This window comes from Dermochelys coriacea, chromosome 18 (genome assembly GCF_009764565.3).
Source record: "Dermochelys coriacea isolate rDerCor1 chromosome 18, rDerCor1.pri.v4, whole genome shotgun sequence".
Lineage (NCBI taxonomy): Eukaryota > Metazoa > Chordata > Testudines > Dermochelyidae > Dermochelys > Dermochelys coriacea.
This window is the reverse complement of record NC_050085.1, coordinates 17,624,035-17,840,716: the sequence shown is the minus strand read 5'-3', so window position 1 is coordinate 17,840,716 and position 216,682 is coordinate 17,624,035. Positions and strand designations below refer to the sequence as shown.

At 40.2% G+C, this 216,682-nt stretch overlaps 2 protein-coding genes and 1 long non-coding RNA gene across 12 annotated transcripts; 1 reads left to right on the top strand and 2 right to left on the bottom strand.

Annotated features, from left to right (window-relative positions):
• Positions 1 to 28,128: 28,128 nt before the first annotated feature.
• LOC122457063 lies at positions 28,129 to 32,023 on the bottom strand. Of its 2 annotated transcripts, XR_006276359.1 has the most exons (3): positions 31,007 to 32,023; positions 29,570 to 29,684; positions 28,129 to 28,795 (listed from the first exon to the last, which is right to left on the bottom strand). It is a non-coding gene; the product is annotated as an uncharacterized LOC122457063 (long non-coding RNA). The 2 variants fall into 2 exon arrangements; XR_006276358.1 differs by lacking the exon at positions 31,007 to 32,023 and having other exon boundaries at positions 29,570 to 30,156.
• A 427-nt stretch (positions 32,024 to 32,450) lies between these two features.
• Positions 32,451 to 42,358, top strand: FAAP20 (FA core complex associated protein 20). Its single transcript, XM_038376410.2, has 4 exons — positions 32,451 to 32,896; positions 36,164 to 36,311; positions 37,934 to 38,580; positions 41,803 to 42,358. The coding sequence occupies exons 1-4, from the start codon at positions 32,793 to 32,795 to the stop codon at positions 41,873 to 41,875; spliced, it is 972 nt and encodes a 323-aa protein (XP_038232338.1). The 5' UTR covers positions 32,451 to 32,792; the 3' UTR covers positions 41,876 to 42,358.
• A 1,032-nt stretch (positions 42,359 to 43,390) lies between these two features.
• On the bottom strand, positions 43,391 to 196,134 carry PRKCZ (protein kinase C zeta). 9 transcript variants are annotated; one of them, XM_038376399.2, is made up of 19 exons: positions 196,082 to 196,134; positions 194,437 to 194,655; positions 181,594 to 181,715; positions 173,864 to 173,953; positions 172,109 to 172,159; positions 102,339 to 102,424; positions 93,689 to 93,820; positions 92,265 to 92,346; positions 90,266 to 90,318; positions 87,060 to 87,248; positions 83,876 to 83,973; positions 77,902 to 77,988; positions 76,975 to 77,110; positions 72,133 to 72,220; positions 71,186 to 71,305; positions 68,300 to 68,379; positions 67,563 to 67,652; positions 50,609 to 50,724; positions 43,391 to 46,230 (listed from the first exon to the last, which is right to left on the bottom strand). In XM_038376399.2, exons 2-19 carry the CDS (start codon positions 194,505 to 194,507, stop codon positions 46,143 to 46,145), a joined length of 1,779 nt encoding a protein of 592 aa, XP_038232327.1. In that variant the 5' UTR covers positions 194,508 to 194,655; positions 196,082 to 196,134; the 3' UTR covers positions 43,391 to 46,142. The 9 variants fall into 9 exon arrangements, with proteins under 9 accessions (XP_038232327.1, XP_038232325.1, XP_038232326.1 ...); XM_038376397.2 differs by lacking the exon at positions 196,082 to 196,134 and adding an exon at positions 195,872 to 195,994; XM_038376398.2 differs by lacking the exon at positions 196,082 to 196,134 and adding an exon at positions 195,464 to 195,709.
• Positions 196,135 to 216,682: the final 20,548 nt, after the last annotated feature.

The following is a 216,682-nucleotide window of genomic DNA, read 5'->3' as shown; positions in this document are numbered from 1 at the left end:
AATTCCTGCTGATTTTAAAAGGAGTGACTCCGGATTTATATCGGAGATCAGATGCTGGCCCAGAAACATAACAGTAAATAGAGGAATACAGCAAAGCTCTAAGAACTCAGTAAAAAGAAAAGGAGGACTTGTGGCACCTTAGAGACTAATAAATTTATTTGAGCATAAGCTTTCGTAAGCTACAGCTCACTTCATCGGATGCACTCAGTGTTTCTCTCATCTTTGAGCCAACCATGAGCAGCAGTGGTTGAAAGGGATTCACGATGAGATAATAAAGCATATCATCTCCCAGCTGAGCCAGTGGCTTGCATGCCTGGCAGGGCTCAAACTGAGGAAAGATGCAGTTCCATTTGCTAAAATACAAAATAAAGACAGTGACTGAATAAATGTGGAGAGAGGCCCGTAAGGCAGGGGAGTTCCCTCTGGTAGGCTAGTCCTACTGGAGCCCCGTTGTGTGGTTTCAGTGAAGAAACCCAAGTTGGATGGGGACCTCTGAGGCTGTGTACTCTGAACCGCAGAGGCTGGGGAGCTGCGGAGCTGAGCTGGTGAGTCCCGGGAAGGCAGAGCCACAGACACAGCTCTGTAGAGTGGGAGGGAAGGTCAAGGCCAGGGAATCAGACAGAGAGGATTGCCAAGCCAGAATGAGGGCGTAGCAAAAACACCATGCCCTGGGGCACCAGCACAAGGCTGACAAGTGGTAAGCAGGGGAGACCACACACCGTTCTAGGGTCACCCTCTCCTTGCCTGATTATTATTATGTAGACCCAGGCTGGAGATGACAAAGTAGTTTTCCTCCAGCAGACTGCTCCTTCACGTGGCCTTGTCTTTCACTTCTCCTTTCTAGTTTAGTCTCTGCTCAGCACTGCGACAGCAACATGCTGGGTTGCATCTTCTGGACTCAGCTCTGCTAGCTGTTTTGTATTACAGGGCTGGACTCAGCTACTGCTGCTCCCAAGCAGTGTCCCATGGCATCCGAGATGGGGAAGTTGGCCCCTTATGAGCATCTCATCTCCACAGTTGCCCCATCCCTCTACAGCCAATCCTGCTTCCCACCCTATCTATCTATCTCCATGCCTGTTACCCTGTTGTGGATGCACACAAGCTAATGTAGCACAATGGTCAGTGTGCATCATACGTACCTCTCTGTGCTAAATACACAGAGGATACAAGTATATTACAGCCCCCACTGCAGAGTCCCATGCTTTAGTTCAGAAGCTCATGCTTTTAGCTCTGGAGATACCCAGTTCAATTATCAGTGTGTCAGCCAAGATGTGGCAAAGCGAAGGCTTGCAGTGATTTCTACTACTGTTGGACCTGGATGCTGGGGATGAGCTTCCTCCATGCAGGGGGAGTAGGTAACCCACTAGACAGTGTGTGTTATATATCCCTGCTCTGCACATGATCCACAGGACCTAGCTCTTAAGCTCAGGCTATAGACATTCATGCTTTCTGCTCTAGAGGGCCCCAGTGCTACTCAGCAGCCTGTTCAAAAGCTAAGGCTGAGATTTGTAAACTGCCTGTGGGAACTGGATGCCCAAACCCCATTAACTGTAATGGAAACTGGGCATCCAAATGCCTTAGGCATCTTTTAAAGCCTCAGTCTAAATCTTTACAGACCCTGCCACAGTTGGCCCTTTTGCGAACAGGCATGTGTGGGTAGCTAGCAGGGCTATGCTGTCCCTTCACTCTAACTCCTGATTTTAGCATTTACAGCACAAGAGCTCATCAGAGGTTGTGGGGGGAGCCTCCCTGTAGTGGGTGGTGCTTTATTGCTCCCTACCCTTGCAGGAGTCTTTTCCAGGTGGCTGGTTTGCTGCCCAGGGGCCTCCCCCACCCCACCATACATGCTCCAGCAGATGCCGCCACACACCTCATTAAAAAGCCAGGCGTGCCTGCCGTTGCCAATTAAAAAAAAAAAGTTAATTTACTAGGAGAATTCCGAGGAAAGCATACGAGCTGGAACCCCCAGGATTCCCAAGGGAGCTAGCAGAACAGCCCTGCTAGGTTGTCAGGACAGCAAAGACCTTCGGATTTTTACTTTTATACAGCAACTTTCCTCTCCAAGCATGCACGTAAACCGCCCCCGGGGAGCTGCTAGTGGCCAAGGCACAGCATTGCGGTGGAGGCCAAGGCCTGCCAGCCAAAGCCCTGCTCTTATAAAAAGGTTCATGGGGACTGTTCCTCCTCTCCACGCATAGTGCAGCAGAGCAGCTCCCGGGCTGGAAGAGCCCCCAGGCAGGACCCTGTCCGCCACTCACTGTCAACACCGCAGCTGGGAGACACTGAATCAAATGATGCACCAGAGACTCAAACCGAGGCTTCCATGCAAGTTGGGCATTTGAAACCTGAAGATTCAGGCTACTAAGGTCTCCCCTTTGGGTCAGAGTCTGCAGCCAGCGGTTCCACACTGAAGTGACTGCTAAAGAGGAGTTTCTCAATCCTGCACCCAGAGGAGTTAGTGGAGTTCTCTCGTTGGCTTCAATGGGAACAGGATTGGGCCCTTTGCCTCCCCAGCTCATGCAGTTTTGGGCTTCACCAGAGCATGGGCTTCCCATTGTTCAAAGTCCCCACACCATAGGGACCAAGCAAGCAGTCCTTCCACATGCTGCTGGCTTCAGCAGCACCACCCCAGAAAAAGGGATCTGCAGGGCTGGGCTCCAAAGTTGGCATGTTTTAACCTGCAGAAACTTATGCTTAGTGGAAATATTTCCTCCCATTCATTTCATATACAGGTCATGCACGAACTGGGGACCAAACCCTGCGTTCCACACGAACACATTAGAGATCCCTCCCTCCCTCCTCCTCCCAGTAGATCATCCCTTTTATTCTAATTTCTTACTTACCTGCCTCTGCCTCTCTGACACATGGGCCAGAAAAAAAGAAAAGAAATTAAGGCCTGGAGCCACCAGGTGATCACTGTGAGGATAACACAAGTGCTTACGTCAGCCCTTGAGTCATTCAGAACATGCTGTCCTCAAATCTTCTCCCCTTCTCCCCACAAGCTCCAGGGATCCGATCTCATTTTATGTATAGGCTTTTCTGTGGTTCCCATCACCATCGTATCTGGGCACCTTGCTAGCATTAATGACTTTATTGTCACAACCACCTCATGAGGTAGGGAAGAATAAGTATCCCCAGCTTATAGATGGGAAACTGAGGCACAGAGAGGGGAAGCAATGTGCTTGAGGTCAGCAGAGGGAGCCTGTGGCGGAGCCCCGCTCTTCTGCCAAGACCCAATCCAAGGCCACCCTTCCTGTTCCCTACTGAAATTCCAGTAAAGATCCCTGGAATTCCTCCCGATTTACACCAAAGCAAGAGAAGAATCTGGTGCTAAATGGCAGGTGGTTCAAGTGTTCCACTGCCCTCTTCCCAGGCCCTGCCGATTAAGCCAAGCCACCCCTGGAATCAGCCCCACCATTTGTTATTGTAGCACCAGACTGTGAAAACATTTTGCAAGACTGCAGCGTTCACCAGAACGTCTGCAGCTCTTCCCCTTCCACCACCTCCTCCTCTTCCTCAGGAAAAGAAGCCATAGTTTGGCATCGAGACAGAAAGCTGCCTGCTTTGAAGAAATTATCAGGCTACGTTTTTATGTGAAACTTTTTTTTTTAAATAGCCACAGGGGGACAGAATGGCTCTGGGACTGTGAATGGACAGAGGGCTGACATCTGCCCCCAGCAGAACAGCCGATTCTGAATGTTTCTCTGGAGGTTAGTCAGAGCAGGCACCTGTCTCTGGAGCCAAGGCTTATTCACTCTGTAATGGCCTGAGGCTCTAGCAGACCCAGCCAGGTCCCTCCTGCACCACCACCAGGCTGCTGTCCAGGACTTTCTTCTCTAGATCTGGGTGTGAGATCAGAGTTGATGAAAGGTGCCAGATCCCCACCAGCTCTGGGAGTAGCTCCCAGCAGGAGGCAGAGGTGAGAAGTAGCAGCCGGGTGCCTTGTGAGTTTGAAGTTACAGGTAAAGCTCCCAGCTCTAAAAGGCCTTTCTCCTCCCATCACCCCCGGCTCGTACTGCTTCAGGTCACCTTAGCGACTCCAACAGCCATCAGATGGCAGCGCTTTCGGTCACAGTTTCCTAAGCTGAATTGGAACCTGAAAGCTAAAGCCAAATGTTTACTAATCCCCTGAGTCAGCCAGTCCCTGCAAAGATTGCTCCGTTAAAGAGAATTATCTACAAAATATTCTGCATGCTCCTATTCGGGGCAGAGTTTGCTCTGCCACATCGTCACCCCAGGTACCCTATTTTCTGTCACCTGTTCCATACGGGATTATCACTGGTCTTAATGGGACTTGCAAGTGATCATGAGTAATCATCATGCCGCATCGTTCATATCTGGGTTTCTCAGACTTATCAGAAAGTGCCAGAGACACTGAGATTTTGTAAGATCTAGAATGAGCTGTCCTTGTGCCGTTTTGTTTCTGTTTCACAAGATGGAAGCAAAAAGTGGGATTTATTTAGTTGTTCCAGCAATGTCAGTATTTTTGGATGGGGTTAGGAGAGATTTCATTTCACTGCACCTATCTGCACACCAGTCTGGACTATATAGCCATGATTTTGAAAGGGATGCAGACAGAGACCACTTGTCCCCCTATCATGCCATATTTCAGAGGGTTTTTTTTTTTGGTTTTAAATAAACATTCAAACAGGCGAGGTGCACAGTTGCATCAGCCATATGCACATAACTGAAAGACTAATTTACATGGACATTTACCGTGACAGCACATGTAAATCAGGAAACTACAGACATATGTATGTGCAGCTGACTGGTGTATGGAAAGACACAGAAATGACACAAACAACTGTGCCCTTAACTGGTTTGAAAATCTGGTCTACTAATCTTGGTAAGTCTGATGACCAAATGTCCAAACCTCTGAACAGCTCATCATGGTTACTGTTGTTGTTTATTATTTGTATTCCAGTAGTGCTTCAGGGACAGTAGGAATTATATAGAACATATATAATATATACATATATATATATATATATATGTCCAACTGAGATCAGGGCCGCACTGTGCTGGGGAGCGTATAGTCACATACACTACCACTAATATCTTACAGTCTAAACAGACAAGAGGTGGGAGGGGGAAAGAGAAGCACAGAGAAGTAAAGTGACTTGCCCAAGGTCCCACAGTATGTCAGTGGCAGAGCAGAACTAGAATACAGGTCCCAGAGACCCAATAAATCTGTTTGTTAAATCATTTCCCTCCCCCTACCAGTATAAAAGGTTTCCCCTCCTGCACTCTTCAAATAAGGCTGTGGTTTCCCAATACACTACTGATTTGCTTCTCATCCAGGCCACCTGTTCAAATATAGCCCAGATCAGTAATGACTGACAGTTTCTGGTTTAATGGCTGTTCTTAGCCCATGTAGCATGAGTTCAGTGGGTTTCAGTTCAGTATCCAATGGACAATTCTCCACATGATCCCAAAATACTACCCTGGTGGTCATTAGCTGTGCCCATATGGCAGTCACTGTAGAGGCCAAGGCTAACAGTCCGTGCGGGCTGACACACCTCCACATACACTTCTGTCTTCACGTAGCCCTCCTGGACTGAAGAAGCAGTATGCATGTCTGTGCTGCACTGCTCTCTGAACAGTCACACCATCCCCATCCACGAGCCCGGCACTCACATCCAGGAAGGCACAGGGGTGTTTATACGGAGCATTATCAACACGTCACAATTGTCCAGCCCTCGGAGCTGGCTGAGCCTAGTCTCGCTTTGCCTCTTCTTTTTCCCTCCTCTTTTTCACAAGTTTCTGCTTGATTTCTTTGGTGCACGTAGCAGGCCTGGGAATGTGACTCCCTCCCTCCTGCCCCATTTCCAGTGTGTAATCCAAAACCCATCCTGATGCAATGACCACAATCTGGACTGTGCACACTCCAGTCACTGCCGCTAAGACCCGAGATGCATTGGGTACTAAGCCAGCTGGCACCTTTCTCTCCCCCCCTGCTTTCTCTCAGCAACCATTCTAGGGCTCCTGCTGGACTCACTGCTTTCTGGGGTTCACACTGGACCCACGCTGTTCCTGGTAATGAATGCAACCTGTTCCAACCAACGTGAGGCATATTTGTGAGTTAGGAGCAACAATCAACTGCTTGATATTTCACATTTCTCACTATAAATCTGGGTAACACTTTATTTAATTACTGGGACATTTCTAACTTTTATTGTTTCTGGCAAAGGCATGTGAAATGAGCTCATTCATTATATAAGGCATGTGAGCTATTTCTTCAGGGGAAATGGTGTTCTATATAATTCCTACTGTCCGACGTGATGCCATTCACCCCACTGCTTAGTGTCATGAAGCATCATCCAGGCTGGGAACAGTGATCTAACCTGCTTTTGAATGACAGTGGCCTTGGTAATAATTTATCTATCTATCCACCTCGCTACATTTCTAATGCACCCAACACCATAGCGTCTAGGAAGCAACACATCACGTGTTTCTTTCATGTCTCTTCCTGCAGTTCTAGGAATGCTGCCTTGAGACATTACTCTGATAGCACAGATGGGTCCAATCTGCAAAGTTTGGATCTCAATATTCCCAGAGTTCAGAGGTATTTGGGTCTTGCAATTTTGATAAAGGCCCATACTGGTAAGTCAACTTGCAGGAAGGGGTGATAAGCAATCCAAAGGATGAATGCCACATCCAGATGAGGATTTGGGAATACTGTGGGTAGAGACAGTGGGCAGGGCAGGCTGCAGTCAGTCAGTCTGGGAGCTAGAGAAAACCACAGAGTTTGTTCTTGTCCTGTAGCCTTAATGAAGAATCCCCTTTGTATCATTACAGCCAAGTCCTGTCGCTTCTCTGCTGTGAAGGATACTACAGGCTGGATAGACTGGGACTGACTCTCCAGTTCCAACCAGGGGAGTTACACTGCAGCAATCAGACCCAGCATCCCTTGGTGCGCTGCTGCTCCCACAGCAGTCACTGGCAATGGACTTCAGAGAGAGATTAAGTCGGCCCTCTGTGTTCAAAAGGAGGAAGAAAAAGCACATTGAGGGCCCAGATCCAGCAGGTGCTGAGCACTCAGTGGGAGTTAAGAGTACTCATTATCTTGTAGGATCAGGCCTTAGCTTCTCAGCCAATGATTTGAGGATAGACAGAAGGGGTCATAACTCATGCTACCTCTTTTGACAATTGTTTGGGCTTTAGGAATTGACTCCTGCCCTTTATGCTGTGGAGCAATGCATCTCCCCTTGTCTGTGCATTCCAGCTCCTCCTTGCTCAGAAGATACCTTCCTTGTTCATATTGCTGAGTCTAAGATGATGGAATTGGCCACTTGCCCAAGCTGGGGAGGGAAGAAAAAGCAGTTAGCGTAATGGAATGACTTTCTGACTTTCTGAATAAAGTAAGTGAAAATCCCATGCAGATAGCACATGGTGTGTATAATGACTCACGCTCCACATTTTCACCAGGGGAAAATTTAAGGCCCGTGTTCAAAGTTAAAAGATGGAAATTTTTATAAAGACTTCTATGGTGATATGTTACCATCTGTTCTGACATAAAACAACCTAATGGAGTAAATTGGCTGATTTTTTTTCTCTTTCTGTCATAAGAGTTTTCTGTTTTATAGATGAAGTGTGAATTTCTGGACTGGAGAGATACTAGCATATACAGTCCAGCCCAAAGAGACTGGAGGTTTGGCCTAACTGCCTACTAGCTAGAATATGAATTTAAGCTCTTAAAAATATGAGAAAAGAGCCTTAACTTACAGAATGCAAGATTAAACTGTGATCAACATTGGGGCTCTTCTGTGTGCACCTCGGCCCGAAAAAGAACTTTCACTTGAACAGCCTCCATATCTTCTGATGGGAAGATTTTACTAAAGAAGCATTTTCCGTCCCTTGTGAACCAAGCCACTGAGCAGTCAGATAAAATGTATGTAATAATAATAAAAATGTCCATGTTTTGGTTGGAGAAACCAGAAATCCTTTTCAGCAGCCTTCCTGTTTCTCTCCCACCTCCTTCATTCTTTCAAATAGATTCATAACAACACATAACTTTTTCCTTCTGCTTTTAAGCAAGAACATACATTTCTTTATTTTCAGAGAGTTGAATTCTTGGAACTCATACTATATGCATTTTGCTATTTTTACCCACCCTACTCCTTCCTGTATCCATGGAGTTTCAGCAAAACATTGGATTCCAGTCTCTAATGACATAACCTTCCCCTTTCCTTCCTGCTCTCCAGTCGCCTCTCATTTTCTCACTAGGTCCACTGGCTTCTCTGATTTTTGGAGGGTTTTTTTTTCCCCTTTCAAATTTCTTGTTTTCTTTTCTTTTTCTGCAGTCTGATGGGACACCACCACTTTCCCTCTTCTTTACAGAGGGAAAAGGAATGTTATGTACACATCATCAATTAGTTTTTTAGAACTAAACTCAGGGGGACAGATTCTCTTCTTACACGAGGGTAAGTAACTCCTCTGACTTTAAAGGAGCAATGGACCAGATTCTGCTCTTGCACCATCGTAAAATTGGAGTAATTCCACAGCAGTCAGTGGGCCCCATTCTTATCTTGCATTGCTCTGGTGTAATTCCAGGGAACACAAGCAGGAAGTCAGTGAAGCTGCTGTGGTGTAAAACTAGCATAAGAGAGCTCAGAATCAGGCCTAACCACTTCACTGGTTCCATTTGAGTTTGCATATTAATAGTGAGATATGGGCCAGATACTGTTTGTAAATCTGTAGTGACTTCATGGGCTTTACTGGAATTACTCCAGATTTACAGGGATGCAATAGATCAGAATCTGGCCTGATCTGGCCTTTCCATATGCAAAATATACTTTGTTAGGGCCGTAACTCCCTGCAGGAGATGGAGGCATTTACGATGCTAGAAAGTTACAAGGGGTCTAGGGCAGGTTTCAGCAGGTTTTACTTGTACATGAGGTTTCTAATTAATTAAAAATAAAATGTTGCTGATCAGACGTTCTTATCAACTGCTGGAAATGGCCCACCTTGATTATCACCACAAAAGGTTTTCTTCCTCCCCTCCCTCCCCCCCCCCACCGCTGATGATGGCTCATCTTAAGTGATCACTCTCCTTACAGTGTGTATGACAAAACCCATTGTTTCATGTTCTCTGTATGTGTATATAAATCTCCCCACTGTATTCTCCACTGAATGCATCCGATGAAGTGAGCTGTAGCTCACGAAAGCTTATGCTCAAATAAATTTGTTAGTCTCTAAGGTGCCACAAGTACTCCTTTTCTTTTTACGAATACGGACTAACATGGCTGCTACTCTGAAACCATATAGGATTTAAGGCACTTCTGACAATTTGCATGCGCTTTGTCCACTTTGCAGCTCCAGCGCAACCCGTACATGTTATTAACAGGATGTTAATTCAAGTGAGTGGGAACACAGACAAACCTATGCCATGGGGAGTGTCTTTCCCAGGCATACCTAGCATTGTATGCGCCCCAGCATGTCACTGCAAGCTCTGCTCCCATCCTCAGCTGGCAACCTCGGGGGGCGGGGGGGGGGGTTTGATGCTGCGAGTCAAGGCTGTCCCCTGTGACTTTGTCCTCAAGCTGGAAGCTGTCAGGGGTTGTCATTCCTGATGGCATCATTCAGAGGCTCCTTGTCAGATTTGCTCTCAGTGACACACTCTCAAGGAGACAGCATCTCCGATTTCAGGGGCACTAAGGTTTGGCCATCTGAGCTCTGCAATGACAACTTGCCAGGAGCCCCAAGCCCACACGTAGAACCTGATCCCACCAGGTGCTAAGTGCTCTCAATTCCAATGAAGTCTATGGCTCAGCATCTCGCACGATCAGACCCCTTCATCTGCACAGCTGTATGTGCAGCACAAACATGCTGTCCATGGAGGTTACACGTCCCAGCCAGCAATGCTCTGCCTAGGCTACATGGCTCCAAGGGGGAGCACTGTGTGCTCCTGGCACGCATAGCTGCCCTGGGGAGCACCTCCATATTAAGGGTGAGGGTGGCCGTACAGGCTGTACCGTAGAACTCCCTCGGCTGCTTCTGATTCTTGGGTCATGCTTTGAGCAGCCCTGTGAACACGTAATGCTGTTCACAAGAGCTCATTCACCAGGAAGTTCATATCTGGGTCTGGAGCTTCCCCAGAGTTTGGGATTTTTCAGATCTGGGGGTTGGATTTGGGCTCATCCAAACCTTCCACAAATTCATGTTTTCATGCTGTTATCCCTCCCTTTCCTCTTGTAGCCACGTTATTGAATTTCTAAACCCCCACAAGCAGACAATTCATATATCATGTGGCTTAGTGGAAAAGGCCACTGGACTAGAACTCAGGGGACCCGAGTTCCATTCCTAACTCTGCCACTGATTTGCTGAGTGATCTGAGGTGAGTCATCTTTCCTACATGTGCCTCAGTTTCCCAGTCTATACCATGGAGATACTGAAACTAACCTCCTTGGTAAAGCACCATGAGATGCATGGATGAAGAGTGGTATGGAAAAACAAGGTATTGTTATGAGGGGAAGCATGGTCTGGGACCAGGAGACCTGGATTCTATTCCCACCTCTACCACACACCTCCTGTGTGACATTGGGCAAGTCTCTTCCTTTGTCTGTGCCTCCTATTCCACCCCCCCTTAATCTCCCTTGTCAATTTACACTGTAAGCTCTTTGGGGCAGAGACTTTGCTCAGGCCTGGTCTACACTTAAAACATAGGGTGATGTAGTTAAGGCATTCAGCAGTATAAAAAACAATATCCACATCTCCCGCCCCCCCCCCCATTGACCTAACCCTGCTGTAGATGCAACTAGGTTGAAAGAAGAATTGCTCAGGGAGGTGGAATTCCTACGGCAATGGGAAAACACCTTCCACAGCTGTAGGCTGCGTCCCCACTACAGCGTAGCTATGCCGCTAATGTCCCCATGGTGTAGGTATGGCCTCAGTGCGTTTGTAGAGTGGCCCTCATTTTGGTCAAGGTGTCTAGACACTGCTGTAATGCAATCACCACAAGCAGCTGTAGGGACCTCACTATGCTGCTGGCCAGAATGTCCTGGAACTCTCATTCCAGTGCCCACATTCCCGAGAGTCTGAACTCGCCTGACTCTGACTGAGCACACACGCACATGCCAGGGCAAGATGGACCTTTTGTGCGGAGCCTGACACAGGTACCGTACACAAGCGAGCCGCAGAAGGAATGTAACCTGAGAAATCTGGCCTCAGGAGGGGACTTTTTATGAATCAGTTCTTGGTATGCAGCACCTCATCATGTTTTGGGGTGGGGATTGTACAGAGTTTAGAGGCTGTATAAACTGTTTCTCTAGCAGTGATCTGTATTATTTCTTTACCGCTGCCCTCCCCAGTGCTTTGCTGCTCAGCCAGATGAGTGCATGAGGCAGGGGCCTGGTGGTAGATGTTGCTTTTGCAGAATCGTCTGAGTGTTGTTAATCCAGCTTTACAGGCTAGATTCTGTGCTCAGTTACACCAGTGTAAATTGGGATGACTCACATCCAAGTAGCTCAGTGGGGTCATTCTGATTTACAGCGGCATACTGAGCACAGGATCCGGCCCACTGCAGAGCAAGCGTGGAAATGCTATAAAAAATGGTGTACATGTTCAATTGAAAGCCTGGTTTGGATTTCACTCCTGATTTATACTGATGTAAGTAATTTCACTATAGCCAAGAGGTTCATTAATGTAAATCCAGCTTAAGCTCAATCAGTGTACATTGGTTAAAAATGGGTGTAAGTGGCAAAGTAGTGTAACTTGTATCAATTTGGTTGCTGTGCAATATCCATTTTGTAGTCAGTGGGGATTATATTTAACCCCGGTATCAAGAGACAACTTTGTTAACATCAATGCAAGTTGCGTTTGCCTATACCAGAGGCTAAATTTGGCCCTGGTATCATAAGTGTGATGTAAGTGAAGTAGCTGGGACTGATTCTACTCTCATAGAAGTGTAAATCAGGAGTAACTCACTAACATCCCTGGAGCGACACTGGTGTAGCAGAGATCAGTCTGAGGACCACTTTCTTACCTTCAATGCTGTCCCTACTGCCCCTTTCAGCTACCTTGACATGTAATTCACGTTAACTGTCCTTGCCCACTGGTGCAAGTTACACCACTTTGCTGTTAACACCTGCTTACCAAGGTCACTGCTGAATGTGGCCCATAGAGCACCTTGCAGGGCTGAACTTGGCCCTGATACATCAAATCACAGACACAGATTTTGTTTTCATTCAAGGAAGAGCGAACCCCAGAGAAGAGAAATTGATTCTGGGCCACATAGTTACAATTCTGGACACTTTGTTCCCAGCAACCTCCACCAATAACTGAGTAACCAAGAGGTTCCACCTGACTCGTTTCCAGAGGCAGATGATGAACTGAGATTGTTTGCATTGTTCTCCATCACCTGAGTGAACAGCCATCTAGATTTATTTTTTTTTAAAAAACGGATTTGGCTGCTATAATGTTTAATCAAATAGAAATATCCACTGTTTGTGCAACTTCAAAGTGTTATCTGAAAGCACTTCATGTACATCACAAACGTTTCCTCATACTTCCACATCCGTCTTGTTTGCCAATACTATTGCAGCACTGGCTTCCAAAGGAATCTGTCTAAACAAATACACAGGCAGAATGGAGCATTCCCATCTGCTGGACCTCTCTAGAGCGGACATTTGGTTGTGACCATCACCTCCTAATGTGCGACTTTCACCTCCAACAGAAGACGGTGCCAAGCATGTTCTAATTTCCATGTGTAATATTTAACTTGGAAAGGCTCAGTGACAACTGCAGAGTAGAAGTTAACAACCAGTTTGAATTGCTATTAGCATGCCAGAAGCAGGAGGTGCAGGGGATGGGGGGAGAATACAAGACCCAATGAGCTGTGGACTGAGAGTGAGAGAGGTCATATCTGAAAAAAGAACACGATCCCAGTGAGATAAATGGTACAAGAATAACCAGGAGACAGGCTAGTTATGAAGGACAAAAGTTACAAATATTCCACGTCAGCACCTAACTGGGAAAGACTAAACCCGCTATAGGAATTCCAGTTAAAGAAATAACTCTGGTGGCTGGCGCTACGTAATATGCTCAAAGAGAGAGAATCATTTATAGTAGCATAACATAGTTGCAGCTTTCTGGTGGTAAACTGGCTCTGAGGTATTATTAGCTGGAGCACCAGTCAGCCAATGGGAGATAGTTCTGATGAAATGCTCATGATTTGTGTTTTCATTGGCTGAGTGCATTGACCCTCAGCCTCCAGTTGAATGGGGAGCTGTGTAGATGGAGCTCTGGAATGAGTCAGAACTTCCTTGCGCCATCTTACTCCTGAGAGTGACTTTGGCACTCAAGGGGGAAAAACAACTGCTTTTTTATTCACCTCTGGACTTTAAAATATTGTGTCTCTTGGCTGTTGAGTTAGGAGTGACAGCTCTATTAGCAAGATACAAGGACCTGCTCTAGACACTATCAGAAGTGGACCACCTCACTCAGCACCTCCATGCTCTGCTAGGAAGGCAACCAGAGGACAGATGGGGCCATGCCAATGAACATTCACAATGTGATCCCCAGAAGAGAGAGAACCTTGGTGGAAAACAGACAAATACTTAAAGGATTTATTTTGGCATTATTGTAGACTGTGTTAAAGGTGCAACGGTCTTTCAGCAATGTGAACAGGCTGAGGAAGAAGAAAAACTTGGTAGTGCTTCTACCTTTAAAGACAAAATGGCTCTCTGGTTTACATTCTGGCAGCTCCACTGAAGTCAATCGGGGTGCAGATGAGGGGAGAATTTAGTCCTAGGATCTTGGAAGAAACTCTATACATTAAGAAGGTGACTCAGTTTAGTGCAAATGCAAGTCTGGGCAAGATGATCTAGAAATTTGTAGAACAGCAAGGCCTTTAATTAGGGGATTGATGTCAATGGAACTACACTAAATATCTGGTCCCCATATTCCCACCTTGCAACTTCCTTCTGCTTGCCTGTGGAGGGAATCGTGGGCTGGGAGTGGAGGTGTGGATAGGTTGGAGCCAATGATGCAAATATACAGATTCATTGGCCACTTCCCACCCACATGCCAAATGTCGGGAGGAGGGGAAAACATCTGTGGACACTACCGTAACCTGCAGGCTACCATGACACAGCCTGGGAAGAGTGTTCTTTCTCTCACTGCACTCCAAGGAAACTTCCCAGTGTCAATTTGCTGGGGCTCAGATCAAAGGGAAGAATTGGACCTAAAGTGTCTGAGACATTTTAGGACTTTCCAGAAGCTCTGGAAAGGAATGTAGAAAAGAGGAAGAAACTTCAGTTTGCTAAAAGAACAATGAAGCAGATTCTGAGATTGAAGGGAATGGGAGAACATTCCCCTTTCCAACTAACGGAGGTTGCCAGCCCAGCAAAGAAGCCTCTGGTGGAAAATAAATTGGAAATGTCCTCCATCTAAGGGCTGCAAAGCACTTTTCAGAATTTAGCCAGGCAAAGCGAAGCAGAGAGAGGCATAAAGCAACCAACCCTACCCAAGGACACAGAGCAAATCTGGAAAAGAGCACAGATTTCCAGTCGCCAGTGCACCTCCGTCAAGCCCACACATGAAATGGAAACTCACCACTAAATGAGAATCAAGGATCATAATGCAAGAAAGAGGATATAGGAAAGACAAGTTAGATTCATCCAGCAACTCACTTAAGCCACAACTTAGAACAGGAAATTTCAGTCATAAACTTTCTATTCCCACACCAGGTTAAAACCAATCTAAATCAAATACATTTAAAAGCAAGAGCCTTGAATGGAAAAAACAGTCTTTCTGTGCCACCCACTACCAGAGACATCATTGTTTGTTCCTGAAGACTATTTCCCTTTGAAATGTGATTTGTATTTACTGTCCTAGGCGCTGGCTTCTGCAAATCCTACCATACCCATGCAAAACTAGCAGCTTGTGCAGCTAGCAGAGGCCAAATGATGGGGAGCCAAACATTTCTTTGCTCTAAATAAATTTATGGGACATCTCAAGATTGCTGTTGACCCCAGGGGATTAGGTAGGGTTCTAAGTCATTCCCAAAATGAATCACATACTCCAAATATTTTACTGCTTCTTAGAAATCCACTTCTCCAGTCTCCAACAAGTAATAACATCGGGGCCACAAATATTGCCATTGATTTTTCAGATTCTAGCTGCATCTTTAAAGGGACACCGTCAACATCAGAATTACCAGACTGGTCCAGCGGTCCATCTCATTCAGTATCTCATTTCTGACAGTAGCCAACGTCAGCTGGTTCAGAGGAAGGTGTAAAAAATACGGTAGGAGGCAGTTACAGAATAACCTGCCCACTGGGAAAGTCTCTACCCAACCTCCAGAAAATAGAGATTGGTTTATTCCTTGAAGCACAAGGGTTTATTGCCCTTCCAAAACTCTTGCTTTAATAATTGTTACTCTAACTCTGGATATTCTTATTACCATATGAAAGTCCAATTCTTTTCTGAATCCTGCTAAACTCCTGGCCTCAATAATACCTTGTGGCAGAGAGTTCCACAGGCTAATTGTGACTTCTGCTATTTAGTTATAGGCCCAACTTTTGACTTTGCTCCCAAAAAGGGGGGTGGGGCTGAGACGGATACAAATTTTAAATTTCTTTCCATTTTTCCTGTGACTTTATTGCCAGTGAAGGGTCAGATTGAAAGCCCTAAAGATTGGAGTTGTTTATCTACAGAACAGGTTCAACAGAGGTTGTGGCAGGCTAAACTTCACCCAGGGCCTGTTCCATCAATGTGCTTCAGTCCACAATGATTTAGGGTATGTCTACATGTATAGCCTTGCCTGGCCTGGATCAGCTGATTCAGGCTAAGGGGCTAACAAATGCTGTGTAGACATTTGGCTCAGGCTGGGACCCACGCAGGATCACAGAGCTTGGGCTCCAGGCCAAGGCTGAATGTCTACACAGTGATTTTTCAGCCCTACAGCCTGAGTCCTGCAAACCTGAGTCAGCTGATCCAGGTCAGCCACATTTTTTTTAAACCCCTGCGTAGACATATGCTTAGACTGAGAGACCAGCTCTAAAGGCAAAAGCGTCATTGCGTCCAAGACCGTACAATCCACAGCCCTGGGCTGAGATAGCTATCAAAGGTGTCAATGAAGAACCAACTGTGTTTGTGGTTTCATTGAGGTGGATGCTTGAGAAGTGAACTGAGACCATCAAATCCATTTCACATGGGTCACTAAAGAGCAAGCAGAGTGTAGCACCTTTTGATTGCTACTAACATAGACTGGATTTGAAACTGCAACCTACCAATTAAAATCTCTCATTCAATTATCAATGCACTGAGCAGTTTTACAAGAACCCAGTAAGAACAGAAATGCTTACATACATTTCAAAAATGTCAATGAAAAGGTGTTTTAATCCCTGTTCCCCTGATAGTTTTGTATTATTTCCCTGCCCACCACAGCAGCAACATCCAGAAAGTGCATGGGAACCAGAAAAAAAGAAAAGAAAAGCAGAATAGGAGACAGAGGATGGTCATTTTTACATCATCCACACAGAGCAAAATGCTAAAGAGGAACAAGCAATACGCATTGGGAAAACTAATATTTTTTAATATGTAAGTTTTATGCAGCCACTGTTCCTTTAAAGCTGGATTGACCCTTTCTTGCCTCAAGGAAAAGTGCAGTTTCTCAGGTTCTTACAGTAAAGTTTTCTTGGGAAAATCCTCATTTCGAAAGCGTTGTTTTTATGCTTTTGGTTCACTGGTCATGTGATTCTGCTGATGTTTTAATAATATTTTTATTCCAGGCATGTTTATAATAATCCAGCCATCCTGTTTCCTACAGTATCTTCTTCTAAGGATAATTATATCAATATGCCTCTGACATTTTATAATCTGAGTGGTTCCTTTTTTCTAGGCTTTGTTCTCACTTGGAAGATTCAAAACAAGATTTAATTGTACATTCATGGCCCTTGCAATTTTGTGCAAAGGCTGCTGCATAACACAATAAATAACCTAATAAATGTTGGTAGCCTGGGATTATTTTGCAGAGCACTATTTTTAAAGCTTCCAGCTTTTGTCTTTAAAAAAGCTAGAATAAAAAAGATCAGTAGACATCGGTCACATTTTGCAAGGGAAATAAGATCATGTATGTATTTTGTCTAGTGTCACTTTCACACCAAGAAGTGATACAAAGGAAGCTGTAATTCGATGTTGTATCAAGAGCTGCTGATACATATCCAGGATTATTTGATATATTGCATTTAATAAAGACCCTGACAAGTGCCGGAAATATTTAGGTGCAAAGAGAAATTGCCCAAATGTGGCTTCTTATTAAATTGTTTATGAACACTATTGAAATCTTATTCTATTGGTAAGACTGACCAGGCAAATTACAGGGTCTTGCTACTACAACCAAGAAATATTATATATTAATTATATTGTTTATATATATTAGAAATATTATATAAAACAAGGCCTCATTCTCTCTCCTAGCTGATGTTCTATTTATAATATAATCTGCCTACCTACCTGGCTGTTTCTAATGTGCCTGTCATCACTTGGTCCATATTTAGCTCATTGAGGCTGTAAATTCTATCCTTTCTGTTCCTTTTCTATTATTACAGTAGCACCTAGAGGCCCCTGATGAGATCAGGGACTCATTGTGGTAGGCATGATATTACCAATGGATAATTCCTGCCCTAATGATTTACAAATACACAGTGGGAGGGGAAACTGAGGTACCGAATGGTACCATGACTTGCCCAAGGTCACCTGGCAGGTGATCGGCAGAGCCTGGAATAGAACCCAGACCTTCTGAAGTTCAGCCCAGTGATCTAACCATTAGATGGCCCTGCATCTCGCCCTCATTTTTCAATCTTAAAAGAGATGTGGTGGCTCAGAATAACAGAGCACCTTGCATTTAATGAAGCGTTAATTTCTGCTGACGTTTAAGGAATCTGCATGCCCCATGCCTCCTTGTCCCCCACACAGAGACTATCCGTTGGAGCGTCGGCTAGTCTCCTCTGAGCGGCTTGTTGCTTAAAAATCAAGCTAGGGGAAGTGTAGAGCTGTTTATAAAGGAAACCAGAAGAGTCTTTGTTGAGCTACAGTCTCCCTCCCTTCCTTTACGGCTGCTACTCTGAAACATTTCTCACAGTGCTCACTCTAGTCTGCAGCAAAGGATTTTTGGTCTGATCCCCCGGTGCTATATGCTGGTCACAGGCTTTCCAAGGGGCTCCACCCAGGGCATGACATGGAACTAGCAACAAATTCCCTTGTCCCTCCCCCATCATAGATACGTTTCTCTGGCATACAAGGTACACATGGCTTGAGTGTTTGCAAAAGTGCTCCTCTGTCTATAAATAATTAATAGATAACACACCAGTAGGTGGTGCTCAAGAGTATGTAGGACCGTGCCTGGGTTTTCCAGGGCAATAAAGCTGCTACTTGTACATGGTGAATGGCTTTTGTGCTGCTCATCACAAGGAGCTCTTCACTGAGGGACAAGCCCCTTCTACAATGACATCGTGAGAGCGCACAAAGGCTGGTGATAATCAGAGGGACTCTGAGTTACCAGCCATCCTGCCCAGCTCACTTGTAAAACTGAGCAGAGCTGGAGCTGGCTTCCCCATCCACTTCAATCAAATGCAGAGGTCAATAATCCTCAGGGAAGCCAATCTCCGCTAACCAGTTCTCCCCTAAGTGCAAGGGCAAAAACAACTCACTGAGCAATTGCAGGTCTCCTGTGGAAGTGGCGTGTCCGCAGGCTCCTGCCTTATTCAAGAAGGAAACAACAATTTGTTAGTCTCTAAGGTGCTACAAGTACTCCTGTTCTTTTTGCGGATACAGACTAACACGGCTGCTACTCTGAAACCAGGCAGTGTAATGGTGTCTCTCTTCAAGACCACCCTACTGTTGAATCCTGAGACACCGAGCATCATTGGCCAGTCTGGTGCAATACAAAACAGGCTGCCGGAGCTCTGCTAGTATTAAACCTACAGCTTTGTGTAAGACTGGATTTACCTCCCATCAGACAAGAGAAGGATCTGTTAAGAGGTGGATAACAATATTTAGAAGCCTGATGTCAGGCTTCATTGGCCCACAATCAAATACCTAAAATGGATTAGATGAGCTGCCCTTTCATTCCATTATGACACCAGGAGAAACAGACAATCTGAGGTGTGAGCATGTGGCAGGAATGTCTACTGCTGTCTCATCCTCGTACCAAATGGGTTTATTGTTTCTGTGGGGATGGCTGGTAGGCTGAAGCCAGAAGTTCTGATAACCTATTAACAGACAATCTAACCACACTTTGATACTATATTCTGCAGAAATTAATATACTGAGTTGAAAAATAATACACACCCACATTGTCTAAAAATAAGCACCAAAATTTCCCCTCCTAGTTTCCTTTCTTAGTCTCGTTTCCTCTGAGCTGATGGCACAATTCTTCTTTTTCCTTCGGCTTCTTTTTTTCTCTTAAGCTTCTCTCCTATAAGAATTCATCTGCTCTGGGTCACTGACTGCGCTTTGGAACCTGGCTTAAGCAGGACTCTAGCTTTGAAGAGTTATGATGCCTTCTGCTAGACCAGCTTGAAAGTTGAGATGACATTGGCTGAAGTAAAGAACTGACTCTTGTGAGCCAGCAAGATATACAGAGTGCTATAGTTACAGTGGATGTAGAATTCATTGTGTTGCCCCAGACAAAAATGAGTGAATCCTGGAGTATTTTCTGCACTGCACATGCTGTGTTTAGCTTAGATTATTTTAACTCCCCTCAATCCAGTCCATTTAAAATTCCTACAAAAAACAAGAAACCTATTTAAATATTAGAAGCTTATTGACTATGGATTGCTTTAGACACTCAGATTTAATGTAGTCCAGTTTTCTGCGAACACATGTTAAGAGAATGTTAAGAGCACATAGTGCTTAGAAGCTATAAAGATGGGGCAATAATTTAGCAAGAGCACTGAAAAAACTATCTGCAGCCTTTGCCAAACAGACAAGCCTTTAAACATTTTTTTATAAAAGGATGAATGGGGAGGAATCCAGATGGAACAGTCTGGCACAGCAAGGTAGCAACCCCATAAGACTTTGGGGCGAGTTCTGTACATTCCTATATTGTACTCAAACAGTCAGACCTAACACACTGCATCTTCAAAACACTTTATGAACATTCACTTGTCTCTCTGAACCGGGTGTTACAGGTCCCCATTTTACAGATGGGGTAAGTGAGGCAGGCAGGTAAGCATCTTGATTGTGGTGACCAACAGACTCAGTTCCAGAGCCTGGATTAGAACTCTGGAGTTTCAGGTTCCTATGCTCCAGCAGCGCCAATTCAGATATTTCGTGGAGGGCGGGGAGGGACGAACAAATTCTGGTTTCTCTCCTCCCCCCAGCAGGGACCCCATTCCCCTGTGTGGGGAATCTTCCTTCTCTCTACCACACAGTGCATGAGGCGGTACTGCCAGGAGTCAAGTTCTTAGTGCACTCCCCTGCACCCTACCCCACCGGAACAAACAATTTGACCCAGCCACCCTCAGATGGAGGGGCAGCCAGGCCAAATTTGAATGACAGTCAAATGGCATTGTGACCCCGTGCATCAGACCCCTGTACAGAGGGGCATTGGGGTCAAATTTCAATGGTGTTGTGACCATGCAGCTGGAGCAATGCTCCGGGCCACTCCAGCAGCATCCATACTAATTTAGTACCACTGCTTAAAAATGGTCAGGCCATGGCCCCACTGGCTCCATGGCCTATGGAACTTTGAGCAAGTGCACAACCCCTGGACGGGCATATTTGCCCCACCTCCCCCGTCTCTCCAGCTGGCGCCATTGCTATGCTCACACTGCTACGTGATATGTAATTTAGAGACGTTTGTCAGGGCAGGGACCATCTTTTCACTGTGTCTGTTAACGGCACCTAGCACAACGGGGCCCCAACATCTAGGCGCTGCTGCAAAACAAGCAAGAAAATGCCTCATGTTAGTAGGTCTTAGGCAGGACTCCCCTGGTGCATGGGCCTCGTGCTGACCCTCGGCAGAAAGGGTGAATTTCACACTCAGGGAGGAAAGTTACACTGCCCAGGTGTACCTCTTAACCCCCAAAAGCAAAACAACCCACTATAGAAACACACTTTAGCAGGACTATTATACATACTGTATTTAAAATGAGTCAGGAGACCGGCAACATGCCAGTTGCTAGCATGGCCAAGATGGGGAAAAAAGCAGGAGGAGGAGAAATATGAAACAAGGTGGTCGTGGTCTTCCAATCTGAAGCCTATTGTCCTGAGGATAGGACAGCCCAGGCTGATTTATGAGTACAGTATTTATCACTATCACACATGAAATACATTACAGTCAGAAATAACTCTCCCAACACGCACAGGCTCCGTTAAGATAAAAAGATGCCTCTGGTAAACTAGGTGGATGCTTGCAGTTAGAAGAATCATACCAAAGCCAGAATGTTTCTTTTGGACTACAGAGACCGTGTATTCACACAACTGTCCGGCACCCAACAATCCCCTGGAAGCAATGAGATCCAGGATAGCACGCTCCAGAAGGAGGTTCCCTCCCATTCCTTTTAAGTGAATTTAGTGCTGCTGAAAGGTTCTGGATTGAGAGCCCTTGGGAGCGAGACACTAACTGAGAGGAAGGCGGCCCTTGTCGTTAAGCCAGAGACCTGGGTTCAGTTCACGGGCCTGCCACAGGTTCCCTGAATGATCTCTGGTGATTTACTTAATCTCTCTGTGTTACCTGTTTAATAGGTTAATACAGTGGTTCTCAAACTTTCCAGCCTACTATACCCCTTTCAGGAATCTGATTTGTCTTGCGTACTGCAAGTTTCACTTCACTTAAAAACTACTTGCTTACAAAATCAGACAAAAATACAAAAGTGTCACGGCACACTATTATTGAAAAATTGCTTACTTTCTCATTTTGTCTGTATGAAATTTTAGTTTGCACTGACTTTGTTAGTGCTTTTTATGTAGCCGTTTGTAAAACTAGGCAAATATCTAGATGAGTTGATATACCTCCTAGAAGATCTCTATATACCCCTGGTTGAGAACCACCGCACTTCCTCTACCTAGTTCCTAGATTATAAAGCCAGAAGGGACCATTGTGATCGCCCAGTCTGACTTCCTGGTCAGAACACAGGCCAGAGAATTTCCCTGAATTAATTCCTAAATATGAACATTATTTAGAATGCAAAATCTTAAGAGCAGGTACTGTCCCTTTTGCAGGCTCTGTGCAATGACTAGCATAATATGGCTCTGATTTTGGGTGTAGATTCTAGTTAATACTGCAGTATAAGTGAATAACAGTCATCTATAGATCTTGTACACCATGAGCAAGCCTCTCCACTGCTCCACTCATACCCTTCAAGCCTCGCCTGGTTTGAGAGGGTATCTTAGCTTCCACTGTTGATTCCATCCTTGGCTTAAATGTGTCAATTTTTATAATTCTCAATTATGTGGATTCCTGCCCACTAGAATGAAGTGAGCTGTACCTCACGAAAGCTTATGCTCAAATAAATTTGTTAGTCTCTAAGGTGCCACAAGTACTCCTTTTCTTTTTTGCGAATACAGACTAACACGGCTGCTACTCTGAAACCTGATTGACTGCAATGGAACTATACCACTTTCCACCAGCTGAGGATCTAGCTAGGGGAATTGAAGGGGCAGGCAATGGGTTCAGGGAGAGAATCTCTCAGAGGCCAGTTGGAGCAAATCTATGAAAGGCTTTAGAAAGAAGAAGGGCAATTTTTAAATATATAGGGAGTCGGAGGAGATATTTCAGTGGTCGCACTGCTTCATGTGTGACACAGTGGCATACAAGCTGGAATATGAAAAGTTTAGATTCAGGAAAGTCCCAGAGATGGGAGTTGCAAGGTGGGAGGAGATGAAGGTAACACGTTCTATAAGACCTCCAGCCAGGTGCCACTACTTATAGGTGCTGGTATTAAGGGTGCGGCTACACCCCCTGGTTTGAAGTCATTTCCATTATATACAGGGTTTACAGTTTGGTTCAACGGCTCTCAGCATCCCCCACTGTACACATTGTTCCAGTAACCCTGCCATTACTGCAGTAGCGAGCTGTATCCTAAGTGCAGGAACTGCTTGATCTCAGTTCAGTGGACTTAAGCCAATGTAAATAAGGCAGACTCAGGGCAATATGTGTCTGATACAGTGGAGTATCCATTCATTTTTTCCAGATCACATCTCATTAATCACATGTAAATATCAGTTCTCCTGAGTCAGTCACAGTTTTGGCTCTCTCTTCCCAAAGGCAAAGCCAATGATGGGAGATGGGGAGGTTGAATTTAGAAGGAAGAGTATTTAGAAAGGGAGGCATATGTTTTGCATATATGTTATTGAGATTTGCATTAGTGCAATATAAACATTACAATATTAGGGTCCACTCAAAGCCCACTGAATTCAGTGAAGAGACTCCCATGTACTTCAATAGGCTTTGGATCAAACCCTGATAATGGAGCTTGCTGTACTTTAGCACTCCAGCAGGTAATCCATCCAAAGCACAAAACCCTAACTGAGGCTCTTAACCACACTCAGTAATGCACTAAATAGACATTCTTCTATTTTCAGCTAATTTTATTACATACTGCCCCAGATAACTCATTATTTGTGTTATGGATGGGATAATAGCACATGAATAGGGAGGTGGGTGTTTGTCTGCATTTTTGTCCATCAGTTTAGAGTTTTCACGCCTGTGGAACAAGTCATGTGGCCTTTAGCAATGACTCAAGCCATTGCTTAAGGCAGTTGTAAACTGAAGAGCAGCACAAAGCAAAGGAGGAAGAGCCCAAGCGGCTGTGGCCCATAATACTCCACAACACAGTATTAAAAAAACAAACAAACCACAAACACAATACCGCAACAAACCAAAACTCACAGGCAAGCTCAGAAAGCCTGGGGAGAGTAATAAGTGCACATCCCCCTCAGAAGACTCATGGGTTGGTCCACAGAACCCAGGGTTTCATGGCCTGTCAGCCCCTGAACCTAATCTTTGTTTAGGGTCTAGACTGATCTCTCCAGGAGAGTTTAGATCTTAGCCCTCAGCAGCACCCCAAGATTATAGTGGAAGTTGAGAGTTCAATTTTCCCCGCCTCACTCACATATACTCATCCCACACCCACACATGTATCAGGCTGTGACATAACTAAACACGTACTTGCGGTGAGGGTACTGGACTGGGACTCAAGAGACCTGTGTTCAATTCATAGCTCTGGGAGTCCTTGAGCAGCTGGTGCCCAAAATAAGTAGCCAGCCAAAAGGTCTCCCCCCTCTGACTGCCCACCCTTCACTGGCCAAAGTCTCCCATTCCCCCAAAGACAGCAGTCACTCAGATCCTCTCCTCATCCAAAATGTCACTTCACTAGGCAGGGCCCTCAAAGTTAGCCTTTTCCTCACAAAGGCAACTCCATCAGATCGCATGGCCCCCCCACCAAGGAAAAGACACCCCTGCTGGGCAGCACAGCCCTCTGGGACCCCTCCCTACAGGCAGCAGCTCCCTGCAGATTCCTCCCCCTGCTCCATCAGACTCCCAACGAGGCTGCAGAGCCCCACAGCTTCCCCCTGCCCTGAGCTCCATCCCCCTTTCCTACCAGGCCAACTCCAAATTGCTGCCTCTGTTCTTCATAGTCAAAGGCTGGAGCTGGGTAGTTTGGCTCTCTCCAAAGCAGGCCCCTGCTGCAGGACCAGAGCCAGCGGTGGGTACTGCACTGAGGCTGCCTACACTTTTTTTTAAAAAAAGACTCCAAGAAGGCCTGAGAAAGTAGCTTGTGAGCATGCCCAGCCTCAGCCCTGCCCCCATTGTTCCAGTGGAGGGAGGAGACATAGAATATCCGGGTTGGAAGGGACCTCAGGAGATCATCTAGTCCAAGCCCCTGCTCAAAGCAGGACCAATCCCCAATTTTTGACCCAGATCCCCAAATGGCCCCCTCAAGGATTGAACTCACAACCCTGGGTTTAGCAGGCCAATGCTCAAACCACTGAGCTATCTCTCAGTTCTTATAGAGTCTGGAAATCACTAGTTGATGAGTTTTTCTCCTCCCAGGCAGTACTGTTCTGAGCTCTTTTGTAAGTATGGTCCTGGATCTGTGTGTGTCTTGGTTGCCCATCTATAAAATGCTCCCGTTCTCCCACCCTTTGTCTTCCTTGTCTACTTTGATTGAAATTTCTTTGTGGGAGGGATTGTCCCTTACTATCTGTATCTATACCCCTGGCACAATGGAGCCACCATCTCAGGCAGGCCTGAAATAGAATATTAATGTATTGAGAGAACCAATATATCCAACAACCCCACTGTGGAAATTATCTCTAAGGAGAAATGCATAGGTTTGTTGTCAATTTAGATTGGACCTGTCTTATATAAACTGTGAAGCCAGGGTACTCTTAATAGCCACCTCCAGCCATGGGAAGTTGATGTTGACTGAATGCACCATGCTCTCACCACTCCATCTGCCAAAGGCAAAGTGATCTTTTCTGTGCATGTCCTGCCAGCATGGCATAGGCAGGGGTGCTCATAAACTAACAACACGTGCAGAATCTTTTCACGTAATAGTAACAGTCCCCTGGTGCCATCATCTGCCATGGCATTTCATTCACACAGAACACTTGTGGGCACATCACATATGCTTTGCCACTCAATGTATTTTTAAATGTTTCCCAGGCAACTGTTTCAATACAGTATGTCTACTTGGCAACCTTGGCGTGCCCGCAAATGCCATGCCAGTCTCCCTGATCCTCTTTTTAGGTTTTTCCATCTTGGCATATAAATGTCAGCACGTGTGATTGTGTGTAAAGAGCCACATGGCACTGAACTTTCATTATGCTCTGAAAGGGTAGACTTCCTGAAGGGGAGATGGCACATGTATCATAGACTAACCATCTACGACCATCTACTCTGAAACTGGCATCCCACCTTCAAAGTGGATGGAATACCATAGTAACACATGGTCATGGGAGTAAGCAGGCAAGCACCCAAGCCTGAGCAACTGCTGGTTTTATGTTGGGGTCATACGGCTTTCTCCAATTCAGATTTTAGCCTTCCATCTCTCAGCATTAGACAGCAACCCCTATCTACCACATTGGTATGATAAGATTCCCTCCAGATGCCCACTGGACACCACTCCCTTGATGGCACCATTACTGGTGGATGGATGGATGGATATGTCATATAGCGCGAGCAGAACAAGCACAGAAGGCGAGTGTGGAGCAGAATAGCCAAATATGGCATCTCTGAGGCATCTGGATATCACAGACAATCAGAAGAGTGTAGAAGAAAGGGACTAGGCAATCTTTAGCACCAACAAAGTGCTGGCTGCTCAGTGCTGGATTTCACCTACCAGTTGCATGTCAGGTGTGCCATAATTGGGAGGCAAGGACTGTTGGTGCTTCAGCAGCTAGGCCTTGTAGGCGCTCGTCGCTGTGGGTCCCCTTAACCACTCAGAGACATGCTTAAGTGAAAGGGCAGGAAAGGGAAAAAACAGCAGATACCGTAGATACAGAGGTTTAAACAGTTGTAGTTCAAAGTGAGCAACAGTGATCCTTGTTTGAGACCTCGGGGGGCAGGCCACTTGAGAGACAGGGTTCTTGAGGCCTACTGCCTGGGGTGCCTTCTCAAGTCCAGTTTCTATTCAAGCAAACAGGAGCTCTTCAGGCCAGGATCACTTGGTGGAGTCTCTCTCACTGGGGCCCTGCTGCTGCTTTCTCATAGTACCACCCAGACCTGCACTCAGCTGTAACCGCCAACGTTCATAGCATGTCCCACACACAGCTCTGTCCACAGTTCCTAGGGGTTCCTCTCTGCAGCTCCTGGCTCACCAGGTGGCTGCTGCTTCCCACAGAGCCTGGTCTTGTTCAGGTTCCTTCTCCTTAACTGGCCAGGGAAAAGGGAAGGGCAGTGGGAAGGGGGATGAGGGGAGTTGTAATCTCCTGCTTAGTAGCTCCATCACAAAAGAAAAGATTGGGCTGAAAAAATGAGCCTCACACTGGGCTCAGAAGACCAACTTCGGTTCTGGTCAGTCACCAGCGCAAGCAGGGTCCAAACTAACTGATGCATCACTGAAGACATACGACTCTACCCCTAACACTAGGGCAGGTCAGCAAAAATGCCTCCGTTGATCTTATAATAATTTTTAATCAGAAAATGGCAATGGGCTTGCATTTCTCAAAAATGAGATTCCACATCAACTTCTTTCACCTGACTTTGCTAAAGGCAGATTTGACCAGCTTTGATAATTTAATGGCTCTGAACTGTGTTGTACCCTTACTGGTGCAAAATGTCATTCTCTCCCATTCCACTGGAGCTGGGAAACTAGCCCCATGGACCACTGTGACTCTCCAGCACTAGATCTAGTCCCTCCAGATAATGCTTCAGGCACTTTGGCCAGGGAAGCTTACCCTGATGCTGCCCGTTCTGTAAATGTTCTGGCAACAAAGAGAGAACTTCAGTCTCGAGCGTGTTTTTGTAGCCCTTATCAGTACAACACCTAGCACAATGGGACCCTTATCCTTGATTGGAGTTGAATAACTTTTCATACACTAAAACTCACCATATATTTTTTCTAAACAAACTGCAAATCAGTGTCTTGATAAATCATAGCTCAGTCTCAAAGACTTTAGTTCTGTATCTTATATAACAACCATCACTATAGAATTTACAGTTTCTAAGCTTCTAGCATCAACTATTAGCATATTTCATCACCAAAAAAGGTTTTGCAATAAACCTACATTTCCTGTCACCCTCACAGTATCAACAGTGGGCTATGCAAAAGCATACCATGTACATGTGATTAAGTCAGCATCAGTGGGAATCCTAGCACAAATGACAGTGTCTTTTCTTCATTGAGAATTCTAGAAGAACAGCTGAAACATGACAATTTTTCCAGGCTGTAAAATGCCTAATGCTCCAGGTTCTACATTGGAAGCACAACCCCCCTCCTCTCTGTGAGTCGCTGTGTCTCCAACAGAGACCCTCTCCGTTACTTCAAGCTTTCTAATTCTTCCCAAATGCAGGAGCTCTCATTTAACGCTGCAGCTGTTGGGAAGGAAATCAGAAATAGCAGAAGGCGGATTAGTTGATAATGTACCAGTTCTTCCCCAGCAAATGCTGGCACCTGCGTTTCACATCCTTCTCTCTCCCCCCCACCCTATAAAAGATCACTTGGTGTGTTTGGCTGGCGATTTATAGGCTTTAATATTTGTGGAAATTTGTTGGAGCATTAGAATTTGTTATAGTAGACCCTTCCTCTGCCCCCCACCCCCACTTCATGAGAGCAAAAGTTAAAACAGAGGCCTAATTTATGTCAGGAATCAGGAACTATGGAAATCACGATTAAGCATGTGCAGCCTGATGAGTATCTCCAGGGAGTAGATAAATGGCAGTCCATTGACAAGCATTTCCACAGTTATATGGAAAGATACTCTAGCTTCCAAACTCTCAGCCACTGGCTCAAATCCAATTGAGGATGGTGCTAATGATAATTCTTTGCATTTCTAGAGCACCTTTCATGTGAAGATCTCAAAGCATCACCATTATCACAGTTAAGTATGCCTCACCACCCAGGCAAGTTCCATGAGGATTATTATCCCTCTTGTACAGCTGGAAGAACTAAGGCACAGAAGTAACCTTGTCCAAGGTGGCAGCACCAAGACTAGAACCTGTCCTGTTGGTCAGTTCTTTGCGCTAACCAGTAGACCACACTTCCTCTTCACAGAACAAAAATCACGACGACAGCTCATCTAGGGCCTGTGTGAAATAATGTGAGATTTCTCTGTGCAGGTCCTGGTGGGTAGATGCCTGTATCACAAAAACAATTTGGAGCAGAGCCCTTGTATCTGGCTCCTGCAAATGGGAGAAGTTTAGATTGAACTAATTCCAGAAAAAGGCAGATTCAAACATGTTGAATACGTGTAGGAGATAAATAGGGATGAAGTTCCCAAAAGGGTAGAATCAACTCTGTGAGTACTCATGGAAACAGACAGGTATAAGGGGGGTGGGGGGTTGAAGTTACCCTAGGAACAGTACATTTGATACACATTAAATGCAAGAAAATTGTAGCACCAAGTTTATACAGTTTAATTCCCCAAAAAGTCAGAAAATGCTAGGGCTAGGATTGCAACAGCAATTAATGCTTTTTACTTTGATTTTACAGTTAACACGGAAACAATTTCTCCTGATTCTTTGGGTTTTCTTTAATGAGTGCTTCATTTTTGAACCCTGGCCATGCCGTAAGTTTGATTTTCCCCTTCACTTATCCTCAGCTACATTACACCTATTGCAAATGTTATGGTATACAATATGACAAAAATAGTATCAAATTAAGATACACATTTAACAAGAAAATTAAGAATAGAGGCTGATTTATTGTTTCTGACAATTCATATCAAGCATTGGGGATATTTTACAATATTGCAAAAATAACTTTTTGAGATGAGGATTGTCATCCAGGGCGACACGAAGAGAAACACAGAAACATTAACACAAGCAGACATGGTCACACAGAGACACTACCATACAAGCTCAGACATTAACACAAATATGCACATGCATGCATACACATGCACAGACATTAGCACAGTTGCACATAAAGCTACCAGGGCTGGCGCTGCCACTCACACATATTGAAAAGGAGAGCTTTTGGTTTCCTAAAGCATGAGATGTTTGTCTGCTGCCACCATGTGGAGAATACAGGGAGTACTAATTCAAATGCTCACCAGCACAGTTGCCAGGGCTAAAAAATAAATGGATAAAGGACACACTTTTTACTTTGATTTTACAAATATTTTCCAATTCTTTTTATGCTCCCTTCTTTAACGAGCCATTGCATTGCAATATGTTTTTTCCCCTCCTTGCTCCCCTTCTCCTTTTCCTTTCTGTCTCAGGTCTATTTCACCTCATCTGCCTCTTCTATCCCCATCGCTATCTTCCTCCCTACATCGATTATAAAATGATTTGTCTTTGTCATCAGCCCACCTGGTTCTGGCTCTGGCTCTGCTGAGTCAGAAAGGACCTAAGGCCAGAAGGAATCACTGTGATCATCCAGCCGGACCTGTTGTATAACAAGCCATAGAATCCCTCCAAAATAACTCCTAGAGCCGATCTTTTACAAAAACATCAAATCTTGATTTCAAAATAGTCAGTGACGGAGAATCAGTCACAATCCTTGGTAAATTGTTCAGATGGTTACTCTCACTGTTAAAAATGTACACCTTATTTCCAACCTGAAATCAGCCTAGCTTCAATTTCCAGCCATTGGATTGTGTTAGACCTTTCTCCATTAGATTGAAGAGCTCATTATTAAATATTTTGTTTTCCCTGTAAGTACTTACAGACTGTAATCAAGTCAAGCCTTAACCTTCTCTTTGTTAAACTAAATTGAGCTCCTTGACGATCACCATAAGACACGTTTTCTAATCCTTTATCATTGACAGGACAGGTGGCTTGCAGGAATGCCATAGCAGCTGACTGGGGAGCAGCTTTCAAATGCCAGCAGCACAGACTACAGGTGAATTCTAAGACAACAGGCTTTTTTAGTATTTCATGAGTGTGCTGGTGCCAGGAACCAAACACAAGGGTCCAGGGAAACTGTCAGTCTAGTAGGTGCCCATTAGTATTTCTAGAACAAACTCAGGCTGTTTCTTTCTAGAGCCAAAGTTCATTTTCATTTAGCCTGACCACTAAGCACAAGAAATGCCAGAATTCAGGCTTGGTGAGTCCTAGTATTTTCCCATGTATGGCCTATTTAATGGCCCCCCATTGCTGTAATATCTGAGCACCTCATAATCTTTAATGTATATTTATCCTCACACCACCACTGTGAGGTAGGGAACCACTTCTTATCACCAGTTTACAGATGGGGAATTGCAATACAGAGACCCTAAGTAAAGTGATTGCCCCAAGATCACATAGTGAAGCTGTGGAATCAAACCCCAATCTTTCAAGTCTCAGGCTAGTGCCCTCACCTCCCAACCATTCTTCCTCTGTTTTTAATTATAGCTCAGTAGGACTGGGTGGCTGGCACTATGATATGGTGCTATCACCGGTAGGTTATACCTATCTAGGTGTTTCTGATGTGCACCAATCACTGTGGGATCTGAACGCCATTTTGCTGGTTCAAATCTGGCCCAGGGATGCAGTGACTGAAGGGGGCTGTTCTGTAATTGCTATTTGGTGGCCTATGTGAAAAGTTGTTGAGGGGGATGGGGAGGGAGAGCTCAGCCCAGTAACTTGGGGACATACCTAAAAAAACCCACCACCACTGCAGTTAGCACTAATTGACACCTACTTGGCAACCTCAGCACAGACACTAAGGACTAAATGGGTCACAGAAACAAATATCCCCTCAGCCCTATAAGTCAGTGTGGAAGTAAAGTGTGGAGATGAAGTGAGAGAGTGGGCATCAATGCTGTTCATAGTACAGGAAGAAACAGGTTTCCAGTCCCCAGGGCAGTCAGGCACCATTGACTATAGTAAATTCACTCTATAAAATAAACATACCCGATTCCCTTCTGCTATTCACAGGCACCTAGTGTCAGGTGGGTACGGGAACGGTGGACTTTTATTTTCTAGCACAATTCTTCTTGTGGTGTCTGGGAGGCATTTGGTCCGTCCCCCTTCCCCCCCCCCCCCCGTCTCTCTGTATGATCCTCTTCTGTTATGGCATTTCTAATAGCGTATCTATTTTTAAAAGGGCTGCAGCCTAGCCAGTGTATTTGTATATGTCAATCTACCAGCTATGCCCCCGCTCTAGGAACCACTTCATTTTACATCATACACACAGGCACTTCCCAGAAAAGACAAATGGACTTGCTTCGCTGCTATTCTTTCTTAAAAGAGGAACTAGGCCAGAGATGCACTCGTGATACCTTTGTTATCTGAATGAGCAACTGAGTTGCTGGCTGCCAAGGTAAACAGATCCCCGGCATGGGCACAAAATCAATGAAGTAAGGATGAATGCAGCTGAGGTTGTAGTCCTCTTGGCCATTTGCAGAAAACTCTGGTTACATGTTCCATCCCCTGTAGTCTGGATGCCCCTGGGTCACGAAGCAATGTGTTAGCTAACTCAGGTTTCAGAGTAGCAGCCGTGTTAGTCTGTATTCGCAAAAAGAAAAGGAGGACCCGTGGCACCTTAGAGACGAACAAATTTATTGGAGCGTAAGCTTTCGTGAGCTGCAGCTCGCTTCATGCATCCAAAGCATCCGCTGAAGCGAGCTGTAGCTCACGAAAGCTTACGCTCTAATAAATGGGTTAGTCTCTAAGGTGCCCCAAGTCCTGCTTTTCTTTTCGCTCACTCAGTGTCAGACTCTGACCGAACAGAGCCTGACAAAACCCCCCAGGGGCCACCCACCTGGCAGACGTTGCGTTTTCACAAAGCAGCGGGGCACCCAGGGTTACATTCAGGCACGTTAAAAAGTATCAGACACGTGCCGCGCAAGCAGCCAAATTAACTTATGAAGCGTCTGCAGCCCGCTGCAGTCTCAGAAGCAGAGGGGCGCCCTTGGCCGGGCTGAGCCCGAGGAGAGCCGGCAAACGCCGCCTCATCCATCGTCTGATAATCGCCCGCCTGGGCCCCTTCCCGCAGGGCTGGGGGGACAACGGGAGAGGCCAGAGGAGGCGCAACAAGTCGGGGCGCCGGGGGGCTCCGAACAGCCCCGTCACCTCCACCCGTGTAGTGGGGCTAAGCTCAGCGGCGGGTCTCCCCGGGCAGCCAGCGCCGTCCCCGGCCTACCGCAACCTCCTGCCCCCGGCGCCCGCCCCATTGCGAGCCGGGAGCAGGCGGAGCCCCGCCGGCAGCCCCGAGCTCCGCCCCGGCCCCACGGGGCACCCGCCGGGCCCGGCCATGTCTGAGGCGGGAGGCGGCAAACTGCGCCTCAAGCCCAGGAAGGCGCCACCGGGCCGCAGCCGGGAGCCCAGCCCGGCTCGGGAGCCCCCCGCGCGGCGCCAGTGAGTCCCGGCCGAGCGGGGCCGGAGCCCAGGCCCAGGCCCAGGCCCCGGCGCGGAGGGGGCGGGCTCGGGTGCTGCTCCCGGGCGGCAGGGGGAAGGACGGTCTCGGCCCGCCCCGCAGCGGGGGCCTGAGGCGGCCGGGGCCGGGGCAGCAGGCGGGGAACCCCCCCCCCGCCGGACTCGGGCCCGGGGCTCCTCCGTCCCCGGACACAGGGGGCGGCCCCCGGCGCGCTGCGGAGCGAGACCGTCTCCGGGCCGCGGCCCCCGAAGCGGCGGGCGCGTCTCCGGCTTCCCGCCTTTGCCGCCCCCCCGCCGCCGCCGCCGGGGCCCGGCTGAAACCCGCGAGCCCCTGTCCAGCCTTCCCGTCGGGGCGATGGGCTGAAACGGCCCTTCCGCCCTCGCAGACCCCGGCGTCTTCCCCCGGGCGAGGGCTGGCGGAGCTCGGGGCCGAAGGCGATGGTGTTTTAACAGCCCAGCTGCTGGGGTGACCGTGCGGCTGCTTCATGGGCTTGAAGGAAAGGAGGACTTGGGGCACCTTAGAGACTAACCCATTTATTAGAGCATCAGCTTTCGTGAGCTACGGCTCGCCTCAGCGAGCCGTAGCTCACGAAAGCTGATGCTCTAATAAATGGGTTAGTCTCTAAGGTGCCCCAAGTCCTCCTTTTCTTTTTGCGAATACGGACTAACACGGCTGCTCCTCTGAAACCGTTCATTTGCTTTGTAATCCGCCCTTTGAACGGCTTCCTAGCAAAGAGAGGCAACTGCTGCCCTCTGAAAGGGCGCCAGTAGTTTCAAACGCCATTTCTAAATCGATAGGCCGTGGTTTCAAAGGAGGCGATATCTTTTATTTGACCAACGTGGGTTCGCGAAAGAGACAAGCTTGCAAGCTACGCGGCTCCTTTCATACCTCGGCGTGGAGAGGGCCTCACACGATGCTATGGAAACTGATGCAGTGGTTGCTGTTTTCCGTGCAATCCCCTATCACTTCCCCACCTCGCACTTTCTACCCGTTGTATTGTTTGGGGTGAAATCCCATTTGATGGAGGATCTGTTATTGAGAACTGAATTTCTTCTGCCTATAGGTCATTAAGTCCTACCTCAGAGAACTTGTGTGAACTTGCAGGTTCACCCGCGGTAGAGGTTTTGGTGGATCCTGAAATGATTCAAGTTCGGTTCCGGAAAAGTGTTTTAGTTGCAAGCAGTTTTTTCCAGCTGGTAGCATGGGCTGGGCCAGCAAATATATAGGAGAGGAGACTCCTACTTCTGGTTGTTAAAAGCGAGAAGGGCAGACCTCTAAACGCATTTTCATGCAGTCCAATATACAAGCCCTTTGTTAAGAAAACCAAATATTTTTCCAGACACAGCAGAAAATGCTCACCTCGTGAGCATTGCATTTACAGGAAATTGTAAAGAATTAAAGATATTCTCATCATATGTGGCCTTTATTAGATTGTCATGAGGATAGCCTGTATGCAGTGTTGTAGGTGTGTTGGTCCCAGGATATTAGACACACAAAGTAAAAGGTACTATTTTTTTTGGACCAACTTTTGTTGGAGAGAGAAGCTTTCAAGCTTACAGGGAACTTTTCTTCAGGTCTGGGAAATGAACTCAGTATTTCTTGGTTAACGTAAGTAGCTAACACACATTTCAAGGGATCATTCAAATTGAAGTGACCTGTTAACAGCCTCCAGGCATGGGAAGGAAAGTAGCTGTGTGCGTGAGAGTGGGTTACAGATTGTTGTAATAAACCATAAATCCAGTCTCTCTTCAGTTTCCAAAAAACAGACCTGTCAAATGCAAGAGTTCAGAGTGACTGTGATGGTAATGCTCCATTGCGGGGGGTTTTAGAAAGAGCTTGCTCTAGTGATATGGAGGTCACCTGGATAACTGAGTACTGTGGTAGGCAGTAGAGTAAAATCCCTTTTTTCTCCATCCCCATGTAGTTGGCACTCTCCCCGTTATAGGAGGCAAAATCTGCATTTGCAGACTTGCCTCCTATGACAAGACATGCCTCCTATGTAGCATGTGTGTTTTAAGATGGTTTGCCAGATACTTTATGGAAGATATTTGTAACTTAGAAGTTGAAAAAGTGGTAGTGTAAAGGATGGAGTTTTTGTTAAGAACCAAACCAGTTGTCTTCTTGCTTCAGTGGTAGCCGCGTTAGTCTGTATCAGCAAAAACGACGAGGAATACTTGTGGCACCTTAGAGACTAACATTTATTTGGGCATAAGCTTTCGGGGGCTAGTGTATGAAGTAAAAGATACAGGAGCAGGTATATATACATGAAAGGATGGGGGTTGCTTTACCAAGACTGACCTAACACTTGGTAAAGCAACCCCCATCCTTTCATGTATTAATACCTGCTCCTGTATCTTTTACTTCATACATCTGATGAAGTGGGTTCTAGCCCCCAAAAGCTTATGCCCAAATAAATTTGTTGGTCTCTAAGGTGCCACAAGGACTCCTCATTTTTTTTAGTTGTCTTCTTGGTTTCCCATCTCCCAGCACCATAAAAATATGAGATTTAGTAAAGCAATTTTTGAGACCTTTTAGGAAGTATGTTAACCTGAACTGTGTGTAATCTTGAACACCTCTCCTGGGAGTCTATTTGCTGTAAAAAAAATCTAACTCAGCTGGAGGGAAGGGGGGTTCAGTACAGTATGCTTGCAGGGCCATCGTTACCCATGTGCAAAGTACGCAGCTGCATGGGCACCAAATTTCCTGGTGCCTTGTGCAGCTGTATGCTGCTCCAGCCCCTGCTCCAGCTCTTCCCCTGCCGCACCCTGCCTCTTCCCACCCCCGTGCCCCTGAGCTCTGCAGCAGGGCCGGGGCTGCAGTCACTGGCAGCAGGAAGTACAGCAACCTGGCCCCAGCCGCACCAGCGGTGAGTGCTGGGGGATGGTTCCCCCCCTACCCCCAAGCCAGCCCCGCTCCCCCCTGCAGAGGCCTGGGAGGGCTCCATCGGGCCCCAGAATCGCTAGGGACAGCCCTGTTTGCTTGGTTTAATTTTTGGGGTCTCATTTCATTATTGTTGAGGGGTAGTCTCAAAACTATACTGTAACAGAGGGTTACAATGGAAAAGATTAACAACTATTGCTCAGGGTCATCGTCCAATACTTTGTTACAGCAGATACTTAATTTATGGTCGGGGGGTCTAGACTTGTTAGGAAGCATGTGTGTTACGGGGGGTGGTTTTTAATAGCATGGGGGAGTGCATTTTTTTCTACACTTTTATTTTGTACTTTTTTTTTTTTTTTTTTAAACAGAACATTGGCCAACAGAGACTCCTGGTTTGAACAACAAGGATTAAGTGAGTCTGAAAATATGTGGATGCTGATACTGAAGACTGTCAATCCAGATCTAAAACACACAAGCTGGGAAACAGTGCCCAGTTTACCAGAATTTTTTGGACAGGTAATGTGTTTGAATTTCAATAGGTTAAACTTTTACTTTTTTTTTTTTAACCCATTGTTTACATTCCTGGGAGGAACAGCTTCAGTTGGTTTCAGAGTAGCAGCCGTCTTAGTCTGTATTCGCAAAAAGAAAAGGAGTACTTGTGGCACCTTAGAGACTAACCAATTTATTAGAGCATAAGCTTTCGTGAGCTACAGCTCACTTCATCGGATGCATCCGATGAAGTGAGCTGTAGCTCACGAAAGCTTATGCTCAAATAAATTGGTTAGTCTCTAAGGTGCCACAAGTACTCCTTTTCATCTTCAGTTGGTTAATCCTTTAGACGGGAAACTAGGGCACTGCAGCCCCTGCTCCCCCAGGGTCCTGGCTGCCCCCCTACCCCTGCGCACCTGGGGTCCTGACTACCTGCTCCGTGCCCAGGGCTCTTTAGCCAGTAGCCGGGACCCCCGGGTGCATGTGAGGCTGGCAGCAGAGTTTAATTGTTAACTGGAACCAGTAAGAATCAAGCTTATTGGTTAACCGGTTAAACTTTTATGGCCCTAGTTTCTACATTGTCTCTTAGAAGTTCTCTCTCAGGACAAATAGAGCGGCGTTCTTCACATAAACTTTGGCAAAATCTGAATGAGATATCAACTGTTGCCTCAACTTTTAGATTCTGTGGTATGATAGATTCCACTTTAAAACCCCCTATGTATCTTTTGCCTAATTAGACCCTTCACAGAAAGCCCTTTGTTTAAAATTCAGGATTACTAACCAGTTCCAAAGAAAAGCTTACTCATGTTGGCTAAAAACCAAAAAAGGCCAAGGTTTGATTTTGTTTCCGTAGGATCTTCCAGAATAGAATTGACAACATGATAGGACAGCAGAAGAAAGCTTGCTGCTTGGACTATTGCTTCCTGTGCTATACCAACCAGTTCTGTGGAAAGTGGAAGTTTCAGAGTTCAAAGGTTGCCAAGTCCCCTACCTGTTTGAGCACTAGGTTCATGCAAAGGGAGGATTCACAGGGAAAGGCAAACTAAATATGCAGCAACAAGAGGATGTGTTCTTAGAGTGCCTAGCGCAACAGGGCTATGATCTCTGATGGGGGCCGTAGGTACAACCATACAATACAAAATAATAATGTGCAGACCTCTAGAAGTGTGAATTTCCTCTGACTGAACATAGGCAGGAAGAGCAAACAAAAAAGGCAACCTTCAGTTTTTAAATTCTGTCTTCATCCTTTTTTGACTACTTTAAAGTTCTTTGCAAATTACTAAAGGAAGACTTATCCTCATTGTGTTCAGTCATCTTAACACTTAAGTGAGCTGTAGCTCATGAAAACTTATGCTCAAATAAACTTGTTAGTCTCTAAGGTGCCACAAGTCCTCCTTTTTGCAAATACAGACTAACACAGCTGCCACTCTGAAACCTGATAGTAAGTAGGGATTCCCTTCCCATTTATAAATGGAAGTAGACACTTATCAGAGATTAGACATGGAAGAGACCTATTCATTCGAATGTAGACCATTCCCCTAGTGCAATATTGGCATCTATAATATACTTGTAAGTGCTGTGTCTAGACTTTTTACAGATGGAAGAAATTGCAATGGTTTTGAAGGAGAGAAATTTTTGCTGTTTTATAGAATTCTGAAAATGAGAAGAACCCACCAAAACCAGAAGTCTTTAAGGTTGGAATAAAAGATTTTCAATGGATACCTCTCCCATCTTTCTACAAAGAAAAAGCTCTGAATAGACAGGATCCAAGCTGCTGTCACATATCAAAAAGTCACACTGAGCATCTAATGGAAAGAGAGGACCAGGCGGACCTAAACCAGCTAAATATTGCTCCTGTAGTTGAGAAAATATCCCTTGCAGTTAATGACGATACAGATGAGAACCTAAGAATGAAACACAGCAGAAAAAGTTCAAAACTGAAAGAAAAAGAAAAGACTGAAAGATATGAATGTAATCTACGTACAGATTCAACACTGCATTTTGTACCAGCATCTACCCAAAGTCTTGCAAAAGATTTTTGCCTTCAACAGCTCTGTAAAGGGACTGTGCTGAGTGAAGAGAAAAACAGAAAAGAAAATGAAAGCAAAGGACAGTCACATTCACAAATGCACCAACCTAATGTTTTATTAGGTGAGTCCAGATCTACATCTGCAGAAATAAAGTCTCCTGTTGACATCCCCAAAATGGAAGGTCTTGAGGAAAAGGCTGAGGATCAGAGAGCAGGAACTTTAACTCTTGACAGTTGTCCGATGTGTCTAATCCAGTTTACTGGAACGTAAGTTTCATTTTACTACTCTGGAATATGTTTGTTTTTTGTTTTTTTACAGTATACAAACACAAACATGTCACTTTGGTTGAGACTTCCCTATAAACAAAGCTGTGCAAATTGGGACAGAGGTTCTACTGTTACTGCCTTGGACAATTTTAAATCCAAAACAAAGGTGGAATAAGGTCCACATGTTTTCTGTAGTGTACTGCTCTAAAAAGAAAGCTAAATTTGAGCCCTACTTTGACTTTGTATATTCCAAATTGGCACATTGTTTTTTGGTGAAGTAGATGTATTTTTAGATCAATATATTTCAATCATCCAAAATTGGTACCCTTGCTAGCTAAAGCCTAGTCTCCATACCCATTCAGATTTCTCTGATACCTATCAGTGTTCCCTCTGAGGTAGGTACACACTTGTGGCAGTGAGAGAAACTTGCACTGGTGCGTTCCATCATGTCCCTCTTCTGCTGATTGACTCAGGAGTTGAGTGCCCAGCACCTCTAAGGCCAAGTCTGCACATAAAACTTAGGTCAATGTAACTACAGCACTCTCGGGATGCGAAAAATCTATGCGAATCTAGCCTCCGTTGTAGATGCAGTTAGGTTAATGGAAGAATGCTTCCATTTACCTTTCTACCGTTGCTCAGGGAAGTGGTGGTCCTACGGTGATAGAAAAACATTTTCCACTGCTACAGGCTGCATCTACACAAGGGGTTATGCCGGCCTTCCTACTCCACTGTATGGTGCAGAATAGCTCCAGGTGACAACCTTGTTTTAACAGATCTTTCACAGCTAATACACACTCATTCAGTTTGAGTAAAGGATCATGCAGTGATAATAGTTAGTCTATACTGGGAAATTTCCCAGTATAATTACACCACTAACTCCTTAGATGGACACTCATTTAGAACAACAGAGGCCTTTTTTCAGTTTCCTGTGTTGTGCGTAAGAACTTTCATAGGGAAAGTTATACTGGTATAACCATATTGGTATAGTAATGCTGGTAAATATCCCTGAGTGGACAAAACCACAGAAGAATCATAACTCGCAGATTTGTCATTCTGAAAGTGTAATCTGAATGCTGGCTGTTGGTAGAAGTGGAAGAGATTTTTCTTCTCAGATCAATTGAAGCTGCTGTTTTGGCGAGTGGGTTGGGGCTTAAATTTGTGGAAATCCTTCTTTTGGTATATTCTTTTATAGAAAATGCAAAATGTCAGTTACTGGTATGTTTAGAAATAATTTTGCTGATCTCAGTTAAATATAATTGTGGCTCCTGGACATTTACATTTTGCCTTTTGCTCTTAAGGCTCAATATGCTTGCCGCTATTGAGCGGCACAGAATAACGCTAACACATGGAGTTGGGATAGGGAATTACAGTAATCTCATCCTGATGCATTCTGAGTTCCACTCAGCTTTCAATGGTGGTTAAATGATTGAATATGGAAATCCCTGTATATCAAAGATAAAAAAAAAATCTCTTAATACTTGATCCTGCACTCTTATTGCAGCCCATGTGGAGGTTTTACCCTGAATAAAAACTCCCAGGGGTAACCTTTGTGACCCAAACAAAAATAGTATAGGATATAATTAGCAATCAGTTTGGCCTGAGCACTGAGCTACAGCATAGTATAAGTTACATAATTTGAGACTGCCTGTCTGTTACAGATTGTGAGCCTCATGTTTTAATTTTATTTTTCTGGTAGGCTGGCTAGCTTTTAATCTGTAAAAGAGGAGTCTCCACTTCTAAGGTCACTGATCTAAATTGAGTGAGTCATTAATGACAATTATTTGTCAGCTATTTGGTGGGTCATATTTGTGATCAGGTGGGGTTCAAATCACAAAACACAGGCCCAAAAGACTGAATATGCATGGATGACAAACTACCCTTTCATGTTTAGAAGTGGCCTTTCCACGTCAGGGCTCTGTGGGGGCACGGAAGAGGGAAAGCTACCACTGCGTTTGGTGGCTAAACATGATTTCGGTCTCCCTTATTATTGAGTTGGCTTTTCACAGGAACTATATAAATAATAAAAATATTTTCCTAAATCAGACACCTGCTATAAGAAATGAACTAAATGGCCTATTCATACCATAGCACTTTACCAGCATTCATGCTGTCTCCTCGCCAGCTGCTGAAAACTAACATTTGTTAGTAATATGCTTGTAGGTGTTCTGAAAAGCATCTTATGGCCCTAGGCCATATAGCATCATAATCTTGTAGCTTCGTTCTCCCTCCTGGAGACTGTACAAGGAGACAAATGAAAGAATTGCTTTAGTGCAACTAATAAAAATGTCTGTTTTGCCAATGACGTGACAGAGAAAGAGACTCTTCTGTGGCATCACACCTACCTTTCCACTAGTGATTTGGGATTTGTATTGCTTTTGGAGAAGATTTCTTTTTTAACCACGGGCTATAAAGGGTGCTGCACAAAGAATTCATTTTACTTCTTTTCTCTCCAAGTGGAAGAATGAGCATACCCAGAAGTCTTTTTCAAAGGCTTCAGCATATTCCTCACACTACTCATTTTGTTATTGATCTAGTTCAGGGGTTCTCAAACTTCATGGCACCATGAACTCTTCTGACAACAAGAATTACCACAACCCCAGGAGGGAGGACCGAAGCCTGGGCCTGCCCAAGCCCCGCCACTCCGGGCAGGGGGGGGGCCAAAGCCTGAGCCCAACGGCCCTGGGCAGGGGGGGCCAAATCTGAAGCTCAAGGGCTTCAGCCCCAGGCAAGGAGCCTGTAACCTGAGCCCTGCCACCCAGGGCTGAAGCCCGAGGGCTTTGAAGCCCTGGGCAGTGGGGATTGGTTATCTGCTTTGGCCTCAGGCCCCAGCAAGTCTAAGCCAGCCCTGGCGACTCCATTAAAACAGGGTTGTGACCCACAGTTTGAGAACTGCTGATCTAGTTAACTGGAAATTCTGCAAGTGTCTGTGCAGTTCCCATATTAAATGGGCTTCTAAATTTAAGTTACTATTTTGGAAACAGGTTCAGAGTGAAATTTATTTTTCTTCAAAATACAATATTACAACCACGTTTTAATTTCATCTCCAACTGTCAGTTTTCCATTCTGTAGAACATAAGAATGACCTGACTCTTGCAAATTAAATAGCATTTTTCCAGATTTCTTGAAAACGAAAAACCAAGTTTGGGGGAGTGTGAGTAAATGAAGGAAGCAGATTTGATCAGTAGTTGTGATAAAATGAAAGAATTCTCTCTTAATTTGCAGATTGTCACAGCTGGATATTGATAGCCATCTTGCTAAATGTTTGTCTGAAAGTGCAGATGATGTGATTTGGTAAAAGAACAAGAATGAAGAGCCAAGAAGTCAGAAGCTAAAATACGAATCTCTCTACAAGAAAAGAGGAAAGTATATCAAGTCAACATGTCCTGATATGTGTATTAAACTTGTATAATTAAAAAACAAAGGAAGTTCCGAAATATCATCAGCCTACTCATTTCCTCTGAACTTCTCTGTGTATATGCTGTATCCCTGATTCTGCAAAGAGAACTGTGTTGGCATATTCTGGATGCTGTGGAGCCCCACCGAATACATATCAAGAAAGTACTATTGTGACTCCTTGAAGTACAGTATCTGTTCTCTTTTACCATGTATTTAAATTGTTATGCTTTTGAAAGGTATAGCAAGAAGAGGTTGATGCAAGAAATTTTCTTGTAGACTTAATTTGCCTAATCCAAATGTCATTGAATCCAGTGACTTCAGTAGGCTTTGTATCAGGTTCTAAATGATTAACTCTTTGGAAAGTAAATTGCCTGATACTTTAGTGCTATAGTACCAAATGTCTCTTTGGGCTTTTAAATTTCAGTTCATGCTTTATTTGAAAACAGTTTAAATAAAAATCTAGTTGGAATTTTACACTGGTCTGTATTGTCCTCTGTATGAATGTATATATATGATGGTATAATCCCAGACTAGGGAAGGAAAACTGCACCCCTTCATACAAATGACATTCCTGGATTCATATCACTGCTCCCTGATTCTCCCCCACAAGTAAAGGTCTGCTTCATTATAACCTTTCATTTAAAATAACTAAGACAGCAAGCCTCATATAAATTATGCCTGATAAATGCATGGCTAGATGTTCTCATAGCATCCAAATGCAAAACAGTTTAATGTAATTATGCTAGTAGAACATGGCTCAAATATCCATGTTGCTGCCCCCAGACAAGTGGAAAATTGCTTATACTTATGTGAAAATGTAAAGCAGCACAGCTTCTTTGTTCAGCAAATTACACTGATTTTTTTTTATGCTTTCATTTTTAAGATCAGATTTTGTGCTTTAAAATTATACACTACTTATCAATTTCCAGCTGGTTACCAAGACAGTTGCAGTTAAATGTTGTAAATTTTTAAATTTCATTACTGATTGCAGATCATTACATTCAGTAATAGCTTATTAACAATTTGTGGGGAAGGAGGGAAGACACTGATATACAATAGGTGCTACATTTCCTCATGGGACAGATGCCTGTTTTCATTAAACGGGGTAATTCATTCATGCATTACATGATATTTGGATTCACAATCCCTGAGTTTGAACTCATTTCTACACATATGAAGGTTATGAATAAAAAACAAAAAATGACTAGTCTGCATTTTCTTTCCATTATTTTGACCTTACTTGGATACACATGTTGTGCTGTGAAAGAATGCGCCTCAAATTAACACTGACGTAAAAGTTCAATATTTGAACAAATAAATTTGCCACAGGAAAACTGTTGGACCAGACTCAATGACTTAGGCATTGGTTATGGTCCAAAAATACAGAATAAAAACAATACAGTATCAATATATAAACCTTGTTGAATATTTTAATTTACAATAACCATCAGGCTCTCAGTTAAAAAAAATCTATTTTGGTCATTTCTCAATATGGTGATAAATAATAAATCTGTTGGCTTTTTCATTAAAGTCTTTAATAGATGTGCAAGAATATAAATGATCTTAGCTGTTATGGATTAGTATACCATCTTTTGCACAATTAAAACTGGCCAGCAAAGATCTCAACTAATTAATTATACAAAACTACAAGAACATATTTACTGTTTTACAATCATTAAATTAGCTAGAGTTTTCATTTACTATTTCAAATAAGACAACTATATATCATAACCAGATCCATTTGTAATATATTAGGATTTTTTTTTCAAACCACACATTTAATTACATCCTTCATTTTCTTTAATTTATAAAACAAGTACTTTATATAAAAAATTTCCCCCTTCATCATGAACAGAACATTATTCATACACTTGCACGTGAGCAACCAAACGTATAACCAGCAAACTATTTGGCAACACAGAAACATTGTAAATGCCTTGAATTGTAAATAAATCAAGGATTTTTTTTTTTAACGTTTGTTGAGCAAACATGTCTTTGTCCCTTTCTCTTCCCCTCCCCCCAAATAAAATGTTCCAATGTCTCAGAAATTTGAGGTAAAAAACCTCCATGTTTCCACTTCTAAGCCCCTTGCCCAGATCCATCTAAGGGCAGTTTTGTCATATCTCCATGCAAAAACTGCCAGAGTCACTGTTTTAAGTAATGATCAGTTGTAAAACCAAGGGCATTGATTAAATACTGAAACACAGAAAATGTTCAGGGTACACTAAATTGCCAAGGAGGGAAAAAAGGGGGAATTAAAACAAAAAAGTTCATATTACATTTCAAAAGTAAACTCCTCCTTTACTAGATACCAAATTATCTAAACTCCAGGCATTTGAGGCAAGTACTTTTTTCTGATTAAATAATTTAGTGCTGGTTAGAAAACATCTTGCTTAATATAAAAAGCTACAATCCAACAAAAAGAAATCCAAAACTCAAATCTGGATGGGATTAATAAAACTGAATTACCATAGGTTTGCATAATTGTGGCCAATGAAGGGATACAAAATGTAGTTTGTTAACCAATGGTTAATTGAAAAATTTAAACACAATGTTTTGGCAGTCTCATCCTAGCACCTCATGACTTGGATGTGAATCCGAAAGATGTCATGTTCAGCACCTAATGCAATGCTGTACCCTGAGAAACCTATATGTTAATGTAAAGAAAGTGAAAACGTGTTGCAATTTATCCTGCATTTTACACCAAATTCGATGAGATGTCATGGCACAGGGTTTCTTATTTTTTTTTTTTTTTCTAAATTCCCACATCAGTTTTCCCCCAGAACCACAAGCCACACAATGTAGTTAAACAAAAACCTAGCACAAAGTACTGCCTCTGTTGTTGTCATCTGCAATGAGACAGGTAAATCTTTACAAGCATCTGAATGGTTTTAGATTGCAGTGCACACTTAGTCATCAAATATAGTGACATGAGTTTTTACACAGCTGACAACAAATTATTAACCTTTGTGATACAACATCCCCTTTTTTCCAGTTTTCAAGAGAAGGGACTGAACATCTATCACTTCACCCAAATTTGTCATGTATTCATTTTTCCCCTCCATTGAAAAAAAGTTACTGCTTTGAAGCAAGCCATTTTTATCAAAGCATCCCATTCTCCTATGTAGAACAATGAATTAGTAATATACACTGAGTATTTCTAAGCAGACAGTTAATTAGTAGGAGGTGTGCTTTATCAGGAAAATGTAGCATGTTTATGGATAATCTAGATATGCTATTTAAACTTTAAGGCTACGATCCATTACACTTTTGTTGTTCTATTTCTGAATATTGTATTATTGATAAAAATACTTTTTAAAAATCTAATACACAAGACATCATTGTAGGCACTGCTTACGTATTTTCAGAAATCCACTCTGTGCAAATTTAGATTCTTTTTTTTTTTAAATAAAATTTTGAGGTTTAAACAATCCAGATTTTTGATTTGACACAGGGAGTTCTAATTTGGAATTGGTATTGCTGAATCACTCTGCTTCTCTATAAAGATGTACCTCAGTATTAGGTTGCAGCTTGTATTTGTATTTTCCTTATTTAATGTTAACAAGCGTAACTTACCAGGGTTAAGAATGTTGAACATACGTAGTAAGTCTTCAATGCAGTTTATCCATTTAGGCACTTAAAACCTGTACCCAAATTTATGTTTTGATTGCTAATAAAACACAACTCCTTTTACATACCGTATCTGAGACATTTAGACAGGTACCACTTGTGAAAAAGGCATAAAAAATAAGCTTCAACACCACTAATGTTTTATTCTTCAGGATGTTACACTCTAATATTCTTCAATTAGTAGCTCACTGTATCAAGTGTTTCTGGAAAGTATGTAGCTTTGAAAGTTGTTGATGGAATCTCTCTTTTCCAGAGGATGCAATGAACACTTTGATCCTTCATGAGACAGGCACAAATGCAAATTCTTTCATTAACAAAGCCAGTTGTGTCAGTGCCCAAAACTTTTTAAATCCAATGTTTAGAGGAAGACACCCACCAAAATCATATTCTCATCTTTGATTTTCAGCAGCAACATTTTTTATCATTGGTCTCCATCCAAAACCTTACAGTTCCCCAGCCTTGCATGCATATGCTGTAGTTAAGGATAAATTTAAAGTTCATTCACATTATTTGTCCACAATAGAGAGGTCATTCCTTCATACTGTTTCCTCTGTTGACAGCAACAATGGATTAATGTATTCAAATCCTTCAAATTCCGACTGATCTATTCTTTTTATTACATCTCTGAAAAATAAGGAGAAATATTTCTTTAGGTTACTACTTGGAACTCCAATTGTGTTGCTAAACATTTTGTTCAAGAGATTTCTCTTTGTATAGTATTATAACATACAAGTTCTATACAAATGTTAAGTATTAGTGATGTAGATTAGAATAAGAAGATTAGAATGAACAACCAACCAACAAGCTTTGAATACACAAATATTTTTCATAAATCTTTCATTCCAAAATCTCAAGCAGTATTGCTGGAGATCATGAGATGACAACAACAGAGGGTTTGTTTCTGCCCCTCTGCAGAGTAATATATTAATTTATGTGCATCACAGAGGATTATTAATGAGAGGTTGGTAGTTTGGAAAACTGGGATGGAACAGCAATTTACACAGAGAAAGAAATGCACAAGGCATAGAGGCCGATATCACTGGCAGTGGTGATGGCTAGGGGAAAGTAACACGATAAGCTCTGAGATGTAGGAGAGGATGCTATGGAGTTGTTGAGACACAAAGCTGAGGAAAACAAATTTAAACTGAACCTTATGTCATAAGGGAGAGCCAATGGAAGGTTTTAGAAACTGATGCACAGAGAAAACCGACTTGCCAAGGACACACAGAGTGTTAGGTCTTCAACTGTGATTTTATAGCCAGTCGGTGACAGAGTCATCTTAATTGTTACATGTAATATGGTTCACAAGTAACATGGTTCAGTTTTCATTCGCACAGCAGCTTTATTGCCATATGATTGTTTGACTCTGCATGTACCATGATGCCTAACTGTTTTATTTATGCCTTCTGAGAAAATCATAGCAACTGTCCCATAGTGCTTCAGCAGAAGCACTGTGTGACTGAAGGTCATCCGCACAGAGCACCAGCAGCGAAGGCAAAGAACTCAAATATCCTTCTGCACTGACAGCTAGAAGAACTGGTCGGGAGTACTTTCTTCACCAAACAAACCCCAGTGCACTTAATCTATTACAGGAGAAGACAGCCAGCTGCCAGCCTAGGCTGCTGTTAGCTGTCACAGCTACTAACTTCTATCCATGTCCTGCGCAGACACAAGCTATCATTTATAGTCATCCCCACCACTAACTACACACACACACACACACACACACACACACACACACACACACACAGAGTTAAAAGTTGTTGTGTGGACAAGGCCTTCATAGAAGAGCCAGGAACAGAACCCAGCAAACCTGATTTCATTTAAAGCACAAAGCATTACTAACTTTCTCTCCATCTTTAATCTGCTAAAGCCCATTTTAAAAAAAGGGTCTGGTTCCTGTACCACTCTGCATGAATTTACACATGAGCACCATTATCTTTATTGGGAATTTCCTGTGTAAATCCTCACAAACTGACAGAAGGGTGGATTGTGTCCTACAGCTTGTCAAATGTCAACCAGAATTCTATTTCTCCAGAGCCTAACAGAATTTTTTGAAATTGCCATTTTCTTTAATTCTGTAAAACCCTTTCTGACTAAAAAACTAGGAGGCACACAATTCACTTTGCACGTTTCTTTCCTCTCCTCATTTAAAAAAAAAAACAAAAAAAACAAACTTTTTGCAAGCTGATTTGTAACCCTCTAATGCAGAGAGCCTGTAGTTCCCATTAAAGTAACCTAATAACAAACTGTTGTCATGCCTTATGCATCTGGAGCCAAAGAATTGGTATAGGAGAAGGCAGACGAGGAAAAAAAACAGATTGGAAAGAAAAAAGAGCTGAACTGTTTAGAGGCAGTTTGCAAATTTCAGCACAAAGATGTCTAGCTGTCAGTTTAGAGCAGTAGTTCTCAACCGGCAGGCCACATGCGCCTCAATTAGCACACAACTGCAGCCCAGCTCTGTGCTAAAGGCCACCCAGCTTGGCTAGGTCTGGGGCCCAAGGGTTCCGGCTCCATCCGCCCCAGGGGTCTGGAAGGGCATTTGTGGGGCATGCGGCACTTTGGTTCTCAACCTGCAGCCCAGGTAACACATTATGCGCCGCACAGGCAGCCCACAATGATAAATAACTTGAGAACCACTGGTTTAGAGTTTAAATTAATTTAAAGAAATACAAACTTTAAAAGTTTTTAGAAACAGGCATGTTTTTTGGTTCATAAAACAGAGCAGAAGCCTCAGTCCATTATTTATTATGGCCTTGTTTGAAACTGAGATGGATAAAAACAGAAAAAAAACAAAAATATTTCAATCCAGCATCCATTTGTAATTTGCTGTATTGTTTGTGATCAAGCTGGTCCCGAACGCAGTCTACACATTCCTCCTCTGAATGTAGTTATAGTACAGTCTTTACGCCTCAGAAAACTAGCTAGTCTTCCTATGGATGTCACTTGGGGACTGGATAATAGGCAGTTCCCTAGGTCGCTAGTGAGCGCTCTGCTACAGAAGAAGTGCAATGAGTCCCGACTGTCTCCTGCTTTCCATGCCAGCAACTCAGGTTAGGCTAGGAAGCAGCAAGAGAGGGAGGCAGCCCACTTAAGTTTAGGTTACCACTGAGTCCAGTGTGGCTGTAGGCCGGGAGGCCATTTGATGGCAAGTAGGAAGTGTGATAGTCTTTGCTTGCTGGGGGTGAAGGCATCTTGCCTCACTGTTTGTTTGACACGAGAGTAAGGGGCACTTCGGCACTGGGTAGGCCAGTGATTATGAAGCGTGGCCCCAACTCTGGGAGACACTTCATCACTGGCTCAACTCTATGCACGTGAGCTGTCCCAACAACTTCAGTAGCTTTTGCTTAAGTACCTTCCTGAATTAGAACCTGTAAAGGTTCAAGTGAAATTGCAAGTTAAGACTCCAAACCTGTGCACTTCTACCTAAACCAGGCTTCCTTAAGGGAACAGGCCCGGCCAGGAAGATCACAGGCAGGAACCATTCAGAAGAAATCACTTCACAGCATAGTACTTCCACTTTAATAAGGGAAAGAAACCCAGCTACCAAAAAGATGGCATGTGCAAGCAAGCTCATCTGAAAGCAAACTTTGGGGATGGAAAGCCACAGCTTACTTGCCTGCTCTCTGAGTAGAACTGGCCTAGAAATTCCTAGTCTGAGTCTAATTTCACCAACTCCAAGGTAACTGGGCCTTGTTTAATTTCAAAGAAACCAAAAGTCTCCATTAACACAGAGACTTGTTTTATTTTTCATTTTAAAATTCTGGATTTGAATAATGAAAGTCTTGCTTCTTTTGACTCTCTCTCACCCCAACGGTACGAGAATGGCAAAGCAGTATAAAAAAATGTCAGTGTATAAACAGTCCTGCTGAGCATGTAACATAGGCTCTATTGTGCCATTTTCTCAAAGTAGCAGAGCCAATAAATTGAGTCCTTAAAAGATAAAATTATAACAAACATTTAACAGTAATGCCATATGGAATAGTCTTGAAAGAGAAACTGTGCACCTGGAAAAAGGGATGAATCAATTCACTTTGCATTGCTTCCCAATTGGACATCATGCAGAAAAATACAAGGAGGTGACCTATGCTTATCAAAAACACACTGTACTGGGCTGGCCAGCAAAATCAATCCAGCGACAAACAAACAAACAAAAATAAAAGAGGCAGGGGAGGCCATCCACCCTTGTAACAAGCAACATGGTAGGGACATCCTCCCCTCCCATGTTATTCATTCAGTGAGAGACATATATGTTAGGCACTTGACAGACAAGATGACAAGATTCATGTGTCTCACTGAAATTTTTCTCACATTGCATACATAACTTCCCCTTGTTTTTCTAAAAGGAATTCAAGCTTCTGAGCCTGACCTTCAAGGCCTACCATACCCCGAACCTGTTCATATGATCTTGGCTCTCATCCTGTCACTACTTCCAAGTTTTCCTCCTAAGCACCACATCTGTATCTTGCCTTCATCTTTGCCTTGTACGCAGAACAGTGTCCTCCTCCTCTTGCACCAAGCTACGGGCCTCTTGACCTTCAAATCCCTTCTCATTCCACGCTTTCTTTTCCAGCCAAGACTTTCAATAATGCCCTCTGCAAGAGTCCTCTATCATGTCAAACTCATACTGGTTCTTGATGCATTGTCTCTCTAAATTGTTTTGTCTCCATACAAAACAGTAAGCCTCTTGGGGCAGACATGTTCTTAGCTGTTCGTACAGAACCAAACACGCTGTTGACAGTCAACAACAGCAATACATATAGTTTTGATTATTCATTAGTCTGTTAGATGTATTCTGAAATATACAGTATGTATTATGTGGATGTCTAAATGTCACCATGAGAACGTTAACTTATGCATTTCTTGAATTTATATTAGTATCTAACTTCAAAATTTTTTGTTCCATTTTTAGATATTAACTCTCTCAGTAACGTTACAACAAGTTCATATTCATATATACATTTCTGGATGCATATTTGTTTAATTATATTAAAAAACATACTCATCATCTGGGGTTAGCTGCACAGGTTCGCTGGTGAACTGTGTATCAAAGTTATCCAAACCATAATCGTCTGTGATCTGAGGCTGAAATGGAGGGGTCGCCTGCTTCTTTTCCAGCTGAGAATAATAAGGTGGGGAAAGGGGGGGGGGGAATCAAAGATTGAATATTTACTAAATCTTCTCAGAAAGCTTACACCTGCTCTATGTATATATACACACTATGAAACACTACAGCCATACTTTACACGTCCAATATTGATGAAAGAGATAAACACTAAATATTATGCATTTAAAGGATTTTCACATTAAATTATATGTTCATTCTGTTTATTCATCTTTTGTGGTTTCAAAAACAAATATTTGAGAAAAATCACCAAAACATACTGAACTTTAAAAGGAGAGAGAAAGCAATTTCCAAATATTTCTCAGCATACCTCATCTAAGAACAGACATTGTCTCTAAATAAAGCCTGAGTGCAACACAAACTAGTGTAACATTTAATTACGTATTCTTGGTATCAAAACTGTTTATAAACTGGACATACGTCTCAAGAGGCCTTCAGTCTATTTTAAGTTCAAGCCAAGACGCTTCCCCAAACTCACTTCTTCCTCTTAAATGCTTCTGTAAAGTGCCTTTGTCATGTTTCAAAGATGACCATTTAGAAGATGTGAGCTGCATCAAGATCATACACACCAACAGTCAAGTCAATTTAACCAGACCTGTTTGTCTGCCAACCTAATTCCAGAGCAAAATCATAAGCTGTTTCTGCTAATGCCCGCATCAATAGCCAGCTGTGATGGAGGAGATGCTGCTACTGTAATAGTTAGGATTCACTGAAAGTAATTGCATCTAAGCTCTAAAATGTCAAAAGCAGCCAACATCTTTACTATGTAAAGAAATATCACTCTACGTTAATTAAGCAACCCACATGCATCTTCTGCACCAGCATTCATTAAACCATAGACAAACAAGTAGTTTTACTTCACAAGGGTTGTTCACACTAACGTTCACTTTTGGTCATTGTGGGATCAAGGCCCCATCACACAAGTTTCACTTTGGATTTCAAGTACAAACTAAAAAGTTCAAAATGAAATTCTGCTGAAATTGCCAAGTTTCACTTATGTTTCAAGCAGATAACATTAGAATCTAGGCCCATGCTCATGACCTGTACCAACCTTTTAACTAACACCGCCAGGGTTTTGAGCCTTATGAAATCCAGAGCCAAGCAAACTTTTGCATGGTTTTGAGTAGCATTCTGCATGACTCAAGTGCTCGTCTTGTCTAAACACTCTGCATAGGTGCACAAGGATAGAAACAGAAAGATATTTTTTTCCCCCAGGACATATTAAAAATAGTTCAAGTCTTCCTTTTAAAAAAAACGGATATCTCCTCTGATGTTTCCAAGCCTACATTTTTCTTTTATTATTTAGGGGTGAAATTTATTATTGTGTAAATCAAGATAACATTTACAACAGTCAGAAGCTATGTTAGTTGACAACGCTAAGTTCTGTCAAGCCTGTCTCTCTCAATCAAAGATATTACCTCACCCACCTTCTCTCTCCAATTCTGCCAAGACATTTCAGTCCTTACTTGTAAATAATGCCTTTCTAAGTGATTAAGAGCCTCTTCTGACTTGGAACTACTAGTTGTGTTAAAACCACAAAATTATGACAGAGTTTAAGACACAGCTTTGCTAGGCCCCAGAGTTACCAGATTCTCTAGTTTATCACATACTTGGGTGAGAAAGGAGCTACCGACAGGTATAATGAGGCAATCCATTTAAATCCCTACTGGTGGCAGTTCAAAAAGATTTATAACAGGGCCAGATTTTCAGCTTGGGAGCAATCAAGGGAAACCACAGGGATGAGTTCAAAGCACTGGAAGCTTATGAAAGGATTCAACTGATCCAAGCACTCATTGGTTGCTGGAGTAATATATTTAGATCAAGCAGCCAACCAATGCCCACTTATTTTGGGCTCTTTGTTCTTGCCAGTTAAGTCACATTTTAACATCCGTCACAAGTAGTATTATTGTAATTGCCTTTATGCCTCCACCATGTTACAGAGCTCCATGGTTAACAAGACTATGAAAGTATATTATGCTATAGTAAAGTGACAGAACTCCGTTAGGGCTGACAAGAAATCACTATCATTTGATTGGTTAGTGTTCCATTGGACTTGTACTTTCATGGTTTTTCAAGATAATTATACACTGCTTACATTTTTGATCTGAACTCTCCTGATCATGACTTGGAATTTCACATTGCATCCTAATGCAGAAAGTGTCCAGACAGTACCAGGAAAGCTTTCCTCTGCTTCATGAGAGAAAAGACAAACAAAGAAACCCAAGTGCAATATGTTATTTTGGTGGATGCTTACATGCACTAGACTAGAGGCAAAGTGGCATTGGCTGCCTCTTTCCAACCTTTGTTTATATTACTGTGGATATTTAATCTAATTCTTGTACCAATCATATTGTGCAACAACCAAATCATAATCTTTCTCCTCTACCCCTTGTTCCCTCCCACAAACACCATAAACTACCAGAAAACACTATTATGAAAGAATGAGCAGGAGAAAGCAACATTGCTTATCAACCTCACAGGCAGGAATTTAAATACAGAAACACTCAGTGTGTAGTAGAATTGTACCAAACACAAAGAAGTGGAACAGCTAATGTATAAAACATCTTCAGGAAAGTACAAAAATTCAGAGCACTTTCTTCCAACAAGGTTATAACACTTAAGTACTCAACATGCTGTTTGTTAAGTCTCCTCTGTGGGCTTGTTTATGCTTTATAGAAAGATGCTTGACCTTGTACTAACGAGCACAGTTCTCAATATGCTATGGGGTCTAATGTGTCATAAGAACCCACAAACAAGGCACAACATGAAATAGCAAAGGAAGACACTTGAAATTATGTAAGACTCCCTTTTCTTGAATGTGGATAAAATTGACTATAGTATTTTTGATGCTAGGAGTCTGATGCTACAGTAAGTATCCGATGGAAACAGAAGGATAACAAGTTTGTGTGTGATAGGAAGTAAATTGGGGGCCCAAGACAAGTGATGTAGCTAACAATAAGGCACATTTTTTCCAGTGTTTGACTCATGACTATGGTATCTGGGTGCAAATGAGAAGTATGCTCATGACCACAACAAAGGAAATTAGAAAAGTAACCGTGTTTAAGGGCAGGCTGGGAGACAATGTAGGGAACAAAATGCATTTTAAATATATTTAAAGGCAAGAAATCTTATTGGTTCACTGAATAGGGAGTATATGAATCTTTCTGTACTCACTAAGATAACAAGAAAGTGCTATACATTCAAATATAAAAGGAATTAGCTTGAGAATGTGACTGATATTATGATAAAAAGTTGCAAGCTACTGAGAATTAGATTTTGCGATCAGATTTAGATTTAGAAGGACAGCACAGACGTGCCAGACACTACCATCTCAATGCATAAACTCTCATTTAGCTTAATATAAGAATTTTTAAAATACCTAAAGAAAATGGCTAATGTGTTATTCCCAATAGGAAAGATAATTTGACTTCTCTGTACTGTTCTTCCCCCCAGTGGGTTATTTTCTAATGTTTACAGCTAGTATTCATTAGATAACAAGTAGGACTGAGCAGACAAAAATCTAATTTAAACCAGGATATCATTTTCCCTCTCTCTTGAACTCACAAAATAGCTTTTTCATACTGGTAAATAAATCAGCTGAGAAACATCTTGATGAACTCCACTGAAAATACATCCATCATCATAGGGGGAAAAGGACTGTAACATAGAAATGGTAATTTTATTTGTAGTGTTCATGGAAGGTGTCAGATTCGCAGCGCTGGTAACTGAAGTCCTCTCCCCACTTAACAAGTACAGCGCAGGAAGCGTTAGCATAATCTTCTTCCCACACCACGTTGCCTAAATATGCCCCAATCCTGATGTGGAGAGACAATTCAAAGCAAAGAAAGAGTTAAGTTTTTTCTCTGCAGAGCCTACGAATCAAGTTGCCAGGTGTCAAAAGATGCTCTGGACTCCTGTCCACTAGGGATTGGTCTGAATCTACCCATTCTATTACAGATCCCAAATATGGTAATTTTGATACTGGGGCTGGATTCAGAGATGTGAGCAACTCTGAATTCCAATAACAAGGCCTATGCTATTAACTTCAATTCTAGATGCATTTTTAAAATGATTTTTTAAAAAAATCAGTAGGCTGTTCTGATAAAAGATTCAAAATAAAAGCACACCTTCAAATGCAGTCTTCACCAGATTCAACAGAATCACAACTAGCTCCAGCCAATATTAAACAATTTATTTGGTTGCCTTCCCAACTTCAAATAAGTCTTTGTTTTATATCCCCATAGACAAAACTCAGAAAATACAACAGCAAAAATTAATTTAAGTACAACTTGACAGGCACAGTCTCAAAACAAATATCCACAAACTAAACACTAGGTATATTTATTATAAAAGGTGCTTTTTCAGAAAAAGCAGCCCAATAAACCCTGGGTGAACGATGAGTCAATGTTCAGTTTAGTAATTGATAGCTCTGGATATCAGCTCTTTAAATTAGTAAAGCTTCAAATTATACAGAAGTTTACATTAATTTTAACCCACTTTTTTTTCCAAGAAAAATACTATTCTATTTACTAGTAACAAACTTGTTCATACTTGCAAACTCAATTATATACATCAGAAGACACCATAAAAGAATACCAGCTTGTTACATTCCTTCATATAACCTTGACATTTTTTTCTGAAGCATAGTTCTAGAGTTCATGAGAACTATCTGTACAAGTGAGAGAATTACAAAAAAGATAAATGGAAACAGCTTTGCAAAAAAAATACAAACCAATACAGTAAAAGACACAAAGTAGGTTTGGCCCAGTTTAAATAGCAGGTCTTTTCTAACCATGATCAAAAGTAATTCAAACATTTCCCCACTGTCCATGGTTCAGTTAAAAGAATTATAAAAGACCCAATCCTACAAACTAACTACTGGGAGGAGTCCTATTTACATCAGTGGGACTAACTTCCAATTGCAAACACTCTATGCAATGGGGTTTGAAGGACTGGGTCCAAATGCTACAGTGCAGCACATTACAGTTATGGGGGATGGGGATTCATGTAGAAAATTTTAACTTGTTGGTGGAAAACTGAAAATATTTTACCAAGCCTCCAACATTTTCTATTCCAGAGGTTTTCAAAATGTGGTCCATGGACCAGCAGTGGTCTGCGAGCTCCATTCGGTGGTCCACAGACAGTTTCTTCTAAGGTGTGTGCCTGGGCGGCCATACACATGAGAATGAAGGGCCACCTACATGCAAGATGAGGTGGTGGCCTTGGGGAGAATAGGGGATAGGTATGAGGGGGCAGTGGCGTGAGAAGAGGGGGTGGGGAGGAATTTGGGACGTGCAAGGCAGCAGCGGCCAGAGAAAGAGGCGACTTTCCCCAACTCCAGGGCTGCGGCTGCCAGGGAGAGACGGTCCTCGGCTCTGTGGCGGAGGAGAGAAGGAGCGACTCCCCTCCTTCCCCGCCCCAGCTTGGGGGCTGCTGCAGTGGGGGGAGAGAGGGAGCGACTCCCCTCCTTCCCCGCCCCAGCTCAGAGGCTGCCATGGCGGGAGAGAGAGAGGACACATCCATCACATTAGAAAGGTAAGACTACTGATATTAAAATACGAGTTGTGTCCTTTTATTTGTAGAACAAATTTTGTTATTAAGGTTTTTTATATAGCACTTTTATCCAAAGCACTTTACAATAGTTAGCTAACGTACAAAAATTTGGAAAAAATCATTAAGCGGTCCACCGACACCCTCAGCAATTTTCAAGTGGTCTGCGAAAAAAAAGTTTGAGAACCACTGTTCTATTCAGATATCCTGATGTGGTGCCTCAAGGGAATTCTAAGCTCAGGTCTCTCAAGCCCCTATTCTACTCTACAGGCAGGGCTCCTTAGACAGACTAATTCCCATGATCTCCCCCCTTGCTGAGTTGCCATGATGCAGGAGCCTGACTGGAGTCCATTTTGGAGATGTAGTTCAGCTGGAAAAACCCGAGAGAGAGAGAGAGAAAGAGACCCCAAGGAGGGAACACTTTAAATCAAAATTTTTCAAATCAAAAATTTTTCTGGGTTTTGCGCAGTTGTATTTGATAAAAAAAAGTTACAATTTTCTGTGGAATGTAGATACCTTTCAAAAACAAAACAAAACTAAAAAGAATCCCTGTCAAAAACCCCATTTTTCATCAAAAACAGTGTTGACTTAACTGAGGAATACAGCTGCTGTCTGTTTTCCAAGAACTCCCTTGCAAATTTCAGTATAGGGGACATACTAGGGGCAGGGCTGGGGCTGGAAGGGTGTTAGTTGGAGGGAGTCTAGTTGCAGTTTCTGGGCAGCACTGCTGGCCCATTGGCAGCAGAGGAAAAGTTGCCTAACTTACGCCAGGGACTGCTCCAGCCCTGGAGAAGCCCAGAATTGAGAAGGAGCAAAAGTGGTTAAAGCCACCATTGCCCCCTACTTGTCCCTGGGGTTAAAGTTCTGTGCTGTGTTCTTGCCCTGAAGAGCTTACAATCTTAATATTGCTGATGTTCAGAACTTCTATGTAAGCCATTTACCATTTCACAAAATAGATCCCTTGTGTGTGTGTCAGGAGTCCAGTTTCACTGGATAGTCCATGAGAAATTAGGATTACTGTAATGATTATAAATTTATTAAATTTATAAATCAATTGCCTATAAGAAATTCTTTGCCAAGTCTATCAAACAGTGACATTTCTTTTAATGTAAAATCAAGTCTTTGTGAGTGGACAAGAAAGCCTAGCTACAAAACATTTTGGGGATCAGGAGCTCCTTTATTCAAAATGCTTGAGAAACCACTTGAGGATAATAATTTACAAAAGATTTCAGAAATTATTCAACAATACATTTCTCCTGCTGCCAATGAGCCTAACAAGGCATGTAGTTCACAAGTGAATTGTTTAACAAATTTCTGAATGAGTCTTTGTTAAATGTATTCCGGCTAAATGAATTCTTCTTGCCTTCTCTGAATAGTAGAGGTATATTTTTGATACATTCATAGGGGATACATACTACGTACATATCCCCATAGGATATGATCCTGGTAAAAGGAGCATCTGAAGAGGAGGGGTTTTTTACCCACGAAAGCTTATGCCCAAATAAATGGTGTTAGTCTTTAAGGTGCCACCGGACTTCTCATTGCTCCTGGTAAAGAGGTCAGAGAGATAACCGTTTGTGGCTGGATTACGAAAGGGTCTGGATAACTTTATGACTATAATGTTTTAGCTACAAGTGTTAAGATCAACACAACAAATTTCATGCTTCAGGGCATAAAGCTGATCACCACAGGGGTCTGGAAGGAATTCCTCTATCCCTACGAGCAACATTGCATAGCATTTGGAACCATTTTTACTGGCTGCTCAAGCTTCTGAAAGTGGCTTTTCCAGAAACAGACTACCAAGTATGATCGTTGTTCTGTGCTGTTATTGCTTATGTGGGATACACACTTTGGAATCGCCTGGTTGGCCACCGGAGATCACCGTTTCTCTAGAGAAATATCAGCCAGAAAATCAAGACTCAAAACTCCCTTTGGAAGAGACCTGATGACAGTACCTGGAAAACTCTGGAAAAATCACATCATTTTGTTTTCATGAAAAACATCCACAGAGGAGATAAATAATATTTTAATTAAATAACAGATTGGCAGAATTGTTTCTAAACTTGTAGTTTTCCAAGGAAGATTCAGAGCAACTCTCTAAAAAGTTTCATTTTTATACTGATGACATTTCACTTGATACAAACCGATAAGTTAAATAGATGTCCATGCTTCAGGTGATTAGCTAACAAGCACCTGCCTGTACTTAGGAAGACACTAGCAGGCTCTCTCATATAGTCTATTTCACACTAATCTAAACTGGACACTATTGAATAAAGGCTACTAGACTAGATGGATCACTGGTCTGATCCAGCACAACAATTCTGTGTTTCTAAAAGGGGCTCGAGATCAGAAATGGTAGTTCCAATGGTTTGCTTAAACAAAGGCAACGCCTTCTCTTCCTTTGTCACTTACCTGGCATATGAAAAATCCAGCAACCTCTATTAACTTGCAAGCAGTTCAGTTCAGTTCTAGAAGAGTTACAGTTCTCTGCAGAATATATCTTTTTGTTGTTGCCTACCCGCTTTTCTTTTGAGGCTCAACTGTCCTGCATGTTTATTTGCCTGTCGTTCATTAATGGCTCTTTTCTTCTTTCTTTAGAATTAGATGATCATCATGTGATAGCCTGTAGTATATTAATGGGTTGGTTCCAAGATCTGTAGAGGCAGGTACACATGGGCCTACTTCCAACTCTGACCTCTACACTGTCGTAATTCCTATCCCTTACACTGTCACAAAATTACTGCTCAAAAGAAAAAACGCATCATATTCAGTGATTAATCTGTCATGGCCCCTTTTACGTGTTTGGCATGCATTTCATTATTCAATATCCTTAGGAAAACAATCTAATCTTTGATGGCTACAACTAGTTTTTAGCATACAAAGAGAGAAAGAGAGTTTGCAGGATAAACTTCAGAAAAAGGCTAAATAATTTCTGTGTAATTGGTTTTTGAAGGTTATACTTTGGATTGGCAGAATCTGATTTTTATTTTTTCTAATCGATCATTTTTATCAATTTTTAACTATTTGTATTTTTACAGCTCTGGTGAGTAGGGTTGGGATCAGGGCAATGCTGAGAGCAGGGTGCAGCCAAGGGGCCCAATGGACCATGGTACAAGGGAGGCTGTGGTTGATGTGCCCCCGGGGACAGGGGAAGCCACCCTGCTGCTGAACAGTTCCTGCCTCGGGACAGCTTTCACACTCCTGGCACATCAGTAGCGTGAGTGGGTCTGTGACACTGGATCTCCAGAGGACTCCCTGCAGAGTCATGGGCTGGTGACAGCTGATCCCTGAAGGCACAAGGAGGCTGAGGTACAGGTATGGCACAGCAGAATCCCCCGGGCAGGGCTGCAAGGAGGACAACAAGTCTCTGCTGGAGGGGAGGCCACTCTGCTGCTGAAGGGCTCCTGCTTGGGAACAGAGCTATTCAGCAGCAGGGACCACTCCCTCCTCACAGTCCTGGCCAAGGGTCTCTGCTTTGCAGAACCAGGACTACAGTCTTCCCAGCACTTTGTGCCTGCTAGGGCTTGGGTGTCACTAGCCCCACTTACTCCCCAGCCAGTAACATGGGAGCCATCCTGGGCAGGAACTCCCATCTCAACGGATTTGCAGGGGGTTCCCTGCATGGCTATAGGGCCAATGACATCCAAGCCCTGCCTGCAGAAGGGGTGGGAAAGGCTGTGGTTCTGGCGAGGCAGAGCACAGATCACCAGTACTCCCAGCTGGGGAAAGAGACAATGGATCTGTGACAGTGCGGCTGCAGACTGCTCCCTGCACTGCTGTCCTCTTCTTCTTTGCAGTCCTGGCCAAGGGTCTCTGCTCTGCCCCACTAGGACCTGCAGGGATCAGGTGTCACCACTGTCACGGGCCTGCTCCCTCACTCCTGTGACAGCAGGGCTCCCTACACGGCTGCAGGACTAGTGACATGCAATCCCTGCAGGCATGCCTATTGTTGGGATGGGGAAAAAACACCAATCTAGTTCAGCCATCAGCTGAAATTGATATTTACTGATAGTTATTGATGAAATTGAATCCTGCCAAGCCAAGTTACACTTGCTACAGCTCCAAGCCCACAAAAGCCTGCCTGCCTCCTCTCAGTGATGTCAGTCTTCATTGTGGCTAAAGGCATTTTGCACCTAGGGTTAACAAGTAGTTTAAGACTGATAACCAAGAAATGAGGTGGGGCAGATATAAGGGAGCGGGGGAGGAAATGATGGAGTGTCTCTATACCCCTTGAGAGATCATTCCAAATACTTTGGGAATCTATGCAAGAGCCTATTAATTAAAATTACTACTGTAGGTGTCTCATTTACTTGACTCCCACGTTTTTCAAGTCACCAGAAAATAAATTCAGTAAAAACGGATAGTACAAATAAGGACACATGAATTGCATACCCTTTAACAATAATTAAATGAAAAATAATTCCAGTACCTTTTGACAAACCCCCTCAATTAGGGACCTACCTTTCTGTTATACTTCACACCTAGTGTAAAATTCCTTCTTTACGGTGTTCACATCTGGATCCAATACATCACCTACTACTTGCAATTACAAAATTTTTTATACAATACATTTTTACAAGGATTGATGTTAGTTAAAATTTAGCCATCTGCTTTGCTGCAATTTAACATTTTATTGTCTATTAAACCAAGACACGAGGATTAAAATGATGGAAGTTACTTAACGTTGGTAAGATGATGAGCTGATGTATGACTCAATTTGCTAACACAGTATTATACGGCAACAATTCTAGCGCTTGAAGCCCTCAAAAGTGACATCTAAATCTAAAGATTCTGAATCTTGTTTAATGTTATGACACAAGGTTACATGTGCTCAAAAATGGGATGTAGGATTTTAAGATGAGAAGTCTGGCTCAGACATCCTAAGGATCCCCCTGAACTTTTACCCAGTTTTAGAAGCTGATCTGAACCTACATCTTTTGTGGTTCTGAAATGCTCAGAAGAGGGTTTTCCCCCGCTTCAGGTTTCTGACATTAGACATAGAAGTCTTAAGCTAAGAGACCCTAGTCAAACCATTCTCCACCAATCTTCCATCCCCCAAGACAACTGTTATATATGCACAACATATAAAATTTTGGTTTAACCACTTAAAACATAATTTTGTTCAAACTGAAAGGCTCAAGACTTTATTTTAAGATTCTTTTAAAATCACTTTTAGGACAACAATTGTGGGGATTTTATGATGAAAAATAGAGCAATTCAATTTTCTAACCTTTCACAGCTAAATTTACTTCTGTTATAAAACAAAAGTCAGCTACTGACTTGTAATGGACAGTGTAAAATAACTCTATAAATTCAAGTTGAAAACATTCTTTTGAGATTAAATTTCAAAATACCCAGATAAAACATCTTGTTTAGCCAGGCAATGGAAACCATTACAATGAATATGCAGCATTTAACTATAGAGATCAACAAGGAATACACACATTTTATGTTGTATTTTTCCTAATTTAATTCAGGGTTCTTTCAAGGCTGACAGGTTCTCTCACAGCACTTGAATGCTCTCCCCTGCACCCTCCAAAAAGTTAATGGGGAATCCTTTCTTCTCTTACTGATTTTAACAACACTTCTCTACTCTTTGAGGAGGCTATATCCTAACATATCAATGTACTTAATTGTATTATACCCCATAAACTCTGTTGCAGTAATAACTATGATTTTCATACTCAATTAAATTTTTCAGGGCTCTGCCTATATATTGTAGTCCTTTGAAAGAGCTGCAAAAGTCTTGATGCAGTTACTACAGTAAGGACTAAACCTGCAATAAAAAGACACGATTCTGAAATCAATATACAGACTAAGACTGCTCACAAGACAATACTTGGGAATTGTGGGAGGGTATTATTATTTAACTGTAAGAGACGTGTTACATGAACGTCTAATTATGCCAACTGGAATGCAACATTTGTACAGTACTTGAGATTTTGGGTGCACTGATCTATAGCTTAAAAAAATTGCTGTCACATAGTTTGGGCCAAAATTTGACCTATTTAAAAACGTTATAAACCAGTTCCTGACCTTTAGATTCTAAATAGCTTTTATTTTCTTTTAAATTTACCAAAGAAGGACCCATACTCTGTGTGTGCATGCACACGTCCATCCGCCCATTACTGGTTTGATAGTAACAATTGAATATACTGCTAGAGCTAAGCAGATTATTTATTATTTGTATTACCATAACCTAAGAGCCCTGGGCTTGGACCAGGACACCACTGTGCTAAGCACTGTACAAACGAGAACAAAAAGATCGTCCCTGCCTCAGAGAATTTACAATTTAAGTATAAAACAAGAAACAGATGGAGTGCAAGGAAACAGAGACAATATCAGTCAGTATGATAGGGTGTGATCTCAGCACACCAGCTACCTAACTGTTAAGCTTTTTGTAGCCATCACAGAAAAAGAAAGTTTTAAGGAGGCTTTGGAAGGAGGAAAGCCTGTTAGTTTTGTGGATGTTTATGGGGCACTCCACCCAAGAGTGAGAGGCAGGCCCAGGAGACAACACAAAGATGCTTGTTTGGAAATTTAACATGTGGATGACAGAGATGGGCATTAACAGGCCACAAACGTGAGGGCAGTCAGTTTAGGCTTATACAGTAGAGGGATGCAAAGAGAGGAGAGACATGGTAAAAGTGATGGGCTAGGAAAATAATTTTTGCAGCAGCATTCTGAATGGATACAAGATGGTGTTCAAAGAGTAGAAAGTAAAAATTGAACTCTATCTTTAGGATGATCTTACATCCATTGGAGTATGAAAGTAAAAGTCTACTTTGAAAAGTAGGTGGCAGTGTTGCAGCCTTTAATTTGAGGAACTGAGGAATCAGTTGCCACAAAATGCATTTGAATCAGTTTAATCAGCCCCATTAGGAATCTCAGGGAGGGGTATATTTAATTCGCTGAGCTAATTTAAGGCCGAAATCAAGTTGCTTTCTGAAAGTTACAATCTTTTCTGACATTGTCTCCCATATGTGTCTTTTCCAATCTATCTTTTTATGCCTCTCTATTTGCGGTCACAGAGGCAAAAATTTAATTTATTAAAGACAACATTTCTGTAGGTTTGCTGCTCTACACTTCCATGAAATCCCTCTAGGTATTTCCTGACTCCATCCTTAACCAGCTTTGTTGCACTTCCTGCTTTCACATATGTATTCTCCAGACTGCTAAGGTAATTTTTCTTTTTAGTTTTGTTTCTTTGTAACTTCTGGAAAGTAAGCTCATAACACATAGCAAGAGAAAGCCTTGAAGATAATCTTCCCAGCAATGACTTTCACAGATAGAGCTGTGATCTGCCTAACGCAGAGCATAACAATGCTCCCTCTCTGCTTAGTCTTCTTTTTAAAGATGCAAATATTCAATACATTGTTTTGTCAACATCTTCCAAAAAGGTTTTCCTTATTCTTTTAAGTGAAAGGTTAGTTACTTCTTCATCCACTCAACACTATTCAAACTGCTCTATTTAAAAAATGTTTAACCAGAACACCTTTGTATGTACATCACACATAAATATGATGTTTCTTCTCACTGCTTATCAGTGTCATTCACCTTACTACCAAAGATCTTTCTGTAATTTTTTCTCCTCCTTATCCAATTGCATTGTTTACTTTGGGCCAGATTTTCAAAGGTATTTAGTTTCAGACAGGTGCCTAGTGAGTGGGATGCTAAAATGCACCTAAGGAGGTTAAGGGCCTAATTCCTATTGAAATCAATAGCCTTTTGTTCAAAATGCAAGTGCTCTTTTTCTTTTAGGTGGACATTCCTAAGAATTCTTAACCTGTCTGGAAGCAATCTTTCCATGTTACCTGGAACTGCTCTTAATGTACTCTATTTTCCAAGACTATATTTTTCACTTCCTTCCAGTTTCATTCCCACAATAACTTTGCTTCTCACTGAATCATTGATCATTGTTTAGGTTGAACTTATTGACAGCCTCCGTATCTTTGATTATGTAGGGTTATAGTATGTTTACTTCTCAAACCACACATCAAACTATCAGCCAACTTGGTCTGATCATCTGGAAGTCATCACAACCATAAATGGGCCAAGTTCAGATCTAGATGTGAATAGAGAAAACTCCACCGAGTGTATTAATAAAATAGTCTTATACTGGTCTCCATTACAATTCCCTCCAAAATGCATTTTGTATGCAATTAATTTTGTCAGACATATCGCTCTTTATCTGCATCTTTATTCTAGGTCCACCTCCATTGTATCTCTGCACAGCTAAGCAGTGACATCAACCACAGTTTTGTAGTATTGCTTTTATTATGCAAGTCAGAGTGCAAGAAATACAGAGATTTGAAATATAAATGGATTTTGTCTTGTATAGTAGGAAACATTTGGTCAGTGTTCTAAAAGAATTAGGAAAGCTGTCTTAGTAGGTTCCAGAATGTTACTGCCTCATTTCATGCAGAGCAACGTCCCAATACTCAAATTATAATAGACCCCTATTGTATAACATATCCCTCATGCAAAAAATCATCAGAATTAAGAGGTACTGAACACCTTGATTCCAATTAAGTAGTTGGAGGAGTCTCAGTACCTTTCAAAATCAGGCCATTAAGTTTAAAATTCAGTGAAAAATGTCTTTACCTTTACTACTTACACCTTAGATTGTTAACACTGAAAAGAGATTTAGAATCCGTCTCCTTTCACTATCTATACATTATGTTTATTTTTTGCACTTCACTCAGGCTGAACCTTGGCAATAGTTCCTTGTCAATTTTACCCTCTGGTTTTATTATGTAAGGCACTGTATTTCAGGGTAAATGATACTGAGAAATGTTTAATGAAAATCTCCCCCTCACCACTTGTAATCCAGAAGAAGATTCACTAAATTAAAAAGTAATAAAATATTTATATTAGGCTTTTATTTATTCACTTTACAAAACTGAAATATTTTGGCCTACATTGAAATGATAGTGACACTTAAAATAACTAGAAGCAGCAGCATCTTCTAAATAAAACAGAATACAACAGGAACCCAAAGTAAACATGATTTTCCTGTAATAATCTCATCAAATGTCAAACTATGCATAATTTACATCTCAAGATAGTAATTTACATGACACAGCTTTGTTGAAAAGAAGCCAGGATTACATAATCACCCTGTTTCAGTTTGGGGTGGTCTTCCAAAGTGATCACCATGAAATATAAAGTAAGCAAAGCAGTAAAAGTCTCTTTTACAAATATAAAATGAATCCAACAAAATCTTCTCTCATAAAGCTACAGTATGTGAAGTTTGACGTTGATGTTCTATTAAGAAACACCCTACCAATTAGCATTATAGTGCCTGAAGGTGCATGCCGTAAAATAACATCACACACCAGATTAAGGGAGCTATTTAAAACCTATATCTTCGCAAATTATTAACATTTTAATCAGATCCTCTGTGTTATATGAACAGCTATAGAAATGCCAGACATTCTGCCCCTGTAGAAAGCTTCTTCTATGAAGAACTTCAATAAGGATGGTCTGAACGACGAGCCTCAAAGTAAAAATTTAATCATTCTGTTATCTCCTTTTCTCTGAAAACTTCTCTCATGATGCTAGAGTCATTACCTCCTGTTTCTACAATATTTCCTATGGAGTTCACAGTACTGCAAAAAATAATAATGCATACTTGCATCTCTATCATTAAACTAGCTATTACAAATTTACATAGCTAACTAAAATAATGTTCCTGATATAGTTGGCACCTTAGCCATAAAGTAGTTAGTGTAGCAGATAATAGTTTTTAATGATGATTTTGTGATGATAGCGGTGGACATAATCAAGAAGTGACTGGTATTCTTCTAGATCAACTGACGCTTAAACTGATCATAACTTTTAAACACTGCATGCACCTTCTTGCAAATCCCACTGAAACAAAAGTACATCTTATCCCACATTATAGACCAAAAACATCCCTAAGAGCAAGGAGTAACAAAACAAAATGTAAAGCTTGAAAGTAATGAGCAAGCAAGCAAAACATAACTACTCAATCATACTGCATTCAAATCGCATCTCTTCCTTAAGTCATTTTGTCTTTTAAGGGCCCGATTCTACAAATATTAACAGCCCAATTTAAATCAATGGGACTATTCAGGTAAGTAAGGATCACATATGTAAGGGTTGGTATGACTGGGGCCTTATATTGTAAACTGTAAGGAAACTGCCTTCTTATGCGTCTGTCAGATGCCATGTATATAAATGATGCATATAAATGGATCACTTGATGATTACTTGTTCTGTTCATTCTGTCTAAAACACCTGGCATTGGCTACTGTTGGACAGGATACTGAGCTAGATGGACCTTTGGTCCAACCCAGTATTGCCATTCTTATTCTACATACAGCATACACTAATAACAGCTTCACTCTAGTACTTTTTCCCCTCCAGAACAGAATACCAGGGTACTACTTCTTCCAAAGTCCCCGTTACATTTACCACTACTCAAGACTTGCTTAGGATATTTTGCCTCCCAGGAATACATAAATTAAATATAAAAGATTTAGACAAAAGTTAGAGAAGGCTTGCTTCAGACCATCAAGAACAATAGGTTACAATCTATACACGTTGGCAGCAGCTGCCACCTCCTCTATTGGAAACTGTCAGGTAGCAGCAGCTTTAAATTAAAAACAGGGCTCCACAAGAACTCCCACAGCGGAAGATCTCTACTGAATCAGCAAATGTTCCCTGCCCCCCCCACCCATCTTGACATACCTTACCCATTTTGTGGCTCTCCCAGACAAATTCTAACCCCAGCTCTTCTGGGAGAGAGAGGGTTGGTGTGAAAAGTCCACCTGGTGCACTACAAGGACCGACGATAGGGGCTGCAGCACAAGTTCTGCAGCACCTACCAATAAAATTCAGGGAATTAATTGGCCCCCAAGGCTTTATTATGGTTTAAATAATGTGTTTTTGTTATTTTCTACCTAATATCATGATTGTCTTTTTACTAAAAATGTAACTTCACATTTTTAAAGTAAAGACCATGAGTGAAACTACTCTTAATATTTGGTAATAAGTCACATTTTTGACCATGAAATAAATCTATTTTCCAACATTTTTACATTAATGACAAGCCTAAACTGAGGATACCAAAGTTAATTTTACAGGAATACTTTGAGGTTTGATGTATTCTTTCAGTTGTGAGCAACTGTATTTTTGAAGAGAGTATTCATTAACAGAGTGTTTACCATGATAGGTTCATGCACATGGTAATTAAAACATTGAAGGAACATGCCTCTATTTAACATACTTAAGTAGAATAAATTATTTTTTTTACCAGATCCCAGTCTATGCTGCGGAAAAATGTGTGAGACTTGATATCAGAAAATCCTGTCTCTGGCTGGCAGCCAAGCCTTTCTTTGGGATCCTGTGGAAGACAAGAGAAAACACAATCGATATTGTGTTTGTCTTTACACTTCTTTTTTAATTGTTCTATCATGACAAATTCTCCAGTTTTTCACTGACACATGTAGACCATACGGGGATAGGTAGTAGTACATAAACTATTGGTAAAATAAACTAAGGCAATTTAGTTTTCAAAACTTCATGGGTTTGAAAATTCATTTTAGACTGTTTTTATTTTACTGCATTTCTCGTGATATCAAAATTCTGAATTTACTTAATAAATGTGCTGTTTTCCCTATTGATGCAGATAATAGTTCCACTGATTTCACTTTGTCTGCTTGTATTAGTAAGGACTACTCATTTAATAATTGTTTGCAAACACAGACCAATAATTATCTATCTTAGGTTTTGTACTCAGTTTCATTATAAAAGACCATTTCACTAACTAACCAACTTGCTAGTAGGTTTTCAAATGAAGTTCCATGCTATGAAATTTTCACATGAAAAATCAGCAATTTAAAAGATTCCTTTTGGAAGGTATATGTCCTGATTTTATAAAATTTCTTTACAGAAAGTAGATACACCTCTAAGTTTTTAATTAATTTATGTTTTATAACATGAAGCTCTGAGCTACTGAACTTATATAAACAACAGTGTGGTAATACTCACCTTGTTTAAAAATCCTTTTAAGACATGAGAGGCCTTGACAGAGAGAAATCTTGGAATCCGGATTGGCTTTTCAAGGATAACTGTTACAAGTTTTAAAAAAAAAAAACAAAAACCAAATATGTTTTGCACTCTATTATAGGACATCCACTATGATTTTAATAAGAACTTTTTTATTTGTATTACTGCGGGGACAATGTGCTAATATAGCAACTATTTAAGTTATTTCTGCTAAATTTGCCAGGCTATACAATTTCTTTATTTAAAAAAAAAAAAAAAAAAAGTCACTCCACACTCTCTCTGGTTAATATCTTTTCTAAATGTACTATAAAATGGACTTTTAAGGACACAACTCAGAAGAGAAAGCCAGAGTATTCATTTTTGTTTTCAAAAAGCTGGAGGCAATGAATCCAGTGGTTAGAGCAGGGGATTAAAAGTCAAGGCTCCGGAGTGCTATTTCTTTTTTTGTGTGACTGACACATTAACGACTATGGGGGCAAGTCACTTCAACGTTTAGTTCCTACTTCCACAACCATCAAATGAGCATTTACTTTTCTCTAACTTCGCAAGGCTTACCCAGTTAATGTTTGTATCTTGGGATCTTCACATGAAAAAGTGCTATGGTAGCAGTGACATTTAAAGACTTTCTGAAAATTCTTAATCTCATGCATCATTTCTTTCATCCCATCTGTCATACTGATAAACACATTGTATAAAGGCTTTTCATCTCCTCAAAGTCCTGATCAAGGGGTTATATAAATGTGAGATCACATTTTTAAACAACTGAGGAAGTATTACACTGGACCAGAGGTTGTGGGGATTCCCCACTGTGTCATTACAAGCCACCTTCTTCCTTCATTATACAGTATTCCCGCTCAAGGAGTAGTTTGGAGACTAATTATGCACTTTAAAAAGAGTACACAGCGGTGTTTGAGACTGCTCACATTGGCACTCAGATTGGTCACTAGGAGGTATTTCAGAATGAGTCAGAGTTTAAGGCCACAAGCACTAACTAGCATCTGCACACTAAATCCAACATCCAAAGTATTACAGCCCACAGGAGACTAAACTATTTTATGCCTCAGGCATAGAATGGGAGGGATCTTTGTGCACCCCAATGCCTGAGGTCTCTGCAATGGCAGGGAATTTTATTAAGTGAGATATACCCAGAGAATTCTGGTGAGCAACCCAGGCCCCATGTCGCAGAGGAATACAAAAACCCTAAGGTCACCACCAGTCTGACCTGGGAAAAATTCCTTCCAACCCTCCCTTCCTTCTCTCAGACTATGCACATACACCTTTGCAATTCACTCTTTACCAATCAAGCACTTTCAGCATTGCTCCTGCACTTGACATGGTTGTGCGCACTGCTACCTTTGATTAGAATAATGGGCACACTGCTACCCATGCAAACCAGTTGCTATTGAAGTAACTTATGACACTGCTACCATGAAAACACCATAGGGAAACAGAAAAAGTTAGCTGGAGCAAGACTACAGGTAGATATGGTTGGTGCCCAGGAAGTTCTCTCAATGCCTTCATATAATACAGTTTTCAAAAACCTTTCCATACTCTGGACACAACCTAGCAGAGATAATGTCTAATGCATTATCTCCCATTCCTTTCATTGGCATGTTCTGTTCCTACTGATAACAACTTAACATCCTTAAGTTGGTTTAGTGGAAAAGAAATATCACTGAAGTATTGTTAATAGCCTTTGGTTCAATGAGTGTTTTGCCCTTTCTGAAGAAAGTCAGTCAGGCTGTCTACTGTGTCTTCATTTCATCTCTCCCTCCCACCTGTTCTGTTTCTCTTGACTGGCATCAAGGCAAGCCAGCTGCATGTGACCAGTCAGGTCTCTGGAGACCACCATCAAGTCTAATACTATTAACAAGGCTTACATTGTATTTATCGGATTAACTGTTTTAAGTTGGGGATAAACGTATAGGTCAGTACTCTTGGGGTGTAACACGCAGTAGGAAGCAACTAGCAAGTTCTAGAAGCACATCTGCCATTGTGCTCAATTCATTTTGTTACATTTTATAACTTACTTTGAATTTAAGACATACAAGGAATATAAACATATGTACCAAAGAACTAGGGTGAAAGAGAAATATCCCAGAGTACAAGAGTAATGTGAATGAGAATGTCTTTGTTGAATATAATGATGGATTTATGGTCTTGAACTGCAATTCAAAGAGGGCACATACATAGATTCAACCCAAGATTTCTGAACCTTGTTTTCAACAGCTACTTCTGAACTGTGGATCTCATTGGGTAAGTCTACACAGTAGCTGGAAGCATGTCTCAGCCTAGGAAGACCAACACATAGTAAGCAGCTCCTCTCAAATTAGCCTGCTAATAGCAGTGGTGTGGATGTTGTGGCAGGGATGATGGTGCAGGCTAGGCACCTGAACCTGGACTCACCTGCCTACCTGGGTCCAAGCTCAGGTGGCTCATCTGAGCTGCCTCCCATGCCGCAACATGCACACTGCTAATTTTAGCAGAGCTAGCCTGTGTTTCTCTTCCCAGGTTTGAAGCATGCAGCCAGCTGCAGTCTAGACATACTGTTAGACAAAGTCTAATTTGAAAGGGACTAACTCCGAGTCCTAGTTTTTTGTCCCAGAAAATTAAGTTCCTTGAATGTTGAATTAGAAATACCACAGCCCTGTTTACCTACACTAGTATCACTGGTAGTCATGAGATGATGGGAACTACTGAGACCTCTCTTACATCTTTGCTATGTAGGAAATTAAAAGGAAGAGAGAAGGCACCCACAGTATGTAAAAGGTGGCTGCTAATTTTCATTATTTAGTGTTTTGTTCTTCCTTCAAAGGGATTCAAGAAAAAAAAACCATTGAAACTCAAAACAACAAATCTTAAATATACCTTGGAAGAGGTAATCTTCAGTGTTCATGTCTGGATTGTCAGTTATTATATCAAATGGAGATCTTCCTGCCATCATTTCAAACATCAGGACACCAAGAGCCCACCAGTCCACACTGAACCCTATAAGCATTTAAAGAATACATTTTAGGTAATAAATCCTGGTTCTAGGTTAATGTTACACTGACATTTAGTGCATCATCGATGGAGATTAAGGACCTGATTCTGCAGAGAGCAGAGAATCCTCAATTCCCACTGAAACTGCTAGCAGCAGGGCTTAGTGCCTCATAGGAATAGCCTTTAATAGAGCACTTTGGAGAAAAATTAGTTAACAGTCATTTGTTCAGGAACTTGTAGCTGGGCCATAACGGTCCATAAGAGAGTGAGACTTCAATTAACAGTGCCAAGATAAAGGTCAATACACTTCTTAAAGCTGGAAGATACTTGAGGATTTTTGAAAGTGGTGAATGCTATGTTACCATATAGGAAAATGACAGTACTCAGGTATTTTACCATCTAGATAGGCCATTTTTTAAATTCACAACAGTAGTTAGTGTGCTCCTATAAACTACTACTGTTTTGAATTCTATGTTTTCTGTTGTCAGACACGCTGATCCAAACAGCTGAAAGCTCAAACCAGCATAAAAGAATTGGGTTGGGGTATTTGCTCTGTAGCACAAAGCAGGAATTCTCTTTCAGGAAAAAGATATTCTAGAAATGTCTTTTAATAGAAGCTGCACATCCATGACTATGAGGGTAAAAAAACACAAACTGTCTGAAGTACATCTGAGAAAATTAAACTAAAAATTCAGAAAACACATCTTGCCCGTACATAACAGAGTAAAAACATGCAAGTTTAATTAAAAAAATGTACTCTTCGTGCCCTGCAAATTGGAACTTAAATTAGTGATTCACTGTAATTAAACTTACAAGTTTATGCACCAACTCACCATATTCTTCCCCTCTTAGGATCTCTGGTGCAATGTAATTTGGCGTTCCACAGAAAGTGCTTGTAGTGTCACCAGGGCCCAATCCTTCCTATTGGAATAAACCAATTCATCTTTTGAAAGTTAAATTCTACCTGCAGCAATTTCTCTTCAACCAAGCTTTTATAAGTATTTAAAACCAGGAGTCTGAGATGCCTCCATACACCAACGAGATTCCAGGGGTCAAGGTAGTAATAAGACTCCTCCCAAAAACTCCTATCAGTCAAGACAAACTTTTAAATTTTTTTTACAGCCCTTCATCATGGTAAGCGTGTGTGACATTACCAGGATGGAACTGATTTAAATAAAATTGATTTAAATCATGATTTAAATCACTGGTCAGGAAGACTATTTAATCATGGACTTCTACATAAAAGTGCATTCTTGTTGGTTGTTATAACCTTAATACATATTCTTTACAACTCAGAGATAGATGTAGGTTTCGTTTTTAGAAGGTACACACAATACATTTTTAAGTGATTTATTTTGAAAACTTTTCAGATTAGTTTTACAGCTATATCAGAAAATTAATGATTGTTTGGTTATTTCATTTACCAAAGGTAACTGAAGCAGATAGTTATGAAGTCACTGGGAGGTGAACTATCGCCAATTCAACAGGGTTAATCATTAATATTTGGAGGATTTTCTTGCCTTGCTGTATTAGGAGGAGACCACCACCAAACAGACATTTAAATTGTTTTATTTAACTAAAACAACATTATGTATTCTGGATTTTTTTCTTCATCAGCAAACATATTTTAACAAATCAAGCATATGAATTTTTGAATTTAGTTAAACATTCAAGTTTTTTAAAACCAGGTTTGTTTTTAACAAAAATAGTTAAATGAAATTTTTTAAAAAAACCCCAAAATATTAAATCGACTGTCAGCCAGGTCAACATGAGAAACTTAAAATATTGGCTTCTGCAGCTAACTCAGTCGTCTTCACTTTCATTTTCCTGTTTGTTCATAATCTGGAAGAGAAAAACAAGCTTTCCTGCTTTTTCAAGTCCCAAACAATTTCTCAATTTGGAATGAATTAGCTCAAAGGAAGAAAATATTCTCTTTCTACACCGGCAGAAGAAGCTACTGCTGTTAAAAGTGAGATTACTTCTTCAACAGTCGCTGAATCCAAGTGCTTAAGTGACTTCCACCAGTTCACTGGTGTGACTTTCTTTAAAACATCAGCAGCAAACATATTTCTTGAATGGTTCTTATTCCCAAACTGGGTCTCTTTTACGGCCTGCTGCCATTATAGGTTTTCCCTTCTAGTGAGAGAATGGTATGGTAGATCTCAAATCAATGAAGGCTACACTCAGAAAGACCTCAAGATTTCTGGAATATGCTGCTCAGTTTCACTTTTGTTTCTACCTCCCTTTTCACATACATCTCCAGACTTCTCCTCTTTGTCCAGATCTATTCCGCCCCCAACAAACTTTTTGAAATTTTGCACTTTTAGAGAGAGAGATAAGGGATTGACTCAGTGTACACAAATTTATAGGGGACAATAGGGTTGAGGCCTGTTATTTCTCACCTCTATACATTATTTATAAACATTTTTGCTGTTAACAAGGATGTTATCACTGCAGACACAAATCCACACTTTGAGAACTGCAAAACTAAGCATCTCTGATGGTATCTTCTAGACTGAGCACTGAGTCCCACTGGGTGGATAGAAAGATTAACCTAAATAATCTATACAGAAGCCCCTGGAACCCCATAAGATTGGGTCCCTTATCCATGAAGTATTGGAAATCATTTACAAAACTTTTCTTAAACATTACATGAATATATTGTTTCATACTGTAGAATTAGAATTTATAATCCCTATTCCATGATGAGCTATCTTTGAGCTATAATGTAACTTAATTAAAACTATCTTTAGATTGCATTTTGAGGAAAAAAGCCTTTTTAAATTAAAAAAATCCGATTTAAATAAAAAACAGATTTTTTTGATTAAAAGAAAAATAATTGATTTTTATCCACCCTGGATGTTATTAATCTTGACTTTTATAATGTTTAATTTGTTTAGTTTAGACAAAAAAAAGTCTCATTTCTGGGGAGGTGTTTATTTGTTACTTTTAAAGATGAAAACAAATCATCATTTTTTGCAATTGCTGCTTTTTAACTCCAGGTTATGAACATTAGTGCTGATGCAACACATCAGATAAGAGTCCTTGAAAACTGGAGTCCTATTTATTCCTTGAAGAGGTATATCACAAGCAGTGACAATGCAAGCTCCCCCACTGCTAATGTGCATAATGAACTGGAGGAACCCCTAGTAAAACTGAGAAGGTAGCTCATTAACTTGGTCCATTCAATTCCTGGACCCTCTGAAATTGACAAAAAGGGTGCTAGTTGTGGTGCTGGTTTTGAGGACATGTCGGTCCATCACAAACTAGACGGAGACCCTCATTTCATTTCACATGGGCCAACAAATAACTTGGAGACAACAACTGCCAGCAAGTATTAGTGAGTATCAAAGCAGCAACCCAAAGAGGTAATATCCCATTACAAGCCCCCTGAGCAGTCTGACCTCCATAGTTCATTAATTTACTTGAGCTTCTTAATATCTGCTTTGACTTTTATTTCAAATACCAATTCATTTTAAAATCAGGCTACAAATAACTTTCTGTAGGGCTGTATTTGCCTGGCTCAGTCTCTCTTCAGGTACAGGTTGCATTTGATCAAAATTTATGAAGTAGTGCTTTCTAAAGTGCTATTCAGTGCTAAAAAGTTCCAGTGCCAAAAGGTAAAGTATTAGAGATGGTCTCTCTTGAAGGATTGGAAGTCATTGAAAAGGGATAACATAATTCAAATATACAGAATCATAAAAATTAGAGATGGAAAAGATCTATTATATTAATTCATCAAGGCCATCCCCCTAGAAGTGCAGGGTTAGTCTCCTAATAGAGGTTATATCAGATATGAAACAAATTAAAACTTTTATTAGAGAATATTTAAAGTTATAGAACACAAATTGTTGAATACACATTATAAATACCCGTGCCATATCAATTCATGCTTGTCAAAAACAACATTATAACCATGGACTGCAAATGAAGAGCGAGAAAAGTGATATGAGCTGACAATTGCCTGCAGCAGAAAATACAGATGAGGATTAGTGGTTAAGCATATAACACAGAAAAAGAAAGTACACTAGTTAGTTAAATCAGTTCAAAGAATCCTTCTTGTTGCTTCTCAGTTAGTGGTCTGGATCTTATCCTCAGATTGGCAGTGTCCGGTAATGTGTTCACTATAGCGGTATCTGAAACTATCAACTACCCATCAGCCTGGAGTAGCGTCTGGGCACCTCATAGTCCTGAAACAGTCTCATTCTTGCAGTCCCAGGCACCCAATGCTTGGACGATCAGTGTGTGAATGGCAGCGGAGTATCCCCATTCTTTCAAGGTATCAGCCGGTGTGTGTGTGTGTGTGTGTGTGTGTGTGTGTGTGTGTGTGTGTGTGTGTGTGTGTGTGTGTGTGTGTGTGTGTGTGTGTGTGTGTGTGTGTGTGTGTGTGTGTGTGTGTGTCTGTGTGTGTGTCTGTGTGTATTTCTCCATTTTCCATTCCTGTGTCTCAATGATGAGAGCGACCGATTCTCAAAAGGGGATTGTGACACCCTGGCACCCCGATATTCATCACTATCATGTAATTAGGATATGTTTTGTACAAAGTATGCCTTGTGAGATATTCTAAAAATCTTGATCTGCTAGAGATTAATATTTCATTGGATGATATGTGCTATCATCATATGTGAAGTTATGAAGTTTGGCTGTGTATGCGTTACTGAAACATATCATGAGGTTGAAATCACCCACAAGCAGCCTTTCAGGTACAACAGTAAGAAGGAATGTGAATGGTTCATGGAGGAAATGCACACAAGCACAAGGATTACTCAGGAAATGTGTACAACAGAAACCTCTCAGAGATAGCACTACACAATGGGAACTGTTTGACCCAGGTCGCAGCAGAAGAGCTTTCCAGCAAGTGGGAAGAATATATAAAAGGGGGGCAATGACACGATGGTACCTCACTCTCCCTACAACAATTCACCTGGAAACACTTGAGGGGCAAGGACTGAACGGTGGGAAGTGATGGTCTCAGGCGAGAGGAATTTTTAGCCTGTGTGTGAGAACCTGAGAAAACCAAGGCAACTTGTGCATTAAGAATCTGCCAGCCTGTTTATCACTCAGGGGGAGAATTTGCTAATTCATATCCTACCTATCTAGTTAAACTCAGGTTTCAGAGTAGCAGCCGTGTTGGTCTGTATCCGCAAAAAGAAAAGGAGTACTTGTGGCACCTTAGAGACTAACAAATTTATTAGAGCATAAGCTTTTGTGAGCTACAGCTCACTTCATCGTGAGCTGTAGATCACAAAAGTTTATGCTCAAATAAATTTGTTAGTCTCTAAGGTGCCATAAGTACTCCTTTTCTTTTTACTTAAACTCAATTTGTGGTTTTGTTTATTTACTAAGTTGAATCTGCAGGTCTAACAGCACAAACATAGTAAAAACTTTATTTTTGTCCACAAATTCACCAGTATGACTTGGAATACATCCAAGAAATAGATTTGTTGAGCAAGGTGGTGCCATTTTTCAGAAGTAATTTTTCAGAGCAGAACTGCAGTTTAAGACTAAATTCTAAGCTCAGTTACACTTGCATTAATCTAGGCAAACTTTGTATCCCAGATTTACCCTGTTATTGCTGGCTGTAGAATTTGATTCAGCAGGACTATTTGACACAACCAGATTAAAATATACAGTAGAATTATAAGGAAAGACAGAAAATCAGAGGAGAACCTTACCTTGCACATGCCATAATCTGTTAACTTGATATGACCCTCTGCATCTAGCAGAACATTGTCTAGTTTTAGATCTCTGTAGATTATTCCTCTCTCGTGTAGGAAGTTCAGAGCAATACAAATTTCAGCAGCATAAAATCTTAAATCAGAAAAAAAAAAGTAATTCATTACTAGAAGAATTACACAAAAACCGGCATAACTTGAAAAAAATCCAATGACAGTTTTTGAAACCAAAGGAACGAAGAAAGAAGGAAAAGCTAACCGAGTCTGGCTTCTCACCATGGATAGGATAAAAACCAACAAAAAACCCTAAATTCATTCAAAATTAGCTGTTACAATCAAAATACAAAGAATTAAATATGGCCACTGTCTACAAGGCTAAATAGACTTATAGCAAGTAATTTTTTTTTAATTTGATATTGAAGAAATTTTTTTTCCATCATACTATTGATTATTTTTCTGAAGCTGTAAAACTCAAATACTGGGCATCAGTGGCAAGACATGTGTCTGTAATGCCAACACCTGGAAGACAGTACTTTTTATTCATTTCAGTATAAAACTCCCTTAACTAGGTTCATCAAAACACTTAAACCCTATATCAGCAATGCACTTCAGAGAACTGTTAATCAAATATAAAAACCAATGACAGTTAGTTGTTCCTGTTATCAAATGCTTTTTTTTTAAATTCGTGTCCTTGTAGAATACAAAGATTATTTATCTTTCAAATGAACTGCTTTCCAAATTTAAGGTTGAGCTTTTTTTTTTTTTTTTTTTTTTTTTAAAAAAAAAAAAAACTTTCCTAGCCACCTACAGCAATTTCCCTTGAAATTTTTATATTCTCTTGCTGTCATTTAAGACAATTCTTTTGTAGTATCATTACATAGCACAACATTAACAAGTTTTACATTTATCAATGCATTAGTAAAATACCTTGCATGTTCTTCAGGAAGTTTTCTTTGCCGTTGCATATGAAACATGAGATCTCCCCCATTTACATACTCTATGACAAGAAACAATCTGAAAATATACAATACAATAAATGGATTCCTACTTAAGGAAAACTCTTTTTTAATTCCATAAGACTGACATTTTTTACTAAGGTCACAACTAATATTTCACTCCAACAACAACAAAATCTAAAGATAAAAATGTTCCTCTGAGTTGCCCTCTCAAGTTAGGCATTTAAAATTGTAATTACAATAAAAATTAACCATTTAGAAACAAATCAAGAGCATCTATTTAATTTATAATACACCCATGTCTGTGGTATGTAGAAGACATACCCATAATTTAAAAGCATGTATAAGAATACTTCAATAGAAAAACACAAATGAAGAAATTGATTTGAACTTAATGAAGATGTATCTGCTTAACACTAGGTCTGAGTTTGGCATGAAGCCAACATAACTATCCAAACACATGAAAAGGATAACAGAGGTTGCTGAAAGTAAGCAAGTACCATTGTAGGCTGCCAGTGTAAAACATCATTTCTTGAATAAAATATCAAATGTATATTTTAAAAGTTTAACTTAGTCAGAGATTGCGACACAGGAATAAGATATTGTCACAGGAGTACGGCAAGTAGATGATAAACTGCAAAGCCAAAGGCTTTATCAAAAACAAATGCAGAAGCAAAATAGACATTAATTTTCAAATAACGAGACATTTATATTATGAAAACATCTTATTTTAATGGCTATGTCTATCATATCAAATGACCGATGCAGATTGCAATGGCTGTCTCGTGAAATAGGGAATAGTATCAAATTTTCTCCGTGTACTGCTACTGAATAGCTGTATTCTGAATGGCTTAGAAAACAGACTGTGTTAGATAAGTACATTTTAAACAAAACACCGTAAGTTTAAAAAACACAGTTTCTCATTAGATGAAATTTTATTATTTTCCACTAAATAAGGATCAGTCATCTAGGAGTTTGGCACAGATCTACTTTGACATAATAAATATTTGACATAATAAATAAAACAAAATAATGAATATTGTTTTAGGCTGAAGGTGTTCCTTTTTTAAAATCAGGCAAAGACATGAAATCTGAATAGTTTCATATTTGAAAAACAAAGTTCACACACCCAGACTTGTTACATTTTTGATACATGTAACAGACACATTTTTTAAACCAACCAAAACACAAGTCAAAAGTAAACATATTTTAAGGAGACTAAGATGACTAGTTTTATTAATTTACCAGTATTAAAAAGGTCAGTAAGCACTGTAGAGAGTTTTGAGCATTAATGAATATACAACTATTATGCTGTTATTTGCACTAGCTTCTGAAAAGCCAAAACCGACACACTGAAGAAAGATGTCTGGAGATACACTTCAGAGAAATGTAGAAAAACAAATTTATGTTTGAGCAAAGTAAAAGGGTTCTAATGATTTCAAATCACACATGATTCACAACAATCCTCTTCCAAATAAAGTTTTAAATTGTATCAGGATCCTTATACACACCCATAAAAATTAAGATAACTCTGTTTATATGCCGAATACAACAATCTGAGCTCCTGATGCCAAGCTCGGAGAAACATTCTAAATTCGAAGGATACAGAAATGCCTGGCTCCATAAGGCCACCCGTAACAAAAATAGGAGTCTGATGAGTTCAGATGTGGCCATTTTTCACTAGAAATGGAAATTAAATTTGGTGCAGCCATCAGAACCATCTGGAATTATTACAGCTCTGTTCTTTGACTAGGACCTTTGCCACTAAAAGAATCTGAATCTGAATAATCCCCCCCGCCCTCCTTCGGTAGCAGAAGCTAGCTAATACATTTATTTTTTCAATCCCTTGTCTAGTATAGGAAACAGGTCCCCCTTAATATGAAGAGAGTATGATCCCATAACCTTGGGAAAATCCAATTTACCACATCATAGTTCAACAACTCATCCAAGTCTCATTCATTGGCATCTTAACCTCATACAATGATTCTCTACTTCATAGCACAACACACAGTGTAATGAGAGAGGACATTGACTAATTTAATATGTAAATTTCTTTCCAAAGCAAACCAACTCGCCGCAGCCTTCTTTGATTTTTGTTGATAAATCTGCATTGCTTATTACTTCGCATTACAGAAAGGCAGTACGTCAAGCAAGGACAGTTACAAAGATTTTGCAGGAAACTCCAGAAACGTATGGACATTTTGGAGATGGATGAATAAGCAGCCTGGGGTTTTTTAGTCTGATACATATCTTCAAAGACATTGCAATAACCATTACGGGTTCAATTCTGTAATATTCTACATAGTATACCCCCTGAAGTTAATGGCTGCATTATCAGGGCCGATCAGTAGCTTTTCAAAACTAGTTTTGCAATGCACTCCTCAAAACACAAGAGGAAATGCAATAGGGGTAGGGAAAATACAAGTGGAATGATCAGCCATATGAAAAGACTTATTACACACTGGAGAGAAGATACCATTTGTAGGAAAATATGATCCATGCAAGCTGACAAAGTTAAAGAGAGTCCTACTGAATAGAAATATGCTGAGTGAGAGCTTCTTGTGAAAAGTGAAGCTGCCTCAGAAGCAGCTTTTCTTTATGAACCCAAAATTATTCCAGAATTAAAAATTCTTCTCTCTACACCTTCCTTTCCCCACACACATTTGGCAAATTCTCCTCACTGCTCATCTAATTCTAAAATACATACTTTGTAAAGATTAACCACTATAGAAGAACCTATGAATTCCATCCAGAGAAAGCCCTCTGAAAACAACTCCAAAGTCAGTCAAAATCCAAACTAAGTTAAAATCCAAAGCAAAGGACTGAACCCCTTCTTTTTGGAGACACTTAAAAAAATACACTCAGTTAATTTACTTAAGAGGCAAACCAGCTTGTCATGGCCCAGTTTCAGGATTCTTTTTCTTGCAACTGCTATTGAAAAAACTACAAAAAAACCTAAATGAAACCAAGACCCACATGCTCCTAACAAACAATCTGAATACATATTAAGAAGCAGAGCTTGTGATCTTTCACTGTTGCAACTGCTGACCTCTTATGCCCCTCCTTTCCCAATATCTTGGTTATTGTGATCCACAATGTTATCTAATTTATACTGTGATTGTGCAAAGACTTACACATATGTTTAACTATATGTATGTGAAAAGAAAAGGAGTACTTGTGGCACCTTAGAGACTAAAATTTATTTGAGCATAAGCTTTCGTGAGCTACAGTTATTTGTTAGTCTCTAAGGTGCCACAAGTACTCCTTTTCTTTTTGCAAATACAGACTAACACAATTGCTACTCTGAAACCTGTCATATATGTATGTGAGTAGTCCCTACTATCTTCAATGGGATTGCTCTTTGCAGGCTCAAGGCTTTCAATTTTAACCATCCATGTTAGGAAACTACCTTCATTACTGGTTAAGTACCATATGTACCTCTCTTACTGTAACAACAATAAATGACACCAATTCCTAACAGTGTAGGGAACTGCATTTTTTGTACTGTAAGGATTTAGTGACATCATCCAGGTAAGTAAAAAAAAAAGTAAAGTGAGAAATTTACTTTTAAATTATTTCTCTAAGTATATACATTTATTGTAACTTTGTTATTGTTAAATAAAATCTAAAACATATTTAAGATTTAAAGTAAAAATGGCACACAAAGCATTGATCTAATATTTAAAGGTGTTGCTTAGGGAAAGAAAATTTCTAATACAGGACTTAAACATAGAGCTTACCCATGTTACTGTTTGCTTCCTGTGTGCCAATTATCAGCACTACTTGCACTTGAATAAGTTTGCTTCCTCACAGTCAGTTTCCTGCTTCCATTTGATCCTGCAGTGAAGTCATAACGCTGAATTTGTGACATTACAACAATACCCAGGACAACAGACTTAAGTCATAAACACAGATATTGGTTTCACTGCAGGATTAAAAAGGAGAAGCAATGCTGGGAGAAAGGACTAAAAGCAACCCCAGCAACAAAAGCAGCACAGAAAAATACTGGACAAGTACTTTATATTTATTTCCATATGGTTTTTTTCCCCCCTTCAAACCTGCTCCAATATGAAAATTTCCCAAAGAAGTGACATGCAAAGGACTTATCTAAACTCTGATTTCAGCCCTCTTCTTGCTTCTTATGATGTTTATAAGGAAGCCTGATTTTTTAAGAAGTTTTTTCTCTGTTTGGTTTTTACATTAGTCATTCAGGTCTCATCTGTCTTGGAAGACACCATGATGAGACTGAAGTATTAGTGAAATGACAACATCACAAGAGCCAACCAAGTGAGGTTTTTCATAGGAGTGGGTGGGTGACATTCTGTGGCCCGCGCTGTGCAGGAGGTCGGACTAGATGATCAGAATGGTCCCTTCTGACCTTAGTATCTATGAATCTATGAGTGAAAACTTAGCAGCAGCAGAAAGGGGGAAGGATTTTAAAAGGTAATATTTAAAACTATTTTTGTTTGTTTTTCTAATCTACTACACTTCAGCAACCTTTTCCTTCAAATACTCAGGTGAGTGGTAATATATATCCTCATACATCCCATAGTCTCTTATGCAAAATCAAGAAAAGACCAGAGCTGACCTTGCTAGCATTTCTAAACTAAAACACAAGCAGAAATTAAAAACAAAAATAAAGAGCTTTCGGCCACTTCTTTCATTCATCATAAAGCAACAAACAAAAAGGCAAACACCCCCTTTTTAATAACACTCTTTACAGGTGACCTTTGGAACTCCTTCTCTTTTCCTGGTCCACAATAACCCTACCTTACTGATCTTCAGGGCAAACTGAAAAGCCCATTTATTTCCACTAGCAGTGAGAAAAAGAGAAGGTGCTGATCAGGAGGTATGTTTTTTGCTGCTGGGTCATTATGGTTAGTGTGAACATGATGATAAAAGGTTAAAGGGAGAGTTACAGAGGTGATCCATTTCATGGCTGTGTATTTAAGAACTGTAAGGATGCATGGGGAACAAAGAAAAGGTGCTCCTTTTTAAATGGCTATGTGCATAAGCCTAAATAAAAATAAATCCCCTGAATACTGCACAAAATCTGCCTGCTTAGGTTATGCAGGCAGTCTACTGCACGTGACTCACGTGATTACATCCAAGGAAGTAAATCTTCCAAATATCACACATGTAACATCTTGTATGACTAGCATGTGTGTCAGTATAGCACTGAAGGGGCTATGGTACCTAAATTCAGCCATGAATAAGAATACCCTTATACAAGAAAAAGTTAATTGGAAACATCCATTATTCCAGCCATGCATATGCACTCCAGCATAAGATAATTTCTCTTTATTTTCCCCCCCACATTAAATACCTGCATGCAATAAAATACTGAAAAAATATAAACCACTTCAGTTTTTGCAGATGAGAAAAAAACAATTCACTGATACTTGAAAGTAGGTAAGAATTTAAGTATTTTCTGAAATGAATCAAAGTACTTTCTCAATCTGTGCTACGTATTTAAATGCCACTGTGATGAAAGCATAAAAGTTATAATGACCAGCTATATATAAAAATATTACTTCTAGATATATATGTAGGAATGGCATTTAAGTTGTCCAAATTATGTAGAAAAGCTGTCTTAATTGCCCCAATAAATACTGTGAGAAGAGACAGTTCCTAGTGTGTGCTTTTTAATACTGCTTGATTTTGTGTGTCCAGAAATGTATAATAGAGACACAGCTAACTTACAACCCTAAAAGTTTGTCCACTTACATCTCTATAGCTGAATGTTACTATACTATTAAATAGGCTACACTGTTATCTTGTGTTATTTCTACAAAGGGTTGTTATAGTAATACTTCGATCCAAAGGTCTCAAAATACTAAGATTACACTCTTTAACCGCCATGGTTGCTTTATGAAAAAGCAGTTAGTACAAAAAAAAAAAAAAAAAAAGATTTTCAAAATAAAGTAACTTCAAAACTTTCTTACCGACTTGTTGTTTGAAAGCATGAATGTAAACCAACCAGGAATGGATTACTGGATGCCTGTTCAAACACATGTTTCTCTGTCTGTACCCAATCAATATCCTGAAATAGAGTATTTGGAGAATCAGAACTACTGTTGGATATCCTGCTGTGAGTAAAGCCAGAAAATAAACTGTCAACATTTATATTCCCATATATAAATATATATAGTGTGTCACGGTTACAAACATTATTTAAAAAAAAAAGATGGTAAAAAGATGGCTCAGAGAACGTAATTTTTTTTGCTTCAACAGCTTGTCAGAGGTTTTCTGAACATCCAGAAAAATCTGAACAAAATTTACTCATCATGAAATTTAAAAAATAAGAAAACATATGTGAAGTATTAATGATATATTGATTAAAAGTGTCCTGAAGCAAGTGGATATCACATTATAACCATTTGTGTCAGCTGTGGAGCTGCCACAATTTCCTTTGGTTTGGGTACAAGTCACTGTGTTTCACATGGTTTCTGTGATCAGCTAAACTATGAAATAATGAGAAAGGAGACCACAAGCTACTAGTATTTCCCAAATTTAATAGATGCTAGGACAGCATTGCAAAACCAAGACCCATGGTAACAAAATATCCCAAACCTGTTCATAAATGAAAAACCTAAAGTCTGTGTACTATAGTTGTTCTCAGCATAGGTAAGCATTCCCCATGCCTGTTACAGCATATATTCCACAATACCCCACCCTCTCGACGAATACCTATCAAGGAGTGACTGGCAGGAAACCTTGGGCATTTGTAGGCTTGAATTCCCCAGTTTCTAGCTGACCAACATCACGTCAACTCTCCAGTCAATCTGAAGACAACTAGGATAGATACTCAAGTCCCCTTATATGAGGTCCAGCAGGTAAAAGCTAGATTGCAACCTCCAGAGAGCAATCTTTAGTGCTATCCTGTCAGGCCAAGCCCAATATCTGAGATCTCCATGGGAACTGGGAATCTCCATCAAGTGTTAACATGTATTTGGTTCTGTACATAAAGATATAGCGTTTGAAGGAGCAGAGACAGGTCAATTACAGGCTAAAAATTAGTATAAACAAGCAATAGAAGTGTTTCCATGTCGGTATTTTTTTTTTTTTTTTTAAAAAAACACCAAGTAAACTTTTCGTACAATGACAGTAAACCAAGCTTTGTAGCATTGTGCTATTTCCATTGGAACAGGAGAGTGACACTGGCTAGTAACAATCAAAAAAGTGGAAAAAAAAAGGGGGACATTATTCTCACTTCCTAGGCTAAGAAAAAAAATCAAAAGAAACAGCATGAACAGCGTAAAGCAAATTAGATTTTAAAAATTCTTTCAGCTTTAATAATTGGTGCTTTGTGATAGATATTTCCAAGTTGTCTTTCACCTGCGTATAATAAGGTAACTTGGTAAAAAGACAGTTAATGAATTTTGTTTTTTGAAATGTATTACTTTTAGCCTGACAACATATTCTGAATGAGCATTCAACAGGATATTTCCTTTCGGTTCCTTTAACTTCAGTTCTAATTACATCAGGGGGGTGGGGAGGAAGGAAATCTACTTCAACTCCATTTTGGTGAAGATAGCCTTTGAATATTACTGTTACTACAACACTAACAAAGCACCAGCAGGTTCAATGCATTCTAAATTCGCTGATATTTGAAAGAGGAAAACATTACTAAGTAATGCATTTTCTTTACCGTTAAAACACAATCAAATGGAATTTCCATCACTTTAGATGTGTATTCATAAAATTCCATTTCTTATAGATGCTAGCTTGTAGCAAACAGCAGCAATTAGATCAAGTTTCTATGTTATGATGTGCGAGGTCACAATCCAAAATAACTGATAGAATTTTCTCAGCTGTTTCTAGTACTCAAAGACAACTAGAAAGCTGACTAAATATTTCTCCTCATCTTTCACTGTCATTGAAAGATACAATTGAAGAAACAAGAAACGTAATTATGGAGCAACTTTTTCTTATCCCTTTTTCTTGGTCATGAAAAAAAGATTGCAACACTTAGGCAAGCAAGTCTAAAGATAAAGAATCTAAGCAGCCATACTCTTCGAATATCAGTCTCTGGAATGTAACAAGTACAGCAACTAGTGAAACTGGTTACTTCCACCACCAATTTTTTTTTTTTTTTAAATTCTTTGCAACAAAATAGTGCCTTTTGTAAACTAGTTTTCCAGTGGCCATGGAATTAACGGAGACTGCCAACTTAAAAAAAAAAATCAATCACATGTGTGTCTGAAAAATGTGCATCTGTTATAGCCAAAAGTTAGACTACTAATATGGAAAGAAGCTACTGAAAAATATTTTCTTTATTTTTCCAGTTCATTTACTCAATGCATTTGTTATCAGTCAAATTCATGGTTCCCTCTCAATCTGTCACTCTCTACCTTAACGAAGAAACTATTACAGTACATTTTTAAAGCAATTAAAAAACAAACAAAAAAAAAAAACAAAACAGGACATGCCCTTGGTCCACCAGACTGAATTTTTTTTAAATTGACTCATGAAAAAAAAAAAAAAAATCATGTTGATGTAGCCCCTTTTAAAAGCCAGTGATTTACTAAATGTGAAAAACAATCTGTAGTTTTATATTACATGTACTGTGTGTGTGTGTATTTTATATACACACCCAAAATGCACTCTCAGATGATACATTTCTATAAAAATAAAAATTATAAAAATGTAAGTTCAGCTCCTGTTATGAAGTTCAGGATTTGTTCATTAGTTTCTTCTGACACCCTACAAGCTGAAATTGGGAGGGAGGCAACATCTTGCTATCCTTTCAGTCGCAGATGAACAGACTATTTAATACCCAATGCTCTATTTAACCAGTAAACAAAAGGCTAGATTTTGAACAACATCCAGGTTTATTATAAAAAATTCACTTGTGTTTTTCTAAAACTGCTAACCAAATTAGTCTATTAGTTACTTCGGAGGTAGTGGACATTTCTCCCAGAACCAATCTGTGCCATACTTCATGTAGGCAGTTGATGCCACCAACTAACTTACCAGTCAGTGAAGCTTCCACTACATGACAAAATATTTGTTCAAAATTTCAGTCACATTTTTAATGCATTTTCCTTCATTCACCAGTTAGAACCAATGGCAATACTGAACTATGATTCAATTCAGCATTTTAAAATTTTAAACACAGACTTTTACCTCATCATCATGGACCAATTCTTTTTTCACTACTTTCATGGCATAAATTTGATCATTCTTTTTTAACCGTACTAAAAGAACTTTGGCATAACTTCCACGTCCAATAACTCTGATTAAGTCAAAGTCCTGTAGTCCAAGCCCCTGAGAAATCTTAATTCCATCCATTCCATCAATAACTGGCTTGATATCCTGTATAAAGACAAACAGATACATATTCAGAAACAGCTGAAGTCTTCTTAACTAAGAACTGTTAGAGCAAACAAGTTTAACCTCTGAACAGAGTCAAGATTTGCTCAATATGCACTCTAGTCAAACACCAATCTGTGAAATAGTACAAGAATGACACAGCCCAAAAACAGGTAGTTTTTTTTTTTTTTTTAAAACCTTCCTTGGTATAATTTTTCTACTTGCTATTATGGGTGCCAATTATTTTTCCCCCAAGGGAATAGCTTGCTGAACATTTCATCTTAAGTAACATGTTTTTAATAAGAATAAATTCTGAATAGTTCCATATTCTGCAGATGAACTGCTATAGAACCATACATATCTATGCAATTATCCTCAGCAGCTCACCGCACCATGTAAAGCGCCATTATACAAAATGCTATTTTGGCCAATGGTGACTGGTTTGACTGACATGCTGGTTGTTCAGAACAACCAGCCAGGAAGTCTAGCATGTGACTGAGCCAACAGTTCGTGGCAGACCTATCACCTAAGGTTATTAGATGCTCTGTTTTTTACTGATGTAACTTGCTTTTTAACATGCAAACCAGTTTCTACTTTTGTACAGTGTGCCTGTAGAACCCACTGTCTTTGAATCAGCTTTTATTTTATACAGATCAGAGCAGAAATTTACATTAATGGCCTAGAGGTGACAATACATGGTCTGTATTACATTACCAAATATTGATCCAGTCAGGTTCCCCACATGGGAGTTTTTGTCTTGAAAAAGTGGTCAAGTTTAGATCATGCTTACTTTATATGTTATAGCTAAACGCAACCACTTTTCCTAATCAAGACAGACCCTCAGAGACTTAAATCCCAAGGTGATAAGAGTCCAAAGTCAGAAAAACACATTTAAAATAAAAATCCTACAGCCAGGTTCCTTTTCTGAATGTAAATCAGGACAAGGGAAATGGTATGCAACTATTATTCACACAGTGGAAAAAAGTTGTGTGTCACTTATCACTCATTTCTAAGCATCAAGCATTTGCACTTCAGGTTTAACTAAGCCCTAGAAATCCCAAGTGTTTTTTGTTGTTTTTTTTTTTAAACTACTCATTCACAGGATTTTGGTTACAGCTATGTAGTATCCATCCATCATGGAAACTCTTGGATTCCCTACTCTGGAAAATGAAAGACTGACCAAGCAAAGAGGGTCTGAATTCAATTCTTGGATTGTTAGCCCTTCCGAGCTAGATCTCTGTGTGAGAGTGAACAGTGTCTTGCACATTCTGAAAGATACGGAGATACCTATTAATAAAGAAGATCTAAGCAGAAAAAAAAAAGATACAGAAACCATCCTCTGCTAATTGAGTACATCTGCCTTGGCATGAGGTTAAGCAGTTTCAGGGTATGTCAAACACACTACAGCTGTAGTGAAATTCAAGTTGCTGGTCAGGACCATGCTGCTTTCCCAAGGGTGAATATTTGTGGAAGAGATTTCAAAATGGAAAATATATTATTTTGATTGAAGATTTATTAAAGAAGATAGAAATAACAGTTTTGTCCCCTGGGGAGATGGCATGGCATTAAATAAAACCACATGATTTTGCTGACTGGAAATGATAGATTTAGAGAGATTCAAAATCAAGCAGTCAGAGTTAAGCAAAGTACATCATGTGCCCCAGTTATACCCCGTTACCAATGTTTACAATGCTTCAATACATTTTTATAGTCTATTTTTATTTGACCTCATACTACTGTACTTGTAGTCAGATCAAGGTTCTGCCGATCTATGGGAAGTGTTTATATAAGGAGTCTTGATCTAGGATTGACTGTTATTAAAAGAGATTGCACTGAGCTTAAAGATTCTAGTCAGCAAGGTTCCAGCATGCCACATCCTCTCTGCGCAGGATATGTTATTTCAATTTAGTAGCTCATCTACAAGGTGGAAAAAATGGCAAGAGCTGATTAGGGCAGGGGCCAGGTGTCTTCATATACATTAGTACAGCACCTAGCACAAGAGGACCTAAATTTTGATTGGGCCTTTTGGTATTACTGCAATACAAATAACCATCCATTTCAGGTGCTACAAGTACTAAGGTGCCACAAGTACTCCTTTTCTCATTTCAGAAAATGTAACTAAATTTTCTGTAGTCATCCCAATGTACACATTTTAGTCTCTCTGTGTTTACTTAAGATGATTCTTAAAAACATACATGATTGAAAGCAAGGCAATCTATGCAATAACCAGAACCACTCATGTGTGAATTACTGGCCGTGGCAGTGACTGTAGTGGAGAATAGATGGTGCAGTTTTGTTGAAAGGGGGAAACCAACTTGGTAATGCTTTGTAAAGTGCTTCTTATTTATTTTAAATATGCCAGAAGCATTTTTAAAGCTATTGTTTTGAAGCACGTTAGGCTTATTTAAAGTGCACTGGGATTTGTCAAAGTGCTCCAAGGGAATAACATTCTTAGTCTGCAGAGATGCTGCTAGACCCTCTACAAAAGAACTAAAAAATAAAACGTACTACTTTTATTTCTTCAGGGCCCTTTATAATTGAGTGTGTATTATTTATCTGCAAAATTTCAGAGCAAACCGGATAGTTAATGACTTACATTGTCAGTGATACTGGACCAAGATTCATAATTTTAGTCTGTGGAGGGGTGGCCTGAGGGTGATAAGCAGTGTACATGCATTAGAGAGGAGAACAGCAAAGAACTGAAATAATGTTAAACCACTGTAAGCTGCTAATTCAGAGGCAAGGATCAATAAATTGCAACCCTCAGATAAATCATAATTGTTCCAATATGAATGGGGAAATAAAGTCTTTCACACTTTGTGATCAAGACAATATAAACAGAAAACAAAAGAAAGTCTGAGAAATCCATTAAATCACTAAATACTTGATTTTGGGAGACCCAGATTTCCTTTACTGGAAAAAAGGGATATACACAATAAGAAGAAAACACTGTCTATAAACTACAGCTACATTATGTACAGAAAATGTAAATACTAATTTAAAAATAATTTTTAAAATACCTCAGAGTCATCTTTAATGCTGTCATGTTTTCGGGTTGAAGGAATGTAAGGTACTGCAAGACAAAGTGGATAAACAGAACAAGTAGATTGCCAAAACTATCCTGCACATAGTAGAAAAATCATAAGATCAGTTTACTTTGCCCAATGGGACATTTAGGTAGGATTCTTTCACTTAGTTGTCATAATCTTGATAGCACATACTAAAGGTGCTGAAGAGGGTTTAACACTGAAATAGGGGAAGAGGAGCCTTTTGGCACTTAACAGTGAACCTTTTAACTTGCTGAACCATGTTTGACAGGCCCAGAGTGTCCTATCCAGTCCTCTTCAGTAGAGGAGCCTTGAGGTAGGAGTGGTTACAGACATCTTAATATATAAATAAATAGACACCCTAATCTGAAGGCTAAAGATTTCACTTTCTGTAACATACTCAGCTGCCTCTGTACTCCTTGTAAATGTTACCAAGTTCACTAGCAATGTATATTTATAACAAATTTACAAGTTGTAGGCTCTAAAATTTGTGAAAAAAAACTACGCCAACCCACCCCCAAACCTTACACACCTTTATACACTCCTACAGCACCCTCAATTGTGATCCTTAAAATGCTCTACAAACAGTAACCGATTCAGCCTTACAACCCCCATTTTACATACAGGACAACCGAGACAGAGTGCATGGCAAGAACGTAGGATTTTTGGGACAAGGACTCTATTACATGTGTATATAATACCTAGCATGATGGAATCTTGATCCATGAGGCACTACTGTATTACAAATTATTAGAGACACAAGGTAGCTGAGGTTATATCTTTTATTGGACCAATTTACACTATCAGAAGTAGACTGCATCATGGAAAGGGCCCCCAAATACCCGAGGAGAATCTGCTTCAATACAGAAAAAACCCCCCCACTAACTACACACACCTAGTTGTCACCTATCAAACCACACTGGAACCCATATAGGGTATCAAATAACTACAACTCATATTTGATGGGGACCACTTCCTGAAAGAAAAATTTCCTGACCCCCCTCTTCTGGCCTTCAAACAACTCCCTAATCACGCCAATCTCACCATCAGAAGCAAGCTCCCCACAGACCAGGACACACCAATTCAAAGTGGCATCAGACCCTGCCATAAAAAAAAACGATACAAAACCTGCAGACATACTTCACTGCTACAATGATCAATGCCCCTCACAACACACCTTGCAAGAATCATATCCTATACTTGCCTATCACAATATGGTGTATTTCATCAGTATATCAAATGCCTCAACAACTAAGTGGGTGAAGTCAAACAATCAGAATGCTCTCAAATGAACTCTCACAGAAAAATGATAAAAGATGAAAACACTATCACTATTGTTGGCAAGCACTTTTCACAAAGCTATCACTCCGTAACTGATCTTCCAATACACGTCCTCAAAGGAAGCTTGCACAGAAACTTCAAAAAGCGAGGCTAGAAACCAGGGGCTCCAGAATAGAAGGAAACCAGGGGCTCCAGAATAGAAGGAAACCAGGGGCCATGGTCCCATCAATTTTTACCGGTCATAAGGGCAAGGGGGGGGAGGGAGGAGCGAGCAGAGGATGGGGCCTCGAAGCAAGAGGCAGTGTGGCCATGGTTCGGGCACTGGTGCCCCCCCCATCCACTTTTAGGGAGCTTCCATTTGCTCCTGCTAGAAACTTAAACTCAGAACACTGCTAGACACTGGTTTCATGGCTCATTACAATTTATAATACACACCTGATTGCTAACCTCTAATGGGCTCTGTGTACTTTGAAAGCTTGTACCTTTCACAAACAGAATTTGATCCAATAAAAGATATTACGACATGTACCTTGTGTCTCGCGTATCCTGGAACCAACGTGGCAAACATGCTAAAAATTACTATTACTAATAATGGTAGCACTGAGAGTTAGCATCATGGTTCCTATTATGACTATAGTTGTATCCAAAAGCGCAAGTATATCAATTGCACACTAGTGGGGAAAATACCTACTTCCATCAGTTTCTTCTGAGGGGAGGTCAACTTCATCATTTTTATCATCTAATTGAGGTTCCTGGGAAGGCATGACCGAATCCTGGCAAAATACAGAATTTACATAAAAAATATCCATCCATTAATGTAATCTGTTTATGCCATCTGAATATGGCTTCCTAAAGGTTTTAAATTAGTTCGTCTTATTATATAAATAAATTATAGCTAGAAATTTACACTTGAAGCTTCCAAGACAGGTAGTGGGTTATTACAGATACTTATCAGAACATGAATGGTTTGTAATGAATTATAAAAAGCTGCTACAGAAAGTCCATCTTCTCCCTGCACAGTGCAATGTAAACAAATCTCATGTTTAAATAATTCTTTTAAATCGAAATCCAGCATATTTTATTGTAAAATACACACAAACAGAATTAAAGATTTCTGAGACTGTATCATTTGAAACTGCAGCCATTCCTTATAAAAAGTATCCATGTTTAGTGTGAATTTATATAGACAGTCTAAAGCATCAGCATATTCCCTGCCCTGGCTAAAAATAAGAAATACTGTCACTGCTCCAAAAGGTCTTGCATTCATTAATAAAAGGACATAAAAGTTTTAGCTTTCTTTTCGTAATGAATTCTCAATCATTAAACATAAGACATGCAGAACTGTTAGAGCAGATATAGCAACAAGTATGTTTGACTCAAATACAATCTCTAAATACGCAGGAATGAATAGGATGGCAAAGAATCAAGTAATCAAGGCAAGATATGCAAAAAGTGTTTCAGCAGCTGGAATGGTGAGGAAAAGATGGATCTGGTTGATATTAAATAGGAAGAAACCAAAGTAACTAGTAATACTGAATACAGGACAGATTTGGTGGAGGCTGGAATTGGACGAAGGGGACACCAAAGTTTTGAGTCTACGATTGAAAGAATACTGGAGTTGTCAATACAAACAGATAAGGGAGATGGGTAGACAGATCAGGAGAAGGTGAGTATTTAATAGATTGAGTTTAAAATGGCAGCAGGACCCAGGGGAGATGTCTGAGTAACAAATGGAGACATAAAAACAAAAAAAGAGCTTCTTAGTTCTGCAGAACTTCCCATGAGACAGAGGATGCAAATGAAAATGTTTTTTCAAACTATGTTCTTCATATATCTGTGAAATAAATACTTTCTTGTGACCTAATATGAACTTCAAATCCAAGTCTGTTTGTATTTATTCACAGCACAAAGGTCTCCGTTCCTCACTTTGTTTTCATTGATCACAAAACACTCCCTCCCCTTCTCCATTTACTAAACTGATAGCTTATGAACCACATTCACGATACCAGCATGTGTGTTACAAACCTGGAGACTTGCCTACATGAACAACATTTTGTCAGTTAGTAAATACTCTTTGGAAATAACACACATGGAAATGGTAAAATACAAACTTACCATATGCCTTGTGCAGGTCAGTGGAACAAGTATGTGACAGCGTTTATGGACCAGCAATTTGCAGTTGATACACTTGTAGCCTTGCCTTCCGAGACCCCATATCCTTTCACTGCACTGGCCACAATATGCTTTCTAAAAAGCAAGAAGTATAATTATCTTCAAGTTTTAGACCTCTAACAATTCTTCTTTATATAATCAAAACTACTGGCCAAAAGAAACTATTTCACAATGCTTCAAGAATTTATATTCATCAGAAACATGTCTTATTGACATGACTCACCTGAGGGTGCATCTTCAAAACTTTATTCAAACACTGCTTCTGATTTTAGGCACTGTACCCAATACTTCAAAAACGAAGTTGACCGTGTCCATAAAAGCAGATGTACACCTATTGTGCATTGCTACACCAGCAATTTGCATGTAAAACTTGGGCTGTTAGTATTATTCTTTTATTGCCATTAGCGTGCGCGACATTTTAAAGACATGTATTAAAACTAGGTTTCTGAGAAGAAGAGCTTAATACCTAAATTAGAAAAATTAAAAATGTATTTTCTGTTTGTCAATTACATTGTGAAATAACAAAACATGAGCTAAATTAAGTGATTATGAGGTGAGGCATAAGAGCAAAGACAGGCTATTTGGTGGAAGATATTGAAAAATATATTTCTAGGAGAGTCTGAGGTTGTAGAGCAAGATTGCTTGTCACACAGCGGGAAAAGAGTATCTTAAGTGTATGGAGTACTGGTGGCACCTTAGAGACTAACAAATTTATTAGAGCATAAGCTTTCGTGAGCTACAGCTCACTTCATCGGATGCATTTCACGAAAGCTTATGCTCTAATAAATTTGTTAGTCTCTAAGGTGCCACCAGTACTCCTTTTCTTTTTGCGAATACAGACTAACACGGCTGCTACTCTGAAACCTGTTAAGTGTATGGAGCATCATAACAGAAGGTACAATAGTCCATAGGCACGTTTAGTTTGAGGAGAGAATACTGCAAGTCTGTAGAACAAAATAAGTAAAATTTAATTGACATTGACCAAGTCTCTTGGGGCATGGATTGTATTTCATATTTGTCCATAAAACATTATGCTCAGCTATGGCCTTGTATGAATAAGACTGTTTATGGACAGCAGGTGCACAAAGCTGAGACAGCATTAACCTTTCCAATAGCCAAATAAATTTTCACTTCCCCACAAATTGTTAAAAATTCACTCCTTGGACTGGTGTGTGATAAATTTCAGCTTATGGACAATTTCATGGTTAAGAAATAAGCCTGTGAAAACAGAGGTTAATGCATTCCTTTGATAGCATTGTATTAATATTCTCCCACATTTAATTCAGAGTTTTTTTGTTTTATCCAGATGCTGGAGTACAACTGTTCAACAAGCAGCACTGAGGCTCAACAAGTTACAATTAGCATTTTGATTCTTATTGCACTTCAGCTATAAAAGAAGAATTCCCAGAGCTACTTCATCAAAAATCAAAGGGGATGATCAGAGAACTTCTATACATCAACTTATTACGCAAGGGTTCTCAAAGGAGTTTCTTAAGACTAAGGAAGGGGGGCTTTTTTGCACTGCTAAGCTGACATTTGATAAATTTCTACAGCATGTATATAGAGAAATTATAAAGAAATGAACAAGATTTTAAGTGGAGTACTGGACACAGGCTGTTCCACTTAAAGGTTTAATATGTCTCCCCCGTCCACATAAACCAACACCAGAGATTTGTCAGTATTTTTCCTAATGCCTGGAAATGAACACAGTAGTTTAGCTGATACTGGAACACATCAGCATGGTTAAATTTTGCCATTTTACCCAGTAGAAAAGGCATGTTTGCAATCAATATATTTACTTTAAATAGCATTCCGTTACAAAATAAGCTGTTTTATATATTTTCAAAGGGGCAGAGTGCCTAATGGAGGCAGGCTTTAAAATGTATGGTTTACGAGCACTGGGATTATACTTTCTCAGACTTCTTATACTCCAAGCCAGGCCAGTCAATGGAAACGCTTCCAATACAACAACTGGGGAGGGTATATGGGCTATGACCATATGCACAGAACAGGAGTCAGGACTCCTAGGGTCTGATTGCAGCTTTTGTCATTGCATGACCTTAGAACAGGGGTTCTCAAACTGGGGGTCATGACCCCTGAAGTTATTACATGGGTGGTCGCGAGCTGTCAGCCTCCACCCCAAACCCCACTTCACCTCCAGCATTTAGAAGAGTGTTAAATATTTTTTTAAAGTATTTTTAATTTATTGGGGAGGGGGGTCATACTCAGAGGCTTGTAACATGAAAGGGGGCACCAGTACAAAAGTTTGAGAACCACTGCCTTAGAACCTGTGTGTCAGTGGAGCAATGGTGAGAGAGATATAGTGAGAAATAGTTTCACAGTGCTATGGGGCCTCCGATAGCGGAACATGTATTGAAATATAGGCTTCGAACAAGTATCTTGCGATGAAATATTTTCTAACGCAAGCAGTTTAAACAATAGACATCTTGTAGTATCCAAGGTGCATAACTAACATGTTTTCTAGACCTTTTATCATTTTTGTTGCTCTTCTCTGAACTTTCTCCAGTATGTCCACATCCTTTCTGAAATGTGGCACTCAGAACTGGACACAATACTCTAGTTGAGGCCTAATCAGCGTGGAGTAGAGCAGAACTACTATTTGTCAGGCATGGTCTAGAGAATACTCTGTCCTGCCTTAAGTGCAGGGACTGGACTAGAAGACCTCTTCAGGTCCCCCTTCCAGTCCTATGATTCTGTGATATTTTTCCTGCAAGCCACTGAGTAGAAGGGACTTGGGATATAGTTTTAATTAAATGCAAAAAAACCAAACCCCGAAACAAAGCAAAAATTCTCCTCAAAACCTTTGAATGTTGAGCATTCCCAATTTGCAGCAACGTACCACGTCTCTGTGACATAATATATTTACTATTAATGTGAAGGAGTTCATTAATGGCAATGTAGGTTTCATTTAGAGATCTTCCTAATCTGGTTTCAAATCTACAGATTTTACGTCAAGGGGACTATTTGCACCAAGGGTTAGCAGGACTGGGTCACTACCCTGCAAGAGAAACATCTCCTATTCTTTTTCAATAAATAGACAATTCAGAGTTTATGCCTATTTTCCTGCAATGATTAGAATGCCTCTCAGAAAAGGATACTCTAAATGTACCATTCGTATATTCACAGATAGAAGCTAAACCAAGAAGGTTTCAATTTTCATTTTGTTCTGTTGCTCTTTATTTTGCCTCTTGGCCCAATACCAATTGCCATTTGCTTCTGCAGTTTTTAACTAGAGAGTCACTATTTCCTGTCACAACTTGATGTACGTGTCACATCAAGTTATTTTATATCCATATTGTTCCACTATTTAATATGACTCATTAACATAAGATAAGATAAGATACCTGTATTGTGTTCCAATACTTGGCTCTCCAGATACTTAGAAACAGTCTCTTTCAATGGTAGCCTATATTCATATTATTACAAGATGTAGTGGTGTGATATGTATTATTGCCAGGATTACAACCTTGGTCTCCATACAAAATAACTCAGGTACAGATCATTCTTTCCAATTTTAATCTCTCACCACCTTTACCTTTCCTCCTTTAAAATTCATTTTTCTTAAAAATTTTCGTGTGTTAGTGTCTCCCACCACTGATTTTTTCTTGAAATGTTTCAGATTTAGAGGCCAAGATGTTTGAGAGATGTGGAAAAGTAGTAGATTTTCACTTCTGAAAAAGGTCCTGTAATATTTTTCAGACATGTCCCCAAAACTGCCCACAGCCACAATAAATGTACAACTTGAAATAGCCATTCCATTTAAAAAAAATCCAGTTTCCACATTTCCTTTTGGCCTAAAATTTTATATGGTTAATCTCTGTCCAAAGGATTTTGAATAAAATCATTTAAACTATCTGAGCTATGCAAGCATTACAAGTAATGAAACTACTTTTAAAAAAAACAAACAAACATGATTTAAACAGGTTTTTTCCCCCCATCCTTACAATTTTTTTCAACATTATAATTAGCTCTATTGAGGCCAGATAGCTTTGCCACATTTGAAAATACCCGATTAAGAAGTTGTAATTGATGCATACATTTCATTTTCATAATTTCTAATTGATCATTTAATTATATATCAAATTAAGTTGTGCATAAATGTGCTATTATAAAACTGGAGGTGTAAATTTAGTCTGTGCATACATTAGGAGATAGACAGATGATAGAGAAAGATAGAAATACATACAAGGTTTTCTGGGCCAAAATTTTGTACCATTGTTCGCCTCTATGGAAGCGCTAGTGTGCACAGTTTTCAAGGTTGCCACCGGGTGTGTTTTAAGTCCTGGGCCATATGTGGCCTAGATCCTGTAAATACTTACACACAGCTTATTATGCATGTGATCAGTCCCATCAGCTGCAATTGCACTACACATGCATGTAAAGTTTAGCTGATGCCTAAAGTGTTACAGGATCTGAGTCTAATCCAGGTCAGAATATGTAAGTGACAGTAGCACCTGATATTCGGTCTATACTGGTAGCCATGATAAGAATTTTTAGGAAAAACAAAGGCCTAACACATTCATTTTATATGTAGTAATTCATTTTATTGTAATATCTCTAGCTTGTTTTCCTTTCTTAAAATTTCCTCGCCAATTTTGCTCTGTGTGCACGTGCGCGCGTGTGTACGTACACACACACACACACACACACACACACACACTTAAACATCTTCATAGCTCATTCTCTCAATGATCTAAAGTCACAATACTGAATTTGTGACAACTAACTATTCCTCTTGCAAAAAACCCCAAAAACCCATACAACAAATACAGGACTATGACAAATTCAGATTCAAACAGAAGGAGAAACTGGTTTGTGAGAGACAGCTTTTATTCAAAGACAATCAATAATAAAGAACAGAATTCAAGACAGACTGTTTTTTTCAGTTTCCTCTCTCAGGTTTGAGTGTGTTAAGATCTTGTTTAAAATGTAGATAAAGTTGACTGCCCATATTAAGCAAATGTAGCACGGGCAAAGGATTAGAGCTGGCTAGATTGTAATACAGATTCACTGCAACATTTGAACATTTTCCCTACCTACTATATTTATTTTGAACTTCAAGAGTTGCTAGGTGGCAAACAGACAAACTGACAGGAATTTGAACCACATTGTTATTTGAAAAAGAAAAAACTGAGAACATCACAGTAATTGATTACAAGTATTTCTAATAAAGGGGAACAACATCCTTACAGTCCACCTCACCATATCTACACACTAACATTGGTAACAGTCCATGTCCGCAAGATTGTTTGGGTAATCAAAATACATAATAAAAAAAGCTCACATTAAAAATGTCATCCACTGGTTGGGGGGAACCCATTAAATGATGACAAATGTAAGGTGTCACTTAACACATGCACCAAAATATGAAGAAATTATCTTTTTTAACCCCCAAGTGTACATCCATTACCACTTTAGCTAGGTTCCTTGTTATTTCTTATACCCAAAAGTAACTGTCACATTAAGCAGCTGAATACTTCCCACTTGTGATTAATTGTACATTTTCTTTAATCAGTGCAACGTATGCAAACAGCATGCATTTTAGCCATTTTGCCCAACAAACTGCCAGACAGCAACCTAACTTAGATTCTCAAATGCCAATCATTTAATCATTCCAGTCTCAATTCTCTCCCTTATCCACAGCACCTTTTGACAGCTCAAGAATGTTCTCTACTCCCAACCTACAGGCTGGCGCTGGCAGCCACTCTAACAGTCCCAGACCCTTCCCATTACTCTTGGTCTTCCCATGATTCACTGTATTCTTGAAAGCTGCACATGCAGTCTTGCACTCCTCCCCCACTTCAGGCTTATACCAAACTCTGATGGCTGTGATGTAACTGTTCCAAGACCGAAGACAGTGAAAGTCTATCTTGTCTAGCAAACCTGTAAGCTACAGTATGGCTTTCAGATCCTCTTCTGTGGAATCAATCACTTACAGGAACACAGTGCCCGTCACAAAATGGTTAACTCACTTTGAATCCTTACTAGTAATAGTCACGGAGTGAATGATCTTTCTGAAGCCCGTCTGCACTATCTATAAGGATTTGTAGTTCTGCACAGTAGTTCTGCACCAGTGAAGAATGGGACCCAAGATCACAAGCAACAAATAAAGAGTATGGGAAAGGAATAGTCAACTTTTCCCTTTTTTAAAAATATTGACTATACCCGCTGCACCTTTCTATCTTTAACTGGCTAGTTTCTTGCAGACATAATGGAGAAGAGATCCAAGGTTCCAGCCATAAACCTAGGAAGGAAAGCCTCATAGTTCTCTCATCCAAAGCCCTGGGTTTCAGAAGGGGCCAGAGGGTCCACATGCTTAGACTCCAAGTACAAATGGCAAAAAAAAGAGAGCAGATCTACTGGACATTTTATGTAAATGTTGAAGAACAATTTGAATTCAGACCTTCTGGGCTTCTTCTGAAACAACACATATAATTTGACATGAATTTCTATTTATTTTGTCACAAACTAAAAATAACAGAGTCATACTGGGGTCAGGCTAAATAGCTTACAAAATGACTAACTACAAAAGGCCTCCAATAAGACGACGTTTAAAGAAAATGTCAGACTGCAAAAATGACAACTTAGTGACTGACATCCTTGAGCGAGGCACTGCAGATTAAGAAACAGGAACTGAGGGTTAGTTGTTAATTACATATACTTAATCTTAGGAGCGATCACCGTTGTGTAGGGGCACAAAGGCTTCTGATCATCTAAATTAATCTAATAACTTTTACTGCATTCCTATTCAAGTGCACTTGAGATTCACAGTGAAAGAGAAAAGGTTATATAATCGAGGGCACTTTAAGAGTGCAACTAAGTTGTGTACAGTGTTATAAGCACACTTAAAATATATATATAGTAAAGAATATATATATTTTTAACATTATGCTAATAATCAAGGAGGTTAAAATTCAGGATTTACAAGTGCCCATTTCAAATTGCTATTTTTGAGAAGTGTGTGTCAGAGTTATGAGTGTTCATAAGTAAATCAACAAGTACAATCTACAGTGCTGTTGAATATAACATTAACAGAGTTGTATACGCAAGCCCTTCCACCTCCTTTCACATGATATACCCTTCATTCGTGCAGTATTTTTTAAAAGAAATAAATGGAAAGAATTAAAATACAAAGACAAGACACTAAGTGGACTACAGTGTTCATCAGTGTTCGCCTTATTATAGGTGTATTATAAAGTAATTTTTTTAATGAATTCAGAAGTTTACAGAATTGACTATAAAAACTCATATAGGGCTGAAGTTAGATATCTAATTTGCATATGTATATACACATATGCATATATAGTATATACACATGCACACAAATTTTTGTAGTCTATGGTATACTGTTTGCTGCCTTTATTACTAGCTTCAGTTGTATTCTTATATTGCTGTAGCTCTGAAATGCATTTATTCTCTATACTGAAGTTCAGTGTAAACCAGGCCCATTAGGGATCGTCAACAAAAATAAAATGACCATGTTAATGTATATCTGTGCTTTTGAAACCTCACTAACTACAGGCCTAATTTTCATAAACATTTTACTAATTACTATAGATTTCCAATTAAAATGTATGTTGTCCAATGGCATATTTTTTGACCATGTATGTATAATACACAAAGAAAGGCAAAACACATTCCATAATGTGCATCAAAAACAGTATTTTAGTCACTATACTTGTTTAGTAAGTGGTGAAAAGGTGCATTATGTACATCTTATTTAAATTTTAATGGTCCACAGATGGAATACTTAACCTTAACAAGCCTTAGATCTCAGTAACACATGTCAAATGGCATTTTTTTTCCTAGAGCATTAGAAACAAAAAACTCTATTCAAACAATAGCAAAGATTTGATTCCTTTTATTGTCATGCGATATTGTTGGATCTAAAAATTAACCCACCTCTTTGCACTTAGGCTTTTATGAAATTCCAAGATGTGTACCTTGTATGTGCTGCAAAATTCTGGCACAATGGGCTAGGTTAAGGAAGGAGGAGTTTCAGCCTTAAAGCTATGTTCTCTTGCTTTTATGGACTAAGTCAGATCCTTTACGCTGTTGTATCTTGGCATATATACTGATTTGCAGCTTAAATACATATACCAGAATTTCGCCCCCCTCTCCCCAATTACATTATATACTAGTTCAGGTTCCAAGCATGTTTAGTCAGGATATTAAGAGATTAAATAAAAATAATTTATATAGACAATGAAAGGCAAGGAATATTGAGGACAATAACTGTGCTTATAGAAAATCAGAACCATGAGAGAGAAGGAGAGAATCTGATCTAAAAATATCTTAAAAAAAAAAAAAAGCTTGTAAGAGCATTTAAAAGAAAAAACATTTCCATTAATTATGTACTATTGACCTCATCCCAGACGCTAAATAATTCAAAAACTTCTGACTTTTTCTGGTCATTGTGCAGTGCATAATATTGCATACTGAATTCACATAAACAAGCATCTCACTTTTCCTTTTCTTTCCCCATGTTCCAAATACAGGAAAAGCAAACACTGAAAAAACAATGACTGCAGAGCATTACCCAAAAAATGGCATTTTTAGCAACAGTACTCACTCTGTTAAAGCGTTTGGCTTGAAACAGATGCCCATTCACTCGGTAGAGCTTCCTCCATCTTCTTGCTCCACGTCGGTAGATTGATTCTAAGAAGGAAATTAAAAAGGTGTAAAGCAGCAGCATAGTAACATAGCAATACCAGATACACCATGTCAAGCAAGTTGTGACTTAAAACATTCTTGCTTTTCTAAACACTAACGCACAGCTAAAATCCCTACTGAGAAAAATCAGGATTTTTATTTAAAGAAGCCTTAAATGACAGCTTCTGGAGGATGTGCTTTCGCCACTGCTTCTCGCTTTTATCTATCCCTCTCTCTTTTTCTCACATGATTATAATCTTGTTACAGTTCCTTGGCTGCTTGCTGTTTCAAGCTCAGGTGAGATGGATAGATACAGTTAAAGAAACAGCGTTCCTCTATAAACCTCATGCTACTTATCTAACAGTCACCTTAATGGGTAAACATGTAAAGAATGTGTTAGCTGATGATAATGGAATATATTATACAGCATTAAAACATTAATAAAAAGCTTTGTGTGTCCTGTTTTTCAATCCGATTTCCTCTCTCCTGCTTCACAGAATCCCCATAACACTTTCTACTAGGAGTCTAATATGCTGGTTGTAAGGGCAATCTCCTAACCAAACCAGCCTGACAGTTGGTAACAACTACGGTTCAGCAAATAATTGCTTTTTTTCCAATTTGGTGATGAAGAAACAAAAAATAAATCCAGAAACAGTTTAGGTTCATTTCCAACCAAAACTAACCCTCACTGAAACAAAAGAAATTTAAAAAATTGTTTGAGTTGATTTGAAACGAAAAGTCAATTTGAAAGACATGTTGAAATGGTTTGTTTAGAAAAATCTGAAACAAACCATTTTGACTTTTTCAAGAAAAATCAACTAATTTTTTATTTGGCTGAAACTATTTGCTGAGTTCCTGCTGAATTCATGAACAGTTTTGGTCACCGCCAAACTGTATTCTGTTAAGTGAAACAATTTTGCTTAGCCCTAGCAGTGAACAGCACCAGCTTCTGATTCCCTAACCTGCTATCCAGCTATCCTCAGAAGATTTCTGTGTGGCTAGATCCCTAACTCAAGTATCTTGAAACTCTTTAAACTTGAGTTACTTACCAACTGATCTACTATAATGCTCTTTGGCACATTATCCAGGGATATTATTTTTAAAAAAGTAATGAATAAAAGGTAGTTTAGTAGATTTTTAAAAATAAAAAAAAAGTGGTAAGACCATGAAACTCAAGCAAATTATTTTAATTAACAAAGGAAAACATATTTTATTGCTTCTAAAAGTAAGGTCAGAACAAAAATCCAGATTATATTTAAAGAAATGGATTTATAAAATTTGTTTTCTTATGATACAGTACTGAACTCTGAAGTGGGAAGACAGTCAATGTTTAATTCTTGGCAAATTAATTCAAAATGATCTTCAGGTCATCATCTTTAAACTTTTTGGCTTTCGAGAAGTCAGAAATAAATCCTGAATGTAAACACGTTTATGAAGCTTACATTATTATAAGCTTGACTCACTTGTAACAATGGCAAATATACAACCGAATATTGTTAGACTAAAAATAGATGATGAAATAAAATGATCTTCCAACAAAAGAAAAATGTATTTAAGTCTGCATTAGCTAAAACTACTTCTGACCTTTTCTCCTCTGTGTGTGTGTGTGTGTGTGTGTGTGTGTGTGTGTGTGTGTGTGTGTGTGTAATGAGTGCACATTGCTAGTACGTCCAGTTTTTAGATTTCTCACCGTTTGTCCTACAAAATTAAGGCACATCTTTTCTAAAAAGGGGACAATGGATTATTGAGAAGGATTCTGACCACGCTGGAAATTTCAGCCCCAAATCTGAAAATACATGCACATATGTATAAATTTACTCATGCAAGTAGTCCCATTATAAATTTAAGGATCAGGAACTTAAGACCACAGTACCTTTAAAATTTATTTTTAAAAAAAATTGTTCGAAAGAAAAAAAAAAAAACTCTCAGAGAAGCTACAAGTCTCTGTATACAAGAGAGGCATCAAATCCAGAGCTGCTAGTCTAGATAGAGCCTAGATGATGGGATTATGTACCCACATGGCTATTCATGATCTACAAAAATCTAAGCTTTCATTAAAAAGTAGTTTCTATTTTCATTGTTGCAAAGGAAATATTCCATATACGAGTTTAATGTAACCAGTGCAAGGCTGTGTGCCTGGAACTATGGCTCAGAGGTATGAACTTCACAGCCTACTATTAATTCCAATGGTAACTTTAAAGGCCTAATTGCACTTTAAAGGATAATCTTTAACTATTTCACTGCTTAACTTAACATTCAAATAGGGGAAAGGATTGGACATGAAGTGCACTAGTGGAAACGGGAGTTGGTTCAGAGAAGGAGGAAGAGAGAAAAAAAAAAAAGATATCAAGCAAGAGACAGAGATGGAGAAGAAACAAAGGCAAAAATAGCACTGGTCCTGAAGATTATCATGTTTTCCTGTTGTGCGATGCTGAATGCAACAAATAAAATACTGAATAAATTTCCAGTTATTTATTTTTTGAAGGTTATATTCTACCCTTGATCTTCGGGCAAACTTTCCTGTGACAGTGGGAGATCAATTGTGGATTGCTGGGTGGGATGGTCTGCTTCCTAAAGAGTTTCAATCTTTTAGCTAACAGAAAGTGCTTTTGGAAACTGCCCTATCCCAGACATCCAGAAGCAACTGTGGATTAACAGGCTGTGAATTTGGGTAATAAATAGCAATATTCACTTTCACCAGTTCCTCAGCTTGATTCCTCTATCCCACCACAATAACCATAGTTTTATCTTGGCTGAGTCTGAGCCAGCTCATTCTAATCCGAGCATTGGTCCAAGCAAGACACTGGACAAGACAGTCAACTGCACTGGGCAAGTGTGACAAAGACAAAAAATGGAGCACCATGTGTATATGGAAGACTCTACAACCCAAGCAACCTTATGATTTCTGACATTGGCCTCACATACAAATTCATCAGCACAGAATCCTGCAGTAACCTCACGTGAGACTGTCCTCAGGGTAGCAGGTCAATTTCACTACACTATCTCTGTGAGACCTCTCAGCAAGCAAAGAACATGACTTCAAAAATGATTCCATCCCCAACACAGACAGCAGCCATGTCAGCAATATTTTGTGGTCAATGGTATCAATGGCAGCTAGCAGAGCTAATAAAACCAGTAGGAACATAGGATTCTTGGTCATCACCAGAAGCTGGAGATAATTAAGCAACTAAAACAGTGCAGTCTCCATACCACATGCAGGACAAAAACTGGATTGACCGGGGCAACAAAATCTGAAGAATTTAGCATTGCGAGAATGGCTTCACCTATTTATTTCCAATCTTTGCCAAAAGGGGGAGATTACACTCTCAAACAACTAGCTAAACTATCAATGTAAAAAACATTTATTTGAGCAAGTGCCTAAGTAATTCTTCCTTATGCATGGATTGCACCATGGGATGCACTGACCATCAGCTAGAATGTTGTTTTTTTTTGTAATCTGTCACTAAGAATATGGTCTGTATGGAGTCAGAAAATGGGGAATAGTATAACATAGAACTGACTGACACTGCAGATTCTGTCTATCAAAACCAATGGCTGTAACATGTTAGAGAATACTTAGTAAACATTAACTCAAAATGAAAATGGCTGGCTCACATTTTTAATATTCTTTTATCCACTTTTTTCAATGGTCACGTTTCAGAACCACCTGTCATAGCTTTCAAGGACTGCAGAGCGGGAAGATAAGGACTGGAATGGGTGATCTTGCTTCATTTCCTTCTTGACACCATGTAGCTGAAGACAGAGATGGGAAGCCAAAGCCTCTGATAGCACAATGGGGTAGCAGAAATTTGTAGAGCAGCAGCACTCACAGACCATCTTACAAATAGGTGGTAAAGAATGTTCTGTAATTTTTACCTCTAGAGACACAACTGTAATGCAAAGATCCAATTATCTAAATCCTCCTTTTGGTTTATGATTTTAAAAAAGGGAGAGACAGTGTAGCATCCTAGCACAGTCACATTACATTTTCTTTATTGTTTGACTACTGCTCCAGATGGATCAAAACAAAAATGTAACAAAACCCATGGAATGAAGAGATTGGAGTGAGCTAAGTAGTATGAAGAGTAGGAGGAAACTGCTGACTTTGAAAATAATGTAATTAGCCCTCAGCTACACTAGCCTTAACAGGTTTTTTTCTTAGTCCATGAATGAGTTCAATGGTTGGCAAATCCTTTAATAAAACTTTTTTTTTTCTTCATTTTATCATATTTCACAAAAAAAATCTTATCTTTAAAGAAACCAGTACCTATTTTGCTAGTCAATGCAAAATGAAGTTGATCTGATGAAATACACTCCCTACCTTCCCGTCTCCTTCCCAATACAAAACTAATTTTCACTTGAAAAAAGAAACTTATTGCTGTTGGTATTTCTGGTCACTTTTTGTGTACCAATACCACTGCATGCCTCAGTACCAACCGGATAGAGACACTTGTGCTTAGGACTCAAGATAAAGTTACCAACTAGTCCTGGCATATAAAGTTGCCAATAAGCAGCCACAAGGTCTGAAAGCCTCCATCAAAGGAGAATTAGGAAATGTACTTACTTCATTATCCTAGAATGCAGCAAGAATAAGGAATGCCAGTAAGTGACTGGTCTTTATTTTCTGGCTCCATTCAAATGACATTGGTCAGGGTCACAAAAGCTTATATTCCCATCATAGGGTAGAGGTTAGCAACTACGGACTCTGATGGCTGATGGATGCAATAAAAAAAGACTCCATAGTACATATGAAAATAACTCTCACAAAACGAATACAGCTAATTAATCTCTCACTCACACATGCATGATGTATAGTATGGAAGTTAGTAGACCTGAATCCCTTAGAGGGACGAGAGGATTATTCTGCCTCTTAAAGGGTATCTTTCAAAAACTACTGTTCTTGAACTTCAAAGGTCTCTCCTCCAAACAATTTCTTCTCTGGCTCCTCCCATTTAGCTGCTAAGATAAATCAGCCTCCCTCTCCCCCAAAGACCTAATTAACAAAGAGTCTGAGATCTGAGTCAGTCTCAATGTCATTTAGCCCTATCTGATACTTTTTCCTGTTCATTGTCAAGCTCTTTAGCACATTATAATACAATATGCATTCTCATGTTGCTGTTCCATTTTTGCCCCAAATCAGCAATTACTTTCCCCACGTTCAGATCCTCAAAGATTCAGGATATGTTGTTGGATGCTTGACTCAGGTGGAACCCTGAATGAAAAATTAAACATATCTAGCAGGTGTAGACTTTTGAATTTTCTTCCCATGTAAGACTTGCCAAAATCATTAGTTTTAATCCAAAACTGAAAATTATTTTGCATTTTGAAATCTATACTTGATCTCCTTAACTGTTGTTCTCGTAGAGTAGCATTTAATAGCCTTATCCAAATCTTTTGGATGTACAAAAATCCTTTACTTGTTTGTTTTTATTATAGTGGCCATCCTGTAAACTCAGGCAGTTGGTGTCTGAATTTCTTCTGTAACTTCTAAATATACCATCAGGTCAAATTCAACTTGAATTTCATTGACAGCGGGACTTTACTTCATGCATGCATTTTGGCAACACACCGGAATGTAACGTATTATAGCCTAATGAACCAGAGACCATATAAAACCTGATCAAGTTCTTTAAGAAGGCCTTTTGTATTCTGTTTAGTAGGCGAGTTGATCTATGTTTGCAAACTGTTTGTCAACCTAAGGCTACATAGGACTTTCTTTCAGAGTAGCAGCCGTGTTAGTCTGTATTCGCAAAAAGAAAAGGAGTACTTGTGGCACCTTAGAGACTAACAAATTTATTAGAGCATAAGCTTTCGTGAGTTACAGCTCACTTAATCGGATGCATTTAGGACTTTCTGTTGTACTATTTCAAAAAGAGTGATCTCTCAGTCAAACATGCCACTGTGGCTTTCCTACAGGGCTCATTTTGTGCCCACTACATGAAACAAAAGCTTTTTTAACATTGGACAGTTAATCATTTTGTTTATGCTTCCCCATGATCACACTACATTCAGCTCCATATCTGTTTGTTAAACCTTGCTTCACAAATTTATTAAGATCATCCAACAAAGAATTCTGCTTCTGCAACATAAAAGCTTCGCCCTCTGGCTGCACGTCCATCGAAGTCTTTCCTATTTTATTGTTTAAATTTTATATATAAAAATTCACTCTGTGCTTAGAGCAACACGTTTGCAAAATGGTTGCTTTTACTAAACACATGACACCAGAACCCTTGTATGGGGTACCTTTGTGTCATGTTGTAATTAATTCCACATTTAAGATAAACAAATCAAAAATGGTTTATTTGTTTATCTTTGTATTCTGTTCTTTATACTCTGGTATGATTTTTATTGGATGCACTTCAGTTCTTTCACTGTTTCCTCACACTTATATTTTGGAAACAATTTTGCACTAGTCCTGCAAATATCCACTCTTCTTTGCAAAGTCGAGTACATGGTTGTTTTAACCTGAATATCAGGTACACCACAAATAAATGTGTCGTGTATAGGTTAACTTTTCAAATTCACATGCTTTATTACACATCTATAATCTAATAGTCAGAAGCTCTCCAGGGCAGCTGATATCTTTTTACATAAAATGTACTTTTCCCCAAGTGACATTATCGACGGGATAAAAAAAAAAACTTCAACATTTTAATTAATTTTATCTACCAGTTCTCATTCTTATTTATGCTCCTCCTGGAAGATATTACACATCTCCAGTGCTGTTGGGCCTTCTGCATGTACAAGTATGGAGGATTTTACCCTCTCCAATTCCTCTTTGGAAAGAAAAAATCCTGTGTGAGCAATGTAAAGACAGGGCAGTCACTAGGTATATGTTTGGGCATAGACTCTTGCAACAGTAAACCAGACTTATTTATATAGTACCCAAAAGTGTGTAAGACAACAGGTCCCTGCCTGAAAGAATTTACAATCTCAGACAAAACCTGGATCAAGGATGGGGTGAGGAGGGAATCGAACATCATGGCAAAATAATCAAGCTGATGTGTGCTATTTGACATTTTGGGTCTGTATTTTATGGCACCATGTTTTCTAGGCACCAAACAGCAAAAAAATAAAATACTAACCATGAGCTTTAAGGTAAAATGCCAAGGTAATATCACCTAAACCATTTCTGACAGTCAATTGTTTATTTTTGAGTACTGAATGTAGAATGACCTATATAGTCAGTATTAGAAGTGGCCAGGACACCTATCCAATTCCCTACAAGAAAAAAAAAAAGTTAGTAAATAATTCACATTCAACAAATCAAGTCATTCTGAATGTTGAAAAACATGTGAAGTATGTCTTCTCAAAACATGGAAAGCAAGGAAAAATGCTTGGGCCTATGAATATACTAGTAAATTAAAAGAGCAGGAAATTTAAGTAGAATGTGACTAATGACATGTTCTGAAAAAGCTGAACTGTATATAACCACCCTACTGATTATCCAGATAATCTTTGGTGGAAACCTTGCATCCTTTTTGTACCACCCTAATAGAAACCAACCCTTAAAGCCATTAATGGGATTAGAGTCTGCAAATACAATAGTTTAATCTGTAGCTCTTAAAAAGACTATGTCCTTGGGCACTTTTTTTGGTGGGGTGTGTGTGTATCTGATGCTGCTTTTGTTTTTGAAAAATGTACAGTTTGATTACAGGCAATTAAATTTTTTTTTTTTTAGACAAGTATTCTCATTCTCAGTTTCAGGTCAAAACTACAGCATCTGTGACTATTAATTCTGATAGCATTCATCTTTATTTTCAAAGAGAAATAATCTACTGAAAAAACATGTAATAAATAAGAGCTACACATTTAAACTCTCAGAGTTCCCACTCAGTTCAGAACTTGGTATCAGTTCCAATGATTCATAACCTCAACAAAAATGATGAAAACAAACCACTGGGCAAGTTGAATTTTAAACACTGGAATATATTTTAACAAGCTGACTGTAGTGTTCATCTGTGTGTTTTTGAACCATAGGTTAGCATCAGTACAGCATTATTGTATGTTGTACATATCTTAAATAGCTGATATTAATGAATGAAAAGAACATGTCCTGGGTTTCAGATATTATTGCAAGTAATATTCTTTCATTATAAATGTTTACACTTCTATACAATTTTTCAGTCTAGAAAAGATAAATCACTTGCAGCAGTATTGGTAAGTAAATATCAAACAGAAAACCAGAGAGAGGGTTAGCAGCTACAGCAAACATACTTATGATCAAGTTGCACTCAACAGTGGAGATAATAGATGCCTTTGAACTAAATGGGGGCCCATTAAGTATTTGAAACTTGTGGCCAGATGCTTAGCTACAGTAACTTGTTATGGTTCCATTGATTTAGACAAGTTTTCTTGATTTTAAGGGAAAGGGTTGTTGACAGAAAAAAAAAAAAAATCAGGTAGGTTTCCTTTCATTTTCTTATTAACCAAATCCATACGATGGTGAAGATTCTGAGTGAGAGCCCAGGCATATAACCTTCACAAGAAATTTAGCATATTTGGGTGTGGGAGACAGACACACAAAGTAAACCAGAGTCTTGGAGAAGAGTAGCCAATGAAACAGCTGTTTTCTGGGTTTCTGAAAATGATGCTGGCTCTGTGAATTATATTAATAAATTCAGATAAGCTGCACTTTGTTTCTGTCATAATATCCTTAAGATTCTCCATGTCTGTCTGTAAATTAGACTGAGAACATATTATCCAATGTCTATGCCAGACATAGATCTTTGAAGTTTTAATTATTTTATCTAGAAGTTCTTGTTCCTCTTTATGCTCGTCCTGGAACATATTACACATCTCCAGTGCTATTGGGTCTTATGCATGTACTAGAATGGAGGATTTTATTCTTTTCAACTCCTTTTTGGAAAGAAGAAATCCTGTCTGAGCAACGTACAGACAGGGCCTCCTTTCTCTCTTCAAACAAAGAAATAATGCAATTCTGTAGCCCAGGGTTTTTTGACCATTCAAAAATTGACACATACTATATTTAACATTGAGGGCCTTGAAATAAGAAGTGAGCTTTCATATGAATGTCTATTAGGATACTCTCAAGGAATTTTAACTAACAGTTGCTATGGTAACCTGGAGTCCTAAAAGCATACAGTGTCTGAGAAAACGCATTTAAAAACTATGTTTAAATAAATGAAGTTGTGACACAAACTGTCAATATCTGCAATATTCAAGTTAACACTGACACTCCATCTTTGATACAAGCTACAGGCAACTAACAAAAGTAGGTTGCATTAAGCAGGGAACGAAACCCCATGCCTCTTTCTGGGGTTCTATGTTTATGCATTTAACCGTTTTTTATTCTGTATCTGTATAGCAACTGGCACTATGGACTCCCCATATTCACCAAGGCCTCTGTGTGCTACTGTAAATACAAATAGTAAAAAATCTCAGTGCTGTTCATTTTTCTAACATGCAGGAAATATGAACAGGCATTAACCTTTGAAAACAAAAGAAATATACAAGCAATTTTGTTCTAAATGATATCATCATCACAGCTGAGTTCTCTGAAGGTATAAACTGAAAGACCGCAACATGAATGAGGACTACTGAATAACTCCTGTGTGAGCTACTGATTTCTTTAAACACCAATTGCATGTACATCAAATGTGAAAGAAATCTGAGGAGCAGTGTTTGATTGAGACTTATTTTGACTAACAACATACCAAAGATTAATTATATTTTTCTAGAGATTTAGGAAAGAAAATTAAAGCCACTGTTTGAATTAAGAGAAAGAGGTATAAAGAAGCCTTATTGCAATAATTATGAGATTTTTTTTTATCTTGTTATAGCACTAATTAATATTCCAGTTCTTCACCCTGGTGCACCTGTGACAGATCACATTTGATCCAAAATCACTTGTGTGATGGCATACAAGAAATAATGACATGTGAGAATTAGCAAATGCTACAACTGTGCTAACCTGGAGAAAACAGTGACAGAAAACATCAGAATACAAAAAAAAAAAAAGATTTCAACAGGGACTAGATAGGATGTGCTTTACCTATAACCTATGCTTCTATGCAATGACACAATATCTTCTACAAATATCAAAATGAAATAGTTTACCTACCACCAACTTGGACAAAAATGTTAAAGAAAATTAGCTCCTAACTCTAGGAGAGTTAGGATTAAAGTAAACTGTCAGTATAATGGGATGTTCCATAGGGATAATGGTAAGGAACACTCCTCCAAGTTTGTAGAATGCCAGCTAAGCAGCTTATCTACTACTACTAGAGCCTCAGAGCTGCAGCAGGCTCAACTGCAGATGCACTGCCTTATATAATGAGGGATGTAGATTCAGAGGTGTTAAGCCTTCAGATCCTCATATTTTAACTCATGCCCTCCATGTAAAGATGGATTGTGCCCCACATAGAATACAGCTCTATAGAACACAAGAATCAGAGGCGGCTCTACCAATTTTGCCACCCCAAGCAGTTGCTGCCAAATTGCCACCGTGCCTGGAAGAGTGGAAGAGCTGCCACCCAAAAGCCGCTGCAGGACACAGACTGCTGCTTCCAAGCACCTGCTTGGAAAGCTGGTGCCTGGAGCCAGCCCTAACAAGAATATAGAAACCCTTGTTCCCAGCATTCTGCTGTTTACAGCAAGACTGCATTGTTGCCAATGCCTAAGTAGTTTTACATACAGCAGAGGGTTGGTTTGGCCAGGATTTGTCATCCAAGTAATTTAAAATGATTGTTCTGTAAGAACAAATCCAAAAAGAGCACTGCTTCTGAGAGCCTGAGCTAATAAAAAAGTGGAACACTAATCTAATCATCTGTAACTTGAAGGTTTCTGATAGCCAGTTTGAAAGTCCTATGAGAAGTCACCCTCTGTTCTATTGGATATAAGAAAATGTACAGATTACAGTGAAGAAACTATTAGCTGGTCCTGTGGGAAGCCATAGTAGTGAACTATGCAATGAGCAATTTGCTGCAACAGGTTTAGGCAGTTTGCCAATCTCTCTCACTTTAAAAATGTTGACGAAAACCCTTACATTTGCAAACAAACAATGGTGTAAAAATGTCTAAAAGTTTTAGACGAGAAAAGCTCATGTCCTACTATTCCAACCTCTTTCAGAAACTGCTGATGCCCACTATTCTCTAGGAATTCCGTGTTCACAATATGTATGTATTTACTGTAACTCTTAGAAGGATGCATATCCTTTTCTTTTATAAATATGCTTCCCATGGCATTAATCTCTTTACCATTTACCTCCGATTTCATAGTGCAATGGTATACTCCTGGGGGAACCCTGTACCAAAAAATTAAAAATTCTGCAAAATTCAGTATATTTTGTCAAAAAACATAATATAATCACACCAGAGCTGGGGCTGTCCCAGCAACTGGCTGCAGAGCTGCTCTGACAGCAGCCAGTGTGGCTATCCCTGGGGCCACCAGAGCAGCAGCCCTGGGGTCAGCAACACTGGGCGCTGCAGGAATCACGGAGGTTGGGGAAAAAAAAAAAAAAAAAATCACACATCCATTACTTCCACGACCTGCATGACAAACACAGAGCCCTAGTAATAATTTATTTAAACTACAATATGGAAATGTATTTCCTGCACCCCTCAGAAGCGGTTCAAAGGCTTTGGGGAGTCAGGGGTAATGGAGGAGCTGACGGAGAGGGAAGTAATTGCTGGGAAGGAACCCGGGTGTGAACTTGGAGGGTTGTTGGGTGTGGGTGGAAGATGTATGGAACAATTTTCTCTTTTGGGTGGAGGGGATTGTTGGAGAGCCTCCCCCACGCAGATCATGGCTGAGCCCTAGCCTCTCGTTCATTTGGGCACATCTGCCTGTCCCCATATATCCCTGCATCCCCCCTCAGTCATCCCTCCTCCCCCATGTGTCCCTGCATCCCCACTCAGCCAGCTCCTCCCTGCACATGAATTCTGTGTGTGCAAGCAATAGCCCAGAATTCCCCCAGGAGTAAATGGTAATAGTTTTTATTGACCTAGCCTTTTTGTATTTATAGCCTTTTCTTGTGACAAAAAAATTAACAGATTTTAAAAATAGTATTAAAGGGGAAGACTGTTTACAAAAATGGCAAAAAATATTATACAATACTAATGAAGGAGGCATTCAAAAAAAACCTACAGATTTTAACAAGGAAAAACACACTCACTGAAATACATCTTGTTCTTCCTGGACAATTCATCATACCATCAGTTGAATACAGAGCCCCAGAGAAAAGTAGCAATTAAATATTGTCCCGTTAGCATAATCTCTGTTAGAAATCCACTGATCAATATATGATCAGCGTTTTTAAAGGGGAACAGTAGAACTTTGCTCTTTCTAAGTAATATTGGCCCAGATAAGTATGGTACAGTATCAAATTCTTCAGAAATAGGAAAAAATTAGTGTTCTGGGTGAATAGTACTATACTATAAGTACTTGGATGTCAATATCAAATGATGCAATAGTGCAAGCCATTAGATCAGTGAAGACAATGTACTAGTACATGGAAAAGTTTAGCAGGTTCTAAAGATAAACGACTGTCCTAAATCATCCCTTTTCACTCAGTTCCTTGATGAGAAAGTTTGTGTTTTTATTTTTTTGCTGCTGAGTCAAAGTGTCACTGTAGTTAGTATTAATGAACCCAAAACAATGTTCACTGAATTTATTCAAGCCTATTCTGTAAAAAATGAAGGTAGCTATACCTACACTAATTATGAAATACTTTCACAATACATATATCCTTAAATACTGCTTTTCTGATCTAATTGGAATATATACCATAACCAAGTATCAGTGAAAGACTGCTCCACCACTTGTAGGATGGCTCACCACCAGAGAAAGAATTAACCACCAGGATTTTTCCCATGTCAGCTAATTGACTCATTAAGCAGTACCATATGGAGGCAATTTACATCATTTGTGTTCTGAGCATAAGCTTATCATAGACAGGAGGAATATTAAATAGTTGATAAATTTATAAGCAGCTTGTGTTGCCATGCCTCCTATGTTAAAGAAATTCATAAACAGAGGAGCAACCACTTCCCTGATTGAAAATATTAAACCAAGTCAGAGCTTCATATCATATTATACTAAAGTAGTGTGGTCTAGTGAACAGAGAACAGGACTGGAAAGCCCAGATTTTCAATGGTTCTGCCATTGACTCATTGCGTGGTCTTAGGCAAGTCAACCTCTGATTCTATTTCCCTATCTGAAAAATGGGGACACTACTATGTTTCTCACAGAGGTGTGAGGATGTATGCAAGATGCCAAAAGCTGGGACTGAACAACACAGGATGAATCATTCAATAATTTCCCTGCTTTGTTCATTCCCTCTGAAGCATTTAACACAGGCAACTATCAAAAGACTGGATTCTGGACTAGATTGACCATTGGTCTGACCCAGATGGCCATTTTTATATTATGTTCTTATGCAAATCCCTGTCCTGTATGTGCTAAGTACTATTATTTGGTTCTAATGATACTTTAAAATATAGATTACAAAAGAAATATGAAACTATGCACTCGGAGTCACCCCATCTGGATTACTAAATGTTTGCAGTCTATGTTAAATGAGGCATGGATCAAATTGCACTTTCGCAACCAGTTGGACTTTTAGGCTTCCAAAACAGGATGATAATTCCTTTGCATTTACTTGGATTATTAAATATAGAAAATCAGATCCAAGAAAGAAAAATACAGAACTCAACTATGTTAACAAGAAAGCACATTCTACATGTTAATGAATGACACTACACAGCATAGTAAAGCCTCAGGAGGATTTTCCACCAATTTCAAAAATCAGAAGTCTGACCCAACCTCTCTGTGATTTTCAAAGAGGCAATCTCATGATTTCTTAAGAGTAGAAAACATCCCAAGTAGAGGCAAAGTGACAAGAAGGAAAGGAGGAGGTTCAAGACAGCTGAACATTTTAAATGCCAAAAAAATGTTTTGGCATTAAGTCAAAATAAGGGTGGAGAACATCTTTTCGTCTTACTAGAAAGGGAAAATTAATTAACAGAGGTTACAATTCACTGACCTTCATATAGGAAGTTAATCATGGTCATTAGAGAACATCTCGAAGGCTAGCTAGTTTTAAAAAACATGGCAGACAGCAAGTTTTCTGGGACAGAGAGCAAGTAGTCTAGTCTCTCGCAGCAGCCTTTTAGATTTCATGGAATGAAAATGTGGAAATATACTTGACTAAAAGGCATAAATTAAGTTGCACTGGAACTCTGGCAGTCAACTGAGAGTTTCCATTAGTTCGTAGTTGGATAACCTTCACAAACAAAGACCCTCTGGCCAAGCTGCTACCTGAAGTGAAGTAGGATCCAGGCGACAGATTCTTACTTCCATTTGGGAGAAAAAAGATTAAGCAATGCAAAAGAACATCTTGGGGTCTACTTTCCGATGGGCAGCATGAGAGATTAGCTGAAAAATGACCACATAAATGAAAGAATGCCCATTTACTGAACATCACAATTGCTAGCCCTCTTGCTGCAGGCCCAGCTTCATGGACAAATTTTTTGTCGAGAATTTTCACTGCTATCTTCCAATCCACCTGCATTATGGTTATTTATTATTTAAATTAAAATTATTTAAATTCCAGAAACCCCCAATCAGGATTAGGGCCATACTGTGCTCACTGCTATACAGACACATTAAGAAAAGGCACTGCTTACTCTAAAAGCAATCCTAGGGCATACACCCAAGACAAACCTAATGACGGAGAACAAATCTTCCATCTAATATGGCTATGGAGCCCTTGTGTCTTATAATCCTTACTCAAAATTTGGACTCCAGAGATAATGTATGTCTATTCTCGGATATACTATCTGTGCTGCCCACTCTATGATCAATTTTCCCAAGCAAGTCCGAGAGGACATTAAATGCTTCAGAAAAATCAGTGGCCCTTTGTGTATCAAGTGAAATAAAGCATCAATATATAAACAGAATGCCTATAATGCACAAGAACTGGAAGTCATGCACTAATGGCAAGACACAGTCAAATGTATATTGCTGACCCAAATGACCTCCACAGGGATTATAAATGTGAGTAAAATCACTGGGATTTCACATCCTCATCCATGTCACAGTCCACTCGTCCTAAGGAAAATCCTTGAGTATAATTCTAAGCATTTCTCCCTGTGTTCAGAACAAATGTGCTTTCCAGGGGTGCCATAACATAAGAATGGTCATACTGGGTCAGACCAAAGGTCATCTGGCCCAGTATCCTGTCTGCCGATGCCAATGCAAGGTGCCCCAAAGGGAATGAACAGGTAATCAAGTGATCCATCTCCTGTTGCCCATTCCCAGACTCTGGCAGACAGAGGCTAGGGACACCATCCCTGCCCATCCTGGCTAATAGCCATTGATGGACCTATCCTCCATGAATTTATCTAGCTCTTTTTTGAACCCTGTTGTAGTCTTGGCCTTCACAACATCCTCTGGCAAAGAGTTTCATAGGTTGACTGTGTGTTGGGTGAAGAAATACTTCCTTTTGTTTTAAACCTGCTACCTATTAATTTCATTTGGTGACCCCTAGTTCTTGTGTCACAAGAAGGAGTAAACAACACTTCCTTATTTACTTTCTCCACACCAGTCATTTTATAGACCTCTATCATAACCCCCTTAGTCATCTCTTTTCCAAGCTAAAAAGTCCCAGTCATATTAATCTCTCCTCATATGGCAGCCGTTCCATACTCCTAATTATTTTTTATTAGAGAAGCAGTATTAAATAGCATAGTGTTACACGAGGAAGAGAGGAGTTATCACAAAAAGATTTTTCCAAAATTTTTATATTTTTCCCCCTCATATCTATTTACATAACATCTGCAATATTCATATACTTCTTGAAACAACATTGTCTTCAAACTAAGTACTCTAATACTCTTATTAGAGCAGCAAACACACTATGCCAGCAGTCTAATACTTATACTTTAAACAGCCCTGGAACAAGACAGTTTGAATGCACAAAGGAGAAGGACAATGTTGATAATGAAACAGATTTTAGTTATCTTTCAAAAAGCTTTTCTGTGGATATCAACCATTTATTAACAATACCTCATCAGTGTTCTATTTATTGTTGGGATCGGTTAAAAATCTAAAATGAAAACTCTCCACCAAACTTTTAGACCTCCACCTTGCCACCATTGGAGGCAGGTATGGTGCGGGAGTGGAGTCAGCAGGGGAAAGAATCAGTGCCACATGAGGACGACACTAAAGCAGGAGTGGGCAAACTTTTTGGGCTGAGGGCCACATCTGGGTGGGGAAATTGTATGCAAGGCAGGGGGTGCGGTGTGCAGGAACAGGCTCAGGGCAACAGATTGGGGCAGAGGAGGGGTGTGGGATGTATGAGGGGGCTCAGGGAAGGGGGTTGGGGTGCAGGAGGGGTGTGGATTGTGGGAGGGAGCTTAGGGCAGGGAATTGGGGTGCAGGGTACAGCAGGGGGCTCAGGGCAGGGAGTTGGGGGGGCGGCACGCAGGAGGGGTTCAGGCTCCAGCCTGGCACCACTTGCTTAAAGCAGCTCCGGGGTGGCAGCAGTATGCACCGGGGCCAGGGCAGGCTCCCTGCCTGCCCGCCCTGGCCCCATGCTGCACCAGGAAGCGGCCAGCACCATGTCCCTGCACAGCCCCCTGGGGGGGTGGAGGCACAGGGCTCCGCTCGCTGCCTTTGCCATGCCTCCAGGTACCTCCCCCAAAGCTCCCATTGGCCGTGGTTCCCCGTTCCCTGCCAATGGGAGCTGCAGGGCGGTGACTGGAGGCAAGGGCAATAAACAAAGCCCTTTGCCCCCTCGGGGCCGCAGGGATGTGGTGATGGCCGCTTCCGAGAGTGGTGCGGGGCCTGTGGCACCATGGTGGGCAGTTCCGCGGGCCGGATCCAAAGCCCTGAGGGGCTGGATCTGGCCCGTAGTTTACCAACCCCTGCACTAAAGCCTTGACATCCATGACATCAGATGAACGAATCCATTTTGAAAGGAACTGAGTAACAGTCAGAAGTCACAAATTAGACAAATTAATTTTGAGGCAACTACTACAAAAGCCTTTATTAGGGAACCAACAGATGGACTGTAGAAACTGATGTGTGGCTTCTGGAAATCAAACAAGCTTTACAATTTTTTTTTTTTTTTTTGGTAAACAAATCAAGGAATTAACCCATACTCAACAACTCAATTATTCATAAGATTAAGAGGTTTATTAAAATTGCATGGAACACTGCAAGTTACTTTCCTCCAGAACACCACCTAAGCACAACTACCCTATTCAGATGTAGGCACCAAATGGTATAAAAAAAAATCAGGGGCCAAATTAAACTGTGGCATAAGCAAGTACAATATCATGTATGTCAATGGACTGTCACACCAAGACTAAATTTAGTCCTCAAAATTATAAAGAGGTAACACTTCCTCATAAGAAAAGTAGTAATTATCAGTGCATTAGGTCAGGATTTGCCACCTTTTGTTCAATACTGTCCATTTGCCAGTCCCTACGTTTTATTGAACTTCTGTTTTTATAGATCCAAATCAATTATTTATTTGACCAAATATAAAAATCATCCTAAAGAGCTGAACTACTATAGAGCTTGTTAGGAATTTACAAATATTTCCTTGCTCCTACAAATTGAACACCTATACTTTTGATTGCTGCACACAAATCATTATCCAAAGAAGAGTTATGCACATTCTTTCTAAGAAATGTCATTGTATCAAGATCAAACAGATGACATAACAATTAAAATCAGACTCTAAAGTCAGAAGGAACCACCACGATCGTCTAGTCCAGGGGTGGGCAAACTACAGCCCAAGGGCTGCATGTTTTAATCCGGCCCTCGAGCTCCCGCTGGGGAGCGGGTGCCAGGGAGCAGGGTTGAGGGCTTGCCTCGCTCCGCGCAGCATATACCCCTTCTGGCTCCTACACCTAAGGGCAGCCAAGGGGCTCCACGCTGCCCCCACCCCAAGTGCCGCCTCCATAGCTCCCACTGGCTGGGAACCATGACCAAAGGAAACTTCAAGGGTGACACCTGCAGACAGCTGCAGCGTATGGAGCCACCTGGCAGTGCCTCTGCGTAGGAGCTGGTGTGGGGACGTGCCGCTGCTTCTGGGAGCTGCTTGAGGTAAGCGCACTCCAGAGCCTGCACCTGACCCCATCCCGTGCCCCAACCCCCGGCCCACCCCTATACCCCTCCCGCCCTCTGAATCCCTCGGTCCCAGCCCAGAGCACACTCCTGCACCCCCAACCCCTCATCCTCAGCCCCACCCTGTACCCCAACCTGGAACCCGCTCCCACATCCTGAATGCCTCATTTCTGGCCACACCCCAGAGCCCTCACCCGGAGTCCTCACCCCCTTCCACACCCCAACCCCCAATTTCGTGAGCATTCATAGCCCACCAAACAATTTCCATACCCAAATGTGGCCCTCAGACCAAAAAGTTGGCCCACCTCGATCTAGTCTGACTCCTGAACATTTCAGGCCACAGAACATCACCCACCCACTACTGTAATAGACCAGCCACTCAGCCAGAGGTTAGGGAAGTCCTCGAAGACTTCAAGTTACAGAGAATCCACCATTTACGCTATTTAAACCTGCAAGTGACCTGTGCCCCATGTTGCAGAGGAAGGCGAAAACAGCCAGGTTCTCCATCAATCTGACCCAGGGAAAATTCCTTCCCAGCCCCCAAAACAGTGATCAGTTAGACCCTGAGCACGACCCACCACACAGACATTCTCCATAGTAATTCAGAGCCTCCCCATCTAGTGTCCCATCACCAGCCATTGGGAGTTATTTGGTGCTAGCTGCTGCAGATCGGCAACATGTCACTGTAGACAATTTCATCATACAATCCCCTCCATAAATTTTATCAAGCTCCGTCTTGCCAGTTAGGGTTTTTGCCCCCTCTGCTCCCCTTTGAAGGCTGTTCCAGAACTTCACTCCTCTGATGGTTAGAAACTTTCTTCTAATTTAAAACCTAAACTTGTTGATGGCCAATTTATATCAATATGTTCTTGTGACACATGGGTGGTCAACTTAAATAACTCCTCTCCATCCCTGGTATTCATCCCTCTGAACACTTTCGGAATATTCGCCATGAAGAGCTATTTCTTGGTTCTCAGAGATCTCTCATTTGTACTTCCTACTGTACCTCTAAGACCATCCAGACTGGTCATTCATTCAACAACCTAGGTGATTAGAAATCCTTAAAAAAGCAACCACCACCACACTCTGATTAGCTAGCAATTTTCAGGTGTGTTACTACAGAATTTCTAATCAGAACTCAGTTTCCCCCAAAATGTAACTTTTCTTCCCCCCCCCCCCCCCAAACTAGTAGCACTGAGGACAAAGTTTTCCAACATGGTGCCTATATTTGACACTTCAAATAAGTGAGTTGATTTTCAAAGGTCCTGAATACATGCAGCTTCCAATGACATGAATCAATACTGTTTTTACTAGAGGTGTGTTTTGTTTTGAACCTTACATTGTTTAACACATTTGGCCTTGTGTTCACTACTAAAAAGGTCATGTTTTTATAGTAAGCTAACTAATACATTAGTTATCTAGATGTAAAACCCGAGTGGAGATAAGACTCTGTAGGTTTCATTGCTGCAACTGGTGAGGTCAGCTGCAGGTGGGGTATGGGGAGGCAAACCATTGACCTCACCTGGCTGTATCACTAACCACAGCAAACCTGATTATATTCAGGTTGATCTCCCACCTCCAATTAAAGGAGGGAAAATTGTATAGTGTAATTCCAAGATCTCAATCAAGAATGGAATTCCATTTCACCTATTCTTTGTTATACACAAGGCCGTCAATCTTTTTCTTTATATTTCTGGATTGATAGCAGAATGTCTCATTTCTCCCTAACACTACTGCAGAAAAACTAAAATACATCTTTTATTAATATAGAAGTATATTTCAGAAATTCTAAAGACTGTCGAGTTATCAATCATGCAGAGAACACCTTCTCTAGCAGAGTTTTCTATATCATTATCTAGCTGCTTTAAATCTTGCATCAAAAACTACTAACAAATTTGTGCTCCGCTTGGAAAGGAAGACAATCTCAAAACCTGTCAAGCAAAACAAAAAAAGTGAGACAAATACCCATTTTGTCCCCTACTCCCAGTTTGCTTTCATCATGTACACTTTGTACAAGGTAGCTTGTAGGGCTGCTCCTAGCTGGTCAGGCTCTTGTACCAGATATGGACAGGCTTCAGAGCTCCCTTCCAAGAGATGTGTTCAATTTAAGACTCTATAATGCACTGCAAGAAATGGCTGTTTTAAGCTTAAGATAAGGTATTAGAGAGACAAGGTAGATAAGGTAATGTTTTATTGGACCAACTTCTGTTGGCAAGAGAGACAAGCTTTCAAACCACACAGTGCTCTTCTTCGGGTCTGGGAAAGGTATTCCAAGCATCACAGCTAAATGCAAGATGGAACAGACTGTTTAGCATAAGTAGTTAGCACATATTCTGAAGGGTCAGTCAAGGTAGAGTGGCCCATTAAGGTGTGTTACACAGCACCACCTACTGGTTGAACAACAGCCGTGTTAATCTGTATTCGCAAAAAGAAAAGCAGTACTTGTGGCACCTTAGAGACTAACAAATTTATTAGAGCATAAGCTTTCGTGAGCTACAGCTCGTGAGCTGTAGCTCACAAAAGCTTATGCTCTAATAAATTTGTTAGTCTCTAAGGTGCCACAAGTACTGCTTTTCTTCTTACTGGTTGAATAGTATACCGTTTAGCATTTCATTACTGTTTCTAGCAGAAAGGGACCTTTGAGGAATGACAAAATGAGGATTTTTTTTTAAAAGTAAACTTTAAAAAGCTCTATTTATCCACAAAACAGAAAAACAGATACTCTATCAGCAGCGCACTGCAAGCACAGGCCTCTATCCTAGCATATACTCACCCCCACATCTCAGTGGTGAAGAGGTAGATTCAAACTCTATGCCAGTTCAATTCCTACAATACAAATCCATTTGGTTCAGCTTCTTTCATTCAAAGTGTGTTCCCAAAATGCTTTACAGAGTTAAAAATAATGAAAACGTTATCCTTGGCTTCTCTTCTGAGACAGACAATTAAAACAAGCTATAATGACATCTTTATGACGTGGATACCAGCCTACTAGGAACTGAATTGTTCTAATGTTTATTTAATGGTTCCATTACTGCATTAGTTTAAATCATTAGTTGCACGAACAGGACTAAGTAATTCCTTCCTTCATCTGTCCCACAGCATAGGCACAATTCAATTTTTTGAGGAATTCTAAATTTTGTTGCTTCTAGGCTCAGGCACACTAATTCCAGGTCAAAGTCCTACTTTGCTTAATTAGGGGGATAGTAAAGTGAAGTCTTCACTTCCAGGCTCTTCTACAGCAGAAGCATAAGAGAATTTCATAACATTCCGATTCATAGGTGTCTACAGGTTTGGGGTAGAGTTGAAAAGCAGCTAACAGAGAATGGGAAATTTTCTTCCACAAACTCATAAAAGAGTTCAACCTCCTAGAAAATTCTGCTGAGATTGAAAATTTTGCACATCATTCTTTCATACTCAGTAGATTATCCTCCTGCTTTAAGAGCCTGTAGCTTATTTGAGCCTTCTATATTTCATGCCAAATGCTGGTATCCCTGAGAGGAGGGCAACAAAATAGCGTCACCGATCATACAATGGCACTTGAGTTCTGTAAAGCTAAGCGAAAGGAGGCTCAATAGGTGTTTGATTACCTAATCTCAACCCACAGGAGACAGATGAATGTTAGAGCTAAATGTAGTAAAGGTACAAAATAAAGTAACAATACATAATTTCCAAGAAGCAGCATCACTTATGATGTTACTACATGAAATATTACCCAATATGATATTAGGATGACATTCTCACCCCCCAAATATAATCTATGCATACCTCAGTCACCCGTTTCAGGAAAAAACTGAGAGACAGATGGGCCTTATTCTATAGCCTGAAGTTTAACCAGGCAGGCTCTGCTGGACTAGTAAAAGGTGGTTATTCCAAAGCCAGAGATCCTCTAATTTAATAGGTTTCTTTATTTTTGTAATCAGTAAAATGTGTTTAACAAACAAACTTCATGTCCTACTGCATTAGAGTTAAATATCACAGTAAATATACTGTCATAAGTCATTCTGGCATGACACAAAATAAGATGGCCAAAACTCCAAGTCTATAACATGTTAAAACAAAAATCCATTAACACTTCCAGTTAAATTACTCTATTATATATATTTTATTTCAGAGTGCTTGAAATTCCACTGCAGTTTTGTGTTTCCAAAATGTGGCTTGCAAAAATTCAGAGGACTACCCTCATGAGGGAACTAAACGTATTAGCTAGTAGATGCAGAAAGAGCACTGTGTTGCATTCCCCTGCTGCTGGGAAGAGGAACCAGTTTTACAGAATGCTGACCTGGACACTGTTTGGAGGCCTGGCTAGTACAGGTCTGATAAATGTGAATCTCCAACCCCTGCATAGCAGAAAGGAAAATTAGATTTTTGTCTCTTCCCTCTATCTAGAGCCTTTCGATCACCGCCAGTGCATGGGAGGAAGAAACATAAGTGGTCTGCTAATTTACCCTTCCCCGGCATCCTTTTTATGGGTCACACTCTATGATTACCTCTGGTCCTGCCACTATTTGGTGATACCTACAGCTTTCCTAAGCAACAGCAGCATTAAAAATGGAAAGTATTTCTAACAGTTTCACTGCTACCAACAAGGTTCCGATATTCATTTCACCATTCTGTTTTTTAATAAAGCTATGAGCAACAAGAAAGTGACTGAAGCAGTCTGTAGAATCTGAGACACAACACTGCATTGCTTCACGTTCAGGCCACTTTTAGAAGTTTTATCTTTGCAATTATCTGAGAAGAATTATTTCTTCCTTTAATCAAAACTTAAATTCTGCAGAAATTGATGTCTTAAGTCCACTCACACTTGCCAAAGGAAGCTTCCCAACTCATGATTAGATGTGCAGGGAATTTTTTCCCCATTTTGCGCTAGAAGTCTAACTTGCTTTTGAGAATACAGGGGAAAAAAACCCTAGTTATAATACATTTACTATAATGTAACTACTTCCATTGTTTTCTAAAGAGGTTATGTCCTTCCAGTTTGATTTCCACAGAAATAAAAATACTGAAAATGCATGAAAAGCCGAGATGCTAAATCTAAAGCAGACAGCTGCCTCTACACAATCCACAGAGTGGAACAGTTCTCTGACTGTCTCTGTTGTACAATTCCCCGCTCTGTTGCTAAATTCTGCAACTGCATCATTAATGGCAATATACAATGCACCTTTAAGTTTAACTAATAATTATGTTTCAAAGGCATTATTCTAATTGATTCGTATTTTACTTTCACCTTTTAAAATTACTTACAGAAAAAACAAAGTGGTAAGGGGAAAAAATACATGTAGAACAAAAAGTGTGACTAAGGCATACACTATTTTCACAGTGTTTTGAGAAACTGATGGCTCATTGTTCTCCCCAAACTATCACATTTACAGAATGGGGTCATGTGTTCTACAATATTATGCCTTACCTCTCTATAAGATACTAGTAAAGAGTATAAAGGACATTAGGTAGATAACTTCAATTTAAGTAGAGTGTCAAAAGTAATCCAGGGTTTTAATTTTTGTCTGAGAGTTACAGGAAATCTCTCCCATATACTCTTTCAAATGAAGCGAGGGAAGAGGAGAATTTCACTACATTTCTGGAGCAGCTATTTCTCTAGCATTTCAGCAACGAAAGAATGGAGGGAATCCAAAAGTTTGTTGGAGAGACTCCGCTATCCAGCTACTTGTCCACAGGACCTTACTGATATGGAGTTGAATCTTGCCTTTGCAAATAAGACTTAAGTAAACAGGGAGATTAAAACCCCAGAAGAAAATAGGCTTGCTATTTAAATAAATACCAGCATAACTCATTGGCAAAGTAAGTGTGAGGAATATGAAGAAGCAGATTAAGTTTACTTTTGACAAAGTTTTGCAAAGCAAAAGCTTTGCGGAAGACAGTACGAGAATTCAGAAGCAGTCCAAAAAATCTGGTTTACACCAAGTAGCACATGAGTTGTAACAAATTTGTCAATAAAAGGTGTTTCTTCCATTTTAATACTATAAATGCTTTTAGCAATTCAAAAGTATTTTTAAATGAAAAAAATTATGCAAATTCATAACACTAAGCAGAGAAAAACTGTTTCAATTGATCACTTCTCAGAGATTAATGCAATGATGTAAAAACAAATTATATTGCCTGCCAACTGCACAATTAGAGTCCTCCGTTTTTTTGTTTTTTTTTTAAAAAAGTGTTTTGCTGAAGAACAAACAAGTGAGCTTTATTTAAAAACCAACAAACACTCACGAACTGTACATGAAAAGAAAATTAATCTTTACATTTCCGGTGGACTCTAATATTACAATTCTAAATGTGTTGAATAGCCCTGCAGAAGGACTTCAGAAAAACGGGGGAAACCATCTCCAGCACCTAACATATTCCCAACAGACCACCTCAAATAAGAAATCATCACATGCTCCCGTACACTACAGGGAGAACACGCAGGAAACCTATTTACCTTTTTGGATCCAGTAACCATCCCAAACACTCCAAGAAATCTGTTATCTGCAGCCATAACATATTCTGTGTTCCAAGGAGAAAGTTTGGGATAGATACACATTAAAACACTAAAAACCACCTTCACCAAACAAGGACACTCCAACAGAGAAGTACATTGCATCACAGAACGGGTCACTCAAATGCTTTGAGAGAACCTGCTTCAATAGAGGAAAAAATAACCCTCCATCCACACACCCTTAGTTGTCACCCATTACCCCAAACTGGAATCCAAATGGGATTACAACCTACAATTTGATGGGGACCACATCCTGAAAGGAATCTTTCCCAAACTCCCTCCTTCTGGGCTTCAAACAATCCCCCAAACTCAACATAAGAAGCAAGCTCCCCACAGACCAGGGCATACCAAGTCAAAGCAACATCAGACCTGCCAGAGCAGATGAAAAACCCACAGACATATCTCCACTGCTACAAATAATCAACCCCCCCAACACCTTTCTGGATTAATTGTCCTACACATGCCCATCACAACATGTGGTGTACCTCATCCAACACACTAAATGCCCCAACAACTGTATGGGTAAAACCAATCACAGTACTGTCGAATGAACTCAAACTGAAAGTGATAGTGTTTTTGTCTTTTAAATCACCCATAGGAGAACACTTTTCACAAAACAATCATTCCACAGCTAACCTCCCAGTCCTCATCCTCAAAGGAAACTTGAGTATCGCCTTCAAAACATGAACCTCGAAGCCTAAATTCATAACTTTGCTAGACACTAAAAAATCATGGTTGTAATAAAGACAGGATTCAGAGTAGCAGCTGTGTTAGTCTGTATTCGCAAAAAGAAAAGGAGTACTTGTGGCACCTTAGAGACTAACCAATTTATTAGAGCATAAGCTTTCGTGAGCTACAGCTCACTTCATCGGATGCATTTGGTGGAAATACACACACACAGAGAACATGAAACAATGGGTTTTATCATACACACTGTAAGGAGAGTGATCTCTTAAGATGAGCCATCACCAGCAGCCGGGGGGGAGGGGAAGAGAAGGAAAACCTTTCATGGTGACAAGCAAGGTAGGCTATTTCCAGTAGTTAACAAGAACATTTGAGGAACAGTGGGGGGTGGGGAGAAATAACATGGGGAAATAGTTTTACTTTGTGTAATGACTCATCCACTCCCAGTCTCTATTCAAGCCCAAGTTAATTGTATCCAGTTTGCAAATTAATTCCAATTCAGCAGTCTCTCGTTGGAGTCTGTTTTTGAAGTTTTTTTTGTTGAAGGATAGCTACCGTCAGGTCTGTAATCGAGTGACCGGAGAGATTGAAGTGTTCTCCAACTGGTTTTTGAATGTTATAATTCTTGACGTCTGATTTGTGTCCATTCATTCTTTTACATAGAGACTGTCCAGTTTGACCAATATACATGGCAGAGGGGCATTGCTGGCACATGATGGCATATATCACATTGGTAGATGCGCAGGTGAACGAGCCTCTGATAGTGTGGCTGATGTGATTAGGCCCTATGATGGTGTCCCCTGAATAGATATGTGGACAGTTGGCAACGGGCTTTGTTGCAAGGATAGGTTCCTGGGTTAGTGGCTCTGGTGTGTGGTGTGTGATTGCTGGTGAGTATTTGCTTCAGATTGGGGGGCTGACTGTAAGCAAGGACTGGTCTGTCTCCCAAGATCTGTGAGAGTGATGGGTCGTCCTTCAGGCTAGGTTGTAGATCCTTGATGATGCACTGGAGAGGTTTTACTTGGGGGCTGAAGGTGATGGCTAATGGCGTTCTGTTATTTTCTTTGTTGGGCCTGTCCCGTAAAAGACATTAACCCCCCATTTTTGTTTTATGACTGTAGAGGTGTTAATGGGCCACTTCACCTTGAATGGTCTCTTGGAATATGTGTTAACTACTTATGCTAAACAATATGTTTCTCCTTGTACTTAGCTGCGACTCTAAGGGCATGTCTACACTACAGCCCAAAATCGATTTCTGTTAGGTTGACTTACAATCAGTTCAGGAATTACTGTGGTGGCTGATGTCCACACTACCCTCCTTCTGTTGGTAGCGTGTCCCCTCACCAGAAGCGCTTCCACTGACTGAAGGGGGGGGCGGGAGCAACTTGGGGAGACTGAGAGCCCTTCATGCAGCTCCCAGACGGGAGCAGCCACACCGAAGTCTCACTTCCCTGAACAGGGAGCCTCCAGGCAGCAGACTTTCTTGTCAAATGGAGCCATGAAATTGACAAGATAGCAAACAGCTGAAGTAATGCAGCATCTACACAGACACTGCATTGGTCTAGCTACACCGACATAAGCCCTATGCCTCCCATGGAAGGGGAGTTATGATGTTGGTGTGGTAGGGCACTTACATTGGCAGGACAATGTAGTGTGTACACTGACATAATTAGGTTGATGTAAGGCTGCTTATGTAGACCTGCGTAGTGTAGACCAGACCCGAGTATATCTTTCCCAGACCTGAAAAGAGTTCTCTAACTTGAAAGCTTGTCTTTCATCAACAGAACTTAGTCCAAAAAAAGACCCTGTCTCTCTAATACTACAAATAAAGATAGGCTGAGTGATTGTTATGTACACATGCTCTGCAGTCTGGAGGAATTCTCTAAATTATGCTGCATCTCTAAACATTTGTCAATAACTTCCTGAATAACTGCATTCACATGACATAAAACCTATTCTGCTCACTGCAGTTGGTTACTGGAATCATACTGCTATGATATGCCCTCAACCATTGTCTTTTATTACATGTAAGCAAGGATATACAACTGAACTATCATGTTTATGCACTGGAGCCAGCCAGAATGCCTCAGCAGAGATGGAAATACATGTATGACTATTCATAAAAGTTTTCATCAGTCACAATAACTAACAAGGTCATAAAGGTGGCACATTCATTTGTGAGAGGTTAAACACTTCAGTTAATTTCTATTCCATTGCAAAGATAGTATCAAGAGACAGCAGAGTATTTGAACTCATCTTTGTATCACTAAATTGTTTGGTCACTGCAAGCATTCCATACAAGTAATCAGCACACTCATCTCCATATCAGAAGACTGTATGAGTTTGTGTCCTAAATATGGAAATTACAGTGCTGCTTTGCAGAATAACAGAATGTAGAGCTATGGATCCCAAAGTGTTGGTCAAAAACAGCTAGAAAGAATTGCAGTATCCGTACAACATTAGCTCTCTTTTACTCAATGAAACCAGTTCCAATTTTCAAAGCCATCTCTCAATTTGATTACCACAAATCTTTCTTCAGTGGGTAGCCCTTTCCAGGATGTAGCTCTCTAGATTCCAGTCCATAAGCAATGCTGCTGCCTGTTTTCTCAAATGTACTGGCCCGCACAGGTACATCATCTCCTCCCTAAAATACTTATGAACAATCCCAGTGACTCTCCTATTTATCTCATGACAGTTCAAAATTGTCTTCCAGCCAACTCCATAGACCTCCTCTCTGCTCCCTCTCCTTGTCTGATACAAGTACTCTGTTTTGTTTTTTGTGTTTTTTTTTTTTTAAGTAAACAAACCTAGCTTCTATAGATAAAAAGGCCTTCTGAACCATGGCTCCTGCCAACTGAAACACTTCCAACTCATCTCTTACCTTCTCTTTTCTTACTATTTGCCATCTCCCTCTGTAAGTGGTCTCATGAACATACTTTAAAATGTAAACTATACAATGTGTTTTTGATCATGTATTAGATTTATCATCTTGTATTACTGAAATGCTGCAAGGCATTTTGACATTTTTAAAAAGATATACACATTTACATTTAATTCTAATTTAGACTACAATCTTTATTTATCCACAAGAAACGATCCTGCCATAAAGTGTTTCAGCACATCTATGTAATTCTATAAATACTGACACTTAGAAAGGCTTAGTCTTTCGGTATGATGGTGCCCTCACTTCATTTTTTCATTTCCAGCAGACCCTAAAAAAAAAAAATCAGTGAATACACACCATGATAAAAACAATTATAATTTATCTTTGTTAGAAATACAGTAAACAATCAAAAACAGTGATGTTGACAACAAATGTAAAAAATGCAATGCTACGCAGACTGGCAGAAGTTAACAATGAAAGAGCAATAAAATTACCTCACCAGAAAAAGCTAATTCTGACTCAATAGTGCCAAAAATTAATAGATACAGATTTTTGTTTTTTAAATATATTTAATCCAACTCTGGTGTAGTAGTGTTTGGATACCCTATTCCCCATTGGCCTAAATGCTATGAACGGACTACCACTTCAGACCTGCTGGGAGTGAATCCTGTCCTTCACACACAAATTCTCATGCATGGCTATGGTCTCTTGGCTACTCATCCTCATGCCCTTCTGTTTAAATGGCTCCATGCCACCACAAGGTGATATGCCAAAGTTATTACAGCACTGCGCCAAGCAAAAACAGGAATACCATCTCATCTACAGAAACCCCTCCTGCACTGGTGCCATATGTCCCTTTACTCCTGTTCCCATGTTTGGTTGCAACCCCCAGTCTCCAAGTAAACATGCTCACTTGAATAGTATCAGAAATGGATGACAATGGGATTTTCAGGAATGTATTGCTGCTAAATATACTAGTCGCACTGCAGTCGGTGCATGGGAAAAAGGAGAACACACGTTAAGTAGTATATGTTCCTAGCTTTCAGGCTGTAATTAAGAGTACAGAAAATAAATCATGTATCTAACAACCACAGTCAGGTCACGGAAGGAATGAAACAAATATCCTAGGTTACAATCAAAGTCTGGAGTCTTTCTAGTCTTCATTCCATATTAGAGTTATGTGCAGCCAAGACACACACACAGGTATCTATCCTTAAAAAAAAAAAAAAAAAAAAAAAAAAAAAGTCAGTTGCAGCTGAATTTTCAGTATGGCTTAAGAGCACTCCCAATGTATTTCACTTCATTCAGTACAACTGATCTCCAAGCAAAACCTCAACTTAGCCATAATAAACGTGAACTATCTTTCACACACCAAGATGGAAGGAAGCAAAATGTTCATGAGCTGTGAATATTCAGCCTAAACAAGGCTTTGATTCCTAAACATATTGAGGATCCACAGCTGCTAAGGAAGTCTAGCCAAAAGCATAGAACTCCAGGTTCTAATTGACTAGAGCCCCAAATAAAGGTTTTGATGAGAAATAATGAAGTAAACAATCAGGTTTTGTTTCACTGATGCTACTAAAAATTAGGAAGAGAGAGTTATAAGACAGTTAGTAAATGTGCAGTTGTTGCAACTGTCAGACAGCATGTTATGCAGAAAGCATAGCCTGCTACAATAAGTGAACACTACATAGTTATGAACACTTGTGGAATTTAAACAGTCAGGTATGTGTGTCTACGTTTAAGAAAAATCACTCAGAAGTATGTTGTTACATTAACCAATCCTGACAAGTGGTCAACTATGAAGATTTTTAAATAGAAAAGTGTTCCAATTGTTTTTAATCTCTGTTCATAAAGGAATGGACTACAGTTAATTAATATCAGTGCCTTGAGAACTCTAATTTTAGAATGGTTTCAGAGTAGCAGCCGTGTTAGTCTGTATTCGCAAAAAGAAAAGGAGTACTTGTGGCACCTTAGAGACTAACAAATTTATTTGAGCATAAGCTTTCGTGAGCTACAGCTCACTTCATTAGATGCATTCAGTGGAAACTAAGTGACTAAACAGAGGGAACAGCGAATAGGACTATATACAAAGTGCAGTGCAGTCAAACGCAAAAAGCAAGCATACTGACAAAATAAAAAAGTTTTCCCTCCATCAGTTATAGCAATCATTTAAAAATAAATTAGAACCTCAGATTTATGAATACCTCAAGAATGGAGGTTCTTCGTAACTGAACAAAATATTATGGTTCTTTCAAAAGTTTACAACTGAACATTGACTTAATACAGCTTTGAAACTTTAAAAAAAAAAAAGGGGAGGGCAGCATTTTTCTTCTGCATAGTAAAGTAGTTTATGTTTAACAGTACTCTATTTGCTTTTTTTCATCTCTGCTGCTGCCTGATTGCATACTTCCAGTTCCAAATGAGGTGTATGGTTGACGGGTCAGTTGGTAACTCTGGTGTTTGTAATTGTTCTACTGTAGTTAGTGTACATATATGGCAGATCCTGTGAATCCTAATCCTTGCGCATCCAAGTACTGGGTTTGCAGAGCTGATCCCCTGGTATGTGTGCTTTCTTTTTGAATTTTTTTTTAAAAAGGACTCCAAGCAGACTTATCTAACTCCTGCGCACATTGTTAAACTCACTGTTACAGAGGTTATGGAGCCCCTCTGTGATGACGGGCACACAACCAGTCATGAAATAAGTAGTGCTACACAGAAGGAGAGTATTTTGACTAGCTTCCACTAAAACATGAAGATACTGTCACTATTTCTTGATCTGTAGCTTCTAAATACATAATGATGTTCTCTGTCTGCCTATAAAAATGCCATGCTTTTTATGGTACATTCATGTAACTATTTTCCATGCAAGATGTATTTGTTTAACCAAATTATAATAGCCAGACACTAAATATATGGTTTCAGAGTAGCAGCCGTGTTAGTCTGTATTCGCAAAAAGAAAAGGAGGACTTGTGGCACCTTAGAGACTAACAAATTTATTTGAGCATAAGCTTTCGTGAGCTACAGCTCACTTCAGTGATCACTTAAAATAAGCCATTACCAGCAGCGGAAGGGGGGTGGGGGGGGAGGAAAACCTTTCATGGTGACAAGCAAAGTAGGCTAATTCCAGCAGTTAACAAGAATATCTGAGGAACAGTGGGGGGTGGGGTGGGGTGGGGGGGAGAAATAACATGGGGAAATAGTTTTACTTTGTGTAATGACTCATCCATTCCCAGTCTCTATTCAAGCCTAAGTTAATTGTATCCAGTTTGCAAATTAATTCCAATTCAGCAGTCTCTCGTTGGAGTCTGTTTTTGAAGCTTTTTTGTTGAAGGATAGCCACTCTTAGGTCTGTGATCGAGTGACCAGAGAGACTGAAGTGTTCTCCAACTGGTTTTTGAATGTTATAATTCTTGACGTCTGATTTGTGTCCGTTCATTCTTTTACGTAGAGACTGTCCAGTTTGGCCAATGTACATGGCAGAGGGGCATTGCTGGCACATGATGGCATATATCACATTGGTAGATGCGCAGGTGAACGAGCCTCTGATAGTGTGGCTCATGTGATTAGGCCCTATGGTGGTATCCCCTGAATAGATGTGGACAGAGTTGGCAATGGGCTTTGTTGCAAGGATAGGTTCCTTGGTTAGTGGTTCTGTTGTGTGGTGTGTGGTTGCTGGTGAGTATTTGCTTCAGATTGGGGGGCTGACTGTAAGCAAGGACTGGCCTGTCTCCCAAGATCTGAGAGAGCGATGGCTCGTCCTTCAGGATAGGTTGTAGATCCTTGATGATGCGTTGGAGAGGTTTTAGTTGGGGGCTGAAGGTGATGGCTAGTGGCGTTCTGTTATTTTCTTTGTTGGGCCTGTCCTGTAGTAGGTGACTTCTGGGTACTCTTCTGGCTCTGTCAATCTGTTTCTTCACTTCAGCAGGTGGGTATTGTAGTTGTAGGAATGCATGATAGAGATCTTGTAGGTGTTTGTCTCTGTCTGAGGGGTTGGAGCAAATGCGGTTATATTGCAGAGCTTGGCTGTAGACAATGGATTGTGTGGTATGATCTGGATGAAAGCTAGAGGCATGTAGGTAGGAATAGCAGTCGGTAGGTTTCCGATATAGGGTGGTGTTTATGTGACCATCGCTTATTAACACTGTAGTGTCCAGGAAGTGGATCTCTTGTGTGGACTGGTCCAGGCTGAGGTTGATGGTGGGATGGAAATTGTTGAAATCATGGTGGAATTCCTCGAGGGCTTCTTTTCCATGGGTCCAGATGATGAAGATGTCATCATGTGCCAGCAATGCCCCTCTGCCATGTACATTGGTCAAACTGGACAGTCTCTACGTAAAAGAATGAATGGACACAAATCAGACGTCAAGAATTATAACATTCAAAAACCAGTTGGAGAACACTTCCATCTCTCTGGTCACTCGATCACAGACCTAAGAGTGGCTATCCTTCAACAAAAAAGCTTCAAAAACAGACTCCAACGAGAGACTGCTGAATTGGAATTAATTTGCAAACTGGATACAATTAACTTAGGCTTGAATAGAGACTGGGAATGGATGAGTCATTACACAAAGTAAAACTATTTCCCCATGTTATTTCTCCCCCCCACCCCACCCCACCCCCCACTGTTCCTCAGATATTCTTGTTAACTGCTTGAAATAGCCTACCTTACTTGTCACCATGAAAGGTTTTCCTCCTCCCCCCCCCCCGCTGCTGGTGATGGCTTATCTTAAGTGATCACTCTCCTTACAGTTTTCAGAGTAGCAGCCGTGTAAGTCTGTATTCGCAAAAAGAAAAGGAGTACTTGTGGCACCTTTAAATTTGTTAGTCTCTAAGGTGCCACAAGTACTCCTTTTCTTTTTTCTCCTTACAGTGTATGATAAACCCATTATTTCATGTTCTCTGTGTGTGTATACCAATCTCCCCTGTTTTTTCCACCAAATGCATCTGATGAAGTGAGCTGTAGCTCACAAAAGCTTATGCTCTAAGGTGCCACAAGTACTCCTTTTCTTTTTATTAAAAATATATGGTAAAAGTTTTAGCATGATAAAGGGTAATGTTCTTTTTGAAAGATAACGTTTAAATGTCTTAGACACTCTGAACTGAATTAATAATTAAATATTATACAACTTGCAATACTAGCTATAGATGGAGAATAGTCGCATCTCTGTAGAAGTCAGCCCTGAAAAGCATTTGGAAAATGTAGTGTTAGGAATACCACTAACTTCAAAACCGCATTATCTGAAAATGTTTTTACCTACTACAGTAGAACTTCGCGTTACGAACATCAGAGTTATGAACTGACCAGTTAACCACACACCTCATTTAGAACTGGAAATACACAATCAGGCGGCAGCAGAGACGAAATAAAAAAAGGAAATACAGTATAGTACTGGGTTAAACCAACTACTAAAAAAAAAAAAGGAGTATTTGTTTTCTGCATAGTAAAGTTTCAAAGCTGTATAAAATCAATGTTCAATTGTAAACTTTTGAAAGAACTAACATTTTGTTTAGAGTTACAAACATTTCAGAGTTACGAACAACCTCCATTCCCCAGGTGTCTTTAATGCTGAGGTTCTACAGAACTGCTGAATATATCAGGTACATACAGGAGGACATCTCCTCTATAAAGGTTTGATCTTCCCCTTTGAATCATGGAAATTTTGAAATTAAATACTGTGTGCACTTGTGCAGGGATCCATATATATGCTTATATCTGCAGTGACGATGCACAATTACACAGTCTAATTTCTGGAAACCACAGTTCAAGTCCAACTTAGGTCACAAATATCAGTTGTTTGGTCTCCAGTGCAGATTTCTGGACAAAACCACAGAAGTTTGCCAGCCATGCCAATCCCAGTTTAGGGGAGGCTTGGGATATGAATAGCAGGGGGAAACCAGGATGGAGGTGGACTGGCAGAGCTGGGTGCACCTGTGCAACACCTGCTCACATTTTATTTGAATCAAGGCAGTACTTGTCACACAAGCCTACATGTGCATTAAAACTCACTAAAAAACTGTTAATTTGACCACCCACCTCACCCCACCACTGTAGCAAAAACGTCCATATTCTCTCACTGTCTAAATTCTCATGCAGCATCTTATGGGGTTTGTTTTTAATTGTATTTTGTCTACAAAACAGTGTGCCAAATTTAATGCTTTTTATCATAAAATATTCAATTTTGCTATGAAGAAGAGCAAAAATCCTCCTCAAAAAGTCTCAGTCTTTAGTTCCTTTAGTGGCTTTGAGTTACAAGGGTTAGGTCTAGGAGCACTCTGCTGGTGTTATAAATTAAATAACCTGCTTTTGGGCAGACTGAATGGTCCCTACCATCAGTCATTCCAGAGTAACGTCTAAGTAAAGGTCCAATAGACTGCTCTCACAAAGATCTCAAACCTTTTGTTAATCTATGAATGAACTGAATGCTCACGAAAGTGAGGACTAGTAGCACTGACCATTTAATTAAACGCATTCTGACACAAAATGTAGTATTCCATAAATGGTTAATCATGTGCAAATGAAATTTGGTCTCCACAGCCATTTTAGCAGGAAAATTAAAGGTTAGCTTTTTTATATGTTTCAGAGTAGCAGCCGTGTTAGTCTGTATTCGCAAAAAGAAAAGGAGGACTTGTGGCACCTTAGAGACTAACAAATTTATTTGTTAGTCTCTAAGGTGCCACAAGTACTCCTTTTCTTTTTTATATGTAGCACTTTCCAAACAATTCGGAAAAACTTCTATCCACAGTTCACATTTGAGCTCTTTTGTAGGGCACCATGTTTCACTCAAACTGTGGTTTCTAAGCAGTTATAACAATATGGAAGCTCAGACAGCAAACCACCATTCACAATAAGCACATTCTTCTGGCCAACGTTTTCTCTCAGTAAGTTATAATGCCTAAAGCTATAAGGCAGCAGTTCCCAACCTGGGAGTCCTCATGAGATGGGATGGGGAAGTACAAGTCACTAACAGAGAGAGGAGTAGAGGGGGACATGGAGACTGCAATACTTCTTGATAGAAGAAACACTCCCTATTTGGGGCTAATGTCTTGTGACAGAAAACTTGGTGTGCAGATCCTGGCCGCCTTCCCTTCATAGTCCTGTGGTAGCCCCAAGTGTAGCACACTTGGAGGCTTCCAGACCTCGCCTTTATAAATAAAACATAGCAAGGAGTTACCAAAAGGCATCACCTACCTCCTACTTCTAAAAGGAACACAGATCCCTGTGGTTGAAGGAAGTGGAAGAAAGAGGGAGGAAGCCACCAACAGAGTATTGTGCATATATAATTAAATAGAAGAAAACAACCCAACGGGGAAGTAAGGTGAAAAGGGAAAGAATGAGTTGCTAATGAATGCATCTATGCAGTTACTAAAAAAGAAAAGGAGTACTTGTGGCACCTTAGAGACTAACAAATTTATTAGAGCATAAGCTTTCGTGAGCTACAGCTCACTTCATCGGATGCATTTGGTGGAAAAAACAGAGGAGAGATTTATATACACACACACAGAGAACATGAAACAATGGGTTTATCATGCACACTGTAAGGAGAGTGATCACTTAAGATAAGCCATCACCAGCAGCAGGGGGGGGAAAGGAGGAAAACCTTCCATGGTGACAAGCAGGTAGGCTAATTCCAGCAGTTAACAAGAATATCAGAGGAACAGTGGGGGGTGGGGTGGGGGGGAGAAATACCATGGGGAAATAGTTTTACTTTGTGTAATGACTCATCCATTCCCAGTCTCTATTCAAGCCTAAGTTAATTGTATCCAGTTTGCAAATTAATTCCAATTCAGCAGTCTCTCGTTGGAGTCTGTTTTTGAAGCTTTTTTGTTGAAGGATAGCCACTCTTAGGTCTGTGATCGAGTGACCAGAGAGATTGAAGTGTTCTCCAACTGGTTTTTGAATGTTATAATTCTTGACGTCTGATTTGTGTCCATTCATTCTTTTACGTAGAGACTGTCCAGTTTGGCCAATGTACATGGCAGAGGGGCATTGCTGGCACATGATGGCACATATCACATTGGTAGATGCGCAGGTGAACGAGCCTCTGATAGTGTGGCTGATGTGATTAGGCCCTATGATGGTATCCCCTGAATAGATATGTGGACAGAGTTGGCAACGGGCTTTGTTGCAAGGATAGGTTCCTGGGTTAGTGGTTCTGTTGTGTGGTGTGTGCTTGCTGGTGAGTATTTGCTTCAGATTGGGGGGCTGTCTGTAAGCAAGGACTGGTCTGTCTCCCAAGATCTGAGAGAGCGATGGCTCGTCCTTCAGGATAGGTTGTAGATCCTTGATGATGCGTTGGAGAGGTTTTAGTTGGGGGCTGAAGGTGATGGCTAGTGGCGTTCTGTTGTTTTCTTTGTTGGGCCTGTCCTGTAGTAGGTGACTTCTGGGTACTCTTCTGGCTCTGTCAATCTGTTTCTTCACTTCAGCAGGTGGGTATTGTAGTTGTAGGAATGCATGATAGAGATCTTGTAGGTGTTTGTCTCTGTCTGAGGGGTTGGAGCAAATGCGGTTATATCGTAGCGCTTGGCTGTAGACAATGGATCGAGTGGTATGATCTGGATGAAAGCTAGAGGCATGTAGGTAGGAATAGCGGTCAGTAGGTTTCCGATATAGGGTGGTGGTTATGTGACCATCGCTTATTAGCACCGTAGTGTCCAGGAAGTGGATCTCTTGTGTGGACTGGTCCAGGCTGAGGTTGATGGTGGGATGGAAATTGAAATCCTCCTGAAGGTCGAAACAGCAGCCTGGATTTCTACATAGACTGCTTCCGCCAACGTGCACGAGCTGAAATTGTGGAAAAGCAGCATCGCTTACCCCATAACCTCAGCCATGCAGAACACAGTGCCATCCACAGCCTCAGAAACAACTCTGACATCATAATCAAAAAGGCTGACAAAGGAGGTGCTGTCGTCATCATGAATAGGTCGCAGTATGAACAAGAGGCTACTAGGCAGCTCTCCAACACCACTTTCTACAAGCCATTACCCTCTGATCCCACTGAGAGTTACCAAAAGAAACTACAGCATTTGCTCAAGAAACTCCCTGAAAAAGCACAAGAACAAATCCGCACAGACACACCCCTGGAGCCCCGACCTGGGGTATTCTATCTGCTACCCAAGATCCATAAACCTGGAAATCCTGGACGCCCCATCATCTCAGGCATTGGCACCCTGACAGCAGGATTGTCTGGCTATGTAGACTCCCTCCTCAGGCCCTTCGTTACCAGCACTCCCAGCTATCTTCGAGACACCACCGATTTCCTGAGGAAACTACAGTCCATTGGTGATCTTCCTAAAAACACCATCCTAGCCACTATGGATGTAGAAGCCCTCTACACCAACATTCCACACAAAGATGGACTACAAGCCGTCAGGAACAGTATCCCCGATACTGTCACGGCTAACCTGGTGGCAGAACTTTGTGACTTTGTCCTGACCCATAACTATTTCACATTTGGTGATAATGTATACCTTCAAATCAGCGGCACTGCGATGGGTACCCGCATGGCCCCACAGTATGCCAACATTTTTATGGCTGACTTAGAACAACACTTCCTCAGCTCTCGTCCCCTAATGCCCCTACTCTACTTGCGCTACATTGATGACATCTTCATCATCTGGACCCATGGAAAAGAAGCTCTTGAGGAATTCCACCATGATTTCAACAATTTCCATCCCACCATCAACCTCAGCCTGGACCAGTCCACACAAGAGATCCACTTCCTGGACACTACGGTGCTAATAAGCGATGGTCACATAACCACCACCCTATATCGGAAACCTACTGACCGCTATTCCTACCTACATGCCTCTAGCTTTCATCCAGATCATACCACTCGATCCATTGTCTACAGCCAAGCGCTACGATATAACCGCATTTGCTCCAACCCCTCAGACAGAGACAAACACCTACAAGATCTCTATCATGCATTCCTACAACTACAATACCCACCTGCTGAAGTGAAGAAACAGATTGACAGAGCCAGAAGAGTACCCAGAAGTCACCTACTACAGGACAGGCCCAACAAAGAAAATAACAGAACGCCACTAGCCATCACCTTCAGCCCCCAACTAAAACCTCTCCAACGCATCATCAAGGATCTACAACCTATCCTGAAGGACGAGCCATCGCTCTCTCAGATCTTGGGAGACAGGCCAGTCCTTGCTTACAGACAGCCCCCCAATCTGAAGCAAATACTCACCAGCAAGCACACACCACACAACAGAACCACTAACCCAGGAACCTATCCTTGCAACAAAGCCCGTTGCCAACTCTGTCCACATATCTATTCAGGGGATACCATCATAGGGCCTAATCACATCAGCCACACTATCAGAGGCTCGTTCACCTGCGCATCTACCAATGTGATATATGCCATCATGTGCCAGCAATGCCCCTCTGCCATGTACATTGGCCAAACTGGACAGTCTCTACGTAAAAGAATGAATGGACACAAATCAGACGTCAAGAATTATAACATTCAAAAACCAGTTGGAGAACACTTCCATCTCTCTGGTCACTCGATCACAGACCTAAGAGTGGCTATCCTTCAACAAAAAAGCTTCAAAAACAGACTCCAACGAGAGACTGCTGAATTGGAATTAATTTGCAAACTGGATACAATTAACTTAGGCTTGAATAGAGACTGGGAATGGATGAGTCATTACACAAAGTAAAACTATTTCCCCATGGTATTTCTCCCTCCCACCCCACCCCCCACTGTTCCTCTGATATTCTTGTTAACTGCTGGAATTAGCCTACCTGCTTGTCACCATGGAAGGTTTTCCTCCTTTCCCCCCCCTGCTGTGGGTGATGGCTTATCTTAAGTGATCAGTCTCCTTACAGTGTGCATGATAAACCCATTGTTTCATGTTCTCTGTGTGTGTGTGTATATAAATCTCTCCTCTGTTTTTTCCACCAAATGCATCCGATGAAGTGAGCTGTAGCTCACGAAAGCTTATGCTCTAATAAATTTGTTAGTCTCTAAGGTGCCACAAGTACTCCTGTTCTTTTTGCGAATACAGACTAACACGCCTGCTACTCTGAAACCTATGCAGTTACTGAAGTACTCCACTAGTGTACTACCATGTTATTGCAGTTTGTCTGGAAGACAAGAAGTATGGTATGAAAACCAACTCTGGAGGACTGGAGCAAGACAGACAATCCAGATCAACAGAAAAAAAAACCCCAGTATGTGCACTTTTAGACCTCTCAATTCAATGAGCTATATGCAATCCACGTTAGATTCCGATTGCTATTCAGTGCTTTAAGTGAACTAAATGGGTGATATCTGTCCACTGCTGATGGAACAGACAACTGCACCACAAAATTATGACCACTACTGACACCTCTGTTCTATTCTGTACAGGTGATTCCTCTAGAACAAAACTGAGGTTCCATATGGGGTAATTTAGGGATGCTTACACTGACCCTGCTGCACTTAACCTGTTCAGTGAATAATTAGACAACAGCAGTCAATCAGGAACTTTTCACCAGCACTAAAGTCAATAAATAAAATCAAGACAATAGAAATTTTACTTAACTATATTCTGTCATACTACTTCTCCCTCAATTTTCAAACTGAAGTATCAAAAAGTGACAAACTACAAAGGGATTAATTATACTGATAATTTGAGAGACCATTTAAATTCTTCGTAAATTCATGGTTACCTAATATGCAGAAAGCAATGTCATTATTAAATACAACAACGAATAAGAAAAAGAAAGTCATCCTTTATGAAACAATTCCCACAGATTAGAAATGTCAACAGGAATAGAGTACAAACAATCTTCTCAATTTACTATCCTAATAGTCTCCCTAACAGCAAAGGCCAACATTCTCAAAGTTGAGTGCCTGTGAAAACAAGAGGACCTCAACAACAAAAAACAAAACCACAAACACAGGCCAGTTAGTTAGCACTGCCTAAATAGGATATAGCAACACATCTTTAGGATCTGATATACAAAAATACTGACCATGTTCATTATAAAAAATGAATACAAATGGGTTACAAAACAGAATAGATGTGTATAGTGGAGTCGCATCATATGCACATTTAGCTTATGTGAATTTCACTATATGCGCTCAGCCAAAAATAAAACCCAAAACAAAAAAACAAAAAAGAAAAAAAAAAAACAAATAACTCGCAGTGGTGGAGTACTGTACAGGAGTTGACGGGAGATTGCTCCGGGGGAAGGGGGGTGTTATCGATTTATCGTGTCTAGACTAAATGCAATAAATGGACCCCCGCTGGATCGATTGCTGCCCACCGATCCGGTGAGCATCCCACTGCACTGACTGTGATTCTAGTGTTTAAAGACACGTATTTTTCATACAACATGGTCCCTAAATGCAAGCCAACTACTTCATCTGGTGCTCAACTGAAGAAACAGCAATTTGTTCCAACGCTGGAGAAAAAACTGGACTGTGTTGGACTTATTGAGAGACGGTATGTTGGTCTCCAACGTGGCGCGTAAATATGGCCACAACGAATCTAGCATCCGCGCCATCAAGATTTGAGAAAGAAATTTGTCAAGCCATGGCATTAAGTACTCCAATAACTGCTAAGGTGATGAACCAGGTGCATAAGACAAGACTTTAGTGAAGACTCAAAAAGCATTAAACTTACAGCTAAAAAACATGAACAGTAAACGTGTGCCTATAGATGGCAACACGTTGCGAGAACAGGCTCTTAGCCTCTACATGCTGTTCAAATCTCCCACCGAAGATGGACAGCCTTCTGATGAGAAGGAATTCAAAGCCAGTCAAGGTTGGCTTAACAGTTTTAGGAACTGCTTCAACCTCAAAAACGTGCAGACTACTAGTAAATTTGCATCTGCCACTGAAGAGGCAGCAAAGCCTACCCCAAACAATTAAAGAAAATCATAGAAGAAAATCTGGAACAAGTTTTTAATGCTGACAAGATTGGACTCTTCTGGAAAACAATGCCCAACCGCACTTATACTTCAAAATCAGAAAGACAAGCCCCTGGCTTCAAAGCAGCTAAGACCATGTGACTGTGTTGTTTTGTGGCAATGCGGCTCGGCATTTAATAAAGCCGGGCTTGCTCTACAGGGCTGCAAATCCCCATGCCCTAAAAGGCAAGAACAAAAATTTCCTGCCTGTGTTCTGGCCATCAAATAAAAAGGCTTGGGTGACGGCAGCATTATTTCTGGATTTGTTCCACAAGTGTTTCATTCCAGAGGTCAAATGGTACCTTTCAGAGAAAGGACTTGACTTTAAAGTGTTGCTGATAGTAGACTATGCTCCTGGCCATCCTGAAGCACTCCGGTTTGCGCATAACGACGTTGAAGTCGTCTTTCTCCCTTTTTTATTCTTCTGTCTCTTTTTGACTAGACGCGATTTTCACCTTACGTGCTGACTTTAGAACCCAACCCCAGCATAAGATGCGACTCCACTGTAAATTACATATTTAGTAAAGAATATAAGAGGAACAGTAGATTTTTATACCCACTGCAGCAACTAAATCCAAGAGATTTTATTTTAAAAAAATGGGAAGTATTGCTACTGAGCTCAATCTATATGAAAAATGGTGTGTTAAATTACTTTAGTAAGACACGCCTCTTCAAGTTACAGTGAGTTGTACAGGTGGTTGTTTATACTAAAACAAACTAAACAATACAGCACAAGAAAACTGACTGGAATATTATGAAGTAACTGACACGAAAATGCCTGATAATTTGAACGTAGACCTCAGGGATAGAGATTAGCCAGTGGGAAAATTTTGACAAACAAACCTAACATAGAAAGGGCTTAAATGTCCCCATACTAAAAATGTAATGTTAACAGGTATAATTCCAGTATGTTGCAACAACACAAACAAATTATCAGCAAGTCTTAATTCATTTACACTGCTGAATACACAGCAATCCTGCCCATTCAACTTTTACAGTTAAAAGCATAAAATCATTACGCAGAGCACCTAAGAAAGCTACCAAGTTATACATTAATATTCTGTATATTTGCATATCTATAAATCAGTTAAAATATTCCTGGGCTCTGATCTATGGAAATCTGCATAAACTAGAAAATTTTGTGAGTGCCTTAATTATGGGTCTTGTCATGGTGCACATGTTTAGACCCTCTGAACTGGCTACTACACAATTAAAGATTTAATATATTTTAGTAATTTGGTAGATGTAAGTTTCTTGTTTAATTTTAAAGTGTTCTTAGTTTAACTTTTTAAAATATCAGAATGATGCAATGTATCCACAATAAGTTATGACTTTATGATGTTCCTTACACCATAAGTCATCCTCTATATCTCTTAGTTTATAGAGAAGACGAAGTAACCTATTGGAGCCCAAAATGAGTGGAATGATGTGCACCCTACAAGTTGTACTATTTGAATCTCTATGGACTTTCTACAAAAGAAAGTTGTACCAACGTAAAGTAACAATCTCCAGGCTGCCTGGAATGACTTGGTCAGTAACTCACAATGCAAGCAGAAGACAGAAGCACCAATCAAACTGCACCACATAATTTGGTGACAGTTGCTCTATATCCAGATTTACTTGAATTTTGTCCAATTGTCGATTCCTTAGTGACTTATGCAAATCAATGTGAGGGACTCCTCAACTGAAGTTAGTGTGCCCACTCAAAAGGGACTGCACTGATTTAACTAAATCAGCTTCTAAACAGATTTAGTTAAAATGGTACATAACTGATCATGTAGGCACAGCCAAAGTTGCTCTTTTGCTCTGAGAATTGCAAGATCGGAACAGGAGTAACTCTAATCAAACTCTATTACAATTTTACTGGTACTTCAGTCAGCCATTTTCATTGTGTTTCTGGCTGACTGAGCAGTTCTAGATTGATGCATCAGGAACTGCAGAACTTTACATTGCCCTTCCAACGGATTCTTTGGGATATGAAATAACTAACTTTTTACTTTCTCTATTACTTCATTTGGCTGTAGAAAGATGCCAATAGAACTATTATTCCAAAAGAGTTGAGCAAACAAGTTAAGACAGAGTAGTAACATTTATTATATTACTGTTCAGCAAACTGCCTTGGCAGAGGTTTACTAAATAAAAAGTTATAGTAGCTTAATTGTAACAGTAAAATTCACAAGCACACATTTCAAATGAATCATGGACAAACACTGTGTGCCGGGCAAAAATATACATAAGGTGTAGATTTATCTGTCCAGACAAGTGGAAAACTGTCTCGAGATATATCCATCACACAAGTGGAGTAGAATACAGAAATGCTTCTTTGGTTTGAGAGATTATTTTGCTCACTGAAACATGGTTACTTGCATAACATTTAGAATTTCATGATAGCCCTGATTCAACACTAAATGTACTCAATAGCAGACTAATGATTTAAGTAGGTACTGGATTGGACTTTTTATGCCTGTTTATACTTTAAAGATAATGCCATGTTAATGGCAGCCTTTTTTGTTGGTAATGTGATGTTACAAGAAAAAAAAAAAAAAACACCTACTGTAGTAAAATTCTTAATGAAATACAATTCATTTTTTGGGGAATAGGATACAACTAAATATCATCAGCAAGACAAGCCTTAAATGTTTATCTAGATTTATAATATATACATACACATAATATTTCATGTAGTGCCATTCAAGTGACATAATTCTGTAAACAGACAAAATGACAACTACAGATGGTAAAAGTGCATTACTATTTATTGCATTGCTTATTTTAGTCCAAACATGAAAGTTGGATTTATAAGGTTGTTTCTTTTTATCCCTTTTTCTCCACTCTTACAAAACCAGGATGTTATGTTTTATTCAAAACTATAAGGATCAAACTGTCTCTTTTTACCCCTCCATAAACAGCTGGCTCAAATTAATAGTGCAAAGACATTATTTTATGCCCCCATTCTAGACAGTCTTGCAAGGCAGACACCAATCAGTCATGCCACCAGAACAAGTTAATTGAATGGAGAAGAATGCACATTCTAAGACACACTTTGTCACCTGACACTAGCACATGGAGTCCAAGCAGCTTGAACACACCCAACTTTGTGATAGCATCCTTCGATTCAATTTACTAATGCTTTTTGAGCATATACATTGAAAAAAGCCAGAGTCTGGTCCTTACATGTTCATTTACAGATACTGCGGACATCACTTCACAAAGTGCCATAGAGGGCAAAATCCTGGTTCCCTCTGACTTCAATAGGACCAAGATATGGTCCACATAGAATAGCAATGCATAGCAGAATATTTACATATTCCGGTTCATACATATGGTTCTCAAGTTAGAACATTCCTAAAATCAGTACTGTCAAGTGACAGAGGTTACACTTATCTAGGATTTTTTGTTGTTGTTTTAAACCTACATAGCTTTTAGGTTTTCCAAGTGGCAAAAAGTTCTACCAGATATTTCTCAACATATTACAGATCCCACAAAGTGGGGATTTGAATATGAAGTCCATATTTCCTCTAGCCCGGCAACACTTTGCTTTTGACAGAAAGTGGTTTTTAATCACCATAATCAAAAGAAAAGCTTGCTCGCCTTCTGTCATTCAGCATAAACAAATATTTCTTTAAGTACTTGCTATAATACGAACTAAATTAATCTCATTCTGTTTTTTTCTCTCTATTACATACCTTACTGCTTTCTTTTTATGTCGTCATTCTCAAATTTGGCAGTGCTTCTCAACAAATATCCACAATTTTAACTGTTCCTTTTTCATTTGTGCTCACTCTTTCTCTGACTACTGTGTTTGCTATGGTTATTTCCAGCTATTTTATCCTTGTAATCAACATCCAGCAACAGCTTCTTTCACAAAGAAGATACTCTACAAATGCTACTTAAAGGCTGTATATTTTTGCCTTTCTTGCTAATCTCAGTAGCTCAAGGTTGGCCTTTTCATTATTTTTGCTTCCCATAAATGTCCGCCACACAGCTTTCTTCACCTTCTTTGTTATTCCTGCAATGACGAAATTTAATGGTCAATAAAACTAAAGCAGTGCATCATGAACTTAATCAAGAGGGCCTCCAGAATCCGTTCTTTGTTGCAACTGCAGATTTGCTAGACTTGTTTTGTGTTTTATTGCTACTATTCAGAGAACCTGAGAGGGGCCTCTTTTTTCACTGATAAAAAGGGATGTTTCATTAAAATGTACAAATCAAGTTTTAAAATATGCCAGTATTCAAAATAAAGACTACTTGTCAAATCACTGTCCAGCCAATATATCACAATCACATGTCAAGTAGACACATTTTCTGTGACTGTCTAAACTACTCCTTGCACCTTGCCTCATCCAATTAATCCAGGATTCATTTATCACAGAAAATAAGACAAGTCTGTAGTGAATCAAAACACAGTTGAAGTGCATTTTACAAATCCAATCTAGCAGAAACAAAGCACTTCAATGCAAGGAATAAGCCTCTCATGACAGAACAATGAGAATGGTTTTCAGTGTTTTATGTGATCATGTTTCAGAATGGTCATCCCCCTCCTGTTTATAAATTGTTCCAAATTAAAAAAACAAAAACAAAAAGCAGCACTGGAAACATACCTTTTGTATGTGAGGTCATTATATTTATATAGATATAAAAAGAAAGGCATTAACAGAGTAGGATGAGGTCAGGAACACTAAGGGCACAGATAGGAAACAAAATTAGACTGCATTCACTTAATATTAGGAATTAGGAAACAAGCACTTTATAAAGGAATGAAAAACAATATTTGAAGATATAAAACATTTAGTTATTGAACTGAGTCAACTTGCCATGTGAAATAAGCTTCAAAGAGCTCTTAAAAAGTGAGAACTCTGCAAACTCCAAGGATGCAGAGTGCAAAGTCAGATGGTAAGTTACTATTTTCAGCAACACCAAAAAAAAAAAAAAAAAAGATAGAATAAAGCAAACAAACAAGACATTTCACAATCTACTATATACTTATAAATTGATGTAGAACAAAAAGGTTTTCAGATGAAATTTGCAACTTATTTCCACTTGCTGAACAAAAATGAAGCAATACTATAAGATGTGACCTTGACTTTCCCTTCCCTCCCCATGTTGTACTGAATTTTCTCTTTGTTCTCAGTTTTTCTTTACAAAGCAAGCCCAAAGCTGTTCTTGTTATACTCATACAGGGCAGATTCCTATAACCAGAGAGCTTAATTTATATTCACATCAGAGATTAATCTCACGTAAAATGAATGTAAAGTGAGTTGGAATAATGTGGACATTTTATATGCTATATTTTAAAATGTATTTCCAAAGATCCAGGATTTTTTTTTAAATAACAAAATTCATAGACCAAATCCAGTGAAGAAAGGCATCTGCAAATTGTTGAAGAAAATCGAAAGGAAGTAGATGAAACAATTTTATATGACTAAATTAATCTGATTACAATATATGCTTTAAATATTACAGAATCGCAAAGTGAAACATTATATACACTGCACAATTCAGTAAATCCCTGATTGTATGCGAGAAAAACCTGAGTCCTTTTCCATCACATGGAGCCCATCCACTCCTGTATTCCAAGGGTATGCATTCTAGGCAATAAGAAGATACAGTACCTGCTCCAGCCGCTAGACTAATTATAGCGGCCAACTCTATACACAATACTATCTGCTGTTTTAATCTTAAGTAAACAGGAGAAAGACCCATGCAGCTCAAGGTATCTGCTCTTTCTGGTATATCTGAACTCCACTTTTCCATCAATCCTCCAAACACCTTGTTGAAACAAGTCTAGATGTCTTCTGCATTTATTTATACTCTGTGGTTTGGGTCACATCATCAAATTAATTCATAGGTGCGTCACCATTGCCCTGAAGCAATTCTGACAAACTTTTATATTTACTCCTAAATTCTTAGGCTTTTTTATTTTTCAAATGTTCCTTAGACTTTTTCCAAAACAAATTAAGTCATCTCTTTTCCTACCAAAAAAATCCAACTCCATGAATCTTTTCCTCTTAATGTAATCTCCCAATAGTCATTTAGCTACTTCTCCAAGACCATGGTATACCCTTCCTACAGTCATGACCAACAGTAACTACAGAATTCCAGATGTAGAAATAGTTCACAGGCTAATTCTTTGGTGTCTTATAACACAACTTGTTTTTGAACTATGTCTCTTAATAATATTGACTCTCTTCTCTAGGCACTTATCTTGGTATTTCTCTGGGGTACTTAGGAAGACAAGCTTACTTCCGCCCCGCCATTTAGTTTGTTATTTTGATTAGCATTTTGTAACCATAGACTTGAAAATTCAATAAAGATACCTAGGAAAAAAACCTAGATTTGGACCAACTGAAATAAAATTAAGAAAATTAATTCACTCCCCCACTTCGACTTCCTATTACTGCTTTTTAACTCAGCTATAAATCCTCCTAAAAATATAATGATGATGAAAACTGAACTATGATGGAACTAGCAGGTGCCGCTGTAATGTAAATTACAATAATGTAATGTAATAATTACAACACATTTAATTGCCTGTTGGGAAAATAGATTAACGATTGATTGTAAACACATTTGATAGTACACACATTGTGGGATACTATTAATCTTTCAAAACAAATAGGTATTCTTAAAAGCTATAGCATTATTTTTAAACCTCTGCCAAAGTTTTATAGGTTTGTGGTTTTTTTGGACTCAGATACGTGGGACAGGAAAGAGGAGTATTAGTAAAACTCTACTGTTGTTAGTATCATCAATCTGATAGAAAAAACAAACTCTTTCCTTGATCAATATGAAGCATTTTGAGAATCATTTATAATCAGCTATGTATTTTTCTTCATATTATACTTGCTTGATGGTGAAATTCATTTAGCAGTTGGCAAAGTCTCTTAACTGGAAAAAAGAAATCACTTCTTTGGAGTGTTTACTGTCAAATCCTAATAGTGACTGTCAGACCTAAAATGCTTTTGGGATGATGCTCCAAACACCTTCTCACCTCCCTAAACACACTTGAAAATTAGGTCTACACAGGAGGCTTGAAAGAGCAGAATTGTTCTTATGTATAATCTTGATTTGTGGAAGCTATCAGCATTCTCAGATGCTGGCTCAGTGGCAAGCTGTCTTATCCTGGAGAAAAGTCTGCCTTTCAAAAGCAAAAAACTGCAAAAGATTGTGCAGTAGATCATTGTAAGAATGAGCTCCCTGCCTCCTGTGCTCCATAACTCACTACTCTTGGACGTTGCACATTGCCACCCCTTCTCTATGGTATGATCACTAAGCCCTGGTCTACACTAGGAGTAGAGGTCGAATTTAGCAGCGTTAAAACGATTTAACCCTGCACCCGTCCACACGACAAAGCCCCCCCCTTTTTTTTTTTGGACTTAAAAGGGCTCTTCGAATAGATTTCCTTACTCCACCCCCGACAAGGGGATTAGCGCTGAAATGGGCCTTGCTGGGTTGAATTTGGGGTACTGTGGACACAATTAGATATACTGGCATCCGGGAGCTATCCCAGAGTGCTCCATTGTGACTGCTCTGGACAGCACTCTCAACTCAGACGTACTGGCCAAGTAGACAGGAAAAGGCTCGCGAACTTTTGAATTTCAATTTCCTGTTTGGCCAGCCTGGCAAGCTACAGGTGACCACGCAGAGCTCAGCAGAAGTAACCATGATGGAGTCCCAGAATCGCAAAAGAGCTCCAGCATGGACCGAACGGGAGGTATGGGATCCGATCGCTGCATGGTGAGAGGAATCTGTGCTATCAGAACTATGTTCCAGTTTTCAAAATGCCAAAACATTTGTCAAAATCTCCCAGGGCATGAAGGACAGAGGCCATAACAGGGACCCGAAGCAGTGCCGCGTGAAACTTAAGGAGCTGAGGCAAGCCTACCAGAAAACCAGAGAGGCGAACGGCCGCTCCAGGTCAGAGCCCAAAACATGCCACTTCTATGATGAGCTGCATGCCATTTTAGGGGGTTCAGCCATCACTATCCCAGCCGTGTTGTTTGTCTCCTTCAATGGAGATGGAAGCAACACAGAAGCAGGTTTTGGGGATGAGGAAAATGATGATGATGAGGTTGTAGACAGCTCACAGCAAGCAAGCGGAGAAACCGGTTTTCCCCGACAGCCAGGAACTGTTTCTCACCCTGGACCTGGAGCCAGTACCCCCCAAACCCACCCAAGGCAGCCTCCCGGACCCACCAGGTGGAAAAGGGACCTCGGTGAGTGTACCTTTTAAAATACTATACATGGTTTAAAAGCAAACATGTTTAATGATTAATTTGCCCTGGCATTCGCAGCTCTTCTGAATGTACTCCTAAAGCCTTCGCAAAAGGTTTCTGGGGAGGGCAGCCTTATTCCATCCACCATGGTAGGACACTTTACCACTCCAGGCCAGTAGCACGTACTCGGGAATCATTGTAGAACAAAGCATTGCAGTGTATGTTTGCTGGCATTCAAACAACATCCGTTCTTTATCTCTCTGTGTTATCCTCAGGAGAGCGATATCATTCATGGTCATCTATTTGAAATAGGGTACTTTTCTTAAGGGCACATTCAGAGGTGCCCGTTCCTCCTGGGCTGTTTGCCTGTGGCTGAACAGAAATGTTCCCCGCTGTTAGCCATGGGGAGGGGGGAGGGACTAGCCACACGTTGGGGGGAGGCAAAATGCAACCTTGGAACGAAAGCACATGTGCTATGTATGTAATGTTAATAGCAAGGTTTACCGTGAAAGTGTACCCATTGTTCTATAAAATGTGTCTTTTTAAATACCACTGTCCCTTCCCCCCCACCCCCCCCACCAGCTGCATGTGTTTCAAGGATCACAGAATCGTCTCCTTCCCAGAGGCTAGCGAAGATCAGAAGGTGGGGGGGAGGAAAAAGCCACACTCGCGATGAAATGTTCTGAGCTCATGCTGTCCTCCCATACTGACAGAGCACAGATGAATGTGTGAAGGCAGACAATGTCAGAGTGCAGGAAAGCACAAAATGACCGGGAGGAGAGGGGCCGGGCTGTAGAGAGGGCTGAAGCTCAAAGGGGGCAGCAGCATGATGAAAGGAGGCAGGACTCAATGCTGAGGCTGCTGGAGGATCAAACTAAGATGCTCCAGAGTATGGTTGAGCTGCAGGAAAGGCAGCAGGAGCACAGACCGCCACAACAGCCCCTGTGTAACTAACAACCGTCCTCCCCAAGTTCCATAGCCTCCTCACCCAGACACCCAAGAACGCAGTGGGGGGGGGGGGTCGTCTCCGGCCACCCAGCCACTCCACCCCAGAGGATTACCCAACCAACAGAAGGCTGGCGTTCAATAAGTTTTAAACTTTTAAAGTGGTGTGTGGCCTTGTCCTTCCCTCCTCCACCACTCCTCCTGGGCTACCTTGGTAGTTATCCCCCTATTCGTGTGATGAATTAATAAAGAATGCATGAATGTGAAGCAACAATGACTTTATTGCCTCTGCAAGCGGTGATTGAAGGGAGGAGGAGAGGGTGGCTAGCTTACAGGGAAGTAGAGTGAACCAAGGGGCAAGGGGTTTCATCAAGGAGAAACAAACAGAAGTTTCACACCGTAGCCTGGCCAGTCATGAAAGTGGTTTTCAAAGCTTCTCTGATGGGCACCGTGCCCTCCTGTGCTCTTCTAACCGCCCTGGTGTATGGCTGTGTGTAACCAGCAGCCAGGCGATTTGCCTCAACCTCCCACCCCACCATAAACGTGTCCCCCTTACTCTCACAGATATTGTGGAGCGCACAGCAAGCAGTAATAACACTGGGAATATTGGTTTCGCTGAGGTCTAGCCAAGTCAGTAAACTGCATCAGCGCGCTTTTAAACGTTCCAAATACACATTCTACCACCATTCTGCACTTGCTCAGCCTGTAGTTGAACACCTCCTGACTGCTGTCCAGGCTGCCTGTGTATGGCTTCATGAGCCATGGCATTAAGGGGTAGGGTGGATCCCCAAGGGTAACTATAGGCATTTCAACATCCCCAACGGTTATTTTCTGGTCTGGGAAGAAAGTCCCTTCCTGCAGCTTTTGAACAGACCAGAGAGGTCACAAAGATGCGAGCGTCATGCACCTTTCCCGGCCATCCCACATGGATGTTGGTGAAACGTCCCTTGTGATCCATCAGTGCTTGCAGCACTATTGAAAAGTACCCCTTGTGGTGTATGTACTCGCCGGCTTGGTGCTCCGGTGCCAAGATAGGGATATGGGTTCCATCTATGGCCCCACCACAGTTAGGGAATCCCATTGCAGCAAAGCCATCCACTATGACCTGCACATTTCCCAGGGTCACTACCTTTGATATCAGTAGATCTTTGATTGCGTTGGCTACTTGCATCACAGCAGCCCCCACAGTAGATTTGCCCACTCCAAATTGATTCCCGACTGACCGGTAGCTGTCTGGCGTTGCAAGCTTCCACAGGGCTATTGCCACTTGCTTCTCAATTGTGAGGGCTGCTCTCATCTTGGTATTCTTGTGCCTCAGGTCAGGGGAAAGCAAGTCACAAAGTTCCATGAAAGTGCCCTTACACATGTGAAAGTTTCGCAGCCACTGGGAATTGTCCCAGACCTGCAACACTATGCGGTCCTACCAGTCTGTGCTTGTTTCCCGAGCCCAGAATCGGTGTTCCACCTCATGAACCTGCCCCATTAGCACCATGATGCCCACATTGCCAGGGCCCGTGCTTTGAGAGAAGTCTGTGTCCACGTCCTCATCACTCTTGTCACCGTGCTGATGTCGCCTACTCGCCTGGTTTCGCTTTGCCAGGTTCTGGTGCTGCATATACTGCTGGATAATGCGTGTGGTGTTTAATGTGCTCCAAATTGCCAAAGTGATCTGAACAGGCTCCATGCTTGACATGGTATGGCGTCTGCACAGAAAAAAAGGCATGGAACGATTGTCTGCCATTGTCCGGAGGGAGGGAGGGGTGACTGACTACATGGCTTACAGGATTAGCTTACAGGGAATTAAAATCAACAAAGGGGGTGGCTTTGCGAGAAACTGAATGGCCCCCTCAAGGATAGAACTCAAAACTGGGTTTAGCAGGCCGTTGATTTCACGGAGGGAGGAGAAAATGAATACAAAACAAAGCTGGTCTATTTCTTGTTTTGAGCCACTTCATCTATCTTCATAACATCTTGCTGGCAGCAGACTGTGCAGTACGACCGCTAGCCATAGTCATTTCCTGGGTGCTCGGCAGAAGACGGTGCAGTATGACTACTGGCCATCGTCTTCTGCTGGCTGCTGATTAAAAGACAGACAATGCACTGGCGGTAGGACTCAATCGCCATGAGACGAAACTTAAAAGATATGACCTGGCTGAGTCACCCTTGTGTTTGCCCAGGCATCGTTGAGGTTGGTTAAAAGGGCACCCAGGACTACGTTGATGATGGCTACCAGTCATACTGTACTGTCTGCTGCCAAAAGGCAATAAAAACTGCTGCTGTGTAGCAATGCAGTACCGCGTCTGCCAGCACCCAGGAAACATACGGTGACGGTTAGCTGAGCAGGCTCCATGCTTGCCATGGTATGGCATCTGCACAGGTAACCAAGAAAAAAAAGGCGCAAAACAATTGTCTGCCCTTGCTTTCACAGAAGGGAGGGAGGGAAGGGGGGCCTGACGATATGTACCCAGAACCACCCACAACAATGTTTTAGCGCCATCAGGCACTGGGGTTTCTACCCAGAATTCAAATGGGTGGCGGAGACTGCGGGAACTGTGGGATAGCTACCCACAGTGCAATGCTCCGGAAGTCAACGGTTGCCTCAGTACTGTGGCCACACTCCGCTGACTACATGCGCTTAGAGCATTTGTGTGAAGAGACACACAATCGACTATATAAAAACGCTTTCTACAAAACTGACTTCTATAAATTCGACCTAATTGTGTAGTGTAGCCATACCCTCAGATATCATTGGGCTTTGTCCCCTCTTAAAAATATCTCCTTTCCTACATTCAACTAGAAAACAATCAGCCCCACAGTAATATGCAAAGGGAATTAGTGAACATGCTCAGTGTTCTCACAAAGAATTGGAAATGTAGGACTGGAAGACATCTCAGTAGGTCATCTAGCCCATTCCCCTGAGGTTTATTATATGATTAGGTCTCAAAAGAAATCACTTTCTTCAGTGGTCTTACACGTTTAAATTAGAATATGCAGAATAACTTTTATACCCTTATAATTATGAATTTTAAAAAGTTATGGGCCATATCATGCCATCAATTTTTAATTAGAACTCCAAGTGAAGTCAGTGAGGATACTGCTGAAAAACTAATGGCATAACAACATTCTGAAATACAGTTCTATGACCCTGATAAACTAAGAAGTTTCTACAGAATACAAATATTTTCCTGCTCTTTGGGGCTGGAAACACACCCGGTTGCAAAACCTAAAAACTGATCAAGGATCCATACTGTAGACCCTTAGTCTATATACGGTTTCTAATATGAGCCAATACTTTGTCTAGACAATTAATCAAGTTTGTATTTTTAATTTTTATAGCACCTAGAGCAATGTAAAGAAACACTGAATAATGACTTATTGGGGACTGTTTATGCTTAATTTTCCAGGGTAGGAAGAAAAAGTAATTTTGTGTTTACTTTGATATTTTAATTATTGTTTGGTAGACTTATTTAAAATTGTGTTTTGGTTACTAAACTTCAGCAACCAGCAACACAGGTTTCTCAAGTTGCATACAGAATTGCATGTTCTCACTACAGTTTTGTAAAAAACACTGAAAATACGATTTAAAAGACAGACTTATATTGTGCATTACTATTTCCTGCAGGGTTACAGAGTTTGCCCTGGAGCTCAAATATTTTTTCTGGAGATGCATCTAATATGATAAAATAAAGAAGCAGACAGACAACTGTGCCAAGAAATTGCTTTAGATTACTTGGATGTTGACTTACCAAAAGTAAGTTGCTTATGGGTCTACTGCCTAAATGCGTTGGGATTCAGAGATTTTAAATAGACCACTTAAGTATACGAATTACTCATCCTACCTTACTCATGCTAAAAACTATGTAAGCAATAGCCAGAGAAAATGTAACTTGTTTTCTGTGCATTATGCTAGTAAGCAAAAATTATTATGCTGTAAAGGATTTAAAAAAAATTTAAATACAGAAGTCCTCTTTCCCACTGCAATAAGCAGAGACAATTGATAGTGCATCAGCAAGAGGAGAAGCATATCCTTATCTTCCAGCCAATTGTTTTAAATGATTCTCCCACTATAGCCCAGCGGTTCTCAAACTCTGGGTTGGGAAATGGGCCCAGACTGCGTTTTAGCAGGGTTGCCAGGGCTGTCAAACTTGCCAGGGCCCAAGGCTGAAGCCAAAGTTTAAGCCCCACTGCCCAGGGCTGAAGCCCTCAAGCTTTGGCATCTTTCCCAGGGCAGGGGGACTCAGCCTTCAGTCCCTCTTCCTGGGGTCTTTTAGTAATTTTTATTGTTATAAGGGGGACACAGTGCAATGAAGTTTGAGAAACCCTGCTCTAGCCAAAAAAAAAAAAAAAAAAAAAAAAGGATAAAATTCTGGAGTGTATCATCAGGAGTCAAGTATCCCACAAAAGCTTATGCCCAAATAAATCTGTTAGTCTTTAAGGTGCCACCAGACTCCTTGTTGTTATTATCAGGAATCTTGTAAGTAAAATTTGGGAAGTAATTGGTCTGCTATAGTCTGCATTGGTGAGGCTTCAGCTGGAGTACTGTGTCTAGTTCTGGGCACCATATATTAAGAAAAAAGTGGACAAATTGGAGAGAGTCCAGAGAAGAGCAACTCAAATGATAAAGTTTCAGAGTAGCAGCCGTGTTAGTTTGTATTCGCAAAAAGAAAATGAGTACTTGCGGCACCTTAGAGACTAACAAATTTATCTGAGCATAAAGCTTTTGTGAGCTAAAAGATAGTTAAGCATTGGAATAGGCTTCCAAAAGAGGCTGGGGAATTCCCATCATTGGAGGTTTTTGAGAACAGGTTATGCCAGGGGTGGCCAAAACTTACTGACCCTCCAAGCTGCATACAACAATCTTCAGAAGCTTGAGAGCTGGGGCGCGCGCCTTCCGCGGCTTGGGACTTCAGCCCTGCAGGGTGCACCTGCCAGGGCTTCAGCACTGCAGGACTCCTCTGCTTAGTCTTCGGACTTCAGTCCTGCTCCTGCTGAAGCTCCGAGCCCCAGCAGGCACAGAGGCCCCCCATCCCTGCTGGGCAGAAGCCAGATGTGATGCATGGGGGGGGAAGGAGCGAGCATGCATGGCCATGTGCAGTCCTGTGCTGCCCTTCCCCCCCATTTTTGCCAAGATTTGCTGGCTCCTTTCAGTCACACAGTGTGGCCAGGCCCATTCCCTGCACAGCAGCTGGAGAGCCAGAAAGCTGGGAGCTGTGGCTGTGGGGAGAGGCAGCAGCTAACAGCTTGGAAGCTACAGGAAGGGCTGCTGCTTTTGCTGCTGCCTCTCCCTGCGGAGCTAAAGAAGCAGCCCCACCCTTATTCCTGGGGGATTCTGCACATGTGCAGAATTTATGTCCCCTGCAGATTTCTTTGCTTCCCTGCAGAAAAAGGACTTTGACGGCGAAGCAAAAGGAAGCCACAAAAGCGGTCATGCAACCCTCCCCAAAAGTATGTTCCAGGGGCACAGGGCAGCTGGCAGAGAGGTAAATCACCCTGGGGCAGGAGGCAGGACTGGGCTCAGCTGCTAGTCCCAGCTGGGCAGGACAGGACTTCCTCTTCCCCTGCACAGCATCTGGGGCTAAGTCAGACCCACCCCCAGATCTCTCCCCTGGCCCCCCACTACCTGAACCCATCACTCCTCAGCTGCAGGGGGAGGGATCCCTGTGCAGGGAGCTGCTCTCCCATCCTCCCAAGCCCCTTGAATCCAGATGCCCTCATACCCAGAGGTTCCTGTCGAGCCTTACCTCCCCATACTCTGAACTCTTCCACCCACCGATTAGCCACACTTCACTGTACCTGGCCCACCCCAACAAGCCACCTGCACACAGACATTCACTCCACTGAGCCCCAACCAGCTGCATCTGGACCCCCCACTGAGACCCCCCTCACCCTACTCCCCTGCTGAGCTCTATACCCCTACACTTAGTTCCCTCTGCTGAACCCCAACCACCTTCACCTGGACTCCCCTGCAGAATTCCATTACCATTGCACCCAGAACACCCCCCCCCCACAAACCCCTGTACATACATATCCGCCACACACAGAACACCTCTCAACCCACATCTGGATCCCCTCCACACTTGAATTCTGTGTTGCTGAGCTTGCCTGCCCACACCTGGCACAGAGGGGCAGGCCAGGTCCAGGTGCAGCCTCACCACTGAATGTGTGTCCTGGGGGAGCTGCACAGTGATCTCCTACCTCTGTGCTGTCAGTGGCCTGGACTCCCCAGTGCCATGCTGGAGCCTCCACATTTATTTGACAAATAAAATTAGCAGAATTTTAAAATAGTGTGCAGAATTTTATTTTTTGGCACAGAATGCCCTCAGGAGTACTCCCTGCAGCTACAAGCTGTTTGCTGCTACCTCTCCCTGCAGAACTAATACCTGGGAGCTGAAGGGAGGGGCAGCTGAGGGTAAGGGGTAGAAATGCCTGTAGAGGGTGTGACTCAAGCTGTTGCGGGGGGGGGGACCTTTAAATTGTGCCCTTCCACCCACTCTCAGCAGGCACCAGTTGTCTTTGAAGCCCTAGCCTCACCATAGGGCAGAAAATAGGGACTTGGGGGGGGGAATGGCACATGGTCCAGGAGCTACACTCTAACTGTAAAAGACACATGCAGCTCAAAAGCCATGGCTTGGCCACCCCTGGGTTATGCAAATACACGTGAGGGTGGTTCTAGGTATACATGGTCCTGCCTCAGCACTGGGGGGAGGAAGAAGAGGGGAAAAGAGACTACAACTGGACTAGGTGACCTCGAGGTCCCTTCCAGCCCTACATTTCTGTGTGTGTTATTTTGCCCAGGTACACAAAACTTGCATTTATCGTCTTTGCAGCTATATCACACTGCAAGTTCATGTAAGGTAACTCATGTAATCTGAATACAGGATGCCTTGCACAACAGAAGAGATTCTGTAATAACTCACCTTACTGTTGGTGTACTAACAGGTAGGAAAAGCTACTTTTGAAGGACTTAGTTGAAATTAAAACCAACTTTGTACAGGCATTTATTCAGCTGTTATATTTTTATCAGGATTTCTGTTCTCATTTCAGACACTGGCCTAGAAACATTCAATCTTTGACCTGCACTCTAACTTAAACTAAACTGCTCACGAAATACCTCAGCATGTTACCGGATTCTGATTTTCTTTTAAACGAGGAAATCTTTTTAAAATATTAAAACTGAAATTATGAATTCGTATAAGGCCAGAGTTCTAGAAACTGTACATGACTTTCTGAAGTAATATTTGTGTGGAGTCAAGAACTCGAGAGCACTAAAATTTAGCTCCAACAGTCTCCCTCTGTGGCCTCAAACAGCTATCTTAGTTTCCTCACCTCTGAAGAGGGGATAATATTTATCTACTTCAAAAAGTAGATCATGAGAATTAGCTAATATTTGTAAAGAGTTTTGAAGAGGAAAAACTCTATTAAAGCCCTACATATCCAAATGGCAGTTAAATCTCTTCTGTAACAGCTCAGATATTTTACAAGTTTATTCAACATATCCATAGAGTGTTTTGGATTAAGTGGTTGATGTGATGATACATAGGTTCTAACAGCACATTTAATACCACCCACTTAAGTTTTTATGATATTGGAGGAGTATCAAACCTTAACTTAAGTGATCTGTCAAGAAGTCTTTCTGATGGTTTCTCAGACTTGCTTACAGCCTAGTTTAAGCAATCTTGTGCAACTTTTTTTTTTAAATCCACTTTGTGGAACAGAAGGTGGTGTAGAAATTAGCATGTTTTACCCTCTCAGATATTAAAATTTTGGATCACAATCTGATTCAATTATAGTTGTAAATTATGTCTAAAACAGTGTTTCCCATACTTTTGAAAGATAATACCCCTTCCACCCAAGTTCACAAAAAATGAAACCAGTTGCACCATCCCAGCAACCTCACCATATGCTACTAGAGACCTAGATCTCTTAATCTGCATATATTCCACGCTCCCTATCCACCTCCCACATACACTGGAAACACTGCATAGAGATTCATAATGTGACCCTTCCTCTCCATTAAAGCATTTAAGAACAAACAGTGAAGCAGTTAACAGTATTTCATTTAAAGTCTCATCACTCATCCAGGAGCTTGAAATAAATGGGGAAGTTCACACCTCTCAGAGATAGTTTCAGGCTCCCTGAAAAAATCAACTGGACATGCTACAGCACTTACTAGCTGTTTGTGGTTGTGAAGAAAATCTTCAAAATGTGAAGTGACTTTTTAAAATGGAAGCTGAAAATCTAGAGAACATTTGTCTGTACCTGCCCCAATCTCCATTAGTGAAAGGGCATAAATCAATTGTCTCAAAGTGTGGGTCAAGAACACTGCACCATTTATTATATTATATTCTTGTTTATGATTTGCTTAGTGGTGACTACGAGCTCAGCATTGTACCAACACAGATAAAGAGGGTTGTACTAAACTCTTGTAGTATCATCATTACATTTCTCTTTATCCCCAGCTAATAATTCAAACACAAACATTTATGGATGTGAAGTATTAGTGATGGAATCTGAGAGATCTGAATCAGGTACTTCTCTGGTCAAATCCAGGCTTCTCAGTATTTCAACTCCCTTCCCCCCCCAGTAACTACTTTTCCTTGGTTAGTTAAGTCCTAGACTAAAATAAACATTTCTAATCTGTTAAACATGTATATTTGCCAGACTTAACCATTTTACAGCAACACCTCCATGCTTCTGAATTGCTCACTGCTTTAACAAGCCTACAATTAGTTTCCTTCTGAAGGATTAAATGCTATACAAGTCTCAGTTGGCAGCAAATTCTTTAATGGTCAGTCATTTGCAGCAAACTCAATCTTCAGCTTCACTTCTGCAATAGTCTCTATTTCCAATTAGCCAGGCCTAGAATCCCAAATTTTTTAATACAGATGCATAGATGCACAGAGCAATGGACCATTGGCCTTTGTGCATGGAAGACCCTATTCATCTTATCCAGAGGCCTTTGGATGTTCCTGTGGCTTAATACAAAAAGTTATGAAGATCTAAAAACGTAATGGAGCAGCTCGTTTTAAAGAAAGACCTTCAGATAAACAAGATATCCTTTAACAACTAACCTTGAAATTGTCATTTGGAGGGCGGATTATACAAATCGAGAGACAAACAAAAAAAATGCTTTAATAGGTCTAACAGATTTGTAAGTATCTGTTGGGGCCAGTGAGTCACCCAACAAACAATCACTACTGTGATCAACTTTGTCAATAACTCCTTCCAGACAAAAACGAACGTCTAGATTTAAAAGACGGCTATCTACCTTTATGGATAGAGTGGTTTTGGAAGGACAAGTGATAACACGGGGAAATTGAATTGAGAGAGACTTAGGAGGGAGAAGGTTTTTAAAGCCAAGTGACACTTTGCTATGTAGCTATTGTTTTTATCTTAAGTTAGTAGAAAGACAGAGAAAATGAGCAAGAAGCCAAGTCACTCAGTTGAGCCCTTAAACTAGTTTCACTGAAGCTTCCCTTATTCAAAATACTTTGTTTACAACTTATGGACTGAAGTGTACACATCTGGTAAGTATCTAGCATTATAAACTAAAGAAAAAAGCAAAAATCAAAATAAAATATGAGCTTTGAAATCTCACAGCTGCATTGCCATTAAAAACCCCAAAGTCATTGGGTCTTTCAGTTTTTAATAAAAATCACAAAGCAAATTTTGGAATTAAATAATTATAACCAAGTAAATAATGGACTTAAACCACAATTGTTCTTAAAATTTGCCACCCCTGTGGCAATCTATATTTTAATTTCTCATAATCTACATGAACTGTATGCAATAAAAAGCACGTGGTACACATTAACAGGATGGAGGCAGATTTCAGACAGACATTCTTGAGAAACTATGACACAGCTCTTTTAAAAACCTAAACAAATTTTTTTTTTAAACAAGAAAAACAGTTTCCCCTTCTGCCATTTCAACCAATAAAGAGCTTTTGTTATTAAATGAGTTTCAAAAACAGATGAATTACCCAGTGCAATCCAAGCTATGTCTTCAGAGTTGTCTCTATGATCGCACTAGTTCCTTTCTTCATTGGGGGATGGAATTGGTTCACGTGCTCTGAATAACCTAATCATTGCTGCCAATACAGTAACAAATGAAGGAAAAAACCCTGTCCTTGTGAGCTAGCACAATATTTACAGGACACACAACTGTCGCAACAAACCTTTTACAGCTATTTTGTTGTGCTAGGCAGAACATAAAGCAAAATTATATGTTCAGATCTAAAACAATCTAATTATCTTGGCTTGTGAATTTAATAAAATACCTCATTCAACCTTAAGACAATATATGAGAGAGAGAACTCAATCAAAAGCTAACACCAAAAAAATTGAACCAAAAAAAAAAGGGGGGGGGAGTTCAGCAAAGATAACCATTGATATTCAATAACAAACAGTATCAATGTGCTATCATGGTAATGCCATAAGCACCAACATACTACTGTATAAAAATGCTTTATCATATGAAAAGCTTTAATCAAAGTGATTTGTCCCTTTCATTGCTCTATTGAGATAAACAATGGCAAGTGAAATCATTAAAATCTATTAGTATTAACTATCCAACATCAAGATACATTTATCATTAAACATAATATTGATTTATTCAGATGTAGCAATGCAGAACAAAAAAGTGTACCAGCACATTTCTTCCCGTAACATTACACAGAACACCAATTCAAAACAAATATTTCATTATTCAACAACAATTTAAAGCAATTCACTGCACCGCAAAATGAAAAAAGGCCTCTGCTAATTTAAAGATTGACATCTTCAGAGCATCGTTTTCAATCTTATAACAAATAGGCCCTAAACACATACCGTCAGGTTTTTTTGGATACATTTCCTTCATTAATCTCCCTTATTTTCAGCAGGATCACTCATTCTGCTTACTCCTATCATCAGTTCTCCTAAAATCGATCACCTAAAAAATCCAAGTCTTTTCACTCCAATTTTGTCAACATTTCTCAGAGCTCTTTCAGCCACATCCCTACACATGCATAAACACCAGTGACATCTGTATTTGTAACAATCTATGGTTGCAAAGGAGGACTGTAGGAAAAGCAACTACATGATAACCAAAATGCTGACTTCTATTATCTACTGCACCACATGCACACACATACTGCACCAATGGCTTCAATTCATAACAGCAATAGCAATGAAGGTACATAAAATCTATTAAAAAAAGACATGCATTACTCACTGGGTTTTATTCTTTTGCTTCCTCAGCATGTAATTCTTTATGCTTTACAATGCAGCAGGTATGAAATGAAACAATTTCCCTTTCCCTTTTTTCACTGATGCTGCTGTTAGAATACCACTAGACACCAGGACAATAGGCAGGATCAGCCTGAACATTAAGAGCAAATATTTAATGGAAGACTGGTTATCCTGTTCTCTCCCTTTCACATCTCTGCCTCATGTATCCAGGCACGGGTGGTACTGGCTCCCTTGGGAGGCTGTAGCTAGCAGCTGAGGCATAAACTAAAACATGGCATGGACATCAAGGAGCTGATGTCACCAACAAAACAAAACAAAAAGAAAAAAAGAAAACCACACCACATAAAAAAAACAACCCCATACATTTCTGCAGTACAACTCAACTCAGACAAAGAGCTCTCTGAAAGATACAAATTAATAAGAAAACAGTGGCAGCAAAACACACTTGTGTTATACAACACAAAGGAATACCAAAAATGAAAACAGTGCCAAAAAAACCTGACTCAGTGTAGACAAAAAAAATGGGACCACAGAGTGATAAGAATGCCTCTCAAATCTCATTTTGCATCAAGACAGCAGCAAGTCTGTAGCTTGTGGGCAAAAAAACACCCACAAATTTTATAACCTTTAACATCAAATCTGAAAGAGGCGGCGACTTAAAAAAATTAAAATACATGTAAAATTTTGAAGACTGGTCTACTATATACAGCTCTGGAATGTTACTGATTTCCTTATTAAAAATGGGAGTGTTTTTTGAAGTATCTGAGGCTCCAGGCCAATAGATGCTAGTAATACCTAGGGAAGGACATTCAGTATCTGGAAAAAGAAAAGGAGTACTTGTGGCACCTTAGAGACTAACAAATTTATTAGAGCATAAGCTTTCGTGAGCTACAGCTCACTTCTGAAGTGAGCTGTAGCTCATGAAAGCTTATGCTCTAATAAATTTGTTAGTCTCTAAGGTGCCACAAGTACTCCTTTTCTTTTTGCGAATACAGACTAACACGGCTGCTACTCTGAAACCTGTCAGTATCTGGAAAGAGATACAAGCTGTTTTAGACATTCTGCCACCTCACCCATGTAGTAGCACTGCCATTCTGATTCATGTGAAATTGAGTAACTGTCCTGCTGAGGGTAAAAGGCATCATGGTAACAGTGGCGCTACATAGGAAGTAAAGAAGTCAGGTCTGAAGGGAAAATCCCAAAAGATAGACAGACAATGTGGATGGGTCATAAGTTCAGGAGCTAGAGAACTGTGTGTATCCTATTTTACATTAGGATGTTGCTGCCTGGAAAAAGATGGTTCTTCAAAACAAATACTCCCCCCCCCAAAAAGGAGGGGGAAAAAACCACCGTCTTTGTTCTTCAAATGCATGGTAAAATAGAATTCAATAACTTTTTCCTGAACACTACTTGAATTGCAGTTTGAAGAAAGGGATGCAAACAGCACTGAGTTGAAGTCACATTCTTTATTTAAAGTTTTGCTTACTGAGACAACCTTTAGTACATCCCATCTTTTCATGAATTCCAGGTAGACTTCAATCGTATTATATTTGAACATACCATACACCATAACATGAATACAACACTAAATAAAAAAAATATTTTCTGCCATCTCTAAAGGTAGTTGTAGAGGACAAAAAAATTTTAAACAAAATAAAAATCATAGCATATAAAAAGCCACTTCAAAATATTACAGAACATTATAAATAGGTACTTCATAACCCAATATCAATGACAGAGCAAAGCACTAAAAGTTACATGGATTTGGAAATTCAACTGATTCTTCTTCATGTGCTCCATTCCAAAAAAAGTGTTCATAGTTTTGTACAAATTGTAAAACACTTTGTTTTGATAATACAAGCAGTAGCCTATTTCAATTTAGTGGAGAATTAATTTTTTGACTTATCTGTGCAAATAATTTGAGACAAACCTAAAAAAAAAAAATCTTTATTTATGTAGTTCAATTTAAATAGAATATGCTGTAAATATCAAAAATGTTTAAAATGATTTAATAAGAAAATACAATAAAGATAAAGAATAAGATAAACAAAAATTTGAAAATTCAAATACTTAAAAATCTTAACTTTCTACTCCAACATTGCTCATACCACATTTTGCATGCAGTAAGACTAGCAGGCAAATGTAAACTCAGATTTTATTATGGATTTTGTGAAGTATATTTTAAGTTAAACTTAAAAATACTCTCCAGAGTAACCCACTTTCACCTCATTTTTTAAATAATCAAAATCACCAATATCAATAGCACTTTGGGTAGAATTATGATGATTATTCTAGCTGTATTCATGCAGCTAACAAGCAATACAGCTGAACACATCAATTTATGCTAAATTAGTGTTGATACAATCTAACATCTCAACACCATAACAATATGGAAACAGTCAAAAACTAGTTCACAATACCAGGTGTCCACTCAGGTCCCATAACTGCAAGAGACAATGTGTACAAAATTCATTTATTACATCATCTTTAGAAACCCGATTGCAAATCCCTTACCAAGCACATCCTACTAAACAGGCTTTTCAAACAAAGTATGATTCAACAAGATTACTAAAGCAGCACAAGAATGAGCATTCTACATACCAACAGGGAAACGGGTCAACTGAATTATGGATCTCTACAGATTAATATAGTTTACAATATCGAGCAGTACAATCAGGATAGCTATGATTTAATGCTGAAATATTCAATGTCCTAAAATATCCAATTTATTTTAATTGAGATCATGTTACATTGGAACACATCTCTAACATGCCATTTAATATTTGCACACACTTTGTTCACTTCCACTTTCTCCCTAAAGGTGTTCCAACATCAGATTAAACCAATGCTCTTTTTTACAGTTTATATTAAATTAACCCAGTACCACTCTGATTTAGAAGAACCCCTAGAAACTCAAAGCCTCAAAATTACATTTGGGGGGGATTAGGTGATTCAAGGGATGTCACTGGTCTGAGACAAGTGGTGACCAAAAGTTACCATCTATTGGCTGTTCAATGGCCTAACAATGAGTTGATGGTGTCAAGTCAAATTTAGTAGAAAAAGAAGGTGTCCACATCACAAAAAACATTAACCCACTGACACTCTCAAAAGTCTACAATGGAGGCCAAGGACTGAATAGACATGAAAAGTGAACAGTCTTCTCTCTCACCTCTAGAGGTCACGCCTCCAAGACAGGGTTAGCTTGCAGGAGGGAAGCTTCAACAACCATGCCCACCCTCTCACCCATTCTGTGGACAGAAGATTTAAGTCACCTTTCAGTCACACTCAAGGGTCAAGTGCAGCCCTCCTCTTCCATGATCCAATTAATTCTTTGCCAACTTAAGTGATGTGCTGTTACGTACGGCAGAAGAAACGAGGCATGAGCAGCCAAGAGGCATTAGGTTTAAGACAGTCGAGACTGCTCCAGACCATGGACTCAAGCAGCCTCTGCGAAGGTCCAGCAGCCTTTGGAGATTGGAAGAATTCTTCTCTAGCATTAGCTCAGTGCCCCACCTGGCTTACACAGGCCAGGGATTGAGCAGCACTGGATTTGAACCTAAATTCATTCACAACTATGTTCACAACAGTAATCTCTTCAGCCTATTCTTCTAAGTCACAACAATCAAGGAATTAAGTTGATTTATGTCATGTTGAAAATATTTTAAAAAAAAAATCGAAGGAAAAAATGGTAGTAGGCAATTCTTCTCTGAAAAGAGAACTATAGAAATGGAATTGTGATTGCTCATATTTATTGCGTTTCAGTGACTATCTCAAATTTGCTCAGCTTACAAGTAAAAGTGTATTTTCCAACATTGCAAACATATCTATACAGCAGCTGGGAAGAGCAATTCCCAGCTCATGTAGACGTACACGCTCTAGATTGTGTACTAAAAACAGTGCACCACAACAGCACAAGTGGCACTTCAGGCAAGACATCCGAGTACAATCACACCTGACCTCCTGCATACATATCTGGGCAGCTTACCAGAGACCCATGCTGCTATAGCCACATGGACTTTCAGAGTGCTAGCTTGCATGAATCTTGCACATATCTGTCAGAGCTGGGAATCCCATCTCACAGCTTCTGTGCAAACATTCTGCCTGGGGTGGGAGGGATAGCTCAGTGGTTTGAGCATTGGCCTGCTAAACCCAGGATTGTGAGCTCAATCCTTGGAGGGGGCCATTTAGGGATTGGGGCTAAAATTGGGGATTGGTCCTGCTTTGAGCATGGGGTTGGACTAGATGACCTCCTGAGGTCCCTTCCAACCCTGATATTCTATGATACCATTAGTCTAGGATCTGAAAATCAAGCTAGGTTCTTCCAGGTTGACACAATAAAGATTATGTAATCAAAATTTAGTTAAATTGATGATGTGCCAGCATGAACAGAATCCAACTCACACACATTTTAACTCGATCTGCAGTGCTAACAGCAGATAGAAAGTAAAGTGACTGAACAGACACAAGGAACACATCTATTGAGAAAGAAAGTGCTATTTTTAACTTAGTTGTATGCAGTGTAGCTGTAACCATGTCAGTCCCAGGATATTAGAAGAACTCTGAAGAAGCACTCTGTATGGCTCAAAAGCTTCTCTCTCACCAACAGAAACTGGTCCAATCAAAGATATTACCTCACCCACCTTCTCTCTAATTTTTAGACAGTGACTTTTCAGATCAGAATCAGAGACTTTACATTTGTTTAAAATTCTCCCCTGACGTTTCTCTCTTTAGGTAACTGTCTCTTCCCCAGGTTAGTTAAGGTAACAGCTTACTTTGTGTCATCATACTTCAGGGGCAAGCAATCTTATTTGGGATTAGTACTAATCTGGATTGGTACAGTTTGGAATTTAACTGTGCTCAACATAATTTCACAAATAACCTTCATGCTGAATCTGGGGGAAAAAAAACCCCACAATCTTAGTGATCTTCTGGAACTATCAAAAACTCAAACAAGCTCAGTAGGTTCCAGTTGATGGGCTGTACTAATGGAACCATGACTTGTCAGTACTTAATTTTCAGGACACCTGATGGTACACAAATCAGTCTATGAAAAAGGAAAACACTTTAGAAATATCTAACTTTGAATATTGGTTTTCGAGGGCTGATGAGGGGGAACTGAAGCAGAAAAAAGGAAGTGACTTGCTCAAGGTCACAGAGCAGTCCAGTAGCAGAGCTAGGAATCAGCTCCAACATTCCTAAATCCCAGCTCTTAGTCCATGCTGCCCTTGGCTTTTCTGTACTGAGGCTCTGAGTGCATATTTTGCAAAAGATTATTAAAAAATGATCACATGAAAAAATTCCTACATCACTTGAAGAACCCTTCATGTATGTCAACTGAGAGATTTACTTATTTTGGGGTCTGTTCCAAAACCTAGAGAATCCAATGCAAGTCATTCCACTGATTTCAGTGGACTTCAGCTCTGGCCACAAATCGGTTTCGTAAGTCAATTATATTCCTGTTCCTTGGTTTCTTTACTATAACATCTATCAAACTATTGGAATTATTAATCTTTAATTTCAGTGTCCTCTGTTTGCAGTGAACTTGATGTGCAGTACAAATCTCTGCATAGTTCTGTAATTTCAGCCAGCTCTTTATTGGAATTCTTCTATCGCAATGTGTAAATACAAGGGATGTCCTTTAGTTAGCTAATCACATTGTTAACATCTTCCAATTTTTAATCCTACCCAAGACTGAAAAACATTCTTAGGTTGTGATGAAAGACCCCTGACTGAATGGTCCAGACAGGTCTGACTTTGCTTATTTTACCAATAATTGTATAGTAACAAACCAAGTAATAAAAAAAAAATCAACTATTGGCTGCTCATTCAGAGATGACTGCTTCTACTGGGGATGAGTAGTCTGGGGATTGATAATGGAAGACAGCAATACTTACCTAAATCTCAGGTGCCAAATTCTGTCCTGGTTGGTAATGGTAGAGTGCCAGAGCCATTCAACAGCTGTCTAATCAGCAAGACAATCCATCACTGGCCCATCTGAATGCAGTCTCAGAGGTCAAGGATTGCATGGAATGGATACTAATCTGCAGACCTTAAATGGTCACTACTAAAATAAATTTGAGGCAAAGCGGCAAGGCAATGCACACAAGCTTTAACTATCATTGCATATGCTGCACTATAGATAACAGATTCAGTTTCCAGCAGTATATGTAAATGACACCTTTCATGAGCACCAGGTTCAATTTAGGAAAGAACTGCTAAACTCGGATGTCAGAATAAATAGTTTTTAAATTATACAACTTGCAGCAAGAATATATCTTGGGCTACAAGCTCTTTATCTGGAGTGGTGGTCAGATGATGTTTTCACCTAAGAAACGTTCTGGTTATATTACCTATTTTCAACAACTGGCAAATCTAAAATAGACATGACATTAAGTTAAAATGCCCATGGAATTTCAACATACTGTTCAACATGAACACATATCTAGCACTTCAAGATTAACCTTCAAGGGAAAACGCATCGAAGCCAGGCCTCATTTTCTCGCACCGTCAGCAGAGTGCATTACATGATACAGTGAAAGAAGTCTGTTGACTATTTCATCAGTGAAACTGGAGAGAAACCAAACAAGAATTAAATCTACATAGATGCACAGGAGAAAAAACCCCGCACAACTAAGAAAAATAGATCAGGTATGATGACTTCACTATCTGGGAATGAGTGCCTTAACTATTGAGATAGAATTCTTCTCACATAGACCATTCCACTGCATCCCAAAAGGGGACTCAAGACCATCTAGGAATCTGGATGTTTTACACATTTAAAGTGATTTAAGTTTTCTGAAACCTAAAGAAAGTGTCTAAAAGAAAACTATTTTTTAGTACTACCAGAAAAGTACAAAACATGTCCTATATATAACTTGGAGATTCTTCCGTATTGTAACTTACCCAAAGTTTCTTATTCTGATTGACAGAACCTTATTGTTGTAATTCAGACAGAGCCAATAAAGATAACACCCATCCAAAATATCTGACTTTTACAAGGCCATCTTTGATCCACTGCAACTCAACAATTAAGAAATCTAATCAAATGCTGCTATTTTATCTATTCTACCTTGCTCCATTTTCTACAGCCCAATGGAAAGAAAGACTAGATCAAGATGGTTCTCAAAAAAACAGGCCCATTTTTTAAATCCTGTATTTATATATGGGAGAGCAGAATTGTCCACATTATATGCAACTGGCAAAAAGTATCACATTTATGTGCACTGCCATGCTTTTTTGTATGAATCAGAATATTGCTTTATATTCCTAGACTGTGAAGCGAGTCAAAATAGCATAATTTTACCTTCCCAAAAGTTTTCATTACTTTACTTATTCTGTCAATTTGCTTTTGCAAAACAAATATGTTTAGGAATATTCTTCTCTAATGTATTAGTTATCTACAACGGTAGTCAGTGGTGGTCATTCACCAATAGTTAATTCACAGCAATACCTGAGAAACAGTATTATGCCTGTATACTTAAAGAAAATAACTGCAGCACCTTAGATAAAGATTTGAAAGATTACAAATATCCTGTAAATATTTAATTGAAGATAGCTCTGCTTCCTACCCTGCACTCATACAGTCTAGCACATTTGGTGTTTATTCTCACACACACACACACACACACACAAAATATTTCTGAAAAATCTATTCAGAATCAATCCCTGCTATCAAAGCTACAAACCTTGACTTTTAGATAAGACTAAAACTTTGACCTATAATTACCAGACATTTGTCATTGCCTTTAGATCTTATGAAGATGCACAGTTTGACTGCAAACAGGAGTGCCAACTGTACTAGGGTGACCAGACAGCAAGTATGAAAAATTGGGACAGAGAGTGGGGTGGGGAGGGGTAGTAAGAGCCTATATAAGAAAAAGCCCCAAATATCAGGACTGTCCCTATAAAAATCGAGACATCTGGTCACCCTAAACTGTACCAGTAAGTCAGTCTATTTGATTGTTAAACCACTTGGTTGTATTTATTGAGTTTTAAACTACGTCAGTTACTGGAAACCAGTATTAACTCTAGTTAGCATTAAAATTCCACCAGATGCTTGCTCCATATTTTTTATATTCTAAACAGTCCTTACACAGGAAAAGGTAAATGTATAACTAATTATATATCATAAGCTACTTCAACTAAGCAAACATCTCTTACACATATAAATCAAAAATTAAGACAATAAGATAAAGAGCAAAGCCAAAAGACATAGTACTCACTGTCTTCTCCTGGACATGGCATGCCTGGTTTCTCCGGAATGCTGGGGAAAACTAAAACAAAAACAGACAACACTTATTACTGAAGTAATAAATTACTTTATCTAAAACAATTTCTGGAAGGTTAGATTTTTCTCTTCAATTCTGCTCCGAGAAACAACTGGTTAAACCAGCTTATTATGCCACGTTAATAGAATCAACTACTCTAGCAACACCACAGTATACTGTGCATAGGGCCTGACTTAAAGCCCACAATCAGTGGAAAGTCTCCCATTGACTTCAGTGGACTTTGGATCAAATTCCTACAGAGCATCTTTCATTTTCGGATAGCAAAGAAGTATATAAACATGAATTAATCCATTCAACACCCTTAGGAGATGAAGTCGTATTATCCCTGTTTTATAGTTTGAACATAAACACAGCAAACTAGTGATATGTCCCAGGTTGAACAGGAAGCCTGTAGGAGAGCTAGAAACAGAACCCAGATTTCCCAGCTTCCAGCACTGTGCTTTCACCATTGCTCCAAGGTCCTCTTCACTACAATAAAGACCATGAAGCACATACTTAAAAAGCCCAAGAGAGAGGAGGAAGAAAATGTAGCTGATATGAGACTAAAAAAACAGAACATAGAAAAATACATGATTTACATTAAGAATGTACCAATAAAAATCAGTTTATAATCTTTCTGTTGCATTATTCATTTACATAACATGTGCATTACCCATTCACATAAGGTGTAGATCTACTTGAAAAACTGAAGTTGTCAAAAGCTTCTATAATTGGTTTTTAAAATGGAAGCACAAGTATTTTATTAAAAATGAAACTTGAAATAGAGACCTAATGTCAAAATTACCATTTGCCTAGATAGTCTATTTTAGCATTTATATTATGACTATTATATATATTTATTTATTATAGCTTTGTTATCTTTAATGTGACTGAACTGAGCCCTTTGTACTGGTATCTTCCTCTCCAGCAAGCTTGTAAACAAATATTTCATGTGGGGTTATGAAGACAAAAAAAAAAAAAAAATATCAAATCAGCAGTGCAAACTTGCTAATCAAGAAACAAACTAACTTGCCCAAATACTTTTTTAAAGTGCATCATGAAGCATACTATTCAAGCAGACTCCCTAAACCTGCAATCAGATCCACACCGGCTGACTCCTGCACCTGTACGAGTCCCTCCTGCTTCCATGGGGTTTTCCTATCCTCTGTGGAACATCTGTGCAGATCTGATTGCAGGTCTGCAGGGCTAAGAAGCCAATTCAGAAATAAAACCACCAATTAAATCCCTCTAAATTCCTGCAGCTCCCATTGGCTGGGAACAGCGAACCACGGTCACAGGGAGCTGAGGGGCTTCTCCAGGTAAACAAAATGTCCCGAGCCCACCAGCAGCTTACCCTGACGAGCCGGGAGCCAAAGTTTGGCAACCCCTGAAACACAGGGTCAGCTTATGAAAGGGTCATACAGTTTCTACTATTTTTACCTATCCATCTTGGGGGAGTCTGCTTATAAAAAAAAAACCAAACAAGTATATATGGTAGATTACAAATTTACAAAGGATACCAGCAAACATGACTCAGAACATAAAACGACTGCAAGAGTGACCAGAAGTCAGCCCAAAGAATATTTAATTTAACATATGTCCATGCAGCGTTGAAGCTCAGCAAGTATTTATATTGCACAGGGCTCCTGAACTGCTTTATTCGTCCTCACAAGAAATTTAGATAAGGTTCTAAAATTGCAGAGTACTTGCCATGAATAATAAGCCCTTCATCTTTATGATGACAATACAAACGGAAGGCTTCTTCCAGTTCCATCTGAGATGAGATGGTACATGGATCACCTAGCAAGGGGAACAAAAATATGCAACCAAATTTATGACTATGGTATATTAAGTTTAGGATTTAAACTGGTTAGTTGAGAAAATTCATGCAAAGTTATTATCCTAATAATTCTATTAAGGCCAAACATAATACAGTAACATGAAACATGTTTTCTTTTTTACTTTACATTTTAAACCAAACTGAAAAGTTTAAAGACAAAAACCATACAAGAGTTAGGAGATAGTTCTCTTAGGTTGGTACACGTGACAGAAAATTAATACAAGTAAGCCGACTAACTTCCAAGGGGCTGGAGATGGGATCCAGGGACCGGGTTCATTACATCTGAAGGTTTGTTATTATGAAGGCTTGTTATAGCGAGGGTGTAGTGTAGTAATTATTATGGTAGCATCCAAAAGTCAAAATCAGGACAGGGTACCACTTGTGCTAGACACTGAACAAGTATAGAGAGGTAATCCCTACCCAAAGGGCTTACAATCTAAAGGAAGATAAAGGGTAGAGGAGGGGAATACATATATGTGAATACAGTTAAGAATCGGCACAATTAATTACTGTATTGTGGGGGGGTTGAATTTTTGGTCATTAGGATTAGAGATTGGGAATAGAAATGGGGGGGAGGGGAAGAGTCACACCTGCTTGGCCATGGTCAGCAGACTGGATGTTGCAGGCAACACAATAGAAGAGAGTGTCTTATGGAGCAATTTAAGGGAGGTTGAGGTAGTCACTCTTCAGCTTTATGAGGGAGTTTTTTCTGTGCATAAAGTTTAAGGGTGTGATGGATAGTGAAGGCTGGGAATGCTGACAAAACAAAAGCAAGAGTCCACTTTAAGAAAGGTTACTAGATCAGGCAGGCAGGACAGGACTAAGTTATGAAGAGCTTTAAAAGGGAAAGTCAAGAAGCCATTTGAAGTTCTGACCTTTTCTACCAAACTGAGTAGAAAAGAATGAAATATTAATGTCAAAGAGGGGTGGGAGAGAATCGGACAAAATTACAGGAATTCCAGTGTATGGAAGAATGGGTCCAAATACTAGACGCAGCCCCTACTTGCATCAGTACTCATGAAGTAGATACTTAGTTCTAAACAGACAACCTGCAAGTGGTCAAGGATTCATTATGCTATATATCAGTACCCCAAAAATATTTCGAGGCATGACTGTCCTTACATTGAGATTAACAAATGGAGAAGAAAGAGAAAGGTCAGGGAGGAAATGTACCTTAATCAGGGTAAGTTAGTGGTCAATTGGATGAAAATTGACTTTTCTTTTTTGGCAACACCACCACATTGCTGACTCTCATTCAATTTGAGATTTACTACTACCCCAGACCCTTTTCAGCAGTACTACTAACTAGCCAATTATTCCCCATTTTCTAGTGGGCATTTGTTTTTTTCCTTCTTAAGTGAAGCATTTTGCACTTGTCTTTACTGAATTTCATCCAATTTCAGACCAACTCTCCAAGTTCAATTTGTATTCTAATCCTGTCCTCCAAAATGCTTGCAATCTCTCCCAGATTGGTGTCATCTGGAAATTTTAGTGTACGCACCCACTCCATTATCCATGTCATTAATGGAAATATTGACTAGTACCAGTTACAGAAATGACCCGTGGTGCACCACTAGATATATTCCTCAGTTTGACACTGAACCCTTTGAGTAGTTTTGCTAGAGGAAAAGCTCATTATCCACTAAATCACCAAGCAATTCTTTGTTTACCTTACTTTAGAAGAGCATCAGTCAGAGGCATTTAAATTACATGCAACAAAAAATGTAAATGCACACACCAGTGTGCAAAAGTACAAGCTAATACAATCTGTGAAGACTGAGGCAGCCAAAACAGCAGGGTGGCTGAATCCAAGAAGAAAGGGTTTACAACTTGGACGCAGACATTTGAAATGAGATTTGTAATCCAATTGACATATAAATTCAATTCAAGATTACAAGAGGAATATGCTCATTAGTACAGCACCTGAAATAGTAGAAATCCATGCTCTTAAATAAAAGTAAACCTCAAAAAACAAAAAAACCCAAACATACAAGACAGAAACAAACACTGTCACCATTTTTATATATATATATATATATATATATATATATATATATATATATATCCATCCATCCCTTCATAGGGTCCTTCAAAACATGCACGAGTTACTTTCTCCTCTAATTAAAAGGATCCTGCTTTTTATTAGTAATTAAAATGTCCAAGTTGTAGAGTACATTCTCCATACACCTCTCCTGATTGAACTGTTTCATATTAGAGATTTTTACTGAAGTGAAATTGGGGCAGGGAAACAAATATCAGCATAGCTTGCTCCAGCTTCTTCAGGATTAGGAATGAAAAGAAAAGCTGAGATTAATTTGAAATATTTTCACTACACATTCACTCAATCTTTTTTTTAAAAAAAACAAAACAAAAAAACAAAAGACACCCCACACCACACACAACCATGCAACTTTTTTCACTTTAGGATGCCCTACTCTGTAGTAGCAGAATTTGAAAATTCCACTCCACTATTGGTCCACAGTGAACTTTTCCTGGCAAATGGAAATATAGAACTACTCATTACTGCAGAAATTAAGATCTTTTAAAAAAAAAGTTTCTAGCTCTTAGGACTACAAGAATAACCTTTAAAATGTGAACAAATAATGAAGTTTGCATGTAGTTCTAATGTCCATGCCACAATTAAAAATTTGGTGAGCAGCAAAGGTCAACAAGACCACACAGTTACATGGCAGTTATTCAGAAACCATTGGGAAGCAAAGCTGTCAAGAATTATAGTAACGTTATGTTGCTGGTGCTGTGAAAGGCTGTGAGCTGCAGTGAAGGGAGACACTGAAGTTACTCACAAGAGAACAGAACAAAAATGAAGATGGGGGAAGCACAGGGGAGCAGGAATCTATATAATCACCCCTACTCAGGGTGGATTTAATTTAAAATCACTAGTCAGGAAGACTCAAGTTAATCATGGCTTTCTACATAAATGCATTCTTGTTGTTTGTTATAACCTTAATACATATTCCTCACAACTCAGATAGATGTAGGTTTCATTTTTAGAAGGTACACTATACATTTTTAAAGTGATTTATTTTGAAAATGTTTCAGATTAGTTTTACAGCTATAGCAGAAAATTAATGATTGTTTGGTTATTTCATTTACCAAAGGTAACTGAAGCAGACATTTATGAAGTCATTGGGAGGTAAATTATCTCCAATTCAACAGGTTAATTAATATTTGGAGGATTTTCTTGCTATGCTGCATTAGGAGAAGATCCCCACCAGACAGACATTTAAAATATTTTTATTTAACTAAAAACATTGTTTATTCTGGATTTTTTTTATTCAATAGCAAATACATCATTTTAACAAAACAAGCATATGAATTTTTGAATTTAGTTAAACATTCAAGTTTTTTTTAAATCAGGTTTGTTAGAATTTTTAACAAAAATAGTTAAATATTTTAAAAAATAGAGACTGTCAGCCACGTCAACATGAGAAACTTAAAATATTGGCTTCTGCAGCTAACTCAGTCATCTTCACCTTCATTTTCCTGCTTTTTCAAGTCCCAAACGATTTCTCAATTTGGAATGGATTAGCCCAAAGGAAGAAAATATTCTCTTTCTACACCAGCAGAAGATGCTACTGGTGTTAAAAAAAGTGAGATCACTTCAACAATCTCTGAATCCAAGTGCTTAAGTGACTTCCACCTGTTCACTGGTGTGATTTTCTTTAACACATCATTAGCAAACATATTTCTTGAATGGTTCTTATTCCCAGACTGGATCTTTTTCACGGCCTGCTGCCATTTTAGGTTCTCTTCTAGTGAGAGAATGGTACGGTAGATCTCAAAATCAATGAAGGCTACACTCAGAAAGACCTCAAGATTTCTGGAATATGCTGCTCACAGTTTCACTTTTGTTTCTGCCTGTTCCTCTCTTTTCACATTTATCTCCAGACTTCTCCTCCTTGTTCAGATCTTTTCCGCCCCCAACAAGCTTCTGTTCATTGAACTTTTTGAAACTTTGCACTTTTAGAGAGAGGTAGAAGGGATTGACTCAGTGCACACACATTGGCAGAGGGACAATAGAGTTGAAGTCTTATTTCTCACCTCTATATATTTATTTAATTAAAACATTTTTGTGTTAACAAGCATGTTATCTCTGGAGACACAAACCCACATTTGAGAACAGCAAAACTAAGCATCTCTGATAGTATCTTCCGGACTGAGCACCGAGTCGCATTGGGTAGATAGAAAGATTAACCTAAATAATCTATACAGAAGCCCCTGGAACCCCATAAAATTGCATCCCTAATCCATGAACTATTGGAACTCATTTACAAAACTTTTCTTAAACATTACATGAATATATTGTCTCATTCAGACAAATTCAAACTAATGTAGAATTAGAATTTATAATCCCTATTCCATAATGAGATCTTTGAGCGATAATGTAACTTAATTAAAACTAATCTTTAGATAAAATACTTGAAGGAGAAATCCTATAAAAAACCTGATTGTTTTTAAATTAAAAACAAAAACACATTAATTTTTATCCCCCCTGCCCCTACTCACAGCAACCAGGAGGTTTTAGGTGAGTTAAAGTTGTAGAGCACTGTCCCACCTTTCAGAGGAGGGAGGAGAGGGAACAGACCACACTATGCAAACATCCCTCTCCACAGTTGCTGAGATGAAGAGGAAGAAACTTCTTCCTCCTCAAGTTGCTGGAAGTGAGGGAAGAAGAGTGTCAGAAAAGCTTTACATGTGTCAGACAACTATTAGCCCATGACAGATATGAAAGATGTAGTTCCAAGGAAGATCAGGGAAAACACCCTCATGTTCCTAGCAGCTATCCCCTGGGAACTCACACTCCAGGGGGAATTTCCAATCCCCATCTCTCTAACTATAAGGGGGTGTACCCTTTCATCTAGTAGATGCCTTATCTACTTTTTCAAGCACTGTACACTAGCACTTCTTTCCTAACTACTAGACAGACAACTTACACTTTTCCTCCCACACCAGGAGAGGTCACTTTTGGCTCTATCAACCTTGAAAACATCCCTTGAAAATAGCACTCAAGAAGATGAAAGCATTCAGTTCACATATAATGTGCACCTTGCTCACACCATAGTTAAACGCTGTAATGTGTCACACCGACATTACACATTAATAGTACTGTCTCTTTTAGTAAAGTGTTCTTTTAAAGGAAGCCAACATCAATCCATCCATTAGTCCTTGAATGGGATACATTAGACCAATACTACAATCAAGGTTGCATCCAATGACCTACTGAAGTAGTAAGGTGGCCGCCAGGTAGAATAATCAACAGAAAAAGGAAAATATGCATCACTGCTATAATTCTTGTCATATGTTCTGTGCAAATCATCAAAAATCGTAAGTGGCAAAAACATTTAGTTTTTCCATAACACAGCTGTACCACCACCTTGAAAGCAAGCAGACACTCATTCCAAAGATGAATCAGGACTAGAAGTAAAATTTTCAGCAGCATCTATGTGACTCATGTGCTTAAATTGTATTGAAAGTCAAATAGGACTTGTACACTTTTGAAAAAAACTTACTTTGCATGCATGCCAAAGAATATGGGAAAGAATTCTTAACAGCCTTTCATCAACCTGTGTCATTTTGCTATTAAAATGTGCACTTTATTTTAAAAAAAAGTTGTTTTTTTTTTTTTGTAACTTGCTATTGAATAAAAAGCTTTACAGTTCTGAAGTGCCTTTCGCTTCTCTCTCAAAGCACTTTACAAGCAAGTATGTTTGGAAATACAGTTAGACCCATTTTATACGAAGGTAAAGTGAGACAGGAGTCCAATCTTGGCACACATGCAGTTTATGCACGAGACTGGGTTCTTTTTGAATAGCAGTATGTGTTGTGGCCATGCCTGCAACCCTCATGACCACCACTGACCAGGGCTGCTGGAACAATTTGTATAGTGGGAGTACCGAGAGACGTTGAACTAGAACTGCAAGCCCTGTATATGATGGAGACCACTTGAAGCCAGGGAGTGCGGCAGCACCTAATGCACCACTAGTTCCAGCAGCCATGCCACAGGCAATGGCATAAGGGATGAGGCAGCCTCAGCCACGACTCAGTTCCTTTGCCAATAAGAATCCCAGGTGTTGGGATGCTGTTAAGTGGGGATGGAGGGCAGAACATGGAATCTGTGTGACCACCACATCTCAAAAGAACCACACAGTTACTGTGGGGTAAATAACCATTCTTTCTTCAAGTGACTGTTCACATCAATTATACTCCTGGGGATGTCTACACTGCAATTAGACACCAGTGGCTGACTCACATCAGCTGACTCACACTCAGGCTAAGAGGCTGTTTAATTGTGGTATACACATGCAGGCATGGGCTCTGGAGTATTTCAGGAGACTTCCCCAAAGGTCAGTTTTTTCCTCTCACCCTTAAACTAAAGGCCCGATCTGATTCCATTTCACTATTGATTTCAATGGGACTCTGCTTCAGGAACCTGCTTGCATGGCTCTCAATGCAGGATCAAGACTTAAGTAACCTTGCTGCGCGGGCCTAATCCCTGGAGAACTGATTTTAATTTGGTTATTGCATGTAAGAAGCAAATAAAGTTTTTTGCTGCAAGACTTTAGTCAGGGAATGAACATACAAGTTTGCTCCAACAGAGCCATGCTTCTGATCCCTGCCATAATTCTTGAACAGCAGCACTCAGGATGACTGACCAGCTAGCTGCCGCTATTCCCAAGCTTACAGTTTATCCTAGCCCTCTGCAAGATACAGGTGGGCCCTAGAATACTAAGGTTCACCTGACAATACCTACTATATTAACCTTTCCAAAAGGTGTGGGCAAGGGCCACTACATTTTACCCCTGCAATATGGTCCTCAGAAGGAAACACTCCCATCAGGATGGCCCAAGGTCATAAAAAAAAAGGAAAAAAAAAGTTAAGAGCATTTTGACTAATGTTTTTAGATTTAAAAAAAAAAAAAAAAAACCACACAAGAAAAAAAATCAGAAAAAAAAAAAAAAAAAAAAAGACAGACTCCTGAGACTTGTAGTCCTGGAGCTCTGCTGGCAAGGAACTCTACCCTTCTCTACATGCACTCTACAAATTATCCATTTAAGCCATAGCCATTAGTAACTTCATGACTTCCTCATGGAAAATGGAGGCTCTCATCCTGCCAATGCAGTTCATGGACCTCAACAATCAGAGCAGATCCACAATTCTAGTTCCCTTATGTTTGCATTTTCTCCACTTACAATAAAAGAAAAAGAAAATAAGAGCATCCAGGTAAGGAAAGCAATCACCCTGCCACATTCCTTCCCACCATACATTTCCCTGATCACTCTAGTTAAACTGCACTTCAGATAATTACACTTTGAAAAAGTTCATTTAAAAGGATTAAAAAGTGAATTCAAGTACAGCACAACCTTGATTATCTGAGCCTCATTTATCCAAACCTTCCTATTATGTGAAACAGGGTTATGTCCCATGATATCTATAAGTTACAATTAAAAAAATGCCTTGATTATCTGAAACCTAAATTAAGCAAATTTCATCAAGCCCCCTTGTCTAATATTTTGAGTCATACTGTGCAATATGGAAAACAAGTAAAGATTTACAAAAGAATCTCTCATGTGTCAAATACCTTCATCATCAATCCACTTGAGGGTAATTGGCTGTTCATGTTGTAAACTGCACATCTCCCTCACTTCATCACAAAGTTCACCATAGTTCATTGATGCATCCAAATTTGTTATTAGGATGTCCCTGCAAGAGATGAATTCACAGATTTAAACCACAAAATATAGTCCCTCATTCAGAAATATGGTGTCCGCCATAAACTGCTTGCTTCAGTAACTGCATCTATGGAATTTATCCTGCTGAGCTGTGCTCACACAAGCAGCACTTACTCACTAAAGTAATCCCATTGAAATCAATGGGATTACTTGAACAAGCAAGTATTCTTGTGAGAAAGGGCTAGACTCTTGATATCCCAGGGGTGGACAGACTGCCTTTACATCTCAACATTAGTTTAATATTATATTTTACATTAACAAGCCTGGCTTTTCAGTATCTGCTTTATTGGATGTCAGTTCGTTTGACTTAACTCTTTGTGTTTAAACGGGCATTTTAAAATGCCTAGCTTTTGCAACTCCTAAACTAGCCAAAGTGATTTTTTCTTTAGCTAGATGGAATCAAAGACTGAAACATGTCAGAGTTTATATAGGACTTTACAGCAGCTCAGAAGTCCCTGCATTATTAAAGAGATCATTTTGATTACGTAAATATTCTGAATAGGTTTTAATTCCACATTTTTCTGTACTGTATTTCATAAGTTATCCTGAAAATTTGATCTTTTTAAAAAAATTAAACACACAAACAATGTCTCTGACCTCCTGAAACTTTACTTAAGATTAAACAAATGGTGGAAGGAGAGTGAGACCGAAATAAATTGACAAATCACTGTATATAACAGTTGATCAATAGGATGGTGAAAAGGCTATAACAAATTAAATTTTAAAATCTGACTTATCACATTTACATGGTTTTAACCAGAAGAATGGCAAAGTTATTTCTGGTGTTAGGTGTGCGTGATAAAACTTGTATTCAATGCTGTAACTTTGAAATTAAACATTTGCATCACACTTCAGCTAAGAAGTGTGCTTCTCTTAGAAGGAGTTGATAATTACAAAATTCTCAAGTCTGACGTCAACATGGAACTGTTGAAAGACGATAAAGACAGACAATTAGAATGGGATGCTAAGTTTTAGCTTTTAGCAAGCTGAGTATGCTTTTTTTGGCGTACTATTTTCCTTGAAGCTGAAGTTTTTAATTCCTTTCTATGAGGTTCAGTGTTTCTAGAATGATGAAACCCACACAACATAAACCACTTAGTACCCTAGAGAATTTGTGAAACTACATCTTGTCACACTAAGCTGTTGCATGTAAAAACTAAAACCACCACACACACATACACACTAGATCAGGTAAACAACGGAACATGTGAAGTAGATTTTTCATGTGTTATGTTAAATTACCTCAAGAAAAAGCTACACAAAACAAACATGGGAAAAAAAGCAGGTGTTTGAAGGATGTTCAGAGATTCTATATACATTATATATATATAAAAATAAATAAATAAAAGTCCCTCTAGTGGATAACTATACAACTGCACTTCTCAGTTAAGAATATATACTTAGAACCACATGTAAATTATTCACATAACGTACTGAAGTCAACAAGGAACAGAAATAAGGAGAACTAAACATGATTTAATTAGTTTTGCTACTTTCACCCTGTATGACAAGTCATTTTAGAAAACACAAGCTGTCTTACCTACTTCATACATTTGTGTATGTCAGCTGGAAATTGAAACTTTTACAAAAAGAAAGGAGTACTTGTGGCACCTTAGAGGCTAACAAATTTATTAGAGCATAAGCTTTTGTGAGCCACAGCATCCGATGAAGTGAGCTGTAGCTCAAGAAAGCTTACGCTTAAATAAATTTGTTAGTCTCTAAGACGCCACAAGTACTCCTTTTCTTTTTTACGGATACAGACTAACACGGCTGCTACTCTGAAACTTTGACTAAAACAGTTTCCATGAAAATCAAGCTGGAATATGGTAAAGTGTCAAAAATGTGGAGACTATGTCAAGAAAAATATGCATGCATTATTAGGTCATATAGCTATAAGTTGTTTGTTTTATGAAGGCAAAAGGAATATTTTTGCAAAACCAATTTTTTAAAATGACTGGAAGTAAAGCTGTGAGCACAATATTTTTTTTTAAACAGTTTCAAATGTAGATTAAAAATGGGCTATATAATCTTTCAACATGGAATTTTTTTCTTTAACATTTGAAGAGATCTTAAATGAGTTTAAATCTTAACTAATTATTCCTTATGGAAATGAAAAAACAAGCAGGTTTTTAAATATCAATCTGGAAAAGCATATTTAATGTGATAAGCTACCATGATTTACTGAGCGAGACTGAGATGCTAATGTTGCTTGCAAAATGAACAAGTGGTCTGGAGTCCACAAGTACTTCTTAGAGATCTCAATAATTAAAAAGCATTTCAACTGCACTAGTTCTCAACACCAAAGCAGAATCTAGAAGCTTCATGGAGACAAACACTGTATAAAGACACAAACAGGGAAACAAGGTGGGTGAGGCAATATCTTTTATGGGACCAACTTCTGTTGGGGGGGAGGGGGAAGAGAGCGAGAGAGAGACAAGCTTTTGAGCCACACAAAGCTGAAGAAGAGCTCTGCTTAGCTGGAAAAGCTGTCTCTCTCACCAAAAGAATTTGGTTCAATAAAAAGATATTACCTCACCCACCTTGCATCTTTAATGTCCTGGGATCAATGTGGCTACTACACTGCACACAAAGTAACAGTTACTGACCCAGAGAGGTTATCATCATCTGGGGACCCCGTGCTTCAAGTATAAGCTCAAGTGTTTGTAGGATAGGGAGTACGTAAACTTTTTAGGCCATTCACCATGTCTTCATATAGCGCTTAACCCAAGTATGCTTAATAGAACTATGCGTGTTTACAGGATTGGACCCTAGGACTTGGGACATATGAATGGGGAAGGGATTCAATATTAACATTTATAGATTTGAATTTTTGTTTTAATTATAGCAACATACAAATTGTCATCCTGTATGCTGGCTATGGCAGTGGCCAGTACCAGATAATTCACAGGAGGCCTAATAATCCTAAAGCAAAAAGAAAAAGGAGTACTTGTGGCACCTTAGAGACTAACAAATTTATGAGAGCATAAGCTTTCGTGAGCTACAGCTCACTTCATCGGATGCATTTGTAGCTCACGAAAGCTTATGCTCTAATAAATTTGTTAGTCTCTAAGGTGCCACAAGTACTCCTTTTCTTTTTGCGAATACAGACTAACACGGCTGCTACTCTGAAACCTGTCAATCCTAAAGCAGGCAGATATAGAATAGTTTGCACCCCTCACATTTTGTCTCAGTCTGATCTGATTGTCAGAGATTGGCTTAAGACCTGAAGAATGATTTTTAATATCCCTCAAAAATATTTACCATAATTGTAACAACTCTAGTTATCCATTTAAATACCCAATCCCTTTTTCAATTTTGCTAAATTCTTAACCTCAACAACTTCATGTGGCAATCCATTCCATAATCTAATTACAAACAAATATAATAGATAAAATTGTGTACAGATAACAGTAGTGCCAATATATCTATATATATCTCAATAGAAGTGGTGTGAAGCTACAGACAGGAGGATTTGTTGAACTGTGACCATATGGTCAAACTGTACATCTAAGCACATGGTGTGTCATTCAGAAATGCAGCGCTCAGGGAAAATTAGCCCTCTGCCAACTGTGGAAAGTTACTACTGAAATTAGAAAAAATGGAGAGGGCAATAATTCAATGAAAGGGACCATCCTCTGGATAAAAAGTAATTCTGAACCATTTTGAGATTTGATTTACAGAAGTGGTAACGAAGAGACACTGCGGACTCATTTTGTGTCCTCTCCTCAGATATTAATATGTTTCTTACTGGTAGAGTTCTTAGAGAAATACGAGCACAGTGAGGAAGAACCACCAATGGAAAAAATAGACAAAAAATATTGTAACTACAAACAAAATTTCCAACTGTTATTTCAAGCACCAAGGTATGGTCTCAGAAGAATATGACTAACCACCACACACTGAGTCAGACAGACCGATTTCTTTTAACAAGTATTTATTGTCACTAGGGCAATACCTTAGAAAGACCATAAATCTTGGTGTTCCAAAAAGAGAACAAAAATAGATGAAGTATTTTCTTCAGATAACTTTGAAATCACTACTATAGCAGGCCTTGCACCAGGAGACAGTGTAGAAGCATGTCCCCCAGATGATGGATGGGAGTAGCCTGTCTTGGGGAAATCCAAAGAAAGTCCCCCATCCCGTAAGTATGGATGACATTCTTTGTTCCTAGAGGTAAACATTTAGCCATATTAAAAATGCACATTTTGCCCCAATTTACCAAGCAATCCAGTTCATTCTGAATCAGTGACCTGTCCTCTTCATTATTTACCACTCCCACAATTTTTGGGTCAAGTGCAAATTTTATCATTGATGATTTTATGTTTTCTTCCAGGTCACCGATAAAAATATTAAATGGCATAGAGCCAAGAACTGATCCCTGTGGGACCTCAATGGAAACACACCCATTCTACAATTCCTCATTTACAGTTACATTTTGAGATCCATCAGTTTGCCAGTTTTTAAATCCATTTAACGTGTGCCATGATATAAATCATTCTATCTTTTTAATCAAAATACTGTGTGTCAAATGCCTTACAGAAGTCTAAGTATGTAACCAAACTTGTGATTTGATTTAAAAAAAAATATATCCAGTTAGTCGGACAAGATCCATTTTCCATAATCCCATGTTGATTTGCACTAAATACATCACCCTCCTTTAATTATTAGCTGAGTCCCATATCAGCCACTCCATTATCTTGCCTGGGATTGATACTAAAAAAGGGATAACAGATGAAGTGTTGAAATGCAGCAGTGAAATCACAGAATAAGTACGATATTGAGTACACCTAGGAAGCTTGATTAGTGACGATGGTTCCATCAAGGTTGAGGTTTAAAGGAAATGTGCTTCAGCTACAAGTGCTGCACAGAGCCTGATGAAATTATGGATAAAAACCATTATCTGCAGTACCATTGTGAAAATTTATCATACCGCTGTACTAACAGCATTACTTGATGGTCTGGAAGCAGTTGCATTAAATGAAACAGACATCAGAAAGCTGGAGGCAGTGGAGAGGAGAACTCTTCAGATGATATATTCAGATAAATGAAGTTATAAAGGAAAATAAAACTTGATGCCAAGGTAGGGGATTAGCTGCAACTGAAAGATGATACACATGCGGACACTGTAGAACAAATGAATGACAGTATGCCAAAGAAAATAATAAAGACAACAAGACCTAGAGGCTGATTGCCGAATAGATGGCAGGACATTGTACACAGGGACATGACCAGGCTGAGCTTACTGGAGGAACTACCTATGGACAGGAATGAATGGTAACACTCTACATTTTTTCCATGTCTCTAAAGATGCTTTGGGATGAGATTATAGGAGAAGATTAAGAAGGTAATTATTTCCCTTTGAAACTCACATTTTAAAGGAGATAAGAAGTTACAGATCCAGAAAAAAGTCTATCTAGTTTAACACTGTCCCATACTTCAGTATTAAGTAAACAAAACTTGCAGAATAGCCACATGACTTCTTAGCCAGGATCTCATGTATGTAACAAGAGCAGTTATTTATATGTAATGAACACCTTCTGCCCAAAAGTTACAACTAATTTTTAATATGACTTGTATGGAGGGCCCTTAATACCTGTATCTCGAGGTACCTTACTATGAATGAGGTGAGCTGTAGCTCACGAAAGCTTATGCTCAAATAAATTTGTTAGTCTAAGGTGCCACAAGTACTCCTTTTCATGAAATCAATAATACTATGAAAAATACAACTCAAGTTACAGGTTGTTTCTACTCAGCGTGTAACTAACTCAGTGAAGACAACACAGGAGAGTGATAGACTCACATAACTATTCAGTCATGCTTTTTGTAGGTGAAAACTGATTCAGCTCTTACCATGTGTGTGTACCTGCGCTGTGACACCGTCCACCTTTGGGTATTCCATCTATGTGCTTTCAGTTAGGTTAGCAGATCAACTTCGGACGTTGCAATTCCACTGAATACTCAGTGCCAAACATCCATTTCAGTATCTGGCCCAGAATGCATGTTACCACAATAGGATACATACCCTGAACTCCCACTGAAGTCAACGTGAGTATTAGATGCAAATCCTATGGCAGGATCAAGCCTTAAATTTTTGGTTTCAGAGTAGCAGCCGTGTTAGTCTGTATCTGCAAAAATGAATAGCAGTACTTGTGGCACCTTAGAGACTAACATTTATTAGAGCATAAGCTTTCGTGAGCTACAGCTCACTTCATCAGATGCACAGAATGGAAAATATAGTAAGTACGTGTGTACACACACACACACACACACACACACACGCTGGAAGTTGCCATACAAACTGTAAGAGGCTAATTAATTAAGATGAGTTATTATCAGCAGGAGGAAAAAAAACTTGTAGTGATAATAAAGATCTGTGACAGACCAGTCCTCACTTACAGACAGCCCCCCAACCTGAATCAAATACTTACAACCAAATACCGCACAACAAAAGCACTAACCCAGGAACCTATCCTTGCAACAAAGCCCAATGCCAACTCCGTCCACATATTTATTCAGGTGACACCATCATAGGACCTAATCACACATGCCATCAGGGGCTCATTCACCTGCACATCTACCAATGTGATATTTGCCATCATGTGCCAGCAATGGCTCTCTGCCATGTACATTGGCCAAACCGGACAGTCTCTATGCAAAAGAATAAATGGACACAAATCTGACATCGGGAATCATAACATTCAAAAACCAGTAGGAGAACACTTCAACCTCTGTGGCCACTCAGTAAAAGATTTAAGGGTGGCAATTTTGCCACAGAAAAGCTTCAAAAACAGATTCCAACAAGAAACTGCTGAGCCTGAATTAATATGCAAACTAGATACCATTAACTTGGGTTTGAATAGAGACTGGGAGTGGATGGGTCATTACACATTTTGAATCTATTTCCGTAAGTTTCAGAGTAGCAGCCCTGTTAGTCTGTTAAGTATCCTCACACCTTCTTGTGAACTGTTTAAATGGGCCATCTTGATTATCACTACAAAAGTTTTTTTTTCCCCCTCCTGCTGATAATAGCTCAACTAATTAGCCTCTCACAGTTCGTATGGTAATTTCTAACTTTTGAGAGAGAGAGAGTATATATATCTATCTAACTATATGTTCCATTCTATGCATCCGACGAAGTGAGCTGTAGCTCACGCTCTAAAGAATTTGTCAGTCTAAGGTACCACAAGTACTCCTGTTCTTTTTCCTTAAATTATTAAAACTTTAAGTGGGAGGTGGATGGCCATTCTTTGTACTAATTAGAGAAGTACAGATGAGAAAACTTATTTTGCCCAAGCAGCATCTATTTCTGATGCAATTGCATACAGGATTTATCCAAATCCTTAGTCAATTATACATATTCTTTTGAGATCTACTACATTAAATCTGAATGCCAACAACTACATCAGCTGGTCAGAACAGCTGAATGAAGACTATTTGTTGATAAACTTTACTTAAGAATCCCACTAGATATGCACTTTTCCCCAGTCAGACTTAAGAAGTCAGACTCCATCAAGCAGCATAAAGGGGCCAATGTTGGGCACATACTTTTATTAAGAGCATTTCTCGCATTCCTGGGATGAGGCATTGCAAAGGTTAGAATCATGCTGACTAGGGCACAGCTAACCAGAGTCAGGTAGTTCCTTTGTAGTCAACAGGATTTAATGCAGATGATTTCAGAGGATTATACATAATCTAGACAAGCAACAAAATGTTTTTAAAAATGAAATGAGAAATTACACAAATTTGCTCTATACTTCAGTTTCCGTATGCTGTCATTTCTGCTACATAAGGAACTCTGTTATACCAAAGAAATACAAATGCCATAGCTCCTGAGATTCCATGGAGAGACAATCACAACATTCATGATTTTTGCAGCTTCTTTACATAAACAGGCTATTTGTTTAATCACAATTTCAGGAAGGTATATTGTACTATCAACTGGCGCTGTAAATTTAGCAGCTATCTGAATAACTCTTGATACTAATTCTGAAATAGTACGTTTTACTACATCTGCATACATGGAAGCAGGAATCCAGAACAGATACTGAAATACTTCAAGTTATGCTTTAGCCCATAAACTGTTTTACATAAACCTGTTACTTAACATAGAACTTTGTGTCAACAAAGCAAAGACAAAATTCAGTAATTCTGGGACCCCTACTTTGTAAGTGGGACAGATGCTTTGCTCTTCTCCAACTGAGAAGAACTTTAAACCACGATGGCTAGAATGCTTCAGAGGTTCTGAATGAATTATAAAGGAAAAAAAACATTTTTATCTACAAATACAATCTGCATGAGTCATGAAAATTACATGTTTCAGAGTAGCAGCCATGTTAGTCTGTATTCTCAAAAAGAAAAGGAGGACTTGTGGCATCTTAGAGACTAAAATTTATTTGAGCATAAGCTTTCGTGAGCTACAGCTCACTTCATCAGATGCATTTGATGATCCGAGGAATGGAAAACTTGTCTTATGAAAGGAGACTTAAGGAGCTTGGCTTGTTTAGCCTAACTAAAAGAAGGTTGAGGGGAGATATGATTGCTCTCTATTAATGTATCAGAGGGATAAATACCAGAGAGAGAGAGGAATTATTTAAGCTCAGCAATAAATTTGTTAGTCTCTAAGGTGCCACGGGTACTCCTTTTCTTAATGTGGACACAAGAACAAATGGGTATAAACTGGCCACCAGGAAGTTTAGACTTGAAATCAGACGAAGGCTTTTAACCATCAGAGGAGTGAAGTTTTGGAATAGCCTTCCAAGGGAAGCAGTGGGGGCAAAAGATCTATCTGGTTTTAAGAGTCTACTTGATAAGTTTATGGAGGACATGGTATGATGGGATAATGGGATTTTGGTAAGTAACTGATCTGTAAATATTCAGGGTAAATAGGACTAATCCCCTGAGATGGGATATTAGATGGATGGGATCTGAGTTACCCTGGAAAGAATCTCCTGTAGTATCTGGCTGGTGAACCTTGCCCATATGCTCAGGGTTTAGCTGATCGCCATATTTGGGGTCAGGAAGGAATTTTCCTCCAGGGCAGATTGGAGGAGGCCCTGGAGGTTTTTCTCCTTCCTCTGTAGCATGGGGCACGGTTGACTTGAGGGAGGCTTCTCTGCTTCTTGAAGTCTTTAAACCATGATTTAAGGACTTCAATAGCTCAGACATAGGTGAGGTTTTTCATAGAAGTGGGTGGGTGAGATTCTATGGCCTGCGCTTTGCAGGAGGTCAGACTAGATGATCAGAATGGTCCCTTCTGACCTTAGTATCTATGAATCTATTTGGTGGAAGATACAGTGGAGAGATTTTTATATTTTATACACACACAGAACATGAAACAATGGGTTTTATCATACACACTGTAAGGAGAGTGATCACTTAAGTTGAGCCATCATCATCGGGCGGGGAGGAGGAAAAGCTTTCATGGTGACAAGCAAGGTGGGCCATTTCCAGCAGTTAACAAGAATATCTGAGGAACAGGGGGGGTGAAATAACATGGGGAAATATAGTTTTACTTTTTGTAATGACCCATCCACTCCCAGTCTCTGTTCAAGCCTAAGTTAATTGTATCCAGTTTGCAAATTAATTCCAATTCAGCAGTCTCTCACTGGAGTCTGTTTTTGAAGTTTTTTTGTTGAAGGATAGCCACTCAGGTCTGTAATCGAGTGACCAGAGAGATTGAAGTGTTCTCCGACTGGTTTTTGAATGTTATAATTCTTAATACTTGTTGCAGGAAGTACAAAAAAAATGTTCAATACTTTTACTAATTCCTTTTATGATATTCACTTCCTTCCAGTGAATTCTAGTAATGAATCAAATGTTATCACAAATGTCAAATACTCAAAGGTCTGCTTCATTCTTGAACGAAGCCTATACATATACCTGCACACCCCTAGACCTTCCTTCCTGTGCCAGCAAGCAGTCTCAAATTGGTCATGCTAATTCCTCTTTCCATCCACTGTTCTTTTCCCTCATAGAACCAAGTAGCTCTCCTACCATTCTTTATTCCTATATCCCCTTGCAAACATTTGGAGAATGACACATTTTTATATTCTGAAAACACTTATTAGGTTTGAATGTTGTGCATATATACACTGGATACAACATTTGTGGACTACAGTTTCAGAGCAGCTTGCACATCTCAAACATGTAGTACCACGCTAGTGCTACTATAAATTGAGAACATCCTTTGAATTGAAACTAGGCACACTTAACAGCACTTGTATTGTGCAAGCCTTTCATCCAAAGACCTCAAAGCTGTTTACAAGTACTCATTAAATCTCTCAAACAGTGCTGTCAGGTAGTAAAACCTTGCTAATTAGCACTAATCACTGCTGATGATCAAAATTTCACAAATTACTGAGCAAGAGTAACACGATAACAGCAGTAATAATGCACCACAAAATATGCTGTGCTCATTTATTTTCACATGTATTCACTTACTGTATTAGATGTGTAAAAACAAATCTATTAAATAGATATGTAATGCAATGTCCTGCAATATATTTTGAAAGGTAGTGTTAACAAGAATCCTCACTATAAACAAGGCCTCATTAAATATTTGAGGACATATTTTTGTGCACAAATCACCACATCTATAATGAAGCGTGAATTAGAAAGGTTTTGGTTGATTTCCATTTACAGATGGGTAAATTGAGACAGAGATTAAGTGAAAAGAAATGGAGTACTTGTGGCACCTTAGAGACTAACAAATTTATTAGAGCATAAGCTTTCGTGAGCTACAGCTCACTTCATCGGCTTATGCTCTAATAAATTTGTTAGTCTCTAAGGTGCCACAAGTCCTCCTTTTCTTTTTGCGAATACAGACTAACACAGCTGCTACTCTGAAACCAGAGATTAAGTGACTGGCTCATGGTTAAAATGAAAGTTAATGGTATGGCTAGTTTTACAATCAAGGAGCTATCTTCCAGTCCCCCTGCCCTAACCACAAGACTATGCCACATTTCACTGCAGGAGCAAAAAATTTTCCCTATATATCCATGGACCCAGTCATTTCGTTTTCAAGGCATTATTTGCCAATCCTACTCACGCATCAGAACAAAGCATGAGGCTATGGATTCACCATAGCTTAATTTGACATAAATTATGTTGTTCAGGGGCGTGAATTAGCCACCCTGAGTGACATAACTTACACTGATTTAAATGCCAGTGTGGACAGTACTATGTCAGTGGGAGACCTTCTCCTGCCTACACAGCTACTGCTGCTCTCAGGGGCTGGAGTAATTAAGCTGACAGGAGACATCTCTCCCCACAGTTTTGAGCAGCTACATTAGAGGGCTTACAGCAGTGCAGGGTACCCATAGTCTTAGTAAAGTAATATACTGTTACTCCCTTTCACAGTCTGTAAAGACTAAGTTCTTCATCCTGGTTTTGTCCTCTTCTTTCCAACTGTTACTAAACAAAGTTTCTTATTAAAAAAAAAATATAGCCACACGACACACCAAATTACTGACAATGAATACACTAGGGATCAATATATTTTTAGCTTACAAGGAAAAAGGCCAAAACTCAAGTCTAAGTTTAAAAAGTCACTGTCAATTGCTTTTAAGCTAATTCATATTTAGTAAAAAGGGAGGGAGTAGGATTCAAAACTAGATAGAAGTGCTCTCAATTGTTTTAAAATTTAAACAAACAAACAAACAAAAAACCACATTTCCCTATAATGTTATAAGCCAAACAACAAAAGCAACCTGCTGGTGAAGTTCCTAGAAAATGAAAGTGAGTATAAACCAAAGTGAACCTAATAGGTATAACTGCAACTCTCTGATGTTTACATTTCACTCAACATGGGCCAACATCATAAATAGTGAAAGGTAAACTGGATTTTTAAAGTTCATTTTAAATAACTTAATTTGAAACAGGTAAATATTCCTACTGGATTTACTAATAATTTGTGGTTAAAATGCAAACACTTATTTCCCACAACTTCCTAAATATTTCTGACAGACAATCCTTTTGAGCTTTCATTAAGGTGGTGGAAATCAATAAGCCAAACAATGGCAGTTGCTGGCACAGTCTACAATTTTAACCACAGAACTGATACCTCTAATTATGCAAGTATAATAGCAGCTATAAATTATTATCTGCATTACAATAGCACCCAAAGGTGCTAATTAGTAACAGGACTCTTTTGTGATAGGTTTTATAGAAACCCAGACAATTTCTGCCCCAAAGAGCTTACAGTGTACATCCCCAAACTTTCAATGAGAACTATACAGGTGGACATCAGCACAGCCCCACTAACTTTAATAGAAATCTGCCAATGCAGAACTCATTGCAGGACTGGGGCCTAAGGAAAACCAATTAAAATATATTAGCTGTGCCTGGGTTTAAACAGGCTACATTGTTTTATTAATCTTCAAACTGAATCAGCAAATACATCAACACTTCTGTTTCAAAACAGATTTGTTTAGAAACCAAAAACAAGCCAACCAAAAATAAGACAGACGCATCTCTCACTGGTTTATAAAGATTCAGGGATTTAAAAAAAATAAAAATGAACATCCAAGTAAATTTACAAACATTGTTTGTACACAGAATGATTTGTTAGCATCCATTGGAACCATCAACTCTTTGGTTATTGCATTACTAAATGAGTTCATGGACTATTGTTCGCTGCTAACTAAAGTGACAAACCACATATAAAGCAGCACGGAAAGGACTGTATGACTTACCCATTATAATGTGCTTTTACTCTGATGAAGTCTCTGTTCAGATTCATTTTCGATCCCATTCTGCTAGGCATGGTACTAATACAGAAGTGTAAATGACAAATACGTTCTGGGCATAAAGATTTGGTAGGAGGATACAAGTAATCACTAATGTTATGCCAAATTCCAATGAAGTAGTAAGTGAAATTTACAGGTTCTTTTTCCCAATTATATCCGGTCCACCTGCACACACAAGCAGAAATATAGAGTTTAACAAACACACACAAAAAAAACTGGAACACATTAAAGTACAGATGTGGTGCTAGATCTTACAGTGACTAAAACACACGACTAACTTTACCCACAATATACCATAGAAATCAATGAGACTACTCACTGCCATAAGACCCTGGTCCTGCAAAAATATGTCAGCCTTTAATTACTTTTGTAGTGCTCTTGTTTTAATTTTATAAAAGCTTTTAAAAGCACCTAACAAGCAGAGGGATAAGCATTAAAGAAAATAGTAATATCAGAAAATAGGGCCTGTTAAACTTAATTTTATAAAATTATTCAGGTTAAGACTAGATAAATTACCAACTGTCAGAATATTAATCTGTCCCCTCAGATGGGCAAACTATGATCTGAATACTTCAAGAACAATATTTTTCCTCCAAAGTTTCCAAATAAAACTTCGCATATATCCACTTTTGGCCAAAAGTATTGCAAGCAAAGCTCTTTTTAAGAGACTGGGGAAAAGGAAGGAACACTTCATTTACAGAAAAGTTGTTTACTCATCCTTCTTCTAGTCCCACATTTTTCATGACACACAGAAGTTTTTCTGCTTTCCCATAGGGAAGAAACACTGCCGTATCCCAGACCAATGTTAACTAGGTCTCTAAGGAAAAGGTTCCAGCTGCACGCTGGCCTCCCTTTAGGGGGTGGGAAGGTCTAGTTGTGAACCTGTTTAATAAACTGAAGCACCCCCCACCCCCATAAATATATACTGAAGCAGGGTTATAACAGCTGGGGGGGGGGGGACCACACAACCTACAGGGTTTGTCAGTCTTTTGAGTATTGGGGTCATTCCTCCCCAGGTGGCTCTGGTTCAGAGAAAGCATGGCCCCCCCTGTACCGGCTGGGTCCCACTAGCTGCTTGGCAGGAATTTCTGGTCCTAGGCTCCAAGCCCCAACTCGGGGCGTTGCGGTCTCTGTACCGAGGAGCGGGGCACAGGCCGCCTGCCCCAAGCGGAGGGGAGGCGCTGCCCCGCCGGCGGCCTGCCTCCCGTAGAGCGCTCGGCGCGGGGTCACGGCCGCTGGGGGGGGAGGGGGGGAGCGTGGCCTGGCTTCGTGCCCGCAGGCTCCTCGCCCACGCGGGGGTGCCCCAGGTCTGGGGTCCAGCCGAGCGGAACGAGCTACGCCCCCCAGCACAGGGGCGGGGGAGGGGGGCGCTATCTCCTACCTGCTGCGGCGGCGCCCGCTGAAGTGGGTCCCCCCCCCCCCAGGAGGGCGGCCCGCGCTCCCGCCAGCCCCTCAGCCTAACCCCGCCCCGGCTTCTCCCGCCCCCGGGCTGAAGTTGCCCGAAGTCCCGGCAGGAAGTTGGGATCGGACTCGGACGCGGTCCCCCTCGCGCCTGGGGGGGGGGGGCCCCCGCCCCCGCCGCACTTCCCACCCCGCGCCCGGCTCAGCGGCGACCCCCGCCCGGCGGCTGCAGCGGCCCCAGCGCCGTCGCTACGCCTCCGAACATGGCGGCCCAAGCCAGCAGGTTAGCGGCCGCAACAGCCAATGGAGCGCCTCCCACCCTACCTGCCGACCAATCGCAAGCGCCGCCCACCTGAAACCAATCCCCAGAGGGATACCGCCCAGGCCTGGCCAATCAGAGATCGGCATCCGTTACCTGGAGAGCTGAGGCGAGGCAGCCAATCATGACATAGGAGGGGGCCAGGAGAGCACCTGCAGCCAGTGGGGAGAGGGAGGGACACGAATCTGCCTAGGTGGGGTGGCAGGGTTCCCACCGGGGGGCTGAGGAGATGGGGGAACGGGGCTTGGTGTCTGGATTCCTGAGCCCTGGTTATACGTGGGGCAAGCGGAAGTGAGTCCTGGCTGCAAGAACTCCTGGGTTCTATTCCCCTTGCTCCCACCCGTTGGCCTTAGGCATGTCCCTTAACCTCTGTGCCTCGATTTACCCCTCTCTAAAGTACGCTACAATTGGAAGTGGAAGCTTAGTCCATTTGTGTTTCCAAAGGGCTTTGACATTCTCAGCTGGAACACACTATGGGAGTAGTCGGGTCATAATCGCATGGGGCATAGGATCCACCCCACCGAATCCTGTTTCGGTAGCATCCTCAATGAAAGTCAATGGTAGATCATGTAAAATATGGTAAGTCAGTGATGTCAATGGTAGCTCATGCCCAGTGTATTCCACTCTTTAGTATAAGTGTTTTCATTCTTAATTTTAGGCCTTTAACAAATACTTTAAATCTATTTTTTAAAAGCAAAAATATTACTTAATATTGTTATGTAATCATTTTCAAGGCTCTCTTAGAACAGTAGAGGTCTCCACATCCCTCAGTAAAAGGCATCTGTTGCAAGCCAATTAATAAACTCATTTACAAAGACAAATCTCAAAGTAGGATCAGAATCTAGGTTCCCAAATGAGCGATTTTCCAGTTTCAGCTAAAAGAACATCTCTACTACCTCAGGAGGTTTGCAACCTTTTAAAGGGTAAGATACATGATGACAGGATCAAATGTATCTGAGCATAATTGACAAACCAATAGATTGGATACTGATAATATGTTACAATTGTTTTTGTTTCAGCTAGGTATTTTGCTAAGAAAACAGACCCAATCCAAAGATTATCTAAATAAACCCATACAAGAGGAAAAAGGCAATCAAAACAAACAAAAGAGCTTCAAAAACAAGCTGCAGGAAGTCCTTGTCCTACAGAGCCTCCAAAGTGTATCAAAAGAGACATGGATGGCTGACCTGCCCATTGGCTCAACTCAGTGATTTTTTCATTATAGATTATGCATTGATTCTTTTGATCTCTCCATACTTCTGTTTCTAGGCAGTGAGGCAATGTGGTTAATACCTAGAGCATGAGATTAGGTATCAGAACTACTGGGTTGTGTTCCTTACTCTTCCACTGGAGGCGTCATAATTTGCATTTTGAAGATGAAAATTATTATGTTAAGCACTAGTATATGTGACCTATATGACTGCTGCTTGTCATGCTGATTTTAATCTTATTGTTACTTTGTGCTCCCCCTCCAGTCAGTTTCATCCACCCATTGATTCTCATCCTATATGTAAAATATGCACCCTTCTGGAGAATAGAAAGTCTTTTTGATATGTTTGTGTAGCACCTAGCACAATGGGGTCCTGATCCCTTACTGGAGATTCTAGGTACTACAGCAGTACAATTAAAATAGTGATAATATCACTGGCATGGAGATATGGGGTTTTTTCTACTGTTTTTGTAGTCTAGTCGTTAGAGTAGGAAACTATGAGTCAAGACTCCAAAGTTTTGTTTCTGATGTTGCCACTTATTCACTTTGCAACCCTCAAAGAGCTTGAGTTAGCAACCATTATTCCTGTTGAGTAGTACTTACTTGCACAAGTAGTCCCACTTAAGTAAGAGTCATGGTTTCAAAACTGGCCCTTAAATCTCTCTGTCTCAGTTTCCCTATCTGTAAAATTGAGATAATGATACTTACTTCACATGGCATGGAAATAAATAATTAAACCTGTAAAGCAACGGAAGCTCCTTAGACAAAAGGTGCTGTGAACTATTTAGGGCTGAGCTTTTGTTCTTTTTTTCAGCACAGTTTAGACATAAAAAAAATCTATATACATTTACAGCACTTATAATAACACGTTCATAAAATGAACATATTCCATTATGTTTTTTCCACTGGTCATTCAATACCCCTTAATCGTTTTAACAAAAATGTCCTAAGTTCTACATCTCTTAATATCACAGTATTTTTTTAAAAATATATTCATTTCTAAATTTGATGCTCTCCATTTCAGGGGAGAAAGATCAGTAGATGGCACTTGTTAGAGATGATGTCAGTTTTCCTTTTATGGATTGGCTAACAAGGTTGTAACAGCATTACAAGCATAACATATTGTAAGATCATTGTCTCTGCCATATTGTTTTTGAAACACAACCAACTTCTGTTGGCATAGAGCCGTAAATCCTGAATATGTTCCTGAGCCCAATTTTTTTCTCAGCTGGCAGAATATTGCATTTTATATGCCATTAATTTAGCCTTAACCTAATAAACTGACGGTTATCAAACCACTGCTCACTAGAGCTAAAGTAAAGGACCTGAGAATATCCTTATTATAAACCCCATTTTTGAGAGGGTTCTAACTCAGCCATTTTAATTTGTGCCAGATTGAAAGGAAGTATTCAAGCTGAGGCATTATTTAAAAAAACATTGGGGAGAAAAATACCTCTGTGATATCTTTTTTTCATACTTGAGAGCAGACTCTAAAGTGGACTGTTCAGTTTGTCATAGGGGAAAAAATGTCTCCTTGAAAATATTTGAGTTGTTTGAAGTGTGGCTACTCTCAGATCCAGTACAAATAGAGGAGAGCAAGTTTGGTTCTATTCTGCCTCATGCATCAGCAGCAAAACTGGGGACTTTCAATTCTGCATTCCCTTCCTTGGGGGGTGAACTGTGATTGAATACACATGCAGTAACATCAGCAACCAAAACCCCTTGAACTAAAGGAGCTCGCCTTTCGTATGAGATGGTAGCAGGCTTTTTTGGGGACTGGGGCTAGCCACTAAGGCAAAGTTTGGAGACTAAACATCTTTGTGGCTATGAGTGCGAACTCCTTATATAAGTAGGGTGAGAACTATCCACACCCACCCAATGAAAGGAACTGTCCTAGAAAACTTAGAATAACAAACACCCAAGAAGTTCAGACATTCTTCAGATTATTCTAATCAGGGATCTGATCCGGCTTCCATCAAAGTTCATTGTAAATCTCACTGAGCTGGATTGGAACCCTGTTACCTAAAAGGATGACATGCATTTTGACTGAGAAATTTCTGCAAATGGGGGGTCAAGTTATGTGCCAAATTACATACACCCCAACCAATCCCATTGACTTCAGTGGATTTACTTTGGCTTTATACAGGTTTCATCAGAATCTGGCCCTCAATTACACACATTTTATATCGAGATGTGCATTCAAATTCAGGGTCCGATCCTGCCCCCTACACATACTGACAGGAGAGCTTTGAGTAGGTAGAGAATGCAGCATTGGGCATTTATTTGCCCTGTGGTACATAATAAAATATCATGTTAAAGAATAATTTTTTGGCTGTATGCTACCAACATCCAGAGTACTGGTTTCAGGGTGTAGTGGCTTCTGAGTTATTTCATGGTGCCTGTTGAAGTTAAAAAGCACAACTTTCTATAGGAATGTATATTTACATAGTTCCAGTAGGTGGCAAGATGGTCTCAGGGAACTGCTTTGGAGAAAAGTACAGCTGAATACCCGATGTTCATAGATCATAGCTTCCTTCATTTTAATGTTGTTCACAGGGTACTGAGCACTGTTCTTTCTAAAAAATAGTTTATTGGGGGAAGAAAATGAGCTTCTTTGGGGTAAATAGTGGCATTAACCCATAGTCTTGTACTGGGAAGTAGGAAGCTGTCCAAGCATATATGATCATATCTTACTCTGGTGCAGGGCTGTTCCACCTGCATTTCCACAGAAGGCACTGGGTGTCAGATGCACAGCATCTCAGAACTCCTGGGCAGGGAGTTAAGTGCAACTGCTGTGCTTCCCTCTTCCCCCTGGTCCCAGGTCCTCCTTGCCCTTCCTTACCCCCCTCTCTTTAGCAGTGAAAGAAGAGGCTGCAATTATACTGGGAAAGGGAGAAGCTGCATGTATTTTCTCTTTTCCATGAGCACCTGGGATGGTATCAGTCCCATTTGGTCAAAAGTGAACTGAAGATTCCCACAGGGATGTAATTTTCTTCCTGCCCTGAGTCCATAGGTGCTGGAAGTAGAGGTGCTGGGTGTGCTGCCACACCCCCTGGCTTGAAGCGGTTTTCATTATATACAAGGTTTTCAGTTTGGTTCAATGGCTCTCAGCACCCCCATTATAAAAATTGTTCCAGCTCCCCTGCCTGAGTCAGAAAGGCACTTTAGCACATCTAACTGCAACCATGTGAGCAATCCCCTTGACTTGAATAGGACTATTTACATGCAAGAACTTAAGCGCATGTTTAAGCATGTGAGTCAATCAGGGTCATAAATTTATCCCTGAATGTTCATTAATATTCCAACTCTCCAAACCACTCAGAAATGGTACATATCTGTCACCTCAGGAGGCACAGCTATCTTTCATAAAAATCTCTTTATTAAAAAATTGTAAAACTCATTTGCTTTTGAGAAGTACTTAAGGGAAATCCAGAAGAAGAAACTAAAAACAGTTTATTTTAGACTCTGTATGGAACCGATGGAATCTGCTGTCCTCCGTGGAAGGAATAATACTCTGAAACCTCTGAGAACACCCCCCCGTCACCCTCTAGGATGAGCCATTCAGCGAATCCAGTTGACGACTGGCTAAAATGTGAATTTTACACTACTACTGGGACAAAATGGGAAGGATTCTGTGTTTAAAAAATAATCTACATTAGTGAATAAAGAAAAAGGCCACTTGGCATCTTACCTGTAATATTTGCTGCAAGTATCTTTGCACAGTTAGCTAAGAAATTAGGGAGTGAACAATGAAAAGATTAATATTTTTAAGGCCAAAAGGAATCATTATGCTATATGGTCTGACATCCTGCATAACAAATGGGACAGGAATAGATAGACCCAGGTGCCTCCTTAACTTATCCCAGGAAGTTATTCTGGTGGGTGCTTAGGAATCTGTACATAATGTTTATTCTTGGGACAGAACAATTGCTTCTGAAATTACTGAATGTGTATTTAATTATTTCCTCTTTTATTGCATTACAGCACATTATTTCTTCTTTATACATACACTGTTGTCTCGTTGTGACCTAGCAATAGCCACATTTGCTAACTATCACAACGAAAGCCAGGTAAATACAGAGCTGATAGAACCTCAACTTTTCCAAATGAGTCCAGCCCACCTTTGCAGATAACCCCCATCAATTTCTTATTCATATTTTTGTGCACAAAATATCTATAAAGTGCAAGCAGCTCATGCATTTACCCATTGCTGTTGTGCCAGCTAGACTTGCTGTTAAAAAAAAAAAAAAAAAAAAGGAGAGAGAAGATGATCCTAATACTTATTCCTTGACAGCGTGTGCTACAGCTTCAGTAGAAAAGGAGTACTTGTGGCACCTTAGAGACTAACAAATTTATTAGAGCATAAGCTTTCGTGAGCTACAGCTCACTTCATCGGATAAGTGAGCTGTAGCTCACGAAAGCTTATGCTCTAATAAATTTGTTAGTCTCTAAGGTGCCACAAGTACTCCTTTTCTTTTTGAGAATACAGACTAACACGGCTGCTACTCTGAAACCTGTGATTATGCAAGCTTCAGTAGACTGACTGATGTTTTAAAGATAAGAACAGTCCCAAAAAAGAGGTTTGGGTGAATCCATGATACACAGTACAGCGGGACTGAAAGAGATTTGAAGCCAACAGGAATTTTGCCTATGTAAGGACTGATTCGACCAATTTAAAATCATTATTAAGAAGTACTTTTCACATGGTAGAAAACAACAAACTAAGGTTTCTCTTTGAATATATGAAAACATATGGTGACTTATGGTAGTGAATCATACCCTCAGTGAAAACAAGCTGTGAAGGAAGTGGGGCTGCTCTGTGATAATTTATAAATACTGTATGTGACTTGTTTACTGGGATATTTACTGTCTGACTATATTGGTTTAGTTGAATCAGAAATGGGTTGTAAAAACAAGCAGGAGGCGAAACAATGGCTCAAGATAACAGCAAATACTTGAGGATTGTTAAAGGACAATGGAAGAGCCATTGGCTCTGAGGTCACTAGCTCGCTATTCTGCTGAGCCCATTGGACTGGTTTTTGGCTAGCAGGGCCAGAAGCTACAGGATCCGAGAAGATAAAAGAACTAACTGGATTAAAAAGTGATTCTTTCCCTACCTCAGGAGAACAGACTGAACTGAGGGCTTGTCTACACTGGCAATGTTAAAGCACTGCCGTGGCAGCGTTTTAACATGGCTTGTGTAGTCACGGTACAGTGCTAGGAGAGAGCTCTCCCAGCGCTCTAAAAAACCCACCTCCACTAGGGACACATCTCCCAGCACTGTCTACACTGGTACTTTACAGCGCTGAAACTTGCAGCGCTCGGGGGTGTTTTTTCACACCCCTGAGTGAGAAAGTTGCTGCGGTGTAAAGTGCCAATGTAGACACTCCCTATGGCGACCAGATACTCAATACAATTAAAATAGTGGAGGCTTTTAAAACACGTTGGACAAACGTCTGTCAGGGATGGTCTAGGTTTACTTGGCCCTGCCACAGCACATGGGGCTGGACCTGATGACTTTTCAGCATCCCTTCCAGCCCGACATTTCTATTATTCTATGACACGCACACACAGGCACCCTTTCCGGCATTTGAAGAAGTGAGGCCTGCCTCAGCTACCCTCAGAGGTTGCTAAGCCTTTGGGTAAGACAGACATGCATAAAGACTGTTTTAAATATCAGGGGTAGCCGTGTTAGTCTGTATCCACAAAAACAACAAGGAGTCCGGTGTCACCTTAAAGACTAACAGATTTATTTGAGCATAAGATTTCATGGGTAAAAACCCCACTTCGGATTTTACCCACGAAAGTTTATGCTCAAATAAATCTGTTAGTCTTTAAGGTGCCACCGGACTCCTTGTTGTTTTAAAATAGTTTCTCTCTAAATGCTTTGTTTCTACTATTAATATTTAACAATAAAGATGGTTGTCTGCTCACTGTATTCAACAATGCTCACAGATGCCTGAAGGGAAGAGGGATCAGTAAGTGGTTAAAGGGGTATCAATAAGTGTTTGAAAGATAGAATACAAAGGTTACGAGGAAATGGTCAGTTTTCACAGTGGAAAAAGGTAAATAGTGGGGTCCCCAAGGATCTGTACTGGGACCAGTACTGTTCAACATATTCATAAGTGATGTGGAAAAAGGGGTAGACAGTGAAGTGGCAAAGTTGTTAGACAATACAAAATTACTCCAGATAGTAAGCCCAAAGCTGACTGCAAAGAGTTACAAAGAGATCTCACAAAACTAGGTGACGGGTAAGAAAAAGGCAGATTAAATTCCATGTTAATCAGTGCAAAGTAATGCACATAGGAAACATAATCCCAGGTATACATACAAAATGATGGGGAATAAATTAGCTGTTACAACTGAAGAAAGATCTTAGAGTCATGGATAGTTCTCTGAAAACATCTGCTCAATGTGCAGCAGCAGCAGCAGTCAAAAAAGCTAACAGAATGCAGGAACCATTTGGAAAAGGATAGGTAATAAGACAGGAAATATCATAATGTCACTATATAAACCCATGGTACACTCACACATTGAATACTGCATGCAGTTCTGGTTGGCCCATCTCAAAAAGGATATATTAGAATTGGACACAGTACAGAGAATTGCAATAAAAATGATTAGGGGTATGGAACAGCTTCCATATGAGGAGAGATTAAAAAGACAGGGACTGTTCAGATTAGAAAAGAGATGAACAAGAGGGGATATGATAGAGGTCTATAAAATCATGAATGGTGTGAAGAGAGTGAATAGGGAAGTGTTATTTACCGCTTCACATAACACCAGAACCAGAGATCTCCCAAGGAAATTAATAGGCAGCGGATTTTAAACAAACATAAGAAAGTACTTCTTCACACACCTCACAGTCAACCTGTGGACCTGCTGCCAGGGGATGTTGTGAAGGCCAAAAGTGTAACTGGGTTCAAAAAATGAGAAGTTCATGGAGGATAGGTCCACCAATGGTTATTAGTCAAGATTGTCAGGGACACAACCCCTTGCTCCCAGTGTCCGTAAACTTCTGACTGCCAGAAGCTGGGACTGGACGACGGGATGGATCACTTGATAATTGCCCTCTTCTCTTCATTCCTTCTGAAGCATCTGGCCTGGCCACTGTGGAAAGACAGCACAATGGGCTAGATGGACCGTTGGTCTGACCCACTATGGCTGTTATTATGTCCTTAAGAAGTGCAGGTACTGGGACTTAGACCTGCTGGGTAAGTCAGAGGCACTGACTCCATGGGTGCTCCAGGGCTGGAGCACCCACAGGGAAAAAATGATGGGTTCAAGCACCCACTGGCAGCCCTCTCATCAGCACCTCCCTCTTCCCCCAGTGCCTCCTACCCCCTGGTAGTTCCCACCGATCAGTGCTTCCCCCTCCCTTCCCACGCCTCCAGCCCACCACAATCAGCTGTTTGGCAGCATGCAGGAGGGTGGGTGGCGGAGGAGTGAGGACATGGCATGCTTGGGGGAGGGGGCGGAACGGGGCAGGAAGAGGCAGGGTGGGGGTGGAGTGGGGGCGGGAGGAGGCGGGGTGGGGGTGTAGCCTTGAGGGAAGGGGTGGAGTGGGGGTGGGGCCTTAGGCAGAGCCAGGGTCAAGCACCCCCTGCCACAATGGAAAGTCGGCGCCTGTGTTGTAAGTATTGTTGATACACAGGATACCAGGACCTGGGCCTGATCTAAGAATGGAAGAATTGTGGAGTTTCACCCCAGGATCAGTAAAAGTATGAGGCCTGACACCTGAGGGGAACACTCAGAGACCAGAAAGCTAACAGAGGTGCACTTAGCTAGCACAGTAACCATGACCCAAGCCTTTTATCTCTACACCTAAGGAATTTCATCCCCTTTTCCTCTCTCCCCACCACTAACTTTTTCCCCTCCCTCATCCCCAGCTTTGACTGTGATCATTTTTATTTCCCCCAAAGCTCTTGCTCCTTGTTTATAAAGAGGCTTTTCCTTTGAAAGAAAAACATCACTTTATGAACACAGACCCCCATTGCCCAGCTTTAAAGAGAAGGGGATGAATCAGCTGTATGTGTCCACTCTTGTAATTTTGAAGTACAAATTTTGTTGCTATATTCAAGGTTTTCATCTCCCCTTTGCAATGGGTATGAGAAGAAGAAAAATAAATGTGAAAATCATGAACTGGCATTTTATACAATTTTTAATTATTAAGCTATGCAGTTTGATGTATTCATTAGCAAGCAACTCAGCTAGGATATTCAGATGCATTTGCTTATTCACTTAAATCAGCTAAAGTACCCTAGTAATTTTGGTAGCTTAAGAGTCAGTTTAACATTCATTTATGTCTGGCTTTCTCCATATAAGAGACTATTACATATCAAGTGGAAAGTTCAGAAAAAAGGAAAATGAAAGAATGTGTTCAAATGGTTAGCTCTGGGGACTGGGTGGCAGGACTTCTGGGTTCTAATCCCAGCTGAGTGAAGACTTGCCATATGACCTTGGCAAGTCACATAGGGCCAGGTTTCTAAAGGTATTTAGGCGCCTACCTCCTCTCAATGTCAATGGGAGTTAGGTGCCTAAATACCTTTAAAAAGCTGGCCCTCAGAGCCTCATTCTCCTCATCACCTGACAGAGTGGTAAGTAACCCACTGCAGTCAGAGTTGCACTGCTATGAGAACAGAGTTAGGCATTTAGCCCCAGATGCTCAAAGGTATTTAGATGCCTAACTCCCATTGATCTGAGATACGTTTGAGGATTTATCTGGGCCTGACTCAGCTCCATTCAACTCAATGAGAGATTTCCATTGGCTTGAGTGATGATGGAGCAGGCTCTCTGTGCCTTGGTTCACTAACCTGTACCAGGGGTCGGCTAACTTACCTGTTTGTGAAGTGCTTTGAGAAAGTCAGAAGACAGGCACCATAGAAATGTAGAGCATCATTCCTTTGTGATCATGGTAGTGGTGAAGACAGGAGAATCAGGAAGTGGTTTCTAAATAAATGTAGGAAACTCGTCTCTTCTAATCCTCCCAGCTCTTGTGCACTTCTCCTTTGGTTCCCCTAGTGTTTCTCTTTAACTTGCACTGTGCCACTAATGGGTGTCTAATGGGACTGAAAAGATTTCCTTGTGGGTGAAAAAAGACTACTACTTGATTTAAGGCATCCTTCTGAATCTTAACTCATAAGGTAAAGACAGTTGCTTCGGAAAAGGTCCTTGTAGTAACCATAGTCATTTCATGCCAGTCTCCATCTATGGAGCAGGAGTACACGTCCTGCTATACTCATGTCAAGTGATTTACAATCTTCAGATGGATTAGGACTAGTCATTTCCCCAAGGGTTTGAAGATTTAGTTGGGATTAGAACAAAGTGGGTTCAGAGTGAGACCTAAATAAGGGACAAATGGAGCAAGTTGGCCATTTGTTCTACTATAAAGTTTTACCTCGTGGTCTTCAAATGTCTGAAATGAAATGTCAGCTAAGAATGAAAACTGATTGACCATATCTTCCTCCTTTAGCAACAAGGCCCCATCACTAGAACAAGCAGCAGGAGCCGCATTTTGATCTGTGCTCCTTACAGTCAAATCCATCCCACTCACCAAACTAAAGCAAGTAATTCCATTACCGAAAAGCAATCAGGGACTACCTGGCTGAGTAAGATGAATGGAATTTGCGGCTTGACCCTGCAAACATTTACTCATGTGAGTATCCCCCACTGCATTGGGAATCTTTGCATAAAGTTTTGTCACAAGAAAGGGTTCTCTCTGGAAGTGTTGCATGAATAAGGAGTGATCTATACATGCCTGGACTCATTGTCTGAGCCTTCCACCCATGATATGATAGCAAGGGGACAAATCCTGCTCCCACTGAAGTCAATAGCAAATTTTCCATTGACTTAACTGGGAACAGAATTGGGCCCAATGTCAATAAGCTAAGATAGAAACTGCAAAGAATTGATATTTGACTACTGTAACATAAAATAGAGCCAGGCATACATCATCTATGAGTTAGCAAGATGAATATAAAACCACAAATCACCATGGTAATTCTTTGCAAATCAGTTTGTTGGATTGAATACTAATGTTATTTAACCCACATTAAAATAGACCAAATAATGTTTAACTGTTACATTAAAATGACACTTTTTTGTTACTGTCAAAAAACAGGTTAATGTATCAGTAAGTTCCACGAGCTATGAATACCAATGATATCTTTGGGGACCAAGCTTCATTTCACAGATTACTGATGAGGAAAATTAACCTGTTTACATACTAGAGAAACCTATTCTGGTTAATAACGATTTAGGGGGAGATTTTCAAAGGCACAAATGAACACATTAGCCACATTCAAATCCATGCGAGTGGGCTCTTGTGCCCAACATGATCCCCACTGAAATCAATTGGGCTCCACATGGCACAAGGGTCTGATTGCAGGATTGAGGTCTAGTCTGTTTCTGAAACCATCATGTACATACCCTGCATGAACACCACAGATGTCTTGTTGCAGTGCAGGACAGAGCAAAGTAACTCATTTCAATCAACATTCTTTCCTAGGAGTTTCACCAAAACAGTATGTAGGGAGGAATCTTTATTAGTTGCAGAGTGAAAAGAATTTACCTGTTTCTATATATACACACCTTTTACTTCACTCCATAAGTTGTGAAGTGTTATTTATTCAGAATAGTTCACCTGGTTTTAGAGTGCATCTGCATTGAACATATGCAGAGTATAAACAATTCACTTTCTTAGAAGGCATAGAATCAGAAATTAAGCACTGCAATAAGCTTCCAAGGGAGGTTGTAGAATCCCTGTCATTGAAGACTTTTAAGAGTAGGTTAGACAAACCCCTCTCCGGGATGTCTTGGTATACTTGGTCTTGCCTCAGCACAAGTGGTTTCACTAAATGTTTAGTCTTGAGAAAAGAAGACTAAGTGGGGGACCTGATAGCAGTCTTAAAATATACATTAAGAATTGTTATAAAGAGGATAGTGGTCACTTGTTCTCCATATTGTCCACTCAAGGTAGGATAAGAAATAAATGGCTTAATCTGCAGCAAGGGAAATTGGTTACATATTATGAAAAAGCTTTCTAACTATAACATAAATAACTATGGCAGTAGCTCAACAGCAGAATATTGGCAAGAAATACCTCTGTAAAACTATTTTTGAAGACCTCAGCTTAGGAACAGAGAGAGGAAGAAAACTAAGTAGAGCCAGCAATATTTTTAAATTGGTTGGGAGATTCAACATTTAGAAAGAGATTACACAAGAAATATGCCCTTCCACTCGGATCTCTGTGTAGAAAGTCCTACCACACTTGTTTTTCACACCACCACATACATGTTGTTTTCATTATATTCCAAATGGGTCTCCTTTTACATGGGGATCTCAAAGCACCTTATAAACATTGATTAAATCTCACAACCTCCCATTATCCCCATTTTATAGATAAGGAAACACAGGCCCACAAAAAGTTAACTCACTTGGCTAAAGTCAATCTGACAGGTCCAGTGGCTGAAAGGAAACATCACAGGAGACCCAGGATAAGCAAAGAAAGCATTTCTGTGCTTTCAGGTTCATTTTTACAGCATCTGTGTACACCAAGAACAACACAACCCCTACTCCATATCCATCATAATCTCTGACCCCATTCCTTCCATACGGCTTTCATTGTGGACACCAAATAACGTAAGCAAGGGAGTACCTTTCTTTAGCAATCCCTGACCTGACTCCAAAAAACCAACAATCCTGCTTCTGAACAGATAGATTAGCCCAGTTCCCTTAGAAAGGCTCTGATTCTCACTGTGTTCAACTGTGCTCTGCTCAGGGATGCCCTCTCAGCTGGGACTGGAAACTCCTGTGGGTTTTAATTCCAGACCTCTCACACCAGTATCCACCTTGGTTGAGCATCCTTCTTCTGGAAGTGAAATGCAGCCTAGCCTAGTGAGGTTGCAATCTCAGTTAGGGTTTCTAGGAGCTCCTGTAAAACAAATACTACTAATAAATGAATCTGTGGTTTAGGGCCTGATCCTGCAAGCCCTTCATATGCTGAGATCTCCCTGAAGTCAAGGTGGAACCTGTGGACTTGTAAGCCTGAGTTTGTAAATTTCAGACATTGAAAAATTACTTTTGAGGAGCTTGATATTTTTTAAATCAAGTCATTTTAAAAAGTTAAATGCATCCCATTTACATTAAGATACATAAGGTCTTCAAGCATGGAAATATAATTGTAGAGTTAACTAACTTTCTATGTGCTGGCTTTGAAATCTTGCATCTTTACATAGGGAAGGAGCATATGGTGATATTTTATTTTCTGTTTATAAAAGCTCCCATGGCACCTAAATTTCATGAGGGGTAAAGGAATAAAGGCTTCTCATCATAACTAACAGGTGATTTGTTTTGCATTGGTTAGTGCTTAATGGTCACTGCAAGATTATAAAAACTGTCTGAAAGCAATCAGAATTTTAAAAAATGTACAGTCTTTTTTCACATTATAGCCCTTTGGTTTGTTTATGTCTCATGTCTCTTAAAGAGGAATTGACAATGCAAAACTTTTTGTCCTTAACAGGCTGATTCTGGGAGCAAGCAAATACCATACTGAGCACTGGCAGGGTATTATACAATTGCTAGTGATGCAGTTTTGAAACATGCAAACTGCTGATTATAAATCTGAAATGCTCTTTGCACATCCTAGCATCTTCCTCCTAAGTATCTCAAAGTGCTTTACAAACATTTAACTAATTTAACATCAAAATATTTTTAATGAGGTATGTAAACCTGTCTCTTTGACAGATAGGGGCTCTAAAACTTAACCTTTGTCTACACAAGAAAGTTGTACCAATTGTTTGGACACTCTTATTTCAGTTTCAGAATGACTTATACTGAATTAGCATAAGACTGTGAAGAATTGACTTCAGCACAATTGATATATGGCATTTTTACGCTAAAATAAGTGTGCCCACGAAAGCAGATAGTGAACCTGATTTTGTTAAATCAGCCTAACTGTCTTGTTTAGATGAGTCCTTACAGATGTTAAAAAGTTTTCACTAGTTTTGAGAGACTCGCTCTTTACGTGTCCAGCTTGAGGACAACATAGAGTGTGACGTTTCTATGATGCTAAGTATCCACAAGACTCTTTGGCTTCAGTGGGAACAGTGGTTTCTTGGCCCCTCTGCAAATCAAGGTCTAGATGTCTCAAATTGGGCACCCACAACCAGAGGCATACCAACATAGTGGATGGACAATGGGCTTAAATGCTTTGCCCAGACCAATCTAGAGAAGGAACGAATATGGCCCCCATCACTGTAGTATCTGAGCCTCACACTGTTTAATGTATTTATCCTCACACCACCTCTGTGAGGCAGGGCAGTACCATATCCCCATTTTATAGATGGGAAACTGAGGCACAGAGAGACAAAGTGATTTGCCCATGGTCACACAAGGTATTTGTGGCAGAGCAGAAACTGGACCTGGGTGTTCCACAGCCCAGGCTAGCCTGCTAACCGTTGGGACATCCTTCCTGTCAGATCACTCAATAAGGCGGCATCAGAATTGGGATCAGTTTCAAGAGTTCCCAGTGCCAGCCCACTAGACCACCCTCTGTCCTCTACTGTTCTGCTGCTCAGTGTGCCAGGTTGACACGGATGTGTTGTTCATTTACTAGACCAGGATGTGATGGAATCTTTGCGATAAATCAGTGTGATTTTGCTCCTCAAGCAGAGGTGGGCCTGAGACACATAGTTTAGACCCTGATTTCAAACATCTCAGATTTCTGGGGTATTTGGATCTGGGGTTTTTGGTTTGGTCCCATTATAAAAATAGGAACCAGATGTGGAATTAAGATACAGGTTCAAGTTCAGATTTCAGAATAACTCCTCTGCAGTTAATGGAGTGACGGTGGTCTAAAACTAGTGTAAGGGAGAGAATCATGCCTATAATATGCTATGTAGCGATCAGGCTTAGACTATCAAACTCATTTCACTTAAAACTTCAGTTGTAAAGAGAGCAAAGGACAGTGCTTTGCAACTAAGCCACCGAACCCCTCTAGCTGAGCATATTCATTAAGTCTTCATTAGAAAGCTCTGTAATTTCTATGGTTTCAAGTATCAGAGGGTAGCCATGTTAGTCCGTATCCACAAAAACAACAAGGAGTCTGGTGGCACCTTAAAGACTAACAGATTTATTTGAGCATAAGCTTTCGTTGGTAAAACCCCCACTTCTTCAGATGCATGGAGTGAAAGTTACAGATGCAGACATAAATATACTATATAAGGGAGTTACTTCCCTTCTCTTCATGTGTCAGTATATTTATGTCTGCATCTGTAACTTTCACTCCATGCATCTGAAGAAGTGGGGTTTTAACCCACGAAAGCTTATGCTCAAATAAATCTGTTAGTCTTTAAGGTGCCACCTGACTCCTTGTTGTTTTTGTAATTTCTATGTTGGCATTGCACTACCCTTCTTTGACTAACATCAAACAGGCCTTCAATCACTGCTAATGCATCAAAAATTGGTTTTCCACCAAATGCATCCAATGAAGTGAGCTGTAGCTCACGAAAGCTTATGCTCTAATAAATTTGCTAGTCTCTAAGGTGCCACAAGTACTCCTTTTCTTAATGCATCAAATGTCTGTAACTTAAGGAAGAAAATGATCTTGGGTTTTGGATTTTTAAATGGAAATATTCTTGGTAGCTTTCAGTGTTTTTCTGTGTTTTTTATTCTAGCACCAAGTATTGCCCAAACAAATAATCAGAGGGATGGTGTTTTCCTCCTGATGGTAAGAGTTTTAGTTTAGTCTAATGACACAGAACACTGAAAGACTGAAAAGTCTTAGTTGTGCTGTGTGTGGAAGGCTCATTGAGCTAAAATTGTTTTTCACTCTATTATCTACTGGAGCAGCAAAGACTGTCGTGGGAGCCTTTATTTAAATTTGGATGAATGCTTCCTTTTCTGCACACAATCAAGGCAAACCCAGCCTCACCTTTTAACAAATTGTATAGTTTCTGGTGCTGCAAACACTGCTTGTCAAATACATTGTACAATTCTCCCCCCTCCTTCCCCCTTCATCCCATGACTTCCTAATTCTTTTCAGCCTCTTAAAAAAAGCAGTAGGTGTTCTCCAACAGGAATACAAATATCTACATAAGTCCCCCTCTGAAAGCATGCATGAATACAGAATGGTACTTTTCCTCTTGTTGTCAAGGCCAAATTAGGGTTTTATGGGGCCCTAGGCAATGCAGAGGCAAGTATTCAGGATGGGATGAAATCCCTGAGTTTATTCTGATTTTCGTTATTATCCCTTTTATGTTCCAGTTTCCTCCTTTTAAAAATCATTCTCTTTCACTGGAATGTTTATTTTGTCAGGAGATGGAAGCTACATCTTTCTGTATAATTTATAAAACTTATTAATACTTCAATTTATAGAATAATTACACCTACACACCCTCTACTTCACAAAGGCATTCCAGTTAGAGTTGGCACACAATGGCTTTTTCAGTTCACTGGCACTTTCAAAAAATAAAATCTCTTTTGGGTCAGACTGCAAATGAAAATGTTCTTGCAAAAAGTCAAAACAATTGTTTTGAGTCAAACAAAATGTTTTGTTTCAGTTTTGACCATTTTAAAATGTTGATTTAAAAAAATAATAAAGGAAGCATTGAATGGAAAATTAATTTCAAACCAAAGAATTGAAACTTTTAATTTAGAAAAATGATGAAACAAAAAATTTGATTTTTTAAATTTATTTTTTCCCAAATGGACAATTCAGCAAAGCTGACACAAATTCACAAAATGTTTTGGTGTTACTGAATCTGCATTTGCCACCAAAACATTTTTTGGCTGAAAAATGTCATCCAGCTCTACTTCCAATCTATACAATAGTTCTCTAAAGATACGAACACCAAGGATTTGGACAGTTTGTGCCATAGCAGAGAAGTGATTGCTCCCTGGTCTGTGACATGGTTTTGTTTGTGCTGGGTGTGGCAATGAGCAAAGCTCAGACAGTCTTTAATTGATGTTGTGCTTTATTCAGGATTCAGTAAAATGAATGCTAATTGGAATATAAGCTTTTACGAGTAGGAGCTTTGGCTCTGAGCTGTTTATGAAGTGCAGTACGCATTCACAGAGCTACATATACCATAAAATGCAATTTTAAAAGCCACTTAAAAATATGCTCCCTCAGAAGATTCTCATTTGCACAAAACTAAGATTTACATAGGGGATCCATGCTTCCAAGCTCTGCTCCAAGAGTGGCTGCCAGGCAGCTGGCTTCCCTATTCCTTTCTCTGAGAACGTGGTGAGGAAATCTTCACCATAGAACCACTCTCCAACATAGAAATGTCTCATCCTTGAGCTGCTGACCTGTGTGCTTCCATAGCAGTAGTCGAAACCCCTGTTCTCCCTTCTGAGACCCTCCCACCCTATGACACATCCTGACTGCCCCAGGTGCATCTCCCTCCAAGCGTGTTCCCCCATACCTGAGACAGGAGGGTGGCCAGATCTTTGCACTTTGCCAGCAGAACCAGCACCTTACAGGTTGTAAGACTGATGCTAGTTTGTTACATTGCTTGGCTGTGAATGAGCTACACAACTCAACAATTTACAATCAAACCATAGAGAAATTCACTGACTATACCTATATTTTGAAGAAATCAGCTGGACTCACAATTTGACTGTGAGTATCCTTTAGGCAGAAGAGGAACTACATTTTCCCAATAACTTCTTAATTGTGAATTATTCACTTGGCTCTAGTCTAAGCAGCTTGTGCCAGGAGCACAATAAGAAAGTTTCTGTACAAGTTAGATCAGTCACCTCCTTTTTAGAAGCTGCTTCTCTCTAATTACTCTGAATGATCAGCAACAGCACACGAGAGGGGCTGGGCCAGTACTTTGCTCTCTATCCCTTAATAACCTTAATTCAAAAATCAAGGATGACTCTTCACAGGATTCACTCTCAAGTAGAGTTGGCTTCAAGTATTACCTCCACTGGATTTAGTCTGTAATCTCACTCCTCTGTGTGAATGAGACAGTACCGGACAAGCCACATATTAAGCCAATAGAGTTAGAGATGCCAACAGAATACACTGGGCCTGATTTTGATCTCACAGCAATTTTACACTGGTGTAACTCTGCCAACTTTAATGAGTTACACGATGTAAAAGAGGAGAAGAGAATCAGGCACAATGACTTTCCTAAAGGGGACTGTTATTGTGTTACCATCAAAAGCACTAGGCAGAATGTTTTAGACCTACGAGCTTCACAGCTTACCTTTCCCCAGGAGACTGGTTTCTGCCATCTGTGTCATGACATTGCTTTACCAGCATGTCAGGATGTAGAACAAGGGACTGGATACTCTACTTGCACACTCATGCTGAGATTGGGGGGAAGCAAGGGTGACCCTAAACGATCTTCACAACAGCCTTGACCCCAGGATTTCCAGAGGTTGAATCATCCGCAAGCACCCCCAAGTTAGTGCAATCATAGCTTGCTTGATGGAGCAGCGCAAAAAGGGATGTAAGAGGAGGCCAAGGAGTTGGCCCAAGATCAGGAGAGAAGTAGCTCTTTACTAAAGGAAAAGCATTTTAATACCACACTTGAGCTCTGGTTTCATTACGCCCTGCTCTTCACATTTACATATCAGGGTAATGGTGAGCCTGTCAGTGGCAAAGGTCACGCATGTGAGAGCAGAGTTCCCTCAGCAACTGGAACTCACACTATGGAGGAACTGCTGGTGACCACAGACTTCAGTGCCTTCAGACAGAACTCAGTGCAATGCTTTAAGCCTGGTCTTCCCACAACAGCAGCAACCACTGCCAAGAAAATGAAGAGAGAAGCCCTCTCCCAACCACACACATTAAAAAACCCACAAAATGTCAGCAACCTCCTGGTTGAGGTTGAAGAAATCTAGTCTCTTTGTTGAGCTCTTTCTTGCTTTAATTCAGTGTCCAAGGTCCTCAGATACTACAGTGATAAGCACCAGGTAGGAAGATAGATAGATAATTCCTACCTCTTCTGTAGTGCTTTTCACCCATAAATCTCAAAGCACTTTACAACGAAGGTTAGTATTGTTATCCCCATTTCTTACAGATTGGGAAACTGAGGCACAGGGAAGTAAAGTGGCTTGTTCAAGGTCACCTAGTAGGCCAGTGAAAGAATTCGGAATAGAACTCAGGTGTCCCAGTCCAGTGCTCTATCCACTAGGCCAAACTTCCCAGATAGATAGATAGATTTGTGGAACACCCGTGGTTTGATGTCAGTTTGCATCTTCCATCACAGAGCTGGCAGAAAGTTTTCCCATTCTGAGACAAACTGGAGATTTAAGTGAACATAAGCTTGATTTATGAAGGGAATATATTTTCTATTATAGCTCAGTTCAGGATCATTTATTTTTCTTCACAATGTTCTCTTCCTTGGTGATATTGGACAATTTTTATTCTAAGTTATAAATCTGACTTGGTTAAAAATAAAAAGTGGATACTCCATCTTTCAGCTGTGGTCATGTGGAATCAAACCATGTCAGAGGGAAGTCAGTCAAGAGGAATGAGAGTTTTGCACTTTGATCAAACATGTCCACCATTCTTACTGCAATTACAAGTATTAATCACTGCCACTTTCAAACTCCTCATCTTCGAGGCCCAGCACAGCTCTGCCCTTGCCAAGTGCATCTTTGCTCTTGTTTAATCTAAACCCCACCCCCCATCCTTGCTCCCTTGCCTCTTCTTTTGTCTCCCCTGCCTACTCTGGCTTCACATTTTCTTTTGTGTCTCTTTTTGTGCTTGGAACTCCCTCCCACTTTCCAGGCACCAAGAGTGGTCCCTCTCACCTCTAAACCCATTCCACTTGCAAAGCCTCCTACGCTGGTCTCCTATGCTAACAATATCTCCTCTGCCTGTACTTTTATCCTGTTCATTCTACTCATCTGAAGGCCAGATTCTGATATCTGTATTTATGGTGAATGCCACCTTACCCCACTGAAATCAATGGAATTACTTATGGGCAACAGTATTCCTCAGTGTAAGTAAGGGTAACAGAATCTGGCTCTGAGTAAGGGAGAGCTGATGAGTACCCATAGATTCCATTACTGTAAATCCCAATGAAGTGACCAGGAGTTGTGGGTACTCAGAATCTCCCAGGATCAGGCCCCTTCAACTATCAGGACAAAATGGTCAAAAGCATCTAAGCAACTTAGGAGAAAATTATGACTTTTCATAAGTACCTTTGGCACTTAGAAGCCTCACAGGGAAATTTTCAAAAGCACAAATGGTTGCTAGGTACCTAACTCTCACTGAAAGCCAATGAGACTTAGGTTCCCAA

Bases quoted from the DNA above. Each gene is read 5' to 3' on its own strand.
- FAAP20 (XM_038376410.2), top strand. From the start codon at position 32,793: ATGTCTGAGGCGGGAGGCGGCAAACTGCGCCTCAAGCCCAGGAAGGCG. The intron at 36,312-37,933 runs GTAATGTGTTTG...GCTGTTTTATAG, and splicing joins TACCAGAATTTTTTGGACAG to AATTCTGAAAATGAGAAGAA. The intron at 38,581-41,802 runs GTAAGTTTCATT...CTTAATTTGCAG, and splicing joins CTAATCCAGTTTACTGGAAC to ATTGTCACAGCTGGATATTG.
- PRKCZ (XM_038376399.2), bottom strand. From the start codon at position 194,507: ATGCCTAGCAGAATGGGATCGAAAATGAATCTGAACAGAGACTTCATC. The intron at 90,319-92,264 runs GTAGGTATTTTC...TTTGTCTTGCAG, and splicing joins CTCAGAAGAAACTGATGGAA to TACCTTACATTCCTTCAACC. The intron at 77,111-77,901 runs GTATTTTACTAA...TTCTGATTTAAG, and splicing joins CTTCCTGAAGAACATGCAAG to ATTTTATGCTGCTGAAATTT.